Below are 288358 nucleotides of genomic sequence, written 5' to 3'. Positions count from 1 at the left end.
GCTGCCATCTTTGCTCTTAGTGGCTCCTAGCAGATGAAGGTGCACCAAGACCCATTACTGTCCCAAAAGGAGGGGTTGCAGTCAGCACCTAGATGCAGACTGATTAGGAACCAAACCCTCAGGCAGCAGCTGGGAAGCTGCACTGAGCCTGAGTGTATAGCTGTTGGGGGTTGGGGTGCATATTTAAAACTGCTTTGTTTACTATAAAACTGTGGACTCATCAACAAAAGCCTTGTTGGCTCTCAGAGTTAGAGGGTTTGGGGGCTGTTTCCTCAAGTGGCACCTGAAAAAGTTGGAGTGCTAGTTGTATGCACAAGTTTTTATTTAGGGACATACTTGTGACTTGGTTGTAGTTGTTGTTGTTTGAGTGAACAGGAGGAAGAAGGTAGGAAAAATGTCACCAGCCCTTCAAGACTCCAGTGAGGAATGCAGTCAGTACCTGGATGTGTGCTAATTAGAAGCTGGACCCTCAGGCTGCAGTTTGTGAGATATGCCATCAAACCCCTTCCTATGAAATACCTGGAGATGGGAACTTTAACCTGTTGCTTTTGCACTAAGCCCTATGGTGAGCACTCACATGCCAAATAAGAATTGTTTCTTGCTTTGCTCTAGTCCTTTGGGAATCATGAACGTTTTGCTGTCAGAAATAGGCAAGTTGGAGGTCTGCTCCTGTGGTGGGTGTTGCAAAAGCTGGGGCACCTGACATGTCTATGAGCGCCTTCCAGAGAGATGCTAGTGACCTGGTTTTAATGTTGGAATGAGCTGGAGGGAGAAGGCAGCACAAGTGGACATCAGGTACTCTGTGGAGGACCTGAGCCCACAGAAGCATGCTAATTAGAAGTCAAACCCTCAGGCAGCAGCTTGTAAATATGCAGCAAAACCCTTTCCAGGGAAAGTCTTGGAGTTGGGCATCTTTGCCTTACCTTTTGTGTTGAGCCTTGGGGGATGGGCATTATGAGTGCTTGTGCCCTTTTGGTATAGTCCTGTGGGTCTTGTGGACTCAAGTCTTATGTGATTCAAATCATTCATACGTCAGGGAAAAGCTGCAAGTTGGGGGCTCCCTCCCAATTGTAGGGCATGGTGCTGGGAAAGGGGTTAGGGCAAGTGTATATTTCAGCCTTTCCTACCTATTTCTAGGTTAGTGTTTTTTCATTCACTCCATTTATGAATGTTTCTGGATTTCTATTGGAAGGAATTATCTGATACATAGCTGTACATTTGGTGTGCTCATAGGAGGGAAGAAGTTTAGGAGCTTCCTATATCACCATCTGGGTTTCTCCCTCTGTCTGTCAGTTTGTTAGCTCCTTGAACTTATATTTCTATTCCATTCTTCCTTCCTAATTTTATCCTAAAATACTTCTTTATTTTTGAAAGTTTAATTACCTTATCACAATTTTTTATCACAAAAATATATACTAGAACATAATTATTTTTTTTAAAATGTCTTGTGTCTATAATTAAAAATTATTTTAATTTAAATTCAATTAATTAACATACAGTATATTATTAGTTTCAGAGATAGAGGTTGGTGATTCATCAGTCATATATAATACCCAGTGCTTATTACATTATATACCCTCTTTAATGTCCAGCATCAAAGTACCCCATCTCCTGACCCCTCTCCCCTTCAGCAACCCTCAGTTTGTTTCCTATGATTAAGAGTCTTATGGTTTTTCTCCATCATGTTTTCATCTTCTATTTTTCCTTCTCTTCCTCTATGATCCTCTGTTTCTTAAATTCTGCATATGAGTGAGAGCATATGGTAATTTTCTTTCTCTGATTGACTTATTTCGCTTAGCATAATACCCTCTAGTTCCATCCATGTTGTTGCGAATGGCAAGATTTCATTTTTTGATGGCTGAGTAGTATGCCATTGTATATATATATATATATATATATATATCACATCTTTATCCATTCATTTGTTGATGGACATCTGGGCTCTTTCCATAGTTTGGTTATTGCGGACATTTTTTTCTATAAACATTGGGGTGCCAGTGCCCCTTTGGATCACACCATTTGTATCTTTGGGGTAAATCCCTAGTAGTGCAATTAGTGGGTTTTAGAGTAGCTCTGTTTCCAACTTTTTGGGAACCTCCATACTGTTTTACAGAGTTACTGCACTGGCTTGCATTCCCACCAATAGTGTAAGAGCGTTCCCCTTTCTCTACATCCTTGCCAGCATCTGTTGTTTCCTGACTTACTAATTTTAGTCATTCCTGACTGGTGTGAGGTGATATTTCATTGTGGTTTTGATTTGTATTTCCCTGATGCTGAGTGATGTTGAGTATTTTTTCATGTGTGTGTTGGCCATCTGTATGCCTTCTTTGGAGAAATGTCTATTCGTGAGTTCTGCCCATTTCTTGATTGGATTATTTGTTCTTTGGGCATTGAGTTTGATAAATTCTTTATAGATTTTGGATACTAGTCCTTTATCTGATAAGACATATGCAAATATCTTCTCCCATTATTTCAGTTGTCTTTCAGTTTTGTCAGCTATTTCCTTTGCTATGCAAAAGCTTTTTATCTTGCTGAAATCCTAATAGTTCATTTTACCTTTGCTTACCTTGCCTTCGAAAATGTGTCTAGCAAGAAGTTGCTGTGGCCAAGGTCAGAGGTTTGCTGACTGTGTTCTCATCTAGGATTTTGATGGATTCTTACCTCACATTTAGGATTTTTATCCATTTTGAGTGTATTTTTGTGTATGGTGTAAGAAAATAGTCCATTTTCACTCTTCTGCATACGAATATCTGATTTTTCCGACACCCTTTGTTGAAGAGACTGTCTTTTTTCCATTGGACATTCTTTCCTGCTTTGTTGAAGATTAGTTGACCATAGAGTTGAGGGTCTATTTCTGGGTTTTCTATTCTGTTCCATTGATCTATGTGCTTGTTTTTGTGCCAATACCACACAGTCCTGATGATGACAGCTTTGTAATAGAGCTTGAAATCTGGAATTGTGATGTCACCAGCTTTGGTTTTCTTTTTCAACATTCCTCTGGCTATTCAGGGTCTTTTCTGGTTCCATACAAATTTTAGGATTATTTGTTCCAGGTCTGTGAAAAAACTTTATGGTACTTTGATAGGGATTGCATTGCATGTATAGATTGCTCTAGGTAACATAGAAATTTTAACAATATTTGATCTTCCAATCCATGAGCGTGGAACATTTTTCCATTTCTTTGTGTCTACCTCAATTCCTTTCATAAGCATTCTATAGTTTTCTGAGTACAGATCCTTTACCTCTTTGGTTAGATTTATTCCTAGGTATCTTACGGTTTTGGGTGCAATCATAAATGGGATTGACTCCTTAATTTCTCTTTCTTCTGTCTCATTGTTACTGTATAAGAATGCAATTGATTTCTGTGCATTGATTTTATTTCCTGCCATTTGTTGAATTCTGTATGAGTTCTAGTAATTTTGGGATAGAGTCTTTTGGGTTTTCCATGTGAAGTATCATATCATCTGCAAAGAGTGAGAGTTTGACTTCTTCTTTGCCAATTTGAATGCCTTTTATTTCTTTTTGTTGTTTAATTGCTGAGACCAGGACTTCTAGTACTATGTTGAATAGCAGTGGTAATAATGGACATCCCTGCCATGTTCCTAACCTTAGGGGAAAAGCTCTCAGTTTTTCCCCATTGAGAATGATATTCACTGTGGGCTTTTTATAGATGGTTTTTATGATATTGAGGTATGTTCCCTCTATCCCTACACTGTGAAGAGTTTTAACCAAGAAAAGAAGCTGTACTTTGTCAAATGTTTTTTCTGCATCTATTGAGGGGATCGTACGGTTCTTATCCTTTCTTTTATAATGTAGTGTATCATATTGACTGATTTGCAGATGTTGAACCACCCTTACAGCCCAGGAATAAATCCCACTTAGTCATTGTGAATAATATTTTTAATGTACTGTTGGATCCTATTGGCTAATTTTTTTTAAGATTATTTGTTTATTTATTTGAATGAGAAAGAGGAGGAAGAATGGAGGGACAATTAGACTCCATGTTGTATGTGGAGCCCAGTGTGGGGTCCAGTCCCAAGACCCTGAGATCATGACCTGAGCTGAAATCAAGAGGTGAACACTTATGAAATTGAGCCACCCATGTGCCTCATGTTTATAAGACTTAAATACAACAAGTATGTAGAATACAAGGGACCAAAACAGAAATAATTTGAAATATAATCATTTAATATAAAAATGAAATCTTGTTAGTAATGAACCTCTCATAGAGTTGGGTAGCTGCTATTATTTCTTTCCCCAGTTCATGTGTCAATGTATGGGTGATTATGACCATATTCTAGAATTCATCATTCATTTCTGTTTTTCATTTTCATAAATGTAAGTGTTGGAAAATTTTGTTTATATTAAAAGATGGCAATAGCAGGAGTGCCATAGTGGCTGTCTGGAACAGTGGGAAATGAACACAGTTGACAATCATGGTACTTCTGTTTCTGGCATATAAATGACATGGGGTTAGACAAATCATTTGTTAGTTCTGGTTTCCTTATCTATAAATTAAGAGGGTGGCCTAGTGAAGTTTTAAGGCTCTTTATAACTCTGTCATTCCTTAATAATATGAAAAAAGGCAGATTACGGGGCACCTGGGTGGCTCAGTGGGTTAAGCCACTGCCTTCGGCTCGGGTCATGATCCCAGGGTCCTGGGATCGAGCCTCGCATCGGGCTCTCTGCTCAGCGGGGAGCCTGCTTCCTCTCTCTCTCTGCCTGCCTCTCTGCCTGCTTGTCATCTCTCTCTGTCAAATAAATAAATAAAAAATCTTTTAAAAAAAAGGCAGATTTTTAAATTAAATTTATTTATTTTCAGAAAAACAGTATTCATTATTTTTTCACCACACTCAGTGCTCCATGCAATCTGTGCCCTCTATAATACCCACCACCTGGTACCCCAACCTCCCAAACCCCCGCCACTTCAAACCCCTCAGATTGTTTTTCAGAGTCCATAGTCTCTCATGATTCACCTCCCCTTCCAATTTACCCCAACTCCCTTCTCCTCTCTAACACCCCTTGTCCTCCATGATATTTGTTATGTTCCACAAATAAGTGAAACCATATGATAATTGACTCTCTCTGCTTGACTTATTTCACTCAGCATAATCTCTTCCAGTCCTGTCCATGTTGCTACAAAAGTTGGGTATTCATCCTTTCTGATGGAGGCATAATACTCCATAGAGTAAAAGGCAGATTAAAAGCACTTAGGCATTGTTAGGTGGGAGTATATGTATAAATATGTGTAAATAAATGGTAGTGATGTAAATATGAAGTGGATCTTGCTTCCAAAGTGATTACAATCAAACTAGGTACCAAATAACACTAATTAAATAGGGAATAAATCAAGATTATCTGTGGTTAATGTTAAGTGCTATGATAAGAGACAAGGGCAGTTATGTTAAAAATTTCAAGATGAGATTAAGAGTCGCTTATGGTTGCTGGGGGGAGGGGGTTTGGGAGAAGGGGGTGGGATTATGGACATTGGGGAGGGTATGTGCTTTGGTGAGTGCTGTGAAGTGTGTAAACCTGGTGATTCACAGACCTGTACCCCTGGGGATAAAAATATATGTTTATAAAAAATAAAAAATTAATTAATTAAAAAAAAAAAACCACTAAAGAGATGGGATATCCTTATGTTAAATGAAAAGAATGCAATACTCTTCCAGAATAATCTCAAAAGTGTAATATAGAAAGTAAAACATAGTGAATGCAAAAAAAAAAAAATTTCAAGATGAGTCTATTCATGGCACTGAGCTCTGTAGGGATTTCAAGGAGAAGATGGTCTTTGAAGAGGACTTTGATGGTCTATGTGGTGGAAAAACATGAAAGAAGGCATAGAGGGGGGTGGGGAAAGAAAGAAAGAAGGCATAGAGGAACCTCAGATCACAGAAGCATAGTCTGGTGATGGCAAGGTGACTGGGGTACATACTGTCTGCTGAAGGGAAGAGGGGATGAGGTAATAGGCCTAGTACGCAGAGATTACTGAGGTCTTTGAGAAGCAATTAGAGATAATTTACAATTAATTTTAGTTATTCATGGCAAATATGTTTTATAGAATCACCACAAACACTGACTTAGCAATACTGAAATGTTGCTCAAAGGGGAAATAAAATGTTAAGCTTCTGTGAGCCTCTGGTCACATTTTCTTCAGCTTATCAAAACACAAGTTTGTTTTTTTGTGAATTTGTGCTTAAAGACATTATATTTAATAAATATTGTTGATTTGTTAACACTGAATTCATGGCCAACAGCTCATCCTGAACAGGGATTATCTAACACATGTCTCTTCTTTATATGGCACATCACGGTGTTCTCAGGCTTAGGAACACTAGACAGCATTGGAGCTATGCCTGGGACCCATTTTAAACAACAAAGTCATCATTAAACAACATGAACAGGGGCGCCTGGGTGGCTCAGTGGGTTAAAGCCTCTGCCTTCGGCTCAGGTCATGATCCCAGAGTCCTGGGATCGTGGGATCGAGCCCCACATCGGGCTCTCTGCTGAGCAGGGAGCCTGCTTCCTTCTCTCTCTCTGCCTGCCTCTCTGCCTACTTGTGATCTCTGTCTGTCAAATGAATAAATAAAATCTTTAAAAAAAAAAACCAACATGAACATATGAAAAACACGACACCATATAGATTATAAAAAGGACACTTGTTCACAGTCTGAGAACTAAAATAAGACATTGTCACCTTGTTCAAACTCAGCTGGGAACATAATCAAGGATGACTCAAATTTTTGTTGTTCTCTTCATGCCCATGAATGATCTTTAAAGTGCCTGAATATTGACTTTTGGGTTATAAATAAACTTTAGTCAGTAGGAAAATTCATAAATATTAAATCTGTCAGTGATGGCAATCAAATACATTTTGATGGGTAAACTGTAGTCAGACATTAATGAGATCTGAGCAGAGGAATGCCACAATAAGTAATACTTAGGAAACTCAGTTACTTGCTCATTCAATCATCAGACATTAATGGAGCCTCACTGTGTGTTAAAGGTTGTGCAAGGTGCTTGAAATAAAAATGAATAAATATGGTGCCTACCATCAAGGAACTTCTATCTAGACAGTCGTAGTCTAAGGGAGAAGACTGAAGGGAAAAATGAGATAACTGGAAGTCTTCTTGCCAGAATCATTCTTGAGGTAATGAGGACTGGTTTTGTAAAGTAGCAGTGGCAGTGGGGAGGAAAGGCAAACATGAAAGGAAATTAACTGGCTTTTATTTTTGCTTGAATAGTAGGGTGAGGGAAAATTTCCATGTATATTAAATTTTAGGTTGAAGAAAGGTTTATTAAATATATATGCTTATGTTCCTGTGAAAGATGTATTCCTCAAAGTAGGAGGTTTGTGGAGAGAAATATATCCCCCTTTTTCCTCAGGACTGTTATATGCTTCAGCCATCACTGTTATTAAGGGTAGAGTAATGGAAACTACATTCTTTAAAATTAAGAATGAAATAAAATAAAAAGACTAGATTTACTCCTGAAGGCAGAACACACAATGCTTCTGATTCCAGGGACCTTGTTGATTTCTTTTGGACCAGTTCTGAAAAAATTTGGTAATGATATTCTCTTGACCTCAGGCATTCACATTGCCCGTGCACAGAAACCATGGTCAGCAGTAAGAAACTTAACTCTTAACCTTCTCTTGGTATATGCATGGCTAATTTAATTATTTGCTTTCTTTTTTCTGAAGTTTTTGAAAATAATTTCTCTTATCTTTAGAACAAGAAGTATGTCTTGCTAATTTGTTGATTAATAACTTCCCCCCTTTGATGCTAGGAAAAGACTTGAAAGTTCTTCTAGGTCTGCTACTATTGTGCTGACTGCCTATACCCCACCAAGCTTCTCCTCTTGCTGGGTGAGGTCATAGGCCAGATAGGTGTTAATTTTGCATCTAATAAATTCATCAAGTAATTATCCTCTCCCTGGGCATCAGGTGCTGTGGTAGGTCCTGAGAACGAGAAAGATGGACAAAGTTCTTATCTTAAAAAAGCTGACAATCGTCAAAGTCTAAGAGATTCCCCAGACATTAAAATACCACTTAATGTTTGACCCTACAGACAACTCCTCTAAATGTAGCATAAAGGATAGAGCAAGAAGATCCTGTATTCTTTTGAGAAATGTCTATTCAGGTTTTTTTCCACTCCTCCCCCGCCCCACTTCTGGGTTTTTGTTTGTTTTGTTCTTGAGTTGTATGAGTTCCTTATATACTTTGGATATTAACCCCTTATCAGATATATGGCTAGAAAAGATTTTCTCCCATCCCATAAGTCACCATAAGTCACTCTGTTGATGGCTTCTTTTGCTGTGCAGAAGCTTTTTAGTTTGATGTAGTCCCACTTATTTATTTTTGCTTCAGTTGTGTGTGTGTTTTGTTTCATATTCATGAAATCATTGCTAAGACCAATATCATGAAGTTTTCCTCTATTTCCTTCTAAGAGTTTTACACTTTTAAATCTATATTTAAGTTTTTTTAATTTAATTTAATTTTTTTAGTGTTCCAAGATTCATGTTTATGCACCACATTCAGTGCTCCATGTAATACGTGCCATACTTAATACCCACCACCAGGTTCACCCCCCACTCCCTCCCCTCCGAAACCCCGTTTGTTTCTCAGAGTCCACAGTCTCTCATGGTTCATCTCCTCCTTTGATTTCCCCCAATTCACTTTTCCTTTTCTTCTCCCCATGTCTTCCATGTTATTCCTTATGCTCCACAAGAAGGTGAAAGTAAGTGATAATTGACTCTCTCTGCTTGACTTATTTCACTCAGCATAGTCTCCTCCAGTCCCATCCATGTTGATACAAAAGTTGAGGATTCATCCTTTCTGATAGAAACATAATACTCCATTGTATATATGGACCATATCTTCTTTATACGTTTAAGTTTTTAATTTGTTTTGAGTTGATTTTTGTATATGATGTCATATTTGGGTCCAATTTCATTCTTTTACATATGGATATCCAGTTCTATCAACATCATTTAGTTGAAGATACTATTCTTTCCCTATTATGTATTCTTAGTGCTCTTGTTGATGTTGCTATATGCTTGAATTTATTTCTGGGCTCTCCTCTCTTCCATAGGTCTGTATATCTGTCTTTATGCCAGTACAATACTGTTTATAATATGGTTGCTGTAGTGTTGTAATATATTTTGAAATCAGGAAGTACGATGCCTCTAGATTTGTTCCCCTTTCTAAAGATTGTTATGGTTTGTTGTAGTCTTTTTTTGATTCCATATGAATTTTATAATTTTTCTTCTTTTATTATAAAAAATGCCATTGGAATTTAATATAAATCAATACCACAATGATCTATCACCTTACATCTGTCAGGATGGCTATTGTCCAAAAAACACAAAAAAACAAAGATGGGGTTGATTGTAAACATGTAAAGAAATGGGAACCCTTGCACACTGTTAGTGGGAATGCAAAACAGAGCAGCTGCTATGGAAAACCATATGTGGTTGCCCAAAATTAAATATAGAAGTATGATATGATCCGGCAATACCAATTTGGGGTATTTATCCAAAATAATGGAAATCATCATTTCAAAGAGATGTTAGCACTCGCATTTTATTATAGCACTATTCACATTAGCCTGAATGTCCACTGATGGATGAATAGTTGAAGAAAGCTGTGTATATATACACAATATAATATCACCCAGCCTTAAAATGTAAGGAATTTCTGTAATATATGATAACATGGATAAACCTTGGAAACATAATGCTAAATAAAATAATCCAGCAACAGAAGGACAAATATTGCATGAGTCTACTTAAATGAAGTATCTAAAGTAATGATATTCATGGAATCACAGTAAACTGGTGATTTCCATGGACTGGGGAGAGGGAAAAATGGAGAGCTACTCATCAACAGGCATGAAGTTTCAGTTAAGCAAGATAAATAACTTCTAGATGTCCAATTTACAACATTGTACCTAGAGTCAGCAATATTGTCTTTTACACTTCGAAATTTAAGAGGTTGGATTTCATGTTAAGTGTTCTTGCCACAAGAAAAGAAAACAAAAGAAAAGAAAAAAGAAAAGAGAAGAACTGCTCAGTCAAGTCTCTGCTTTCAGATGCCTCTAAAAATTCTTTACACTCATTGTGCAGCAGGAATGTTTAAAGTTAATCCTTTACAAGGAGACAGGAGATGGAAAGCAAGTTCTGGAGGAAATCAAATGTATTTCCTGAGAAGGTTTTCCCACTTTCTTCTTTTTACTTATTTATTTTTTTCTTCTCTCAGTCATCTATGAAATGAAAACCCTTCTTAATTCTCTACTTTATACCATGAACACTTTCTTGTTAGGCAGTAATTAACAAGCTCAATGAACTAAAAGATAACAAATTCTCATGCAGAAGTGTAAGCAATAATAAAATACTTTAGGTTGGCTTCTCTTGAGAGTTACCACCCAGGAGAGTTTGATATGGGTGTGTTCTGTAGTATTTCTCTAGTGGATACATTCTCAGGGTTATCTTGTCCATGGTCACTAGAGATTGACTTCTCATTCCTTGCCTTGGCTTTATTTTTTTTTTTAAATTTTAAATTTTAGGTAGTTAACATACAGTGCAATTTTGGTTTCTGGAGTAGCATTCAGTAATTCACACTTACCTACAACACCCAGTGCTCATCATAACAAGTGTCATCCTTAATACCTATTACTTATCTAGCCCACCCCAACCCACCTCCCTCCATCAACCCTCAGTTTGTTCTCTATTGTTAAGAATCTCTTAAGTCTTGTTTCCCTCTCTCCTTTTTTTTTCTTTTCCTCTTTCCCTTATGTTCATCTGTTTTCTTTCTTAAATTCCAAATATGAGTGAGAATATATGGTGTTTGTCTTCGACTGACTTACTTAACTTAGCATAATACACCCTAGCTCTATCCATGTCCTTGCAAATGGCAAGATTTCATTCTTTTTGATGGCCGAATAATATTCTATTATACACATACATGTTCGTGTGTGTATGAGTATCTATATCTATATATCTACCTTCTTTATCCATTCATCAGTCGATGGACATTTGGACTCTCTCTATAATTTGATCATTGTTGATAATGCTTCTGTAAACATTAGGGTGCATGAATCCCTTCAAATCACTATTTTTGTTCCTTTGGGTAAATACCTCATAGTTCAGTTGCTGGATCATAGGGTAATTGGTCTCTTCAATGAATGGTGATAGGAAAACTGGAGAGCAACATGCCAAAGAATGAAACTGGATCACTTTCTTACACCATACACAAAAATAAATTCAAAATGGATAAAAGGCCTTATTGTGAAACAGGAGACCATCAAAATCCTAGAAGGGGAACGCAGGCAGAGATGTCTTTGACTTCAGCTCTAGCAACTTCTTACTAGACACATCACCACAAGCAAGGAGAACAAAAGCAAAAATGAGCTATTGGGACTTAATCAATATAAAAACTTCTGCACAGTGAAGGAGACAATCAACAAAACTAAAAGGCAGCCTAGGAAATGGGAGAAGATATTTGCAAACAACATATCCAATAAAGGGTCAGTATCCATAATGTTCAAAGAACTTATCAAACTCAACAGCCAGGAAGACAAATAACCAGTTAAGAGCTGGCAGAAGACATGAATAGACACTTTTCCAAAGAAGACATCAAGATGCTTAACAGACACATAAAAAGATGTTCAACATCAGTCATCATCAGGGAAATGCAAATCAAAACCTTAATAAGATACCATCTTACACCTGTCACGATAGCTAAAATTAACAGCACAAGAAACAACAGGTTTTGGAGAAGATGCAGACAAAGGGGAATTCTCTTGCACTCTTGTTGGGAATGCAAACTGGCACAGCCACTCCAGAAAACAGTATGGAGGTTCCTCAAAAGTTAAAAATAGAACTACCCTATATCCGAGCAATTGCACTACTAGGTATTTATCCAAAGGATGCCTTCGCTTTTATTACCAGATATCATGATCTTTGTTTTAATAAATATATATGCTTATAAATGATTATTCTAGGAAGCCCACAATGTCGATGTGTTTGAGGCAGTATCTCTTGCTAGAAGTTTTAATCAAAGGATGCTTGTTTAATTGGAGAGTTCTGTAAGTGCAATATTGTGAAAGTTGTTCAGAAATGATGATAAAAGGCTGTTTTAACCACATGCCTCTTCAGGGAATTGCTGAAAGCAATGTGAAATCATTCAGTCCCATGTGATGGGGCCTGTCTGCTACAGGAATGGGAAGGTTGCTGCCTGTGGATGTGGTATGTGGAAGAAAGGGCCCAATCACTCTAATTATGAGTCTTTCTGGCCCCAGTTCCATTTTTCTAAGAGTAAAACACTAGAGTAATTTCCTTGACACTTGTAGGATTAGTTAAAATAGAAATTCCCTACTTTGTGAAATTGCAATAAGAGCAATTTCTCTTAGGATTGTTACATGTGTTAAATGAGATCATCTATGTAAAATAGATTGCAAATGTGTGTGTATATATATATATTATTAGTTATTATTATTATTATGTACATCAGAAGTCATGTACTTCCCATCAGGGTCTGAAGAATTTGGTGGCCAAACCTTACTTATTTTAAAGGAATCGTCTTTTTTTCCCCTCTTCTTTTTATTTTTTATTATGTTATATCAGTCACCATACAGTATATCATTCTTTTTTGATGTAGTGTTCCATGAATCATTGTCTGTGTATAACACCCAATTCTCCATGCAATATGTGCCCTCCTTAATACCCATCACTCGGCTAACTCATCCTCCCCCCACCCTCTGTCAAAGCCCTCAGTTTGTTTTTCAGAGTCCATAGTATTTCATGGTTTGTCTCCCCTTCTGATTCCCCGCCCCTCTTCATTTTCCCCTTCCTTCTTCTAATGTCCTCCATGCTATTCCTTATGTTCCACAAATAAGTGAAACCATATGATAAGTGACTTTCTCTGCTTAAGTTATTTCACTTAGCATAATATCCTCCAGTTTCATCCATGTTGATGCAAATTTGTGTATTCATCCTTTCTGCTGGCTGAATAATATTCTGTTGTATATATGGACCACATCTTCTTTACCCATTTGTCTACTGAAGTCATATTGGCTCTTTCCACAGTTTGGCTATTGTGAGTACATATGGCCCTTTTTTTTTTTTTTTTTCTTCACTACATCTGCATCTTTGGGGTAAATATCCAGCAGTGCAATTGCTGGGTCATAGGGTAGGTCTATTTTTAGCTTTTTGAAGAACCTCCATGCTGTTTTCCAAAGTGCCTGCACCAACTTTCATTCCCACCAACAGAGTAAGAAGGTTCTCTTTTCTCCACATCCTCTGCAACATTTGTTGTTTCCTGCCTGTTAATTTTTGCTATTCCAACTGGTGTAAGGTGGTATTTCAATGTGGCTTTGATTTGAGTTTCCTGGATGGCTAATGATGATGAACATTTTTTCATGTGTTGGCTAGCCATTTGTATGTCTTCTTTGGAGAAGTGTCTGTTCATGTCTTCTGCCCATTTTTTGACATGATTATTTGTTCTTTGGGTATTGAGTTTGAGATGTTCTTTATAGACCTTGGATATTGGCCCTTTATCTGTAGTGTCATTTGCAAATATCTTCTCCCATTTCATGGGTTGCCTTTTTGTTTTATTGACCATTTCCTTTGCTGTGCAAAAGCTCTTGATCTTGATGAAGTCCCAAAAGTTCATTTTTGCTTTTGTTTCCCTTACCTTTGGAGATGTGTCTTAAAAGAAGTTGCTGTGGTCAATGCCAAAGAGGTTACTGCCTATGTTTTTCTCCAGGATTTTGATGGGTTCCTGACTCACATCGAGGTCTTTCATCTATTTTGAGTTTATCTTTGTGTATGACGTAAGAGAATGGTCAAGTTTCATTCTTCTGTATATAGCTAATTTTACCAGCACCATTTATTAAAGAAACTGTCTTTTTCTTTTTCTTTTTCTTTTTTTTTAAGATTTTATTTATTAGGGTGCCTGCATGGCTAAGTGGGTTAAGCCTCTGCCTTCAGCTCAGGTAATGATCTCAGGGTACTGGGATCAAGCCTCACATTGGGCTCTCCACTTTGTGGGAAGCCTGCTTTCCCTCTCAACTCCGCCTGCCTCTCTGCCTACTTGTGATCTCTCTCTCTATCAAATAAATGAAAAAAAATTATTTATTTATTTATCTTTTTATTTATTTGACACAGAGAGACACAGTGAGAGAAGGAACACAAGCAGGGAGATTCCCCCAGCTTTGTTTATCTTTTTCAATATTTCCTTGATGATTTGTGGTCTTTTCTGTCTCTATACAAATTTTATAATTGTTTGTTCCAGCACTTTGAAAAATGCTGGTGGAATTTTGATCAGGATGGCATTCAAAGTATAGATTGCTCTGGGAAGCATAGACATTTTAACAATGTTTATTCTTCTGATCCATGAGCATGAAATGTTTTTCCATTTTTTGGGTCTTCTTCAATTTCTTTCATAAGTGTTATGTAGTTTTTAGAGTATAGATCCTTCACCTCTTCGGTTAGGTCTATTCCAAGTTATCTTATAGTTTCTGGTGCTATTGTAAATGGAATAGATACTCTAATTGCCCTTTCTACAGTTTCATGGTTAGTGTATAAGAAACGAACTGATTTCTATGCATTTATTTTGTATCCTGCCACATTACTGAATTTCTATATAAGTTCCAGTAATTTAGGGGTGGAGTCTTTTGGGTTTTCCACATAAAGTATCATGTCATCTACAAAGAGAGTTTGACTTCTTCTTTGCCAATTTGAATATTATTTATTATTATTTATTATTATTATTATTATTATTTTGTTTGATTGCTGTTGCTAGGACTTCTAGTACTATGTTGAATGATAGTGGCAAGAGTGAGTATCCTTCTCGAAATGGATAAAAGACCTCAATGTGAGACAGGAATCCATCAGAATCCTAGAGGAGAACATAGGCAGTAACCTCTTCGATATCAGCCACAGCAACTTCTTTCAAGATATGTCTCCAAAGGCAAAGGAAACAAAAGTGAAAATGAACTTTTGGGACCTCATCAAGATCAAAAACTTCTTCACAGCAAAGGAAACAGTCAACAAAATAAAGAGGCAACCCACGGAATGGGAGAAGATATTTGCAAATGACAGTACAGACAAAAGGTTGATATCCAGGATCTATAAAGAACTCCTGAAACTCAACACACACAAAACAGACAATCATATAAAAAAATGGGCAGAAGATATGAAGAGACACTTCTCCAATGAAGACATACAAAGAGCTATCAGACACATGAAAAAATGTTCATCATCACTAGCCATCAGGGAGATTCAAATCAAAACCACATTGAGATACCACCTTACACCAGTTAGAATGGCCAAAATTAGCAAGACAGGAAACAACTGTGTTGGAGGGGATGTGGAGAAAGGGGAACCCTCTTATACTGTTGGTGGGAATGCAAGTTGGTGCAGCCACTTTGGAAAAGAGTGTGGAGATTCCTTAAGAAATTAAAAATAGAGTTTCCCTATGACCCTGCCATTGCACTACTGAGTATTTACCTCAAAGATACAGATGTAGTGAAAAGAAGGGCCATCTGTACCCCAATGTTTATAGCAGCAATGGCCATAGTCGCCAAACTGTGGAAAGAACCAAGATGCCCTTCAAAGGACAAATGGATAAGGAAGATGTGGTCCATATACACTATGGAGTATTATGCCTCCATCAGAAAGGATGAATACCCAACTTTTGTAGCAACATGGACGGGACTGGAAGAGATGATGCTGAGTGAAATAAGTCAAGCAGAGAGAGTCAATTATCATATGGTTTCACTTATTTATGGAGCATAACAAATAACATGGAGGACAAGGGGAGATGGAAAGGAGAAGGGAGTTGAGGGAAATTGGAAGGCGAGGTGAACCATGAAAGACTATGGACACTGAAAAACAACCTGAGGTTTTGAAGGGGTGGGGGTTGGGACCTTGGGGGAACCAGGTGGTGGGTATTATGGAAGGCACATATTGCATTGAGCACTGGGAATGGTGCAAAAACAATGAATACTGTTGCGCTGAAAAGAAATTTAAAAAAAGAAAAAAGAGTGGGTATCCTTGTTATGTTTCTTATCTTAAGGGAAGAGTTCTCAGCTTTTTCTCATTAAAAATTATATTCACTGTGAAATTTTCATAGATGGTTTTTATGAAATTAAGGAATGTTCCCTCTATCTTATGCTCTGAAGAGTTTAATCAGGAAAAGAATCTGTATTTTGTAAAATGCTTTTTCTGCATCAATTGATGCAGATGTAATTCTTCCTTCTTCTCTTATTATGTGTTCTATCACATTGATTTGCAAATGTTGAACCACTCTTGCGTCCCAGGGATAAATCCCACTTGGTTGTGATAGATAATCCTTTTAATGATCTCTTGGTCTTATTAACTAGGATCTTGTTGAGAATTTTGGCATCTATATTCATCAGGGATTTGGCCTGAAATTCTCCTTTTTGCCTGGTTTTGCCTGATCTTTACCTGGTTAGGGGATGAAGGTAATGCTGGCCTTTTAGAATGAGTCCAGAAGTGTTCTTTCTGTTTCTATTTTTTGAAAGATCTTTAGGAGAATAGGTATTATTTCTTCTTTGAACGTTTTGGTAGAATTCCCCAGGGAATCCATCAGGTCCTGGACTCCTGTTTTTTGGGAAGTTTTTGATCACTGCATCAGTCTCATTACTGGTTATTGGTCTATTCAGGTTTTCAGTTTCTTCATTTTGCAGTCTTGGTAGTTTATAGGTTTCCAGGAATATATCCATCTCTTCCAGGTTGCTTAATTTATTGGCATATAGTTGTTCATAGTAATTTCTGATAATTGTTTCTATTTCTTTGGTATTAGTCATCTCTCTCCCTTTTTCATAATTTTATTAGTTTTGGTCCTTTCTCTTTTCTTTTGGAAAGTCTGGCCAGTGGTTTATCGATCTTATTAATTCTTTCAAAGAACCAGCTTCTAGTTTTGTTGTGTTCTACTGTATTTGTAGTTTCTAATTCATTGTCCTTTGCTCTAATCTAATTTCCCTTCTTGTGCATGGCTTAGGCTAAATATTTTTTTCCTCCAGTTCTTTAAGGTGTAAATTTAGCTGGTGAATTCAGGATTTTTCTATTTTTTTGAGTGAGGCTTGGATGGCTATGTATTTCCCCCTTAGGATAACCTTTGCAATATCTCATAGGTTTTGGAATGTTGTATTTTCACTCTCATTGGTTTCTATGAATTATTTAAGTTCTTCTTTGATTTTCTGGTTGGCCCAAACATTCTTAAGCAGGATAGTTTTTAACTTCCAAGTATTTGAATTTATTCCAATTTTTTTCTTGTCATTGAGTTCCAGTTTCAAAGCATTGTGATCTGAGAATATGCAGGGAATAATCTTAATCTTTTGGCATTGGTTAAGAGCTAATGTATGGGGGCGCCTGGGTGGCTCAGTGGGTTGAGCCGCTGCCTTCGGCTCGGGTCGTGATCCCAGGGTCCTGGGATCGAGTCCCGCATCGGGCTCTCTGCTGAGTGGAGAGCCTGCTTTCCTCTCTCTCTCTCTCTCTCTGCCTGCCTCTCTGCCTACTTGTGATCTCTCTCTGTCAAATAAATAAATAAAATCTTAAAAAAAAAAAGAGCTAGTGTATGATCCGGTATGTGGTCTTTTTTGGAGAAAGTTTCATGTGCGCTCAAGAAGAATGAGTAGTCTATTGTTCTTAGGGTGGAGTATTCTGTATTTATCAAGGAGTCCATCTGGTCCAGTGTGTCATTCAAAGTTCCTGTTTCTTTTTTGATTTTCTGCTTAGATGAACTGTCTATTGCTGAGAGTGGAGTGTTGAGGTCTCCTAATATTAATGTATTATTATCAATGGGTCTCTTAATTTTGGTTAAGAGTTGTCTTATGTAGTTGGCTGCTCCCATGTTGGGGGCATAGATATTTACAATTGCTAGGTCCTATTATTGGGTGGACCATTTAAGAATGATATACTGTCCTTCTCTATCTCTAACTACAGTCCTTAGCTCAAAATCTGATTTGTCTGATGTGAAAATTACTATCCCGGCTTTCTTTTGAGGTGCATTGGCATGAAAGATGGTTCTCCCTCCATTCCTTCACTTTAAGTCTGGATGTATCTTTGGGTTCAAAATGAGTCTTTTGTAGACAGCATATGAATGGGTCCTGTCTTTTTATCCAAAGTTCAACCCTGTATCTTTTTATGGGAGCATTTACACCATTTCACATTGAGAGTGATTATTGAAAGATACGATTTTATTGTCATCATGTTGCCTGTGAAGTCCTTGTTTCTATAGATTGTCTCTGTATATTTCTGTTGTATATGACTTTGGGATCTTTGTCCTTATATAGAATGCCCCTTTATATTTTTTGCTGGGCTGTCTTAGTGGTCATCCTTTCAGTTTCTGCTAGTTCTGGAATCTCTTTATCTCTCCATCCATTCTGAATGAAAGATAGAGTATTCTTGGCTGCATGTTCTTCTCATTTAGTACCCTGAATATGTCTTTTCAGCCCTTTCTGGCTTGCCAGGTCTCTGTGAACAGGTTTGATGTTATTGTGATGTTCTTCCCTCTGTATGTAAGGAATTGCTTCTCCCAACTGCCCTTAAGATGGTTTCCTTGGTTCTAAGATTTGTGAGTTTTACTATTACATGCTGGGGAATTGATCTGTTCTCCTTAATCTTGGAAGGGGTCCTCTTTGCCTCTAGGACAGGAATGCTTGTTTAATTCCCCAGATTAGGGAAGTTCTCAGCTACAATTTGCTCAAATATATCTTCTAATCCTCTCATTCTCTCTACTCCCCTCAGGGATCCCAATAATTCTGACATTGGAACATTTGATGGGGTTGTTTTTTTCTCTAATTCTGTTTTCATGGATTTTAAGATATTTGTTCCAGGTCACCTCCTATTCCTTCCTTTCTATCAGTTTGTCTTCTAGATTACTACTTGTTCTTCTGCCTCATTTACCCTAGCTGTTAGAGTATCTAGTTTTGACTGCATCTCACTTAAATCTTTTTTTAGAGCATGAATGGGAATTTATTTATACTTCATGTAAAACAAAGTAGCCATATAATGAGACAGTAACTTGTAATTTCCAACATAAACATTTTAGGAACAGTAGTGTCAAAAGTGAGGCTAATTAGAGAGCTATTAGAGAAAATATGAAAGTGGTAACAGATTGACAAGTTATACCAAACAGCAGGCTCTTTATAACTCCAAGCTGTTTTTAAATTCTATTTTGCTTTTTTTTCCTTTTTTTTTCAATTTATTTATTTTCAGAAAAACAGTATTCATTATTTTTTCACCTTATCCATTCGTCCATTGAAGGGCATCTTGGTTCTTTCCATAGTTTGGTGACCGTGGCCATTGCTGCTATAAACATTGGGGTACAGATGGCCCTTCTTTTCACAACTTCTATATCTTTGGGGTAAATACCCAGGAGTGCAATTGCAGGGTCATAGGGAAGTTCTATTTTTAATTTCTTGAGGAATCTCCACACTGTTCTCCAAAGAGGCTGCACCAACTTGCATTCCCACCAACAGTGGTTAATAGTTTTTGTACAACTCATAAGAGGGAAGAGCTTCGCAACTTGATTTGCAGTTTAATTTCTGTAAATACAACTAAACCTTGCAGACATGATTGCAATGCTGCTAGCTGTAATAACTAAAAAGGTATTGTTAACTAGATGACTTTCTGTGTCATTTGAGATTCTAATATCTTTTGTGTTCCATCTTCCCAAAAGAGAGGATAAACCCAGGTATTATTTAACTATTTTTTTAAAATAAAGGGCCCTTTAATCAGCAGCCTATCAGGAGCTCTTGCCTTGTAGTCATTTATTCAAATAATGAAAAAGTCAAGAAATATTTGTGTGAAAGGGGAGAAGTGGTGAGTCACACGTACTCACTTGGGCTGCTGTTGACATTGTGGACACTTGACCTCTTGTTTCATTAGCAAAGCTGAAAATGATTTGCTGCCAACTATACAGACTTCTGGATTTCTTAGCAAAAAATAAGAAAAAAAATAGTCCTTATTGGGAAAGGAGAGATGAATCACAATTTGTAATTGTTAATCTCTTCCCCAATGGCATTCTCCCATGAAAACAACTGCCAGGATCCATGAGGTAGTTGAGAGGTGAATGTGTGTAGAAGGGAGAAAGCCATATATGATCATTGTTTTTTTTTAAAAACTGAGATAAGTGTTCATATCTTCTGCTCATTTCTTGACTGGATTTTTTGTTTTCTAGGTCTTAAGTAAGGTAAGTTCTTTATAGATTTTGAATACTAGCCTTTTATCTGTTATGTTATCTGCAAATATCTTCTCCCATTCCATAAGTTTCCTTTTAGCTTTGTTGACTCTTTCCTTTTCTGTGCAAGTTTTTATTCTGATGACATACCAGTAATTCATTTTTGATTTAGTTTTCCTTGCTTTTGAAGACATGTTTAGCAAGAAGTTGCTGTGACCAATGACAAAGAGGTTGCTACCTGTGTTTTTCTCTAGGATTTTGATGGGTTGGTGTCTCTCACATTTGGGTCTTTCATCCATTTTTGAGTTGATTTTGTGTATGGTGTAAGAGAATGGTCTAGTTTCATTTTTCTGCTGGTGGCTGTTCAATTTTCCCAGCATCATTTATTGAAGAGACTGTCTTTTTTCCATTGGATATTCTTTCCTGCTTTGTGAAGATGAGTTGACCATAGAATTGAGAGTCCAATTCTGGGTTCTCTATTTGATGAACTTTTGAACACTACATCTGCATCTAATCATGTACTGTATGTTGACTAATTGAATTTAAATAAAAAAATAACTTAAGAAGGAATTAACTTCTGATGCATCTCAAAACATGGATCATCCTTGAAATCATGCTAAGTGAAAGGAGTCAGATATTAAAAGCCACATATTTATGATTCAATATATATTAAATGTCTAGAAAAGGCAAATCCATTGAGACGCAAAACAGATTAATGGTTGCCAGGGCTTGGGGAAGGATAAATGGGGACTGATGTTTAATGTGTATGTGGTTTCTCTGAGGAGTAATGAAAATATTCTGGAATTAGATAGGGGTGATGCTATCAGAACACTGTGAATATTCTAGAAGTCACTGAATTTTACACTTAAAAATTTTTTTAAATGATGAATGATGAAATGGTTGTATGATTTTTATCTCATTTAAAAAATTTTTTTAAATTTAAATTCAATTTAGGTAACATATAGTGTATTATTAGTTTCAGGAGTAGAGGTTAGTGATTCATGTATATGTGTGTGTATATCTATCTATAGATATACACATCTTCTTTATCCATCATCTATTAACATGTAAGCTACTAGCACATTTATATCATTTTAAAATTTGGTTTACTTAGCTCTCATTTCTGCTCTTAGAGAATCCATGTTGCCATTAATTGTTTTCTCCAGCCTAGCTATTGTCTTCATAACAGTTACCCTGGAGTCTTTTTTTTTTTTAAAGATTTTATTTATTTATTTGACAGAGAGAGAGATCACAGGTAGACAGAGAGGGAGGCAGAGAGAGAGAGGGAAGCAGGCTCCCTGCTGAGCAGAGAGCCCGATGCGGGGCTTGATCCCAGGACCCTGAGATCATGACCTGAGCCAAAGGCAGTGGCTTAACCCACTGAGCCACCCAGGCACCCTGGAGTCTTTTTCTGATGTCTTGTTTATATCCATATCCATTAGGTCTGTGGGAGAGGCCATTGTCTCTGGTTCTTTTCTTTGTTGGGAGTTCCTTCTCCTACTCATTCTATTGAGAGGTAGTTGAGGGAATGTATAAAGTTGAAAATATAACCACAGTCCAAGAAATGTGCACCCTGGGAAAGTTTGGAGTGATCAGAAGTCACCACCAAGAAAACCCAGCCAAAATGAAACCCAAGAATAAGATTTACAAAGTTAAAAAAAAGGGGGGGTGAGGAGAGGAGGGGATATAATCTCTTAATGTGGGCGAGATAGGGTGTTTCAGTTTTTTCTGGGTGTATTTTGTTCTTTTTGTTAGAGAACACTACTTCCCAGAGTTCCAGGGAGAGATAATAGAAAAAGAAAAAAGTACATGTATGAAACAGTAGAAGTTAAAAAGTTACTGTGGAATATGTTCTATTAAGCATCTAGTTGAAATGTTAAGTAGATTAAAAAAAAAAAAACCCAGAGAAGAAACATGAGAAAGAATAAAAAAGTTGTATGTAAGAAGTACACAAGCCATGCAACAGCACCAGGAGTTCAGTGTTTCATTTTCCTCTAGTTTTGGGGTTTTACAGTTTTATGGGGACCCTTGGATTGTTGTCCTCTTGTTCTTCTAGCTTGTCTTCTCAGGGCGGGGCCTGCTGTGTTGCTTTCCTGCTTGGGCAGAGTTGCCCTGCCCCCTGTCAAGGGGCTGGGTTCTGTGGAAACCAGTTATTTTGGCTTTTGTTCTCTGGCGACTTTTAGGGCCTTTTCAGAAGGTCGGGGCAAAGAAAATGTTTGCATCCAGACCTCCACCTCAGAAGAGAGAAGCCATAGTCTGCTCCTCTTTAAACTCTCCAGAACACACAGTCCCCCACTCTGTAAGCACTAATGAAAACTGCACACAGGTGATGCATGACCCCAGTGATCTCAACAGTCAACCCAGGCCCCCTCTTGTTTCTGTCCCCCTGTATCTCCAATATGATGAACAATCCTGTTCTGGGTGGTTTTGGGAGACAATGGCCACTGTAGAGGCTCTGGTGATAGCCAGCCCTCCCAGGTCCGTAGGTACTGGTCTGCACAAACAGCCACCTGGTCCTGGTGCTTGCTCCTAAGTCCCTGGATTCTGTTCAAGTACTCCTATCAGGGGCTTCCTGTCCCACCACTATCACTCTGAAAGCTATTGCTGGTCCCCAGATGCAGAATGCTTTTGCACTGGGGTATTATTTTACTTTCCAGTGGGTAGCTTCTGGTAGACACCTCCCCCTTCTGTTTATCCTCTGATATCTGTCTGTGAATCACAACTCTGTGCTTTGTATCTTTTGACTGAAGATCCTCTGCCCCTATAGAGATCCACATGTATAACGCCCCTATAGAGATCCACATGTATAATCTTACATCTCAGGCTGATTTCTTGGGTGATTTCTTGGGTGTTTGGACTGCTTTGGTGGATAGCCAGCTAAATTCAGGGGACTGGTTGAACAGAGTTCCCCACTCCTCTGCCATCTTTCTCCCTCCCCAGCTTTTTTTTTTCCTCTTAAAAACCATTTTGTTGAAGTATAATTGATAAACAAAAAAGTATGTAATTAGTGTATAAATTTGATCAGTTTGGATGTATGTATGGACCATGAAACCAAAGTCCCTGGATTCTTTGTTTTGATTGAGCCTCATGCCATTGATATAAGTCATTTGCTAAGCTAACATAGGGTGCACCTGTGTTCAGTAGAGTTATGTGGGTGTCCTATACTTTTCATTCTTAATCATTAATGGGACAAAATCAATGTGGAGTGCAGTAATGTGAAGCTTAATAGATCATATCCCATTTCCAAGAGATGTATTTTTCTTAACAAACTTTTTTCTAAGATATAAATAAACTGGGTCTCATTTTTTGACCCAGAGATGATAATCAAATTAGATAAAGCATGGGAATCTATTGATGCTGGAATTGGGCAGGAAGGGGAATCTTGTGCTTGGGACCATTGACCAACACTTTGTTGGAAGACATGACCTTGTGGATGCTTCCAGGACCAAGCTGAGCAAGATAGAGGTAGGAGGGTGTGGGTGTGTACTTTGCCAAGGGCAGGTGAATGGTTGATGTGTCACTGAAATTCCCCAGCAGACTGCCTATGGCTCTTTGGCTGTATAGAGGCTTGCCAGTGGCTGAGGAGAGATGTCAGAATGAGTTTGGAAGGCAGAAATTAAAAATGATTTATATTTGTGGCCAGATCAGTCTTTTCTAGCATACCTTCTTCAGCTTATTCCATTTCAGACCATATCTCTCCTCTAAGCTTGGCTTCCCATTCTTGAGGGTGAAGTGAAAAGGGAAAGGAAGTGGAAGATGTAGGAAAAAGGAAGAATATTCTTATCTTTTCCTGATGGAAAGTAAATCAGACTTCTAGATCCCTTATTGCTACCATCTTTTTCATCTTTACAATGTGCATAAGCCTGTGACTTAAAAACTCATTCCTAGGAATGCTTAAGGCTTCTTGTAATTTTCTTTTTCAAGTTGGTCTTCTGTGTAGAGATGTCCCCCTCTCCTAATTGTTAATGGAAATAGTAGCCTTTCAAAAATTGACATTCTTGTCTCTTAGGTGGAGATAGCAAGCTACCTTTGAGGAAATTTTACACTTACTTGGAAATTCACAAGTGATTTCCTTCAAACATATAAATATAGGAGTCTGATATTTTAAAGAAAGAGTCCTAAGGAGTCTATTGAACTTTATAAAGGCAGTCTTTCACAGAATTCCCTTTGGTATGCAGTTCTTATAAGAAAACTAGTTGGGGGAACGCCTGGGTGGCTCAGTTGGTTAAGCAGCTGCTTTCGGCTCAGGTCATGATCCCAGCATCCTGGGATCGAGTCCCACATCAGGCTCCTTGCTCGGCAGGAGCTTCTCCCTCTGCCTCTGCCTGCCATTGTGTCTGCCTGTGCTCGTTCTCCCCCCACCCTTAAAAAAAAAAAAAAAAGAAAACTAGTTGGGATTGAAGTAATAAATTAGAAAAAATAGATGTAACTATATTTGTATGTCAGACTCATGAAGTAGATCAGGCCAGTTAACTTTTAAGGGGGTTATGAAAGTTTATCTCAGGGCACCTTAGTGATTGCTTAGAGGAAAATCAAGGAAATGTAACAGACAGCTTAAGCCAGGTTTCATATTGACAATGAAGTACAACTGATTAAGGGAACATACCTAAAGCATTTTTGTCCACTTTGAGAGAAGGATCAGCCTCTTACAGAAAAGGCATGCTTACTCACTCTTAGAGATGCAAAAAGAAGCATTTTCTGTCCTATCACCTATGATACGCATTTCCTCAGCCCTTTCTTCCTTTATGCATCCTCTTATCATTCTTTAGTGTGAGTTCCATGTAAGTAGAGGTTTTTCTGTCTTGTTCATTGTCTAATCCCCAGTGCTTAGAACAGGCTCTGGCACCCAGTGAGCACTCAGCTTAGAGGCTCCATTCTCATACTTCACTGAGAATTTGGTTCACTTCCTTACATAACCTGCATGTTCATTGGTTCTCCAGACAGACTGACATTTCCCTAAGGGCTGGGATTGTTTCTAATTGTCCTTGAACTTTTACAGAATCTCAAAACACAGTGGTTGGCGTAATAGTGGATATTTAATAAATTCTTGTAGAAATAAAACAAAGTGCATAGATCACTGCTCTGCAAATGAGTTGAGAACCAAAAGAAATCCCAAGAAAGACCAGAGGAGGGACAGTGGCTTAAAATTGGAGGAACCATTAAGAAGTCTCCTTCTAGGTCTTGGAGCTGGGGATAGGAATGGGGTGGTGAGTTGGAGGAGCTGACAAAGCTCCTTCAGATTGGCTGAAGGATGATGGTGTCGGGCCACAAAGGACCCAGACAGGTCACGACCAAGAAGGTGGCTAAAAGTGTCTCACCAGCTTCTGGTATTGTTTAACCAAAGACAGAATTCAGTACCAAATAACACAAATTCCCAGGGCTTGAATCATCCAGAGAGAGGAGAAGGTAGTTTCAGAGCAGCTGAATCTCAGTGGTCAATGTAGAGAAGTGCTTTCCTTACTGTAGGGAATAAGGTTGTACTCAGAGGACCAAATCAGAATATAAGAGGAGCCCACAATCAAAGAGCACTAATTATTTTAATAAGCAGCATTTGGAACAAGTGGAGGAACCCACCGAATCTAGAAGCCACATCTTCCCTGGGCAAGGAGTCTGCTTGCCCAGGGAAGATGTGGTCTAGCACCCAAAAGAAAGGATTGTTGTGTCAAGAAGGAACCAGGACTGGGTACCAGGCTGAGTTGCCAGGTTGTTGCAGGTGGACACCTACATCTGAAAAAACAATACATGCTTCATCTTTTCATTTTTACATTTTGAGTTTTTTTTTTCCACATGGTTTCTCAGCAAAAATTCCTTTTACAAACACCCAGACTTACTGAATCTTTTTATAAGAGTGTGGTGCTAAGTGTCTGTAGGCTCAGGACTCTGGAGACAAACAGCTAAGTCTGTTTGTTAGCTTAGCCACTTGCTGGTCAGCATCCTTAAGCAAGTGCCTGACCTCCCTAGCTTCAGTGCCCTTGTGGTAAAGTCAGCTGTGAGGATTAAATGAGGCAAGGTCTATAAAGCTCTTCATGTAATATTTGAGGTCAATCAAAGTTAGCTATGTGTTTATTAATGTTACCAAGGTGAAAAGACAAGATGGCACTGTGATGTTACCCATCTCTAGTCTTCATATTTGAGAAGGAAGAAGAGGTCAATTCTGCTTTGGGGATATTGAGTTTAATGAGTCTGTGGAAATTTAGGTTAAGTTGTAGCTAAGGGTCTGGCATTCAGGAGAGGGACAAGGCTGAAGATTTGAATTTGTATGTGAAAATGCAGAGACAAAGAAGTGTCTGTTCGTCTTCTGCCCATTTTTTGACTTGATTATTTTTTTCGGGGGGGGGTGTTGATTTTGAGAAATTTGTTATAGATCTTGGATGCCAGCCCTTTATCTGTAATGTCATTTGCAAATATCTTCTCCTATTCTGTGGGTTGCCTCTTAGTTTTGTTGACCATTTCCTTGGCATATTGAGTTTAATGAGTCTGGAAATTTAGGTTAAGTTGTAGCTAAGGGTCTGGCATTCAGGAGAGGGACAAGGCTGAAGATTTGAATTTGTATGTGAAAATGCAGAGACGAAGTGTCTGTTCGTCTTCTGCCCATTTTTTGACTTGATTATTTTTTTCAGGGGGGGATGTTGATTTTGAGAAATTTGTTATAGATCTTGGATGCCAGCCCTTTATCTGTAATGTCATTTGCAAATATCTTCACCTATTCTGTGGGTTGCCTCTTAGTTTTGTTGACCATTTCCTTTGCTATGTAGAAGCTTTTTATCTTGATAAATTTGCAAAAGTTCATTTTTGCTTTTGTCTATCTTGCCTTTGGAGACGTGTCATGATCCGGGAAGTAATCTGGGGGTTTCGGAGAGGAGGGGAGCCCAGGGATGGGTATTAAGGAGAGAACGTATTGCATGGAGCACTGGGTGTTACTCGCAAATAATGAATCATGGAACACTGCATCAAAAACTAATGGTGTACTGGGCACCTGGATGGCTCAGTGGGTTAAGCCACTGCCTTTGGCTTGGGTCATGATCTCAGGGTCCTGGGATAGAGTCCCGCATTGGGCTGTCTGCTCAGCAGGGAGCCTGCTTCCCTCTCTCTCTCTCTGCCTGCCTCTCTGTCTACTTGTGATCTCTGTCTGTCAAATAAACAAATAAAATCTTAAAAAAAAATCCAAAAAACTAATGGTGTAATGTATGGTGACTAACATAACATAATAAAAAAATATGCAGAGATGGTCAGTAAAAGAGAATTTCAAAGAAGAATATTTAACAAGAAGAGGTGTTTAAAGTGAAGTGTCTCTAGGGTGTCTTCCTTCTATATTCAAGAATTAGCTAAAGGAAGTGATTGTGAATGGGATCAATAGGAGCCACTAGAGATGGATGAACACCAGGATAAGAGGAATGTTGAGGAAGTCAGAGGAGGGATGTTTGATTAGGAAGGCATGGTTAAGGAAGATAAGACAAGTGAGCCAGAACTGGAGGTGGGCATAGATTAAGCAATTATTATCTCACTGATTTCCTTGGTCTGGGCCAAGGCATGCAATGGAGCAGTGGCGGAAAAAGCCAGACTGCTGTTGATTGAGAAATTAAAGGGCGTATTTATGTATTTATGATACATGAAGGGAAAAAATCAGATTTCAAAATCACATCTCTTATTTGATCTATTTTATTAAAAAATACAAGGAAGTTAAAGAAAGAGTCACACTGGTGATGGTCTTTAAAGCATAATTTCTTTGGTAATACCAGTTGCTGACCATGGGGAATGAAGTCCAAGCTCCCCTGGCCATGCTATTATTTTCATCACTGTGTTACTTCCGACAGCTTCTGACTTTCAGATCTTCAGCCTGATTTCCAATCTGCTCCCAATTCCAAGGTTGAATTCTGCTTCCTGTGCCTGATTTTCAGCGCTCTCCAAAGACTGAGCAATCACATAGCCCTGGTTCTTCCTGATGTTTTGTAACATAATCCACCTCAGCCTGACCCTGGGGCACAAATCCTGGCAGAAGCGTGTGCTTATGGAAGGGGCTGGAGCAAGTGTACCGTGCTTAGGAGTTGTGATAAGAAATATAGATATTTCTAAGAGAGTTTTGCTAATTAGAAAACTGAAGCTGTATCAAAACTGGAGTCTTCTAGGGTTACCATAGGAAACATGTTCCCACAGAACCACTTCCCACTTTCTCATGCTGAGTCATGTCCTGGTTTCATTTTCTCAAGCCTGATTAACAACTATTGTCAATGACACAAAAACATTTTATCATTGATTGGAGAATTTTATACACTTGAAAACTAGTTTTATTTTTAAGCTCAGTTGTAAGAAGAGAAGCAATCCATGGGTTTTTGGGAATACGTGTGTCCACTCACCTCTGTCCTTTACATAACCACCACTAGTCTCTGTGATTTGGGAAAATTCTAAACGTTTCTTTGCCTTAGTTTCATCATCTCTGAAAGGGAATTATGACACCAACCCTATGCATTTTTGGGGAGAAATTCATGTGGGAATGGTGCATAGGACTAGCACAGTTTATTGTTTTTTTTGTAAGCTCTCCCCAACTCTATTATTTTATCCCTAGAAATACCTCATCTTTTTCCTGAATGAGAAGTACCATCCATGAGAAGGGAAACTGATAAGAAAATATAACCAATTAATTGAATTGTCATCTCTATCTCAAAACGTTCCTTCATTCCCAAACTTTCTCCTTTCCTCTATAATTCTGAGCTCAGCATGACTTCTTCTCTGGGTATATCATTTTTGAAATATGAACTAGTATTATTGTTTTCCCCTTCAGTACTTCTTTCCCCCTGTTTGTCTCTTCCTTGACTCCATAATAGCCCACATTCACTGTCTCAGAGAGAGAGAGAGAGAGAGAGAAAGCTTTGAGATTGTACCCTGGGAATTGGGACAAGACAGATACTTCAATAGAGGTAGTTTGAAGAGTGAGTAGAACTTCTCACTCTTTGCCTCCCCTCATTGCTAAGGATTCCTTGGGCTATCAGAATAAAAGTTGATGGGGAGAGATGCTGGGTGGTGCAGTTGATTAGGCCTCTGACTCTTGGTTTTGGCTTGGGTTTTGATTTCAGGGTTGAGGTAGAGCCTGGTGTTCAGTTCAGAGTCCCATGAGATTATCTCTTCCTCTCCCTCTGCTCCTACTCCCCATGCTCACACACAATTTCTCTCTAAAATAAATAAATCTTTAAGAAATTGAAAGAAGTCCATGGGGAAAGACAGGAAAGATTGGGGGTTCCTGTGAAAGATTCTGTGTCCAGCTATGGGCCAAGACTGGGGTTTTGGAAACAGCCAGAGTGTGTAGGATCTGAGAGCAGAAAGGTCTATACTTTACCTTTCTTTAGAGCTCTGGGTAGGTGGTGAGATTGCAGAGAAAATGGCTCCACAGTATTATTCTACTTATTCTACTTAGATGGGACGTGGGAAGGCTCACAGAGTTTCTCACATAATATGTGGCAAATAGAGTCATAGATGATGCCTTTTACAGGACAGAACTTCTCAAAAGCTCCCTTGTCAGCTGGATGCCAAAGTTTAGCCAATAAGACGCATTGGTGGGACATTAAAGTGTGGTAGGAAAGGAGAAGCCAGAGCAGTCTCATTTTCCTCTCCCTTCCAGCAGAACCTATAGCTTCTCTCTCTTTTTTTTTTTTTTTAAAGATTTTATTTATTTATTTGACAGAGAGAGATCACAAGTAGGCAGAGAGGCAGGCAGAGAGAGAGAGGAGGAAGCAGACTCCCTGCTGAGCAGAGAGCCCGATGCGGGACTCGATCCCAGGACCCTGAGATCACGACCTGAGCCGAAGGCAGCGGCTTAACCCACTGAGCCACCCAGGCACCCTATAGCTTCTCTTTTAAATGTGTCTGGTTCTAACTTCTTTTGGATGACCTCCCTCTGGGTACCACTGTCCATTTGTTCCAGTTTCTGACAGGTGGTCCAGTTCCTCAGCTCCAGTACTATCACCTGACTCTCCAGCCAAATGTGTGAGAGAGGCCTACTCCTGTTGATTTCTGAGTTTCTTCATTGTACCCTGGGCTTTTTACCTTTTCCAGTACTTCTGTAACCAGTTCTTCAAATAAAAGAAGATACCTGGTGTCGACTTTGTTCCTTGACTGGATGCTGAATAATACAGTCTTGTCCACCTTCTCACTGTTACCAAAACCAAGATCTCCTCTGAGATTTCTACCTCTCCTGTAGTTGTTTCCATTTAGGATTGTTGTTTTCCTCTCATTGGTCCCAGAAGATGTTAGATATCCCTCTTGCTTCCTTTAAAAAAATTTTTTTTAAATGTTCTTTCCTTCTTTGTTTTTTTTTAAATTATTTTTATTAACATATAATTTATTATTTGCCTCAGGGGTACAGGTCTGTGAATTATCAGGCTTACACACTTCACAGCACTCACCATAGCACATACCATCCCCATGCTACATAACCCAATCACAGTCTCCACACCCCTTTCCCCCAGCAACCCTCAGTCTCTTTTGTAAGGTTAAGAGTCTCTTATGGTTTGTCTCCCTCCTGATCCCATTTTGTTTCATTTTTTCCTTCAATCTTTTTATCTCTCTTTCTATTTTCAATGGTAGCCTAGCTGGATATAGTATTCTTGGCTGCATATTTTTCTCATTTAGTGCTCTGAATACATCATGCCAGTTCTTTATGGCCTGCCAGGTCTCTGAGGATAAGTCTGCTGCCAATCTAATATTACTACCATTGCATGTTATAGACTTCTTGTCCTGAGCTGCTTTCAGGATTTTTCTCTTTGTCACTAAGACTTGTAAGTTTAATTAGTAGATGATGGGGTGTGGACCTATTGTTATTGATTTTGAGGGGGGTTCTCTGTGCCTCCTGGATTTTGATTTTTGTTCCCTTGGCCATATTAGGAAAATTCTCTACTATAATTAACTCCAATATGCCTTCTTCTCCTCTCTCACTTTCTTCATTTTCTGGAATCCTAAGTATTCTATTATTGTTTCATCTTATGGTATCACTTATCTCTTGAATTCTCCCTTCATGGTCCAGTAGTTGTTTGGCTCTCTTTTGCTCCAGCTTTTTTATTCTCCATCATTTGGTATTTTATATCACCAATTCTCTCTTCTGCCTCATTTATTCTAGCAGTAAGAGCCTCCATTTTTTATTGCACCTCATTAATAACTTTTTTTTTTCAACTCAGTTAGAATTTAGAACTTTTATTTCTCCAGAAAGGAATTTTATTTCTCCAGAATGGGTTTCTCTAATATCTTCCATGCCCTCTTCAAGCCCAGCTAGCACCTTGAGAATTGTCATTCTGAACTCTAGTTCTGACATATCACTAATGTCTGTATTGATTAGGTCCCTAGCTGTCAGTACTGCCTCTTCTTTTTTTTTTTCATGATGAGTTTTTCCACCTTGTCATTTTATCCAGATAAGAATATATGAATGAGAGAATAAAATACTAAAAGGGTGGCAAATACCCCAGAAAAATGTATTTTAACCAAATCAAAAGAGGTCCAAAACTGGGGGGAAAAGAAAGGGGGAAAAATAAAAATAAAATAAAAAATTATATATATGTGTGTATATTTACATTTATATTTACATTTATATTTATATTTATATTATTTATATTATCTGATTGGTGAATAGAACAGAGCCACCCAGTTGATTATGGGTATATTTTGGTCTCTTAAGAGAAATGACCTTTTAAAATTTTAAAGAAAGAAAAACTTATATATATACAAAAAAAGGGTAAACAGATTAAGAGATGGAATATGACTATAAAGATAAAAACTAAAAAAAAATTCTATAAAAGGAATTGATAAGTTGGTTGGAAAAATAAAAAAGAAGAGGAGGGAATGTGTTCAGGCTATAGACTAGAACAAACCCATGTGCTAGATTAGAGTATATTTTGCTCTATTAGAAGAAATTTCATCCCAAAATTTTTTAGAAAAAAAACCCTACATGTATACAAAAAATAAGTTTAAATACAATGAAGGGATAAAGTATGCCTATAACACTGAAGTTTTAAAAAGATTTTTTTTAGAAAGGTGTTGTTAAGATAAACCAGTTAAAAAATAACTTTGCAAGACTAAAAAAATCATTGGGAAAAAGCCATGAATTCTTTGTGTTGTTTTCCCCTACCTCTGGAGTTTGGCTCTTCTTGATCGGAGAGCTTGGTCTTGGCTGGATGTTCTTGCTGATCTTCTGCAGGAGGGGCCTGTTGCAGTGATTCTCAAATGTCCTTGTCCAAGGTGGAATTGCACTGCCCTTGCCAGGGACCCCTCTAAGTAATCTGCTCAGATTCACTGTTGGAGCTTTTGTCTTTTGTTCCCTGAACATTTTCCGTAGAGCTTTGGAGGATGGGAAAGAAAGTGGCAGCCTCCCAGTCTCTGGCCTGGAGGGACCTGAGAGCTCAGGGCCCCTCTCCTCACTGTGCCCTCAGAGAAAAGCAGTCAATCCCTCCCATCTCCCTGGTCTCTGGCCATGCTCTATGCTCATCCAGCCTGTGACCAAGCATTTCTGTCTCTGGCACAAGGCCCTGTCTGGAGTCTCCAAACCCAGCAGATTCCTGCTGTACTGCTCCTCCCAGAGCAGGAAGGTAAGTCTCCCCAGATTTGCCACTTGTGGGGTCCCTGCTTGAAAAACAGTGGTTCGACTGTGCCTTGGATCATGGTTTAAGGTAACCCTGATCTGAAAGCTCACTCTTTGGCTCCATCTCTGCAGCCAGCTTCCCTGCTCCAATACCTGGCAGCTCTGCCACACTCAGACACCCCTGATCTTTCTGTGACCCTGTGGGATCTGAGACCACACTGTCCTTGGAGGGCTCCACCCCTGCTTAGCCTCTGGAGTGATATCCCTCAGTGGAGCAAACTTCTAAAAGTTCTGCTTTTGTGCTCCACCTCTTGCCGGGAGCCGGCCCCTCCCCCTGCTGTCTATCTTCCCATTGCTTTGGATTCACTTCTCCACACATCCTACCTTTCAGAAAGTGGTTAATTTTCTGTTCCAGAATTGCTGCTCTTCTTCTCTTCTATCTTCTATTGAGTTTGTAGGTTTTTGGAATGGTTTGATACCTATCTAGCTGAACCCCTGGGATCTGATGTTATTTCAGTCTGCTATTCCTCCACCATCTTGCCTCTCTCCCCTCCCCCTTGCTTCTTATTGCCATTGTCAGACCATTTGCTTTTCATTCTCTCTAAGCTTTTAAACCTTGATTCTCATGTATTATCCTACCATCCTTCATCTCCTGATCCTAAAGTCCTTCATTTCTGGATTATTTTAGCTACTGGCTTTTTCCTATTCTCTTCAATACTAGTCCTACCTTGGTGATTTCAACACATGTGTAAATAATCCCTCCAAGATTTTGCCTTTTCCACTTTTGGGACCCTTCTTCACTGATTGACATTGTCTTCTACTTTACCCTAACTATTCATTTCCTAGGTAATATCCTAGGCCTTATTATTTCTGATAACTACAACTACTTTATAATCTTAATTTTATATATCCCACCTTCTGATCTCCCCCTCTAGTGTCTTATATTTCTAGTTCACTACCTCTTTGGTACTCAAACTCCATCTATCCATTAATCCCAGCATGGATTTCAGTGTGATTCTTCTGCCTTTTCACTGTTTATTGCTCCCCATTCCTTTATTTTCCTTTTTATGTAAATTAAATTCTATGTTAATTAATTACTCACTCTTGTGCATACATCCCCAAATACCTGGAACCCCTCTCTTGTTTCATTATATTCATTTGTCAAAACTTCAACTCTGATTAAATCTGATTTTCTGTCTGCTCTGCACCTGAATCTAAGCAGGTGCATATACCTGAGCAAAATACAACCACTTGAGTCAGGACCATGACTATCAAGAGGCCCTTAATGCTGACTGAGAAACCAAATGTCTTTTCTTGGCCATTCATTGCCTTCTATTCCAGATGATCATTTTATACCTCTACTCTCCTCAAACCTTGTGGCAGCCATGATCCCTTTGATCTGTCAAGAGCACCTGTAGGGCACAGGTGATGGACCTTTTATTTGCTACACATTTGGGTTCATTGTGACATTTGTACCAATGTCAGGCTGTCCCCAGGATGGCTTCTAGCCAGTGGCTGAGTACAGTGGTATACTGGGATTAGACACTCCTGTCTGACATGGGACTTTTCTTTGGGGAATCTTTATTAGGGATATGCCATTGGCACAGTTAAGACTTTTTTCAGAATTGTACTGCAGTGTGAGGGTCTTCTTACTCAATCCTTTTTTTCTCTCTTCTTTCATTGATAGAATATCTGCATTGCAGTTTGAAGTCTTCTTCCATTATTATTTACAAGTGTTTCTCTAATAACTCCCTTGCACATTTACTTCCATCTCGTGTCTATTTCTTGGAGGATCAGAATTAGCCTTGAACATGTGATATCCAATCTATTAGTAAATCCCTGTGCATGTATACCCCTTCAAACACCACCTTTACTGCTGTCATCAATTCATTTTTCATTATCCCTCCCCTGAATTTTTGTGATATCCTTTAGTTGGTCTCTTTCTTTCAGCTCTTGATTGCCTACAGTCTTTTCTCAGTATAGCATACAAAGAGATTCTTTAAAAAGCAAGTGAGCAGTGGCATATAAGAAATAAGTTTCTAGTTTTAACCTAGCTCCTTAATGGGAGAACCCACTTGCATTATACAACTCATTATCTAAAATGTGGCCATTTAAACTGAAAGAACTATGGCCAGAAGTGGCCCTGTGTCTGTATTATTTAACATTTCAGTCAGTTACCTAAATGACATTACAAGGAACATATACATGAGCCTGCACAGGAAGCTTGTCTGGAAGGAAAGCAGTGACTAACATCTGAGAAAACAATCAGCTTGCTGTGACTGTGTCTGATTGGATCTTTTATTAAAGGCAACACAACAAACTTGGCAAGGATAGTACAACAACGATAGGATGGGAAAGTAGTGAACTAGTTGAGATCAAGACTTCACTCTGTCCTCTATTAAGTAAAGACATATTTATTAGATAAATTAATCTTCATAATAACTCTATGACATAGGTAGTAGTATCCTTCCTACATTATAGATGAGGAACTTCCTACATTATAGATGAGGAACTGGTCAAGACTTAACTCTACCATCTTCTAGGTAAATACATATTTGTAAGAAAAATTAATCTCCACAATAACTTTATGAAATAGGTAATAGCATCCTTCCCACTTCATAGATGAGGAGCTGAAGTTGGAGAGTTCAGCACTTTGACAAAGTTATAAGGTTATAAGTGACTGAGCCAGAACTGGAATCCAGGTCTGGTGTACAGCTGAGCCTTCACTGCTGCTATTTACTGTTTCCTTTGTATACACAAGCTGCCCATGCAGCTTGACACTGAGGTTGGTGTCAGGTTCCGGAGAGCCAAAGACTTAAATTGTTAATTCCAAAATAGGTGACATGAAGAAAATTTTATTTGGAGAACAAAGACTATTATGTCCATTGAGTGTCTATTTTGTGCTTCTGGGTGCTAGGAATGGAGAAGTTCATAAAACACAGTCCCTGCATCAAAACACATAAACATGTGACTACTACTTCTACCACTAGGGAAATGATAGTTTTCCCTCTTGAGTCAACATTTGCTATGAACACCTGGTCAACAGTCTTAAAATTATTAACCTACAATAGGCCCCTCTTTGCCCAAGCCAATAAAGTGAATTTTTTCCTACCATAAGTGAGGTTTTCATGCATCAAAAGACTGTATAAGAATGTGAATAGGGACGCCTGGGTGGCTCAGTGGGTTAGAGCCTCTGCCTTCGGCTCAGGTCATGATCCCAGGGTCCTGGGATCGAGTCCCGCATCGGGCTCTCTGCTCAGCAGGGAGCCTGCTTCTCCATCTCTCTCTGCCTGCCTCTGCCTACTTGTGATCTCTGTCAAATAAATAAATAAAAATCTTAAAAAAAAAAAAGAATGTGAATATTTATTTCCTTTAAAGGTTAATTTCCAAGTTTTCTGAGTGAACTCTATGGCTAATAAAAGTAAAAATAATAAAAAAAAGACAACTCTGCCTTTAGCTAAATAAACATATATATATATATATTTGTTAGATAAATAAATGTACATACATTTACTATATATATATATATATATATATATGTATATCTAAATCTTGAACATATCACTTACATTTCCAGTTTTTCAGTTATAAAGTAGGGATAAAAATGTCCTACCACTCCTATTTGCTAAAGTTTTGTCAAACTCAAACTGTGTTTTCTTTTTTTTTTACCTTAAGATTTATTTATTTATTTGAGAGAGAGAGAGCATAAGTGCGGGAAAGGGAAGAGGGAGAGAATCTTTCAAGCAGAGTCCTCACTGAGTACAGAGCCTGATGTGGGTCTCAATCCCATAGCCCATAAGATCATGACCTGAGCTAAAATCAAGATCTGGAAGCTCAACTGACTGAGCCACTCAGGTGTCCTTGCTTGTTTGGGTTTTAAAACAAAAACATGAAAAACATACTTTCCAGAGACTATAACTTCAACTCTTCATTGTAGATTTTGTTCAGTAGAAATAAAAATAATGTCTGTGTAGGGGAACCATAAGATTACGGTTTATTACCTCTGTTGGATATTAGCCAGTTTTGTATCTGATCCAGAAATCTAACAAATTGCAATAAATCTAATTTTTAAAAAAGTCAGTCATGTCACTTTACTCAGCTTTACAATATCTTAAAGATTCCCTACAACTTTGGCCTGCTTTGCTTTATTGCATAACGGATAGACTCTGCTTCAGCCACCCTGGACTCTTAACTGATTTCTACCCAAGCCAAGCACATTTCTACTTTAGGGCCCTTGTGCTGGCTATTGCCTCTGCCTGGAATCCCCTTCTAGATGAATCCCTTAATTTCTTAAAGTTTTTGTTTAAATCTATCTTTGTTACGAGGCCCATTGTCCAATCCTATTTAAAATTGCAGTGCCCTCAACATTTTGATCACTTCCTTACACTATTCTTTTTCTTTTTTTCCCTCCTGGAAATTTTCATCTCTTAACATTTTACAAAATTTATTTTTCTGTTTATTATATGTCTAAATTGTACAAAAATTTCATGAGAGTGGGCTCTTGTGTCTTCAGTAAAAAGACATGTTCCTGGAACATAGCAGTTTTTTTAAATGATGATGCCTAGAAGGAAAACATGAAGGTTGGCACACGGCACTGGAATCAAGTCTAATAACTGAGAAAAAAGGAAGATCCTAAGACATCTTGTGTTTAAAAGAATGTCCCCCGGGATGGGGAATTTTCACTTCTCAGATATGGGAGTGCTGTCAGTAGGAAAGTTATAAGCAACAGAACTTGGCATCTCTGGCCTTCATGTCTGTGGACCTCAGGTTAATGCATTCCAGCAGCGGACTTAACCTAAAACTTGGGCCTGCACCATGCCTGGTAAGACTAAAAGCTCCCATCTTCTAATGGTGGGGTGTGTGAACTCTTATTTTAACTTAATACCCTTGTGACTATTCTAAGCAAGAGCCACGATGAAAAAGAAAACTGGTTTAATTTATGTACAAAATCAAGGGTGCTAGTTCTCAGAGGAGATTCATGTCCTGTCAGGGCTTAAGAGTACGTTTCACAGTTACTCTCTTCCCAGAGGTTCTGGGATCGGCTTCCCTGGGCCATTGAAGGATGCCTGCAGGCCATCTACAGGGCGCCCAGTTTCTAGGCAGCCCTCTTCACAACATTTCCAGATTCTTGGATTTCAAAAAGCCAATAATTTTCAGGATGAAGTCAGTGCTGGGAAATTCATGGCTGATTTTCAGCACACAAATTTATTTCTATCTTGCTAAAAGCATTTTTTAGGAAAAATCTAGCATTTCAGAATTGATGACAGGAGTTATTCTGGCCACGTGGAGTATCCTCAGACCCTAATTCTGAGCCAGAAAGGCACACTGCTTTTCTGAGACTGCCCAGGATCTCTTTGTAGATTCTTGTTCGACTCCTTGCAATCTTCATCTCCAAATCCCCACCTTCTGCCAATTTCTCAGCTAATTGGCAAAGGTTATGTTTGACATTTTCTGCTCCACACTCATGCCATGTCTTTATTATCTGTTTGTTGTCTTTCTTCTCCACTTTGTTTTAAAGAAAAAAGAGTCATCGAGATATTTCTCAACTATAATCTGATTTGCAACGTTTTACTTTCTTTCATAAGATCCTAGAGGGCCTCATAATCCAATTTCGACATCTACAAACCTTTTCTCGTTGTTGGTATTTTTTTTAATTTGCTCCACTTCCCCTCATTCAATTTCTTCTTCCCTGTTCCTATCTCCCTGGCACTTCCTTTGTGAGACATCTTTTCCTCACTTTCTCATCTTCTTTCTTGATTTGGGCTTCCTTTTCTCCTTAGCACCTCAGACTCCTAGAGGGTTGGAAGAGGCAGGTCTTTAGAGAACATCTGCTTCAGAAATCTCATTTTTTTAAATAATTTTTTATTTTTTTAAATAAACATATTTTTTATCCCCAGGGATACAGGTCTGTGAATTGCCAGGTTTACACACTTCACAGCACTCACCATAGCACATACCCTCCCCAATGTCCATAACCCCATCCCCCTTCTCTCCACCCCCCTCCCCCCAGCAACCCTCAGTTTGTTTTGTGAGATTAAGAATCACTTATGGTTTGTCTCCCTCCCAATCCCATCTTGTTTCATTTATTCTTCTCCTACCCCCTTAACCCCCCATGTTGCATCTCCACTTCCTTATATCAGGGAGATCATATGATAGTTGTGTTTCTCCAGTTGACTTATTTCACTAAGCATGATACCCTCTAATTCTATCCACATCATCGCAAATGGCAAGATTTCATTTCTTTTGATGGCTGCATAGTATTCCATTGTATATATATACCACATCTTCTTTATTCATTCATCTGTTGATAGACATCCAGGTTCTTTCCATAGTTTGGCTATTGTAGACATTGCTGCTATAAACATTCAGGTGTATGTGCCCCTTCAGATCACTACGTTTGTATCTTTAGGGTAAATACCCAGTAGTGCTATTGCTGGGTCATAGGGTAGTTCTATTTTCAACATTTTGAGGAACCTCCATGTTGTATCACCTCACACCAGTCAGAATGGCTAAAATTAACAAGTCAGGAAATGACAGATGCTGGCGAGGATGTGGAGAAAGGGGAACCCTCCTACACTGTTGGTGGGAATGCAAGCTGGTGCAACCACTCTAGAAATCTCATTTTTAAGGTGAAGATGCTTAAGCCCAGAAAGGCAGCATAATTTACCCAAAAGCTCATAGTAAGACAGAGGCAGGAATGAGTCACATCCTTGGATTCCAGGGGCTGTGCTCCTCAGTGCTGGGCTATTCCTTCTTTTGTTTCCCTCACAGAGCCTACTGATTGCCAGCTCAGGGCCACACTTAACCTATGGACAAGTTTTGTTGAACTGCATATAGGTCAAAAATTTTTAATATTTAAAAAATGGAGGATTTCATATAAGATCTGGAGGTAGACAGCAGATAGATTAAGAAAGAGCCCGACTCACGGAAAGAGATTATGCTGAGTGAAATAAGTCAAGCAGAGAGAGTCAATTATCATATGGTTTCACTTATTTGTGGAGCATAACAAATAACATGGAGGACATAGGGAGATGGAGAGGAGAAGGGAGTTGAGGGAAATTGGAAGGGGAGATGAACCATGAGAGACTCTGAAAAACAATCTGAGGGTTTTTAAGGAGTGGGAATGGGAGGTTGGGGGAATCAGGTGGTGGGTATTAGAGAGGGCACGTATTGCATGGAGCACTGGGTGTGGTGTATAAACAATGAATTCTATTATGCTGAAAAGAAATTAAAAAAACAAAACAAAACAAAACAAGAAAGAAAGCGCCTGACTCTTAGAGGTGAGAATCCCAGTTCAAATTGCAGTTAGACTTCTTACTACCTACTGTGGCAAAGTTAAAGGTCAAATTACCCTTTATTTTCTTTATCTATAAAACAGGATTAACGTAGTCCTTACCTTATTGTTAGACGAATAAATGGTGATTTATGTAAAGGACTTAAAATAGTGCCTTGTACTTAGCAAGTGCTATATGTGTCTCTTATGTACCTTTTATCGTCATGGTCATGCTGTGGTGTTTTCTATTCTCAACCAGGAGGTTATGCACCTCTGTGGACCTTCCTGGCTATACCCTCTGGCGTCTGAGATCTCCAACAAATACCCTTCAGGAATAGTGAAATTTTGAAAACTTACTCTTACCAGGAGGGAAAACTGTCTGAATTTTAAAAAGTATGAAATAGTATTAAGAAAGCGGAAATGTACTTGTGTCACTTCAGATATGCAGAATAACGCCATGGTTGAGGAGGGATGCTGAGCTAGGCTGTAGGTATGAGAGCAGTGTGTTTCAAATTCCAGGTGTAGACTCTAATAGAAAGGGAAACCAATTCAGGGAGGTGTGTCTAGAATTTTAAAAAAGTGAAAAATAGGTATGTTCGGTTATGTTCTACGTAAGGGAAAAATTATTTTGTGAAATCCTTTTCATTTGCATATTCATGTGTGTATTGGGATAGGATGTAAAATGCATTTCTTACTGTGAGTCCTCATCAAAAGTTAGCTACTATGCTAAGGAATCTTGTATTTTAATAATTAGATGGGAATAATTTTTTTTTGATAGGAATAATTCTGAGTAGGCATATTAATTGATTTAATAGAATATGTCCTCTAAATTCTTTTTTTCCTCTAAGTTGTTTTTTAAAAGAAGGCTCTTCTTTTTGTTATTTATTTGCTTAACAAGTCATTTTATCAAAGGTTCAGGAAAATTCCAATACCAAAGACTTGCATAAAAGACTTGCTCTCTAGCAGATTTGCTGAGTTGATCTAATCATAACATATTCTCAACAGTAATCATATCTTTGTATAGTAAATGCTTTTTCTGGGTGTTGCCCACATACGTAAGGAAAGTTTTATGTCTTATATTGTTAGTATAGTGGAGAAGATTTACCTGCTACAGTTATTTATTCTACCATTAAGTGCAATTTCCTCATCCCATTTCAATCATCACTCGCGAAGGCCCTCCTTCTGCCTACCTGGCAACATATACTGTAAACATACTCTGTGCTGAACTTCCGTGATGTCCTGCATTCTTCTCAGGCCTTAAAGGCTGTCATTTAAATATACTATAGCTTGATTTCACTTTTTTTTTTTTTTAAGATTTTATTTATTTATTTGACAGAGAGAGATCACAAGTAGGCAGAAAGGCAGGCAGAGACAGGGGAGGGGGAAGCAGGCTCCCTGCTGAGCAGAGAGCCCGATGCGGGGCTCCATCCCAGGACCCTGAGATCATGACCTGAGCTGAAGGCAGAAGCTTTAATCCACTGAGCCACCCAGGCGCCCCTTGATTTCACTTTTATAAATGGAGGTAAGGACACTCTGACCAAGTCTTCCAAGTGGACCATGAGGCTACTTTAAACTTCTACCTCCAAACTGAGTCCTGGAGGCACTCCCTCAGATAAAACAAATTAGCTAACTCTTCCCAAAATGTATACTTATTTCAGATGTCTGTGCTGCTGTTTTGATATACATATTATAAAACACATAAAAATAAAAACAGAAAAGGATGAGATGAAATAAATCATACCTAAAATAACTTTTAAATGATAGAAGTAATTATCTTGCCAATAATAGTATTTTTGTCTTAAATATTTTTACTCTTTTTGAAACAATGTGAGATTGAGAATCTAAATCTTAGTTCCAAGAGTTCATTTCAAAGACTTTATTTTAGTGTCACAATGTTGTAGATGAAAACGATGCCTCACCTTGATGTATGATACAAATGAGGAAGTATGTCATTAGTTGTTACAGTTTTATGTGATGCTCATTTTAAAATCTCTTATATCATCAGTTATGCTAAAGTTTTGTTGAAATTCATTTTGTAATATCCATCTTCTCGTGACAATCAGTTAGTCTTTTAAAATTCATTATAATAGATTCAATACCTACTGAAAAACTTCATTTGGAGGATTTTTATCTGGGATAAATAATTCTGTTCCCATGTTTTAGAATGTGTAAATAGGAAAGCTGTTGTAGGTGATACACAGTATTTATAGCAACACAGACCATAATGATGAATATATTTCTTAATATTCAGTTTCTTTTGAAAATAAGTCATTTCTTCACTTAGAACTGAAGTAACACATTTTTAAATTTATCAACAATGCTTATTTTAAAAACAGATCTCTTTAATGCCCCTTCTGATGCTTTAGGTATGTTATTTTATTTTATTTTACTTTATATTTTCGGAGTTTCAAGATTCATTGTTTATGCACCACCTCCAGTGCTCCATGTAATATGTGCCCTGCTTAATACCCACCACCAGACTCACACAACGCCCCCTCCGCTCCCCTCCAAAACCCTCAGTTTGTTTCTCAGAGTCCACAGTCTCTCATGGTTTGTCTTCCCCTCTGATTTCTCCCAATTCACTTCTCCTCTCCATCACCCCATGTCCTCTGTGTTATTCCTTATGCTCCACAAGTAAGTGAAACCATATGATAACTGACTCTCTCTGCTTGACTTATTTCACTCAGCATAATCTCCTCCAGTCCTGTCCCTGTTGATCCAAAAGTTGGGTATTCATCCTTTCTGATGGAGGCATAAGATATGATTCATAGGTATGTTGATTAATAATGTTAAGTAGGTGAATGTCACAGATTTCATGAAGGGGAAGAATGATAATTCTCCCACCAGGGAAATCTTGACAACTATGTTGTTTCTAACAGCAGTAGGAAATCAACAATGGTAGTTAACTTTTTAAAATGCAAACACTGCCTTTATTCACTGTATTGCGGTGTGGAAACTCACCATTGACCGCTTTCCCACAGAACATTCTATAAGAAGCAGTCATGGTTTCTAGGTGAGGGCAAGTGGATAGTGTTTTCTGGGGTCATGAAACAGCACTTTTAATTTGAAGAGACAGATTTTGTTTACTTATTTATTAAAAAAAATTATCTACCAGGGTGATTTCTACTGATAGTCACATGCCATTAAAGAAAAGTTCGGCAAATTTGGATTGCTTTTCTTTTTGTAAAAGAAACATGGGTATCTCATCAGTAAATTTGGTATCTTTTCAGGGCTTTGCTATGGATAACCAGGAGAATTTTCTGAAGCATAAAAGTTTTTCATGGTTACTCCTCATCTCACTACAAAGTATTGTGGAGATCTTGTTTTTGTAAAGACAGTCACATCAATGATGTTTTGTAGCACTTTGTATACTTCTGTTTCATCTTCTTTGTTGTAATTGCTTGTTTTTGAATGATAGAGCACGTAAATTTCATGTAATTTTTTCTATCCATAACTTAATCTGGCATTATTATTTTTATTACATTCAAAGCTTCTACTCCATCAATTAAGTATTTTCATATATATGATAGAGAAGAGAAGTAATCTACTAAGTAAAATAAGGCTTTGAATACACTTTTCCTTTGTTGTTTGCAAGAAAATTAGTGCTTCATATATGTCATTATTGGAAAAAAATCTAGGAAGTAAGCATTGACCTCTGAAAACCAGATACACTTTTACCCAATTGTATAGCCAACTTCCCACACTGGTGGTACTTAATTATTCAAATCTGCAATGTTCTTCCATCTTCCAAAAGCATTTTCTCACAAGAGAATATATTTTCATTTATAACCGTATTACTTACCAGGTATTTTTTTCAGCTGTTTTTACTCTATGAAGGACAATGTTTCCCAATGTATATGGTTTTACTTTAGTCTTTAAGTAAGATTTTTTCCTTTTTTTTCTTTTCTTTTCCTTTCTCTCTCTCTCTCTTTCTTTCTTAGAGAAAGAGAGTTCACATGGGTGCATGAGAGGGTAAGAAGGGGGCAGAGGGAGAAGGAGAGAGAGAATCTTAAACAGGCTAAACACCCAGCTTGGAGCTGGACAAGGGGCTTGATCCCATGGCTCTGAGATCATGACCTGAGCCAAAATCAAGAGTTGGATACTTACCTATTGGGTCACCTGGGTGCCCCTTAAGTAGGAAATTTAATACACATTACATATTTAGTGGATTATTATAAAAGCCTGGGTTAACTCTCACATGGTATTTTGAACTATTACTAAAAAGAATGCTGACATCTGTCTTCATGTTCTGCATGATTAGTGTGTTTTCAAACCATCATTAACAAAGTACAGTCTCTACTTAGGGCAAGGTTAATATTTAAAGAAAGTAGATTTATGATGTATATTTCATAGTCTTGATAATTTTATATTTGGGGCAAATTCTTGTTAGGTTAATTGCCATGGCTTTTATCTCCTAATAAAGCTGACAACTCACTTGAAATAAAAGTATAATGTCTAACATTGTCTTATTTCCTTACATTATTTGAAGCAAAACATTTAAAACGTTTTCCTTAACTTTATAATGGAATTTTGCAAACATATAGAAAAATAGAGGGGAAAAATATAATCAAAATGACATACCTACTACCCAGTTTCAGTAATTATTACTGTATGGTGTATCTTGTTTCATCTATATACTCCTACTCACCCTCCCCTCAGACTGTTTTATTTCCTATTTATTTACTAATATTTTACCAGCTCTTTTATGATTTTCTTTTATTTTTTGCTCATTTGTGTTTCTTTTTATTGAATAAATTTAACATGTAACATTGTATAAATTTAAGGAGTCCAATATGTTACTTTGATATATTTATATGTTGTAATGTGATTACTGTTGCAGTGATATTTATCCCATTACTCAATTATAGTACATATTGTCTATATTTATTATACTGTACATTACATAGATTATTTACTACTCATGGCAAGTTTGTACGCTTAAAGTGTATTAATCTTACCTTTTCTCACATTTTTTGCTCCAGTAATCACTATTTTACTATCCTTTTTTTTTTAATGGATTTGGCTTTTTTTAGATTCCACATGTAAGTGATATCATGTACTGCTTCTCTCTTTCTGACTTTTCTTAGCATAATTTGCTCAAGATTCATCCATGTTGTCACAAAAAGTAGGAAATCTGCCTTTCTCATGGCTAAATAATATTCTACTGTGTGTGTGTGTGTGTGTTTGGGCACATACTACATCTTCTTTACCCATTCATCCTTTGATGGACATTAGTTGTTTGTATATCTTGGCTATTGTAATCTAATGCTGCAATTAACATGGGAGTGCACATAACTTTTCAAAATACTGTTTTCTTTTCCTTGGGGTATATACTCAGAAATGTAATTCCTGGATTGTGTGGTAGATCTATTTATAATATTTTGAGGAAACTTCATACTGTTTTCATAGTGATTAGACCAGTTTACATTCACAGCAACAGTGTATAGGGGTTTCCATATCATCAAAACCTCACCAGCACCTATTATCTCATTCTGATGATAGCTGTTCTGATAGGTGTGAGGTGATCTTACTGTGGTTTTGATTTGCATTTCCCTGATGGGTAGTGATGCTGACCATCTTTTAATGTGCCCGTTGGCCATTTTGATGTCCTTTTACCTCAGAATGTTTTAATGACCTATCTTTTTATTCATACTTCAGTAAGTACTTCTAAAAATGACTACAATACTAAAAGCATAAAAATTAACAATATATTTTAAATATTTAGTGTGCAAATTTCTTTGTTTCATAATTTTATTTTTAATTTTGAAGAGTAATGAATTAAAAAGATACATTTTGAGAGCATACTCTACAATACTTTGGTTGAATGTAGGGAAAAAGAGAAAAGAAGAGTTTAAAGACAAAACTCAATTTTCTGGGTGAGTGGAGGTGTTGTTACAATGAAATAAAGAATGTAGAGGTGGTTAGAGTGAAAAAGGATCACACATGTGGAAATGCTAAAATGCAAATGACAAGTTGACATTCGGACGAATGAATCTTGAACTCGAAAAGGGGACATGGCTTAGAGACAAGTTTGGGAATAGATGTAGCATATATAATACTTAAAGCTGTGAAAATAAGAGACAAATCAAGGTGGGACTATAAAATAAAAAAATAGGAATGCTCAGAATGAGACTGGCTAATGGTAACTTCCTTAAGGAGAATGAAGAGAAGGGATCAGATATACTAGAAGAATTGAGGGTGTAGTACAGAAGAAACCCAGAATGAGAGGCTTCAAGAAAGCAGGAAGGGGTCAACAGTTTTGGATACCACTGAGTGGTTTTAAGCAACAAGGATAAAAAACAAACAAACAAACAAAAAACCCAAAACAAAACAAAAAAAAACCCCAAAACAAAAAACAAAAAAAAAAACAAAACAACAACAACAACAAAAGAATAAATGGGATGTGGCCATACTGGGTTCTTTCTCTTTCCAAAGTGATAGAAATGAATGATGAACTCCCCGGGTCAAAAGTCCACACTTGCTGGAATATTTGTTCAGAAATGAGAAATGTTATATATATTTTCATACATGGATTGTGACTCTTTAAGAAAATTATTAAACATTATTTTAATAAAAAAACAAACCAAAAACCAAAAACCAAAAAACCTCAACCAGTTTGAGACCCTGCTCCTCCATTTCCATGCTTTCTGCTGCTGAGAGAGTCACCTAACATGAGTCTCAATTTCATCTCCTATGAAATGTCTGTGGTTACAAAAGGTGGCGTTGAATGGTGGGGAAGGAAGGGCTGTGGTTTAGGAAGTGCCATGCATTTCCTCCAGCACTGTAAGATGGTTCAGTGTGGAGGCGAGTGTGCAACAGATGATCGCCTACCAACTCCGATCTGTGAGGGGTGAAGGTATGTATAATAGTTAACCTCATATGACAGAGGAAAGGATTTTCTGAATCACTCTGTAGACTACCAAGCACTAGGTAAATAGAAGGTGTTAATTCTGTTTACTGTGACTATAAATGTGAAAGAGCATTTTTATTGTATGGTTGTGGTAGCAGTGCTGTAAGGAAAACATGACCATCATGAGAAATCCAGGTAGACGAAATGCAAGACAGCATTGTCAAGGCTGACCCTGAATGTTGGTGTATCTGCACTCTAGCAGTTTAGAGGTCCCTGAAGCTTTGAGATTTGCTTGCCTCCAGTGTAATTAAGTGATAGCCACTAAGAAATTTTGTCTCATCCTCAAACTGCAGAGCTATCTGGAAATTACATGTAATCTGAGATCCCTGTTTTGGTGGTCAAGTCAGGACCCTCTACACCTGTCTTCTTAGCATGATTCTCAAAACCCTTCCCTCCTTGCCCCCATCGCTTAATGCTGTCGAGGGGAGATAAAGGAAAGAGGAGAAGGATCCACATTCTCCAGGCTCTTGCCATGGAGATGGTGCCGAGGCCCCAGCCTCTTGTTAAAGTCTCCTGCCGAGAGAAAACACCGGGTCTCAAGAAGTAATCCCATGCATTAAGAAAGCAACTCCAAAGGACCTCTAGATCAAGAACTCAGTCAGATGTGCTTCTCAAGTGCAAGAACTTGACTCTGGGTCATCCCAGAGAACCTCACATGCAGTGCAAATGCACAATGGATGCTGTTAAAATGGAAAAAGGACAGACTTAGCCATTTAGGTCATGTGCATTCATGGGAGGCCAGGCCAGTTTTTGCCACTGGTTTACAGTGTCAGCTCAAACAGATGATTTTGTGGATGCTGTCAATCACCTTGTCCCCCAAATTACTGCCTTTTTTGAGATGATTACAATTCTGTCTTTGGAATTCTACTCTTTAATAAGCCATGTTCTCTGACAAAATCCACATGTGTCCAGGAGACCAAAATTGCTTCATCAGATTCTTCTATCTTATTGAATTTGAATTCTTTGGATCTTCCTGAGAGCTGAGTTTAAGTAGGGATATTGACAAGAGAAAAAGTGCGAGTGATGGACAGAGGGACAAATGGTAGCTACCAAAAATCTAATTTTACATAACTTACACTTGTGCCTACAGCTGGTCTTAATTGATACCTTGACAAAGCAAGTATCCAAATAGAATGTTTATTCCCTCTCATTCTTCTTCTTTTTTTTTTTCTTCATTCTTTTCCTTGTACTTCAACGTGAATACATAGAGTGAGTCAAATACCATATACACTGGCAGTCACATATGTTTAATATGGTTATACCTAAATGCATAAAGAGGATGCAAGAATATTTTTTGGTCTCACACTCCCAACTCCATGTGACCGAATGATAAGCACACTAACATGAGCAAACATGAAGCTCCAGAACTTCAGGTGGGTGACATACTCAATTAACAACATCCAGGCAAACAAAGAAACATAAGCACTCCGGTATCAGGCATTAATGAATGTAATTTCTGGTTTCAGAGATTTTCATATTTTATTTTATAACACTGGATCAACATCCATTCACTTAGTAGGGTCTAGGTGAAGGATAGACAAAGAAGGCATCAATATACTATCTTTTTCATTTGCTCAATGTGCCCGCCAAATTAGATAGTATTTCTGAGCTTGGTCTGCCCTCTAGTGGCAACATGTAATAATGAGCACATTTGAAATCCACTTAAAAGCTTTGCTGTGGGAATCCTGCTATCATTTTTTCTTAAAACTGGAAGAAACTTTAGAGATGATCAACTTGGCAAACTTTACACCTGCTATCCCATTCTTACAGATGAGACTAAGATCCAGAAATTTTGGGTGATGTGATCAAGTTTGAAGAGCTAATTGATGATAGAGTCACTAATAATAGAATCCAGGGTTTTGATTTCCAAGCTATTATGGCAATGTGATCAGAGAAAAACACATATGCAAATAGGTAAGAGTGTTGCTAAGGATAAGCTTAGATATGTAAATGTAATGGCTTTCACAATACTATGAGTCAAAAGCAACAAAACAATTTCTGCCCAATATCTAAGTATTTTAGTTCAACGTATATGGAGTAATCTGAGTCAAAATGACTGCTTCATTTTAGCTACTTAAATGGTGAATGTCTTTGATATTTTAAATTTTGAATCAGCTATTTAGAACCATCATGGCAATAATCAGCAAACAGAGGTAATTCTAATGATTTAATCAGAACAACATTCAGTCATCCAATTCAATATTCAGCCCCAGATCTTGGGATAAGATATAAGTCCTTGTACTTAATTCCCAAATCTTTGATTCAATTGCATGTGGTGTAAAGTGATGAAAAGCAGGCCTCAAGTTTTAGCAGACCTGGGTTAGAATTCTGGTTCATCAGTGTATTAATTTATATTGCTGCTCTAATGTACTTCTACAAACTGAGTAGGTTAAAGCAGACAAATTGAATCCGTGTACAGATCTGTGTTACATCTCTGGAGGTTACAATTCCAAAATGAGTCTTAGAGGGCAACAAGATGTCAGCAGAGCTCGTTCCTTCTACTGGCTCCAGGAGAGAATCCATTTCTTGCCTCGTCTATTTCTAGACGTTGCTAGCATTCTTTGGCTCCTGACTATATCACTCCAGTCTCTGCTTCCAGGGTCATATCAACTTTCCTTCTTCTGTAATCAGATTTCTTTTTTTAAGGTTACATGTAATTGCTTCTAGACAGCTCAATAATTTAGGATAATCTGGGGCGCCTGGGTGGCTCAGTGGGTTAAGCTGCTGCCTTCGGCTCAGGTCATGATCTCGGGGTCCCGGGATCGAGTCCCGCATCGGGCTCTCTGCTCGGCAGGGAGCCTGCTTCCTCCTCTCTCTCTCTCTCTGCCTTTCTGCCTACTTGTGATCTCTGTCTGTCAAATAAATAAATAAAACCTTTAAAAAAATAATTTAGGATAATCTTCCCATCTTGAGATTCTTAGTTTAATCATACTTACAATATCCCTTTTGCCCAATATTCACAGGTTCTTAGCGTTAGGAATAGACATCTTTTGGGGCCATGATTTGGACAGCCACAGTCTCTTACCAGCTGTGTGAGCCGGGTCTAATCACCTTAACCTCCCACATAGAATTAGTTGTGGGGATTAGAATACAAGATAGATAAAAGGTATCTAGCAAGCTACATGATATTCAATAGATGCTCAATTATGTTTCCTGCCTGTTCCTCAGTTTTGTGGATAGATAAAAGTTCTAGCTGAGCACTGTGCACATAAGAAAGGTGATTTACATTAAGTGTAGTGCCAGATGTGGTTTCTGGGAATGGAATTACCATGTGGTGAGTGAACCAGCTAGCAAAAATCCCTGAAATGTCGTGTATCTCAGTCTAGTGTTTCCCAAGCTATGGACTCCTCTCTCCAGCCTCCCAAATAACTCATCTTACATTCTGATTTTGGAGACTTGGTTACTTCCTTTATCCCATTTCCCATCTCTTAGTTTGCATGTATAAAAAATTCACTGGTGGTAATCAAATTAATTTTCTTTAAAATAATTATATCCTCTGGCAATCAGTTACATAAGTCTGCCAGATGGCACATAAAGTGTGTGCTAAATGGAATGAGCATTATATTAAAGTTTACCCTGTTGTACTGTTTCTTCTCTGCCAAGGGCTTGGTCTACCTGGGAGAGAGAATTTAAAATTGTACCATTGCAATTTGCCTATGTATGCTTTGCTTTCCTCTTTTTATCATTCTTCTTCAACACGGACTTAGAGAGGATGGAAAATGTAGAACGCAGTTTCTTTGACTCAAGATGATTCCTTGACTATCATTCTGGAGGCCTTACTCTTGAAATCTCTCTGGGTGATGCCAGGAATACAGGCTGTGACCTGGCTGTTAGAAAGATGAATGGGGTTTTCAGAAGTAGTCTTCTCAAGCACCACGAAGCTCACAATTTTTAAGTTTCATACCCTTCAAATGGGCTAACACTGTGGTTTTTTGATGGTAATATCTATCATTATGTAGGCTATTGCATGTATGGTTCCAGATATTTTGGTGACCTATCAGCTCCCTGAGGGCATTTCTCCATGGAAGAAACTAATATCTAGGGGGAAAAATGAGGGAAGAAAGGCTGACATGCATTGCTCCTTAAAAATTTTTCCCTCTGGGGGCACCTGGGTGGCTCAGTGGGTTAAGCCTCTGCTTCGGCTCAGGTCATGGTCCCAGGGTCTTGGGATCAAGCCCCGCATCAGGCTCTCTGCTCAGCAGGGAGCCTGCTTCCTTCTCTCTCTGCCTGCCTCTCTGCCTACTAGTGATCACTGTCTGTCAAATAAATAAATAAAATCTTAAAAAATTTTTTTTCCCCCTCTGAATCAAACCATTATTTCTTATCCTAAACTACTCTGGACATTGTTTCATGTGACTGCTTTTATTTACCCTGATGATGGGCCTCTCTTTTTTCAGAGGGTTGCAAGATTTGCATTAAAAATTTCTTCCAGTGGCTCTGTGCCCAGCTGGTTGCATGACTATAGCCAAGTTGTTGAAAGTACCTCAGTCCTACACGTAGAATGAGAGATCTGGAACTAGGGGATCTGAGAAAATATGTTTGCTCAAATATTCTGGGATTCTATGTTTTAATGATTTTGTCAGTGGCAAAGGTAACTTCATGCTGGAAAAAAGAAAATCCTAATAAATACGGGGAAGGAGTAAGGGTTGGACAGGCAGGTGAAATGACCTGGAGAGAAAGGAGAGAAGGGGACAGAACAGTTCCTAGAGTCTCTACTGGAGATTCTGGCCCGGAACTAAGTTCCTAGGGCCATATCACCTGTCTTTCCCTTGTTGTGCTTTGTATTTCAGATTTATAACATCACCCTTAAGATTTTTCTCAGCTCAAAATTCTTTTTGAATTCTTTGATTCCCTATTACTACATTTCTGTTTGACTTTTCGGCAAGTTAGATCCAAGAGTCTACTCAGAGCCACACTTATTTGTTAGCGACGGCTTCTGTCTCTTCTGTCATTTCCTGGTGCTTTATGTTTTGTGTGCTTCTGTGCAGCAGAAATTCCTGCCAAGATCAAAATATTCTCAAGATAGAGTTTTAAATAGTAAATACTGGAAACCTAAGACCAATTTTATCAGTCATTGCTAAATCAGCATGTTCAGAATATGTAATTCTAGCCCTGGGCAGAACGTGTTGGTTTTCCATAGCTATATGGAAAGCCTGCCCAATGAAAAATAGGAGTGTTTTTCAGCCACAAAAGCCTGAACAGACAGATCTGCAATTATAGATCGGGGAAAAGCCTGCACAGATTACGTATTACAGGGAAGCCAGACTTGTAGTTGACTGTTCATCCACTGGGTGGAGGTAGAGGAGCACAGAAAATAAACATCTTGGGCTTTTAATTAAGTTTACTGTGTAGAAGCTGAAGGGGAAGCTGATCAGTCATTAGGTAAGACCCACAGGAAAAATTTATGGAGATCATACCTTCAAACACTAGTGGAAAACACTGGCTTGAGGCATAAAGCTGTTTGTAAGACCTTTGATTTTATGTGAAAATGCCATTCCTCTATCATCATCAAATAGCAGTCCCTACCTTTGCCTGATTTTGGCATCTTTTTTAGCTTTTTTACAGCTGGATCTACTAATGGGCTTCACATTCAGCCCATTCCAGCCCCAGGTCCTGAGGAAGTCCTTCCGGGAGCAGGAAGGATAGCAGTCGCATCTGTGCAGGTGCTTTTGATCAGCAGAGTTGAGGTCATATATTTGAAAGGGTTGGTGGGGGGGGGGGGTCCAGCTTCTCAGGTGGAATAAATTGCTGCCTTTCCCCATGATTCCTATGGTGAAGAACTCATCAGGTAGGAAAAGGATTTAGTTGCTGGTTCAGGCAACAAATCCTGATACTGGAATATGGACCAAGACTAACTTTAGGTGGTCAACCATAACTGGTAAGACCCTTAAGCGCTAACTAGTCCGTCTCAAATTTTTCCTTTCTTCCTTTTTTCCCCTCCTTCCTTCTCCCCCCTCCCCTTATCTTTCTCTCTATCTCTAATCTTCCTTCTCTCCTCTCTCTTCTCCTCTCCCCCTTTCCCCTTTCTTCCATTCTCTTTTATTTCTCTTCTTCTTTTTTTTTTTCTTTAAAGATTTTATTTATTTATTTGACAGACAGAGATCACGAGTAGGCAGAGAGGCAGGCAGAGAGAGAGACAGGAAGCAGGCTCCCTGCAGAGCAGAAAGCCCAATGTGGGGCTTGATCCCAAGATCCTGGATCATGACCTGAACTGAAGGCAGTGGCTTTAACCCATTAAGCCACCCAGAACGCCTTTTTTTCTTTTCTTTACTGTTCTGAAGATCCTAAATCTGGAACTCAAAGGGTACTCTTCCAGCAATGGATTCTCTAACTCCGTTCTCTTTTTTATTTTACCTCACCTATGATTCTACTTGGTCCTTGTGTGGGGCTCGAGCTGGTGACGGAAGTCTTGGGAAGACCTCCCACCCCCACGCCACTTCAAACCCCTCAGATTGTTTTTCAGAGTCCATAGTCTCTCCATGTGTGTTTTAATATATTAAAATGTATTTAGTTACATTGCCATTGAGCATAATTGCTCCAAGAAGATTTATCATGTTTATCCTATGCCTCTGAGTCCTTTTGGCCAAATCAACAGTTACCCTCACATCTGCATTTCCCAGTTAAGCTTAGGGAGGAGCAGTGGTAAAGATGGTAGGCTTTGGGGTTGGACTGATCTGGGTTTACTGCAGCTACTCCAGCTTACTAGTGTGTATGTATAGGCACAACCAGACCTTCCCCCAACCTCATTTTCCTATACGTAAATTGGCATCATTGTGCCCACATAAGATTAGTGTGAGGATTAAATAATAGAATGTGCACAAAAGGGTAAAACACGTATCGAGCACTTGGTGTAGTACCAGGTACACGGTAAACACACTTAATATACATTCTCTATCATTATTATGAACAAGCCATTAGGTACCACACTGAACCATCCATTTGTCCTCATTGACCTCATGTGAAGTTGGTCTGGTCTTTTCGATAACACCAAGTTAAAATATGGCTGCTTCTAATGAGATAGCAACCTAGAACATATCATAATTGCTGTAATATTATCCTGTGTTTGTGTCTCCTTTGGTAAGGCAACCTACATGAAAAAAACTTTGTCAGTTTAGGGGAAAGGGTTGCGGGTGGGATGAGGACAGGGTATATTTTTTACTCCCATACCTTAACTATTTGGGTCAGAAATGACTGGGCGATTTGGTAGTTGGCCACTAAGCTTTTTTTTTTTTTTTTTTTAAAGATTTTATGTATTTATTTGACAGAGATCACAAGCAGGCAGAGAGGTGGGCAGAAAGAGAGAGAGGAGGAAGCAGTCTCCCCACGGAGCAGAGAGCCCGATGCGGGACTCGATCCCAGGACCCCAGGATCATGACCTGAGCAGAAGGCAGAGGACTAACCCACTGAGCCACCCAGGTGTCCCTAGCTTTTAAGGAACCTGGCCATTTTGAGGAAGGCAGAAGAGTCATAGTTGGCTCTGGCTGTAGGACTAATTTTTTATTTTTATTTATTTTATTTTTTTAATTTAAATTCAATTAATTAACATATAATGTATTATTAGTTACAGAGATAGGGGTCAGTGATTCATCAGTCTTATATAATATCCAGTGATTACATCACATGCCCTCCCCAATGTCCATCACTAATTCCCCATTCCCCCGAGACCCACCCCTCCAGCAACCCTTGGTTTGTTTCCTGTGGTTAAGAGTCTCTTGCAGTTTGTCTCCCTCTCTGATTTCATTGTTTTATTTTTCCCTCCCTTCTGCCATGAACCTCTGTTTTGTTTCTTAAATTCCACATATGAGTGAGATCATATGGTAATTGTCTTTCTCTGATTGACTTATTTTGCTTAGCATAATACCCTCTAGTTCCATCCACGACATTGCACATGGCAAGATTTCATTTTTGATGGCTGAGTAGTATTCCATTATATATAGATGAACCACGTCTATATCTGTTCATCTGTCAATGGACATCTGGGCTCTTTCCATAATTTGGTTATTGTAGACATTGTTGCTATAAACACTGGGGGGCAGATGCGCCTTTCTTCCTTTCACTCCATTTGTACCTTTGGGGTAAATCCATAGTAGTGCAATTGCTGGGTGGTAGGGTAGCTCTATTTTCAACTTTTTGGGGAACCTCCATGCTGTTTTCCAGAGTGGCTGCACCAGCTGGTAACTCGTTTTTTAAATTTGGTTTCTGATCTCCTGCAATGACTGCATTCCCTTTATTATTCTTTACTCTCAAACAAGGTAGAGGTGGAAGTCCTTTAGGATTCAGGGACTTGCTGATTCTTCATGCTGTTTGGCTTAAGAGATTTTGGAAGAGCTTCTGAGAAGTGGTCCTTTTCTTGTTTTATTTTAAAGATTTTATTTATTTATTTGACAGACAGAGATCACAAGTAGGCAGAGAGGCAGGGGGGAAGCAGGCTCCCTGGTGAGCAGAGAGCCTGATATGGGGCTTGATCCCAGGACCCTGAAATCATGACCTGAGCCAAAGGCAGAGGCCTTACCCACTGAGCCACCCAGGAGCCCCAGAAGTGGTCATTTTTAAATGGTCTCTTGAATGGAACTTAATAATATAGTGAAACTAGGGGAATGTGTTTTCGTTCTGACCTGATTCCAGTTTGTGCAGTGGTGGGTAGAGACACTACCTACACCAAACACAGGTAGCACCTAGGTACCTTCTAGGTTTAAGGCATTGCCTCAGATTCTCTGGGATATAAAGAAACTTAAAGTCCTGGCCTGGCTTGCAGGTGCTTTACACACGAGCAGGAGAAATAGCATGTACTCATGCAACGCTATACTTAATATAATCACTAATGTAAGCTTCCTTGGAACAAGGACTCTTAATCAAATAATTGATTCAACAAACACAAAGTACAAATGAGGTCCAAAGCAGTATGGTGTGGATTTTATTGAATAAGATAGGGCTCTTGCCATGGTCTCAAAGATCTCACAGTCTAGTTGGAAGGAGACACCTAAAGATGTTTGTGATGCAGTCTTGCAGAAAAGACAATAGCTCTGTCTGAGGGAGTCAGGGGAGGCTTATGTCTGATACTTGGACGGCATCATGTCTTTGGAAAGGATGTGGTTCTTGCAAGCCGAATAGATTGAACAATTCTGGTAACACTGAAGATTAGCCTGGAAATAGAAAGGAAAAGATGAACACTAAAGCCATTTTCAATTTTAGAATTTAAAGGAAGGCTTGCAGATCTCTGTGACTCTCTGTGACATACGGGGTAATGAATTCAAGGAGAATAGAATTCCAAGGCATGGAACTCCTTTCATGGATATGAAAGGAGAACAGAACGGTGCCCAACTAACGTTGACTCTAAGAGTAAGACAGCTTTAGAGTTGTCGTAGTTGTTAGTGAAAGTTGTTAGAGTTTTACTAATAGGTCTTTCTTCTCAGTGTCCACTGGCAATGCCTAACGTGTTTAAATTTGTAAAAAGTATCCTTGGAAGAGTGATAAGAATATGTTAGTAAAAAAGTTAGATTGAACTAAAGGCATTTTGTAACATATATTGCCAGAGACCTAACTTGGGTTGGAGAATGCTGACTGAATGAGTGAAGTGAGAAAGTGAAGCATAATTAAGTAAAGCTCTTCTAGAAGTCCTTTGTGACAGAAATCATGATTTTCCTCCAAATTTCTTGGCTTTGTTATTTGAGAGTCTCTCATATCTGCAGCTTATCTTCAATCCTGCTTCTGTGGTATTGTTTGAGTTTTCTTTCTTCACCTTCTGGGCTCATAAGAGGTTACTGACTTTTCTCTCAGCTTCCAGCATCTCATCCTCCTACTCTTCTCACAGTGACCGGCACGGTCATTCTAAAGAACATACTGAACCTTTGTTGAAACTCACATTAATTCTCTTTCTTCTCCACCATCTTCTCACTTTCTCAGAGGCTAATGTTCACACTTTTCACAGCTGATGTGGGCCCTCAATGGTTGCGCACATATTGATCTCCCCACATAAAGGGATACTTTTTAAGGACAGGGATAATGTCTTATTCATTTCTGTATTTCCTGAGTCTAGCACCATATCTTTCTCATGTCAGGATCTCAATTAATACAGGTTTGTTATGGACTTGTGTTCCCACAAAATTCATGTCAAAAGATCCAACTTCTAATGTGGCTGTATCTGGAAATAGGGCTTCTAAGGAGCTACCTAAGGTTAAATGATATCATATGGGTGGGGCCCCAATCTAATAGGACTAGTGTCCTTATAAGAACAGGAAAGTGGGGCACCTGGGTGGCTTAGTTGGTTAAGCACCTGACTTCAGCTCAGATCATGATCCCAGCCAGGGTCCTGGGATCGAGCCCAATGTTGGGCTCCCTGCTCAGTAGGGAGTCTGCTTTTCTTGTCCCCCTGCCCCCTCACCCCCTGATTATGCTCTTTCTTTCTCACTCTCTCTCTCAAATAAATAAAATCTTGAAAAAAAAAAAGAAAACCAAAAAACCAGGAAAGAGACACTGGAACTCTCTACATGCACAAACAGAGAAAAAGCACGTGAGGAAACAGCAGGACACTATTGTCTGCAAGCTAAGAAGAGTAGTCTCCTGAGAAACAAACCAATTGGCACCTTGATTATAGACTTCCAGCCTGGAGAGCTGTGTGAAACTAAATTTCTATTGTTTAAGCCACCAGGCTGTGGTATACCTATTCATATGGTAGCCTGAGACAGGGTTGGATTAGACATACATGGTGGGTTGTCCACTCGCTACTTTCCATGAAAGGTCAACATCAGTCCCTGTAGGATACTTGGTGTTGCTGATGACCTCCAAGTTTGTGTGACAAAAACAGAACAACAAGAAAGTACATCTTCAGCTATGGACTAGAAGGTGATTTCAGAGATTTATCCTCCAATAAGCCAAGAGAACATTCAGATATTTTAAAGAAATGTACTTCATAAGAGGAGCTTTATTTCTCTTGCCATCCTGCTTTTCCTACACAAACTGCTGGGAGGTGATGATGACCCAAGGGAAGTTGATGTTATTAGAGGAAAGAGCAAAAGAAGGATTGCTGGGAATCTGAGAATGTGTCTATATGTGTCAGGACTCATAGGGTTTTATTGAGTCATGAATCAAGCCTGTGGCATTCCGATTTTGATTTAAGATTATCCACCAGGGAGCAAATTTTGTTTGAACTTTGCTTAAACCTTCCTGAGCAAAGAGATCCTTCAGATATGTGCTGTGAACTTCCCCGTACAGCAGCACAGGACACTTGGGGGATGGATGTTTCACATAATTTACTGCGGGCTTCGGCTGGCCACACGCCACTGCTCCCCGCACGGCAGAGCAGTATTTAGAGAGGTGCTGTTGGCAATCTGGCCTTCTGTTTTCTGTTTAGTTGCTGCTCCATAGTTATTCTGGGAATTAAGATAGAAAATCAGAGTATTACAATTAAAAAAAAAAAGGCAAGGATAAGGGGTTTTATTCAGCTGCCTCGCAATGAACCCCCCCAAAATGGGTGAGGAGTATCCAAGCCAGGTCTTACTCTTGCAACCACCGTAAGTTTTTAACTCTTGCTATGCTTTCCCTCATTGAATTTATCTCACTGACTTGCTCCATTGTGCAAGCATGTTTGTGATGAGCTCTCCTCCACCCTTGTGTTTGGGATACAACTCTTCTTACTACGAGAACAAGCCTTCTTCAGGCTTGCATGATTTATAATTTTCACAAGCATTTCCCATCTTCTATCTTATTTGATTTACATTTTGTCTACATCGGGTTTTAAATGAATGAAAGATAGAAATTGTTTTATTCCGCTCACGTCCTAGTTCTACGCCTTCCAGCACTCTTCTTATTTATCCAGCAATGATTCGTTCAATGGTCATGGTGGGTCTTAGAGAAATAAGAATTCTGGGCATCTTTCAGATAAAAAAATAACAAACATATTCCATAGAGAATTTTTTTTTTTAAATGAACTGTAGGGAACTCAGATAATTAAGAAAGCACATGGTTTAACCAACTGAGCCACCCAGGCGCCCAAAAGCACATGGTTTAATACTGGTCCTTTGTTTCATGATTTTGTCATTTGTTGAATTTTTGCTTTGATTTCTGACTTGGATTGAGTTTCATCTCTCTTAAAAAACTGAATGTTTTATGACTATATAGTCCAGGTGACACAAGGGTGTTTGATCTCTTGTCAATTAGAAATTCTCAGAAAAATAGTACCTACGCAATTATCTTGTATAATATATAATTGGGAAATTTGAATATAAATAAGAAATAGAATCTTTTTTATAGTCACTGAATTACAATAAACAGTGGTGATGTATCAGTTTTTATAATTGCATCTCAGTTTACTGTTTTTTGATTGAAGTTCAGCCTAATTGAAACCTATTTCATTAGGGTATGATTATATATCATAGCATGATAAACAGAGGGCACAGGTGTCATGATTTAGTCCACCCCTGAAAGAGCAAAATAATTAATTTTTCCATAATTTTATATATTACCCTCAAGAAAAGTATGGGAAAGAAAAGTATAATATGAGTTAGTTTACTACTATCTGTTAAAATGGGAGCTATATCCTAAACCTTATGACTGACACTGAAACCATGAAGTAAAACAACTATGTTGGCGTATCAGCCATAAAATACATTTTGTTGCCTAGAATTAAGTTTAAAGGTGGGAACCGTGTGTGTGGGGAAGGGGTGAGGCACAGAGGGTGGGGTGGGGGTGGGGGATTAACCATGAATTAATTGAATTCTGTAAATCAATTAAAACTGTGATTAATATCATTAGTAAGAACAAGCCTATGATATTATCGCAATTTATGAGCACTTCTGCAATCCATATTTCTTGTTTCCATTAACAATGCTTACATGTTCTGATGGTTGCATAAAGAAATATTTGAAGAAAGGAAGTGAAAAAATGAGCCACTGCTTTTAGTACCGCTTGACCTTCCAGTTCAATTATACTTCAAGTTCAATAATACCAGAAAGAAGCTAAAAATAGCTGGTAAGAGGCAACCCACAGGGTGTGTGGATCTCAAACCAACACAGAGGACGAGAAGGGAAAGAGTGCGTCTGGCAGACGACGGCCACCAGATGGCAGTGCATCTCAAGGAATGGGGAGAAGCCGGCTTCTCCGGACCGCGGCTGCCAGAAATCCAGCCTGAATACTAAAGAGATCTGAAAGTATTCAAATGTCTCAAATCTTGCAGAAAACCTTGGGAAAACAGCCTCTTGCCAGTCGCAAATGCTTGGTCGCTGAGATTTAATCTTGGGTGGTTCGGAATGGAGCATTTATTTGATGGCAGATCTCTTGAAGGCAGGGCTGCCCGCCTCAGAAAGCTGCCGCAGCCCTGCACGCGGTACCTTGGGGCGCATCCTGAGGGCCTCTCTTCGCTTCTTTTTAATCTGTGCTCACGCCTGGGGTGATTGCACGACGCCAGTGGTTTCAGTCTCATCTACAACCTGGGGATGACCCACGGAATCTGCTGCTGCCTACTGAGCACCCCATTTTATTTTATTTTTAATTTTTATTATTTTTTTAATCTTTTAAAAAAAACTTTATTTATTTGACAGAGATCAGAAGTAGGCAGAGAGGCAGGCAGAGAGAAAGAGGAGGAAGCAGGCTACCCCCCGCCCCCCGCACCCCCAGCAGAGAGCCCGATGGGAGGCTTGATCCCAGGACCCTGAGATCACGACCCCAGCCAAAGGCAAAGGCTTTAACCCACTGAGCCACCCCGGCGCCCCGAGCACCCCATTTTAGAAGTTTCACGGATATCCTTAATACCACTAGTCTGCAGCTTGACTCTAGTGCGGGGCCTCCCAGGGTCCCCTCCTTATGCAGTGATCAACCAGTCCCTAAAGCCAGCAATCTAGGAGTCTTTTTTTAAACCCTCTCTTCCTCCATTCAGTCTTAGGGCCTGTTGCTTCTCTCTGCATCCACGTTTTTAGCGCCCTGCCTACTTTTTTTGTACCTTGATCCTAGCCTGTGATCATGTATAGAACTTTTGGAAATAATCTCCGTGAATCCATTTTTTTTTTTTAAGATTTTATTTATTTATTTGTCAGAAAGAGAGAGAGAGAAAGCAGGCAAGCAGGCAGAGAGGCAGGCAGAGGCGGAGAGAGAGGCAGGCTCCCTGCTGAGCAAGGAGACGGATGTGGGACTTGATGCCAGGACCCTGGGATCATGACCTGAGCCGAAGGCAGCCGCTTAACCCACTGAGCCACCCAGGGGTCCCTTCGTGAATCCATTTTTGCTGCCTTCTCATTCATTTTCTGCATCCAGAGCGACCTTTGGAAATGCCAATCAGATGGTGACACTCCTGGCCTGACCCTGACCGCCTCTACTCTGCTCAGTCTCTGTGAGTCAGGCACACTGACTGGCTTTCATTTCTCATTACCATGGTTTGGAATGTTGTTCCTCTCCTTTTCCCCTAACTAGATCTGATCTTTCAAGCCTCACCTTAAACATGAGTAGCTTAGGAGGCCTTCCCTATCCCCGAAGACTAGGTCGGCCCTTCCTGTTAGAGTATTTGTCACTTTCCCTATCATACTTATAGTCACTTATTCATTGCTCTCTTTTAGCCCAGTAGTGCCCTGAAGAAAGACACCATGACTGACTTGTCCATCACTGTATCTTCTGTGCCTGGCACAGTGCCTGGGATATAGTGTCATTTAATACCTATTTGTAGAATGGATGATTTCATAAATGGAAACATTTGTAAGAACTACATGAATGAGTTAATAGACATAATTTATTTTTTTTAAATGTTGGCCATTTTTTATAGAGTTTTTGGGTGGCATAGGGATGTGAGTGGCATGTTTCCAGACTGAGGACACGGAGCATGGTTAGACAATTCTAACTGTATTTCTTCTGGAGTGTGTTATGGGTCCATGATCTTTCTACAGTGTTGGGGAAGTCTCACTAGCACCTAATACGGGGGGGTTGAGGGGCAGTGAGAGAGAGAGGAGACTCTTGAGGGTACATGTCTGGTTGGCCTTTGGTTTTACTTTATCGGGCTTCAAACAGTGGTGTCATAAGAGCCTCTTAATCTCATGAAACAAACTGAGGGTTGCTGTGGGGTTGGGGGTGGGTAGGGAGAGGGTGGCTGAGTTATGGACATCGGGGAGGGTATGTGCTATGATGAATGCTGTGAAATGTGTAAGACTGATGATTCAAAGACCTGTACCCCTAGGGCAAATAATACATTATATGTTAATAAAAAAAATAGTAATGTGATAAAGAAAGTCCCTTTGCCTTTCTTTCCTATAGCAATTTAGAGCAGGAACATAGTTTATTTGCAAAGTCTAGAGTAGGGCTGTCCAATAAAACTTCCTGTGTTAATGGCCACATTTTTATCTCTGTATAGCCACTCTGGTGGCCCCTACTCTTATGTGGCTTTTGAACACTTGAAATGTTGTAAATGCACATTAGAAACTCAATTTTTCATTCCGCTTAATTTAGATGAATTTATATTTATATTCAAATTTAAATTTCAACTAATTTGTATTTAAATGTTAATAGCTATCTGTGGCTAATGGCTCCTGTATTGGACTGTAGTTTGTAGAACTAGACGACATGAGTTTTGCTGAGATGAGGGTGGCTGAGTGGGTCGGAGGGTTCATCCTGGAGGGCCTTGCATTATAAAGAATCTGAGTAATGAATTTGGTATGCTTTTCTTTACACTGATACTCCCTTTCCAACAGGCATGTAGAATCCAATCATCCTGGAGAAGAAATGATGTGGATCTTTTCTTGATAGGGAAAATACCAGGGGCTGTTTTATAAACCTGGCTTCCCCTCATTCCTAGCGTGTGGGCTCATCTACTTCAGTGTAGTGGCTTTCTTTGTCTATCACATAAAAAGATGCCTCAAACTTCCTCCAAAGTCACTTTCAGAAAGCCGTTGGTTGAAATATCGCCCTGCCTCCTGAGATACTAAACAGTAAGTCTTCAAAACAAAGGAGCAGCTATGATATTTCTGAAATTCCAGTGTGTCTTGTTAGTGTTGATATCGAACCATTTGATGCTTTTACGCATGTTTCATGACATCAAAGCACTTTACAAAATTGAATTCATGTTTCTACCACTTGTTCAAATTCAGGTATCGGTTAGAACAGTACTTACTACTTAATCTTTTTGTATGGAAAGTACATGAGAAGTACATCATCTTTTTTTGGTGCATGTTTGCATAGTATACAGAAGAAATTCAAGCTTGTATTTGTATGGCACACTAGGGTCAGTGGACAAGGCTGCACGTGGCTGGAGGGGGCTGCCCAGGAGCCTTGAATGATGGAGGCTTTTTTTTTTTTTTAAAAAGATTTTATTTATTTGACAGAGATCACAAACAGGCAGAGAGGCAGGCAGAGAGAGAGGGAAGCAGGCTCCCTGCTGAACAGAGAGCCGTTGTGGGGCTTGATCCCAGGACCCTGGGACCATGACCTGAGCTGAAAGCAGAGGCTTTAACCCACTGAGCCACCCAGGTGCCCCGAATGATGGAGGCTTTGACCATCTCTGATAAGAGCTGAGGAAGTTGTTAACGCTGCACAACTATAACCCATTTGTCATATTGCTGTTGGGAAGTTCTGTTGACTTGATGCTCATGAGGTCCAGGGCGATGCTTCCTAAAATGTAGTGTGCATGTGAGTCAGTTAGACACTTCATTCAAATGCCGATTCTGATTCGGTAGTTCTCAAGTGGGTCTGAGATCCTGCATTTCTAAAAAGCTCCCAAGCGATGCAAATGCTGCTCGTCCGCTGACTTCACTTCAAGTCATAAGGTGGAAGGACAGAAATCTCACTTACACTTTGGTCAGTTTTGCTTTGAACAGTCTTTTCCCATCGCTACAATAGTCTTAAATTCTGCTAATGGTGATATGGTGCTATCAGTCCTGGTAAGAGTGGATGGAAACATTGATTCAGACTCTTTCTTGGGGCTGGAAAAACAGCCCCAAGAAACTAATGGGTAGTGGGCGGCCATGTGTTTACATTTTCATTAGGAACAGTCCTCGAATAAGAGCAGCAGGCTCTTACCAGGCAAACACAGCATTCATTAGTTCATGTGAAAGGCCACCTCTGATGAAGAGGTTGGAGGAGCTGTTGAAATAACTGTGGAATTAGGAGATCTGCCTTCTGGATCTAGCTCTTCCCCCACTGGCCAACTTACAATAGGAAAGGTGTTAATTATGTTTCTTGGAGCCTCAAATTTTCATCTTTTGAGCATGAACCACACTGACTGTGGAAGGACAAACTCCCTTTCACTTTTCTTCTTCCCATAGATATTTGCAGTGTCATGGACATGTTGATGGGCTGCGAGCTATTCGGTAATAACCAGTAAGGGAAGTTGATCTATGGGTCACAGAAGTGACTACTGTATATAAAAAGGATAAATTTTAAAGTAATGGTAATACCAGGTGTGTGCTTCAGGGTTTTGTAGATCCACTTACTTAAATTTCAATCTGTTCATTCCTTGAGTGTAAGGACACTTGTCTTAGGGTCAAGCTCAGGGCAGGTACTTAACAAATTATTGATTATAGTGATAACGGTGGTGGTAGAAAGCATTCTGTGATGATAGCCCAGAGCCAGGCACAATATATGTGCACAATAAATAGTAAATAGAATGAATGAGATCAGTAATGGCAACTAAGCCACTGCAAAAGGCTTTCTTTTTCAGAGGTGAGCTCTGTCAGCAGAGAAGCAGCTTTATCCCCACTATGATCTCACAGAATCCTGACAGCAACATGTACATCTTCAGACTTTTTCTGCTGCTCTGCCTCTCAACACTTTTGAGTTTTCTAAAATGGCTCCTTCAGGTTTGTATACTGGTTATCAGTTTTTGTCCTCATAACCCCAGCGTGGGACAGAGGAGCTTGGGTTATTTGGGATTGTCAAACTTTTCTTCAGCTCTCAGCAGGATTTATAAGATTATGACTTTAAACCATAGCTTTCCAGTTAGTAACAATCTCTTTATTGCTTGTGCGGCAAAGCAAATGGAAAAAAAAAAAAAAATCAAGGGCCGTACATTTGCACAGATAAGTGTGAACATTTGAGTCAGCACACACTCAGGGACCTCTAAGCAAAGAGAAACGGGGAAGAAGGTGATCAGTGAGGCCTAAGTATGAACTGTCCAGAGTCTCTGTAATCTCAGATTTAAAAACAAGTCGTAGGTAATTTCCACAAAGAATTTCACTTTCTAGACTCTGTCTCTTCCCATCTCTCGCCCCATAAATAAACAAGATGATTATTTTAGTAATTTCTGTGTAATGAATTAAAATTTTCTTTGTTTTAGCAGCTAAAACGATGCTGCGGCTCTCCTTTTATGTCTGTGTCCGTGGTGGGAACACCTTCTGTCATTTGACATTAGCAGGCTCTGGATTTGGAATAGTCACGGGATTCTAGTCAATAATTTATCATTCTCTCACAAATTTCTCAGATAATACAAAACCAACAAATCCAAGCTGGATTAGCTTTTGGCAGAGAGTTTTCTTTTAGAGATGGTATTTATATAGCTCCTTCCCTTAAGGCATGCAGGCTGCTGGTTCTCTTCTCACTAAATAGTTTAATTGCAGTAGCATTTCTTAAAACCTGCTCCTCCCCCCTGTCTTCCCTACCTCAGTTTACAGCCTTGTCCCAGCCAGGGTGATGGCCCCAGACGTTCTGGGGTGGGGGGTTGCCGGTGTGTGTTTTTGTAAGAACCACGGCCGTTCTGATGCCTCCTCTGTCCTGACTTGAGAAGCCTGGTTCACACTGTCACTCCTCACAAGGTGGCCTGAGAAGAAACCTGGAAGAGTTCTTTCTTACTCCTTTTCCTTACCTGCTACATTAGACTCCTTTGCTCAGATTTCAAATGAAGTTCTCAAAGATTCTTGTTGCCTCTCCATTTCCACACCCACTGCCTTGAGTCAAGTCCTTCTGATTTTTTTTCCTGGTCTTCTGGTCCACGGCAGTTGCCTATCCTCTGCTTCCTTCCTCACCCTTCCAGTTCAGTCTCCAAACTGTGACCAGAGTAACCATGACACACACGTGGGATTACGTCCTTTATGGTACACTCCCTTCTGTGTCCTAAGTCTGTGGCTGTGGGCGTGACATATAGATGTTTCTCCATTGACTCTTCCTAGCCTTGCCAGTTTCACTTTGATGTCCCCTCATTTCTTCCTTTTGCTTGTATCCCAGGTTCTGATTACTCTAGACTTTAGATTTCTCAACTCTACCAGGTTTTCTTATTTATCATGCATTTACATGTTCTCTTTGCTTCACTTATCTTTGTCTATTTTGCATGCTCCTAGTTGCTCTTCAAGATCCCTTTCACAGCTCATGCTCTTTTGGAATTTTTTTTTTTTTATCACTCCCTCCTATCCATCTTTCTCAGCATAATTGATTACCTCTCATTATCAAACCTTGTCATTCCCAATCCCTCCCCTCCCCACCATTTAAAAAAATGCCTCCTGCTGGATACTTCTGGAGGATTCAGTGGGATTTGCAGGTCCACTCCTCTCTGAAGCCCAGTTCCTGTTTGCCCTGTAGTCAGTCAGTCTGTACTCAGACTCATGGGAAGTCTTTGGCCTTATCAGCCAAGGGGAGGCTGGAAAGTTAGCTGATCAGAGACATCTGGGGGACCCAACTGGGCCAGGCAGCCCTTATTCTCCCTGGGCACAGGGCCCAGGCATCTTAATTCTGCATTTCTTGGCATCTGCCTTTCTTGGCATCCTAGGTGCCATTCATTTAACCCCAGGGCAGAGAAAGGGGGACTGATGGGCCAGCTTTGCCCATGATTCACACCAGCCGAGAGGTACTAGAAACCTGAAGGCAGGAGGTGTGCTGAGGGGAAAGTTCCCATGAGCAACCTCCTCCCTGCCCACAGGCGGGCTCCCATGGATCGCTCCAGCCTAAGATGACTGTAGGGCTCACTGTGGCTACAGATGGTGACCTGTGGGAAACACCATAGGTGGTCTGTGTATTCTTGCCCTCAAATAAAGCAACCATCTCCCTGAGGCCAGATCTTGCGAGCTCTTGGGCTGGTTATTTTGGGAACTTGGGGAAGGGGCAGGAACTCCATAGCTTGGTCAGGGCTAGGCAGGGATATTTCCAGATGGGGAGATACATGGAATCCTGGAGCCTTGATGATGCCACCAGAACAGAGACATAAAGCATGTCACTTGTACTTCCTGTGTCTCAGCATCCTGGATGGAGTGGAGTTGACATCAGGCTACAGAAAGAGGAAATCATGGGCTGGGCTGGCTCGTTATTCACACTAGGGGGCAGGAGGTGTGATGAAAAGCAAAGTGCCCATGAACCAGCTCCTCTGAATCCATAGGCAGGCTCCCAGGGATCCTTCCTGGAGTCTGAACTCCTCAGGGCTGTGGCAGACACAAGTGGGGACTGTGGCCACAGATGGAGGCCTGCGGGAATCACCATGGCTGGTCTGTGTTTGTTTCATTTTCCCTTTCCATATGTAAGGCAGGAACTGCCACCTCTGTATTATAGAATGAGGGAAAGTTCTTGCCCCAGAGCCACAAACAGGCCAGGCAATGGCCTGGGGAGGAAGGGGGTTGTAGACACTGCTGAAAAACTGTCCCTGGTGCTGAGACACCAGATTGGAACTGTACCCTCTGCCCAGGGCTTATTTGTGTGCCTCCTGCCCCATGTGCCTATGAGCTTCTTGAGGGCAAGGACCATGTCTCTTTTAACTTTGTGTCCCCAGGTCCTAGTAATATTAATTTTCCATTACCATAAACTTAATGGCTTAAAACAACACAAATCTATTATCTTCTAGTTCTGGAGATCGAAAGCCTGAAATGGCGCTAACTAGACTAAAATCAAAGTGTTGGCAGGGCTGAGTTCCTTTTTGGAAGCCTTAGGGAAGAAACCACATTCAAATCTTTTCTAGCTTCTAGAGGCTGCCCACATTCTTTGGCTCATGGTATTTTTCCATCTTCAAAGTCAGTGATGGCCGGGGTGGTGTTTCTTACATTGCATCAGTCTGACACTCTCTTCTACTTCCCTCTTCCATTTATAAGGATGCTTATAATTTTCTTATCTGGTATTTCAAGATAACCTTTCTATCTCCGGGTCTGTGGATTTACAGCCTTAATTCCATCTGCTACCTAAATTCCCCTTTGCCACTTAATAAAACATAATTATAGGTTCTACAAATTAGAATCTGGATGTATGTGCGTGCGCGAGTGTGTGTGTGTGTGTGTGTGTGTGTGTGTGTGTGTGTGTGGCATTATTCTGCTGCTCATCATGCCAGTATAGAGTTGGGTTCATATTAGGAGATAAATAAAATTTGCAAGACGAATGGACAGGGTCTATGGTGAGTGTGGCTTGGCTTCTGTCAAAACAACTGGAAAAGCAATGGTAATTAGGGAGGTGCTGGTGGTTGGTGAGGGAGAAATGTCCTAGTAAGAGTGGAAGACTTTGGTTATGGGGACTGATAATTGATTTTTCTGTTAGGTCAATGTGGCAACCAACCCTAACATGACCCCCAGTGAATCTTACCTCCTGATGTTCACATATTTGTGTAATATTCTCCCCTTGATTGTCAGCAGGACCTGTGACTTGCTTCTAGACAACAGGATATGGCAAAAATGATGGAATGTCACTCTCAGGACTAGGTTATTTATATGGCAAAGGTGACAGCATGGATTTTCTATAGTTATGTTACCTTATATGACTTCAGTCTTAGTAGATTGGAGCTGGAGACTCTCCTTGTGGGTTTGATAAAGTTGGAGGCCATATCAAAGAAGCCTGTTCTGCAGGAAGCCTCCAGGACTTAAGGGAGACCTCCAGCCAATAGCTAGCAAAGAGCCAGGGCCCTCAGTAATACAGCACAAAGGAAACGAATCATGTCAACAGCTTGAATGAATTGGGAAGTGGATTCTTCCCCAGTTGAGCTTCCAGATGAGGATGTAGCCTAGCCAGCACCTCGACTGCAGCCTCGTAAACCCTGAGCACAGTTAAACTGGGCCCAGACTCCTGAGCTACAGAAACTATGAAATAGTATATGTATGTTGTTTCAAGCTGTTGAACTTGTTTTAATTTGTATGCAGCACTAGAAATCTCTTGCAGCCAATTTGGGAATGATGGAAGGGATGGAGATAGAGCTACTCTGCTCATGCCTATGAGGAAAGAGTTCCTACCTGCAAGTTTACCTCTATTTTACAGCTGGAAAAATGAGGAAGAGAACATTGAAGTGCATTACTCTTTATCCAATGTTCAGTGACAAAGATAAAAAGAGAATTTATTATTTGGACTTCTACTGGGCTTCCTGCAGCCCCTCCTGTGGCCACAGCTTAGAATTGAAGTTCATAGCAGGGGATTTTTCTTCATTAATCCTCACAGCAGTGCTTGGAAAGAAGACTTCTTGAGGGTTTTTTGGGCTGCTGTCTTCTTTCAGACAGAGATCATAGTTGTCTAAAATCATGGTAAAGATTCAGGTAAATAGCTGGGCATGGACGAAATGACACTCATACTTAGCAGTGAAGTTATAAAAATTGTATAGCAAGCTTATTGAATATACTGTTTAACACCTCTATCCTATGGCTATAAAGATGAATCAAAACTCAGCTTAGATTAAAAAAATTTTTGTTTGAAATGGCTATTTTAAATTCATTGCTAACAGTTAGGTGATAGATTTTTATAAATGTAAATGACTTTAAAATCCTCTTGCCTAGCCACTGTCCTCATTTCACAGATGGGATTATTGAGTGCAAAAAGATTAAGCGAACTGTCTCACATTAACTGTCACACAGTTAATTCTTACTCGAATCTAGTTTCCAAGCTCAGAGTTTTGTGTTGTCTTCGCATATAAACTCTGGAATCAGAATTTATGGAAGATAGTAACAGTCTGCTAAGTCCACACTCCTGCTTTAAACACCAAATATATCCAAAGCATTCCAGACACGAAATGATCTCCCTGTACATGAATTCTAAAGGAAGTAATGTGATTCTTTGGTGCCTCAGCTTCTATTTCAGTTGCTGTCTGTTGGCCTTGTGAATAATAATTACCCTTATCTTCCGTGGTTAGGTATTATGGTCTGAATTTTGGTGCTATTTTTCACAGGCCTATAGACTCTCTTGTTTTGGACTGAGAGACCAAGGACAAGGGGCTTGGAGTTATACTATCTTTATTCTAGGGTGGGGGAACCAGGCAGGGATTTGGAGCAGAGCTCAAAGGGACACTTGCATGTGAATTGAGCACCGAGACTTTGACATGGGTATCCTATAGGGCAGCTTGAAGAATGTGTGTGGGGCCTGGAAGAAGAGCTACTACTGGGTTGCTTGCTGCTGGCTCCGAGAGGGGCGGGGTGCGGTTCCTGCATAACCTCCTTCCAGAGCTGAACACAGAATCACAGAATGTGAGGGTTGGCAGATATTTTGAAAATTATCTTGTTCGAGCCCACATTTTAACAGATGAATAGACTCGGGGTTTGAAAGATGACTCGATTCAGAATATAGAGTTAGTTAGGGGCAGGCTTAAAAGTTGGAATCTCCTAAGTATTATAACTATTACTTGTTCATTTGTTTTATTTATTTTATATCTTTGCTACTATGATTTTTAGTCTACTGTACCCAGTAATTGACACAACACACACATACATCTTTGCTCCTCCACCCAGTTACTGGAACTGGTGATAGTGTTGAGAGCCAAGATCTAAATCCACAAAAATGTTTTGAATGCTTATCATGGAGGTAGTGTAGTAGAGTAGAAAGATCACTGGATTTGGAGTTAGAAGACCAGAGCTAGGCTTCAGGTTCTCACATATTCATAAGTACAGGGTAATCAACTTTTCCGAGTCTCAGTGTCCTCATCTATAACGTGCAGGTAAAGAATTAAAGGTGAGAACAAGGGAGCGATGGCTTGGAAGTTGTCAAGGTGAGGCTGGGACAATGGGGTTCAGTGATCATGATATTTAGGAGTCTGGCTCCCTTGAGAGCTGTGACTTTGTATACTTCTAAGTACTCTACAAATGTAATTTTATTATGTACTGGGCCCTATGGTGAATGCAGGACCAGTATTGCCTGAGGCCTAGTCCTTGTCTCCAATAAAGTTATATTAAAGTGATGATCTCAGTGCATAACAGGGTAGCATATTACTGATTGGCCAATGAATGGTGACTATGGTGAGGTGACTATGAAATGGGCCAATGAGGGAGACTTCACAAGGTTAAGACTTGAGCTGGGTCATGAAGAAAATGTAACAGACAGGAACAGACCATCTTGGGTCAGTGGAACACATTGATCCGACATGGAGAAACTCAAGGACAGGTGACTGAATGAGAAAGGACACACAGAAGTGACGTATTTACGAGAGTAGGATTAAGTCATGGTGGATATGTATATCCAAACCTTGCATTTCATTATGCAGACAATAGGGAGCCACAGGTAGCTTTTGAGCAGGATTAACTCTTCCAAAGTGATGGTTTAGGAATGTTCCTTTTGCAGGCCTGTTAATTGGTTTGTAGTAGGGATTACAGCAGAGAGAGCTGCTTATTCTTTCTCCTCCTCAGCACTTCAGGGGCATTTGTCCTATTGACCTTTTATAATGACACTTAGAAAAGGGTTGATATTATGCCAGGTTCCACTTGTAAATGATTTCTGAAATGCCTCTACCTCCTCTCCTGGGCTTATAAATCCCGTTCCTTACTAAACTGCACAAAACCACAAAGCTGATTGCCTTGTCTTAGTATTGAGCCAAATGACTTTTAATGACTAGCAATTACATTATAGAATGACTGACAACAAAAAGGTCATTTTTTTTTTTTTCCAGGTTATAAGGAAAGGAGAGAGAATCTTGAAGCCTCATAAAGGGAAAGGAGAACAATTAAGGTCATTGCGTCCATACCTGAAGAGCAGGATTTTTTTCCCTCCTCTGTGTGTTTACTGTGTTTCATATACTCTCATTTAACTGACTGAGCAGAGGTTATTTTACCTTTTCTAGTGGAAGATTTTTCAGTAGATTAGTTGTTTCACTTACCACTTACCACCATTGACATTCTACTTTTCAATCAGAATATTCACATAATAAAAAAAATCTTGATAATATTCTGGTGCCCGTTATGTAAAAAGCATTATTTGAATGAATATGAAAGGAATGTTTTCATATTAGATGTTACTGGCTTAAAAGCTATAATCAATGAGAATATATTATTTTTATTTTGAACTTTCTTTTTTCAAAAGCAGACTAGTCACCAATTCAGGATCAAACTGGGAGAAAAAGAATTAGAGTGCTTCTTGTCATTGAAGTGACACCAAACATAATGGGAAAAAAAGAATAATTCAGTGGGATTTAATTTTTATTCACATGAAAAAATAGAGAATGGTACAGTGTTTCACCTGTATAATTAAAGAGACTTTTGTGTTGGTGAAAACTGCTCTGTGATTTATACAGTACCTCTCCTACTCCTTAGAAATCATCAAGGCCTTGGCTTAGATTTAAATAATAACACCCTCACAAAGATGGAGAACTTTTAAAATCAGGAAAACTCTTGAAATACATTCAAATTCATGTATATCTCTTTTATTTTATATTAGTTTTACTTTTTCCTTCTTGCTAGTCCTTTTGTATTCATCAGTTTAGAAGCCTAAGTGTGGGACACCTGGGTGGCTCAGTTGGTTAAGTGACTGCCTTTGGCTCACGTCATGATCCTGGAGTCCTGGGATTGAGTCCCGCCTAGGGCTCCCTACTCAGCTGGGGGTCTGCTTCTCCCTCTGATCCTCCCCCATCTCACGCTCTCTCTCTTTATCAAATAAATAAATAAAATATTTAAAAAAAAAAAAAAAGAAGCCTAAGTGTGTTAGTTGTCTCATCTAAGGAATGAGGATGAGGTTACCTTTCAAAGATGTTCTTAGTAAAAAGTGGTTAAATAGAAATGAATACCTTATAATTTCAAAGGGTTGTGCATATTATTAGAGACAGAAATTATTTCATGTTACTGTGCTCCTGATGAAATGCTTTGTCATCTGGATGACACATTTAAATGTTAAGAAATGAAGCCTAGGAGAGGAGAGGTTTTTATTACTTATTATTATGTTATTGTTATTTATTATTGTTTTCTGATGTTGTGTGACCTTGGGCAGGTCAGGTCACTGAACTTCTCTCACTCTGATCTACACTGGGACCTCTCATGAATATATGTACAGGTATAAACTCCTAACTCTGGTGTGCTTACCTCTAAAAATCCCAAATACCTCCTTCACAGCATTCCTTTACCAATGAGAAATGAAAAAAACAAATTAAAAGATAATTTTATTGCAATATTTGTGCCATGATTTGGCATCTCAGATAGGCACCCCATACCCATACCCATCTCAGGCCTAGAGAGAGAGAAGCAGTAGTGTCACATCTCCATATGCTTGCACAGTTTTGCTTAACTTGGCCTTGAGATTGGGGCTCTGAGTCCAACTGGCCACTGATGGTACCATAGGCTGTCCATGTAATTAAAGACACTTGCACTCCTTGGGCAACTCCTCTCTGGCCATCTGTGGCCTTGGCTCTTGCTCCAGGTAGCAGGGTATGGTGGTGGCAGCAGGGGAATGAAGTTCCTGACCACTCCAGATCTGGCAAAAGGGAAACATGCAACTTGGGGGATTTTCTACCATGAGCCTAATTTTCACCACAAAGTTGTTGTGAAGACCTGTAGAGGAACAATGGGTTAAAATACTTTTAAACTATACACTGCCATGAGAGTTTATTGAGGGTCTAATTTCAATGACAATGTTTTGATATTACTGTTTAGCTTTTATTTGATTTATAATGAAGCAGAAGTAACCTTTGTTACTCAGTGAAGGTTGACACTACCCTCCCTTGTTCCCCTAGCACTCCAGAAGATGACTTTGATATCCTCAAATAGGTAATTCCAGGTTAGTCTAGGCAGAAGCTCAGGGCATTATTTGACAATGGAGAGAATTAGAAAATGTATGAGAACTATACCCCACTATAACAAAAATTAGAGAAGAATCTTGGATTTTAAAGAGAAATGGTAAAATACACATTTTAGCAAAATGAAAAAATTAAACCTTGAGGAACCCTCATTTGGAAAACTTTCTCTGAGCTTCATATTTCTTTTGCTTCACTTCTTAGCAAAAAAGAAAGAAGTGAATAGGCCATAAGCGGTTTCTGGGGAGCAAAGACAAACATGAGTAGAGCTATACATATGTAGTATATCATTATATACATACATATATATTCTCACATATATCTATATCATCTATCCCTTATCTCTATGTATCTATAAGTGGGAAGTTTTTAGAGGCATTCTAAGAGAATCAAAGTGACTTGATTCTTCTAAGTTTTGGTTTGGGGAGCAGAGACAGGAGCTTGGAAGGGAAGCCCCATAAATGCAGGGAACCAAATGGACTGAAAATAAACCAGAAGGACTGCTATTTTGCCAAGGCAGAAATAAAACTTATTTTCATGTAAAATATTGGATTAAGTCAGGGGAACAAAAATCACTAGGACAACATTTTAAATTTCAAAACAAAGAAAAACCCAAACCGTACTCAAATTATTTCCTGTGATGGTACAAGTGGCGATATATATTAACGTTTATAGTGGTCTATTTAGTTCAGAATTTTCAGCTACTCTGTAGACTGTCACTGCTGAGAACCTATTGAAATATCTTTGTAACCTATACTGGAACATCTCTGCTAGCTCGTGGTTTGGTGTCTTATAAAAATAAGGCCATGGTGCTGACTGGCACGCTAGGGTGAGCTGTTGCTTGCCTTAACAATGTTGATAGAGACCAGAGTATAGGTACTTATGAAGCTGTTTGTAAAGACTTAAACTTTAACAGGAAAGATACTGCATTTGTCCCCATCAACTGGTCGCAGGTAATTGTTCTTTAGCATTCCCCTTGACCAACTGCCTATCCGCCAAAACTTTCGTTTATTTAGTTAAAATCTTTTTCATAAGGATAGAAGCATTTTTATTTTTTAATTTAAATTCAAATGCCCAACATACAGTACATCATTAGTTCTTGATACACTGTTCAATAATTCATTAGTTTCATAAAAAACTTTTATTTTTGACCCAAGCCAATCTCTCAAACTCTAAAACACATAAGAGGAGAAATAAGGTTAAGACCATGGGTTCCTGAAGCACTTGGGTGTCTTAGTCTGTTAAGTGTCTGCCTTCAGCTCAGGCGATGATCTCAGGGTCCTGGGATCCAGCCCCGCATGGAGCACCCTCATCAGGCTCACTGATCAGCAGGGAGTCTGCTTCTCCCTCTCTCTCTCTACCCCTCCCCACCCACTCATGCTCACTCTGTCTCTCATAAGTAAATACAAGCTTAAAATAAAAAGAAAACTGGGTTCAACAAGGTTTTACTTTATTGGGGTTTCCTTTATCTAAAAAAGTTTACAATCAGACAAATAGAAAACAAGCAAAGCCAAAAGAGAGGTAAGAAGTGGATGTTACAAGGAACTAGCATCCAAACTTTCCACTCAGCCAAATTCAAGCTCTCTTCCAAGAATATTCTATTCAGCATTTTCTGGGTCGCCTTTCTGAGAACATTCGAGAATCTCCTGAATTTTTCCTTCTTTAAATTCTTATCGTTAAGAGTAATCTACCCCACACCCTAGAACTATTTGAGTCACATCTTTTCTAAACTGTCTTATAGGTGTGATTTAGTAGTCCTACATGTCAGTGTGGAGTTATAAGCTTTGTGAAGAAAGGACATCTTATACTTCTTTTCTCTATTTGCACATTGTAGGCATATAGTAAATGCACTCGGATGCTGATAAGCACTGCAGAACTAGAGGAAATCCTCAAAGGTAAGGATTCATATATTCTCAATGTATTTTACTAGGGTAAAATAGTAAATACATTTACTTGATGTTATTTTACTAGAACATTTTATATATATTAAATATCATAGCACTGTGAAAATGAAGAAAACAACTTTCAGGTTCTAACAGAATCCCTGTCTTTTCAATCTCATTGCTGAACTCTATTTCCTCCTGCTATAAGTAGCAAGCATATTGTTGGGCTAAACGTGATTCTCCCATTTAAAAGCAACTGTTCTGAATCAAGGAAAACAAAATTAAATAAATTCTGAAAAGGGAATGAACAATAGTAACAGGCTCAACACCCTTTTGTTAGGGGATTAAAGCATTAATCATCCTATTATCTACTATTTTGAGCTTTGCCAAAGTAGCTAGAGGTCGATAAGCATTAGTTCCAATTAAAGAACTTTAGAAATTTCCCACTTGTATCACCCACTGTTTTGGACTGAAAGAAGATGGATGATGATAACATGGTCTCGATAGTCTAATTGCAGCTTCTTTCCATTTTTGCTAAGAAATTGTAGAAAAGGCCACTTTGGATTTAAAAATTAAGAGCTTCGTTGTCAGAAAGTATCACTAATGCATATAATTACTATTTTAGATTATCAAGAAGGTCTAAAGACAGACATTTCATTTTAATACTTGCTACTCAATTGCATTAGTGACATTTGCTAATAACCTAAGGAAGTTACCTATTACAGTAGCGAGTTTCAAGCTGTAAAGTTTAGCGTTTTGACATGGGATGCCAACACTGTGTATAATGCACATAAAAAGAGCAAGAATCAATAAACATGTCAATTTAAAAATGTTAAAAACCTGAAATATTCCCCAATAACTCCATTAGGAGAGACATGACAGTAGCAGTTAATTCTTGACAGACTGCCCAATAGACTGGTTTGCAGAATTGCCACAATTCACATTTAAAAAGTTGGGAGCATACTGGCAGATTGAGTTGGCAGGTAAACTAATTTTGCAAAGTGGAAAACATGGATAGGTTAATTGCTAGAGCTTTAAGATACTTTTCTTTAGGGATATGCTTCTTCACCTGATGGATTGAGTAAAAAATAAAAATTTTTGTGTTCTTCCAGCCTTTAGAGAACTAACTCATAAGATTAAAAAATATTGGAGAGTTAATTTTTCAGACTTTGATATTTTTCAAATATCCCTCAAACATCCTTCCTGGATAGTGAGATGAAAGCTTAGTGTCTTATTACCAGATGTTAGGTTTATTTGTGCATACTATTAAAACACTTAGTGGCCTGTTGATTTTGTTATTTGGAGAAGGAAGAAAGATGACTGAGTTTAAAAGTTTTGGTCTGCTCCAGTATGGTGCTTTGGCTCACACAAAGTAGTCTCAAGCTTACCATAGAGATGAAACTATTTGTTGTACAGAGTGGAATTTTATGAGTACACATTTTAAACTATGTCTGATTTTTCTGATTATGAAAATCTGAATTGAAAAGGAAAAATAAATTACTGAAAATATCATCTGAAGAAAAGTATTAGCATTCTACTCTTATTTTTCACTTTTTGTGCATAGAACTTTTCTGTACTTTATTCAGTTGTGGACATTTTTTTTAACCTTAACTTTATAACCTAAAAATGTCCCTATGTTAACTCAAATTATTAATGCATATGTGGGTTCTATTGAGTGGGGGAGTCTATAATTTACCTAGCCATTATGATACTCTTGAATATTTGAATAATATTCACTTTTTCACTATTTAAATTAAACTGTAGTAGAAATCTTTTTAAGTTTGACTTTTTGGTATTTTGGGTTATTTTTTCTAGGGTTTATTCAATGGAGTAGAATTTTTAGTCAAAAGTATGATAATATAATGGGATGATAAAATGCAAATTTTAACTGAGGTAACAAGGCACAAGAAATAGTAAATTCCATAGGTGCTATCAGATAAGTTCCCAAATTTTAAGGAGATTATTAAGCCAGTTACATCTCTCTTAGTTATTTTATAACATCAAAAGTATAAAAGGGTCATGATTTGAATATTAGAGGGAATTGGGGGTACATAACAAGTTTTCTTTGCTGTGAGTCTCCCCACTTGCCCTCCAGAGAAATGAATGGGGTATATGCTTACACCTCACCTCGCCTCAGGTAATTCAGCAAAGCCCCTGTTGGTTTGAATGATGTCTGAGATCAGTTTTTGACTCACACTTGAGAGACCTACTAGCTGAGTGACTGGTTAAATGCTGTGATGAAGGCACAAAGGAGAAAGTGCCAAATGGGACAATTTGAGCTTCCAAAATTTGTCCAGGCAAGGATATGTGAAACTTTCTCATGGGTCACATGTTGTCAGTTACATGAGAGAAAGTCAACATGGCTTCATATTCGGTCCTGTCCAGCAAAGCTATTTGACATTGCAGCAGATTCCTGGAGGTTGAAAAGGTAAGTTCCAAGCCTTAAAAAAAAAAAAAAAATATATATATATATATATATATATATACACACACACACACACACACACACACACACACATACACACACATATATATATATACATATGCATATGGTTGCTATGGTTGAGGATACTGTTGGTCTCTGAAAGAGAAAGGAGAAAGAGAAAACAGACTTGGTAGCACAAGATAAAAAAATTAAAAGTTTGGATGTGTTGAGTTTAAGGTACTTTGAGAATCCAGATGTAAGTACCTAGCAAGCAGTGGAATGCAAGTTTTGACTCAGAGAGGCCTTGATGAGACATGCGGGTATTGGATCAATCACATGTACAAGAATGTTGGAGGCTTGAGACAGATTAAAGAGGGTTTAGAGTGAGTTGCAAAGGGGGTCAAAGTCAGAATCCTGGCTAGTATCTGCCTGGAAGAGGATGAGAAAGGAAAACAAGATCTAAGGAGATCCAGGACTGAGCAATGTCACTGAAGCCAATGTGGGAGAGAATTCCAAAGAGTACATGTTCAATACAGAGGTCAACAAGCAGGATTTTAAGATTCAATTGTTTTTAGCAAATAGTGAGACACAGGTGGATTTTATCTGTATTTTATCTGATTTTATCTGGCTAGCCTCACTGTAATCTCACTATAATGATAGGGGCAGGGGCCTGACTGTAATGGGTTGAATGGTGGATAGGTGGAGAAAGGGAGTCTTTGAGTGAAGACATTATTTCTAGGTTCTTCCTCTTCTACTTCTTCTTCTTCTTCTTTTTTTAAGACAGCAGGAGAGAGAGAGATTGAGAGAGATGGAGGGAAAGGGAGAGAAGAAATCTTAAACAGGCTCCATACCCAGTGTGAGACCCATCATGCAGGACTTGATCTCACAACTTTGAGATCAAGGCCTGAGACAAAATCAAGAATTGGACACTCAACCAACTGTGTCGCCCAGGCGCCCCTCTAGATTCTTGATTGTAAAAGGAAGGGGAGATATATTTTAGTGAGAGAAAGACGTGGAAGATCAAGGGAAAATCTTGAACATGTGTGTAAGTTATGGGGTAGGTGTCAGTAGAGTGCAGAAACAAAATATAGGAGAGAGAGAAAGATTAACTAACGGTCAAGAGCCCAGTGAAGACAATGGGAGATTAGATTAAGAGTTTCCTGGCCCTCTGAATTAGAAACTGTTAAGCAGTCTAAGCTACATAAAGCAAGGAATGTTACACAACCCTTGAAAAGAATGAAATTGTTCTTTAGCATTGATATAGGGCAGTCTCCAACATTTCTTGTAAGTATAGAAAGCAAGAGAAATAGAAAGCATGGTGTATTCACTATGCTACCAGGACTATAATGAAAGACCATGTGGATTGTACACTAATATGTGAATGATAATCCTTCTGGAATTGCACATTGCATGGTCCTTTAGGTGAACCATTACCTTTGCCAGAGGACACTTTTCAAGGTTCTTTATATTCTTTTGTTCTGGTCAATATTCACAAGAGCCATTTTTTGATCATTTAACTTTTATTTATTCGAGGATATTCATCAATCAGGCTGATGGATCAGATTCTCTGCTCTGCTTGATAACTATGTTTTTAAACTGAACATTAATAAAGTGGCCTTCTGATGATAATTTGGTTCTTCATGTCACTTGTTCACAGGAAGAGAATGTGTTGGCATAATGATGTGAGTGTTTCTGCCTAATGGTTGAGACTCTCCTAAGTGAGTAAATTGTCATTGTGGTTTATAATATCAGTCTGTGAGAACATGATTAATGAGAGCCCACCCCTCAGTGTCAGACCTACATTAGTATTCTAATAAAACCATGTATCTTGCCCTGTCCCTACAAGTTAAAGACCAGTTCCTAGACTGTGGTGAATTCATTACGCTCAATTTTACTTGTGCAGGCTCATTGTAGACAGACATCTGGCCTTTTCCCATTGATGTTGTTAAAGAAAAAACTTTTCATGATACTTATTGAGGAGGCTGAAGAAGACTTTATTCAAGGGGAGACTATGTCGATAGGTTTAGGGAGCACCACAGTGGAGTTTTGCAGCTGGGGAGAGAGATTGTGTTTAACTTAACTCTGAATATGGTGTAAGCAAGTGGGAATTTAGAGCCAAGGAACACAGTTGGGGGTCAACAGATGGAAAATTACTAAGAGGAAAGATCAAGAATAAGGGGAGCTTCTTGCTAAACTGACCTAACAGGATTCTTGCTGAAGGAAGGCCAGGGTGATCAGACATCACTTGGGGGTTGGTGTAGTATGAGGAATCTGATCAGATATTGAGGGTGATCACATACTGAGGATGGGCCATCTTGATTAAACTGACTTAGTGGTATTCTTGCAGAGATAAACATATAAGACCAAAAGTTAGGGTTGAGTTGAAAAAGAGCTCAGACTAGCCTCAGTAGAGTGTGGTCAAGGAGAAAATCTTTGTCAATGCCTCTTTGTTATATGGGCCATTTTTTATTCAAATGCAGTGGCCTGATGGTTTAGTCTTTTCTGCAATGGAAGGGGAAGATTCATGTGCATAGGGGCATGTGGGACAGTGGAAGGGTGTGAATATGTGGAATGGGTAAGAAAAGTGATTTGGAACCTGAAAAGTGTTGTTGAGCCTTCTTAAGGGTGCAGCCAGGTTGGCCCAGTTGGTTATGGTCTGTTCCAGTTTTTAAGATTCACATCCCAGGAATTCTTTCAGTTCTAGGCAAACCAGGACCTTTGGTTACTTTAGATTCAGCTCACACAGGAGATTTTAAAAAAAAAAAAAAAAAAATATATATATATATATATATATATATATATATTCTTATACATAAAAGAATCTGTAGGATTCAGTAATTTCTAATTTCTTCTGGAGGGTTTCAGCAGCCAGGGAATGGAGCCAAGAAGATGGGTATTTGGATTGATCTCATTATCACTGGGAGGTTGTTGAAAAAAAATGATGAGTTGGGAATGTTGAGAGTTGAAATGATTTAGGTAGACAGGGGTTAGAGGTGAGGCCAGGTTGGTCACATGTCTGAGTGACACTGTGGATCTGCGTCTTCTGAGTCTAGTTTCCTGTTCTGTGCTTATAAAGGGAGGCAACACTGACCGGAAGAGTAGCACACAGTCCTAATCAGGTCATCTTGTTTCTCAGTCAAAGTGTGGAATAATAAGGCCTGTGATCTGATAAGACAATTTAGGCAGGCAGGTGTTGGAAACCCTTAAGGAAGAAGAATACCAAATTAATGCTCTTCTCATATCCATCCTCCTTCAAGTTTCTGTAGAATTATGGAATGTTAGAACTTGAAGGGACCTCACTATTCTGGCCCATTTTTCCCTTGGACATCTGGAAAGGTTAAAGTATTATTTTTATTACAGCTGAGTATGTAAAGATTCATTGACATGTTCTCTACAGTTGTGAGAGTGATTGAGGCAATCACTAAAGGGGCAGTTCAATTTGGTTAAAAAGAAAATGGAAACCAAGGTAACGCAAACTGTTAGCCAGTTTATTGCAGGTCTCTGAACAATATTGCTTCAATGTTTAACATATTGATCCACTATTAGGATAATATCATATTGTAAAAGAGTTATATTGATCCTACATACCATATAGACAGAGATTCATATCAGCCGTATGGCTACTGCTAAGTGAGTGATCAGTATTTTAAAGAACAAAGTTATTTCTCAATATTAAATAATCTTGTGATGGAAGAGTCTAAAATAACAGTCTGAGTTGTTGCTAACTTTATTTCAGAGGCAGTTATTAAGTGTTTACACTTGTGGGCTAATACTTAGATGCCTTGGGATAGAAATGAATAATTCTTTTGTCCTGAATGGATTAGTCTAGTGCGGTAGGCAGAATATTCTCATTCCTCATCTCTCTCCCTTCCAAAGATGCCCACGTCCTAATCCTGGGAACTGGTGATTATGTTATGTTACATGGCAAGGGGGAAGTAAGGTTGAAGATGGAATTAAGGTCACTAAGCAGCTGACTTTAAAATAGGGAGATTATCCTGGGTAGGCCCATGTAATAACAAGTCTCCTTAAAAGGTGGAAGAAGGAGGCAGAAGTCAGTGTCAAAGTGATGCAGCATGAGAAAGCCATTGCTAGCTTTGGAGATGGAAGGGAGCCACTAACTGAAGAATGCAAGAAGGCTCTAGAAGCTTTCTAGAAAGGTCCAGGAAATTGATTTTCCCTAGAGCCTTCAAAAAGGAACACAGCCATACTGACACCTTGCTTTAACCCAGTGGGACTCATTTTGAATTTCTGACTTCCAGGACTGTGAGATAATAGATTTATGCTGTTTCAAGCCACAAAGTTTGTGGTAATTTGTTATAGCAGCAATAGGAAATACAGCAAATAACAGAAGTGAAGGGGTATTGTGGAGAAAACGTGGAATGGTTGGCAATCTGGAAGGTGCCTACCCCATCCATACATGGCTCATATCCAGTTCCAGCCAATATTTCTTAAGGGGTCAAAGGCTGAAAATTTTTTCTATTTTTCAAAATAAGATAAAAATACAGATTTATATGTGAACTTCACTCTTTTTATTTAATTATTTGCAACCAATTCAAATAAAGTAGACTTGCACATGGACACAAATAGATGCATAAGGATGTTTATCACAGTATTGTTTGTAATAGCAAAGAAAAACTAAACATCAAATATGGATATAAATAAATAAATGTAAATATATATAAAAATACATACTTTAGTCATAATCAGTGAACTATATATTCTAAACATGTTAAGTAAAGATGTAAAGCAGAGATCTATAACATGATTCCACATTTATTAATATAAAAATACAACCATAAAAATGTGTGTGTGTGTGTGTGTGTGTGTGTGAATAGTGTAGGACTACTTATATATATAAGTAAAGAGACAAATGTGATTAGGGATGGTAGCTGAATGGGTGCAAAAAGCCAGGACAAAAGAGTCAATAGTAAAAGGGGATGTGCATGGGATAACTAATGTTCATGGGCTATGAATGGAGTACTCAACTCAATTTTGACTGATAACTATGTAAGCCAGAGCAGAAAAGATTGTAGGTCTGCTTAGATCTGTGGGTTTCTGCTGGAGATAAAAATAGCCAGGATATAGTCCATCCCTTTCAAAAGTTTCATGGAGAATTGGGGCAGAAAGATGTATAAATGAGGTAGAATTAAAAAAGAAAAAGCTGTTACAAGAAAGTGAACATTCATTTGCTTACTCAACTTCCATTCAAATATTTATTAAGTACCTGCTATGTTCCCAGCAGTTTAATGGCAGTGTGTCTGTGTAGTACAAGATTTGGCTCTAAGAGTGGCAAGAGCTGTGTTTATATTCCACCCAACCTCTGCCCTAAGAGTAGGTTCAATAGTGCCATGACAGTTAGCCTTTCTGAGTCTTGGATTCTTCCTTGGCATAATTGGCAATAATTCACTTTATGCTTTAATTCCATGTAAGGTTGTTGTGAGGAAATAAGGGGGAAAGCTCTTGAGAAGTGTGAAGCATTCCATAGATGGGAAACACTGCTACCAGCCTTCATCTCTCTTTTTTGGTTTGGTTCACCCCCTACATCCACTTCTCTAACTTGCCACTGCCTCAACCTGATCCAGGTTCACATAGCTGGCACCCAAGTCACTGCCATGGGCAATCCGCCTCCCTGCCCCATTTCCCTTTAATTTGGTTTGTGATTTAAACAAGAGAGATATTCCTAAAATACCTCCTTCATCACTAAATCATAAGCTCACAAGGGAAGGGATTTAGATGCCTTTCTCAATCGTGTGCACATTATAGGAATCCCACAAGGCTCACCTTGGAAATTTCCTCTTGTATCTGTTTCCGATATTTCCATTAAAGTTTTCTGAATTGCCTGCTGTGGTGAGGATGTGGTCATATTTTCCCTTTGTTCTAGACAATTCCTTTATCCATGTTTCACCAATTGAAACGATCTTCTCCCCTGCAGGCAGTTACAAAGATTCATTTGTGGGAAAAACTTGCCTGGAATAGAAGTATTCATGCTGTGATGTTTCCTGGAAAAAAATTTATTCCTGATAATAGGCCTCAGAGTATCTGCCTAATTCCCACTGATACACATCTGCTCCATAAAGAGACATCTCTTTGGAATCAGTGGGAGTTTAGAACAACTCATCGAGGAAATATGAAAATCAGGTTGGGGGCAACTTTTCACTTTGGAACCAAATACCTCTATCAGAATGATAGAACAACACATATGTTGGGATTTATTAGCTCTTATCGACAATTTAAAACCATAAACTTCTGATGAAACATTTACCTAAAAGTTATGAAGAGACTGTTCTGTTTCATAGTTGGAGTTGTGAATATTTTTGGTGTTAAAGCAGTGCCTGGTAATAGGAGGATGTTAGCTATAAACTGAAGCTGTTTTCCTGGAGGGAACACATTTTGCAATAACTCCCATTCAACCAAAGTTCTCTGTAAACCAAGAAAGAGTTGAATTCCTCGTATTTACTTTTTATTGTTTGAAAATTGCGATTGCATTGCAAGTGTTATAGATGTTGGAGAAAGAAGAATGGGGCATTATTAGAATCCTCCCTGGGGCACAATTTAGTATTACTTGCAGGAGATGGAAGAAGTGGCTTCATACTGAAAAAAGCAATGTCTGAGAAATATTATCAGTAACATGCTACTAACTCTAAAGGCTGGACTGATTAGAATCAGTAGGAGTTTGGCTACATAAAAACAGCCTTATTAGAGCTTGTGGAATTAAGGGAAGCAGGAAGTAGCTGTATTGGGAAGGTAGGTTGTACTGGGGTAAGGAACGCATTCCAAGGACTCTCTTAAAGGGTGAAAAAAGCATTAATAGGTCCCTTGCAGAGTTGTTACACATCAGTTTATTCTCCCAAAGGACTCAGTGTATTTTATGAAGTATGACTATGACCCATGGACTGCTGGGGTACTCTGCAGGTGGGAAATATTATAAAGAGAATAAAATCACTAAAGTTTTAACTCACTTCCAGCTGGATAACATTGAAGGTAAAATTAAGACTTGAATCCAGATTCTTGTTGTTGTTTTTCCCATGGACACTCTTTTATTGCTAAATGTGATACTTGGAATATTTTTGTTTGTTTGTTTTTGGTACCAATTGAGCATTCACTTCACAGAACATATTATAGTCCTGATGGCCTTTCTGTGTTAGTTCTGACAATATAAATTATTTTTATCTCAAAATAGTTTGAAGGAAAAAGGAATAAACCTCAGTGAGTAGGACAATAAAACATTATTTCATTTTTGAGATCATACCTTTTAGAATTTGGGTTAATTAAAATTTTTAAATTTAAATTAGTTTTTTAATTATAAAAAAGTAAACCATGCATTTAATAAAAAATTCAAATAGTGCATGATTAGTTTAAAATGGAAAGGAAAGATACCTTTTTCTCTAACTCCTATTCCCATGCCCCTGAGCTTAACTGTGAACTTTTTTTATATGCTTCTTTTAATGTTCCTGTAAGATCATTTTACTGTGTGTAAGCAAGAATTACATAACATATATCTTATATACCTTTGATTATACAAATTACAAATTGACTGATTATATGCATATTGGTTTTATACTTTGCATTTTATACTTACCAAATATCTTGATCATCTTCTTTCCAAATCAGTGCATTTAGATATTTCCTTTCCAACAGGGGTATTTTATTCTATTTTGTGTTTTTATTGTAATTGTTTAAATAGTTCTCCATTGATAAACATTTAGGTTTTTACTCCTACCATGTGTGTGCATGCTAAAACAAGCAATGCTACAGTTGACCTCTTTATGTGTGTATTTGCACACTCAAGTGTGTATAACTGGAAGAAAAATTCCTACTTGTAGGATTTCTTGGCCAAATGGAAAATGTGTGTATTACATTTTACCAGATTCTTCTAAATTGTCTTTACAGAGGATATATTGGGATCCATTCTCTAACAAAAGTGCAGAAATGAACTGCTCGTTAATCTCAGTGAAATCGTGTCTTATCAAACTATTAGATAGTGAGAAATGGTATTTCATTGTTATATTTGTATATCTTTAGTAAAGAGTAAGTTTAGGGATCTTTCTCTATGTTTGTTTCCATTTCGATTCTTTTTCTCTGAAATACTAGTTCATGTCTTTGGACTAATATTCTAATAGACTGCTTAGTTATTTCTTATAGATTAAAGAAATTATTCATCATTATCTCATATGTCTTTAAAATACTTTTCCTAGTTCTTTGCATTTTGACTTTGTAATGATTGTTTTTTGCAAACTGAATTTAAAAAGTCTATCTGCCAATTTAAGGGGTGGAATGGGCAGTGACTACGAAAGGGTACAGGATTTCCTTTGAAAGTGATGAAAATGATCTGGAATTAGATAGTGATGAAGGTTATGAAATCTGGTGAATTATATATTTTAAAGGGGTAGATTTTATGTTATGTAAATTATATCTCAGTAACAACCACGGAAATCTGGGGGAAAATGGGTTATATATTGTGTGTTAACTTTTGTAGAAAAAAGAAGGGACAAAGGTCTCAGTTTACTTTTGCAAAAAGCAATGCAAGAAGAATAAAACAGAAAACAATAAAATCAGTTATCTACAAAAGGGAGAAAAGGTTTATATGCCAATTTGGATCAAATTCTTCTTTCAGGGCTTCCAGTTTATTTGATGTTTAGAAAGGTTTTTCTCTCTCTGAGTTTTAAAAATATTCAGTCACATTTTGAGTTCTTTTACATTTTAACTCTTTTTACATTTAAATCTTTGATCTATCTAAACTATATTGGTAGTAAGGAATGAAGTAGAGAATTATTTTAATTCTCTTTGCAAATGGTCACTTTTTTGTCTGACTCACTTATTGAATAAATTATCATTTCCCTAATAATTTATCATTTCCATATTTATTAAAAATAAAATTTCTATACATATTTAGCATTATTTTCATACTGTCTACTCTGTCCCTTTCATTTGCATGTATTTTTCTATGCTAGTGCCAAATAATTTCAATGACAGTTGCTTTAAAGCTTAACTATCTAGTGAGGCTAGTTACCCTTAATGACTCCTTTTTCATGGAGTATTCCTAACTAAACAGGTGTTTTTTTCACTTTTCATAATTAAGAGAAGAGATACTGAAAAGAAGTAGGATTACACTGATTCATAGATTAATTTGGGGAAGAATCAATACCTTTATAGTATCAGATTTTTATCTTAATCTTAGAAAGTTCTTGTGAAATACAATTTTAGTCTCTCCTTTTTCTGCTATTGTAAATGGTATATTTTCTTCAACTGCATTTTGAAATTTTCAGTGTATTTAAAAATTAGATTGGTCTGCAGTATTCTTTGTATATGATAGACTATTTATGCATATGAATACATATCAATCTATCAATCTGTCACCATTTTTTGGTACCTGTATTATTCTTTGTAATGAGCTTGAAAACTTGCCTCCTTCTTCATGCTTTGGAATCTTTAGCCTCAAAATTAGGTTTTTTGAAGTTTTCATAAAATTCACACCATCTGGACAATTCCATCCACACTTCAAATGTATTTGCATAGTATAGAACAATGTAGATGTATCACTTTGTAATTCAATTTCTTTTCTCATGTTTCTGCCTCATATTGTAAATTTTGTCTGTTCTTTATCTTGTTCAGGTTAATTACTTAAAAATTTTGTTTTTATTGGATTTTTGAAGGGATTAGCTCTTGAATATATTTCCTTGCCTAGTTTGTCCTTTTTCTATTTCACTTTTATTATTTTCTTCTTTTAATTTTCAAGGTTTTTTGTTTCTTTCCTAAATTTTGGATTAAATTATTAATTTAATTTATTTTTTTAGAGAATGAAATAGAGAGAGCCTGAGTAGGGGAGGAGCAAAAGGAGAGGGACAAGGGAACTCCACACTGAGCCCAGAACCCAATGTGGGGCTGGAGCTCATGAACTGAGGTCATAACTTGAGACAAAATCAAGAGTTGGTTGCTTAACTGACCACTCAGGTGCCCTTTAAGTAATACATTTTAGAATACGGTTATTCTGTTAAAGTCTCACTGTAGCTGTGTTTTATAGGTTCTGATGTATAGGGTGTATAAAACAGTTATTATTCCAGTGAGGCTACAATCTAAAATTTTGACTTAAATTTTTTTGTTCAAGTGGTTGGATTTCTTTCTTTATTTCCTCTTATTTTGTATTATGTTTTGTTTTGTTCTATTATGGCCAACAAATAATTTCTGTACTACTTATACTTTGTGTAAGTTGATGTGGTTTTCTCTGTGACTTAATATATAATTGGTTTTGGACATGTTCCATGCACCCTCAAAAAAAAAGATGCTTTCTCTTTTTGGAAAATATAGAATTCAGTGAATCATTCATTCATTCACTCAGTAATTTATAAATACATATTTATTCATATTCAATATAAGTATTTATATGTGCCCAATTTCATTATACCAGAAAGGATGGTAGAATGAATAAAACACAATAAATCTCTGTGTTTGTGGAGTTTTCATTCTAGTAAAGGAGACAGAGAGTAATCAAGCAAATAAATGCAGATATATTTTCATTACTGACAAATTCTATAGAAAAAAAAAGTAAATTAGGTAAGGAGGTGTGGAATGGCTGAGGAGGTGGGAGAACATCATGTGAGGGTCCTAAGCACACGCCTCCCTGGGTAGTGCCATTGGAGCAGGAGCTGACAGAAGTGAGTGAGGCAGAAATAAGACATGAGGGAACAGCAAGCTGGCAGAGGAGTAAAACTGGTGATGATAAAACATAAGTATTCGAGGAGAGCAGCACAAAGGTCTGTATGACCAGCATGGGGTGAGCGAAGGAGAAACATGGTAGCAGGTAGGTCAGAGAGACAGGTAGGAGCCATGATAATTAGTTTGGAAAGCTCTTAGAGATTTTTAAGCCAGAGGGATACACCATCTTATTTATGCTTTTAAAATGTCACTCTATTGCCTGCTTTATTATGATATTTAAATATTCTACATATCTTAACTTATTATACTTTTAAAAAAGATTTTATTTATTTGACAGAGAGAGACACACAGAGAGAGGAAACAAAAGCAAGGGGAGTGAGCAGGGAGCCCCAACAGAGGGCTAGATCCCAGGACCCTGGGACCATGACCTGAGCTGGAGGCAGAACCCCAACGGCTGAGCCACCCAGGCATCCCTACTAATTATACTTTTGTCTACTTAATTTGTCAAAGGCTCAGAGGGTTGGGGTAAAGACTCCTCCTGTTGTACTTCTTTCAGTTTATTTCTGCCTTATATGCCAGGCTTTTTTCCTGTGCTCTGATGCTGTTAGTTAGGGATAAAAGTCTCAAGCACACTGGATCTTCATTGTGGACTGTATTTTAATTGTTTTACAGATCTCTTCCTTTTCCTCTATAACAAGTCTTTTCCTTGAATTCACCCATATATGTGTTAGTACTGTAATGCTTGCTTCGTTTTCCCTGGCATTTGCTTGGTATGCCTTTGCTTCACCCTTTTTCTAAAAAATTCTAGGTCTTTTTTTTTTTTCTTCTCTACATTTACTTTTGTCATATAGTCAAATAGTTGGATTTTAAAATCTCATCTATTTTTATCTTTTTCTAAATGATCTTTTTTGTGTGTGTGTGTATTTTTTTTTTCATTTTATCATTAGACTCATACTCTATGTTTAAGTGTAGCCCTCTAAATTCACATTCTTTTTTAAAAATTTAATTTAATTTTTTCAGTGTTCCAAGATTCATTGTTTATGCACCACACCCCGTGCTCCATGCAATATGTGACCTCCTTAAAACCCAGGCTCACCCATCGCTCCACTCCCTTCCCCTCCAAAACCCTCAGTTTGTTTCTCAGAGTCCACAGTCTTTCATGGTTCTCTCCCCCTCTGATTTCCCCCAATTTGCTTTTCCTTTCCTTCTCCTAATATCCTACTGTTATTCCTTATGCTCTACAAGTATTTGAAACCATATGATAATTGACTTTCTCTGCTTGCTTAAGTCAACTTCTTGACTTCACATGGTTTGTATTGAATAGTCACTCAGAAATTTGTAGAAGTTGACACACGTATTTCTCAACCACATCCCCTCTTAACAATCTGCCTCCTTTAAGAATATTTACAATCTGAGTCATGTGCGTGGCTCAGTCGGTTAACCTTCTACCTTCCACTCAGGTTACGATCCTGGGTCCTGGGATCCAGTCCCTCATCCATATCGGGCTCCTTGCTCAGAGGGGATTCTGCTTCTCCCTCTGCCTGGCTTCCCCAGCATGGGCACTCTCTCTCTCTTTCAAAAATAAGTAAATAAAATCTTAAAAAAAGAATACTTACATTCTGTTTTATAATTCTATTCCCCTCAGTTAGTTAGACATTTCCAGTTTCTACATTCAGAAAAAATTTCCTGAGCTTTTAATTTTAATTTTTTTAAACTCAAATAGGAAAAAAAAAAAATCAAGAAAACCTCAAAAGTGTATTGTATTCTTGTGTTTCTTGTAAGGTCTATCTGTTGCTTTTATACTTATATAAAACTTGGCTACATATACCATTTTAGGATCAAGTTTATTTCCCATAGCAGTTTATAGACATTGTTGCACAGAATTGGGAGATGACTCTTCCTCTATTATATCTTCTTCGTCAATATTAATGTAAGTATCATGATCCTCCATGTGTCTCTTCCTGATCTATCATATTCTCTCTAATTATGTGCATCTTTTCATCTTCTTAATCCTGTTTTCTGGCTATATTTTTAAAACTGTCTAATTTTAGGTGCTTTTATTTTGTAAGCATTTTCTTTCTTTTTTTCTTTTTTTCTTTTTTTTTGGCTTCCATCTGTCAATTTTTATTATCTCCCCCTTTTTTCTTTTTTTTTTTTTTTTTTTTTTGTTTGTTTGTTTGTTTTTTTTTTTTGTTTTTCTTTAAGCTCTTTTTTCTCCCACAGTCCAGGTTAACTTTATTTGAAACTTACTTTCTTTGAAAATTTCTTTATTATTTGAGATGCTCTTCTGATGTTTAGTTTTTGTTTGTTTGTTTGTTTTTTTCCAAGATTTTATTTATTGGGACGTCTGGGTGGCTCAAGTCCAGCATTGGGCTACTTGCTCAGTGGGGAACCTGCTTCTCTTTCTGCCTCTGGCTGCCACTCTGCCTGATTGTGCTCTCTCTCTCTCTTTCTGACAAATAAGTAAATCAGTGGAATCTTTTAAAAAATTATTTATTTGAGAGAGAGAGAAACAGAGATAGTGAGAGAGAGCACAAGCCGGGGGAGAGGCAGAGGGAGAAGGAGAAGCAGGCTCCCCACTGAGCAGGGGGAGCTCTGGGGCTCAATCCCAGGACCCTGGCATCATGATCTGAGCCAAAGACAGATGCTTAATGGACTGAGCCACATGGACACCCCTGATGTTTAGTTTTCAACTAATGTTTGCTTTTTATATTCTTTTCTAAATCCTCTGTAATACCTTAGTACAGACCTTGTGTTGGTTCTGTGGTTCATCTTTGAGGGAGAGGTCCTGGATATTGGCTGTCTGTTTGCCCAGTGACGGTGTGGGTGGGGGTGAGAGGAACGTTCTGACCTTGGATTGCCGTCTCACATGCTTTCTTACAAAATCCTCTCTAACGTCTTCCCCTTGAGGCATGTCTCTCTCCTTAGTTTTTGTGTCTTTCTTCTTTAGGGGATCATCAGCAGATCCTTATGGGTTGCAGGGGAGGCTGAAATGTCAGAAGTCCTTCATGGGCAGTCTAGCATGTATATAAGTCTGCAGATCCTGCTGCCACCAGTGCATGAACCATAGTCACTACTTACCATCTCTGCTATTCCCTCACACTCCTCTCCTCTGCTTCCTCACTTATGAGGCACTCTCATTGTTTTTGGCAGTTGTTCTTCCAAGTTTAAGGTTTGGATTCGTGCGTTCCTAGTTTCATTAGGGACAATATTTTCTTCACATTTTGTTGCTTTCAGTGTGCTTTGGAGAGGCCTGGTAAACAAAAAACCACTTACTCCTCTACCTTTAATTGGAAATCTCCATGCCAGTGGTTTATTTAATTTTTTAATTTTTTGTTTATTTATTATTTTTTCAGTCAAAAGAAATCTCATTACAAATTACTTTAAAGAATTCGCAGTGTCTCAGTTGTGTGAAGTAGTCATCAAAAAGACCCAAATCACTGAGAAGATCAGGAGTTTCTAGCTAGCAGTGGTGTTCATTCAAGCTCAAATTCCCAGAATATTTATTATTGAATCATTAACTCATACGATGGTGGGTTGGAATGTGTAAAAGCAAAGTTTGGGATCACAATGGCAAGTTTTAATTTCAGTCCAATTAGTTTCAACATTACTTAGGAAGGAATGAAAGCGTCATTGACATCTTTCCCAGGGAAGTCATTTGATTAGAACTCTGTTTAAGAAAGATGGATTGGAGAGAACAGAGAGAAAAGATTAACAGGGAAGAGACTGGTGAAGAGGCTACTGTAGTCATACTTTTAGAATTTGCATCATGTTTTTCACTACTTCAGATTTACCAATCCTGAATTAAAGAATAAAAGAGGGATATATTACTTATATTTTGGTGAACTTTCTCATGTAAATGGTATTTCTCACAGTGCCTTTGCTTCCCATTACTAAAATACTGCAAGTTCTAATTTTTCATTGGCTATAAATATAACCAACTGAAATGTAGACTACAGACCAAGATGGCAACATAGGATCTCCTGATACTCCTTTCTCCCATTGACTCACCAAATATGTAGTTGCACATGGAGAAATTCCCTCAGACAGAAATCCAGAAACAAATTGAGTGTCTCCTACACATTGGGAGACCAAGAAAATAATCACTTTGAAATGGGTCGCAGAAGCTAAGACACACTCTTGCCTTAAACGCCACCCTCAACACAATAGCACCATAAAGTTGGGAGGAAGCCCTCATCTCCCACATTCTCCATAGGGAATGAGGGTTTGAGACACACAGAAAGGGCCCCAATTTTTAAGGCTGCCCCATGAGAGATAAGCCCCCCAAATCATTCAGCTCTGAACACCAGTGAGGCTTGTGTTGGAGTCCCACAGGACTATAGCAAACCAAGCCAGTTGTTAACAGGCATGCAAACAGTGTAGCCATCCTGTCAGGGCTCAGCGTAGAGGCAGCAGACAAAAATGCCCACTGTATATTGTTAATATACCAACATGCCAATGTATATTGTGGATACCCGGTATAAAAAGATATAAATGTGATGCCAAAAACATAAAATGTAGGAAAGAGGAGAGTAGAAAACCAGAGCTTTTGCAAGTATTTGAAGTTGTTATAGGCTTAAAATAAATTTTAAGCCTCATGGTAATCACAAAACAAAAACCTATAGTAGACAAAAGAATCAAAGCATACTACCACAGAAAATCATAAATCACTAAAGAAGAGAGAAGGAGAAAGAAAGCAAGAAAGGTACTATGAAGTATTAGGAAACAATAAAATAGCAATAGGCGATCCATCCCTGTCAATAGTTACTTTAAGTGTGAATGGGCTAAGTTCTTCAATCAAAGGATATACAGTGGATGAATGGATGAAAAGGCTCACTTCAGCTTTAAGGACACACAGACTGAGAGTGAAAGGTTAGAAAAAAAAAATTCCATGCAAATGGAAGCCAAAAGAAGGCAGGAATGGCTATACTTAGACAAAATAGACTTCAAAACAAAGACTGTAACAAGAGACAAAGAAGGTCATTATATAATAACAAGGGGGTCAATTCACAAGATGATGTAATATTTGTAAGTATTTATGTGCCCAACATTGGAGCACCTCAATATATAAGGCAAGTATTAACAGATCTGAGGGGAGAAATAGCAAAAGAACCACAGTAGGGGACTTTAGTACCCCACTCTCAACAATGGGTGGATTATCCAAACAGAAAATCAATAAGGAAACATTAAATTTAGGCTATACTTTAGACCAAATGGTCCTAACAAACACCTATAGACATTTATCTTCCATTCAACAAGCGCATAATATGCATTTTCCTCATGTGTACATGGAACATTCTCCAGGAGAGATCGTATGTTAGGCCACAGAACAAGTCTTAATAAATGTAAGAAGGCTGAAATGCTATCAAGTGTCTTCTCTGACCATAATGTTATTAAATCAGAAGTTTAACAAGAGGAAAACTGGAAAGTTTACAAATATGTGGTGATCAAACAGCATAGTTCTGAAAGCCAGTGGATCAAAGTGGAAATCAATAAATATCTTCACACAAATGAACATGGAAATACAACATACCAAAATTTATAGTCTGCAATAACACAGTTCTAAGAGGGACATGGGACACCTGGGTGGCTCAGTTGGTTAAGCAGCTGCCTTCGGCTTAGGTCATGATCCCAGTGTCCTGGATAGAATCCCACATCAGGCTCCTTGCTTGGTGGGAGCCTGCTTCTCTCTCTCTGCCTCTGCCTACCACTCTGTCTGCCTGTGCTCACGCTCTCTCTCTCTCTAAAAAATAAATAAATAAAATCTTAAAAAAAAAAAAAGAGGAACATTTATTGCAATAAAGAGCTACCTTAAGAGAAAAGAAAGATCTTACATAAACAACCAAATATTATACCTTAGGCAACTAGGAAAGGAAGGATGCCCAAAGGTTATAGAAGGGAGGAAATAACAAAGATGAGAGAGAAATAAATGATGGGAGTGAGATAAATACAGTGATAAATTTATAGTGATATATACCCACTTTGGAGTAGTCACTGTTAGATATTGTGAAGAAGAAATATGAAGTAGAATATTCTTTTACCCTTAAGAAGCTTACATTCTATGGTGTGGTAGGCAGCAAATGGGCCCCTAAAGATGGCCACATCCCAATCTGCTGAAGCCTGTGGATATGTAAACTTAAAAGGCAAAGGGATTTTCCAGATGTGATTAGGGTTAAGAATTTTGAGATGGAGAAATTAACCTGAATCAACAAGGTAGGTCCAATGTTATTATATAAGTTCTTAAAAGTGGTAAATCTTTCCTGGCTTTGGTCAGAGAAAGATATGATGATGGAAGAAGGGTCAGAGAGATTCTGACTTTGAAGATGGGGGTCAGGAATCATGAACCAAGGAATGTGAGTAGATTCTAGAAGATATAAAAAGCAAGAAAATGGATTTTCCCTTAGAGCTTCTAGAAGGAATGCCACCCTGCTCTCTTGATTTTAGCCCAATGAGACCCATGTTAGACTTCTGACCTGCAGAACTATTGGATAATAAATTTCTGTTGTTTAAGCCACTAAGTTTATGTTAATTTGTGATGGCAGGAATAAAACACCACACCTGTAGTGACAAAAAATCTAATGAGAATTGTGGCACAAAATACGGCACTTTCCATATTTTGTCAATTCCGTTTTCACAATTTGGAGCAAAATATGGGAAGTGCCATGGAGACATGACCAAAGCTCTTGAAGATTTGAGAACAAAATGGGGATTAAGAAGGACCTTAAGGAGGAGGTGACATCTGAACTGGGTTTTTGAGGTTACATAGAATTTCAAGAAATAGAGATAAGAAAGACAAATTCTAGGCAGAGGGAATGCAATTAATAAAGGCAAGTAAATGTGAAAATATGTACTGTGTTAGGGGGAAAGGTGAATACGCTAGTATTGTGGCACAGATGATTAGATTAATATTGCTAAGATAGTTCTTTTTATTCTTAGATATTTTTATTGAATCACAAATTTAAAAAAATTTAGAATGCAGTGATACAGAGAAGCTTAGATTAGAATTGGATAACAAAAGATTTTGAATTTTAGACAAAGTATTATTTTTATTTGACATATATTAAAATTAATATATGCATATATTAAAATTTGATGCATAAAAAATGTAGAGACTTGGTCAAAGTTTATTTCAAAAGGGAGAATTAATTGGAGAAGAAAGAGGAGAAAGATTAATTGGCAGGAAAATAGTTAAGTCACTGATGCTGTCTTGATGAGATAAAATAGCACAGATACCAGCAAATTTTTTCACTCATTTTCCATAGTATTTCTTTAAAATAATATCACTCTATGGTCAAGTTTCCCTATCTTGTGGACTTTTGGACACATGGGAAATGGAAGAAAAATATGCTTTACATAATATTATATTTAACATAAGCAATTTAACTAAATAGAAACACTTTGCTTTAATGACTGGCAAATGAAACTGGTATATCCCTTTTCCCATACTGACATAGTTCTGATCTTCAGAACATGCCTGCTTTTCTTATTGAACTGGGAAGAGAATTCCTAAATTTTCCACTGTCCTTGGCTTGGTCTTAATCCCCTCAATCAGTAGAAATGGTTCTACTTCCACCATTGTGGGATCCATTATGTGTATCCCTAGATGCCGCCTGCCTCAATGGGCAACTCGTACTTCAAGGATTTTGAAAACTTGCCAGTTTGTCTTGCAGGAGTAGCAGTAATTTCGTTGAGTTTACTTTTATTCCCTAAGACTTTCTTCTTACCAATTCTCTCTTGATCTTTCTCTTTTTATCTCCTGTTTTCCATGAAGTACATCTGTCCCCAACCATTCCCCAAACTCCATTCTTTAGGCCACTCTCAGAAGGAACAGCCTTTTGCTTTATTTTTATGGGGTGTCATTATAGATAGGAAACATTATAGAGTGAGAAGATATACTATTTAATTGGATCTGGATGAGAGGGAGTGAGAGGAATAAATGGAGGATAAAGATGGTTGAGATATGCCAGTCTGGGTGATTAATGTGATTAATTAATAGATATTAATGTGATTCATTAATAGATATGATTCATTAATAGATGTGATTCATTAATAGATAATGTCTATTCATTAATATATTATGAAAAGTAAGGTCGAACTTGACCATGTTGAACTTGAGGCTCCAAATGCCTCATTTAAGTATAGCTGTACAGCAGTCATTTAGAAATGGCAGGCTGGTCTGGCAGATATAAAGAGTCTGTGGTAGAATATGCTGGTGGATATACAGGAAGGATAATTCTAGAAGTAAAAATATATGAAGAGAGTGAGTTTGAGAGGATACATGGAGAAGGAAAGAGGACCAAAGAAAAAGATGATGGACAGTAGTTTTCTTTGTTTATTATCATTGATAATCTTCCTTCTCTTTTATTGGTAAGAAGTCTACTTGACTCACTGAATGTGCTGTCCTGGCCAACTTTTACTAACTGGAAATCATTGTTTTTACTCTTACATCCACTGTTTTTCTCATTGGCCTGAGGTATGGGGAATTTGACAAACCTAATCTCTAGTGGTTATCTCATTCAATGTCATTGTGCACTAGAATTAAAAGTCCCCAACCGAGCTGCATATCTCAAGCATGTATTCTGCTTCTATATCATGTCAAAGTTTCTCCAAATTAATCCAAAGAGGGAAAAATCCAAGTACTCTTTTTCCCTTCCGAGTCTATGGCAATGAGCAATAATAATAGTCTTTGAGAATTAAAAAAATGATCTGCACCCATATTGGTATGCTCTAGGAATACTTCAATGCTTCCAAATAGCTTTTGCTCAAATGTATTTCTTTATAGAAATGGCTATCTCAGCAGCACCCATGTGAAAAACTTTTAATTTAGTTAAATTTATGCTAGAAGTTGTTGGAAATTGGAGTTTTGCAGGGGTTCCTCCCCTCCTCTCGTTATAATTCTCATGTGAATTTGTCCCCTGCGAAGTTATGCAGCTCTCCATCTGGCCATATTCATAAGCCATCCTTCTAGTAGAACTTTGATAAAATGCATCAGCTTCCTTGGAATTAGATTAGCATCTCAATGGGAGAGTTTTCCAGGCTTTTCCTGCTGATGGGAGATGAAAGCCTCATAAATAAAAATGCTGAAGAAGACAATTAGGTCTAAACATCTTTTCATTTGTTGTTACAGATTTCTCTTCTTCCATGGCTTGATATTAATGCCCTCTATTCCATTGTTGCCTACTCTAAACATTGTATAATAGTGCTGGAAAGTTAACTAGTACCCTTTAATCTAGCATTTGCTTCTTCTAACTATTTGAGAAAACTTCTCAGTGATGGATGTGGGTTCTTTGTGCTTCATTATCAATTACCATCATTCTAGATAAGGTAATACATGATTTAGTCGATTTTCTCCTTGGAATTTCATGTTCTCAAATAATAATAATTGGCAATGTATTTGGAATAAAACATCATAATGAAGTCTGCTTATGTTAGACTGGAAGTAGATACTCAAGTCTATGTCTTTCTTTAACATAGGTTATTAATTTATAGATGACATTTAAGTGTGTAAGTCAATTCTGGGACACCAGATTTGAACTTAAGCTTCATTTGAGCTGAGCCGTAGCTGAATAAAGTTATGACATAAGACTTGACTTTATCACAATGATGTCGTTTGTGATTATTCTACTTTTGTATTAAAATGATTTTGAGGCAAACGACCTTCTTGTTATTATTGCTATAATTGTGATAAAGTTATTGGTCATAATAATTTATATTATTTAAGAATAAGGTGGTTAGGACCCATAAGATTTGAAGAAGTATTGTTGCCAGTGTTTCTGGAATCAAAGTTAAAGAGAGGGAGAAAAGGGAGTTATGTGCTATAAAAAACAGAATACTGATGGACATCATAAAGAAAGGTGGCTAGTTTGGGCTGGAATGTAGCTCCCTGGTACCTTGAAAAATATCTATGATTGAGGGATGAAGATGAAGACAGCTTAGTAATAATCAAAGTTAGGAAAGAGCTGTTGGAAAGCATGTGGAAATGGCACTAGAAATAATTTTGTGTCATTGAAGTGTATTCAAATTTCTCATCTTGGGATAATATGGAATTCTAAACTTTTTCTAAAAAGAATTTTAAATACGATATTTGTCTCATTGACATTCTTAAGACTGATATTGTCTCTTCCAAACTACTTTCTACTTTTCAATAACTCCCATTTATCTTCCACACACCTTGAAAACAATTTTAAACAAATTTTAACAGAAAATAGGTTATTATATTTTCTAAAGTACGGAGAAATTTATAATGCATTGCTTTTATATATGAGCACTTCCTAAAGTTGAACACTATTTCAGGGAAAAGCAATTACCTAAGAAGGTGGTTAAAATCTCAGGTCGTATTTGATCAACAATTTATTCCTGAATTATGCTGCCTAGTGGTAGAAAATCAAGAGTAAGTTTTCTTAAAATACTAGCTATGATTTTGGAAAACTGTCAGTCTCATCATGTTTTTATTATGGGAAAGGATCCTAACTGCAACAGAAATAAAATAATAGACAGAAGCCATATGGAACTTTATCTACTTGCTGCCAAGAAATTGTCATCTGTTTTAAAGACCAAAGACGTCCAAGACATATAAAGAAATGTAATCCTTTATATGCAAGGATGCATTTGATTGAGTGACATTGATCGGAAATATGGAACATAATGTTTGTTTTTAAGAAATTATTTAAATCTATTGATTGTGAATTAAATTATGCCAAATGGATTTTTTGATCATAGGATTTTTTATTTACTTTTGGTTAGCTTTAGATTTCTATCCATAAGCACACTTGAAGTTGGCCCTTTATTGTTACCTTTTATAGGATTGTATGTCTGAGTGTGCTGGTGTGTCTATGTGTGTGGTTGGAGCAGTTTTTTGTTTAAAACGGAAAAAGCAGTGATTTTATATTTTGTTAGATATTTGGAATGTATGAAATTAAGATTGAATAACTTGATCCTAGTAACTTATAGTAGATTGAAATCACAGAATGAAACTGAAATATCAGAATTAAATAAATTTTGAGAGTCTTATTAAATTTAATATGCTAACTCCTGATATAAAAATAATAGACTGGGGAACAGAGGAACAAATGGGTCTTAGTTCCACATGGGATAGTATTATTCATAGTGTAATAAGGCCAGGAAGAAAGCAAGTCTGAGCAGGAGGGCTCAGTTCTGCGTCTGGTGCATCTTTTTGTTGAAAAATGGAGGCTGACAAAGTCATCAAGCAAACTCCGTTTTCCTCAGAAATAGAAGATCAGACCTAGTTCCTACATTTGTTTGATAATTTGTGGTAGTTGTGTTTTTGTTTTTACAGAAAACTACACTTGTCATATTTGTACAGCTATGGTTCAGGTTGGAGATTGCTGTGTAAAGGGAGTCTATGGGTCTAAGGAGAAGTGAGAGGGGGTCTTAGCGGAGAGAATATGGTAGGTTTTCAAAGAAACAGAACCAAACAACTGACGAATGTATAGTGGAGGAAAAAGAAACATAACTGTAATTTTGTAGGGTGACCTATATGTTTTGTGTGGGAACTTAAATTCTGTTATCCTCTGGCTGTGGCCATTTCTGCTGCTGTGGCCTGTTTGCTGTCACTCTGACTCTCATAGATCTTGGGGAACAATCATTTTGGTGGTGTTTTCTTCTCTCTGGTGGCCCTTGCTTTTCCTCCTAACTTCAAACACTTTAAGGATGGGCACTCTCCTCATTGTCTTACTGGTCTTTCTTTAGAGTCTAATAAAGTGCCTCACTCTTTGTGTTTTATAAACCTCCTTGTGTTTAAACTTTTTTACTTCATACACTATTTCAGTTTCTCACAGTCTCTCAGGGGTGTGTAGTTTGTGTTAACCTGATCAATACTGTATAATTTAGCACCCCTAATTATCTTTGCAGTATGCAGTTGAAGATGACCCCAAATGTGTAGACTAACTGGATGCTCTTACACCTTAGGACAATTTCCCTCTCTGTCATGTTAGAACTTCCAGGAATGTATATGGGGTAGATTAGCTCTCCACAGTGCCCTTGGGTTGACCTTCTCCTATACCTCTGAAAAATGACATACTGAAAGTGACCAAGTGATAGGTTTGCTCTGCTGATTTTTTTCCTAAGTCAAATTGTCCTTGTCTCTTTCTTCCCTAGTTAATGAATGTATGAATGAATGTGTGTGTTTATGTGGGTGACTCACACATCCTAATATAGAACTTTATAGATATGAATTTCAGTGAGGTTTTTTTTTCTTTTAAACACAAGACCATATCAAAGAAAAAGAAACACTCTTTAGCTGTTAACTGGCTTTCACCACTTATTATGTGAGAAGTGAAACGTCACTAACTTAAAAGAAATTTTAAGATCAATGTGTTTGAGCTTTTCTGATTTTAAAATTCTTTACAGAAACTTGTCAAAAAGATTATGTAATGGAAACAAGAAGGCTGAAACTTCTCAGAGCACTGGGAAAATTACTTTGTTTTCCCTGAGTGCAAAAAAAAAGGTAAAGAAAAAGAAAAACAGAGTCTTGTTCTGGAGAGACTCCTAGCTGGTGTAGGTGTACATGTTAGTTACGTGCAGTTGTCGCTTTTTAGGGGCTACTGTTCTGATTTACATGGAAACAAAGACTGGGCTACAACCATGTATGCACAAGAGCTGTGGTGAGCTAACGAGTGAGACAAAAGTGGTAAATGAACCAACCATTGGGGTAGTTCAGGCATAAAGGGACTTTCTGCTGAGGTGACCTGAAGTTGCCCTAATTCTTCCTTTGTTCCAGTTGTATAGATCCGGTCTCAGAAATGTAGTGGAAGGTTAACATGTCAGACTGTGACTTTATTCTGTCTGTGGGATAACCAAGATGTTTTAGAAAATCAATTTGCTCTCTCCAGGAGGATTCCACTGAACTACAGGAATAGTCTATTGGGGAAAAGTTCCTCTGAAGATGGACATGGTTTCATTTCTGTTTCATTAGCTCTTGCTGCAGAGAAGATGATGGATAAACTTAGTTATTTGCTGCTTTTCTTATTAAGGGTTTTATCCATTTCTTTTCAACTAAGAAGGATATTGGAACCTAAATGTGATTGCTGAGATTTGTCATTTTCAGTAGCTCAGGGATCTCCCTGAAATAAACTAAAGGCATCTGCTTTCAACATTTGTGTCTATAAAACCACAAGTGAGAGGGAAATGTGTGAACTTCCAAACCCCAGAGACTGCTGCATTTAAGAAGAATTGTAACTATGAATGTAAAATATTTTCCTCCTGGTCACTGTTTATGCTTGTGTGTGTGTGTATGTGTGTGCACACGCATGTGTGTGTGTGTGTGTGTGTGACTGTGTGTTTGCTCAGATGTATTTCATCTTCTCAAGAATTCTGAATTGAAGAATTTTGCATCAGAACTTTTGCTTCCTCTTTTGGATTAAGAGGTAGAATTGTATAAGTGTTATAGAACAAGCTGCAAGTTGTATCAATGTGATCAAGTGAAATGAAACATTTAGCCAAATACCCTGTTAATACACACATTGTTTACAGAAATTAGGGTGTGTGTGTGTGTATATATATATATGTATATATATGTGTGTATATACATGCATATGTATATATATATAATATGAATATATAAATATTCTAACCTTAAAGCTATTTTAAGAAAAGTTGAACTTTTTCTCTTCATTGCCATTTTAAATCTGCCTTATAAAAATTATGACTGTTTTTAGATGTGACACATATTCAAAATGAAATAAAGTGAAATAAGATATAATTTAAAAGTACTCAGCCTTTCTTTTCCTTGTGCTAAACAGTGTCTGTGGTGGAATTTCTCCTGAAATGAGTCTGAGGAAGGTGTTCTGTGGGTTGGAGGTGATGTGAATTAACCTGTTTTGGCCTTCGTTTCCTCTCTCACAAAATTAGAGCACTAGAGAAATAATCTCTGTGGTCTTTCCCCTGACTTCCCCTCCAGCTCTAAACACTTCGTTTTGCTTCTTTGTGCGCTGCACATGCCACTACCTAACATTCCCTTGCGAACAATACTTTCAGCGTGTACCTCTGTTTTCAAACAGTATTCAAGAGAGAGAAAAGTCTGAGGCAGCAGATCCAGCATTTTCAAATTTTAAGGCTCAACTGAGAAGAGAAGAATTCATCCAGAGAAGGGTATAAATTCCACTTGACTGAATCTTAGCACCTTCCCCACACCTCCATTAGGGAAGGGGTTGACATTACAAAGATTTTCCCATCCCTAATGACTGTGGTTTAGAGTCTTGATTATACAATATTTTGACTTGCACTTCAAAGTTCCCTCAATGTCTCCATCTATGTCCATGGGTAGCTCTCTAAATACAGCAGCTGTGCCATCTGTTTCAAATATTATTTCAGCCCTCGCTGTTTTGGGATAAATTTCATAAAGTGTATTGCATACACACACATTTAATTGAACAAACGAGAAGCCTTTCCAGTTTAAAAAAGCTTCCTAAATGACAAGAAGTGTCCAATTTCCATTCAAATGGTTACTCCGGGGCTTTAAAATGTGTGAATTCATCTAACAGAGGCTGGTGGTGTATTTTGAGGCAGATGGCTTGATTCTGCGAAGAAAAAAAATTAAGTGGATTTTACTATCAATCTTATTTTTTTTTGGCAAAAGACTGACATAATAAAGATGTGTGTATTACTGAGAGTGCTTTTTAATAATGATTCTACCTTATGTTTTCCCTCAAGAATATGGTTAACTGACTAGGAAAATCTATTTAGAGATTTTATGTTTATCCATAATGATCAGTTTAGGAGATAAAAAAAAAAAAAAGAAGCCCAGTAACAAAATTGCTGAAATACAAAAGGAAAATAATGCTCTACAACTTTCTAAAGGAGTCCAAGAGGAAAGGAATTCTGAAGTTTATCTGGTATTTCCCCTGTTAAGTAGTTGAAAAGTCAATATATTGAAGTTCTGAGGGAAGGAAAAGGGATTTCACTTCAAATAAGAATGTCTTTAGGGGAATATTCAGAGTATAGATGTCATATCAAAGGCACCTTGTATAAATATACAAAATGACTAGCAGTTTTAAAGTTGAGTCATTGTAATGATCAGTCATTATTGCTGTGTACTTTCAGATTCAGACTCATGTTAGCATGTGTCAAAATTATGTCAAAAGTTCTATGCTCTAAAGATCCTTTAAAGTTTTGCCTGCTTTATGGAACATTCCCCCCAAAATTCACTCCATCCTTCTTCTATTTGTAGTTCGTGGAATTGACTGAGTTCTTGGTTAACTCCTAAGTAGTAAAAACCAAACATGTGTCTCAGTCCTCCTAGAAATGATTGTTCAGCAGCCTTGGTCTAAGCCAATCAACCCACTGCTTCTTCTGGCACCAATTATTGGCTTAGGGATGAATATATGACTTAAGTTTTTTCCAGTCATCCTAAAAGAAAAAGTATTTGTTTGATAGCTTGGGAAAGGTGCTTTCTCTCTTGTAGTTGACATGGACAGGGAAGCCTGTGGCCTTTATGGCTACTGATAACATTCTGAAACATAAGGAGATCCGACCTAAGGATGAAGTGAACGATGCAGATAGCAGGATGAAAAGTGGAAAGAAACTACATCCTTGATGATATAATTGAACCTTTGGGTCCTTACCCCTGAAGTTCACTATGCCTCTGGATTTGTCCTTATGTTAGCCAATGCTCATGGTTAGAACAATTCTTATTGTTGCTGCCAGTTGGAGTGAGGTTTTTTTTTTTTTTTTTTTTTTAACGTGTGTGTGTGTGTTTCTTTCTTTTTTTTTTAAATTTTTTATTTTTTATAAACATATATTTTTATCCCCAGGGGTACAGGTCTGTGAATCACCAGGTTTACACACTTCACAGCACTCACCAAAGCACATACCCTCCCCAATGTCCATAATCCCACCCCCTTCCCCCAAACCCCCTCCCCCCAGCAACCCCCAGTTTGTTTTGTGAGATTAAGAGTCACTTATGGTTTGTCTCCCTCCCAATCCCATCTTGTTTCATTTATTCTTCTCCTACCCACTTAAGCCCCCATGTTGCATCACCACTTCCTCATATCAGGGAGATCATATGATAGTTGTCTTTCTCTGCTTGACTTATTTCACTAAGCATGATACGCTCTAGTTCCATCCATGTTGTCGCAAATGGCAAGATTTCATTTCTTTTGATGGCTGCATAGTATTCCATTGTGTATATATACCGCATCTTGATCCATTCATCTGTTGATGGACATCTAGGTTCTTTCCATAGTTTGGCTATTGTGGACATTGCTGCTATAAACATTCGGGTGCATGTGCCCCTTTGGATCACTACGTTTGTATCTTTAGGGTAAATACCCAATAGTGCAATTGCTGGGTCATAGGGCAGTTCTATTTTCAACATTTTGAGGAACCTCCATGCTGTTTTCCAGAGTGGCTGCACCAGCTTGCATTCCCACCAACAGTGTAGGAGGGTTCCCCTTTCTCCACATCCTTGCCAGCATCTGTCATTTCCTGACTTGTTTATTTTAGCCATTCTGACTGGTGTGAGGTGATATCTCATTGAGAGAGCCCAGAAATAGACCCTCAACTCTACAGTCAACTAATCTTCGACAAAGCAGGAAAGAATGCCCAATGGAAAAAAGACAGCCTCTTCAATAAATGGTGCTGGGAAAATTGGACAGCCACATGCAGAAAAATGAAATTGGACCATTTCCTTACACCACACACAAAAATAGACTCAAAATGGATGAAGGACCTCAATGTGCGAAAGGAATCCATCTAAATCCTTGAGGAGAACACAGGCAGCAACCTCTTCGACCTCAGCCACAGCAACATCTTCCTAGGAACAACGCCAAAGGCAAGGGAAGCAAGGGCAAAAATGAACTATTGGGATTTCATCAAGATCAAAAGCTTTTGCACAGCAAAGGAAACAGTTAACAAAATCAAAAGACAACTGACAGAATGGGAGAAGATATTTGCAAACGACATATCAGATAAAGGACTAGTGTCCAGAATCTATAAAGAACTTAGCAAACTCAACACCCAAAGAACAAATAATCCAATCAAGAAATGGGCAGAGGACATGAACAGACATTTCTGCAAAGAAGACATCCAGATGGCCAACAGACACATGAAAAAGTGCTCCATATCACTCGGCATCTGTGTGTGTGTTTCTTTTGTTTACATGTAACAAGTGCAAAATTAAAATGAATGAATTTTTACTTAAGGAATTTCACATGTTGTGATTCCTTTCACTGCCAATCACTTTAGTTCCTCTGAACTCTGAGTCATAATTTTCAATTTTTTTTTAAGATTTTATTTATTTATTTATTTGTCAGAGAAAGTGAGCATAGGCAGACAGAGCGGCAGGCAGAGGCAGAGGGAGAAGCAGGCTCCCCACCGAGCAAGGAGCCCAATGCGGGATTTGATCCCAGGATGATGGGATCATGACCCGAGCTGAAGGCAGCCGCTTAGCCAACTGAGCCACCCAGGCATCCCAATTTTCAAGATTTTTAAAAAAGAACTCTTGCTGGAGGAGAAGATGAGACAGCTACTTAGAAAGATCATAGGCTTGTCTTATCCTATGAATACAATCAGATGACAAATCATCCTATATACCCAGAAATTGACCTGAAGACTGACAGAACAAACTCCACAACAAAAGGGGGAGAAGAGGCCACGTTGAAGAAGGTAGGAAATGTGGAAACTTCATTTAGGGGAGAAATGGATTACAGGTGCTGCAGAGGGGAGGGAGCCATGGTTATGGAGAAGGGTAAGAAAGAGAGAGGAGCACAGAAGGGAATACACAAGGAGAATAGGAGAATGTTTCCCCAAAACCATTGCTTGGAAAATGAGAGGGGCTGGATTTTGTGAGTTCTTACAACCAATGGGGCTTAAAGCCTGGAGTCTTAGAGGTCAGGGGGCTTGGCTGGAATAGAGCCCAGATGGCACTGCCTTTCTCCTGGAGAGAAAGTAGGCAAACAACCAGGGGAAGATGGTATGGAAACAGTGAACTGAAGAATGCCTGGAGCACACAGTGGAAGATTATTAGCTCTTCTTGGAGCATGTCTCTGAGAAGTAGTGTTCACAGAGATGTCTCACCAGGACCAAAGGATTTGGCTGGCACCTTTTCCTTCTCCTGTCCTGAGCATAAACATAGACCTGCCTATGAAAGTAGCACAGCACCAACACTTGGTGCCTTATTTTCTTATACCAAGCCCCCTTCAAGCCTCCCATACTCTGGCAAGACTGCCCTTCTCAGTCAAGGTTGCCTCAGTCCTTGTACAGTGGGACTCTCCCTCAGAAGACCAGCATAAATCCCTGCCCACACCATATCTCCTGATCAGAGAGTCCTTCAAGGCCTCAGTTCTGCTGGAGTTGGTATCAGGTATCATTTCACAAGCAGACCAGAGCACACCTAGTTAAAACTCACCATATTCAGTTCAGGGACCAAACATTGCCCACAGCATTAAAGGAGAACCTCTGCAGATGACGAGCCTGAAGGATAGAGCAGGCAAAGCACAGGAACAGAGTGCATACAGCACACACTGGAGACACTCCACGAAGGACAAGGCCCTGAAGACTACATGACCTCTTCTTCATAGGGTATTAATTTCAGAAGCAAGAGACATAATTGGCTTTCCTAACACACAGAAGAAAGTAGGTATTTAGAAAAAATGCCAAGATGGAGGAATTTATCCTAAATGAAAGAATAAGATAAAGCCACGGCCAAAGATCTAAGTGAAACAGATAGAAGTAACATGCCTGATGGAGATTTTAAAGCTACATACATAAGGTACTCCCTGGACTTGAGAAAAGAATGGAAGTCATCAGTGATACCCTTACCACAGAGTTAAAAAAGAATCAGAGATGAAGAATGGAATAAATAAGACTGGACACAGGCTTGATGCAATGAACAGCAGGCTGGACGAAGCAGAGGAATGAATTAGTGACCTAGGAGACAAAATAATGGAAAATAATGAAGCCAAGTAAAAGAGAAAAAAAAATTTGTAACATGAGAATAGACTTAGGGAGCTCAGTGACTCCATCAAACATAATAACATTCCTATTACTATGAGTCCCAGAAGAAAAAGAGAAAAGGGGACATAGAATTTATTTCAAGAAATAATAGCAGAAAACTTCTCTAATCTGGCAAAGGAAACAGACATCCAGATCCAGGAGGCGCAGAGTGCTTCCTTCAAAATCAACAAAGGCAGGCTAACACCATACATATTGTAATTAAATTTGCAAAATATATTAATAAAGAAAAAAATCTTAAAAGCAGCAATATAAAAAAGAAGTACTTAATAAAGGAAAATCCATAAGGCTAGCTGAAGACTTCTCAATAGAAATGTGGCAAACCAGAAAAGAGTGGCTTAATACATTCAAAATGCTGAATGGGAAAAAATCTGTAGCCAAGAAAACTCTATCCAGCAAGGCCATCATTCAGAATAGAAGGAGAGATAAAGACATTTCTAGACAAAAAAACTAAAACAAAAACAAAAACCTAGAGTTCGTGACCAATAAATCAGTCCTGCAAGAAATATTAAGGGGGACTCCTTTAGTGAAAGGAGAGACCAAAAGTAACAAAGACAAGAAAATATCAGAGAAAATCTACAGAAACAATGATAAAACAAGTATTAAAGTGGTGATAAATACATGTCAATAATTACTTGGAATGTAAGTGGACTAAATACTCCAATCAAAAGACACAGGGTGTCACAATGGATAAAAAATAAGGCCCATCTATATGCTGCCTACAAGAGACTCTTTTTATTTTTTATTTATTTTTTATTTTAATTTAATTTTTTTTTCAGTGTTCCAAAATTCATTGTTTATATACCTCACCTTCTGCTCCATGTAATGTGTGCCCTCCATAATATCCACCACCAGGCTCAACCTCCCCAACCCCCCTCCAAAATGCTCCATTTGTTTCTCAGAATCCACAGTCTCTCATGGTTCATTTCCCCCTCCAATTTTCCCCAACTCACTTCTCCTTTCCATCTCCCCATGTCCTCCATGTTATTCCTTATGTTCCACAAGTAAGTGAAACCACATGATAATTGACTCTCTGCTTGACTCATTTACTCAGCAAAATCTCTTGCAGTCCTGTCCATGTTGATACAAAAGTTGAGTATTCATCCTTTCTGATGGAGGCACAATACTCCATAGTATATATGGACCATATCTTTATCCATTCATCCGTTGAAGGGCATCTTGGTTCTTTCCACAGTTTGGCGACTGTGGCCATTGCTGCTATGAACATTGGGCCCTTCTTTTCACTACATCTGTATCTTTGGGGTAAATACCCAATAGTGCAATGACAGGGTTATAGGGAAGCTCTATTTTTAATTTCTTAAGGAATCTCCACACTGTTTTCCAAAGTGGTTGCACCACTTTGTAACCGTACATTAAAAGATTATCCACCATGACCAGGTGGGATTTATCCATGGGATGCAGGGGTGATTCAATATTTGCAAATCAATATGATAGAACAAATCAATAAGAGAGGAGAGAAAAACCCTGCATGTTAACTAACTAAATATTTAAATAAATATTTAAATAAAAAAATTAAAAGAACATTTGCTTAATCTACAATTGTTATGTCAGTCCACATTTCTTTTAGTTGGGCTTCTTTGATCTCTACTTGAGTATGGACATACTTCAAAAATTCTCCCTCTGTAAACTTTGGTCCCCAGTTTCTTCAAGAAATGTATGTTAAGGCCATGCTTAGTGTCAGAGTAGTTGGACCTGCCTGGTTGTCAATTTCAGACATCGTCAAGGCATGAATAAATTCAATCATATTTAGCCTAAACTATCACACCTAGAATATTGCAGATCACTGGAATATGCCAATAGGTAAGATTAAAAATGTTAACTATTAAGGCTTAAAATAGTTTTAATAGCCCTGTCTTAGAGTTCTTTCTCTAGATTTAAACATAATTCTGTCAGTAAAGCAAACTATGTATTTACTCCATGAGGCATTTCCAGTGATGTGGGTCTATAGAACAAAACCCATTAGGGCATACCTCAAGTGGAGTGAGTTTTGTTTTTCGATACTTGTAGCTAAAAGCATCCCAATAGATATACACCTGAAGATGTGGCTTAGGGGGACGTCACACTAGGCTCAGTTGTGTATATTATAAGACCATCTCCCTGTCGTGAGTGGTGGGTCCTATCTTCCAGCTCTGAATCAGAAATTCTGGGGGTGAGACCCAGTAGCGTGCTTTAGTAAGCCCTCAGGTGACTGTGTTTGAAGACCACTGAACTGAGCATATCAGGCAGATATATAATTTGCAAACTTTTGTGTTTCCTTAGGATTCTCAAATATAGAATAATGAAAGTTATCATAATAATAAAGTGATTCAAAATGTAAAAGAACCCACTGAAGACATTTTTCATGATTATAACTTTTCATTCTGCCAAACAAGATCATTACTAATGAATTGTTTGAAATGACTGCTTATGGTAGAGAGTTACGCTGCTTGTGTGTGTATTTGAAACTTACCTCCCAACCTGGAAAACTCATTGCCATTGGATGACATAGCAGAAGCATTTAAGTCAGGTTGGAGGATATTAGGGTATTTCTCAGGGCAGGGTTGTCAGGCCCTTGGCGCCAGAGGATTTTAGTTATGTTACTTTTTATGATGTGGGTTTAGAAAAAGGAGAGTGTGTTAACATAGGTTCTTTCAAAGGCAGACTATGTTTTTATCTCTCTCTTGGTTAATTCAGTGCTCAGCTGCCCTCTGGCCTGATTACAGTTCTATAGTCCCCTGAGACTCAGTTGTTAAAGCCTAATTATGATTGCTTTGAACTTCCGTGAGACTCTGATGTCACAGGTCTCCTATTAGGTGTTTGATCACAGTTTTCTGTCTTACCTTGCCGCTTATGTGATTGCATATTGCTGCATTTCTGCTCACACATTGGGAGCCTCTCTCTTTTTGGTGCCTTCTGTTAGGTGATGATAAATGTTTTCTATCTAGCCTAAGAAGAATCATAACTTGCTGTTACTTACAGAAGGTATCCTAATTTTACATTAGAGAAAGCTGAAGTATGGGTCTGGATTATAATTTACTTCATTCATATGTTCCAAAATACTTAATTAGCACCTACCATGAGCCTGGCCCTGTTTAATATTGGCAAAAGCATAAATCGAATAAAGGAATCATAACTCCTATACCAGTGCGGTTGTCACCATCCTATTTATTAAAAGCCATTTGAATAAAACAGATGAAATAAAAAGTAATAAAATACAAATCATGAAGAAAGAAGGAAAAAAGAAAAATAAGAGAAAAGGTCACTTGGGAGCTAAGTGCCTTCTAGATGACTGAATAAGCACACAGATTTATCCCCAAAGTTCCAGTGGAAAGAGTGAATAAATATAAAATTAAGAAAAACAATGAAACAGTACTAGGAAAGATGAAGGTTGACATTAGCAGAAGCAATAAATTTCTGGAAGATATAAAGCAGATGGGAATGGATTGATGGAGTAACCAGATAGAACTGATAACTGCAGCTAATACAAATGAAATAGAATGGTAATGGAGGAAGAAGGGAGTTTTATTTTTGTTTTATTTGAACAGAACTTTGGCAAAACCCCAAGGTCATAATCATTAGGAGCTAGAGGCAGGAATCATCTATTGGATACTTAGTAGGAAGACCAGTGAAACTAGAACATTCCAAGCATCTGGAAAATGCATACACTCCCACCTCTAGCAGACCTGGCACAAATATTTTGAGAACTAATAAAGGGGTGGATGGGTTTTGTCATTGGGAGTAAGCAGGGATATTTATAGTGAGTATTGGAGCTAAGAGAGAGTTGAGTGATTCTCACATGTAATATCAGCTGACAGTAGGGGAACTTTTCCATACCCTGACAATAAGCTCCTACATTCCCTAACAGAGAGGTATCTCTGATGACAGATCCCAGCTCACTCATCATAGCCACAGCTTCTGTCCTTTGCAGTCAAATTCACTATCAAAGGAACTGTGACTTTCACATTGGCCATTTGTATCAGTTGTCCTAAACTGTCACATATAAATAGTTGAGTTTCCAGATATTTAAGGAAAAATTACAGGATAAAAAATGAGTTACCAACTTTACAAATCAAAATGATTCTTGAAGAAATTGGATTACTGGAGAAATATAGAAAAGATTATTGAAACAATTTAATTAGTATCCTCAAAGAGATTTGAGGGGACACTATAATCATACAACTAGAATATATTGCTAAGAAAAAGTAAAGTATATGAGAGAATTTATAGAAATTGGAAAACCTCTACATGATTGTTGAAATAAATGTATTGAAGCAACTGATGATGTAGACTGTGAAGTTCTTAATTTCCCCAAAGCTTCTTCATATATATAGATAAGACCGGTCACTCTGGAACTAATTTTCATTCAGAAAAGTGTCACTTGAATGAAAACAGTTAACCTACTGCCCAGGTGAAAAGGGATAATATGAACTTCTTTGGCTGACAAAAGCTGCCTTTAATCTTAAGGCTTTGGAAAGCTGAGTTGGTTACTGAAAGGAGATGGAGAATGTTTGCATGGGGAAGAAGAAATTACCCAAGAAGAAAGGTCAACTCTTTTCCTTTTGAGGTTTAATGTCTTTAGTACTTCTTTGGCTGACTAGGCCTGTGAAAAGTCCAGAGGCATAGGAACATCAAGTTTCTCAGGGAGGAATTCACCATGGGGGTAGGTAGAGACTGGACAGGTGGGCAAGGGTCAACATTAAAGTGAAAGTTTAACTTGGGGAGGGTTGCGTATGGGATATCATGGAGCCACAACAAGAAATACCTGTGAAACCAACTACCTTGACAGATTGGTTATGGTACCAAATAATAATTAAGCTTGCATGTGAGCTGAAAGAGCTATATCCTTGCAGTTTAAACCTAGGACATCAAAGAAATCTGTGCAAGAGACTGTAAAACTATAGTGATGGATAAGGTGTTATAATAGTTTTCAAAAGCATCTCTCTGGTCAGTGACAAAAGTGGTCATAGTATCAGACTCATCACATTCAAGTTTTATCAGCTCATTGACAAAAGAACTGGGGCAAACTCTTTGGAGTCCTGTAAAATTTAGGGAGAAAGAAGGGCTATCTCAAGAAAGGGTTAGTTGTCAGCTAAAGGGCACTTGATAAAATGTAAAATATGTGACTACATTCATACTCCCCAACTTCTGAAGTAAATCACACTAATTACCTAAAAATTTCAGTTAAAAAATTGAATAGTAGAATAGGTGTGGTTGAAAACCTAATTAGTTTTATGGAAGATAAAGCCAAGAAGTTTCCTCAAAATATAGTGTGAAAAGACTATATATATACTGTGAAACTTGGAAGGAAGGATGTCTTCCAGTATATGAGGTACAAAAACTCATAAGGCATGCAAGGCATTCAGAAATCCCAGGAAAGCATCTATAAGGAGAGTCTAGAGGGATTAGAAGGAATGATATAATTAAAGTGATAATAGAAGAATACTTTTTTTCTGAGCTAAGAGAAGACATTATTGTTTCAATTTAAAAAAAACAAAAAACAAAAAGTAAGTGTAAGCAGGGATGTGGAGAAATTGGAACCCTTGTACATTTTTTATGGGAATGCACAATGGTAGAGCCACTGTCGAAAATGTCATGGCAATTCCTTAAAAACATAAACATAGAATTATCTTATGACTCAGTGATTTAACTTCTGGATGTATACTATAAATCAATGAAAGAAAGGACAGGTACAGATATTTGTACACCCATGTTCATAGCAGCATTGTTCACAGTAACTAAAAGGTAGATAGAGCTCATGTCCATTACTAGGTAAATGGATAAACAAAATGTGGCATATACATACATTAGAAAATTCTTCAGTCTCAAAAAGGAAGGAAGTTCCAACATATTCTACAACATAGATGTATCTTGAGGGCATTATGTTAAGTGAAACAAGCCAATCATAGAAGGACAAATATTGTATGATTCTGCTTATATGAGGTATCTATTTTAATCAAACAGAAAGTAGAATGGTGGTTCCCAAAGGTGGGAGAAGGAAGTATGTTGATTTGCTGTTTAATGGACATAGTGTTTCATTCAGGCAGGACGAAATGTTCGGAGAGGGATGGTGGTGATGGTTGCACAAGGAAATACAAGGGAGAGGCACAGTGAAAGGGTTAAGAAAGTAGGCCTGCATTTTAGTCCTGACACCACCACGTATCATCTCTATGTCCTTGGTCAAGTCAGGCACCTAATTTCTCTGTACCTCAGTTTTCTCATCTGTAAAATATGGATAGTAATAGTGAATACCTCATGGGGTTATTTGGAGGACTTTATTATTGAGAACAATATGAAGAAATAGTACAACTCTGTGGTCTAATTTGGAAAAAAATATCTATTAAAATTTAAAATGTCTTTACTCTCTGACATAAGAGAGCCAGCCCAAATAGGCAGGTGACTTTCCAGCCTTTGGTCCCATTACACCAGTTAATATTCCACTGAATGACTCACATGGCTATAGGAGAGACAGGAAAGTCATAGGTCAAGGGATGTGAATACAGGAAGAGTAAAAGATTAGAGCCATTAATGTTATATAATATCACCAACCTACTTTCTTCATAGTTGTGATTTGGGGGAAAAATCATATAAATAAGACATACATGAGGATTTTTAGGACAATGGGCTTATTGATAACCATGTAGATGTTAGGATTGCATGAGTACCACCAAGGTCACTCCAAAAGTGTCTGTAAAATACTATGTGCTTAAAAATGTTGGATGAAATAATGAACCATTATTCATTCACTCGATGAGAGCCTTTCTCGGCCAGAAGATCCTGTAAGAATGGGATGTTGGGATCCTCCTTCCAGTTTGTTTGCTTATTTATTTTAAAGATTTTATTTATTTATTTATTTGAGAGAGAGACAGTGAGAGAAAGCATGAGATGGGAAAAGGTCAGAGGGAGAAGCAGAATCCCTGTGGAGCTGGGAGCCTGATGCAGGGCTCAATCCTGGGACTCCGGGATCCCTGACCTGAGCCAAAGGCAGCCACCCAGGCACCCCTTCCTCCCAGTTTATTGAGACAGTGGTCTATACAGCAGCTAAGGGAGGATGGTATGAAGAGACAAATTGTTAAAATATCTAAGGCAAATATATCTATATTTATATTTATATTTATTTCATCTATAGTGATATGATTTGCCTTAGATATTCTCCTATCCTCAGTTAATGAAAAATAAGATGAATCCATAATGGTGAGCGGGATGTGCTTTTTCTGATTCTAGGTAGAGGTTTGGGAAGTTTACAAGTAGTGGAAAGTGTACTTGGTGGAATACTCTGGAAATTGGCTTTTTGCCCTAGGTCTGCCACTAATGAAGGATAGAATCTTGAACAAGTTCCTTAACTTGTCTGAGTGACAATTTTTTTATCATTAAAATTGGGCTGGAGGATCTCTAAAATTCTTTCCAACCCCAAGGATTTAAGAAGGAAATTAAAAAAAATGGAAATACGACAACAGTATAGATGGGAATTCATTGAAATGCATTTTGTAAGATTAGAAGCAGCAGCTGATTTATAAGAAGCAATAGCATGTTCTCTAAAATGATTAATTATAATTGAGCAGTTACTATTGATATAAGGATGGTTATATCTCATGAATAAAATTGTGAAGCTTATTCGAAACCAGTGTTTTTTTTTTTTTTACACAAAAAGTAACAGTAAGGTGTTTCAAATTAAAAAAAAATCAGAGCTGGATAAATTATGAATAGAAAAAACTAAAGATTATAAAGCCTACAAAGGTTATAAATTATTGACTCTGATCCAAAGTGACATACCAAATTAAGAAAATACAAAATATCATAGTGGCTTTCTCCTAAGATATATCCTTTCTAATTGACAAAACTTCCTGCATTGTATTACGGCAGAGCATAGTTACCATTTGTTCCACCAACTCAAAAGACTTTGGCTGTCTTCCAAACATCTCCACCTTCCTCTAAGAAGCAGTTATAAATCCATAATCCACTAATGTATATGAATATACATTATAGATTAGGTTTATATATACAAAATGATTCACTTCACCAGTTATATGTAGCAATATATCACATATTCTTTATTTACCAATTAATCATTCAAGCTATAATATGTCCTTATTAGCAGAAAGTCTAGCATCTTCTATTGGAGTGCTTCTCCTTCCCAACTATCCCAAGTTGTTCAGGTGGCTTTCTCATACCAAAGGCTATCAATTATATTTCCAAAGTAATTGTAAATTTCCACTGGTCCTCTACTTAGGAATTCTTATTACCATATGGAGTCCTCTATTGAAGATGGGTCTTAATCCAGTTTCATAGATTTTCATCACTTGATGATTTGTTTCCAGTCTAAGACCCTATATTGGCTTCCCTATGTACTTGGATTCAATGTATAGAGTGCCTGATCAGGATTCTGAGTTCTGGAGTCATGTGAACTGGATTTGAATTTGCCTTTGCTTCTTTTTACTTGTGTGACTTAAGCCATCATCTAACTTTCTGAGTTTCAGTTTCCTCATCTATAAAATAAAGATAATAATAGAATTTCTTATTGTCATGAACATTCAATGAGACAACATATAACAAGCAAAGTACCTGGTACCTACAAGATTTACAGAAAATTATGTTCCTGTTATCATCATGAATACTACTAGTGGTAATATAGTAATCATTTCCAAAAGTGTGACAATATTGCGAGATTGCTGTGAGCTTAGTGTTTCCATTTTTTACTTCTTGGGAGAAACCTGGGATTCCTGTGCAAATTATTCTACTTTTATCTAAGTAGATATTTGGTATACTTTGCACACCAAAGTAATTGACCTCCTGGGTGAATGTTTCTTTAAGAAAAATGGGCAGAAGTTATGAATAGGCAATTCATGGAAGAGTAACTTTGAATGGCCTGTATGTATAATCTCACTAGTCCCTAAGGAAATACAAATTAAGATAAAAATAAGATAACATTCTATAATCAAGAGATCTGAAAAAACAAATTTCTCATAACATCAACCTGTGGGGGTTTGGAACAATGGTGCCTTTCATGTGTTGTGGATGAGCATGTAAATCATTACAACCAACCACTTTGTTACACTGTCTTTAAGCAGCAGGGAATGGACAAATAAAATGTGATTTATTTATGAAATAGATCACTACACAGTATTAAAATGAATGAAACTTGGGGCACCTGGGTGGATCAGTGGGTTAAGCCTCTGCCTTTCGCTCAGGTCATGATCTCAGGGTCCTGGGATTGAGTCCTGCATTGGGCTCTCTGCTCAACAGGGAGCCTGCTTACTCCTCTCTCTCTCTCTGCCTGCCTCTGCCTACTTGTGATCTCTCTCTGTCAAATATATAAATAAAAAAATCTTTAAAAAAAAATAAAATGAATGAAGCTTGTGTGTGAACTGGATACATCTGAAAATATAGTGTTGAGTAAAAAAGAAGTTGGTAAAGGATATATAAAATATACCATTTACGTATACTTATTAAAACACAAATATGTACACAATCATATGTAACAGAAATATTAAAACATGTGGGCTAGAGATACCAACTTTAGGATGTTAGCTACTTCTGGGGAAGGAGAGAGATGGACAGGATAGACAAAGTGGTTATAGCTTTCTAGATAATGTTTTGTTTCCTTTAAAATTTTTTTTAATACAACATGGTAATGTAATAACATTTGTTACCTATGTATGATGGGTTCATAGATTTCTATGAAATAATATTTTTTCCTTTCTATAAACATAAGTATTTAATCATATGACATAAAGATAAAGAAAATTAAAGGGAAAATAATAGCTCATTAACCTTTGGGATAATTAGAAAACATTTGGGGAAGAATAAAATTAGATTTCTACCTTATGTCATATACAAAAGAAAATTCCCTATGGATTAAATTTTACATGAAGAGAAAATTGACCAGAAGATGATGTAGGTGATTATTTGTCTGATCTTAGGTAGGGAATATTATCTCTAAGCATGTAGACAAAATAAATCTAGATAAAAGGAAAAAGTTAATAGATTTTCTATAAAAAACTGAAATCTCTTCTATGTCCTCAAACAATAAACAATTTATATACATATGGTGAACTAAATTGATATTTTTAACATGTAAAGAATTTGTAGAAGCAAACAATATAAAATCATTAAGCTTTGTTAGTAGGACAAATTTTCACTGGAGGGACATTACTATAGTAAGGTACCTTCTCTTACTGGGTCTGGTTACTGTGTTATGTTTTTTCTTGCTAATGCCACATGATGGGTCAGCGGTGCAGGAGTATAGAGAGGCCATACAATGGCTACACTTCATGTGTGCTCATAGCACACTTATTCTCAGTGATCTTGCTGCCTTGCCACATTCTGTGGTCCCCTCAGTGCAGACACTACATATGTCAAGGTTGAGCCTGAAAAGGTGCTCTGAATTTCCCTGCATGCCCATCCCCCAGCAGTGGCTCACCTATACCTTAGAGGGTTTTTTTTAAAATTATTATTATTTTTAAGATTTTATTTATTTATTTGACACAGAGATAGAGACAATGAGAGAGGGAACACAAGCAGGGGGAGTGAGAGAGGAAGAAGCAGGCTTCTCGCCGAGCAGGGAGACCCATGTGGAACTCAATCCCAGGACCCTGAGATCATGACCTGAGTCAAAGGCAGCCGCTTAACCACTTGAGCCAACCAGGTGCCCCTAGAGGGTTGTTTTTCGTGGCTTTCCCAGAATAGATACCACACACTCCAAGTCTGTGTTCATAGTGGCACTTTGGTACTCTCTCTCATACCTGCCCACCCACCAGCCTTTGTTCATGTGTGTACCAGAGGACTGTTTCCTGCTTGCTAGGTGACTGAGGACCAGCTCTGGCCTGGATATTAATGAAATTTTCTGTGGATTTTTAATGGACCCAGAAATTTTATATTTCATGACAAAGAATTTAATATGAAATAATATTCTTTCTTTGACTTTTTATAATCATTCCCAGAGAGTATTTTCCATGCCTGTCATATAACATAAAGAAAGGACTTGACTCCATAAATCCTAAATAATTTTAACTTAGGACATTTTTAGAACTAAGATTTAAGATCTTATAATGAGAAAACATAAATGCTACTGGTAATCTTCACTTGAAGTTCTGCTTACTCATTTGTATTCTAATAATAAGCAGATATTGACTGCAGTTGATATCAACAATCAGGATTTATTGATCTGAGCTAAATACCATCTATAATAATGTCAAGGTCAGTATGTGCTCTAAAGACCATTGATCTTGTATGAAGGCTAAAATGTCATCAAATCTTCATTATTGCATTCCACATATTACTAAATTTTTAAAAATGTGTACTTTTTAGGAAGTATATAATTTATTCTAAAGAAGGATGTAAAGACTGTTTAGAACCTGTTGTAATTATGGACATGGAGACTAAACAGTAATATAGTTCAGTGGAACTTCACCAGTTCTTTCCCGAAAGCATTCATTAGCTCTTTTGTATTTTGGTGATTGGCTTTTTATGTTGGGTATGGCTAGACCTAGGGTGGTGCCATCATTAGTTCATCAAAAACTAATGATGTGGACATTGACACTGTGAACATTGTGGTGCACGTGCTCCTTCTTTTCACTATGGCTGTATCTTTGAGGTAAATACTTAGTAGTGCAATTGCTGGGTCCTAGGGTAGCTCTATTTTCAACTTTTTGAGAAACTTCCATATTGTTTTCGAGAGTGCCTGTACCAGCTTGCTTTCCCACCAACAGTGTAAGAGGGCTCCCTGTTCTCCACATTTTGCCAACACTTGTTGTTTCCTATCTTGTTAATTTTGACCATTCTATCTGGTGTGAGGTGGTATCTCATTGTGGTTTTGATTTGTATTTCCCTGGTGACTAGTGATGTTGAACATTTTTATCATGTGTCTTTTAGACATTTGTATGTCTTCTTTGGAGAAGTGTCCATATCTTTTGCCCATTTCTTGACTGGAGTATTTGTTTTTTGGGTGTTGAGTTTGATAAATTCTTTATAGATCTTAACTCTAAGAAACAAACTAGATTTGTTGGAAGGGAGACGGGTAGGGGGGTTGGGGTAATTGGGTGATGGGGATTAAGGAGGGCACTAGATGTAATGAACACTGAGTGTAGTATGCAACTGATGAATCACTAAATTCTATCCCTGAAACTAACAATACAATATATATTACCTAAATTGAATTTAAATACAAAATTTAAAAAATAAATTACATTCTCTGTTCTTCATGTTCTCATCTGGGAAGTAGGGGTGAAAATAATAGTTAACCTATAATATTAAGATATAAAAATCTTAGCACAATGCCCATGATATTGTAAGTGTTGTTATGTTTTAGCTTTCCCAGAATTCATAAGTATGTTAGTACCTAGAATTTTAGTATTGGCTCTGCCAAAGCTTTTTGTGTTACAGCTCTGTACCATTGTACTGAAAACAGATGAGATTTCAGAATCCGGCAAACTGCATACAGTCACCTACCAGCTTTAGTTTCCTCGTCTATAAAATGGTGGCAATAATTTCTCTCCTGTATTATTTTTGGAAGGATTAAATATGATTACATGTATAAAACACCTGTCAGGTAACTTAATTAATATTAATCCTCTAACTTCCCATACCACTTTTCTTACTCATTTAGTTCTCAACAATTAATGACTTCTTATTAAGTTATTACTGTTTTAGTCTTCAGGAATAAATCATTTCATTAAAAAGGCCCTACTCTCTTGAAGCTTATATTCTATTGGGGGAAAGTTTTTGATAGGGATAAACCTAGAACACAGAGTTTTGCATTGGGCATACACTATCAGGAGTGAGAAAGTCTGATTTCCTGCCAGTCTGCTACTAATTTAATGTTTAGTGTTGAGAAAATTACTTTTCTGTGCCTCATTAGTAAAGTGAGAAGGCTGGACAACATATTTCAGAGATCCTTTAAACTCTAAGGTTCTTTCAATCTAAACCTTCTGCAGTTTTGTAAATTAGGTATAGAAAACTGAAATGCCTTTGAGGGCCAGCTAGGTAGTACAACTGCCTTACTATAAAGAGTGGTGGAGACCTTGCAATTTGGGAAGTTCATGCCTGAGGGAAGTATTCACATTAAAGTTGTTTTTTAAAAGCATTCAGCTCATCATATAGGCTGGATTCGGCAAACTTGGCCTAAGTACTCATCTTGATTTAGACAGGGCATTATACTTCAGCATGCTTCAGTTTTCCTATTTATAGTAGGGCCAACAAATGTGACTTTTAAGAAGAGCTTGAAGACTTTTCAGATAATCATCTAAATCTTTTTATTTAGGAATGGAAGAATGACATTCTGCTCTTGAACATGAAAATGAGTTGATTCTATAAAGTACAATAAACTGGAAGTGCTACAAATATTCAATTGTCTGCACTTGTTATTTTAATGTAAACTGAAATAATAGTAAATGTTGAACAATGATAGATCAGCCCTAGGCAAAGAACCAAAAAAATTCTGAGTACAAAGAATCAGCTTGTACCTGATAATTTGAGGTGGGAGGTGGAGTGTTCTGCATCTGCACTGCAAGCCACTGATAGTTGAGGAGCTCATTAATCACATCATCTATAGGAAATAATAAAGAATGAAGTATGTTACTTGTGTATAGAAATTATCATACTGAATTTATTAGAGAAAGGATATTCTTTGAAAGAAAAATTACTGCAAATGGCATGGATCATGAAAAGGCATCATAAAATAAAAGATCTTGCTTTTTATTAAAAGAGAAACTTTGTCCTGACAATTTTCCTGTACTTAGGATTTTTACTTGTACTTAGAATATTTACTTGCACACTTGCTTTGATTTAATTGAGAATTTTTGGTTAGGTTTCAACAAACCAAAGTGAATTGGAGAATGAAAATTTTAAATAAATTTCGGGTTTGCCAAATATGGGTTACTTAGAAGAAAAAGAAAGTTCACCTTGAAGACATCTACAAGCATGAAGCCTTCAAATGTTCCAAACAATTCTATTTGACATATGTTTGGATTTTTTAAGAATAATATTTTTCCCACTATAATGTTAAAACTTTAAGAGAGTAATGAAAACATGTTTAAATAGTTATATTTGATTCAGGGGACAGGAAGTGAATTGATTATTGATAAAAGCCTCAAAGTTGAGATATAATAATAAATATATTTGATTAATTTTAAAATGTACCTAACACATTTTTAACTTTGGGAACTATGTATTTTGGTATAGTTTAGAGCATACTCATTATCACATCAGCAAGTAATTTTTTTGGTTTATTTCTTAACAGCTTTATTGTGGTATAATTGACATGCAATAAACTGTATGTATTTAATATATCAAGTTTGATTAATTATGATAAGTATCTATATATCTGTCTATATATACTCATTGTAATATCTCCATAATCAGTATAATGAGCATTATATTGCACCAAAAGCTTTTTTGTACCCCTTGGTTATCCCTCCTTCCCACTTTGCCTGAACCTCCCTCTCCTCCCCACTTTTCCTCAGGCACCACTTACTGCTTCACTGTCTAGAGTTTGAATTTTTTGGAATTTTATATAAGTGGAATCAATATATATGATGGGATCATATATACACATATGTATGATATATATGTATACTCTTTTTTGTCCAACTTTTCTTATCCAAAATAATTATTTTGAGATTCATTCATGATTTTGCTCAGCTCAAAAGTCTGTATCTTTATACTGCTGAGTACTAATTCATTGTATGGATATGCCAAATTTATCCATTTGGCTCTTAATTTCCTTAAAGTTTTTAGCTATTATAAATAAGGCTGTTATGAACATACCTATATACTCAAGAACTGAAATGCTTAGGTTTAGTAAAGTATGTCAAGATCTATATGAAGGAAACTATAAACTCTGATGAAAGATATCAAAGAAGAACTAAATAAATGAAGAGATATTCTATGTTTATCACTAAGAAGACTTAATATTGTCTAGATGTCAGTTCTTACCAACTTGATATATAGATTGAACATAATCCCAATCCCAATTCTGGCGAAATTTCTTTTTCTTGTGTGTGTATGTGTGTATCAACAAACTGATTGATTGATTGATTGATTGAAATTCAATTAGCCAACATAGAGTATATCATTAGTTTCTTTTTTTATTTCTTTTTTGTTCTTTTTTAATTTTGTATTTTTATTATTATGTTCACTTAGCATATAGCACATCATTAGTTTTTGATGTAGTGTTCAATGATTTATTCGTTGTGTATAATCCCCAGTGCTCATGACAAACTGATTCTTAAGTTTATAGGGAGGGGCAAAAGACACAAAATAGCCAAAACAATACTGAAGAAGAACAGGGCTGGAGGACTGACACTAGCTGACATTAAGAATTACTCTAAAGATACAGTAATCAAGACAGTGTGGTATTGTGAAAAGAATAAACAAATAGGTCAATGAAATAGAATAGAGAGCCCAGAAATAAACCCACATATAAATAAACCCAAATATAATCAACAAATTTTGACAAAGGAGCAAAGGCAATACAATGGGAGTACAGATAGTCCCTTAATGGTGCTAAAACTATTGGACATTCACATGCACAAAAGAAATCTAGACACGGACCTTACACCTTTCACAAAAAAATTGCTCAACATCAAGAACTAAATGTAAAACACAAAACTATAAAACTCCTAGAAGACAATAGGGGAAAACTTAGATGTCCTTTGTATGGTGGTGACTTTTTAGGTATAATACCAAAGCATAGTCCATGAAAAGAGAGAGAATAGATGGAAAGAAAAATACACACTTTTTATCACAGACGTTTTTTTCAAGATTTATTTATTTATTTTAGAGAGAGAAAAAGAGAACATACATGTGGGGAGAGGGACTATGGAGGGAATGTCCAAGCAGACTCCCCACTGATCGGGGAGCCCCTCGTAGGGCTCCATCTCACAACACTGAAATCATTACCTGAGCTGAAACTAAGTTGGTAGCTCAACTGCCTGAGCTGCTCAGGCACGCCCAGATTCTGTTTGATTTCTCACCCTTCTAATAATCCTGTAATCCCTAACAACTCCTAAACAATCCCCATTAAAATAAGAAAAGACTATAGTATATACAAGTAAAAGGCACAATCTCAGTAGGTAGAAAGTAGAGGAGAAGGGATTTTGATTCCTGTTGGTCTGATGCAGTCTTTTGCTTTTAGCACTACTTCAGTGTGCTTCCTTACCAAGTAGGAACAGGGACAGTGACTGGCTGAGGAGTTAGAAGTTTTGGCAGAACTAGGAGCGATAGATTAAGGGTAGTTGTTGTAGCTATATCTCAAGAGCCTAAAGACCACTGCACAAAAAAGAATGCCGATCTTCGAAATTGAAAATGCTCAGCTTTTGTCAAACAAGAACTTTCTGACTCTTGTTTTCCTTTCCTTTTCCTGTGCCAATGTTAGAGGTGTCGGTTTCAGTCCAGTGAGGTGAGATGAGGAAGTAGAAGAGCAGGGTGAAGTTTCCAACTCAGCCTGTCCCTGAAGTGACCCCTGGTTAGAAAGAGGGAGAAGTTGGGGCGCCTGGGTGGTTCAGTGGGTTAAACCTCTGCCTTCAGCTCAAGTCATGATCCCAGGGTCCTGGGATCGAGCCCCACATCGGGCTCTCTGCTCAGCGGGGAGCTTGCCTCCCCCTGCCTCTCTGCCTACTTGTGATCTCTGTCTGTCAAATAAATAAATAAATAAATAATCTTAAAAAAAAGAAAAGAAAAAGGGAGAAGCTTAAATCAGATGTTAGGCTTCAGTTATGTCAAAGAGGACTTTTTGGTGTCTAAAAGTTACTAGAAAAATGGTAGGTTTTAGCAAAGGTATCATCTAGGAGTGAAGAAGATCAAGTTGAGGGGTCAGTAGTGAAAACGTTAAATTTGTCCTATATTTTTTCTGAGTTTTGCTCTTTCAGTAAATTGCATTCATACCAACAGAATTGTTACAGAAATCTGAAAGATTAAAATACAACTTCAAAAGATTCAATTTAGTTTAGTTAAGCATACAAATTATCTCATAATGAAGAAAAAAAATGCAAGATTTGAACCTCCTCCAGTTATAGAAGTCCCTGCTAATTTCTAATCCATACTCTTTTTTAAAATCATTTTTATTAACATATAATGTATTATTTGCCCCCGGGTTACAGGTTTGTGAATTATCAGGCTTACACATTTCACAGCACTCACCTTAGCCCATACCCTCCCCAATGTCCATAACCCAGCCATCTTATCCCTCCCCCCACACCCCAGCAACCCTCAGTTTGTTTTGTGAAGTTAAGAGTATCTTATGGTTTGTCTCCCTCTCGTTCCCATCTTGTTCCATTTTTTCCTTCCCTATCCCCCACAATCCCCTGCTCTGCCTCTCAAATTCCTCATATCAGAGAGTTCATATGATAACTGTCTTTCTCTGATTGACTTTTTTCACTCAGCATAATACCCTCTAGTTCCAGCCACATCATTGCAAATTAGAAGATTTCATTTCTTTTGATGGTATTCTATAGTATTCCATTTTATATATATATATATATATACACACCCCCCACATCTTCTTTATCCATTCATCTGTCTAACCCATACTTTTATGGCACATGTAACTTATTCCAAATATTTCTCTTTTTGTGGGAGATTCTTTGGCTGACTTCTATCTGTGAAATGGCCTTTATATTGGTTCCCTCTTGTCTGATTCTTGATTCTATGGAGAATTATGTAAGTCTAACAACTGTTAAGAGTAAATTTAGAGAGTTGAGGTCAAATATGTCCCCCTTCTTTATAAAAGTGTGTTTGATAAAGAAGATGTGGCTTGTATACATATATATATATACACCACATCTTTTTATCAAACATATAAATTTATATAAAAATTTAATATATAATTTATATTTAATTATTGAATTTTAACATATAAATTTATATTTATATATTTATTAAATATATATACACACACGTGTATATATAGATAATGGAATATCATGCAGCCATCAAAACCCCCCAAATCTTGCCATTTGCAATGACATAGTTGGAACCAGAGGGTGTTAAACTAAGCAAAATAAGTCAATCAGAAAAAGACAAGTATTATATGATCTCACCGATATGAGGAATTTGAGAAACAAGACAGAGGATCACAGGGGAAAGGAGGGAAAAATGAAACAAAATGAAACCAGAGAGGGAGACAAACCATAAGAGACTCAATCTCAGGAAACAAACTGAGGGTTGCTGGAGGGAGGGGGTACATGGAAGGGATGGGGTGGCTTGATGATGGACATTGTGGAGTGCATGTGCTATGGTGAGTGCTTTGAATTGTGTAAGACTGACGAATTACAGATCTGCACCCCTGAAATGAATACATTATATGTTAATTTTTAAAAAAGGAAAAAAATATATATCATAATGTCTTGACTTTCCTCCATGAATTGTTTCATAGCTAAAGGCTGGGTAACACATTGCTTGCTTTTCTCTAAAACACCATTGTCCAACAGAATTTATGCCGTTACTGAAATGTTCCATATTTGTGCTTTCTGATATGGTCACCCCCTCTCATACATGGTTATGAAGCAGCAAAATATGGTTTGCGTGACAGAGGAACTAAGTATTTAATTTTCATTTAATTTTAAATTAAACTAAATTAAAGTTAAATGGCCATACGTAACTAGTGGCTACCAAGTTGGATAGTAGAACTCTAGAAAATAAATTTTAAAATTCAATAAACTTCTGGCTCCCACAAAACCCCTTGTAGATGTTTCATTTTATTGCACTTCTTCATTTCATTTTAAAGGATATTGCAGATAGGAGAGTTCTTTCTTTTTCTCAAAGGTAAACAGATAAGCAAGCTTCAGCTTAGGGAAGAAATGCTTTTGTAAAGCCTTCATATTTCAGGCTAAAGTGTCCATTTGTCTTCAGTAATATCTGGCTTTGAAATGTTGCTGCTGTTAGCACTAAATGAAGCCTCAATTTACATGCTTCAGAGATGGTATTGATGAACATTAGCAGTGTGTGTGGTGCACACAGTCCTCAGCAGTCACATGCATTGAGGTCTGTGCTGAATAATTCTGCCTCAGGATCCCTGCAGATTCCTTGAGTATCCTTTTAAGACTATTATCTGTTTTAAGAGAGGAACAGATGCATCTTCCCATATAGAGTAATCAGCAAAGTTCAAGGGATGTAGGGTCAGATTATATTCATCTTTTTTTTCACAGAGTTGAGTATACTGGTGGTACTTAAACCAGTCTCCCAGAAACTAGCTTCTCTCTCTGTTGTAAAATTGGTTTCTATTTTGGTTGTTTGGGTTCAGGAACTTTTGAGTTGTCATGTGAGTGTATTTCTTTCATTATTTATAGTCCTTTTTAATGCAGTACTTAAAGGTATGCTAGTATGTCTATCTTAAAACTTTGTTTTCAGAAGTCTCTACCTTTATGAAAAGAGCTATTTTTCCTTCTCCTTTGAAAGCACGACAATGATTTTACATTAACATAAGTTCTTTGGCTCACATATTCCTTTCATAAGTAATATACACCTTATACCAAGGATAGATGTATGAGAAAAATGTCCATATATACACCCATAACCTATTACACATATTGCACCCTCTTCCAAAATACATAAATCAATTCTACCCAATAAGTAGAAGCAATAGCTTCCTTAGGGTGCACTGTATATTTATGTGCATGTGTAAATATGTAATATGGGCTTACAGTCATAAATGACATAAAATTGACCAAAATATATTAGATAACAGAGAACTGAACTTCACTAAAATACATTCAGTCTTAGTATATATTTTCTTAGAGGCCATATATTAAAATTCTCTATAAAATGCCAAAGTCACCCTGACAAGAGCTTGCTTTACTTTATCACTTGGACATGTCCACTGATAGGAACCTCAGTACTTCACCAGGTAGCCTGGTGACCAAAATGTCATTGGACAATATAAATGAAGGATACACTTTGCACTAAATAAAATTCCATTTAAGAAAATCTTTGCGACATGGATAAGATGGAGGATAGTATTCAATTTTTATAATAATTTTTATGTTTACACATGGATTCAGTATAGAATTTTTTTAAAATAATGAGTTGTTTTAGAGCATGCACATATAAATCAACTTACAAAAATTCAGTTCACACTCAATCTTCCTTATCTATTCAGTGATTACATCAAAAGTTCTCTAATGGATGTTAGTGAGAAAAAATGACTTCTTATTCTGTATTGCAACTTGAAACATAGAGTTTTCTGAAAGACACTCTTAATTAAAGCCTTGCAGATTTTGTCTGTATCAAAATCAATATTTTTAAAACTGTGCCAAAACTATTTATATGCATTGGTTTATGACTTTTTAATATCTTCTTTAAAATTCATAGAGATACTATTTATCTTAAAGATCTAGAAAATATGTGAATGAGAAAAATACATTTGATACAATCCTCTTAAATTATATATATATATTTTTAAATAGTTCTTCCTGCCAGGAGGAAATTGTTGCACATGTTTATTTAAAAACGGTACTAAAAATTTATTTCACCAAGGTTAAAGAGTATAGGATCAATATACAGAATCAATTGTCTTTCTGTATAGTGACAGTGAACAAACCAAAAATGAAATTAAGAAAACAATTCCATTTACAATAGCATCTGAAAGAAAAAAGTACTTAGAAAAAAAAAGGAATTGCATTTTGTTTGAAACAATAAGGAAGGAGACGCAGTCCTCTTTGAGAAGGATCTTAGTAGAGAAAATTACTGAAAACAGGCAATACAATATTAGTAAATATCATAATAAAATTCCATAATATTGCAAAAATGTTTCCTACGTATAGAGGAATTAGGAGGAGTAAATAGAGTGGATAAAAAGTCTTTTTCCTGATTGGAGGACATATGGTCATGTATACTGAGTATGACCCAGTTGATTTTCCTGGCATCCTATTCTGACCTGGGAAGGGAAAACCACAAAAAGGAACAAGTATGAGAACTGAAGAAGCTTCTACTATGTGCAGAAGTTTTTAGCTTTTCTGTAAATTCACAGTGTTAGACTAAAAAGTGAGAAACTGATAGTAAAAGGGGTACAACATTTTTCTTGAGGTTCAGTAAAGTAAATCAATTATTAAATTAAGTGATGATATAAACAAATGTACATTGAGAAAAATCTAATATTCTTATATCTTGCCACATATTGTTTCTTTTATTTTTCTATAGTATTTAATTTTTTTGTTATCATTTTAGAGACTATGGATTTAGAGAAAAAGTAATGTAGACTGGATCATAATTCTTGTCTCCCACACTTTTCTTTGCCTTGAAGCACCAAATCTTTATATAACCACTCATTTGTTCTCTGTATTTGTAGGTCTGGCTTGCTTTATTTTTTTCCTTTTAGATTCCAAATGTAAGTGATACCATGCAGTATTTGTCTTTTCTTGACTTATTTCACTTAGCACAATACCCTCTAGGTCAAGCCCTGATTATTTCCTTGTTTATGGCTGAGTAATATTCCATTATGTGTACACATGTAAAAATGTATGATATATCACATCTTCTTTATCCATTCATGTACTGATGGATATTTAGGTTGCTTCCATATCTTGTCTGTTTTAAATAATGTTCCAATAAACATAGAGGTGCATATATTTTTTTGAATTAGTGTTTTAATTTTCTTTAGGTAAATACCCAGTAGTGGAACTATTAAATCATATGGTATTTCTCTTTTTTATTTTTTGAAGAACCTTCAAAATATTTGAATATACACTTAACAAAATAGGTATACAAATGGCCAATAAGCATATAAAAGGATGCTGACCATAATTAGTTACCAGGACAATGTACATTAAAACCACAATGAGTTATAACTATATAGTTTCTGCAATGACAAAAGGATTATTCGTATGTGTTGGCAAAGATATAGAGCATTTGAAAATCATACTCATTGCTTGTGGGAGTATAAACATGTATTTATTTTTGAAAACATTTTGTCAGAATCTTGTAAAATGAAGCATACACTTAACAAATGACCTAGAAATTCCATTCCTAGATATTTAACCAACAGAAAAGAAAATATGTCACAAGATCATGGCACATTGCATCATAATAACCCCAAACTGAAAATACCCAATGTCAATAGGTCAAAGGCTAAACAAACAATGGTATGTTCACACAACTGAATGGTATACTCAGTAGGAAGAACAAACTAATGACACAACAGTTCATTTTCACAACAAAATAAATGAATCTCAAAAGGTCATGCCAGGTAAAAGAATTCAGGCATAAAGAGTATATACTGGATAATTCCATTTATATTGACTTTTAGAGTAACAGCAGATCAGTGTTTTCTTGTGCCAGAGTCTTGACCACCAAAGGTTAATAACAAATGGTTAGGGATGATGGAGGTATTCTATATCTTCATTGTGGCCATGGTGGTTACCTAAATGTATGCATTTGTCATAGTTCATTATCAAACAATTAAAATGGGTAAATTTTATCATAAATTGTACTTTAGTAAAGTTTATTAAAATAAGTTCAAATGTTTCATCTTGGACAACAAGAACCTAGAAAAACTTCACTTTGATTCCATAATTTGGATGAAATTATTAAACCATTGTTGGAATTGATTTTCTGCTTATTGCATATGAAAACATTAATATATAACTGGCATCATTTATATACAAAGTTGTACAGTTAGTGGAGCCAGCCCTGTATCGGCCATCATTTCACATGTCATAGATTTACAAAAATAAGTAATATTCATTTATAAGCATTATCTTTTGATCTTAACAAAAAGTTATGCCTGATAGAGTTGTATAGTTGTACATGTTAAACTACTGTCTTTGAACAATTTTTTCTCAAAATAACTATTAACTTTTGAAGTAAGTGCTGGTGATACTTTAGTAGATTCTGACAACTGGTTTTCAAGCAGTCAATGGAATCACTGTGGCTCCAAATGTAGACGGTAAACACTGAAAGCATATTACAAGTTACATGTGTATCATCAATTTTCTTGAGAAAGAGAACTTCGGTACCTACACTTAAAAATAAACATGGACTTATGCTTTTTTTTTTTTAGCTCATTATTGATGAAATAGTTTATTGAAAAGCAAACAACAAGATTAATATGCAATAAAATTCCAACCCTCTGTTGTCACAGTGTTCAGACCTCTCTTTATAGAGCAGAACAGTTCAGCTTCTGTTTCCTGCACACATTTCATGTCCAGCCAGCCTGTAAATTCCCACTTTTCCCATGGACCCTGCTATATGGCAGTGTGGCAACTTCTTGCATTTCTCTAGGTCAAATCCAAGGCCTGCTTGAATGGTGTGTCATGAACACATTCACATAAGGTGCTGCTCTCAGAAGACCCCACACTACTTAAAAATCCTGCTTTTGCCCCCTTGAAATTCTTAATAATTTTATCTTTGAAGTTGTTTTTGTAAGTGAGATCTGAGGGGATAAAGAAACATGTGCATGAGCAGAGGAGTGACAAATAACAAAATGAGATTAAAGGAAAAAAAAAGCAACACATTTCTAAGCGGGGCAGAAAATTCTGATGTAGTTTTCTTGGCCCCTGCTTCCCCCTTCCCTGAATGAATACCTTGGAACAAAAGATCAGAAACCCCCCTGAGAGTTGCCTTAACAGTGCTCAATGAGCAGTAGGAAAAGCTTACTTTTCTGCACCTAAGGCATTACCACTTTTACTGAGAAGTAAGACCATAAAGATTGAAGTCTAAAAGGTGTTCTTTCTTATGACTCCTATCCCACTTCAGAGTCCACACATATTGAAATTCTCATGAAGGTTGCTGTTGTGATGGCTGCTTGGAAGTTATTTTGAGCAACAAGAGTTGACAGTTTGAATTTTGGCTTTTATGATGGAGTTACTTTAACATTCTGCACAGTCTTCCAGATGTCACCTACACTCACTCATCTGTAGTCCCCAGGTCTATCAGGTAGACCCTGGCCTTGCACTTCCTTTGACCTCTGTCCTGCCTTCCCTCTTCCCATCTGGGGTTCGGCCATTATCTCTAGCCCCACTTTATGTCCAGGGGTTCAAGACCAAGGGGTCCAAGTCTCAGTACGCTTTTTCTAACATCAGTTTGAAATCTCAAATAACTTTCCAAGTTTCTGCCTTCTTCTGTACCTCAGTTTGGGTGCTGCTTCTAATTCCACTGAAGAATTGTATCTTCTTTCTGTCACTTCATTCTGACTTTTTTCCTTAGTGTCTCTCTCCAGGGTTTATTTTTACTTCTCAGATTTTAATCAGGATCAAATAAAACAAAGCCAAATTTAGGTAAGGAGAGAATGTACTGTAATAGGAAGTAAAGGGACTAGTGTAGTAGGGAAAGTTATACTGAGAGAGAGAGAAAGCTTGGGCTAGAAGCCCTGTAAGTATCTCACTGGTTACTGAGAAAAAAAGCTTTGCTTTTACAGGGAGGAATAAACAAGGCTGAAAGAACCAGGTTAGGGAGATCGGTTGCACGAGAGTGGCTGTGAGTAGACAGTTGATCAGAGATGGTTCGGCCCTGAGATCTGTCTATTTTCAGAAGTGGCCATTGGAAGGGGTTCTATCCATACTGGCTCAGGGTAAGGGTGGACCAAAAGTCAGCGGCTTGGAAGAAGGGACACCCCACATTGACTTAACAAGCATTTTGTTCTGACTTATCAGTGGAGACCAGTCAACTAACCATTTATGAGGCAAAGCATGGGAATTTGCAGGGTATCTGGCTTTGTGATAGGTAGATAAGGGGGCATCTGCGTGCCTCATTTAAGTCATAGGGAAGGGTGTCTTTTTGCAGTAAGACATTTTCTGGAACACTAAATGTGGAGGAGATGTTGAACTTTTGCTGTTTTCCAGGATCATAGTGTTCAAACAAAATTCAGCATTGTTATCAGTTATCCTCATTTCTCTTGTCCCTAGTCTCACTTCTTTTCAGAAATATGCTTTCTGACTCCCTCATGTCTGTACTTTAGATTTACTGGGTTTGTCTTATTCTCTCTCAGCTCTTGTCTTGCATACTTTTTTTACTTTAAAAACTGTATTGCTATTAATTTTAAGAAATATTTTTAACTTATAAAAGCAAAAATCTAAAAAAAATGGAAGTCTATAGTAAAAATGAAAATACCACTTTACTTCATATTTTTAAATGTGTTTCCTTCTCCAAACCAAGTTCCATTTATATAACAATACAGAAGAGTAATTCTAAACTATTAACAATTACCTTATATTGTGGTATTGTTCTGTGATGTTAAACACTTTCATTAAGCAAAACAGACATTTGACTGGCTCTCTGAATTCATGGGTAACTCTAAATAAAGGCATATCTGTATACAAGAGCTCCTGTGAGGTTTAAGACTTTGCCTCCTTCCATCGTTAGGCTCTGATTTCCTTTCCATCAGCTTCATTTTATCAAAAAATGAAAAAGATGGTCACTAGCAGTCCAAAATTTCATTGGGCTTGAAGAAAAACTTTAGATATTTTTCTCCAATTCAATTCTGGACTTTGATCTCATTGTCCTCAACTGAGCTTTGTTTAGCTCCCTGAACCAGATATGCTAGTGTTCTGCTAGTTGTTTCTGCTTGAACTTTCTCTTCTTAAAAATCATCACTTTCTGAAAATCTTGTTGATTGGCTATTAGGTTTTCCAGAATAATCCTTTATATTTCTTATCAGAAAAGATGATATCTTATATCTCCTTTTCTTATTGTTTGATTTCAGGGAGATTTCCTCACTTTTATTGTCATCTTATTTAGGAATTCATAATTTGGATAGTGGCATTTTTTCTTTCAAAGAAATAGTACAACTTTCCATAACCTTCTTATTTAAGATTGTCTTATCTGCCTGAAGATATTAATGTTTATTAAGAAGAACATATTTACTTCGTTCTTCTTTGTTCCCTGAATTAACTCTGTTTCTGTTTTCTTCAAGTCATTCTTTTCCTGTTGACTTATTTCTCTTTTTCTCCCTCTTTTTAATTTTTTTTATAAAGTAGGTTTTCCCTGAAAGCTTGGTAACTTTTGATTGTCTGTTCATATTTGCAAATGAAACAATAAAAAAATGATACCATTCCACCATAGGAGGATTTGATTTTCCACTGGTGGTATCATTTCAGACAACTGAATGGTGATCTGGCTCATAGGCTGAGAAACTACACATGCCAGTGTGTCTGTGGGGCTTTCCAGTTTCTTTAGAGGAGAACCTTTTTCCTGGGAACAAATGCCTGGGAGAGGTTTAGCTGGTCAATTTCATCCATTAGGTGTCAAGTCAACTTTTTCATATAGACACTTTCCATTTTTCTCCCAGTTTCTAGCCTCAATTCTTACCATTGTCTTCCTAAGTACTTGACATTTCTGAGTGGGGAGCCTCGGGATTCTGCAGGGAAAAGTGTGTTTTCTTTACCTGTGTGCTCTCTGTGAGCTCTCCAGGCTATGCTTCTTCTGTTCCCCTTCCTTAGTCTTGTACTCCTCGTGTTCTAGAGGTTTCTTGAGATCTGTTCTCTATCAGTATTCCTCTCCTTACCCCATTCTCTCAATTGGTATTTACAACCTTTTGATTCCTACACATTTGTTTATTGGGGTCTTGGGAAAAGGGAGATAATGGTGACCAGTCTTGAATCAAATGTGTCCTATTAATTCTAAGCATAAAATTTTGGATTCTTCCAAGTTTTGTCTTTTAGCATGAAGAATCTACCTGGTGTAGCTGAAAACCTGATTATCATGAGGCTCTTTCAATATATCCATTCAGGAATTCACAGCAAAAATTTGCAAATGAAAGTTATTGTTTATTCATATTACTTAAATATATACATAAAAAGGTACAGTTTTATATATAACATTGAAATAATTTGACATCTTGTATGGACATCCCCTAAATTTACAACGTTCTAGAGCCTGAGATGTTTGCTGCTCATGTTCTCCCTACAGTATTCTTGTTATGTAAGGGACAGTGTTCTGGGAGTGAGTTGTTTTCAGCTGGGATCTCTGCAGTGCACCCTTTAAGTTAAGTAATTTGGACATTATTCAACATCTTTTAGCTTCACTTTCCTGGAGAGGTTGGACAAAATAAGGCATTTTTAAAGTCCTTTGATCACTAGAATTTCATATTTCTCTAATTCTAAATAAGATTGGATATTTAGCCGATATTCTGAAGACCAGTCAAATGTTGAGAACTGTACCGATGTTGGGCACATGGTAGGTGTTCAATAATTTTTTCTGAATGAAAAAATTGGAATTAGAACTTGTACTCACTCATTCAATCATTGAACGAGTATTTACAGAGTACTTTCTAGAGCCAGGCACAACTCTTGTTTGGAGGTGAAGCAATGACTAGACAGAGCATGAGAGTGGGCCCTCATGCAGCATACATTCTACTGGAAAAAGACAGATTATAAGAAAGTAAGAAAATATGTATTCAAAATAATGGTCATATGTGCTATAAGGAAACTAAGTAAGGTAAGAAATTCTTGGCAGATGGTTGTGTTATTTGAGGTAGAGCGCTGGATAAAGGCATCTCTTATGAGGTGATATCTGAACTAAGACCTGAAGGAAGACAAAGAGCTGCTAAAAGTAGAGCTGAGAGGGAATGCTCTAGGGAGAGGAAACAGCGCAGAAATTTTTTAATGCTGAGACACTGAATGGAGCTGTCTGGAGTCTAGTGGTGAAGGAGTAGTTGGAATGGAATCAGAGTATGGAAATCTTCTAAACCACAATAAGGATTTTTAGATTTTACTCAAGGCTTAATGTGACTCATTAGAAGGTTTTTAAGGTGTACTAGGATATCAACCAATTTATACTAAAAGAAATTTTAACCTGTTTGCCGTATCAAGAATGGACTTGACTATTCTATTTATGTTACGACTTACTGTCTCCTGGTATTTCCCATTACCTTTGTTTGCTTACTTTTCCTCCTTAGTACTTATCATCATCTGACATACTGTATATATTTACCTTTTGTTTATTGTGTACTGTTCCCGCTGGAATGGAAGTTCTATAGGGATTTGGATTTTTGTCATTTTTTGTATCCCCAACTGATGGAAAACTCCCTATCACATGGTAAACTTTCAATAAATATTACCAAATATTTTTTGGGGGGGGTGTTAGGGATAGAGCTTACATATATATGTATGTATATACATATATATATATATGGTGTTTTATGTATATATGGTATTTTATTTTTTATTTTATTTACTTATTATTTTTTAGGATTTTATCTATGTATTTTCTGGGGGAGGGACGGGGGTGGGGAGAGAGAGAGAGAGATAATCCCAAGCAGACTTCCTGCTGACTACAGAGCCCAACCTCGGGCTCATTCTCATGACCCTGAAGTCATGACCTGAGCCAAAACCAAAAGTAGGGTGCTTGACTGACTGAGCCACCCAGGCACCCCATGGGAGATATATATCTATATATATATATATATACTGTTTTAGGCAAGAGTGGTAAGAATGGAGATGGAAAACAGTCGAAAAACTCAAACTTCACTTTGGAGATGTAATTGATGTTATTTGCTGCTGGGTTGAATGCAGGAAAAATGGGACATATGAATGGGCTTCCCGGATTTTTATTTAGCTACTACATGAAATTATGGTATCATTATGTAAAATGGGAAAGGTAAGGCAGAAAGCATGTTTTGTGGAAGAAGTTAGTGAGAATTCCAGATGCTCCTTCAGTAGCCAAAGTGGAAATATCAAGTACACATTTAGCTATATATATCTAGTATCCAGATGAGAGGACTTTGAGAGATATAAATTTGGTGGTCATCAAAATAAAGATGGAATTTTAGAGATACAAATTTTGATGACATTATATAGAATAAGGGTATAAACTAAGAAAGGTAGAAAACTCAGGACCAATAAGCCATTAATATTTTATGGAGAGGTCATCAAGGGAGATGGAAAAATTATGTGGATATAATGAGACTGGGCAGAGCTATGTCCTGGAAGGAGAGAAAGGAGAACATGCCTTGAGAAAAGCATGAACAACTCTGTTGAAGGTACCTGAGTGGCAATTGGATGAGAACAGAGTTGTCCACTGGTTCTTGACAAGAGCAAATGGATTGTAGTACTCTGAATGAAAACCAAATTAGAAATGGTCGTGAGGGAAATCAGAAATGTTGAAAGAAAAACTTTCACTGTGAATAGGAACAAGAAATGTAGAAATAGGTAAAGGGGATATTTTAGTTCAGGAAAGAGGGGGATAACCATGGGGGTAAATTCTTCAGCTGATGGTGGAACACAGAGAAGGTATTAAGTGGGAATAAAATAATTATTGTAAACAAGGGCTGTTTTTTTTAATTTTATTTATTTATTTGACAGAGAGAGATCACAAGTAGGCAGAGAGGCAGGCAGAGAGAGAGAGAGGGAAGCAGGCTCCCTGCTGAGCAGAGAGCCCGATGCGGGACTCGATCCCAGGACCCTGAGATCATGACCTGAGCCGAAGGCAGCGGCTCAACCCACTGAGCCACCCAGGTGTCCCAACAAGTGCTGTTTTTATGTGTCTCAGGAATCAAAGGTATTTGATTACATTATTTCTCAAGATATTTTCAATTTAAGTAGTTCCAATTGCAAAAGGGTGATTTATTTCCACATGCAAAATGAACTGGGGTAATTATCTGAATCTCAAGTATTATGGCTTACTGTCAAAATGGAGCTTTGCCTAGAATCTTGGCTCTTTTTGGTACTTGCCTCATGACTCTATGCAAGCTTGTGTTAACTTATCTATTGAATGGGAACAATAATATTTATTACCTGGGATTGTTGTGGACATGAAGTGAGATAATGTCTGTATGGATTGATTTATTTATGTCTGTACCAAAAGATAAAATGGACATTTTCTGAAATATGTATGGTAATACCCAGTTGGTTTTACTGCAACTGTTGTTTTATGCTCTTAATCAGTGTTAGCTAATAAATGCCTTGAAGGAAGAAATTACATTTTACCCATTTTGTACCCTTAGTACCTAGCAGTTTACTTAGCTCAGGTCAGAGCTGGTGCTCGGTATATGTCTAAAAGAGAGGGGTGGGGGAGAAAAAAACACAAAGTAACTTCTTATAAATTATAAAGCAAAACAATTAGGAATAACTGAATTCATTCTGACTTTGTAGTTCTGCCTTTGATACAATGGAATGTGGGATGAGTTCCTTACAGAAAATCCCCTGGATACTGGAATTAAAAGAGATGGTGAGGAACACACATGTATAGCTATCTTTCATATCTGCCTGAAGTCACACAATTGGGTTTTAGCTTCTAATGTCTTTAACTGTTTCATTATTATTCATCCATGACCAAACACACAATTTATTATAATTTTACCTATAATCATATTTTGATATCAGCATTTTATTTAAATCCTTAAGGTTTATTTAAAAAGGCTTTTGGATTTGATTCCTACATGTTTTAGTCTTTTATCAAATGTTCTAAATGAGCTCATTATATTCGCAAGCAATCTTCAAACCCAGGCTTTAAGACTATCATGAAGTCCTAGGAAACATAACCATAAAAAGTACTTTCCATTGTCTCAACTTGTTGGAATCAGATCTGAAAAATGTCTTAAGATTTTGGTCTAGATATTTGTGTGGTCATGTATCTTATTTTGTCATTAACTCTTCTTTCTTGTACCCGTTCTTCTCTCTTCATGATTCTCCTGTTTGAAAAGTTGGGGTAGTTTAAGAATATAAAATGATAGCTTCCCCAGATATGCTTTCTTCAGTCTGTAGGAACAGGTCTTTAGATTCACTGTGTCCTGAACAGGGAGATACATGGACCTTTATTAACAAATTAGACTTTAATTAAATTAGTTTAGATTTAAGAGAAAGTTACCTTTTCATTTGATTGGAAACAATTGAAATTAATGAGATGAAATATTTAAGTTCAGTGTTTATTCTTTTGCCCATTGAAATGTTTCTACATCTAATAAATTCAGGTTTTTAAAAAAAGCCATGTTCTCTAAGAAGCAGAAAAAGAACATTTACTGCCTTTTAGAGAGTATTGACATATCTATAAAAATTATTACTGAACTTAGTGGGGTTAAATTATGTATTAAAAGATGAAAATATAAATCCTGGATCTATATCAAATCCTGGTGTCAGATCACTGAGGTTCATTAGGTTGGAATTGGTTTTCAGAGAATATTATATACATGGGAGTGGCTATCTCTTTATGTATCAGATTTATGAGGCTGTGTAGTAATTGGCAAAATATATTGCTTAATTTCACTCCTGAGGATAAACCCTAAGTGAAAAACCTAAATCGCTTACTCAGTCTCCAAAAACCAATACAAGCAACAAATCCCTCAAATTCCAGAAATATTTCATATAACATTAATTTAAAATAGTGAAAAATGAAAATAACATCAATAGTCAAAATAGGGAAAGAGTTAGACAAAGTATTATGTAGTCACTAAGAGAATGTATAATGATATATTTGTAATAAACTAGGCGGAAGGCTTGTGTTGCAGTTTTCAATGTGAAAAGCAGTCACTTTTTTTATTTATGGAGGAGCTGAACTAACTGAAGCATATGCAGAGAAAATAGACGAGAAGGAAATTCACCAACATTTATCAGCTATTACTCCTGGTGATTTAAATATTTTTCTTTATAACTTTTTATGTGGTTGATTTTTTCTACAATGGACAAGTGTTAACTTTTATCATCAAAAAAAGTTGAAATAAAGTTGTGTATAAACAGCTTAGTTTAGGGTTGATGATTCATCCTCTCACAGCAGTCACTTGTGATAGCCTCTTGATGTGGTGTCTTCCTGTCTGAAAGTATTTCTTGTGTTCTTTAAACCCTTTGATCCCATTCACTTTGAAAGCAGCATGACCTTGCAAGCCTGGGGTTTGCAGCTTTCTTAGATGAATGATCTTCAGACGTGATTTTTTTTTTAATCAGGTGAATTTTGTAAGATGCTATTTTCCCTTTGTATCTAGAAATATATTTGTGTTGAAAGTTTAACCACAAGCCAAGTATGGAGTAATTTGGTTTGGTGGTTATTAAGCTATTGATAAATTCTTACATTATTTTAGTTTCATTCTGAAAATTGCCTAATTCTCTTGGAAAAGTGAACTTAATTTTTAAAAAATATTTTAGTTATTATTTATTTGACAGAGAGATCACAAGTGGACAGAGAGGCAGGCAGAGAGAGAGGAGGAAGCAGGCTCCCTGCTAAGCAGAGAGCTGATGTGGGGCTTGATTCCAGGACCCTGAGAACATGACCTGAGCCAAAGGCAGAGGCTTAATCCACTGAGCCAACCCAGTGCCCCCTTTACTCTTATTTTTAAAATTAAGGTTTAATTTATATAAAATAAATTTTAAGTGTTTATTAAAATAAATGTTGGCATATATATATATATATATATATATATATATCCATGTCACCCCAAACAAGACATAGAACCCTTTCATCACCCCTGAAAATTTCCATGTGCCCACTTCTAGTCATTTCTTTCCTCTGTTTCCATGCCCATATGATTTAACTTCCTAATTTTTGTCACCATACATTAGTTTTACCTGTTCTTGAACTTCTACAAATGAACTAATTTCGTGCCAAACACTATATTCACTGGATTTTTTTGCTTAACATTTATTTTTGAGACATACGTTGTTATTCCACTTACTGGTAGTTCATTCTTGTTAATTGCTGTATAATATTCTAATGCACGAATATGTCTCAATTTGGTTATCCATTCTCCTCTTTTGGATAACCAAAACATTTGGATTGTTTTCAAGTTTGCCTATTATGAATAAAGCTGCTGTGAGTATCCTTTCATAATTTCTTTTGATAGAAACATGATTCTATTTCTCTTGGGTAAATACCAGGCAGTGGAATTGCTGGATGCCATTGTTTTCAATTAATCAAAAGGCTTCTTTGTCTTCTAGTCTGTTTAGGAATTTAAAACCTAATTTACACAAAGAATGGTAAGCAAACAGAAATGGAAATACAAGTTTTCACACTAAGTTTCTTGAGGGAACAAGAGCAGTAGACAGAATTCTTATGTATGAAGTTTGTTTATAAAGTTATGGAATGAATTTTCCACATTACCTCTTCAGCATACAAAGCCTGGAAGATACAAGAGAGCAGTACTTTGAGAGAAAGCAAAGAAACAACAAACTATGACAGCGTAAACAGAAGTGGGCCTGTGCTACCCTAAATCTTCCAAAGTAATCTTTTTTTTTTTTTTTTCCCAAAGTAATCTTGCCTATCTCCCATTTCCAGGCCTTTTGACAAAACGTCCTCCTTCTCATCATCCATATGCCTCTCAGAGCACCACCATATCAGTCTACTTACTTATTCATGTATTTAACGAATACTTGCTGAACATTTGCTGTTTACCAGCAACTGTTCTGGGAGCTAGGGGAAAGAAAGCAGACAAAAATCCCTGCCCTCATATGGCTAAATACATCTGCATATATATGATCAAAATACATGTTTCATTTGCATTTTGTTTTTTCACCTAATGCATTAGAATCTTAATATATTTAAATACACTGGAATATTGGATCTAGTGCCTGCCACAGCATCTCTTGCATAACAGGTGTTCATTCCATTTCTGTTGAATGTATAAATGAATAAATGTCCCAAAATTTTAAGGCTGAAATACTGATTATTAGGTAATAAAGATTCATTAGGTAAGTGTATAAAGAATATATATAAAGGACTTTCCAGGAGGCAGCTCAATAATATATTAATTCTGTATCAAATCCTCTTTGGAAGTAGTTGGGGTATACTATAATTTTGTCCAGAATATGTGATCTCAATCTCAGCTAAAGATTAAGTTCCATGGCACCTGGGTGGTTCAGTGGATTAAGCGTCTGCCTTGGGCTCAGGTCAGGGTTTTAGGGTCCTGGGATCAAGCCCCACATTGGACTCTCTGGTCAGCAGAGTGCCTGCTTCCCCCTCTCTCTGCCTGCTGCTCTGCCTATTGTGTTCTCTCTCTCTCTGTGTCAAATAAATAAAAAAAATCTTTAAAAAATAAGAAAAAAGTAAACTTTGAGAATTAAAATATTAGACAATTCAGCACAAGTAGTAGTATTTACTAAGTACCTCTAACTCAGCCACTGTTCAAGGAGCTAGAAATTTAAATATGTGTGAGAGAAAGTATCTATCCTGATGAATTCACAGTCTAGGAAGGAGAACAGATGTGAAAAAATAGACATTGACAAATATTTTATACATACAAAATTCTTTAGAAATGTATTTCTAGGTGTGAACTGGGTTACATCTTAGAATTGTGTATATAATAAAATAATCATCTTAGATACAGACTATTGTGTGAAAAATATTGTCTGTCGAATCCGTAGTTAGGCTATGATAGACAGCCTTCATCATGGCCCCCAGGTGTATTCCTACCCTTGTGGTGATCCCTTCTCAATGAACTAGGTTTATTCTCTGTGACCAATATCATATGACAGAGGTGAAGATAAGTCATTTCTAAGATTAGATTATAAAAGGCTGTCGTTTCTGTGTAGGGTGCTTGCTCCTACCTCCTCTCTCTCTTCAATCACTTTGGGAGAAGCCAGACAACATGTGAAAATGTATATGCAGGCAGCCATGGAGAGGGCTGTGGAGAGAAATGGAGTTCTGTGACTAATAGCGAGGAAGTAGTGCCTTGTAGAACCGGATGAGTTACCTTGAAGGTGCATCCTCCCCTCATCAGATCTTCAGAAGACAGTGTCTGTCTTCTTTACTATACCTTCTTGGAGATCTTGAGCCAGACCATCTAGCTAAGCCACTTCTGAATTCCTAACCCACAGAAATTACAAAATAATTTCTTTGTTATTTTAAGCTTCTAAATATTGGGGTAATTTGTTATAAAGCAAAGATAACCAATATAGACCATCTTTCTAAAATGTAGAAGACATGAGTCCATGGGTTAGAGAATCATTCCCGTAAATTGATCCTGTCAACTTCTCAGTTTTACTAAAATACTAACTAGTTATTGTCTATTTAAGAACCAAAAGATTTCTGAAAACTTTGTACAGTTTGGGGCACTTGGGTGGCTCATTAAGTTAAGCATCCAACTCTTGGCTTTGACTTAGGTTGTGATCTCATGGGTCCTAGGATGGAGTCCCATGGTGGGCTCTATGTGCTCAGTGGGGAGTCTGCTTAAAGATTCCCTCCCTCTGCCCCTGTTCCCACTTGTGTGTGCATGCACACACACTCTCTCTCTCTCTCAAATAAATAAATCTTAAAAAACTTAGTACAGTTTAATTTCCAATTTATATCCAGAGAACAGTTTATTTACTCAAAAAATCTGGTCCTTTGAATAAAAACTTATGGTATATATTAATCTAACTACCAAACTAAAACATGCAAAATCATAATTTAATAAAATTTAATTGCTTCTCAAGTATGAAAGGTCAATTTTGTATTATTGAATTTGTTAATGAAAAAGCTAATGAAAATTAAAATGAATTCAAATTAATATTCACAAGTAATCTTCACTTTGAACTTCAAGATATATAATATAGTTCGAAGTCATTATAGCTTAGAGACCACAACTTAATTAAAAAAATTTGCAGGGGTGATTTAAGCTGATTTTTAAATTAAGGCAACAGAATATGAAATTTTTGAGTAATTGAGATTATTGCCCTGCCACTTTGCAATGACCAGCCTTTATTCCTTCTTAAATCTTTAGGTTTTAAAATTATACCACCAATGACAGATATTATTAAACTTAGTCTGAACACATTTCTGTGTTAAGGAAACAGATCTTGGTGGCTGTCACTGGAAGAATGTTATATATCTTGAAGCATAAAAAGAGCCCCCTTTCCCTCTAGCTAAGCAGAAACTAAAGAGGATCCTGACCCTTGCTGAAGAATCCCTACCATGTCTTCCTCCTAGGGTTAGGATAGCTAAAGAAGAAGTTGTAAAGAGTTGAGTCGGCAATGAAATTATTTTTTATTTTTGACAGTCTGGAAGATTGGGGGATGGAAAGCTCTGAGATAATGTGAAGTTTGGTGCTATTACTTGTTTAGTTCCAGACTGGTAATTCTTTAATTTTGGCATGTATCTGAATCTCATGGAGGGCTTGTAAGAAGATGAATTGCTGAGTCTCATTCCCAGAGATGTGGATTTAGTAATTGCAGTGTGTGGCATAGGAATTAGTTCCCTAGTGATTCTGTTGCTGCAGATCCAGGTATCACATTTCAAACCACTGATAGATTGCATTGTTTTTGTCTTTGAGAAGGCTGTTTGTGTTTGTAGGGTGGAGAGGTGGGACTTAAGCTGCATTTATTGGGCACTCTGGTAGTTCGGTAGAACCTTGCAAGTGAATTTTGGCCAATATGGGTACAATTTTAAATGTCACCTCCAGGTCCCACTGCTAACATGGGCCACCTGATCTTCCATATTCCTGTAACTCTTTTTTTCTTTTTTTTTTTTTAAGATTTTATTTATTTATTTGACAGACAGAGATCACAAGTAGGCAGAGAAGCAAGCAGAGAGAGAGGAAGGAAAGCAGGCTCCCTGCTGAGCAGAGAGCTGGATGTGGGGCTCAATCCCAGGACCCTGGAATCATGACCTGAGCTGAAGGCAGAGGCTTTGACCCACTGAGCCACCCAGCGCCCCATTCCTGTAACTCTTTTAGGCAGCTGAATGCAAAGGATTAAGTAGAGGCTTTTGAGAAAATCTTCCATGACATCTTCTGCTAATTATTCTCCTTTAAGAAGACTATGGGGTCTCAACTGCCCACTGTGAACTGTGTCATGTGACTACCAAAGTCATGAATTTGGATTGGGCAATAAAAGTGTCTCATCCTGTAGAAGTAGGTATATGAGGTCATCAGGTTAAGCATGTCCTGAAAGAATATGTAAGTGACATGAGCCGGTGGTTGAGATGTTCTAGCTTCTACTCTTGCTGCACTGATGCCTGTCCCTCCATCTGTACCTATGGCCTCATGGGATCTTCCCTATGATTAAGTGAGAGAGAGAGAAAAAAAATATTAGTTTACAGATATGTCTGCATAATATGTTGACACAACTAAAGCACTAATGTCCTCTCAGCCCTGGGGGCAGAATTTTGAACACTTTGTTATACTTGCCTGTAAAGATGGATAGGCAGAAGAGATTACAGGGCAGATATTGAACAGTTTGGTTAGATGGTCAGAAACTTAGAAGCCACAAGGTTGGTGGTTTGGTGAGAAAAAGGTCTGGGGAAAGAGTATATGAATAGAACTGTTGAAATGAGACTGTTAATTTGTTTATTTGTTAATGGAACTGCTATAGGGGACTGTTATGGTTAATTTTATGTGTCAAACTGATTGGATCAATCTGGATGTTTATGAGAGTGTTTCTGGAAGAGATTAACGTTTGAATTGGTAGACTGAGTCAAGTATTTGCTCTCCCCATGTGGGTGGGCCTCATCTAATCCACTGGAGGCCTGAATAGAATAAAAGGTAGAGTAAGGGAAAAATCACTCTGTAGGCTTGAATGTTTTTCTGAAGGGGATTGAGCATTTTCTGCACTTGGACCATGACTCACAACCTGGTTATCTCTAAGCCCTCAGACTTAGACAGGAGCTGTATACCATCAACTTTCCTTGGTCTCCAGCTTGCAGAAAGCAGATGGTGGGACTTAGCTCCCATAATTGTGTGAGCCAATTCCTTATAATTCTCTTTTTCTTCCAATGAGAGGAACACACACACACACACACACACACACACACAGTTAGTTCTGTTTCTCTGGAGAATCCTGAGTACTACAGTGACATAGAGAATATTTATGTCATATGTGAATGAAACAAGAGGGAAACCTTGCAGGTAACTCTTACCAGGTAACAAGATGATCTATCCATGGATGTCAGTCAGCCTCTTTCATAGCTATCCTGTGCTTGTTTGTGGGCTAATGAACAAAATGGCTATGGCTGCAAAAATTTCCTTTAGGTACTTCTTAGTACTTCTATGACAAGTGGTAAGAGTTATTGGATGGCTATGATAACTTAATAGTCAAGGCCAAAAGATACTAATGAAAGCTTATCTCTGAATGCATGGTGCTGGATACTTAGGTATGTATATAAAACAAAAAGGATAGATTAGATGCTCCCTGAATTTACTTTCACCCTGAAGACTATACATCTGTCTAAGCTCCAAGCAGAGGCTCTTTTATACTTGATTGCATTTCATTGTCACTGTTTTGTAGTAACTCAGATGTTTGCCTTCTCTTCAAACTCTGTCTTCTTGTTTTCTTCAGTCTGACAATCAATCACCAAGTTCAAATGGGAATATCACATGGAAAAGTATAAGATAAACTACATGGGAAAGGTATTATGATGAATAAGGATCTTGAGTGTTAAAATTTGAAGTAGATTACATGGTAGGTAAGTAGTAGTTGTACTATCTGATCATTTGGGTTAACTTGAATTGATTCTGTTTGGTAACTGGTATCTTAACAGGCTGCTACTCAAATAGATTATTAATGGTTAATTGGCTCACTCACTTAAGTCATGTTTAGCTCTTTCTTGATGGTTCTGAGACCAACTCAAGTGTTCAAAGTCAAATCTTCTTTTTTATTACCTGGTTTTTAAGAGATTTCCCCAATATCTACCAAATAAAATCTCTTTACAAGGCTAATATGACCTACAGGTACAAAAAGAAAAAAAAAAACCCTCATATATGTAAGATGACTTGCCTCTGGACAATAACATATTCTTTTTTGGTGGATCCCACCTGACCTGTCCCAATTATATTGCCTTTTTCCTTTGAGCTCCTTTTTCTTTCAGAGCTTTTCTGTTTTCCTTCATCATCGATCCCAGTGTTTATGGAGCTGAGCTTCCTCATCACTTACTTTGTGTGTGGTGACAAAATCCAGGGAGTCCAAACATAGCCCAAAATATTCATGAAAATAATTGTGTTCCTAAAGTTAAATTTGTACTATGGTAGTTTGACCTGGACCAAAGGAAAATTACATTGTAAAAAGAGCCATAGAATGTTATAGTTGTAAGAGTTAAGGGGAGTCCAATTTAGTCTGATACTCTCATTTTGTAGAGAAGAAGATATGAGGCCCTAAGGATTGCTCAGTGCCTTATTAGGAAACAATTTCCAAACATTCTGATTTTGGTTCAGTGCAAATTCCCTAACATCATGCTGCTGTTCTGATATTTTTAGGCTATAAATATAGAGCTTGTAATTTTCAGATCCCAAATTTTATTCCGTATCCTTTCATATGTGCACCATATTTTATAGCATATGTGCACGATATTTTATAGCTTTTAAACAACTTAACTTGATAAGTAATACGCACACTTAAAAGGCAACGTATATTCTTTTCAAACCTTGCATCCTTGAGGCACCTGCATGGCTTAATCAGTTAAGCATCTGCCTTTGGCTCAGGTCATAACCATAGGGTCCTGGGATTGAGCTCCATGTAAGGGTCCCTTGCTTAGCAGGGAGCCTGATTCTTCCTCTCCCTCTGTCCCTACCACCTGCTTATGCTCTCTCTCTCTCATTCTCTCTTTTTATTCTCTTTCTCGTCTCTCTCTGTCAAATAAATAAATAACATCTTAAAAACAAAACAAAAACAAAACACAAAAACCTTCCATTCTTTTTTAAGGAGAAGGTTTACTACATTTCCCTTTCCCTGGACAACTCTTGTTAAGATTGTTCTAAGAGACCGAAACACTATATATATATATATATATATATATATATATATATATACACTTAATTTTAGGTAGAAAAAGTCATTTTTATCTTTAGCTTCTTCACAGATTTTATTTTCTCCTATAAAATTTTTTTAGGATACCTTAGCACTTTATATTATAGGTACTCAAACAAAGATGTTTTCTGGAAATGGTCCATTGTCAAATTTACTGCTTTAAATCATATAAAGGATGGTTGTTGGAACCATACATTGGATTGGTTTTCTTGTTTTTTGATATCTGAGGAAGCAACCCTACGAATAAATGGAGTTTGTCCTGCAGTCTATGGGCAGCTACATATCACATTGGTTAACTAATGCTGAGGGTTTTCAGTAATGGATGAAGTTTCAAAAGTGTCTGGATTACTCTAGGGCTTTGTACAAAAGCCATATCTGGACATGCAAAGTGGAAAATTGAAATGATTTATGTATCTTGATAATTCAAATAAATGTTCTCACATTTACCTCAATTATCTTGAATCTGCAAGAACTGTGTTATGTTTGAATTAGGATGAAAACTGCCTCAGTGTTTTATCCCAATTTACACGTCCAGATATAGCTTTTGGGTAGTAATAGTGGTGACGGCTTACATTATGTTGCAGGCACTATTAGGTGATTTTCATATATTATTTCTAACCCTCATACCAACTCCACAAACTAAGCACATCGTTATTCCCATTTTACCCGTGAGGAAACTAAGCATATAGAGGTTATGGGATTTATGAAGAGCTTGAAGTAGTAATTTTCTTTGAAGTAAATTGGCAGAGTGATGAAAGAAAGCAATACATGTTGTTAAATTTTGGGAAATGAATAAATGCTTACAACATTATTTATCAGTTTGAAAAGACAAGAAGCCCAAAATCTTTGTGCTATAGGACTCAGGTCTTTGCTCCTTTTGCATGACCATAGTATGGTGGTGATGTTGGTCTCTGCCTTCCTTTCTTTGTGACTTTAGATCATTATTTCCATTCTTTGGTTTTTTTTTTTCTTTTCTTTTTTAAAGTTTAATTTCATTTTCCAAATCTTTAAGTGCCTAAGTTGAAACTAAAAGGTTTTTTTTAAAAAAAAGGAAAAAAAAGGTATTGTGTTCTGTATAAAACAACATATGTCAAAATACCAAGTTACATCCTCCTTCTAAGGCAATAATTTGCACAACCAAGCTATATTTGAATGCATTAACTTGCTACAATTTTGACAGAGGCAGTCTGTGTGCGCAAATCCCTCGAATACTGATGGGATTGTGATTATACCCTGAAAAGAGAAGAGTCTGAATACAGATTTTAGAGGACCAGAAAGTGTTTAATGTCTCATTGTTTGCATCGAGATTCTAAATCACATTCAAGTCGATGACTCTGATCTTCATATCAATGCACAAATGGAACAGAAGAGAAAAGCCAGGAAAGCTGTTTTCTGAGTGAAACACTGATTTTGTTCTCATGTTACCAGCAAGAGACCATTTGGGATATTTAAGCCTGAGGTTGAGTGCTCCGCATTTGTTAGAGCTCCTCAATGTTTGAAATGGGTTTTCCCTTTAGGGAGCCCATCCATTTGGACAAGTGCTACATCAGATCAAAAGACATGGGAAGAGGTATTTTGCACACAGATTGAATTTTTTTCTGGCAAAATAACATAGCTTTTTAGCACAACATTGTCTATTCTCTACTGAGTGTTCCTTTTTTTCTTTTCTTTCTTTTTTTTTTTTTTTTTAAATAGTTGGGAGTCTGTTTTCCAATAAGTGTCAGGCTTTTTTCATGTGGCAAATTGGCCAGCAGCCACCTGGAGATCATTTGAAAAGAAAGCTGGTGTTATGGGATTTAGTTTCTCAGCTCCAGTTGGTATTGTTTTCTAGTTTCTTAAATTCTGATCAGACTGTTCATTGTATTAAAAGTATTAGTCATCTGATTTTTGTATCACTTAATTTGAGAAATACAAAGACGAATATAAACTTTTAAACTTTAGGTTATAATGATATTCTGTTAAAATTGTCTTGGAACTGCTAATAAGAAATCGTGTCTTTAGTTTCTTTTTCTTTCTTTCTTTCTTTTTTTTTTTAATCTCTTTCAATTGACAAAAAGGCAGTGTCCTTAGCATCTTAAGTCAATCAACACCCTAAAATGGCTTAAAGCAAGATACAGTAAACCCAAACTGCTGTTTTAGCTATAACAAAATGTTAATCTAGCCATGGAAAGAAGTGGCAACATTTTATTTCTGAATGGTGATGCTGGTCCATTTTAGGGGAACATTGTTCAGCCTGGAACACAAATCCTGAGCCATGTTCCATAGTAAATCAATACCAGCTAGTTGGACAAAGTTCCAGAAAGGGTGCCACTGTAGGGGAAGAGTAGGAAATGGAGAAAGCGAGAGAAGGGTTTTAGCTGCTTTCCTCCACTGTGCATTTAAGAAAATTCCTGGCATGACTGATCCAGTTTTCCCGTTTTCATTAGCAATAGCCGCCAATCATGGCTAATCATCTCCTTCTAAAATGAAAAGAGTGTTGGCCAAGGTGCAGTTGGAACCACTACTGCGGTGTCCTCTGGGGATGTTACTGGAAACTTCACAAATTCTTGTTTCCAAACCACTGTCTTGATACAACATAATGGAAAATTGGAGCAATTATTCAGATAATATGTGCAAACAGTACATTTTCACCTTTGGTTTATTGAAGATAAATCTTCATCCTCCTAGCCACAGTCTTGCCTGACTTGTAGTACTTCTTGCTAAACCCATTACCTTCTCTGAAATTCTATTTAATTTATGTTTGAATCCCTCTAAATCATGCCTTGAAAAGTACCTGGAATCCATTAGTTGCTGGATAGCTGTTCATTGTTTTTAAAGCTAACTATTTTCTTTGTAAATATGTTGCAGTATTGCACAGCAATTAGAATACTGTCTAGAGCCAGACTACCTAAATTCAAGCATTACTGCCTCCACCTGTTGGCTGTGTGCAAGTCATTCAACTCTCTGGGGTCTCATTTCTTCATCTGTGAGACGGGGATAATAGTATGACCAATCTCACAGGCTATTATACCACTGATATATACCTATGTACCATTTATCCAAACACCTTGATTGTTAAATGGCTGCAGCCTTGGGCCCCTGGGAGACAGCCCCTTCTCCCCATGGCTTCGGTGCTGCTTTGCTCTTCCCTGACTCTGTAAGGGAGTGTTTGCTCAGTTGAGGGCTCCAGGATGCTGCCCCATATTGCAGGTCAGTGCCCATATTGTGCCTACTAATAAATGGTTTTAATATCATCCTCCTTATAGAGTCATTGTGAATTTTAAATTTGATATGTGGTGATATATTTAGAATAGTACCTGGTACCCATTTAAGCACTGTTCAAGTTGCTATTATAAATAGGTAAGTTTTACAAAGCAATGGCAGTATCTTCTATGTATTTTGCACATTTCCCTAAGCAGAGTACAATCTATTCATTCAATCTTTTAAAAAATTAAATTAAGTTCAGTTTAATTTAATTTTTAATTTAATATTTAATTTTATTGTGGTCAGAACACAACATGAGATCTGGTTTCTTGGTAAACATTTAAATGTATAATATATTATTAACTATAGGCATGATGTTGTACACCAGATCTCTAGAGTTTATTTAGCTTGCCTAACTGAAACTTTATACCCATTGAACAGCAACTCCCTATTTTTCTCCTCCAGCTCCTGAGTAACCATCTTTATACTCTTTGCGTTATAACTATTTTAGGTATCTCATATGAATGGAGTCATTCAGTATTTGTCCTTCTGGAAATGGCTAATTTAACTTAGCATAATATGCTCAAATTCATCCAATTTGTCACATATTGCAAAACTTTCTTTTTCTTTCTTTCTTTCTTTTTTTTTTTTTTTTAAGATTTTATTTATTTATTTGACAGATCACAAGCAGGCAGAGAGGCAGGGAGAGAGGAAGGAAGCAGGCTCCCCGTCAAAAAGAGAGCCCAATGTGGGACTGGATCCCAGGAGATAATGACCTGAGCCCAAGGCAGAGGCTTTAAGCCACTGAGCCACCCAGGCACCCCCAGAACTTTCTTTATTGATCCTGAATAGTTTTTCATTGCATGTGAATACCACATTTTCTTTATCCATTCATTTGTTGATGGGCATTTAGGTTGTTGCCTCATCTTGACTATTGTGAATAGTGCTGCAATGAACATAGGCGTACTAGTATCTCTTTGACATCCTGATTTTGATACTTTTGGATGAATACCAGAAGTGATATTGATGGACCATATGGTAGTTCTATTTTTAATTTGTAAAGAAATGTTCTTACTATATCAGTAATGGTCGCACCATTTTACATCATGACTTACAGCAGGGGAGGGGTCATATATCTTCACAACCTTGCCAACACTTGCTTTTTGATCATCCTGACAGGTGTGAGGCCGTATCCTATTGTGGTTTTGATTTATATTCCCCTGAAGATTAGTGTAGTTAACTGTCTTTTCATATACTTATTTGTCTTCTTTGGAAGAATGTCTATTCAAGGCCTTTGCTCATTAGAAAAATCAAGTTTTTAGGTTTTATTGTTGTTGTTTTGTTATTGAATTGTAAAAATTCCTTCTATATTTTTGGAAGTTAATCCTTTATCAGATATATGATCTGCAAATATTTTTTCCTATTTGATAGATTGCCTTCTCACCCTCGTAGGTTTTTGTTTGTTTGTTTGTCCTACTTGTCTATTTTTTTCTTTTGTTACCTGAACTTTTGTTGTCATATCCATGAAACCACTGTCAAGACCAAAGTCCTGAAGCTTTTTCCATTTTCTTCTAGGGGGTTTTATGATTTCAGATCTTACTGAAATGTAATCCATTTGGAGTTAATTTTTATATGCGGTGTAAGATAAAAGTCTAATTTTATTCTTTCACATGTGAATATCCAGTTTTCCTAACACCATTTGTTGATGAGACTATCCTTTCTCCATTATCTATTTTTGGCACCCTTGTTGGAAAATCATTTAACTGTATATGCATGGATTTATTTTTGGGCTCTCTATTCTGTTCCATTGGTTTATATGTCTATGTTTTGCCTGTACTGTGCTGTTTTAATTACTGTCGCTTTGTAATATATTTTGAAATCACAAAGTTTGATGACTCCAATTTTGTTCTTTCTCAAGTTTTTTAGTTTTTCAGGGTCCTTTATGAATTCATATGAATTTTAGAATTGTCTTTTCCATTTTTGTAAAACTATGTCATTTGGAATTTGATAGGAATTTCATCTCTAGATTGCTTTGGACAGTGTAGACATGTTAAAATGTCAACACTTAAAATGTTAACACTTAAAATGTTTAACATTATTAAGTCTTCTAATCCATGAACACATTTAATGTTTCCATTTATCCGTATCTTTAATTTTTCATCAATATTTTATAGTTTTCTTTCATCTCATCTTTCATGAATTAAATTTATTACTAAATATTTTCTTCTTTTTAATGCTATTGTAAATAGGATTGTTTCCTTAATTTTCTTTTCAGGTAGTTCCTGTTTTTCATCTGTAGTTTGTGTCCTCTAAATGTATTAAATCCATTTATTCCAAAGATTTTTTATGAAGTTTTTAGGCTTTTCTACATATAAGACCATGTCATCTATAAACAGACAGTTTTACTTCTTCCTTTCCTGTTTTGATGGCTTCTGTTTCTGTTTCTTGACTAATTGCTGTGGCTAAGACTTCGACTTCAAGTACCATATTTAATAGAAATGGCAAGAGTGGACATCCTTGATTAGTTCCCGATCTTGGAGGAAAAGCTTTAAGTTTTCACTATTGAGTATAGAACTAACCATAACATTTCCATATATAGTGTTTGTTAGGTCAAGGGTAATTTTCTTCTTTCCTCATTTTGTTGAGAGGTTTTATTACGAAAGGGCATTGAATTCTGTCAAACACTTTCTATATCTATTGAGAAAGGGCCATCTGATTTTTTTCCCTTCATTCTCTTAATATGGGATATCATATTAATTGATTTTCTTATGTAGAGCCATCCTTTGCAGGGATAAATCTCACCTGCTTATGGTGTATTATCTTTTAAACATGCTGTTGAATTCAGTTTGCTAGTATTTTATTGAGGATTTTTGCATCTATGTTCATCAGGGATATTGGTCTGTAGTTTTCTTGTGGTATCTGTCCTGTCTTTGTCTGGTTTTAGTAACAGGGTAAGGCTGGCTTCATAAAATGAATTTGAAAGTGTTTCCTTCTCTTTAGCTTTTTTTTTTTTTTTTTTTTAAGAGTTTGAGAAAGATGGTTATCAATTCTTCTTTAAATGTGTGATAGAATTCACCATTGAAACCATCTAGTCCTGGGCTTTTTCTTTGTTGGGAGTTTCTAAATTATTGATTCAGTCTCCATTTTAGTTATAGATCTGTTCAGACTTTCAGTTTCTCCATGATTCAGTGTTGTTAAATTGTAATGTCTGGGAATTTATCCATTTCTTTTATGTTATCCTATTTATCAGAGTAGTTTTTCATAGTCTCTTATGATCCTTTCCATTTCTATGACATCTTTTATTTCTGATTTTACTTATTTAAATCCTCTCTTTTTTTCTTAGTAAGTCCAACTTGTCAATATTTTTTATGTTTTCAAAAGGCCACCTCTTCATTTTGTCAAATTTTTCTTATTTTCTATTCTCTATTTCATCTATTTCTGCTCAAGTCTTTATTATTATTTTCCTTCTGATAACTTTGGGCTTAGTTTGTTCTTCTCTTTATGGTTCCTTGAGGTAAAAAGTTAAGTTGTTTTTTTTTTTTTTGAGATCTTTCTTCTTATTTAATGTAGACACATCACCAAAGCTTCCCTCTTAGTATCACTTTTAATGCATTGCGTAAGTTTTGGTAAGTTATTTGTTTGTTTCCATTTGTCTCAATATGTTTTCTAATTTCCCTTTTACTTCCTCTTTTACCCATTGGTTGTTTAAGATGTTGTTTAAGTTCCACACTTGTGTGAATTTTCCAGTTTTTCTTCAGCTATTGATTTAGTTTCATTCCATTGTGGTTGGAAAAGATACTTGGTTTGATTTCTGTCTTAAATATGTTAAGATTAGTTTTGTGACCTAACATGTGATCTATCCTGGAGCATGTTCTGTGTGTGATTGAGAAGAATGATAATTCTGCTACTTGGTGAAATGTTCTGTACGTCGTTCATTCATTTATTCATTCTTTTATTCATTTGGTCAACAAACGTGTCAAGTGAGTTGCAGACACTGTTCTAGATATTTGGAAGATGTCAGTGAAGAAAATAAATATACCTGTCTCATGGAACTCACTTTCTAGTTGGAGGAGATCTAAAATATGCAATAAACATGGAAAGTAAGTAATGCATAGTATTCTGGAAGTGATAAATGTGTTGACTCCTGACTCAACTACCAGAAAATCTGTTGATTAAGCAAAATAAAGTTTATTTGATCTACTGTAGTAAGGGAGAACACTACCGTGACAAAGTTTTATTAGTGTCACAAAGATAGCAGATCCTTAAAGGGTGTTTATCATGTTTGGGGCCTGGAATCAAGTGGTTTACAATGTATCTTTCAAAGTGGAAAATCCACTGGGATTGGAAAGAGTTTGTAACAGAATCAGTGGAAGGATTCTTGAAAAGTAAACTGTGGTTTGGTAAGTATGAACAGTCTATTGCCTGACAGGAAAGGTAATTGTCCAGATGAGTACTATCTGGTTTAGCTTGTTTGTATTTTCTGAAGCAAAGAGTGAAGCTACTATTAGATTAAAGTCTTATCTTCTGGGACAAAAATGTCCTGTGGCATGTTCATATTGGGGCTTCAGGTCTCAGTTCTCATAGGTAAAGCTCTGTGAATGCAGATGGTCTTAATTCTCAAATGCTATGAAGGAAAGAAAACAGAACATCAGATAAAATAATTGGGATGCCAGAAAGGGGGCAAATTATAGCATTAAATTTGGTGGTCACCATTGGCCTTGCAGTGAAGGTGAGTTAGGAATAAAGGCTTGTAAATGGTGAGGGAGTTAGCTAAGTTGGATATCTGGTTTACTTGTCTTCTTCATTATATTTCTCTAGATTTAGGATGGGTTGAAGTTTAATCTAAGCTGAGTTCTATATTTTATAGTGGTCAAAAAATCTTTGTCCTCACTTTTTGCCAACTATTTCTAATGGAAAATGTTTTGGGTTTAAATTTTCTGTAAATTCTCTCAGTATGCAGCTTTAGTCCACTTAGAGAAAGCTGGTTTAAATGTAGGTAAATAATAAGTTCAAGGAAGGGTGAGTATTTAATTTAAATATTTGTCATAAGATTACTTTTGAGGGGCGCCTGGGTGGCTCAGTGGGTTAAGCCGCTGCCTTCTGCTCAGGTCATGATCTCAGGGTCCTGGGATTGAGTCCCGTGTCGGGCTCTCTGCTCAGCGGGGAGCCTGCTTCCTCCTCTCTCTCTCTGCCTGCCTCTCTGCCTACTTGTGATCTCTCTCTGTCAAATAAATAAATAAAATCTTTAAAAAAAAAAAAGATTACTTTTGAAATTCTTTTCTCCTTTCATCTGACTTAGTTAACTGAGGTGTGCTTTGAATCTACAAAGGAGATTTTTTAAAAAAATTTTTCTAACCTGTCTTAATTTCTGTCCATTAGCAATGTCCATTAACATAACTGACCAATAACTTTTGGCTTTTTAAATAAAACACTATATTGTCCATTGTTTTCTTCGCTTCCATAACTTTTTTAGACATTAGTTTCAACTTCTGCATTTTAAGAAATATTATTTCATGTTGTGGATAATTTTATTCTTTTTTTTTTTTTTTAAAGATTTTATTTCTTTATTTGACACAGAGAGAGAGAAAGCCAGTGAGAGAGGGAATACAAGCAGGGGAAGCTGGAGAGGGAGAAGCAGGCTTGCTGTGGAGCAGGGAACCCTATGTGGGGCTTGAGTCCAGGACTTTGGGATCATGACCTGAGCCAAAGGCAGATGCTTAATGACTGAGCCATCCAGGTGCCCCAATGATTTTTATTCTTTTTCAATCTTACAGTCTTGGTGACTACTTAGCAGGAAGATTTGCATTGTCCCTCAACCGGTATCATGGGAAAATCTACCTTGAAATGGATCTATTTAATTTTATCCATAGCGAATATAAGCCAGGTGGATACTTTTTGTTATTCCCATAAGTCACTATATTCAGAAAGGAAATAATTGGGAATGAATTATTCTCATTTATAATTCAGCAAGAGATTTTTTTTTTTGAGATTTTCTTTCCTTTTCACAATGAAGAGTAGTTGTCATAACAAAGCTAAAAACCAACACACTGCAGTCCAGTGTTAGATTATCTTTGAGCCATAAATGGACTTTTCTTTATTGAATAGAATACTGAAACATAGATGCACTCTTTCTACTAGCCATATGTTATTAAGGCACACTATGTAACACCGGGATTCTGAATGAAAGAGACAACACAAATGTTAAATCACATCAGATGTGGGCTGAAGAAAAGAGCCTATAGTTTCATTCTTCCTGTAGTTATAACTATATAAATTTATCCACATTCAGCAGAAAGAGAATCTTATTTGTCTCCCAATAGAATAGGAGTTAAAATTAGAGTAGGTAGTGATCTACTGCTGAACACGCAGTGGGTAGTCATTAAATATTTGTCGAGTGATTAATTGACCTCTGTTCTTACAGTCAGAGAAACAGATGAGTGATACATCCTTCTGATTTTGTCCTTGGCTCTGTTACACGAGTTAATGCCACTTAGTTTTCCATTACCACATACTTTCCACCCTCATGTATTCTTGTGAGCCTGGGCTTGAGATCAGAGGTGAAAAAAAATTCACTTTAAACATGGAAACGTGCATTTCAGACTTTTTCAATTCTCCTTAACTACTATTTTTCTATATTATCTCTATTTTATTGATATTACTAACTTTTTAGATTTATACTTTTTATTGCCTAGTAAAATTTTTCCTAAATCTTTTCTTCCTTTTGCCACTTATATTTGTCTTAATTCTCATATACATAACTACCACTGATTGGAACCTTTCTAAGCCCTACAGTAGTTCTACCATCACTTGGATTTTCCAGATAAGGAAGCTGGTGTAAAACATGGAAAGGAGGTTGTCTAGGTTTGTAAACATAGCTATTATTTCTACAAATACTCTTTATGTTGGAAGACTTGACCTGAGTTGACACTGCTGATATAATTGTCCATATTCATTCATTTACTAACCACATTGTCTTCAAGCTCCTCACGGACAGTGATTCATTTCACCTGCATGGGGGACTTAGATATCACTGGAGAACTATTCTTTATTTCATTCCTCTTTGGTGGCTTAATCCAATTTCTCCTTTTTGATCAAGAGGCATATCTTCCGTTAGAAAACAAGAATCAATAAGCTTCAATATATTGAAAACAAATATCAATAATTTATCAATGATACTTGATAGACAAGTATCAATAATATCCTCAAGATTCGTACAACCCACAGCTAGTAGAAAACTCGGAATCCTTACTTAGTGACTACTAAGAAATTGTCTGAATTGAGTATTTTAGCAGCTAAGCTAGATGACTATGCTTGTAGCCAAAAATAAGAATAATCTAAATCTTACACATGCTTGTCATGGTATAATCTTTCTTTAAAGGATATGGCAACACAGACATCATCCCAGTCAATATCCATTGGTAAAATGATTGGGTAGAATCTGTGTCATGTTACTAGCTAATTCTATATAAGCCTTCTGCAGCAAAGAGGCTCAAATAAGAGAATTCATCAGGGTTATCTAAAAAATAAAGACTGTGATTTGGTTGCTTGTGTATGCCACCAAAAAGGGAACAACTACAAAATTCAATATAATTCAAACTATTTGTTAGTTTTAAATAAAATTTATCATTTTACAAATTCCTTGACCAATTATTTCAGCAAGTAAATTGTTGCCATGCATCATGGAAAATAAGATTAATACTTTTACAAGTCAAATTTCCCATATTTACTTGTACTTTATTTTTCCACTAATTTCCTTGTTCAACCTAATTTACCCTTGTGCCTGTGGGGCAAGTCTAATGTACATTTCATTGAGAAGCCATTGTAAACTTCTCTTGACATTAAATTGCTTACAAAAATACAAATGCCGTGTATTCAAGTTTGGTATGGCTATAAGTTGAACCCTATAATTCTGCTAAACTTATTAGGAATTTTACAGTAAGAAGTATTTACTAAAAAATAAACAAAATATATTTTCATGTCAGAGATAGATTTTATACTTACCATGGTTAAGAGACAATGAATAATAAATATGTGGGCAGAAATAACATTACTAATTTGCAGTTAAGATATCTAACCATTGTGAATTGTGTCTACCCTTATTGCAGATTGCTCCTCAAGATCCCTGAGTTTCAGGTCATCTGGGCCACATGGGGCAAAATGATAAAGTAGGTGAATTTGCCTTGACAAAAAATTCTTCCTTCTCTTGCTTTTGGTAGAGCTTCTGTTTCATTACTCCTTTAAGCTCCTTCATTCAGTTCTTGTTTTTACACGTTAATGTGAATTAAGTTCTTATATGCCTTTCCTGGTGTAGTTTCATTTTGATTCTCTTCTCTGAAATGTGTTATTAGAGACTTTACAGTTCCAGGAAGCATAAGATTCTGATCTAGTTTCTGTTATGTAGACTGACATATTTAAGTATGCATTTCCAACTTTTTCTAATTTCTTTAGAAGGAATATAGCATTAGCTGCAGTCTCTCTCCTAAGATCCTCTTCTCATTCCAGATTACACTATGACTAGATGCATATTTATTTGTTTTAAATTAGAAGAATATAGCACTTTCCTGTAGATCATCGCTGCAATAATTGTTTTTCTTATCCCTCTTCACATTTCTCCTTAAAATAAATAGGCTTTTCCATTTCTAAAGTTGGTCTCCTTTTTGTTACATTTTCACAAATCTATTATTTTAAACATTTTTTCAGTGACACACCATAGTTTCTAAAGAAAAAATAGCCTGTGTAAACAGGTGAACTTAATTTCTTGATGGTCAGCAGCACATTAGCAAATATTGATAAAACCCATAATAGTTTTATTTTAAAGGAAGGACATAATATATCAAAAATAAATATCAGTATAGACAAAAATAAAGACACCTTTGGACAATGACAAATTTAAGTTAGAAAAAAAAGCACTGAGTCTTAAATGTTTTTCTGTCTTCTCAAATGATGATTAACATGGCATTATTAGTTATGAGGGCTCAGAAATTTGAAAAAAAATGCTATTTCTTCTCAGTGCTTTAATTAGAAGAGGCAAATAAGATAAGCACTTCACTGAAATACAGTGAAGTTCTCTTCCTAACGAAATGCTTCTGTGGTGGTGCCCACTTTGGTTTCTTCACAGCCTTTCAGGCTCCACCCTCAAGCATGGTTTTGTTTCTCTGATCAGTAATATTGACATAAAACTGTCAATACACAAGATAACTTCTATAAATAGGATTAATGTATTGTCAAAAATTACAGAAGATAAAATCCTACATACAACGGCAGTCTTCAATTTACCTAGCCTTTCTCTGCTGCTTCTCTCTCCAGTTTTACACACACACACACACACACACACACACACACACAGTGTCACACCAAGGAGACCCTGAGAATATGGTAAAGCTCTAATTTCATTGTAAACTGGGGAGGTGATAACCAGAGTTTAACCAAGAAGCAGGCTTTGGATAATTTGTAAAGGTTCCTGGAAGGGAAAGGGCACTACTTTCATGCCATAGCTCTTAAGCAAATTTTTGAGAATGTGTTCATGCCATATCCATCCTCATCGCAGAGGTCTGCCTTGACTTATCTTGAGAACCACTGACGTTCTGAAGCTCTGCTTATTTTCGGGGACTCAGTTTCCTTTGGGTTTTCTCCTCCCAACTTGCACGAACCCACCGTTCTATCCAATATTCCCAGTTTATATAGTGTATTCCTCACTGTATCTGCACACACTTTCTCTATGTAGTTGTCACACCCTTTATATTTACTCACTTTTCAATCTTCCGGTCTCTGCTCACCTAACTTCTCTACTGGTGAACTCACTGGATCTTGCCACTCGTAGAATTCAGATGATTCACCCCATTTCCTCAGGTTGTTCAAACCCTAGATACCATGCCTCTCTTCCCAGATAAACCATATCCTAATTCCTTGCTTGGTAAGCATGTGGTAATAAGGAAAGAATTTATGAAGCTCCATTCTATCTATTCCACTTTGGCTGAGACTTTGCTATGACTCACCTTCCTTATCTTTTGACTGAGGGTGCAGTCACTGAACCATTCTTGCTGGGAGACTCATCTGGAACATGTGTCCTTTTTCTGATTACTGGGACTTTCACATAATTCTTACATCACAGTTCCCTCCGACAGAGAATAGGTCTGTTATGCCTGATTTACTGAAGGCAGGATCGCTTTTTGTGCATCCATTTATAATCCTGGGCTTCTGGAAGATTGCCATTTCATGTTTTACACTAAAATCCTGCATCTTCCCCAAAGATCCTTTTAAGCCTGGGAGCCTCACTTCTGTCCTGGGGTAGAAGGCCAGCTCTTAACATCCAGCAACCTGTCCTGATGTCTATTGTCAATGAGGATTTTAGGGTATCACTACCACTTGGGTTCTCTCCTTGCTCTTTTTCACCTGCCTCTTGGCACATTTTATACCCCTTAGAAATTGAAGGCTTGTTAATTACCCAGTTGTGCATGATTCCTTGGCCACTGTGTTTTGCCTTCCCAGACTCTGAAAGCTTATTTCCATGCCAGTCCAGTTCTGTAGGTTTTATGTCAGGTTCCACTACCATCATTTCTCACTTGACTGTCGTATTGTAAGTAAACAACTATACCATGCCAGTTAGGCCTTAGAGATGAGAATATATGTCTTACTTCATATGCTGAGACACCGTTCATATTTCATAGCAACTCAAATGTAGTGCTGATATAGAGACAATCTTTTTTTTGAAATTTACCACAGAACAGAATCATTGAGAAAGCTCCCTTTCTTCTTCCCTACTGCTGTCGTTTTGTCCTCTTCCTAGTCCATATATCTATTCTTTCACTGAGTCACCCCTTTCTGATAATGCCCATTGTCTGCATATCAATAGCTACCATTCTTCACCAAAGTCAGAGATGTGTAGCTCCTTGGTAGGCAAGGGCTCGTACTATCTTTGGAATGAAATTTGATTCAGGAGGATCTTTAGCCTTCATTCCAAATGGGAGAACTAGACACTGGGTTTGCTCCCATAGCTTGACAGTTGTAGCTGAATGGATAAAGATGAATGCATAAAGATGTGGTGTCCGTGTGTGTATGTGTATGCATGTATATGATGGACTATTATTTAGCCATAAAAAGATTTTGACATTTGTGACAATGTGGATGGACCTAGAGAGTATTATGTTAGATGAAATAAGTCAGATAGAAAAAGACAAATACCATGCGATTTCACTTACATGTGGAATCTAAAAAACAAAACAAATGAATAAACAAACACAAAACAGAGTCAAGCCTATAAATACGGAGAAAAAAACCGATGGTTGTCAAAGGCAAAGGAGATAGGAGATGAGCAAAAAGGGTGAAGGGGAATGAGAAAATATAGGCTTCCCGTTATAGAATGAGGAAGTCATGAGAATAAAAGGTCCAGCATTGGGAATATAGTCAGTGGCATTGTCATAGCGTTGTATGATGACAGGAGGCAGCTACGTTTGTGGTGAGCACAGTACAACATGGAGACTCATCAGATCACTGTACTGTATGCCTGAAACCAATGTAACATTGTACATCAACTATACTCAAAAAACAAACAAACAAAAGAAAACGAAACATAAATAAAACAGGAGAATTGTTCATCTCTTCCTGAGCATTGTCTCCAACTATCTTGTTACTAAGCTGTTGTTCCTTAAACTCAAATCCATAGTCTTATATTTTTAGCTAAGTTGCTGCATAAGTTGGAGGAAAGATATCCCAAAAAAGAAAAGCTTTCTGGAGGAATACAGCAGTCTCCTATTCAAAATGCCCTGAGAATATGCTGGTAGAAGGGATTGGAATGTCAACCTACTGACTGCTTCCTTCTTTTGTACAAAAAATATTATTTTTCACAATGTCAAAAAATTAATAAAAATTACCTCATGTGCATGTATTAGATTGACAGTCTGCAATGTGTTTTAATTAGCACAAATTATTATGTATTAGATTATATATACATATATGATAATTATGTTTATTTACACTATTTATAATATCATAAGTAAATCTCAATATTACAGAAGGATAAAGATAGGAAACTTTGTAAAACCTAATATTATTGAAATCTGGTACCTGAAAATATAAAAATATATCTTATATTGATATAGAAGCAAACATGTTAGAATTAATATGAAATTAGAAGCTTGATCCTCTGCTTACAATGACTATGCATATATTGCCACCATAATGGGTTCTAAGTCATGGTTGGATTTTATAAAACTGAGCATTTGTGGGACTCGTGTGTTGATGACACCTAGGCATATCTGCGAATTATGTTTAATTATGAGTTGTTTCTATTCTCTGCTCCATTATACCTACTATCCATTATCTTCTAAAAGCACATTCAGGAAAATTCAATCTTAATTAATTTTTGTGTAAATTAAGTGACTGTTGAGGAAATACAAAATGAATTTACATACCATATATTTAGCATGATGAATTAAAGTTATAGAGTTTACTAATTTATCAATATATTAGAAGCTATAAATTAATTTTCTAGAATTTTTCAATGTATTAATATATTAGGAGTTGTGAGATTAAAAGTGTTTAATGGTGGCTGCAATTTGTCACGTGTTTACCATGTATTAGGTATTTTATCTGAATGATCTTGGTTCATACCAGAACCACACTATAAGGCAGACAATTATTTTATAGATGAAGAAACCAAGATTTAGAGAGAGTGAAGATCGTAACTAGATCACTGAGATACGGAGGAAAGGACCTGGGACTTTGCCAGACTTGTATTTTAACATCATTTTTTCACATTACTTACATCATTACCTCAAACACTCCAGACAGAGAACCAAGGAATAAGGCTCATGACCATTATTAACATTGAGGACATCTACACATCACCATTTTGGTATGGAAATATGCAAACAAAATCCAGTCCTGATTGAGTATTTGGTGAAGGTGAGTTATGATTCAATGCCAGTATCAAGTAGGTGAAATGGGAGTGTTTGAAGCTATGTAAAGGTGTGAGGCAGAAAGCTCTTGACATTCTACACTAGATATTTATACAAGTTCAGCTCCAGATCGACATGACAGCTGAGAATAGCACAGCTCACGTGGAGCTGCTCTGTTAGAAGCAGTAGGAACTATACCTCATCAGCCATTGGAAGCAAACAGAGTGGGAAGCACAAGAATGGGTCTGTCAGATGACCACACACCCCACCCCAGGGGAGTCTAAGATAAAGACCAGTAAATGGAGGAAACACAATGACTACTAATGTCTTCACCATTATCAAGGCCATTAAAGAGATGCAAAAAGCACAACAACTAACCACATTCATAAATAGTAAACTAGCCTTGGAGAAAGCAGTAAGAACTTGGTCTCATAAGTAACTAGATGTATGTTAATTTAATTTTATTGGAAGGAGAAGTAGACAAATATAAAACATTAATCACCATCTCAGGAGTGATTTATTTTGTGTTCATGCCTGCAGAGCGAGGGAAAGCTGTTTGTTTTTGGTAGTCTTCCAGCTCCTGCTTCCTTCTTGATCATCAAGGGGCTGCATTCATGCATCTTCCATATGTCAATAGTAGATTAGCCCTGATGTGGCCATCCTCTGCTTTTGTGTGTGCAGCCAGAATCCACTGACTTTCATGGGCAGATGGTGGTGAGCTTGGTATTTGTGATAAAACTTTATCACAAACAGTATGATGCAAGGACTGTGCCAGATGCTTAAGTTATTATTTCTCCTCATTGCGCATGAAGGTTCCCCTTTCTTATTTACTTTCCTCCTCCAGCTTTGATGAGATATAATCGACATGTAACATTACATAAGTTTAAGGTGTACAACATGGTGATTTGATATACATATAAATTGTGAGATGTTTACCACATAAGGTTAGTTAATATATCCATCAGTCCACATAGTTACTATTTTTTTTGTTTGTTTGTTAAGAACTTTTAAAGTTCTATTTAAGATCTATTTTAAGATCCATTAGCAACTTTCAAGTATATAATATGGTATTGTTAACTATATTTACCATGTTGTACATTAGATCCCCCAAACCTATTCATCTTATAACTGGAAGTTTGAACCCTTTGACCATCTTCACCCATCTCCCCACCCTGCACCCCCTCCTCCTGGCAACCACCAAATCCAACTTCTGTTTCTATGAACTTGATTTTGTATGTGTATGAGTGTGTGTGTTTTAGGTTCCACATACAAGTGAGAGCATATAGTAGCTGTCTTTGTCTTACTTTACATAATGCTCTCTAAGTTCACGCAGGCTGTTATAAATGGCAAGGTTTTCTACTTTTTTATTATTCAATAATATTTCATTATATATATGATTATATATAATTCATTTAAAAAATTTTTTAAAATTTATTTGACAGAGATCACAAGCAGGCAGAGAGGCAGGCATAGAGAGAGGGAAGCAGGCTCCCTGCCGAGAAGAGAGCCCCAGGTGGGCTCAATCCCAGGACCCTGGGACCATGGCCTGAGCCGAAAGCAGAGGCTTTAACCCACTGAGCCACCCAGGTGCCCCTATATAATTCATTTTTATTGTTGAACAATATTTCATTATACATGATTATATCTGTATCTATCTATCTCTAAAGTTCATCCACTGATGTACACTTAGATTGTTTTCATATCATGGCTATTATGAATAATGTTGCAATGAACATGGAGATGCAGATTTATTTTTGAGATAATAATTTCATTTTCTTTGGATGTAGACCTAGAAGGGGGATTGCTGGATCATATGGTAGTTCTATTTTTAATTTTTTGAGGAACCTCCATACTCTTTCCCATAGTGTCTACACCAATTTACATTTCCACCAAGAGAGCACAGGGGCTCCCCTTTCTTCACAACTTTGCCAGCACTTGTTCTGTCTTTTGATAATTGTCATTCTAACAGATAGGAAGTGATCTCTCATTTTGATTTTGATTTGCATTTCTTTCTATAATTATTAGGGATGTTGAGCAAATTTTTCAGTACCTGTTGGCCATTTGTGTATCTTTTTGGAGTAACGTCTTCTCAAGTCCTTCGTGAATGGGTCTCTTTCTAAGAAAATGTGGCTTTCATAAGAAATATGACTTTATAAATTTACTGACTAAAATAAATCAGTACATATGTTGTATTCCAGTTGAGGGAATCATGTTCCCATTAAGACTGATTGAGAAATTCATTTAATATATTGATAAAATATAACTTTCATAGCTTGATTTTTAGTCTACTTGAGTCTCTCTGTGTCAAGATTTTTAGGAATAAAAGAAAACTATAAAACTTAAAACTAACTCAAGCTACCCAGGAAATGACAAGTTTACCTTAGAAAGATCAGAATGTACAGAGAACTCACTAGCAAAATCCAATATACCAAACCTGAAACCAAGAAGAGGGCTGTGGAGAGAAGCCTAGAGCTGGTAGAATGCTATTAGTTTGACTTTTTCTTTTACCAGAAAATATCTGACTGCAAAACTTAATCACAGGAAAAAAAAAAGTTTTTACAAAAGGCTAAAATAAGGTAATTGACTATTTTTAGAATTGTTTGGTCATAATTTTCAAAATGACTAACTCCAAAACACAATTTCTTCTTGTAGCCTTGCTGATGCTCATGTTTCTGATAGAAAGTCATAAATTACATGAATTCTATAATGCATATATTTAAGTTTGTACAAATGAGAAAGTGGTCTCTTTAAAATTTATCAGGAGAGGGGCGCTTGGGTGTCTCAGTGGGTTAAAGCCTCTCTTCAGCTCAGGTCATGACCCCAGGGTTCTGGGATCGAGCCCCGCATCGGGCTCTCTCTGCTCAGCATGGAGCCTGCTTCCTCCTCTCTCTCTCTGCCTGCTTCTCTGCCTACTTGTGATCTCTGCCTGTCAAATAAATAAATAAAATCTTTAAAAAAATTTATCAGGAGGTTTTAACATACGTAACTATTTTATTACTGCTCAAGATCTTATTGCAACTTTTTTTTTTTTAAGATTTTATTTATTTTTGACAGACAGAGATCACAAGTAGGCAGAGAGGCAGGCAGAGAGAGAGAGAAGAGAATGCAGGCTCCCCAAGGAGCAGAGACCCGGATGTGAGGCTCAATCCCAGGACTCTGGGATCATGACCTGAGCTGAAGGCAGAGGCTTTAACCCACAGAGCCACCCAGGCGCCCCTTGTTGCAACTTTTGTTAGGCATGTCCTTGAGGGAATTTCCTCCTAAAAACTTCAGCGAAGATTATTCTTATTTTGGTGGGTTCTGTGCTTAGGAAGAGGTCAAAAGTGATTCTGGACTAAACAGAATTGTTAGATTAAGGATCAGAATGGAACCATATAATTTATATTGATGAATGTGGTATTTTGTATAGTTTGTATAATAGCTCTGAAAAAATTTCAAAATTAATTCTAATCAAGGCTTAAGTAACAACCTTCATCAGAATAAGTAGTTAGTTCTCAAATATATGAACTTTTTTGAAGGACATTGCTTGCTGGGAACTATGTTTCAGCATGTTTGTTAAAAATTCACTGACTTAAAAAATCATTCAGTTTGGCAGGAGTCCAAAAGCTAGGCACTGAACTGAGAGTATCTAATTTTAACTTTCAAACTTCCCTAGCCTAGAATTAGCCATCTCTTGCTCAAGGATGGAGTCTATATCCTGGATTAATTTATATTACCCTGGAGACAAGTATTACAAAGCAATATCTTTTGTGCTTATAGTTGCTAAACCACAGCCCAAATTAAAAGTAGTATTATCAGTGTGCAAAAAATGATGCAGGATAGGGAATTACTACATGATGGTAAGCCTTATCTTCTATAAAAATAACATGAAACACTTTTTATTTCCCAGGTAAGGTTTATTCTTATTGAAAATAAGTGAGAAAAATATTGCTATTTCCAAAATAATGCTGGAAATTGAAACACTTTAATAATAATTTTTAAAATGTCTACCCATTAAAAAATTCTAAAGTGCTTTTTAAAGGACGATAGAGTTAGACTACCCAAAACCACACAATAGCATCAAGTAACACACACAAATGAGTATTTTTATGGATAAGCTAATGCCTGCTTTGCAGAAAAATCTAGAAATGCTTAGATTCTTCACTCAAATGTGTTGGGTTTCTTAAGAAGTGTGTTTCATATGACCTCTGGGAACCAGTGCTCTTGGTCACACTGTGGTCTTTGCTGGGATGCCCTGTTCAGTTCTGGTTTATCGTGGAGGAACTCCTGTGGGCTCTCAGGCCAAAACCATCATCAGGACTTTAATATTGTTTATGGTACCCATCATGTCTTAGAGGGATTTGCTGATGCTGATGATGCTGACACCTTGCACTTTCTCATGGTGATCCAACTTGGGGAGATAAGATTTATTTTTACTCCTCCTTTTAGGATACTTCATTCTAAGATTGGATTGAGAGCCTGAAGATGGGACTGAAGAACAATTTGAGAAGATAATTACATTGTGCAGCATCACCTCCCTGTCCTTTTCTTAGCCCAGTAGCCTTGCTAGGCTAAACCACCAAGGTCTGCTAAACCAAATTTGTGGGCTCCACTCTCTCTTTTCCAATGATCAGTTACTTTCTACCCCTAAAAGTGCTTCTGGGTGCCCTATGCAAATAATTCTTGACTGCTAAGGGCCACCGGTTATCCAGAGCAGACCTGCCCAATTCTATCGTGGGTATAACTTACCCTGTACCCTGTAAAGCCCTGACTTAGGGTTTCTGTTACTTGCCAGGGCTTTATGACATTAATGTTATTTACTGTCTTTTCTGAGTTTTTCTCTAACCACCTAAGGATACAAGTTAGAAAAATTATAATAAAAATCATAACTCCCAAAATAGTATATTGCTAATGTTTATTAAATCCTACTATTTGCCACACATTGTTTGTTCTACATTGTGTTTTACATTGTTTATTCATTTAATCTCACAATAACCCTTTAAGATAGGCGCAATTATTTCTCTCATTTTACTGTGAGGACCCTGAGGATATAGAAGTTAAGTAACTTACCAGAGATCATACTGACTGGATTCAGAGATTCAGTACCTGATGACTCACAAATGAAATTTTGCCTTTGTTACATATTGTCATCTATCCCCAATTTCAAAAACAATTAAAAGCAATAAAGGAGTATTTCTCTGACAATCAATGGTAAGCCCCAGCAAGGCAAGACCAGACTGTTGTCTCTCTCCATACTATCTCTGACACCTAGTCTGTGCCTACAACAAAATAGACAAATGAATGAATGATCTAAAAAACTCTATCATTGCTTTTTCTTATGTGACCTCTTTTTTTTTTTTTTCCTTGTCTTTCCAGTTTCTACGCTTGTTTTAACTTGAGCTATAGAATTGCTGAACAGTGTCTGGATTAGAGTCATTGAAAACTCCCTGTCAATAATTTACAAAACTCTCTGTTGCCTTTACTTGCTTACAGAAGAATTGGGGCTGGTTGGTTTGAGAGTGTCTTACAGGATATCCACAACAAGACTTCTCTGAGATGTGTAATGAAGATCATACTGAAATATGAAGTCCATATTTAGATGGGTGAGTCACTGCTTCTGTGAGGTCCTTTATTGTATACCATTTTATTAATTATTCCTCACAATAAAAAAAATTCAATAATAATCCCTGGTTCTATGTGCCAAAGCTGATAATATTGATAGACCAATGTAAGTTATATATAATGTATTCTGTGCATTGACTTGCAAAACTATCAAATGAGTAAATACATAAATGGCAGCCATGTGGGTATGTGGCTCCTAAATCAAACCATGGCTGTGTGGTAGGGACTACATTTAATTCTGTTCTTTGAAGTTGCTGGAAGTTGATTTGATTGTTAATCCTATATTTTTCACATTGTCATATATCTGTCTTTGGCTTCTTGGTTCTGAGACATTATGCCAACCATATTCATTAAAGGAAGAATCAAATAGCTTCATTTCACACATTGCTTTCTTTTAAACTCTTTTTATAGCATCCAGAAATTTAAAAACATCCATTCATAAATTATTCCTATAACTGGACCTTGATCAATTCTCTTAAACTTCATGTGCCCTCTTCTCCACTTGCAAATGAAAGGATACTGTTGACCCACTTTTCAGAGGAACAGGAAAAAATGATTGAGCCTTCCTTATAGAGTACTTTAAAAATATATGATTGCTCTGGATATAGAGAAAACAAATTACAAATTTAAGAAAAATGTTTAAAAGCAGCAAGATGAAAAATCTGGAAGGCAAACAGGGACTTACTAATGCTGAATAAGGCAGAAGAACGTATTTTTGCCCATCAGTTTGACTAGCGTAAGTGGAGTCTATTTAGTTATAAAATTCTATTTAATCAGTGACAGAATCATTTCATTTTAGTGAGTGTCTAATTGTAGGGGAGCTCTGCAGAGCTATGTTGACCTCCTTCTGTTGTGCTCGGCTCAAGACCACCTTTAATGAAATGTGACAATGGAGCAGCTCCCTTGACTAAAACACTTTAATAAATAAATAAGTAGTTGGATGAGTTTGCCAGCTGGGGGGGAAAGGACAAATGGAGCTGTAAGTCCTATAAGAATAGTTTTATCATTTTAAAAACTTCTATGGATTACTTAAAATGTGCTTCTCTAATTACAATAGTTTATAATGTTTCATTTTGTTTAATAGAATTTGCTTTCATTGTGCCATTATCATAGCTAGCAAGTTGTTCTAGTATCTACCTTAGAGTATCTTTCTAGTAATGTGAAGGATAATTGAACCTATGTGAATGTGTTTTCCTCTCCAGTCCCTAGAAAGAGACTATACTAGTCAGAACCTGGAGAAGTTTCATTTGTAGCACATTTATATTTCATAGTCCCTTAACTTACATTTCAGGCTTATTTACCAACAGTTTAATTTTGTACATTCACCCATTCTAATTGCTCTCTCGCAAAGTTTAATAATCACTTTCAGTTTTGGCAGGATAGCAATAGAGTGGTAAATTTTCCAATTTTTGCTCTTTTTGGGTAGATTCACAACATTGGTAGAGAAAATTCAAAAAGGTTTCAGTATTCTCCTATGCCAAAATTTTAGGGAAACCTCTGTTATTACCTCACATCCTAGTCCTCCCTCTGATTTCAGAAGGCATAAACTGGGGGACCCTCACCCTCTTTTTTGCTTTGCATGGTCCCCTGGGCCTAATGACCACTTATCCTTTCCTAGGTTGATTTGAGAGTGAACAAAAATGTCATTATAGCACGCGTCAAGCAGGGGCTCAGAACCAGTTATGTGAATGTTTTTTTTTTTCCCCGTACTTTGTCTTTGCTCATCTATTTTTTGGTGTCTGCATATGACAGTGTGGGAGTGTGTGGGAAGGAGAGCACATTTGTTGACTCTAGTAATACCATAATCACAAACAGGTAAATATCCTTCATTAATTCTCTGATAGGAAAATGGTGCTGTGGTACTGTGGAAAGAGTATGGGCTTTGCAATAAGAAATTTCTAGGTTTAAATCCCAGCTCTGAATTTATAGATAATTAGCTTTTATTTGCTTTCCAAAGGCATTAAACCCATCTGAATCTGTTTTATCATCCACAAAATGGGAATAATCATACAAAGCTCTTAGGGTTATTGTGAGTATTAAGTAAAGTATGGAATATTTCATTTTCAACAAATGTGTGTTCTCATCTACTCCTTAGAACCCCACTGAGGTGGCTTAGCATAAACCACAGAACTGTGATAAACACTGGAAGCAGAACTATCAGAATATGTAAGAAAAGGAGGGTAAATCAGTTACACTAAACAAATGCCTAACTACATTTACTGTGACTAATTGTAGTATTCAGTGTTCAGATTCTTGATGTACAAGGTGACAAGATAAACACAGTAGGTTACCTTGATTGTCAGGATTTGAAAAAAGAAAATAAGACTCACCAACTTTTTTTCTGTACTAATGTTTTTAATATGAAATATTAATTACCTCTACTCTTATTCTCTATCTCAAATTTCATTAAAATTTTAATTAAAAGTTAATTACAAACTCAATAGAGAAGAGGGAACATAGAACATAGAATAGATGGATATTTCTCTGTTACAGGTATGGCCACCTCTTTCTTAACACATAAAGGGACTCTTGTTAGGACACTCTTGTGAGGTTTGAACTGAAGATTACTTTATTATAGAAATGGTGAGAAAAGAAAAGCCAACTAAATGGAGCACCAGGAGATAAAGCTGATACATATTTTCTTTCAGTTCTGTGAATTCAGAAGGACGGGTTGGTGTTTTCCTGCCTCAGTTTCTTCATTTGGGTCTGCACCCATGCAGACCTTTTCCTACAGTTGTGCAGCTGTTTCCTACTTGGTCTAATACCAATGCTCTGTCAACACAGCTCCTGCCCTCACAACACACAGGCATCCCTCTTCCCAAAACCCACTGCCTTCATTCATCAAGTCCTTCTCACTTGAAAGGAGTGTGAAGAATTTTGATTTTTTTTAAAGCACTCACCCACAATTGGTACTACAAGAACTTTCAGTATAAAGGAAAGGTGTGATGTTTCTAAATTCCTGACAGATCACAAATCTTTGGGATTTGCCAATGAGAAATTGGAATACTCGGGAATTCTATAAATCATAAATGATCCTTAAAATATTTCCAACATTCTTCATTGTCTTTATGGGTATATAAACAAATTATTACAAATACAAATGAAATAAGTTTAAATTTAGTAGCATTTGTAAAGCCCTGTAGCCTATAGTACATATTCAAATGGTAAACATTAGTGAAGAATACTGGATTGTATTCAAATATGGTAACATTCTGAATCCTAGCAAATTGACCATCCCTCACTACATAGCATCATATGCCAAAATTGCCAACGTAAGGATTTATTTTACTTCCTAAACTTGCTATTCCTTAGGAGATCACTCATAAGATTTGTTTAAACTATACTATGAACATAATCATATTAATATTTACTTTATTTGCAAGCATGACTCACTGTTAGTAGCTAACAAGGCTATGAAAACACACGTACAACATGGTTATAGCCATGAACAATACTGCTGGACTAGGTCAGGAACTCCACTCCTGTTCCTGTTTGGTTCTGAAAAATGTCAACCTCAACTTTTAAGTCTCCTGTCACTGTTTCCTGCTCCTGCTTTCCACTTGATTAGTGGATTCTTTTAAACCAGTTGTGTTTCTACACTGCTTGTTACGTTTTGACTCTTTCAAGACAATTACCCTAATTTTTCCTGTTTTTTCTTCTGATTCCAAAGAAACTTCTGTTATCCCAGAAATGCTGGGAAGCAATTCCTTATGAAAACACTAAACAATAGCCCCTCCTTTTAGGACAGAGGTTCTCAATCTCAGTGATACTTTAAATTGCTTGGATGCTATTTTTAAAAACCTGCACATGGGACCCCAGGAAGTTAATAGGGTGTGTGTGTGTATAATATAATATATATATTATATTATATTATATTAATTATATATAATATATAATTTTATATACATATATATGTGTGTGTATATATATATATATATATATATATATATATATATATGAAATAGAGGCTATTCTGTTGTGTAGCCAAGTTTGAGAACTTCTCCTTCAGGAACTACCCAAGGGTTATTCCCCATTCTATAATTCTATAAATCCACTCTTATAAGTATTTCTCATTATTTCATCGTAGGTGAATTTATCTTTGTATTTTCTGAAATCGTTTGTAAAATTCTTGAGGGAGGGTATATTTGCTTTTGGAAACTTATTTTTAATCAGCAATTTCAGAACCTAAGAGGTTGTGTCTTCCTAGATATTTTTAAAATGTGTTAGATAAAATTATGTCTAAAAAATAGTGTGTTGGTTTCAAAGACACACACTAGCCTTCAGAAGTAAATGGATACAAGACAGATAAATTGAAACCATAGTATATAGGAGGTTAATATATTAAATGTTTGTATCTTTATTATTAGAGTTCTGCAGTTACAGGTATTGAATTAGTCTTTTACTTTTTAGTTGTTATGCACACAACTATTTAAAAATAAAGTTATATAACAAACAGGGGGTTGGGGGATTAGGGTATCTGGGTGATGGATGTTAAGGAGGGCATGTGAGGGAATGAGCACTGGGTGTTCTATGCAACCTATGAATCAGTGAACTCTACCTCTGAAACTAATAATTTACTATATGTTAATTAATTGAATTTAAATGAAAGAAAATACAATTTTTAAAAAGAATCATTTATCATGAAAATAAGAACTACCTACTCCAGTATTCCTCTCCAGAAGTATCCATTTCCAATTCTTTCAGCTGCTTGTCCCAGTTGTCATCTTAGCATTTCTAAATAATATGATTATTCTGTTATTTCTTGATGAATTATTTCCTGACATCTTCTATTTATTTTCTGCCGTGATAGCAAGGATTTAGCCATCCACTCTACCCCATCATTTCCTCCATCCTTTCATTAAATTACATTATTATTTTTTAATCCTCTACTGGCTACTTTTCTAATTTTAATTTAGGTATTTTCATCATTTCTCTTGTGTGTCAAATGCAAGCTGTATCTCTGACTTCACACTTTATAAGATGAGGATTTTAGCACCCAGGCCCTTCTTTTCTGCTCTCCCTCATGTTCCATCCTCGGTCATTTTTGCTTTTACAAAATTAAGGTTGATGAAAACATATTCCATTTTATAACATACATATTTTCTATTTTGCCTGTGGATTAAATTTTGAAAGCTAATACACATTTGCACATTATTTGGACTGTATGAGAACGGTAAATTGAAAAGCCCATCAGGCTCTTGTACATTGAAATGCCCTGCTCCCCTTTTTTCACTCTTTTCTTTTGTATCCTGTCATTTTAAAAATATTGTTTACATTATATATTCTTTCTTGACCCCCTTTCTTGGAGACCATGATCCTTAAGCACAAACTGCTTTTCCTGCTCTAACAATCTAGACTGGCTCTTGATTCAAAGCTAAAATCTAGGACATTTTCTCTTATATTTTGAAAGCATTGGTGTATCCCTTTCTGGCATTTAGTATTGATGGGAAGTCTCCTGCTTGTCACTTTCCTTCATGTAGAGGTAAAGTTTAATCCCCTCCCCCAGAAGCATTTTGAATTTTCTATCTTTGGCACTGCAGAATGCCACTTTCCCAATGAAGTGTCTAGATATGGGTGTTTTTCCATTCGTTATGTTGAGCCCTTAGTCTAGTGCTTCAATCCTGAGATCATGTCCTTCAATTCTGAGCTATTTTCACTCATTTCCCCTTGGATGATCTTCTTATCTCTGTCCACTTTGGTTGTATCATCTGATCTCTAGTTGGTTAGCTATTGGACCTGATATAATCTTTATATCTTTCATATCTTCTCTCATTTTCTGTCTTTTTTAGTTTTTTTTTTTTTTGGTAATATAAGATTTTTATTTCTCAGTGATTTTTATCAACTTTTAGAAAGATGTTATCTTTTTTAATTTCAACAGATATTAGTGGATTTCCCCCTCCTGCCACAATATGTCCATCTGCCATGTATCACCTTTATTTTCATATTTACTCATTCATTTCTGAGAATATTATTTCTGTTATTTTAATGTTTTCTTCTACTCTCTAAATTATATACAGTTTCTCTGGAATAACATTTTTCTGTTTGACATTAGTTTTGCATGGCAGACTTGCCTCAAAGATCTCATTATACTTTGCTGTCAATTCGTATTTTAAAATAAAACAATATAAGCCACATCAGAGTTCAGTTGGGGCTTTTGATAAGTTTACTTTAGAACAGCTGGGCAGACATGTGACTGTTATAACTGTTAAAAAAAAAAAAGTCAGATTTGACACTTTTGGTGCTTGATAAATCCTTTAGAGAAGGGACTTTTAATTCTTTTGGTCCAAGCAATAGATATCTTGGTGCCAGCTGATGATAAAAAGAAGTGGGACCTTGCCTCTTAATTAGCATTCCTAGTTTTACTCCCAAGTCCTATCTTTGTCTTGACATTTAGAAACCCAACCTCTACCTCAGTTGTATCTCTTTCCACACTTACTTTTCTGAACAGCTTCTTCTTTCCCCTGCACCATCATTTTGTTGTAATACCTCCCCTTTGTGATTCCTTCCTTGTCGTGGACAGTCTGTACACTCAAATGTCTGTATGACTCTGGCAGGTAATTAAGTAAATGAAGAAGGCTGGCCCTTATGAAATAATAATGGAGCTTGTATGCCCTGGGATTGTCACTACTCAGTTTCAGTTATTATGTTTTATTCCCTTTAGTTTAGTAAATTTTTCAGAGGCAAAAAGGATCAGCACATATGGTTGGCCTGTCATCTTGACTCAAATTTTAAAAGCAATTTACTATTTTTTTAAGCTACCTTAAATGAACACAGTTCTAGATTAAACCGTGTCCTTGCCATGTCCAAGCAACCCCAAGCCATATCTAAAAGGAAATATTGTATTTCCTATTCTAAAAATATCAACGTGAGAGGCCCTGAATAATCTAAATGGCAATAATTCTTCTTTGATTTTATAGTACCGTGGCAGCATGCTTGATTTTTTTTTTTTTTTTCCTCATTTGGACCCTAGGTATAAATTTAGGGCTGAATATTGAGGCATAACTCAGAGAAAATGATTGTGCATGGGTGTAGGTAAATGTGGTCCATTTCTATAGCTTTCTGATTCTGTATCTTGATCCAAAGATAGGTTTGAGTTTAATATATAACCTATGAATCAGATGGATGGCATATTCTCAGATGGTCACTTTTAATATAATTTCTCTTGCCAGGCCTTTAGGTAGTGCAACAAAATTTAATGATTATATTCTTAGATGAGATTTTTGAGTGTCATGGTTTTCTGATGCTGATTGAAGGAAGAATTATTGAGAATTATTTGAATTATGTGATGATGGTAGGGTAGATAACATACTGGATGATGAAAAAAACATAAATGTAGTTTAGACTTGAAGGCTTCTAAAGGGATATTTGTAAAAGATGCAAAAGATTTATTTAATTTGTCACACCCACCTTGTTATATTGGCAAGTTTATCAGTTTTCAGAGTTAATGCCGAAGGATAGAAGAACATGTCAACCCAAAATATGATTCTAGGAGTGTGGGACACACTACTTCAAAATATTTTGCTTTCATATATTGATTATTTTTATTTGCAGAATCTTGAAAAACAGCACATGCAGAAAAAGGCTGTCTCTCAATCCCACTTATCTGTCTAAAGACAGATCCTCTAAAGGGAACTCAGTTAGTATCAATCTCCTCCCATGGAGTTATATCATTCAGGGGGATTGACTCATTATAGGACAGGAGACAAGAAGTCACATCACATCCAGAGAAAATTTGTCACAAACTGTCACGCCTGTGCTTCTAAGGGATCATTTGTATTTATTAAAAAATATTTATTGTTCCCTCAGAGGGCTACATTCCCCACCCCCACCTTTCCCTATTAAGATGGTATGTACGTCTGAATTCTAAGCCACCTCAAAGAGTTATTCATTCCCCCCCACTCCGGATATCTTCTATGTATACATAAAGTATACATGATAATAAACTTCTATTTGTTTCTCTTTTGTTAATCTGTCTTTGAGAACTTAGAAGGGTAGTAGGAAAATTATTTTTCCTCCCCTACAATGCCAAAGCATGATTTGATGGAAGGGACAGTCAAGTCCCAATAGTCTCTAAAGACTTTATCATACCTCCCCAAATAAAAATGCAATCTATATTAAAACCATGTGCTTTTCTCACAAAGATAACTTTAAACATGTCATATAAAAACAGTGTGATTTCTTTTCTAAGTAGCTTCCAAGCAGGCCTGCAACTTTTGTCCCAAATCTGATTTCTACTCTTGAGTTCCTCCTATTTAGAAAATATCATAGTAATTAAAAATTAAAATTCTTAAGTCAGTTAAGTCTGGCTTGCTCAGATATTTAGAGCAAACAAGTTTTTAGGTGTTTGTATTACCCTAATAATTCAAAATGATATAGCCTGTCAGCTTCCCCATTGAGCAGGAGAATATCAAATTGAAGCTCAACAAACATGAAGTGCATGGTTTGCTCAACAAGAGATATAGATCTCTAAACAATTGAAAAGGTTGTAGTGTTCTAAACTGATTGCTGAGATGGGCAGTGGTGCACATCACAACCTGTCTTTTCCTTACCACTCACTGCTTAACTGGTTACTCATAACCCTGTCTCCAGATCAATATTCCAACATGTAAGAAAGTATTGGAATGTTGCAAAGTGAAGCAATTTAGAGGTAAGTTTAAACTGGTGAAATTGAAAAACACCTCAAATAATAAATCTCTAAGCCCAGTAATGTCTTAGGCTCCTAAGTAAAATGTTATAAAGAGACCCCATGTCCCTCTTAAGTTACAGACTAAGTAAATTTTTAGTTTCCTTGAAAAACAATCCAAGAGGGGAAGAATCCATCTAACATACTTCTCCTTTGGTTTGCTGATGTGTCTTAACTTGTTTAACTCATTTTACACAAGTCAAGACCTGAACTTCTACCAGTTTTTTTGGTGAAAGAAGCTTAGGGAGTCTACTTTACAAACTTAAATCCTGCGACTAAATACATTAGACTTATAGAAAGTTTTATGGAGTACTTTAAAGGCTTCTTTAGGACTAGACTGTAAAGGTGTATTTTATTGACTTAACTCTGCCCCAAATTGTCCTACATTAGAGAAGCAAGGAGAGAAAAGTTAATATGCAGGTGCCAAGGGACAAGTGTATCTTTTTTCTTTTTTTTAAAGATCTTCTTTATTTGTTTGAGAGAGAGAGCGAGAGAGAGAGAGAGAATAAGCAGGGAGAAGAGAGAGGGAGAAGCAAACTTTACTGCTGAGTGGATAGCCCTATGCAGGGCTCAATCCCAGTACCCCAGGATCATGACCAGAACCAAAGACAGAAGCTTAGCTGACTGAGACACCCAGGTACCCTGACAAGTGCACCTTTTAAAATCTGCTTGGATACTATGGGATGGCACATTCCGCAGTGTTCCTGAAAGACTCGCGGATCCCCTTACCCAAGAATTCAACACTGCCACAGGATGCAAACAGCAAGAGGTTCTTTATTGTAGCGCGGGCACCTGCGGGTGGTCAGCAGCTCCTGCTAGCTGAGCACCCCAGGCTGGGGTGGTGCAGGATTTTTATAGACAGGTCCATACAAGTCCCGGATGGGACGGGGCCGATTGGCTGACAATTTGAACATTTGAAAAAGGCATACTCGGTGTTAGCGGATTGGCTTTGGAAGACCTACATTCTGGCCAGTCACCGTTCAGATAGTGTACTGTAGAGGGTACGTGCTGAACCGCCTGTCCTCGGCCTTGGTACGGGAGACAACCCTTATCAGCGTACGTGCTGAACCGCATGTCTCTGGCCTTAGTGTGGGGGACTTAGGAGTAGGGGGAATTCTTAACAAAGGAAAACTATAACTTTATTTGATTACACAGCGAGCGAGGGTTTAAGCAATTTTTCATTTCTTAGCAAAGCATTAGAAGCATTATTATACAGAAGCCAGAAAGAGCTGGGTTAAACACAGATTTTTTTGCTATTCGTTATCCTGTTATGCTGCTTGCTGACTCCTTTATCTATGGTCAGCTGGCCACAGTTTCTTAGTTAGCATAAGCTGGTTATAAAAAGAATGTTAAAACTTATAGGCTATAGTATAGTTCTGACCTGGGGTCCTTCATTCCCCCCTTTTTCTTTAACATGGATATAATCTTATATCCATCTGTTTTGTTCTTCAACTGAGTCCTTTCGGGACTCTACTTGTTTAAGTAGTTGGTACTGCTGAGTCAAGACCATAGTCTGAACAACAGACAGGCGATCTTTAATGAATTGTACTAACCTGTTTAAGACACAGGGCCAAAAGTTAGAATTAATAACAGAATGATGAGAGGGCCCGTTATAGATGACAACAAAGTAGTAAGCCAAGGCGATCTGTTGAACCAGTTTTCGAACCATCCCTGCTGGGACTGAAAATCCCTTTTTCTTTGAGCAAGTCTTTCTCTGAGTTTATCCATAGTTTCTCTGACTACTCCAGTTTGATCTGCATAAAAGCAAATTCTTCTTTTAAGGCAGTCAGGGATGCCTGTGGAATGTCACACATATTACCAAGGGGAGTGGGTAGAGAGGGGGTGCAAGGCATCAGCCCCTGCTCCATCTTCAGCCAGCCTCCTGCTCCCTCATTCCCCCCTGAACAATTTTGACCCTGAAATCTTTAAGGGGGTTGAAGGTGGAAGGTCTCATCTTCTATAACTTCTTCGTGCTGAATAGGGGCGTAGAGCTGTCCCTACCTACTGGGGTCAATATCGATCAGGGTAGAAATGTATAAGGGAGATACGAAAGGTAGAGACAGCTGAATCCAGTGCTGACAGTGAAGAGGCGTCCTCTTGTGCGATAAGGATCATCTGTCGTGGTGTAGTCATTGTAGCAATGGGAGTCTCGACACCAAGTAGAGAAACATGGAACAAAGCAACATATTAAGGTTAATAAGGCGATAAGAATGAGAAGCCCGAAAAGGAGATTCGGCCATAGTCCTCCTTCAAACCAGGAACTTAACCATTCGCTAAAAGAGAGAGAGGGACCTTGTAGAGCCTTAATCTGGGCATTCATATCCTTTATTAGTCCTGTGATATTTTTGTGATAGTCTGGGATGTACACACAACATTCTGTCTTGATAATTGCACATGTCCCATCCTGGGCTGCTGTCAGGACATCTAAGGCCATCCTATTTTGTAGGACTGCCTTGTGTATCTGTGACACTTCGGTATTAAGTAGGGAGATGCTATTTAGTGAATCATTGAGTGCCTTTGTAGTGTATTTATTAAGGGCTTCTACATGCCACATGACATCCTCTAGTTCCGCAGATGGAACAAAAATGGATGCTGAGTGATCATACCATTTAAAACAGATCGTGTCCATCTTTGTTTCAAGTTGGGGAGATTAGCTGGAGTTGTAATGGTTTTAGTAATGCGCCCATGAATCCAGGCAAATCCTAAAGTACAGCGTCCTATCCACCCTGGAGGAAGCCAGGGTCACAGGTTGGTTCCACATATCCAGTGGGTTTCATTTGGAGCTGGTCATCTGATGCCAGGTCGCCTTGCCCAGTCAGTAGCAAACTAGTCAGTAGCCTGGAGTACTATTACTTGGGAACACATTTCTAATGACAGCCATCCTAGATGTCGTGTGTTATTTGCCCAAGTATCATACATATGATTTCTTTGTTCCCAGCATAAAATTGCCTTCTGACTGAGCCGTCCAATCGTGGGTGTAAGCCACAGATATGTATCCCAGATTTGATATATATTATCCTTAGTATAGCGATAAGGAAGGTTTTGTAACTTAGGCCCATGGATTGGGGAGTTATGGCTTGATAGTAATCCCCTTTCCTTCCAAATAGCTCCATGGGCATGTAGTACCAGGAAAGCATATTTGGAGTCAGTGTTAATGTTTATTCTTAGGCTTTGGCAATTGCAAAGTGCTAGTGAGCACTATGGCACACCTAGCTTTTCTTATTTTTTTTTTTTTATGAAAACTACTGTCATCAGTAAACTGTCATTCACATTTTTAACAGATGCATCTTAAATCTGGACAAGTAGAGTAAGCAAGATCAATAACCTTTGAACATTTTTGCTCTATAGAGAAGTACAGTGGTCAGGTTCAGGCATACAGGTAACTAGGTCTAAAGTTTGACAAATTTTAAGTATTATTTCTGGCATATCTATAAGTATGGCCCAATATTTAATTAGTTGGCCTCCATCATCCATTGGTGGCCTTTGGCTTCTAAGACAAATCTCGACCTGATGTGAAGTCATTACAGTCAGGGACTGTTCCCTAGTGAGCTTTGAGGCTCCTTTATGAGGGCTGCTCTAGGTTTTACTAAAGCATCTATTTGCAATTGCACCTCAACTGAGGTGGCCTCTAGGATAAATATGACTAAGGGATGAAACCAATAAGAAGACCTTTGAGTGGTCCAGCCTTAACAATATCCTGATTACAGAGGATCACTGGCAAGTGAGAAAACTTGTCAAGAGATAAGGGGAGTTCCCCCATGCATCATCCGATCCAATCATAAAGAAAGTGGGGTCATCCATTGTCTCCACAAGTCCATAGTTAATCCTATGGAGTGCAATAGGCTGGCTTTTAGGCAATTTAATTATCCCAGCCACACATAAGGTGTTAGTTAAGTTATACAATTGTAGGGGAATCAATCCCATTTTCCAGTTGTTTAATCATGTGTGAGGGGGTTCTACTAATATCCCCACAAAATAAAAAAGCACAAAGATCATCTAAATGAGCTATTGTGTAACTTCTCTGAAGTTTACCTCAAATTGTTTAGCTTAGGTAAACAAACACTTAAAGACAATCAAATCTAGAATTTAACATCCATAAAGGTGTGTTACTAAAACATAATTTTTCTCTCTAAAATAACCCTCATTTACAGAGATAGCCAAATCAGGACTAATTCACTTGTGAAACAAGTCCAGTTTTTACAAACTTGGCCTAATTATTTAGATAAGCTCAGCAAGAACCGTTGAGTGTGATCAATAGATCTTTTAGCATCTGCTTTGCTGGAACTTTTTATAAGGAATCTCTAGGTTGAACTTTTAGTAGCCTCTTCGGGCCAGAAGCCAAGCCCTGTACTTGCCATCAGGCATGCCTGCAATACCTGTCGATTTGGGCGAATTTCTCAGTGGGCGAATTCCTCTTCTGAGACCGCACCTACCAAAGAGTGACATTCTTTACTCACCTGGTGAGGCTGCTGGGAACTCTGTAAGCAAGGTATCAGGCCAACAGTCCCAAGGGGCTTTATGGCTCCAGGTTTCATAAAGTCAACCTTAGTTCCTTTAAACTGTCTGGTCATATCTGAGTCTTTTCAAATATGACATTCCAGTCAAAGCCTTGGTAAAATAACCCGTGTTTCCAATTCTTTCCTGTTACAAGGAGAACAGATTCTTATTGCACTTATGCAAATGACTGATTGCCATGGAAGAAAGAATACTTACTGAGACCTTTTGGTTTCAGAGGGTTCAGATAGAGAGAAAAGCTTGAATGCTTTGAGCACTTTTACAAATGAGCACTTATACATCTCTATAAGTTACAGATAACTTAAGAAAAAGTATCCCTAGTCTGGAAGAGCAACCATTAGAGAGAACCGGCAATGTTTAAAATAAGACAAAACATTAAGAGACACAACACTATAATCTTTTAGTTCATTCAGTCCCATGTTACTAATTCTGGTGAATGCGGCTTTAGTCAGTGTTGGAAATTCTTACCCATTTCAGTTTTATGATTTTCAAGCATATCAAATATCTGTATTTGTCCTGAAAGTCCTTTATAGGAATCTCCTTTAAGATAAAACTCATTTTACAAGAGAATTAAAACAATTACAAATGACCAAACTCGGAATGGATATGGTTAGAGCTGATGAGACAAGAATTTACAATTTAGCTGGCAAGGAAATCAGGTTATTTCTGTGACACATAACATTTCCATAATTACAGTATCAAGCGATGATCTCTCAAAACGTTAAAACTTTAAGAAATGCGTAGAATCTCTAGAATAGTTATAGCATTTTCCCAAATGTAACCCAAGGTTTATCACTAGTTCAGTAGTACTTCATGAGCAACTTCACATACCAAGGAAAAGCCTGAGTTAAAGAGATTTACAATTTAAATCTTGTCAACATTTGCTAAGATCTCAGAAAGTTTTGAAGCACATGCCTAAATATAATTAGGGATGTTAAACACCTGATAAAACAAAACATAGGAACTGAATTTTCCAGGCAGGCAAAGAGAAAACCATTTACACTTTTTAACAGATCAATTAGCTAAGAAAACTTTGCCCCTTTTAAACAGAAAGAAAACCAGCTTTTTATACCAGTGTCTTTCCCTTTTTTATTTTATTTCTAAGTGTGCAGTCTTAAGATAGGAGTTTTCTGGGTTTCCCTCCCATCATGAATGATGTCGCAGATAAGGGAGGGGGATCTTTCCCCTGCTGTCCTGTTCCCATCCCTCATGGGAATTTAGGAGCGTCTTAGCTAAGGCCTGTCCGCATAAACCCCGGACCAGGCTACTCCATGGAGTAGATGACCGTTATGCTGTATGATGCCCCGCGAGACTCAGGGTGCAGCCCACTCAGACTCCGTAGCCGAAGTGATGGAGCCATACAGACGCATTCACACAGTCAGGCACTCTTCAGATTCAAAAAGGTTGGATACCCTCCCCTTCTGGGCATCTCTGGCTAATGGGAAGTGATCAGTCTCCCCTTTCACTCTTTACAGATTAGAGTGAGTTTCTATGGTTACAGGCAATGGAGGATGGTAACAGGGTGTTTTTGCAGTCCCTCAAGGTTGGGCTGCTTCCTTAATCTCTCAAGGCCAAATGGCCCTTATACTTGGAAGTATAATCTGTGTGGAGGCAGGTCAGGAGAGTGCTAAATTACCTTGGAGGCTGTTTTTCTTTCTTTTTTTAGTCTGTCCTGACCATATCTAAAATTTCTTTTGTGAAGATTTCCGTTCACAAATCTTCTACAACTTTCCTTTGCATTTAGGTTTTGTCCTGAGTCATTTCCTTCCAAACAACCATCTCATTTAGGACAAAATTATCTTCCCTTACCTTCAACAAAATGTATTCCCATTCCTTAAATCTTTCTTACATATCTCCTACTTTCCTACATACAGTTTCCCTTTATTTCTATCAGTCTTAGTTACACTAAGCAGAACTTTGTATTCTTAGAAACACCTTTAGTTATTAACCAATTGTGAACTGTTAACAATTCTTTAGATGACAAATTTATGAAACAGTGCAAAACACGTTTACCAACAGATTTAAATACTCTTACTTTCTTTGCAGTAAGAAGTCAAAAGCACAAACCTACATCCAATAATTAACGACTTAGCATTTTATCCTGTTTGGTTAAGACCTAGATGTCCAATTTTCAATGATAGCCTAGCTGGATATAGTATTCTTGGCTGCATGTTTTTCTCGTTTAGTGCTCTGAAAATATCATGCCAGCTCTTTCTGGCCTGCCAGGTCTCTGTGGATAAGTCAGCTGCCAATCTAATATTTTTACCATTGTATGTTGGGGGGAGGGGGTTTGGGAGAAGGGGGTGGGATTATGGACATTGGGGAGGGTATGTGCTTTGGTGAATGCTGTGAAGTGTGTAAACCTGGTGATTCACAGACCTGTACCCCTGGGGATAAAAATATATGTTTATAAAAAAAATAAAAAAATTAATTAAAAAAAAAAAAAAAAAGACCTAGATGTCCACAATTTAATTCCATTTGTCATCCAAGCAAAACTTTAAAACTTTCAGGTTACCAAAGACTTTGAAAGTTACTTCAGCAATTACCCATTAGAACTTTGAGACAGACAATTAACCATCAGTTTAGTCATTTCTTTGCTAACAAATTTTAATAAATAACATGAGCTTATTTGACCTTCAGTAAACTTCGAAGTTTCACATTTACTGCTGATAACTTAAAAGACAGGTCTTATCTTAATTAAACCAACAAACTTAACTTAGTTCCAACACTGATTTATGTTCCACCTGGACCTACTCCACTTTGAATGTTTACCTGAGACATGGTTGGGAAGATCTGGAGTGGGGGGGGTGTTAGGTCCAGGGGGTGTTCTTCTTGCTCCTTGACAGTGAAGAGAGAAGGAGCTGTGGTGCATGATCTAGAGGCCAGTCATGCAGACTGCACACACGTTGGTACAGAAACACGTAAGGGTGAAACAGAAGAAACAAAGCACCGCCAGGAGGCAGAGAAAAGATTCCCGGTTTTAGAGCTCATAAGGCCCAACAGAGGAGCAGACACCATGCTTTCCCCTCAGCAAGGGGGGAGGGGTTAGGCAGTCCAAGTCAAGCCAGAGAACACAGGGAAACTTCCCCGAAACAAAGAGAGTTTCGGCAGCTGCTTGGGAATATTCCTTATAGTCTCTGTCTCGAGTTAGACTAACCCCAGTTGGCTCCAGTTATAGCCATTAACATGGGAAGTGAGTGAGGGAGAAGCCCTCATATCTATTAGGAGTAACAGAGAGAAATAAAGCCAGAGTCCCCTTTGCTAGGGATGGCCCAGCAACCTGGGTTTACTAGAAGAAGGCTAATTTACGTAATTATCATTGAATATGTCAGGAGAAAGTTTACTAGCTGACTCATTTGGGCAAACACATTCTGCAAAAGCCCCTTAGCCTGGGGTCCCTGATCGAAGACTCGCTCTTTGACCTGCAAAATAACATTAATGTTAAAGGTCCCATCTTTGGGCCACCCAACATTAAGGGTGGGCCATTCTGAAGTACAGAGAGTCTGCCATTTTCTTCTTTTAATTTCCATTGACAGGTTGTTGGCTCGAACTTGGACATCTCTCCAGTGACCTAGAGTGAGACTTAAGGGGGTAGTAATTGTTTGCCCCATTTTAGAGTCAAAGAGAACACCAAGGACAATAAGCAAGACACACAAAACAATTAACAAGAAGGACGCTGCGTGATTTCTGTACAGAACCAAAAGTACAAATTCAACCGGCCCAAGGGAGCCTCGAGGTCTCCCTGTGGTGGACAAAACCCGCCCAGGGGAACCCGGAGGCTCCCCTGTGGCGGACAAACAAACGTATCCCTCGGATACTTGTGGGGCCCCGAAAAAGCGGGCCCCTCTAATCCCTGGGGCGTCCCCCAGGGTAGCAGGGGAGAAGTCCGAGTTCGTCAACTCCTTCTCAAGCTGCCCAAAATACGAAGCAACAATGCACGCTGTTGTACAATCCTATACAGGCGTATAGGCAAGACAGACAAGAACACGAGATAGGAGACAAAAACACAGTTATTAAAGCTTAAATGCTGGCCAGCTTACCTCCCGGTGGGAGTCGGTTGGATCCTTGGGCAGGAGTCCGATGATCTCGGTGGAACCTCCAAATGAAAGACTCGCGGATCCCCTTACCCAAGAATTCAACACTGCCACAGGATGCAAACAGCAAGAGGTTCTTTATTGTAGCGCGGGCACCTGCGGGTGGTCAGCAGCTCCTGCTAGCTGAGCACCCCAGGCTGGGGTGGTGCAGGATTTTTATAGACAGGTCCATACAAGTCCCGGATGGGACGGGGCCGATTGGCTGACAATTTGAACATTTGAAAAAGGCATACTCGGTGTTAGCGGATTGGCTTTGGAAGACCTACATTCTGGCCAGTCACCGTTCAGATAGTGTACTGTAGAGGGTACGTGCTGAACCGCCTGTCCTCGGCCTTGGTACGGGAGACAACCCTTATCAGCGTACGTGCTGAACCGCATGTCTCTGGCCTTAGTGTGGGGGACTTAGGAGTAGGGGGAATTCTTAACAAAGGAAAACTATAACTTTATTTGATTACACAGCGAGCGAGGGTTTAAGCAATTTTTCATTTCTTAGCAAAGCATTAGAAGCATTATTATACAGAAGCCAGAAAGAGCTGGGTTAAACACAGATTTTTTTGCTATTTGTTATCCTGTTATGCTGCTTGCTGACTCCTTTATCTATGGTCAGCTGGCCACAGTTTCTTAGTTAGCATAAGCTGGTTATAAAAAGAATGTTAAAACTTATAGGCTATAGTATAGTTCTGACCTGGGGTCCTTCATTCCACAATGTTTCCCATCTGGCACTCCTTTCTTTGGTGCTCCTCCTGTGGAGAGGTGAATGTGTATGTTTGCTTCCTTGACTCTGTAAGAACTGTGACTACAGAAGAGAAGTAGTGAAGCTAATTGAAAGAAATGGTATCTTCTGCTTAGTTCTCTTTTGGAAGGTAGCCCCTTAGAACACAGTCATCAAATTAGAGAAAACTTAAGTAACTCTGTTGAGAAGCCCACTGGAAAGGAACTGATAGCCTGAATCTTCTAACCAGGCATACATGGAAGCTGCTGCTCTAGTCTCAGCTGAGCCCCATAGCACACCGTCACGTGGGGCAGCAGATGTGAGCCCAGTATACACTGCAGATGTGTGAGCAAAATAAATGATTGCCACTGTACTTTTGAATTTTGGAGTGTTTAGTTAGGCAGTAAGAAATTACTGTATTGAAAGAGGACCCAGCTGTCACCTTAATTCCCTCCATTGTGACCTCAGTCCTTACTGCCTAACTGATTAAGTTCTTTTTTCCACTTATCTCTCAAACTCAAGCAAAAGACCCAGCAGGCAAAGTGTCCATGTTGGGGACTGAAACTAATCACCCCTCAAGCAACAATGATTGCCCCATTACCAGCAAGACCTCCTGAGACTGACCTTGTGACAGTGATTAACCTGACATTCACTGCCCAGCCTGGTCCCACCAACATTTCTCCCACATTTTCCTTATATACACCAGTTTTTGGGTCATTTAGTTCACTGTCTTCCCAATATTATCTTCACTGAAATAAATTCCTTCTTAATTTCAGCACCACTCACCTCTTTTTATCTGGATTTACTAGCATCGAGTGCCCCACCCGCACCAGGCCCTGGTCTCTTTGAGACCTCTGGGGCCTGGGTGCTCTTAGGTCTAGTGCCCCAGTTACAGTATCATGGAATCATACTTACCCTTATGATGATTTAAATTCAGGAGTGCGTTCCTTTCCTCCATAACAGGAGTTGGTGTACTGTAGTCTCCAGGCTAAATTATGGCCCATAACTAAGAATGGTTTCTCTATTTTAAAGTATTATTGAAAAGAAAAACTCCAAACAAACAAAATCAAAAAGAGTATGTGACAAAGACTATATATGGCCTGCAAAGACTGAAATATTTATTATCTGACCCTTTATAGAAAAAGTTTGCTGTTCTCTGCTCTAAGATAGCCCATCTTCTCTCAAGTACTCAGGATAAATTATCATGCAAACATGTTGATTTTGCTAGTAAGATACAGTAGAGTACAATTCAACAAAATATATTTGGGGTGTTATATACATCAAAATCATCAATTATTGAGCAGGAAGTTTTTGGAAAACATTTGGTTGAGATCTGTAAATAGACTTATTACCCCTTTTCCCTCTCCCTTCAAACACATACCTTCAGTACGTCTGTAATTTCTTATCTGAGGCTGAAATCATGAATTTTAGGGGAAGGATATTTATGTACATTTGTATTATTATTAAATTATATATTAGAATGGAACTAAAGGTTCTCATAGTTGCTCTTATACTGAGTGGATATTTTCATCATATCTCTAATTTCATATTCATCGACTGCTAATATCTAAATTTTTATCAGTGCACTATGAGGAATGAGAATAATTTAGTATAACAGTATTTGGATTTAGGCAGGAAAATAATGGAAGTTGGAATTTTTGAATACTGCTTATTCTTCTCCATTGATATGGGTGTTGAGAGATGAGGAGCTGTCTGAGGATAGTAGATGTGGCAGGAATCTCTCTTACCTGACATGTGAGGAAATGGATTAATACACATTGCATGTTTTGTGGATTTTTTTTTTTTACGTTTGATAAACCGACTCATTATGTTTGAAAGCTAGAGTCTTGAGTTGGTGAAATTTTTAATTAAAAATATCTTTGGCATTTTAACTATTATCACTTTGCCATTTGCAAAGGAAAAGTTTCAATGAAAAATCATGAATATCAAAGGAATGATTCTCCTAATTAGCATATCATTAAGTACTGACTCATTGTCCTTTACCAGGGGTCTTGGTGATTTTTAGAGCAAAGAGCATAATGCAGGTCTTACAAGGCTGCATTTAAGCCCTTGATAGGTTGGAAATTGCTGTGGAGCTTTAATTTTTGAAATATGTTTTCAGCACTAGGTAAAATTGATGGGATGGCATAAAGAAGCAAAACAAGTAACAACCTTTCAAAGAGATTCAACATAATTGTTACAAAGTAAAAAACCTTTTAGAACCCCCATACATTTCAGCAAGAATTGTGTTGTTTTCCATTATGGTTTTTATAGAGCTTCTGTAATATTGGTTCATAAAATGTGTGTCTGTAAAATTATCTACGGAAGTTGGAGGGAGAAAAGACCTGCTAGGGCATCTATTTCATTTACAAGCCATCAATAACTAATGCAAGACACGATAATAATGCAACATTAAGGTTATTCATTTAAACACAGGAGTCAGGAAATGCAGAAAACAAGGATCTCATAATAACATCAAACACCCACAGTGCACAGATAAAATATTTTTGATTGCTAATTATACTGTTAAGTGTTATACCTTAAAATGAAGCACATGAAATATGAACAAGTTAATGTTCCCTTGAGATACTTAACTTGCATTTCCTGGTTTTTATGTTTAAATTGGAAACTTTAAAAGTTTCATTGACATAAATTTTTGTTTTTCATTTCCTTTCATTTCCTTCTTATTTTTGAAGAACATGAAAAAAAAAAGTTGTTCATTGATTACTGATGTTGTTAACAGTGTTGAGTTACCCTCAGTCTCCATAGAGCTTTCTGAAGTGATTTTAAAATTGGACTGGTAAAATTAACCAGAGTGATGTTTACAGTCCTCAGGATGCGGTCTCCATGTCTTCGAGCTGGACCCGGTATTGTGGTTTCACCCTTTCACTTTAAACATGGACCTGCCTTCTCTAAACAAATTGACTTTGTGCCACATTTGTAGAACTCGGGGTAGTGAAAATTTTGATTTGAGGAAGGCTTTTTCAGAGGATAGAGTCTCCTTTTCAAAAGATGACTCTTAACAAGAACAATTGAAAGGGAGAGGAGAGGTAAAGACTTACAGATAGAGCACAGCAGTAGGAAAAATATCTGGGTTGTGAGATTACACACCAAATATAAATTTAAATTGATGATAGCAAAAACATCAGTAGGGTAGAAAAGGAAGAACTCAGGAAGTGGATGACAACTTTTATTGATACTCTGCTGTTTAGGTTCAATAGTCCAAATGCCTGACATGGTAAACAACATTTTCCCCAATTCACTTCTAGCTTACCTCTGGTGGTAGGCAGAATCATGGACCCCCAAACATGTCCATGTCCGCCGCTCAGAACTTGTGACTATTTTATTTTACATAGCAAAAAAGTATTTGTAGTGTGGTTAAGTTAAGGATCTCAAGATGGGGAGATTATTTTTGGATAATCTGGGAGATATCCTGGGTCCTTACAAGGGACAGAAGGAGGCAGGATGGTGTCAGAGAAGGAGACTACAGTGAAAGCAGAGGTCTGAGTTATGTGATTGTTGTCTTTGATAAGGGAAGGTGACCCTAGGCCAAGGAATGAGAGTGGCCTCTAGAGGTCAGGAAAGCAAGGAAAGGATTCTCCCCAGAGGCTCTAGAAGGGAGGCAGCCCTACCAACATCTTGATTTTAGCCCCATGAGACCCATTTTGGACTTCTGGTCTCTAGGACTAGAGGATAATATGCTTATGTTGTTTTAAGCCACTAATTCTGTGGTAATTTGTTACAACAGCGATAAGGAAACTAATGTACCTCTACATACTCATAATGATAGTATCATATTACTTTGTCTCCAAGATACCATCTATTGTAAGACATAAAGCCAATTGCATGAGACTTGGAGGTGGGTAAAAAATACAAATATTTGTTTTATCCATTAACAATAGATTATGGTAATGCAATTACACATTTTTATCTTTTTTAATATGACAGCCGAACTTGGAGCTTGAGTTTTCCTTACAGTCAGAATCAAATGATACTTTTGATTTTCTGCAGGCTGTTGGAAGTTGTGTAGTTTAATACTGGCATGTTGCTCTTCATAACTCATGTTCACAAGTTCTTTAGAAATAGACATTGCCAGCTCAAGGTGTTTTGTTTGCATTTGCTTCTTGTTAATTCATAGTTCCATTTTTTTTTCTTAATTGAATTACATGTTGTTAGAAGTTTAATAGCTTCTCTTAAAAACCTAGTAGAAGCATTTGTCAGGCAGATGTTGGCGCTCCAGTGATAGTCCTTCACTATGCATGAATCAGCCCTGCTCTGCTTCACTACCTTTAAAAGTCCTATGATTTATTCTGAAACACTGGCAATGTCTTCTGTCTCTAATTGCATTACCTGGATGCGACAGTGTTCTGTGTAGTCAAGCTGCCTTATAGCCCTTTTTGGAAGACATTTAAGTGACAATTAGAGATCCATATTTCAGTGAAAATTAAATTGCATATGATGCTACCAGTGAAAAGAACTCAAACGAGTTAATGAACAAACACCTTTTAGGCAGATAGTTTCCTCTATTCAGGATGAAAACAACTGGTTACAACTTACTCCTCTACCTTGTACCTGAAAAGACTGTTGTATATTGATTTTATGACCCATCTTGATTTTTAGAGACATCAAACTAGAAAAACCTGACCTTTGGGGATCCAGGAAATAGGATAATAATATGAAAAATAGCTAATACAGTACAGCCCAGATGGGGAAACAGGCTGAGAGATGATAAACAACTTCCCCAAGATCAGCAGGTGAGCAGAAGTAGCGTTTGCAATGGACCAGTGCTGGCTATCCCTCTAAAGCCTGAGCGTTGAACCACTGAACCTCGTTCCCCCCTCTTCTAGTCCTACAACCTGTACTGAACTTTTTGGTGATGTGTGAACATGCCGTTCTCATTCCAGCTTCTGTGTGGTTGGGCATATGCTCTTCACTTCTCTGTCTGGCAACCTCTCTAAGCAGAATGGTAAAGGAAAGTGCTCTAGAATCCAGTGACCAGAATCCTGGCCCCATCACTTACAAATAGACCTCTGTGGCCTCATTTCTAAAATTTCTAAATTTCTAAAATGCAGATCACTTACTTCATATGTTGTAGATTTGTAGCAAAGATTAAGTACAATGATACAGGCAAAGTGTTTAGCAATAGTGACAACCACATAAAAAATTATACCTAATGAGAAAAAGAAGAGAAAGGAAGTAGGAATGATACATATGTTACCTTCTCTCCAGCAACTTCTGTCACTTCTCACAAAGTATTTTTTCATACCCTTCAATTACAGAAAACAGATTTTGACCATCAAATCTATGCATGCCCAGTCCTAGATTTACTATCATCAGAAGAATTAATGATGTTGCAAGAAATGTAAGGATGTTATTTAGTGCAGGGGTAAGGGGAAGGGCTCCTACATGGTGTCAAAGAGAAAAAGAGCTAGACACTAGGTAAAAGTGGTAAAAACAGTTTATTCAGTACTTTTACAATAGGGAAAAGAAGCTTCAGTATGGAATGATGTTCAATTTCTAATATATAACAAGGACAAGCAAGGATTTTATAGCCAAGGAGCAGAGTGAGTGGGTCAGTGTATTGAAAATTTCTAAGAGGAAACATTATGGGTAGATAGATTCTTGCTAAGCCAATTTGCTGAAGGCAACATGATGAGACATCAAGTAGGGAGTGAGGAACTTGTCCAGGTATTAAGTATGAGCAGATATTGAGGGTATAGGGCTGACTTAGCAGAATTATTGCTGAAAATGGGTTTGGCAGGGATGGATGTGGAAGGTTAAGATCAAGACCTAGTTGAGAAGAAGTCTCAGAAGAACCTAATTACAGGTTAGTCAGGGAGAGAGTCTGTCAGTGGGAATCAATGGCAAGCTGTGAGGGAGAGCCCTCTTTTCCTCTCTATTATCTCTTTCCTGTTACTGCTTTAGATACTATAATTTATTTTAAGAGATTGGTCTACCTACTTGTGGAACATAAGGAATAAATGGAGGACATTAGGAGAAGGAAAGGAGAAGTGAATTGGGGGAAATCGGAGAGGGAGTCAAACTATGAGAGACTATGAATGCTGAGAAACAAACTAAGGGTTTTAGAGGGAAGTGGAGTGGGAGATGAGTGAGTCTGATGGTGGGTATTAAGGAGGGTGCATATTGCATGGAGCACTGGGTGTTATATACATAAACAATGAATCTTGGAACACTACATCAAAAATTAATGTTGTATTTTATGGTGACTAAAATAACACAATAAAAAAAGATTTATTGATTTATTTTAGAGAAACATAGAAAAAGAGAAAGAGATAGAAGTGGGGAGGGGCAAAGGAAGGGAAAGAGGAAGAGAATCTCAAGACTCAATGCTGAACGTGGAGCTGGAACATGGGTCTCGATCTCACAACCCTGAGATTGAGATCATGACCTGAGCCAAAATCAAGAGTCAGATGCTGAACTGACTGAGCCATCCAGGTGCCCCTAGATACTGTAATATTTAATGGCAGACCTTCATTGGGTAGACTTATATAGACTTTTTTTTTTTTTTTTTTTTTTTTGCAACTGAATGTTGCTTGGAGAAGGAGGGTTGACAGGAGAGAGACTCTCTAATCAATGTGTCACTTAGTCTTCTGCTGATACTCAAAAATAACCTGGGTATTTCCACCAATTATCACTTGGAAGTGAGTAGGAGAACTCGATAAGGTATTTGAAAGAATAGAGTCCCAACTTTTTAAAGCAGAGGTATTTGGCCTATGTTATGTAGGTCCCTTCTACCCTGTCCCAATTGGTATGTCTCTAGGTCTGGGGAAGCACAAATGCAGTAAGCCCATGTGAGTTCCTACTTCTTATAGTTGAATATATCTAGAGGATGACATTATCCATTACCTGTTCTGAATACTACCTCACTCACATCTCCTTGATCTGAATGTGCATTGTATCTCAATGAAATTATAGCAGTTTCTTATTAAAGTATCTTTGTGCTCTGTTTTCATAGTGTAAGCTGTTCCCTTCATTAATCACCATGGCTTTTAAATTCTCACATTTACTGAGTCCAATACTTTCTCTGAGGCAATTGTAAAAACTTTTACTTATTCTAAAGATATGGTAAGCTAAATGATAATTTCCCTTTAGAAGCATTTTCTGCACATTAAGTTAATGGTGACAGATTACTTTCACCCTTGAGATAAATGCATGTGTGAATGCATACACACAAACTCCATAGACATGTATACATATAGATTCAGATTCGGTGGGAACAGAGAAGAATGGTTTAATCCCGCTTAACTAAAAGCTTTAATTTTGGAAGAAAATTGGAAATTAGAGACAAACTCAAAGAAGGGAAAAAATTAGAACTTGGGAGAAACTACAGTTTTCTCTATTCTTTGACCTTTGGCATATTATTTATCTAGTGGGTTTCAGTGAGTTTTAATATTTAGAAAAGGTCACTGTATTTGAATAATGTAGGCAGCAGGGGTCTAGAGAATTAGTATACTTAGACTAGGAAGCGTGATTTTTCCAGCCTAGTCTCATTTCTGCCCCGATTTGTTGTTTGACCTGAGGTGAGTCATTCTCTATTTTGTCTGTCAATGGTGATAATGAGATCTCTTCTTTCCTTTTATAAAATAGATGTTGTGAAGAATGCAATAATCTCCTAACTGGCCTTTCCCCCTTATATACTAGTTCCTGAAACTAACTTGATACTACCTTCCTAAAATGCTGCTTTGTACCCCAGCCCCATGTTCAGATTTTCCTAGATCTTCCCCATGATATGATATCCAAGGTCTTCCCCATTTTAATCCCAAACAATTGCTGATATCCTTCAAAGTGCTAGACATTATACCATGTACATTTATTTATTTATTTTTCATTTTATTTTATTTCTTTTCAATGTTCCAGCATTCATTGTTTATGTACCACACCCCATGCTCCATGCAATATGTGCCCTCCTTAATACCCACCACCAGGCTCACCCAACTCCCCATCTCAAAAAACCCCCCTCAGTTTGTTTCTCAGAGTCCACAGTCTCTGATTAAAAGTCAACTTTTAATCTTTACAACACCATGAGCATAGCTATTTATGCTCTTACTTACCCTCTTAAACATAAAGAACATAAAATCTTTTAAAGTACAAGTATGAAAGCAGGTCTTTTGGATACTTGACTTTTGCTCCTTCCACATGCATATTCAAGCTGTTGCTACTTAGCACATACCTTTATGTGCATACAGATACACACACACTCTTTTATTTAGAACTTTGTACGTATATGCCCCACCTGATTTCAAAAAAGATACAAGGTGGGACAATAAGTTTGGAGTTGACAACACCTCCACTACAATAAAAATGAAGAAAAGCATGAATATGAAAAGAAAGAGGAAACAGGCATCTTATCTCTGGAATGTTTCCCTAAACTATTTACTGCTTGCACTGCCCACACTCAAAGTCTCTTGCATGGGCCATCGTAATGGCCACCTGCATCACACTCTGCTGTTACCCTACAGAATTCATCTTCCATATAGAGGGTAGAGTGACCACTTTAAAATACAAACCTGGGCATCTGTTTAAAATATTGTACTGGTTCCCTTTAGACTTAGGGCACAAGGTCACTCTCTACCATGACCTTCAGGGTGTAAGTGACCTACTGCATTCTCAGATCTCAATCCTTTACCTTCTCCCCTTCCTCATCTGCCTCGCTGTAGTCATTTGGGGCCTTCTTAGAACGGTACATTTGGTCTAAGGTGTTTTGCTTTAGTTGTCACTCAGACCTGGCACATTCTAACAGTAGCTCTTTGGGTGAGTAGCTGCTCCTCATTCAGGTCTCAGCATCTAGTTTGCTAGTTCCAGGTCCATATACGTAGACATAGTCATATTGCGCTTTTTTAAAAGGCTGCATGGTATTTATCACATGGATGCACTTTAATTTAGTTAAACCGTTCCTGCTAATGTGCATTATGTTACTTCCCAGTCTTTCACAATTACAATAAAGAAAAAAATACCTGCAGAATGAATGATCACATGTACGTATCAACACACCAAAAGGAGATTATTTATAGAAATAATTGCCTGCATTAGAATTACTAGATAAAAAGGTATAGGAATTTTTTTTTGATAGATTTTTGCCAAACCAGCATGTTTAGTTTTATTTATTTTTTTCAGCTTTATTGAGGTAAAATTATCAAAAATTGTATATATTTAAGGTGTACAATGTGACATTTTGATGTTTGCACACATTGTGAAATAATCACCTCAATCAAATTAGTTAACACACCTATAACCTCACATAGTTACCTTGTCTCTGTGTTGTGTGTGTGTGTGTGTGTGTGTTAAAACACTCAAGATCCACTCTCATAGCAAATTGCAAGTATATAATACAAGATTATTAACTATAATCACTATGGTGTACATTAGATCCCCAGAATTTATTCATCTTAAAACTGGAAGTCCCTTTGACCAACATCTCCCCATTTTTCTCACCCTTCAGCCCGTTGGTAACCACTGTTTTACTCAGAGAGTTTAATTTGAAAGCACAACTCAGTGAAGGTGGTCATGACATGTAGCTTTATAAAGCTCTAACTTAATCCAAGGCTAGATCTTAGAAAGCCTTCGGGAATGGAGGTCTTAAATGATTTTCTTTGATGTACACTTTTCTCAGCAGGTCTTTAGATATGAATTTTTTTTCTGGACACAGCCTATTGTATTCTCTGTTGCTAACTATAGGATGAGCCACAGGCTTGTAGTACTGGAATAAAAATAGGAGTTGACCTCCTGCTGTGCACACTGAAAGCCTAAGCTATATTTTTTCCCAGATGGAGAGTACCAAGTTTCTCTGTGAGGATGAATCAGGGGGCCACTTTTGCTGAATACCCATCTCCTGCTTTTTCTCCATGCTCAGAAAGGCTAGCACCAAGGTCACTGCCTCCAGAAATTTCCCCTGACCATACGACAAAATGCAATCTTTCCCTTTTCTTCACGCCATCTACACTTACTGACTGCACTCCTTACTCGGTCCTTAAAAATGCTACACTTTATCATTTATTATTTATCTCTTTTATTTGTCCTTCTTCCCTCACTTGGGGTGTGTGGAGCTCAAGGGCAGAGATGTTGCAACAACTGTCTTCTTATTTCTAAATCTAATTTAGCAACTCATAGCTACTAATAGAAACATAAGAATGATCGTGAGACTGGCTATCCTCTACAGCTGGTAGGATGTGGACTCTCCCCACTCTTTGAACTGGTCCCCCTTTGGCCAAAGATATTCCAGCTGGAGACTACTGATCCTGTGAACAAGAGCTGGTGTGGAATATTTTCCTTTCACATGAATTTCATACCAGTAAGAACCTGTGACCTTGGCTTCATTAGTGTTCTCTTACCAACTGAACCCATGACTAAACATTTTTAGGGCAAAATTTCCATGACAACTCATTGTTAAGCTGACTCTAAGAAGAAAACCAACTATAACCCCGGAGGGGGAAACAAAGCATCAAAAAGTTACCAGTGAGAGAAAATTGGGGTTATGTGGTCAGTCTGCATGCCATGGCAGCTACGATAGGCTTCCTCTGTAATGAGTTATGCAGTGACCCATATATATATGGCCCATATATATAGATCTCAGAAGACTGCTGATATCAAATTTTCTAGATGCAGTTATTATTGATGTTTTCATGTCCCAGCATACTAACATTTGACAGGCTTGCACAATTTTGCAATTTTGCTGGGGCAAAGCTAAGTGTCTCAGTGGTGTGAGGAAGCTTTTGTTCTCATTTTTTCTGAATACTTTGCATATTAGAGGCACTCAGTGTACTTGATTGACAGGTTATCTTCACAAGATAACTTAAAAGGCTTCAGGTACTCCTTTTGTCCTGTTCCCAGGAAGAGAGCATTGACTGTGTCTAGTGTGCTTTGAAAATGAGGGATTGGGCACCTAGGTGTCATGTGTCACGATAGGACCAAAACCAGCTGTTTTTGCCTAAATGTTTACTTATTAAGTTTGCCTTTGAAGTTGATACCTGCGGACCAGCTACTCTTTGTTATGAAAAGAAAACCATCGTGTACAGGCTTAGTACAGATTTGACGTAGCCTCTTGTTTATGAACATAAGGATTATTTGAGTTCTCTGTTGTTACTCAATATTTGACACGCAAGCTTTAGTAAAAGAGAGATAAAAAGTGAATGGTGCATAAATAATGAATCTTGGAACATTGAAAATAAAATAAAATTAAATTAAATTAAAAAATTAAAAGAAGAGGAGAAAAAAAGTGAATGGGGGATAAAAAGTGAATGTAAAAATAAGAAGTAATTATTCATGTAATTTAGGCTCCACATATCTTTTTGTTTATTTTAGCTTTTGAAGTTTAGATCTTCTGAAATCAATTTTAACCAGAGTAAAACTTACAAACTAAAGTTAACCCCGTAATAAATGTGTTGTACGTAAAGGCATTTTATTCCCCCTAGAGATTTGACTGCTTCTCTTAGCAGCTCTTAAACCAATAGTCCTTTTTAGGTGTAAAAGTATTATATATAATTTTTTTTAAGCCTAAATATATTGTGGCATTTCATGGTCCATAATAACTCCAAAAACTCTTTCTAGTGACCTTAATTTTAAGATCTTTACAAATGCTCTTTTTTTGTTGTTTAAGTATTTGGCACTTTTCTAAATTCTGTCTTTGAAGCCCATTATAAAATTTTTTTAACATTTAAATCTCTCTCTTCCACCACTCAACATTCATCCAATACACATATACTGAATGCTAGTCCTTCCTTGTGTAATATGAAAACATGCCTGCATTAAAGCAGTTTTTCCTTTGGTTGCAATAGCACCAGTGTTTAAGCATCAAATAAACACTTTTAGAAGGACTTCAGTATCTGTATGTTGGTACTTTTAATGGGATGCTGTGTGATGGTACAAAACCCACGTATTCTTTTATTTTTATTTTTATTTCTTTTTTAATTAACATATAATGTATTATTTGTTTCGGGGCTACAGGTCTGTGATTCATCAGTCTCACACAACTCACAGCACTCACCACAACACCTACCCTCCCCCGTGTCCATCACCCAGCCACTCTATGCTTCCCCCCATTCCCCAGCAGCCCTCAGTTTGTTTCCTGAGATTAAGAGTCTCTTATGGTTTGTCTCCCTCCCTGTTTCCATCTTGCTTATTTTTCCTCCCTTTCCCCCACAAACCTCTGCCTTGCCTCTCAAATCCTCATATCAGAGAGATCATATAATTGTCTTTCTCTGATTGACTTATTTAACTTAGCATAATACCTTCCAGTTCTATTCACATTGTTGCAAATGGCAAGATTTTGTGGGTTTTTTTTTTTTTTTTTTGATGGCTGCATAGTATCCAGTGTGTGTGTGTGTGTGTGTTTCATATCTTATTTATCCATTCATTTGTAGATGGACATCTAGGTTCCTTCCATAGTTGACTGTTGTGGACATTGCTGCTATAAACACTCAGGTACACGTACCCCTTAGGTTCACTACATTTATATCTTTAGGGTAAATACCCAGTAGTGCAATTGCTGGGTTATAGGGTAGCTCCATTTTCAACTTTTTGAGGAACCTCTGTACTAAAACTCGAGTATTCTTAATCTAGAAATGTTGGCAACATTAGAGTTAATAAAGGCTAAGTCTGTAGCGAGGGGACTTTGATAAATCTCAACATGCTCAGTCCATCGAAGGTGTCTTAAGGAAGTACATACAACATGGCAGATCAGTAAAACCCTAACAGTGTAGAGGTGTTCAGTTGGTATCCCTGGCTTCCTGGGACAGTATAATAATATTTAATGATTGGGGTGCCTGGGTGGCTCAGTGGGTTAAAGCCTCTGCCTTCAGCTCGGGTCATGATCCCATTGTCCTGGGATTGAGCCCCGCAGCATGGGGTTCTCTGCTCAGCAGGGAACCTGCTTCCTGCCTCTCTCTCTCTGCCTGCCTTTCCGCCTACTTGTGGTCTCTGTCAAATAAATGAATAAAATCTTTAAAAAAAATTAATGATTATGGGCAAGCTTTTTAAATTCCTCATCTTTACCTAAGCAAAGACCCAGAAGTTAAAAAATGTTGAGCTCATTCCTTCAGTTAGGATTGTGTGAAGGGGATGTGATGTCTTCCACCTATCTTGTTAAATGTCACACTTGAGTAGATTTTGATCAAGGTCCTCATAGTGATAAAAGTGGCTGTGGGTCAGTGATAAAGCAGAAACAATTAGCATTTTTATGCTTTTATTATAAGAAACACTAAGACACATACAAAATAAATAAAATAGTCTAATGAGCCCCTATGAGCCCATCTCCCAGCTTTAAAAAAAAAATCAGTATTCAGCCTTTCTTGTTTTATCTTTGCTTCCACTCATTTCCTGACCTTAGTCAATTATTATTATTATTTACAGAGGTTGTGTGTGTATGTGGTGGGGGAGGTATAACTTAAGGACATTGAAATGCACAAATCTTAACTGTGCAAATTTTACACATAAGTACACACTGTTCCTCCATCTGGATCATGATCAGCGGTAGGATTTATACTTATTACTGTGGATGTTATAAAGTCTGTACGTTCTCACATGGAAGAGAGGGAATGCTTCTCCTATTTACTCCCTGATGCTCAGGCCTGGTAGTTGGGTGTTATACATGGGCTTAAAAGACTTTAGACGGATGAGCTTTTGCTTCCAGGCTAATAGCTCTTGAACATTATTTTCAATTATAGACTCTGAAATACTCCCCGCTCCTGCCTCTTCAGGGTACAAGGAAGGTGAGATAGCTATCATGAATTAGAGGAGAGAGAAGGTGGAAGAATCTCCAAGTCCCATGTTAATCCTCAGTGTCTTTGCTTGGTTAAAAAAATGGAAAGAATTAAAGTCCATTTAGCACACTACTTCATTTAGGCTTCTACCTAAATGAAGTAGTACTTATTTATTTTTTCTTTCTTTCTTTCCTTTTTTTTTTAATCCCCAATTATTCATTTTTGAGTTATAATAGTAGTTTTATTATACCTTTAGATTTCTATTACCTCTTAAAGAATCAGGATGTTGACAAAATGTTAGTGTATCCAGGTATGTCTTAGCCATGGCTGTTGCACAGTGTGGTTGAGTGGAGGCTAGGACATAGTAGACTATTGTGGTGATCTGGGGACTGTAAGCAGCAGACAGCAGGACTTGAAAAGGTTCTCTTCTGCTTACATTTCCTCTTGCTAGCTTTGCTCAGTCCAACCAGTTCAAAATACAGATCACCACTGATAAATAAACCTTTAATTCTATGTATCAGAGATACTCACAATATTTTTTCCCCTGTTGGCATTGAAGATCACAAACCAACAGGGAGATATTTTTCAAATGAAGTCAGATTTTTTTCATTTCTTGCCCAGATATTGTTACTGACTCACAGTCTGTGGCTATTTGCAGGGCTGATCATAATTCTGCATAGAACTGCCTATATTCCTGTGTCACTCTTGAATAATCAAAATCCAGAGCTTCAGTAAGGGTGCTCCTCATTTACAAGGTTAATTCCTCCAATCATGATGTCTACACTCTTGCACACATTTCAGAATTGAGAATTTATTGCATAGGGCACAAACTCATTGGATATGCAGTGTAAATAACCTTATTAAGAATGCAAGGAAAGGATATACATTACTGTTCTGTTGGGTCAGAAGGGTAAAGACAACAAGAAAATGAGGCATTTACCACTAAGTGTCCAACTGATTTATTTTACCATGCCTTTTACATTTTGAGCCTTTTGATGCACAGGCTGGCTGGGTACTCTGCCCTCACCTAGACATTCAGAGAAATTCTATATTCTGGAGGCTATGGGAACTGTCCCAGAGAAGAGCACACCAGGGACTATGTGCTAACTGGAGTTAGAATTGATATAATGTTTCAGGTCAGTGTGAGGTGCTTTTGTGCTCCCAGGTGTTTCTGGGAGGTGTTTCCAGGTGTTTCCAGGTGTTTCTTAGGATTCAATAAACATATGATGGAGAATTTTCCCTGCCAGTGTAAACAAAACTCCATTGATACAGATCTAAGCTGTAACATAGCTCTAAATAGAAACCAGAGCCAAGACAGAGCAGGATATACTAACCCTTCAGCCATCTCTTATTCCTGTATTTCCTTTCTCCTATATATGGTCTGTATTTCCAGTTTGACTCAGTGCTTTGAAAGAAGGAAGTTGTCTGCTTCTTTTCTGCCTCGAGATTTCCCCATGCCAATGGGAAGAACTCTGTCAGCCAAGTGGTTTTCTGTGACATGAGGTCACATTTTATAGAACAGAAAACACTATATCAAAGCTATACTATCCTCAGGGCCCTTCTTCCAAGGGCCACTTAGCTTAGTAGTATACACTTTTTTTAGTCTTGAAGTAACAGAATATTTTTAGGAAGACATCAGTGTGTTTCAAACTAGTATCAGTTGTTACAGTATTTCTTTACCTAACAGTGATAATGATTATAGATCAGTATTTATTACTATAGATTTTACTGTGTTGTAAATATTGTAGACTTGATTGGACTAATGAGAAAAGCATTTGGCTTTATGATGATCCCCAAATAACAATTATACTGATTTTGTTTTATTTTATATTTTATTTTATGTTATGTTAGTCACCATATAGTACACCATTAGTTTTTGATGTAGTGTTCCAAGATTATATTTTATAATCTATACATTTCTCCAAACAAATAGCGTATTGAGACTTACTCAACATTCTATTCGCCGGTTTGCAGGGAGAGGATGGAGTACCTCCCTTTCTTTTATCCAGCTCTCTGAGGTTCATTTTTTGGCTTACTTTGTATTCATGCTTATTGAAGGAGAAAGATGGTTTCTCAGTTTTCATTGTTCCAAATCCCTGCCTCATGCAAGCAGAAATTTTACTTACTTAAGAGCTTAAATTAAGTCAGATAGCCATGTGGACTCTCAATTGCAGAAAGCAAAGAAAGATAGCTAACAGAAGACCTAGGGTTGTGTGGTGAAAGGAATAGCAATCTAAAATTTTGGAGGGTCAGGTGCACATCTTCCAGGGGTTTATAGAATAAAATCAATAAAAGTAAAATGTGTTAAATAAAATTTGGAATCTTCATCAGCATGTCACCTCTTTTTTCCATTGGAAACCAAGTTATGTGACCAACCCCATCTGGCTCTGTGGTGCTGAATAATGTTCTAAGCTTTTACTAATATGACCTGTCAGGGGCAGCTTCATCTAGATTCAATTCTGGATATATTTCTTAAATGTCTACATTGCTGGTGAAATAAAATTCCTCGTTCTTTGTCTCATTCAGCTCTTCTAAAGGAGGTCTGGGTTGGGAGTGAGAAAGGGTGGGCTCCATTCCTTGTCTGAATGTTAACCAGCTGGTGGTGACCTTGAGTATGTAGCTCCTTGGGGCCTTGGTTTTCTTGTTGTCAGATGAAAGAGTTGGGATACATAACTTAAGATTTTTTCTATCTTTAAAATTCTCTCCACATCTTTAAAAAAGTATTTTAATCCTTATTGATTATCTGATACTCATTAGTGATGATTGACTGTACTCTCACCTTGCAAATACTTGAACTGGGTCCAAGAACTGTAAGTCTGTGTCTTAACTATAGAGAAGAAAACATGGTTATAAGAAGGGAGGTGGGTGAGGGGATGAGTTATGTAGGTAATGGGGAGTAAGGAGTGCACTTGTGATGAGCGTGGGTGCTGTATGGAAATGATGAATCACTAAATTGTATACCTGAAACTAATATTGCACTGTATGTTAACTAACTGGAATTTATATAAAAACTAAAAAAAAGGAAAAAAAAAGAAATAGATGAGACAAATTAAGTCAGAGCCAGATCTAGAACAGGGAGACTGTTCATTGCCTTAAGAAAGGTCAGGTTCATGGGTATGAGAACAGGGCAATCATATAGGGTCCCCTGTTTAGGACTTGATGCAATGCGGTCATCTTGAAATTCTTAATAATGTTATCTTTAAATTTGTATTCTGTAGTCAAAAGGAAGGAACATACACAGAGATCTTGGATCCTCTACTTACGTATGATTCTGCCTCCTATCATCTCCTTATTTCCCCTGGCTGGGGGCCAAGTCATCCACTCCCTTGACTCCACCCAGTGACTTCTGTTGCCTTCTGTCCCCAGCATGGCTCAGGCATGGGTGTGGAGCAGACGCCTTGGGTATTTTCATTCCCAAGGGAGCAGAACATTAGATGCAAATAAAAATCACCATGATAGTTTGGGAGACTATAGAAGAACAGATAAAGTTTTCTCCTGCTTTTGAACAAGGGGCTCATATTTTCATTTTGCCCTGAGCCCTGCAAATTGTATGGCTGACCCTCACTCAGGCCTTCCTAAACATTTTCTTTGCCAAAATTAGAAATTAGCAAGAACATCACTTTTTCAATATTCCTTTGTATATTGCATAAAAACAAAAGTATATAATGTGTAGGTATAATATATAATATAATGATGTTTATGGTGTTACTGTTATTCCAGATCTTATTTCTTATTTTTGTAGGTTCAGGAACTTGATTTTTTCTTTCTCTCTAAGTACTAGCTTCTGGAGGATTATTTTACATCTACCAAATTATGAGAGGCTCATGAATTAATTTATTTTGCATTGATAAATTGTTGGAAATACTGATATTGGGGTATGAACACATTTTCTTCTCAGGAGAGATGTCTATTTGGGAAATCAGATGATTTTAAGAAAACCCAGACAAAAAGTGTATAGATAACCTTTAGAAATAGTACAAAATAATAGATTATTGTGCACCCTTTTTTTTTTTTTTAACTGTAAGACTATACCTGTTGAGAAGGCTAGAGGCTCAAACCTGCCAATCAGGGCATCCTGTTCTATGAATTATGCTGGAGGCGCAACTATACAGTATTAAATTCTCAACTCTTGTTTACCCAGACTTTATCTTTCGGAAAGCATTGGGTATTATGGAATCCAGTCCCATTGGAGGATCTTTAAGAATTGTATTTACCCAATATTTATAATGTCAGTATGTTTGTTTTATTTCTACAATGAGATGCTCAGCTTAAGCAAATAGTACAAATATTATCAGAAGTAAGAGCTCAATACCAACTCTACCAAAATGAAAATTATTTGAAGATGTTTTTCAATATCCATGTGGTTATGATGCTTAAGAGGTCTAATCTGCAAGTTCTGCAGAGTAAATTTTGAGAGTGACTCATCTTGAAATAGCATTAAGGTGTAGTCCTCCTCAAATTCTCATAGGTATTCACATGATAGAGGTTGAGAATTACTAAAATACACTCTTAAAGTTTCTAGTTAATGTATTTGCAGAACTGTGAGGATTTAACTGTGTTCTTGTTCAGACCTCTGGCAAGAACTGAAACTGCTTTTTTGAGAAAAGTCTCGGTCCTGCCTGATTCAATTGCTCTGCAGCTGGGCAGGAATACAGATAAATTATTCAATGTTTATAGAAAAAATAAAAATCTCATCAACTACACAGCTAGTAGCTGTCATAAAGAAATGAGCCCATTAAAAAAAATGTGTCCATTCCAGGCATTTATAAAAACCTCAGTTTTCAAATATATGTTACATATGCTATTCTTTAAGAGGCCACCCAAAATAAACAGCCATTGTTTTCTAAAATTTATAATCTCCCCTCTGTTTTTTCACTGGAAAACTCTGTAATCCAGCTCTTCAAAACATTGTCATTTTAGTAATTGATTCCTTTACTCATCCAACTAGTATTTGGTGATCTCCTACTGGGAGTTCTTTCAGACACTAGCTATAAACACAACAAAGACTGAACCTGTGGATCATCATAGAGTGGTGTGGATACAGAATGTCAGATAATGACAAGAAGTATAACAAATATAGGAGATGTTAGGCTTATAATAATGTATTTATTAATATTATCCTGAAAACCAACATGAGGTTTCTGGAGCAGACAGATTTATTATTATTTATTTGTAGCAAATAATAATGTCCAGGTTCCCTTGTGCCATAGTTTCTTCCTTCTGGGCAATGCAGTGAAAGCCAGCTGTCACTCAACATATATGGGGTCTGTATTGTAGATGAGTACCCCCTGCTCACCTCCCATGAATCTGGACATTTATACAAGAGAGCGGGGCAGCTGTCTTTCCTCACTTTTTGAGAGACTTTCCTTGGAAATGGGAAGAAACTTAGGTCCTTCTTTTGGAATATGTCCATGGCCCTGGGTCTCATCTCTCCTTAAAATGTAAACACATACTTCAAGAGAGATAAAGCTCTCTGAAGTTCTCGTTATTTAGTCAGTCCTAAATTACCTTCTAAGGATTGTGTTTTAGCTTTCGTTCCAAGTTTCCGTAAAATGCTCTCGAAAGGCCCTAACTTTGCAGAAACCGGAGTATTTTCTCCACAGCTGCAAGAAGGTTATGGGATAGAGTACTTGATGAGTTCCTCTAGATTCACTTGTCAGCTATGACCTCTCTGAGGAGGGGATCTAAGCTTCGATTTGAAGGGCATGAAGGAGCCAACGTTGAAAATCTGTGGAAAGGGAACATCTGGCACAATGATCTTAAGGTTAGAATGAACTTGGGATGTTTCAATAATGGAAGGAAACCAGTGTGGGTAGAATGTAATGAGGAAAAGGAAAAAGATAAAATCAGAGTAGTTCCTGGTTTCCCAGAACATGGAGGGGATTTGGATTTTATGCTAAGGGTAATGGGAAGCTAAGGAAGGATTTTTAACCAGCGAGGAAGCTACCTCAATAGTCTGGGTTTAAAAAAACCCTAGCTGTAGTAATAGATGTAGCAGTTAGCAGTAGATGCAGAGATGAGTGGGTATTATATGATAATTTCTTTATTATTCCCCCATTCAGTAAATGTTCTGAGTGCCTACTGTGTGCTATGCAGATATGAGCAAGGTTCTGAGGACCTGGGCTTGAAAGCTTGACATGATCTCCGTCTTCCTGAAATTTCGGCTGCAGTGAGGGAGAGAAAAGATTGTGTTTGGGTTTGTAGGAGACGCTGTGGAATCAGAGGGGAGCAGCTAACGCAGGGTGGCACTGAAGCATGTAAAGGGAGTCTGAGTTAAGGTTGTATTCAGTTGTAGGTCACAAAAATTCAGTTAAAGTGTCTTATTTTATTTATGTTCTTTTTCATGTAAATGGAGTCTGGAGGCAAACAGTACTCCATGGCTGTTACGGTAACTGGAGGCCATTGAGGTCCCGACTTCCCCTGGTTTTCAGCATCCTCATCCTTAATGCATGGCCATTCTCCTCATATTTACAAAAACAGAGATTCCCCTATAGACATCACTTCTCAATTCTAGGAAAAAAATAAAGGGAAAGGGTAAAGAGAAAAATATATATTGCAAAGGTTTGCCCATGTTTTCAGGAAAACAGTAGCACTATGAAAAGCCCAATACTTAACTGCAGTTTATACAATACATTCATTGCCTAGAACTACATCTCAAGCCCATATTCTGATTCGTGGGACTGTGGAAAGCCAAAGTATTTTAAAACAGAAACATTACCCACTAAATTAATTTGTGTTCTATTAGAAAGGGAGATGGAGTGAATAGATATTAAGAAGGCAATTAAAAACAACTGGCACAGTGATGATTTCTGTAGAAAGTGAGAGCTGAGACTTGGAAGAAAGGGATATTCTCAGGTCATTGAGAGACTTACAGGAAAGAAAAAAAAAAATACCTGTCACTTAATGTTTTTTCTCAACTCTTTTTTTTTTTTTAAGAGCAGTGATAAGAAATAGTAGATAAAAGAATGTGTTCTTCATTTTCTACAAAGTTGCTATAGAAGACACTGTTCATATTTTAGTCAGTGTTCCTTTACAGATTCTTAAACTTCATTCCTCTTTCACTGTTTGATTCTTGTCCTTTGAGTTTTTCATAATAGCTTTATTATGTCTATTCCTCTTACTTATAATATCCCTTAAATCAGTTTAGAAGTAGGTGGAAACTATCTATTGTATCTATGGCTAAAAATAAACAAATGTAATAATATAGTGAGTTTCAAGAAAAAATGTGTTTGACCTTTGGAAGTTTTCTAAACTAAATGTCTAGTATACTGGACCTTGTGGTCAGTCCTCATTAAACAACAACAACAACAAAACAGACCCATGTGTATCACTGGCTAGAATATTGCCCTTGTAATAAAGGAATTATACAAAATAAAATCAATTTAAAGCCATGCTAAACTATTAAATATATTAATTTTATTCCTTAATCTCGGATTACATGGAGTATTTGTTTCCTGACACTTCTTAATCTGTCTAGCTTATATTTCTTAAAACTTGAGGAAGGCACACCTCCTTTGAAAAGAAGGAAAATTGTTTAGGATGACTATCAGTAAACAACTCTTTAGAATTTTGATGTCTTATGTAGCAATTATTGAACTGACTCTACTGAAGTTTTTTAGTCCAGCAAAATACTTTCCTGATTTTAAGGTGAGAGTTCAAGTGTGGGTCCAAGTCAATACATTTTCACAAATAACCTTGCCTGATCTTGTGGTTTAAATATGGACATTCAGTAGTCCCATGCCTCAGAGAGGACAGGGGATACTGGATTAGGACCAGAAATCACTACCAAGATGGTATCAGGCATGGTTTGCATAAACCTGAAAACATTGATTAGACTTTGCATAAATTATTCTTGGGAACTTATTATATCTGTTTAAACTCATTTTCTAGATGACTGATTATATTTATAAAAACAATAGTTGTAATGTTTTCTCTCCTGTTTAATTTCAAATTTGATAATTTGGAGAGTCCTCCATTCAGTGTGAGCTCTGGTTCCTTTTTCCTCTTGATTATATATTGATCTGATGGAATGTGAGTATATGGAACCTTTGTTGCAATGTGGCTTTTGGCATTTATAGACCAGACATTGATGGGTGTGTTACCACCCTAAGGACATTTTACTTTTTATATTCAGATAATGAGTAACTATTTGCTTAGGGTCGAGTTGAGTATTAGTATTGGGCAAATACATGCATTCATTTAATTTTGTCTCTCTTTTACTATATATACTATTATTGTAATTACAGTGCGTTTTGTCTCACATTTTGCATTTTAATTTGAAATTTAAAGCATCACGGAAAAGTTGTTTTCAAAAACTGAAGAGATGCTCAAAAATGTGTATATGTTTCTGAGGGGCCTGGGTAGCTTCAGTTGGTTAAGTGTCTGCCTTCAGCTCAGGTCATGATCCTAGGGTCCTGGACTAGAGCCCCACATTGGGCTTCTTGCTCAGTGGGAAACCTGCTTCTCCCTCTCCTAGCCCCCATGCTTGTGCTCTTTCTGTCTCTCTCTCTCTCAAATAAATAAATAAAATCTTTTAAAAAATTTATCTGTGCTATTAATGTAACAGATTGCTAGCTACTCTAGTATTTCATACACACATACACACACACACACACAAAACCCAAACAAAAATCATTACATCATTCACTCAGTTTCTAAAGCCTGCTAGGCTCCTAATGGTATAAATGAAGTAACCTTTCAGCAACCTAACACTGGACTGCAGAAATGATGAAATCAGGAAGCCACTTAGAGTTTAATCCCCTCTCTATTAAGAATTCTTTTTGGAGAAACACAGGAGTTGCTGTTTGGCACCTACAAGTGCATAGGAAACCTGTTGAGTGGAAACTGGCCCAAGTACCAAGTCCTGAATGGATTCCTTGTTTGTGAAAGGCTTACTACACATACCTGTGTTCAGAAAGAGGGTAAAGGAGATGGGAAGAGAGATCAGATAAGAATACCGATATATTTCTCTTATATTTAAAAATGTAATACTATTCACCTTCCAAAGTATGTATTGGGCAAAATGGAAAAAAAATTGGCCTAATAATTGGTTATATAAAGGTTAACAAATGTTTCAAAAATAATTTTTAAAGGATACCAGATCCTTAGAAAGAATTGTGTCTGTTTGCAAAATACTTTTTTGGTGTCCTTAATATACCCATCTATGTTCATTGTGGGGAAGAAATACACAGACTTTCAAATAACACAAAGTAGTTGGGACAGTTTATTTTACATAAGCAGAGTATTTAACTGTGGGATGAAAGGATGGGAACTGGAGGCAAATCAAATTCTACTTCACCAAACCTGAGCATATGTAAAAGAAATCCTTTGCCCAGCAGAATTAGCCAATTGTCTATATTCCCTTGGAGTACACGGGCTCAGTTCCATGCTAATTTAGGATTATTCATTCAAGTGTTTTGGTTTCTTCTGAAACTTTAATAAGGTAGATAAGAATAAACCATGTCATTCATTTTGTTTAATATGATTCAGAGAGTTATTAAGGTAGCTTTTATACTTGGAAGAATAGTTAACCCTCCAACATACACAGTTACTATGACTGGTGTAGACCGTTTCCTTAGAAAGTCAGCTAACTTATACACTGATCTGACTTCACAATCTAAACTTGCTGAAAAAAATATTATTCTATCCTCTGTGTTTGAGATAAAGGTGGACAGGCAGTGAATGCGTGGGACAGAATCAGAACTCCAAAAGACTCATTCAGTCAGGAATGATGAGTTGATTCTGAGAAGATAAACTTTATTGTGAATAAATAATTTTTTTTCACTTTGGGTGCAAATAAAAACCGAAAAAAAAAATCTGTAAAGTTGTTAGGTTGGGGAGATGGGATTTAGCAGAAAAGATAGAACATTAGCTTGCTGTATTAGTCAGGGTTCTACAAAGAAACAGGACCAACAGCAAACCACTCTCTCCCTCTGCCTCTCCCTCTCCTCTGTATTTATCATCTCTACCATCTCATCTCTTTCTTTGTCATCTCTATCTCTATATGTACTCTCATGATTATATTTAATGTTGACTATGTGGAGAGGAATCAAATGCTTTTTTAAAAAAATGGTGATGGAGAAAAATTGATTAATATTACACCATTCATGAAGAAATTTCAGAGAGTGAATATTTTACATATGCATTGCATTTTCACCTATAACATATATTTCTGTAGGTCAAAGCTATAGATTTGAAAAACTAGATAACATTTTGTTCTTCATCTCTCTTCTCTGTTTTGTTAGGATAATGCTACTGAATACCTTCCTGAATGTGTCAAAGAGTAATGTGTCAAAGAGTGATGTTATGACCTGTCTCCTTTAATGTGACTATAGTAAAACTAGTATCAAGATGGTAATTTGGACTTACTGTTTTCCTCTTCAAGATGTGGTACTTTAATATATGATAAAAATACATAAACTGTGAGTTTGGGCTTCATGGTTAGTTAGCATAATGAATATATAAATGGGTGCATGGAATTCACTCTGTGACTCAAGAAAATGTCACTAACTTGGCAGTATTGCCTAAAAAGGAAAAGATCTCAGCAGGAAACTATCTCATTTTTTTTTCTAATAAGAAAATACCATTGACTTTTTACTTTAGTCATGGTGGCAAATTGGTAGCTCAAAGTTGTAATCCAGTCCAAATATGGAAAAATTATTTACAAATGGGAGGCAGCATATAAAAGTCAAGTAGTTACAAATAAAATCCTTGATCTGTCCTTTTCTTGAAAATTTTGTATTTCCCACATTATTGAGTATTTATTCCTGGATGGCAACCACCTGAAAAAGTGTTAACTATTGTCCTTAGGCAAGACTTGTGCCTTCCAGTTGGTTCTTTCCTGCCACAAACTCAATGTACCCTATGCCCATTCACCAGGGGGCTTATATTGCTTATTTAAGTTACTTTTGAGCCTTTGTAGTCTTTGAAGTTTGTTTCCTCTTTTATAAAAGAGGTGGTACCCAACTTGACCAAAATGTCCAAGATGAATTACCATCCTGAAATGTGTACTGAAACTACTGTGGTATTCTATGTTTCTGGCTTAGAAATTTCTTAGAAGTTTTGGTTTTAAAAGGATTGGGCCTGCCTTATTATGACAATAGAGATATGATTAGAACAGTTTTTCCTACCATTATCCAGTTTGTGGCTTTCAGTGAAGATTTGCTGGAAATACAAACCACAATTTCAGTGCTTTTATTGGCAAATAGGGCTGTATCGGTGAACTGATACAGTAATTGCACTTTTATAGCCTCGGCACTCCAAGTTACAATTATTTTAAATTTAATGCTTTTGACTAGGTGTGTCCAGAAATGAGAGTGCTTAAGTAATCCAAGAAACAAGGAAATGCCTTCTAAATGTAGGGATGATTTAAAAGCTTTCTTAAAGGTATTCAATATCAGATACCTAGTAAAGCTAGTTCCTGGAATTGATCATCTGTAAATAAATAACTAGCAAGAAATTATAGTACTATAAATACTGTAATCACTGTGAAATCCTCATTGAAATTATCTAGAATATATCAGTAAATCTTTCTGTAAGGGGAGTCTCTAGAAATACCTGAAAACAAAAACAAAAACAAAACAAAACAGAGGTTTTAAGTATCGTATGATATAAGAGCAATGATCTATCAGTGTTTCCACTGATGGTCTTAAAGTAATAAATTTAACATTCCTTTAATAACCTTTCCCCTTTTATGGTGCAACAATGCCTACAATACAATAAAACTTTAGCCTTATTGCTGCTTGCTAACTTATCAACTAACAATTTATCCTGATCAAGAAGTAAGGGTAATTTATTCCGGTTTTAGACTCTTGAGATTAGAAATATTTGGTTAAATTACTTGTTGAGCTGGGAAATCGATTGCACTTATGTATAAATCTTGTGTGGGCCCTCTTTCAAGTGGGGCTAAATCTGCTTTTATAAATTGTCTACAATACTATGTGGACTGAAATCTCATTAGGACATAGAGCCAATTTATTTGTGTGTAGAGTACATGGGCTACAACTGATTTTGTAAGGACCTGAAGAACATAGCTCTCTTACACTCAGCTCTGCAGTAAGAAGCCTGTTGTGGTGCATCTATGAGATGCCCACGTGACGGCAGAAAAAGAAAATTGACTGGGGAGAATCTAGGACACCAAAAACTATTTTCTGGCTGCTGGATTAATTGGTTATATCAAACTAAAAAAAAATGACCTATATATATTTTATGAGTTCCTTTATCTAACTGAGTTTGGGTCCATTTTATTTTATTTCTTATTTATTTTATTTTTTTTTATTATGTTCAGTTAGCCAACATATAGTACATCATTAGTTTTTGTTGTAGTGTTCAACATTTCATGAGTTGAGTAAAATACCCAGTGCTCACCGCAACACGTGCCCTCCTTAATACCCATTTTAGAACAAACAGGAATTTGGGGCACCTGGATAGCTCAGTCAGTTAAGCGTCTGCCTTCACCTTGGTCTCACATCATGATCCCAGGGTCCTGGGATGGAGCGCCATGTAGGGCTGTCTGCTCGGGTTGGGGGAGCGTGATGCTCCCCCTGCTTGTGTGCTCTTGCTTGCGTGCTCTCTCCACTCTCTCTTTGTCAAATAAAATAAAATAAAACAAAATAAAATAAAATAAAAATAGTAATTCTGAAAGTGAGGCTAAACATTCACATGGTACAAACTTGATCAAGCATAGAGGTTAAGAGGTACAAAGTTCTTATGTTCATTTTATAATATAGTTCTTTAGTGTGAAGCTTAAACTTTGCTTTAATAGAAAATTAGAGTAAAACTGGTCTTCTTTATTTAATTTTTCCTTTAATTTTGAAAGAAACATATTTCCCCACTTACAAGCTATAAGAAAGAGTAATACACATTTTCTGTAATCCTGTACTGCTCTTTTTTATTCATTCATTTATTCAAAACATGTCATTGAACACTATATGCATACTAGGCATTCTCCTGGTGCTAGGCAAGCATCAGGGAACAGGAGAACTCACAGGAGGGATTACATTCAGGTGAGTGTCTGGAGGGAGAAGACCCAGAAGTAAGTAAATTATTTAGTACACTAGAAAGTGGTAAGTGCTTTACAACTGGATGAGACTGAATCATCCGGGGAAGCAAATGTACACATAAGGGCGAAGAGGGCAAAGACTGAGCCCTGGGGGCAGTTCCATCCCTGAGAGATAACTTTGTGAGAAGCCTGGAAATTAACCTTTGCCCTTGTTCCTTACACAGGGGGCTGGTGATTGTCAGTTTCACCTTTCTAGGTCTGACTCTAATAACAAAAAGACAAAGACTTGTCTTTGTGTTTCACAGTGGAAAGATCCTTAGGTTGAATGACAGAAATTATGTAACTCTCCTGTTAGCAAGATCCTAATGTACTGACTTATTATCACTATGTTTTAGTATAGCTCCATGCACAATGAGGGCTTTTCACTTTCATTTTCTAGCTGGAGCTATTCAGACACAGAGTTCAGTTATATGATTTTTTTTTAAAGATTTTATTTATTTATTTGACAGACAGAGATCACAAGTAGGCAGAGAGGCAGGCAGAGAGAGAGGAAGGGAAGCAGGCTCCCCACTGAACAGAGAGCCCAATGCAGACTCTATCCAGGACCCTGGGATCATGAGCTGATCCAGGACTCTGGGATCATGACCTAAGCCGAAGGCAGAGGCTTTAACCCACTGAGCCACCCAGGCACCCCGAGTTATATGATTTTTAAAGGAAGTTGGGAGTGAGCCATGTAGTGTGAGGAAAACTGTTACTGGCCAGGTGTCTTTGAGGTCTAAATTCAGCCTGCTTTAGGAACTGAAGGGCATTCATAGGTGGCCTTTCCTCTGATTACAAAACATTTAGTAAACCCCCCCTTTTTTTTTTTTTTTAACAGAATAACACTCAGATTTCCACTTCTGGTGCTATCAAATACCAATGAATATTTTATATAGCTAAAATTATTCCTTGATACAAGCATATGCTTCAGGTACGACTAATCAAATATTCAGCCAAGTGATATAGCTTGTAAGACAAGAAATCCCGTAATAAAGGGCTCGGAGTTTTCAGAAAACTGATAAAATTTTCTCTTAGAAGTTAGTGGAATGGATGACATTACTGTTCACTACATTTTTAATGGCAAAATAATAACAAATAATGTCAGTTACTTTATCTCAACTATTTCATCTTTTCCTTGCTGAAAGCCTATAATGGAATTACAGTCTTTTTAGCTAACCAACTTTTAGAGAATGTGGGTAGTGGTTTCAATATTTATGAAATGCTCATTTTTCTCATAGGATAGAGGCTACTGATTTTTTTCTGTAAGTGACAGAATTTATTAATTGATGCTTGAACCTGTTGAATTTTCATTTTAACTTTCAAAATGGTAAAGAACATGACAGACATGTATTCAAAGTAAAACCTGAAACATTGCTTGAAAACACCTAGCTCAAAAGCTTCATTATAGAATGAAACAGCCTCTGGAGGATGAAGAAAAGCTGCAGTTCCTGTCAACATAATTAGGAAGACCTACAAGGGATTTCCTGGAATCATTTTCTTATGTTTTTAATAAGAGTTCTTAACCAAAAAATAATATAGGAAATTTCTATTAGTGGTATTCAAAAAATTGGTAGATTCGTGTATCTCATATTTACTCATAGTAGAATGGTGTTTTAAGTTTATGGAGCTGACACTTCTTTGAAAAACCTGGATCTGTTCGGTCTATAAAGTACCAGCTCTCTCTCAACACTAAACAAGACATAGAAGGCTATGTGAATCGCCTCCAGTTATTATTTTTTTAGTAGTTACATTAGCTTTAAGTTCACTTGCCATTTAGAGAGAGAATTTGGTTCAGGGAATGGACTAGAAATCTTCAAAGGCTGAACTCTTAGATTTTAATCTCAGTTCATAGTAGCCATAGGCAACTTGCCTCTGTAAGAAGCAATTGAGAATGTAAATGTTGTTAAAGTATCTTGAACCAATTGAATACAATAAAATTTTATCAAGCTATATGCTAGGGTATTACTGATAATGTGCTTTTTCCGGACAGGCATTATTATTAAACAGCTGGTGGAGTACTATAAATCTACACAATGGGCTTCGATCTGCCATCTGGTCATTCCTAAGCACAGGTGTGCATAAGGTAAAGCTTTACTTTGGTCAAAATATCCTGAAACGTTTTCCGTGGCACCTGAATCCCAGCTTCCCACTTTCCTTCCCAATGAGAAATCATAATGGTTGCTGGAGTGGAAGGCTTAGATGACATCCCGCTGGGTCCAAGGTCTCCAAGGGCTGATGGGGCATGTTGTTTGGAGATCCCCAAATAAAAGCAGAGATTATGAAGTGGATTCAGTGTCTAACTCCTTTACAATTGGGTCCTGTTGGGTTTTTTGCATTGACAGCCTCTTAGTCATTATGATTCCAATCAAACCATTTTTCACAATGATATTCCATATCCCATTTTCATCACTACCTGAAATGTAGTATTGAAAGGGCCAGGCATCTTTCACAAAGCATAACAGGACATTGATAACTGTGCAGACGGACTCCCAATCCAATCTCAGGCCTTGTTTCTTACTTTATAATCTTTTTTTTTTCTGGACCCGCAGGCTTTCCCTCATCAGGCTGACGATGGCTCGCTTCACACATACCACTCAAGACTTCTGTGCAGTATAAAATAGAAGATCAAAAGCAGGTAGGAGAAAAAGAACAAGGGAATGAAATGAAAACTGAAAGAGATGTAGCTGGAAGGAAACAAAGATCTATAAAAGACGAGCTCAAGTTTCATGTTGGTGATGATTAGTCTTGCAAAATCTTCTGAGACCGAGGAAGCATTTGCTTGTCGAAAATCCAGGGTTTCCCCACCCCCCTCTATTTTTTTTTTTAAAAGGCTTTTCATAATGAGCAACTCTTCTCTCATTTGAAGGGTTGACTCTTTTCTGAAAAAGTTTGGTAAGGCCAGGCATTTGAACACTGAGTCACATGCACCAGAACCAGGCACATGGAGGACAGCTGACTCCACAGAACCAGGGACTTGGGTAAGTGCCCAGCACCAAAGCCACCTAAAGTGACAGCAAATGCTAACTTTTTAGTAAGCATGGAAAACTCATTTAAATTTAATACTTTTTTTTTATGTCATAAGGCAACCTCCAGTAAAATTCTGGTGGTGTGATTCCAGCGATGGGTAAGGGTTGGGCTGGGGAATCTCTTAATATCGCAAAAAGAAATGAAAAACATCTTTCCATATTTGAGTGCAGAAAGGTAGAGAGAAAATTTTATTTTGTGAACTAGAGTCTCATCCCAAAGATTTGGGTTGGATTTGGAAAAAGGACTTACTCTTTTGGTAGCTTCTTCAATTTTGAAGTTAGAGCCTGAGGTCAAAATTTATACATGATTTCTTACACCTTTGTATTTGAGCCTGGAGTTCCAAACACAATGCACTTCCAATCGGCTATGGCCCACGGGTTTTCTATTAATGAAATACCTTACCTCATTTCTTACCAGAAAATCTGCTTGAATATGGGGGCCACCATCTCTACTTACAAAGATGATATGATGATATGATAATTGAAAATAATTATGGTTTTATTTTCTTTTAAATGGAAATAATTTTAATAATGAGTCTAGTGTTGTTAGAATTGTCATGGACTCTCACGTAACCTGGGAGGAAACATGGTGGTTCCCATTTCTTGGGTGACCTCTAATGCTCCTTCCACTCTAAGATTGCCTTCAGTAAAACTAGTTTTTTGAGGTTGAAGAGAAGACCTTACTTCTTAGGTTCATGTGTTTGAAATAACAATCTTTCTGGTTCTCAGGAATATGGCATTATTTGTTTTGCTGCAGTAAACTGGCTCCTTATGATTCATCTTAGGGGCCAAAGAAAAACAATTCTAAACTTTCAGTTTAAATAACTTTAATAGCAATGGCAAAGGGGTTGAATTTAGTTAAAAACATAATATTTCTTTTAATACATAATAGAATATTTCTTTATTATATCATTTTTCTGTCACTAGCTTTATCTTATGAGACACATATCAGAGCTATTATTTGAACATTGCTCCTAGTTATACATTTTTTAATGTACCTAAGTGATTTTTAAATTTTTCTTTACAGACTATTATTATACTTGGCTAAGTATAAAAATCTATAAATATGTTATATGTACTTTCATTTTAGAGGTTTTCAGCAATGTCTTCAAAATAAAATATAGTAATTGTTATTGTTAATAGCCACATAATATAATAACAAGATCATGCTAGATATTGCCAACAAATTCTGCATTCCCTTCAAGACATTTAAAGCCTTTTTCCCCTTTTTAAGAAGGCTTATAACAATGATCCAGAGGATAAACAAAAAAAATAATCAGACTTTTTGGCTAGAAAATCTTATTTCAAAGGTAACTTTTGAACCATAAGCAGATGCTCAGACTATAATCTATTTAGTTATGACATCAAACAGTGAATTACTGAAGATTTATGTTTTTGTAGCTTTTTCAATAGCTTGGATAGCATTAAGATCCTTAATAGAGGATGATAATCTTTTGTATCATTTAAATACCTATTAGCAATGTTTGCTTGCAAGGAATTCAATTTTTTGGTCAATTTACCAAATTTGTGCTTTTTTTTTCCTTTTGTGTTTAAGCTGGAATGTAAACTGGGTCAAGACTATAAATTAAGCTTGATCTGGTTTGCTGTGTTTCGTTTTCATTACAAAACAGTGTAACTAGAAACCAGGCATAACAGCTTTACCAAGACATGGTAAACATTAGTCTGAGTTTCATAGATTCAGAGTCATTGTCTAAGTTGATTTTGAGTGGGGAATTACAGGAATTCCAAACTCTCAAGATTTCAATGATTTGGTAAAGAAAGGTACATCTCAAAAAAGTAAATGGTTGATTTGACCAGTTCAATAATTTTTTCCAAATATTGAATGAACATCATGGTAAGTGTTTTATTACTAATGATCAACGTCTCAGATTGGCTGAAAGAAATCTCCTATGAACATACTGTGTCCTGTCCCCCAGATTTACGTATTATTTTATGTAGAGTCCTATACTAATTGTTTTGTTGCTCAAAAACAGCCATAGAGGGGCACCTGGGTGGCTCAGTGGGTTAAGCCTCTGCCTTCAGCTCAGGTCATGATATCAGGGTCCTAGGATCGAGCCCCGCATCGGGCTCTTTGCTCGGCGAAAAGCCTGCTTCCCCCCCTCTCTCTGCTTGCCTCTCTGCCTACTTGTGATCTCACTCTCTCTCTCTCTCTCTGTGAAATAAATAAATAAAAAAATCTTAAAAAACAAAAAAACAAAAAAACAGCCATAGAAATAGGTACATAAATGAGTGTAACTGTGTTCCAATAACATTTCATTTATAGACACTGAAATGTGAATTTCATATAATTTTCCCTTTTCATGACATGTTATTATTATTATTTTTTTTACTTTTTTCAACCATTAAAAAATGTGAAAACTGCCTTTGCTAATGTTCCATACAAAAACAAGTGATGGGTAGCATTAAGCCTACAAGCCATAGTTCACTGACCTCTAGTTTAAAGTGTTAGTTTTCTAGAACTCACAATAAGATATACTAGTACATGAAGAAATATAAAAAACAAAATTACCTGTCTAGATTTTTATTGATTTTTTAAGACAAAACTAGAGCATTAGAAAATATTATAGTGCCAAACTTTGAAGAAAAATTAAAAAGCTGCTAAGCCTTAAGAATAGCAAAGTTAAAATTAGATTAAGATGACAGTTATATTATTTCTATTGTTATATATGTGAAAGAACAGGATATTAAATACAAAAGGTATTTTTTAGTTTGTTAAAAGGTAGTTGAGGTTGAATGAAAATGTCAATGGCTTTGTTTGTAAAGTTCAGATTCTCTGTAAAATGAAGTTAACTTGAAATTGTCACTAAGACTATAGTTATTTAATATCTAACTTCATCATTAGAAAGAGTAAAAAAAAAAATGAAGACCGTTTAGTGTCCTACATTAGAATTTAAAGTATATTTGCTCAAATATGTTTACCTAATAGATAACCAGAGCTCATATGACTACACTGTCTCTCAGTTGAACATACCATCATTAAACCACTGAATATAAACCTTCTGTAAATTACATGAATTGTACTTTCAAATTAAACCATTTTTTAGATAAGATATAATTTAAAATTGGAAAGTACTTACTGCTAACTTTCTATTTCAAATGTCATTTATCATAATTTGGATATAAGAAGTTAATTGAATAATGGAAAAATACTAATCTTTTAAGATTTAAAATCATTTCCATAGAATATATACATTTAAAAACTTATGTGTATTTGTGTATAATGTGCATTTGTGCTCATATATTTGAATTCTCGCACTGCAATTCTATTTAAAAACTTATTTTGAATAAGCATTTAAATTTAAAGTAATATGTTTCTGATTTCTAAAAACTTCTTGCTTTGTCATTTCTATCATAGAAATGTGTGCCACCAATATTAATAGAATGAGGAGACTTAGCAAGGGATTGTATTAAGTTTGGTGTTTTTTAATTTATAAAAATTGAAAAAATTATTTGCAAGGCATAACAAGTGCTAACAACTTTTTCTTTAAGAAGTCAAGCAATTACTTAAAGCTAATATTCAGGGAACATAAAAAGTATAAACATTTTTTAAAAACCTGAATCAATTAACTAATTCAAGCAATTTTTAATCCAAAAGTTTTATATACATATAGATGTAATCTTAGATCCCAATCTCATTTTCTTTTGTATTAAAATCATATAAAAATCAACATAAATTACTTCTAGTGATGGGTGGGTTGATTTAAGGATTTTAATTTCATGTTTTGTTGAAATTAAAAATTTGAATTTCATTAATGATAGAATCATTAAAGAATAAAGAATTATCATGATCAGGACTATAAGTTAATATACTTGATTTTCTACATTTTGGTAGTGTGGTATTGTCCCTTGTATAACAAGGTAATAATACATTTAACAAGCATTTCTTGAGAATCTGTAGTGGATTTGGCACTTTGCTAAATCCTAAATATTATAGTAAACATAATACTCTTGCTTTTATGAGGCTTACAGGTTTATTAGGGGATAACAAAGATGCACATATAGTCAGCTGGGGTGATTTTGAACTCAGATTCCCACCAGACATGTAGCAGTGCCTGGAGATATCTTTGGCTGTCATGACTTGAGTGGGAGTCCTCCAGGTGTTTAGTGAAGCCAAGGATACTGTTACATCTGCTACATTGATGTTAGAACATTGTGTAACAGTTATCTAGACTAAGATGCCAATTGTGCTGACTTGGATAAACCCTGATCTCAGTGTAGCACATTTTTAGAATTGCTATTATAGAATGGTGCAGAGACCCTGGTGGAAAAAGAATAGGAAGTGATCAATTCTATGAGCAGGAAGTGTTGTCTGGACAAAGGAACATAAAGAATGAATCTTGGAACACTGGAAAAATAAAATCAAATTTAAAAAATAAAATAAAATGATAATATCTACTATCATTTTATTCAAATAAAGACTTATCCCCCCCCCCAAAAAAAAGGAATATCTGAAAGAAGAGCTATGTGTGAATTGACTCTTGAAGGGCTGAATGGAGAGCTGTTCCTCATAAGAGCGCTAGAGTTGGGAAGAGGAACTTTCAGACTGAGGCAGCAAAATGAGCAAAGGAATGAATGTCTGAAACAACTTCTCATCTTTGGGAACATAAGTGGAGAGTGGGTAGAATGGGCATGGGAGTAGGGAGATTTGGGGTTGGGCAGGTAAATAGGAATCTTACCTCAGGAAATTTTTATTTCTTTTGTTTTGTTCTTTTACATCATAGAATTGGGTGTCCCTCTGAAAGGTGTTGGGGATAATGAGGGGTTTCAATCAAGGACATGACATACTCAGGCAGTCTGTTTGTAGGATTCATCAGGTGTGGTGTCAAATGTCATGGTTATTTAAGGAAACACAAAATCCTACATCACTTGATCAGAGAAAAGCCACAGGAAGAAAAAGCCTTCCAGTAGGCAGAAAAGGATCCCTACTTCTTTTCCCGTAAATGTGTTTCTCGTTCTATACCTTTTACTTATTTGGTCCGAACTCTACCAAAGCAGTAAAAACTCAACCTTACCTTGATTTCTGTGTTTTCATGAATGTGTTGTTTTTGATTGGTTGACTCTCACAGGCCTAAGCTGTCATGTTGAAGAATTAGGAAGCATTGTCCTTTCCTAGAGGTTCTGTTTTCAGATTTTTGTTATGGAACCATGACAAATTAAAAAAATATATATATCTGCTTACCAATAAAAGAAGACAACTAGAAAGGAAATCTCAGCTATAGCAAAACCTTGTTCTTTTGTATCAGTGGTTCTCAACCCTGGATGCCCAGTAGAATCACTGACGGGAGAGGGGTACCTGTATGGCTCAGTCAGTTAAGCATCTGACTCTTGGTTTCCATTCAGGCTGTGATCTCAGGATCCGGGGATAGAGGACCATATTGGACTGTTTGTTAGGCTCTTTTTTGGGCTCCCTGCTCAGTGGGGAGTCTGCTTGAGGATTCTTTCCCTCTCTTTCTGCCCCTTCCCCTGTTCATGTCTGTTCTCTCACCCTCTCCCTCTCTCTCTCAAATTAGTAAATAAATCTTTAAAAAACAAACAAACAAACAAAAAAGAGTCACTGAGGAGAGATATTTGGGTATCTGTATTTCTTTCAACTCCTTGGGTTAACTCAGGGAACTCAGCCTGAATACAAAATATTAACCTCACATTTTTACTATGGTTTTCAATGATTTCTTTTTAGTTTTTCTCCAGTAAGTGTATCTTCTTATTTCTATTAAAGATTAAAATGAATTTTAATTTTTGGGGGTTACTAACTTTTAGAAGGTGGCTTTCTGATAGTGTTATAGGGCAAGGGGAAACTAGTCTATGATTTTGTATGTAAAACAGGTTGGGTGAGTTTCACTATCTAGAGAGATAACTAGAGATTTGAACATGGAGTTTCCAAAAGTGATATTTATTATTTTCCAACAGTCTTATTTTGTGCTGCCTAGCTCTCTGATTGGTTGGTTGATGTGGCCAATAAGCATGGTGCAGTGAAAGCAAGGTTAGGAGTTCGATCTTCCTGTAACACATTCTCTGTTCTTTAGCTATGGGTCATCCTACACCTCATCCTAGGAAGCTGCCTTAAAATTGTGGGATTTCTTAGCTAACGTGCTACAGGAAATTGTATTGTGTTCCTGAGATTGTACCGACAGAACTCATCACTGTGAAAAGTAACTTAAAATGCCAGTCCTAATCCTTTGTTAAATCAACAAAATAGTCATTAATTACCTGCTCTGTGCAAGGGGATGACACTTTTTTTTTTTCATCTGTCAGGAAACAGAAAGGAAAAGAAGGTGCAGTTTTCATTCCCTATAGATTATTTATAACATCACACCAGTGAGCAAAGGAGAAAACACTATCATTACAATTTGTCTTCTCTCCAGCTTCTTGAATATTTTCTTTTGCATTTCCTTTCTCTGTCATTAAAGTATTCCCTTTGTGGAAAATATTTCTCTTAATTTCCTTCCAAACTTTTTTCCTTCAATTCACAAACTTCCTTAAGTAAATAGCTATTGCCTCTACTTCCTTAATATAGACTTAAAACAAACATCCTCTTAAAATGCAAACAAATAAATAATCACAATCTGTAACCCTACTTGGAGTCCTTACTTATAGCATGGAAAATATAGTTTTTCTCAGCATTTTTCTATGGGTAACTCAGTCTGGGAATGTTATTTTCCTTTTGCTTGCTTCTTCTGTGAGGCTAATCAAAACATGTTTGTGGGTAGGGACATTCGCCCATGGGCTCTGTGGCACCATGTTGCTGCCTTGTTCTAAATCAGTGGGTTTCAAACTTTCCAGTATGACTCATAGTCAGATATTTTACATTGTAATTTAATATACACTCACCTAAACACATATACATAGTATATATATATTTTACAAAAATATGCCATTTTACTCTATTTCATTCTATTCCATCCTATACTATCCCATCTTTTCCATTTCATGAAAAATGCTCTTCTTGACCCAGTAAACTAACATCCTAGCATAATACTAATTTTTAAAAGGTTCTTCTAATCTAAACTCGTGATTTCCAACAGGGTCTGTGGGTTGTAGAATTCTCCTAAAAGTATCATAGTTGTATAGATACTTGGAAAACAAAGCTGTTTTTGTTGTTCAGTGAAGATTTGTATTTAATGAAGAGGGTTATTTTATTTAGATTTTCAAATAGCACAAATAATGAGATTTCTTTGTGTTTCAAAGACTTAACTTCTATTCTCATTTACACTTTATTCTCTCTCTCTTTTTTTTTTTTTTGAGTCATCCAATGAATGGACTAACTCATTGAAATTCATTTGAAAATTAATTCTGTATTGCTGGGTGACATCTTTTGTGTCAGTCTTTGGGTCAGAGACATTTTTGTCATAATGAGCCCCAGTTTTCAAACTGGTCTTGATGGAATATTTGCTACTATAGTGTGAAATAAACTCTCCTGAAGAAGTGGGATCTCCGTGTCTGAAGAATTTATGTTTAATTTTGCCAAAGACCCCAATTTACGAGTTATGATACAACATTATCTGTAATCTCATCCACAATAATATGTCCTTCTTACCTCCTCCTTTCTGTTCACCCGCTTCTCTCTCACTTATTGACTAAGACTCACTGTAAGGACCTTACCTACTCTGGCCCACAGTCATCTCTACAATTCACCTGGTGCTTCAGATCCCAGAGATTATTTTGATTTATGAGACAGAAGCTGAAATGTTGTAACTAGAGTTATGTCTTATATTCCTAGCACTGGCTATTGCGGGGCTATGATTTTGTTAGAATTATGCTCATCTCAAAGCCACAAAGGCTCATGAGCTCTTTTCTTAAGAAGTGGTAATACCCTTCCCTTCAAAACTCCTCATTATCCAATGTCTTGACATCATTGACTTTGATCCTATAAATAAGTTAGGCTGATTTCTGCTTTTCTGTAATGCTAATGGAAAAGGGATGAAAAATTTTTCAAATGTTCTGTAAAGTAGTTATAATTATTTAGTCACTTAGACTGTGCAAATCTTTATTTTATAGCTAGTAAGAGAGTTCAAGACAAGTAAAGTGGGTTACTTAAGGTATCACAGACTAAGTTAGCTGTAGGTCACTGTATTTTGAGTTTTTATTATGATAAATGTAAAATATACAAAAGATCAAAATAATAGCTAAGCTTTAATGTTTTGGTACAGTGCCTACACACACACACACACACACACACACACACACACACTTTTTTGATAAGTCATTTTAAAACAGAAATATAGCTGCTACTTGAAAATCAGGATTAATGCTTAATTCTTTCCTTTTAATTACTGATTTTCAGATAAAGGATTTAATATACTGATCACCTCCATGAGTGGTCTTTTTAATTCATAAAATAGAAGCATTTAATATGAAGCTAACTGAAATGTTTATATACAGGATTTAAATTTTAGATTCTCCCTGATTTCAACATTGATTCTTAACTAAAGCTTTTGTATATATGTACTACTTGATCTGACTGGCTAAAACTTTTGTGGATCCGACTTTATCATGGCCAAAAGTATTGTATTTTGTCCATGTAATTTTGTTGTTATCAAACATCTAATTTTGAGATATTAGAAATTATTACTTCAAGGAGGTGCTTTTAGTTATATTCTTTTGTACTATCTATAACAAGTGTGCATTACCTGGGAAAACCATTTAGCCACTTGGCATCAATTCCCACATCTAAAAATCAAAGGCAGCTCTGTTGCTTCAATGTATTCCTCAGAGTGATGTCATGAAGGTTAATATTACATTCCCCCAAACAGCTCAACAAATAATAAAAAAGAAATGAACATTAATGAGAACAGGGTTGAAAATGTATTTGAGGCAGAACAAAGTGCTATTACAAATTACCAGTAGCTTATTTTATTTTATTTTGTGACTATTGCTTCCTGAAAGCCTTGAGACCTTTGAGAAACAAACAAAAATGTAGATTCAAGGAGAAATAAATAAGAGTGTAAAACCAATAGCAGCTTATTTATTTTTAATATAATTTTAATTTACCAGAAGAAGAATAGAACTGTCCAAAAGTGGAATAATGCTTTCCCTTGATATGATTGGGATTAATCTGTGAGCCCCTTGCTGATTTTTATTTCTTATAAAATGATAAGAGAGACATGAGGGTGTTCTGGGTGCAACATTTGACACCCCCTCTGTTGTTGTGGAGAGGACAGGAAGGCAGTAGATCTCTAACATCTCCTGATATGGTAAGCCTAAATTCTGATAAGGGAGGTGATTTTAGAAAGAAGGCCTTGAGGAACTTAATACAATTCTCTCCTCCAGTTCTTGAAACATCATGGTTTCTCTGGCTCTTGATAGCTGGAAGTCATCTTAGTCATCTTGTCATCAAACAGTTCACTGCCCGCAAGAGGCCCAACACCACACAGACAATTAGTGATGGAGTGAGAACCGAACCCAAGACATTATTGTATTTAATCAGAAGTATGCTAGTGTTTGCTACCTAAGTGTTACATTATACGAATTGATAGGCAATGTGGAAACAAAAATATTTCAGTGAGTCTCTACAAGGAGGTTGTGGGTAAACACAGACTATAATAAATGACGGTAAAACAACTTTTTCATAAGAAATCTTTCATTATCCCAAGGTCATAAAGATATTCTTCTAAATTAATTTCTAGAAGTTCTATTGATGTAATTACTCTGAAGCTAAAGTGTTTCCCCTCTGATTAAAAACTTTTTGACGATAGAAACACATATTCAGAAATGTGTATTCTGTGTACTTTGTGAAGTCATATCAAATTGGAATTCGTCATCAGCAGATTCCACCATATAATCTTGGGGAGGAAAAGAAAGAAATGTTAATTAATTTAAATAGTATTTTCAGTCTTCCTATTATGCCAGTCAATAAATTGATTTATGACTGTGTAAATGTGAGGTAGACTACATCAAACTAGTACCCTTCAGTCAATCTTAGTTCCCTTGTAATTGTCTGAGTGTGAACATCTCAATATGGAGTATATGAACTTAATGTTTGATGATGTGAATTCTATGTTTAACGTGGCTTCTGAAGCAAAACAACCACTTATTCTGTGTTTAGTGTGAGGTTTTTTTTCTGATGCTCTATATTGAGTAATTGAAAAATATATTCTGAGGTGTCTTAAGATTAACATTCAATTAGAGTTACAAATGACCAAATCTAGCTATTATTAAAGATTTTAAGTTCAGATTATAGCTTTTTATCTATAAGTTCTAGTAGACTGTACAATTTTTAACAAGCCTTTGAGTAATATTTGATTTTATATGCAAAAGCTGTTAATTAACATACTAAAAAGGAAATAAGATATTAATATTTTATCAGATAAAGTTTAGTATGTTTGTAAGAGTTATCTGCTATAAAAAATCTAAAGTATTCAACTAATGCTCAAAGATTAAAAATAGGTTTTTAAATATGTTCTATTTTCTATTTTCTTAAGTATTTCAATAATATATATAATCTTCAAAGTATGTCAATTTTACATAAAAAGTCTAAATTATTTTTTTAGCAGCAATATCTATAATAGCCAAACTATGGAAAAATCTAAATTATTTACTCAGTTACACATCTTAAATCAGAATAAAAGAACTAACTTTAAATAGGTCACACAATTACAAAGAATATCAACATGCATTAGTTCTTTTGACACAAAGAAATGATACTCTAATTTTTGATTATCTTAAATACTTCTATGCCTACATATTCCTGGATTTAGGAGATACTAACCCACTTAGAAAGCAATTATCTTCTAAGCTTACAGCAATTGCTTATTAGTCAGAGGCTTTGACTGGGACAATGGATAGATTCTTATTTGTAAGCATCATGCAACATAGTCTTATTTATTTTCTATACAAGGACTTAATAAATTAGAGAAAAGATTGGTCTCATTGTTGTTATAGTGCACATAACTCATCCAGACCATATAACCCACATTTCTAACATTCTCTAGATTCATGTTACCCATTACCCAGTTTTTCTCTCTGAAACGCCAATGGTACAGTTTTAATCTTTGATTACATTTTGCCTTTATTGACTCTTTAAGATATTTGAAAGAATTTGTCCTGCTTTAGATATTTCTGAATTTTACAGAATCTTGTATTTTCTCATATTATTTTGGGCTGATAGGACAACAGAATTCTTATGGCTATAAAATGATACCAGAGCAGTGAGAATTCTATATTTCAAGAGTCTAAAGGAATGTAACAATTCAAATACAATACATAAACCTTTGCATTTAGTTATATTATCTCTTTGGTCTCTTTTTTTGTATCCTGAATTGGGGAAAGATCAGTTGTAAAATACATTTTACAATTTTCAATTGGAGAAATCTGAATATAGTATTGATATTAGATGCTATTATGAATTAATTGTAATTTTATTGAGTTTAGTAATGGTATTGTGGTTATATGGAAAAGGTCCTTTTATTCTTAGGAAATACATGTTGAAATACTAAAAACCAAATTGTCTAAAACTTAATACCAAATGATGCAAAAATCACCATCACCACAAGAATAGATGGATGGACTGATAAAGAAAATAAACAAAAAATATAAAAAAAATAGTATCTACTAAGTAATACATATTACCTTATATTTATTATCTCCCTTTCTAATGCATAAACTCAGAGAGTAAGGACCATGTTTATTTTGTTCACCACTGGATCCACAATGCCCCAGGTCTGAAACTTAGAAATTGCTCTATTAAAAAAAAAAATGAATAAATAAAATGAGTGAATTAATTAACAGAGGAATTTCAAATAGTGGGGGTACTAAAAAGGGTGCTCCTTTATTCTTAGGGAAGAACTGACCAGGGTATGAAGTTATCTTTCCATTATCATTATTGGTACCCATGCAAATACTTTCGATTTTTTGGAAGTTATGTTGGTATTCAGCCAGCATATGTCAGCATGGTTTCTCTTCTAATTGGCTGGTTCTTCTGTTGTGCCTTTTCATAAATATTTTGTATATTATCTCTATTAAGAAAGGAACATTTTCATTTAGCAATAATCATACTAACTGCTAATTATTTAGCTAATTACAGGGAAATGGGCATTTAAAATAAATAGATAAATTATCATTTTATTACTAATCTGTTATCTTGGTACTTCATGAAAAATGAGAGGAAGTTAATATACTAACATATCTTCAAAGCTGCTTCAGTAGGATAAAATGTACACATACCTTGAAAATGAAACTGGTGAATTATTTAAAAAAAAGGCTTTTAGAGTGACCTAGTTCAATCCGTCAGTACCCCCCCCCAAACTAAGGTGTTAGAATAAATGTTTAAGCTGAACACTGTAGATCATTTAAATTCCATAGATTACTCAAGAAAACCCTCAGCAGAAAGACAAATGAGAGAAGTGGGCAAAGAGAAATAAATGAACAGTGTGTCAGAGAAGATTGGAGAGGGTTTTTCTCTTAGGAACAGCCTTGAGCATTCACGTTTTCTCATGGTATACATCAGCATCTTTAGTCATAAAATTTCTGACTATCTTCTTGATGGCTAAGCATATCTCCTTCTTTGAGGCATTTTTCTGAAAGTACATGGTACATTTTATTCTTTGTTTAGCAAGACAAGGACACTCTATGTTAGAGAGTGTGTATGTACGTAGTAATGGATATTTCTGATGAAAGTTTTTCCACTTTCCTTTTAGTATATCTATTGTCTTTAATGTCCAAGTGGAACATGGAAATAAAGAGCATAGTGTTTCATTCTAGACACCCCATCAGAAAATATGTCTCTTCATTAAATAGTTGTGGTTTCCAGCACTTTAAAACTGATGATTGTGGAGGGTGAACTAATAATTTCTTTTTCTAGAGGCAAGACCATGTAACACTTTGAGACTTCACTGAGCAGGACAGTTGCCTACCTGCACAAATTCCATGCCTTTTTGCCCCAGTTCTTACCTGGGTCTTATTGGTTGCTTTAAAGGGCTTTATTCCTTTAACTTAGACTTTGATCTCTGCTAAAATATACATATTTCTTCTCCTCTTTCCCGGGAGCCCTCTACACTATTTCCAGTCATTTAAATATAATGAACTGTTTTTGATCTTTTCTGAGGGGCAGGCTTGGGTGGGTGATACAGAAGCACCAGGACTGAGGTTATGCTCCCTGTAGAAACCAGCAAGCTTGTGCAGAGCAGGTGGCTAATAAATTCGGAGGAGGGCTGACAATGAGAGAATTAGGGCAATCACTGATGCGAAAGGCCCCTTTCATATTTTTAAAATCTGTATGATAAAATGATCAGCTTTAGTTTAGTGAAAAAAAATCCATCTTAGCATGATGATTAAACATATGCAGAGCTGATGTTTGAATTTCCTATCTTTCTTCCCACCTACAACAGTATCATACAGATGGTCTATATATAGGGAATAAAATTAAGGAAGTAAGAAACTGATAAATGATTGAACCCATTTTTTCTGTAAAAGTTACTTCTTGGGAATAGATAAAAGAACTTTGAACTTGTTCACTTTTTCTCAGGTCACAGAGGTACTATTTAATAAATTGCTTTTCTCAGACACTAAGGGCCACCTTTATTCATCTGAAAAGGTTAATGCAGTTGTTCAAAATGTCCAAGTTTTTCCCAGAGAATAATTTATGTACTAAAAGTCTGTTTTATTTTGGAAATGCCTTTATAATGTAAAAAAAAAAAAAAGTGAAGTACAAATTAAAAAGAGGTAGATCTGGCAGTTCATAACTAAAGTAATTTTTTTCATTTATATGTATTATTTATATATCCTTGACTACCCCATTTAAAATTTTAATACTCCCATTGTTCTACCCCAGAATTTCCTATCCTTCTTTTTGCTCTATTTTTTTTCATAGTGCTTATCACAAATATACTCTATATTTTACTTACAGATTTTCTTTTCTTCTGACTTCCTTACTAGAATGTAGATTCTAGGCAGACAAAAAGTTTTCAGCAGCCCCTCTCACTGGATAGTACCAGGCATATGTAAACATTCAATAGTATTTAATAAATGAATGCAAGAATAATCTTTATTGATCAAATTTACTAAGTGATTGCCATTTTTCCCTTTGAGGAGAGTAGGTTTGTTTTCTAGAAGGAAATGCCATGTGATAGTTGAGGGTGGTTTCTAGAGTCATTGTGCATCGAATCTTGACTTTAATTCTGGTTATCTGTTTAACCTTGGGCAAGTTAGTTAACACATCTGTGCCTTAGTTTTCTATCCCCAGAGTAAGACAAATAAATTACCTATCTCATGGTTAGATGACAGCTATAAAGTGCTTAAAATAAAACGTGTAGAGAAAGGGGAGCCTTCCTACACTCTTGGTGGGAATGCAAGCTGGTGCAGCCACTCTGGAAAACAGCATGGAAGTTCCTTAAAAAGTTGAAAATAGAGCTACCCTATGACCCAGAAATTGTACTACTGGGTATTTACCCTAAAGATACAAATGTAATGATCCGAAGGGGCACGTGCACCCGAATGTTTATAGCGGCAATGTCCACAATAGCTAAACTATGGAAAGAACCTAGATGCCCATCAACAGATGAATGGATAAAGAAGAGGTAAGATATATACACACACACACACACACACACACACACACACACAGGAATACTATGCAGCCATCAAAAGAAATGAAATCTTGTCATTTGCAATGACATGGATGGAAATAGAGGGTATTATGGAAATAGAGGGTATTATGCTGAGTGAAATAAGTCAATCAGAGAAAGACAATTATCATATGATCTCCCTGATATAAGGAATTTGAAAAGCAGAGTTGGGGGGGTTGGGAGATAATGCAGGAAAAAAAATGAAGGAAGATGGGATCGGAGGGAGACAAACCATGAGAGACTCTTAATCTCACAAAACAAACTGGGAGTTGCTGGGGGTGGGGGTTATGGAGAGGGTGGTTGGGATATGGACATTGGGGAAAGTGTGTGATATGGTGAGTGCTGTGAAGTGTGTAAGCCTGAAGATTCACAGACCTGTATCCCTGGACCAAATAATACATTATTTGTTAATAAAATAATAAATTGAAAAAAAACACATTGTGGTACATGATCAGTTCTTAAAACTCACTAGTATTACCATTAAGCCAATCTGTGAAAAGAATAATATCTTTATGGCCCTCATTGCCTAAGTGATATAGTCATGACAATTATGTAGATCTTACAAATATTTTGCCTTAATCATCAGAATTGTTTAGGTAAAGGCATATGTGATGTATATGTTATTAATATAATTTACTCTCTGAAGATTACAGAACATTTATTTTATTTATTTGACATACTCCAGTTAAACCAAACAGAGTAGTGTAATCATTACAAAGGTCAAGCTTGGTTTTGAGTTTTACTCTATCATTTTCTAGATCTGTGACCCTGAACAAGTCAAGGAAAAACTTAAGGATTCAGTTTCCACATCTGTAACATGGGTAAAAAAATAAATCTATGATGGTGGTTGAATACTAAATATAGCACAATGCCTGGCAAATAACAGATCTTGGTAAAAGGAAGGTCAAAATAAGACAATCAAATATGCAAAACTAGAGAACGGTGCTTATGACAGAACCATATCAACTTACATAAAATTGAGAATTGAAAATGAAATTACATTCTTCTGACTCGTTCAATCTTAAGCAAATAAAACAGAATTCATATTTTAGAAGAAATTACCATTTTTAAAAAGAAAATTTAATATGAGAAACTTGGACATATTTGACAGCAAATCACTTGGCCCATGATTTTCTTTGAATTGCCACATATAAAACACAGAACCTTTTAGTGCCAGTTTAAGAGATGGGAGTGTCTCTTTTTATACCTTAGGATTAATACTCCTAAATTCCTTAAAATTCAGTGTTGTGGACCTAACTCTCCTCTCCCTCCTTTATCCCCATCCATTTAAATTTATGAAGATACAAAGCTAAGAAACTCATGCAAAAACCTTGTGCACAATTTCTCCAATTTTTTTTTTTTATCTAAGAACTTGTTATGAATGTTTTAGATTATTGGTTGTGTTAGGCAGTCCTGCATACCATTGTCAGCACTGAAGTTGGGGCACTGGTTGTTGCACTTAGCTATGGTGGAGAAGATGGGAGATACCTTTGCTCAAACAGAGTCTGCTGGAGCCATGATGGGACAGCAAACACAACACGTCCCACCAGAATTGACAATGAAAATTGGGTTCTACTTTGTGATGCGAAGCTCAACTAAGCTTTTATAACCAGACCAGGACTGGAGTATGCATGTCTAGAATTATAGCTGCCTAGGAACTAGGGTGCTTGAGCAAACAGGACTTTATGCTTTAGTGAATGTAAAGAGTCTCAAAATTGTCCCAAATCCCAGGCAATTCCATTTCAGAAAGAACTTTAGGACCTGTGGCAAGATAACATTTCGAAGCTTGCCTCTGTGAGATGATGTTCCGGGTCTCTGTGTGCAGGGGAAATGATGAGATGAGGTGGAGGGTGGGAAGTTTGCATGCTAATAGTTCATCATTTTGTTCTAACTGGCAGGTGGCCTATAAAGAGCCTCTCCAAGTCTTGATATGTGTTATAGGGATCAAAATGTGGATACCTACACAAGAGATGGGGATGTCCTTTAAGAATCTCCTGCTTGATGTACCTTAATATTAACACACAGATCAGTACAAACATCATGATAAATATAATGTCACCCAACTGCACAGAGCTGTTACTAGAACATGGACACCTTGGTGTTGAGCAGTCTAGCTCCAGAACATGTGGCTTTGCCAAAGAAGCACAGGCCCTGTCACTGTCTCTTTTTATTGGATGTACTTGAGAAAGTATCACTTGCATTTCAATATGTGGTGACTCTGAAACTAGTATTTCAGTGTCTTCTGTATGTCCACACTATGCTATGTTCTTTTTTATCCTCCCTGTTTTTTGAAAATTTTTTCTCTTATGTTCAATTAGCCAACATATAGTACATCATTAGTTTTTGATGTAGTGTTCAATGATTCATTGGTTGCATATAATGCTCAGTGCTCTTCACCACACATGTCCTCCTAATGCCCATCACCAGGTTACCCCATCCCCCCACTCTCCTCTCTTTTGTAATGCTCAATTTGTTTCCCAGTGTCCAGAGTCTCTCATGGTTTGTCTCCCTCTTCATTTTCTTTCCATTCGGTTGTCCTTCCCTTTCTCTGTGGTCCTCTGTGCTATTCCTTGCGTTCCACATATGAGTAAAACCATACGATAATTGTCTTTCTCTGCCTGGCTTATTTCATTTAGCATAATCTCCTCTAGTTCCATCCCTGTCAGTGCAAATGGTGGGTATTCATTCTTTCTCATGGTTCCAGTGTATATATGAACCATGTCTTCTTTATCTGTTCATGTGTTAAAGGGCATCTTGGCTCTTTCCACAGTTTGGCTATTGTGAACATTGCTGCTATGAATGTTGGGGTGCAGGTGCTGTATTGTTTATGCACTTACAGTTTCTAGTCTTGCAATCATCATCCTGATTTTTAAATGACAAATACAGAGAATGACTAGGGGGTGCTTGAATCCATATCTGGTGAAATAAAAATCAATGTATATTCTGTTGACTCAAACTTCTATCTCTATCTTTTTTTCATCAAAAAATATTTATGAAGGGTTTTAATCTTCACAACAGTGCTGCCACCACTATTGGTAGGCTGTTTCAAATAGCATAAGTTTCTCAACCATTTTTGGTAAACATAGATGTATCCAGTTTAGTCTGTAGCAATAATTCCCACAGTTTTCATAATGAGGGACTTTTCTCTATTAAAAAATAATTTTCTTCCTCATAATGCCTGTATTATAAAAATCTAAGCAGATTGCATTTACCACATAAGAATTTGTTTATCCATTTCGGATGAAAATGTCTATTAAAAATCTGTTAATTAATAGAATGCCTGGATGGCTCAGTTAGTTAAGGGTCAGACTCTTGATTTTGGCTCAGGTCATGATCTCTGGGTCATGAGATCAAGTCCTGTGCTGGGCTCTGTGCTGGGCATGAAGCCTGCTTAAGATTCTCTTCTAGTCTCTCTCTTCCCCTCCTCCTGCTTCCTGCTTGTACTCTTTCTCTCTCTCTAATTAAAAAAAAAAAAAAGAAAAGCAAAAAGATTTATTAATTCATAAACTTAAAGAAAAATAACTGATAACTAATGATAAATAACAACATAAATAATGCTGAATTTATTTAATAAGAGATGATATTTAGGTAGTGTGAACAGCAAATGTTACTAGAAAGACCTGGAGTTGAAATCTGGTTTCTCCATGTATTTTCCATGCCACTTAAACTTCCTGAGACTTATTTGTCTCTCTCTCTATATATGGAATAATAAATGCAATCTCATCCAGTTATTATAAGGAATATGAATTAGAGACAATAGGCAAATGATCTGGCTCACAGTGTCTTCTTCATGCATAGTGTCCAAATGGTAAATGTTATTTTTCTCCTATGAAAGAATATAAAAGCTAGAAAGTGTTTCAGAATAAAAATCACTCATCAATGAAAATTCTTGACTCTGTGAATCCTAAGGGATGGATCCACACTGCTCTATCTAATCTAGAAATGTCTATTTTTCTAGATCAGGAGACAACAGTATGAGTCTAGAGTCTCCAAAGCCTTGAGGGAATCCATGGGAGCGATCATGAGAAGGCATATGTGTACTATCTGAGAAGGGTAGGGTGTATACTAAGTTTGTGTGGGATGGATCTACTGCTCAAAACAAGCTGGTACCTTCCCTACTAGTATTCCAAAGGCTCCAAAAGAGCAAGGATTTCTTGTCTATTTGAAGTGCCTTGAGGAACTAGACAATGATGTTATAGATATGGCCAAGAGAGCCCAGGATCTGGGTCAGCCATTTCTGTGAAATTTTAGTTTACTGAATGTCCTAGGGAATCAGAAGTAACCAGACATATGGTTGTTCTCCCGAAAGTTATGAGGCTGGTACCTGAATAGCATGTTATAATGCTGAAGGAAGGAAGCCCCTGTTGAATATTTTTTCTGTCTATTTTTGAGAGTAAACTCATGCCTTCCTTTCCCACATCCTTACCAAAGTGACTTTGTTCACCATAAACTTGTTATACTAAAATGATGGTTCAAAAGCAAAATATATTTCCTTCCTTTTGTTAAAGACTTGATTAATCATCTAAGGGCAGATCTTTAAGGGAAGCTAAAATACCATCCCCCCCAACCCCAAGCTTTTAAAATGCACTAAATTATTTGAGTAAACCATTTACAATTTTCTTTTCTTTTTGCTTTCTATACACAGACCAAAACCACCAACCCAAATGATTTTTTTTTTTTTCAGTGCACAAATTGCACTGAGACTAAATTGGGTGCTTTTGGAAGATGTTTTAACTTTATCTAGCCAAAAAAAGGGCATGTGGGGGAAAAAAAAAAAAACACCAGACTGACTGGTGTTTAATTATCAAAGCCAGTTTATATTTGTTTGTTCAACACAAAATGACAATTTAAAAAATCACTTTCCATTACTTTCTCCTAAGAATTCAAGGTGCTCAGTTATCTGTATAATCAGTCTCATATACCCACAATGATGAGTCATCGATGGAAGGAGGATGTCGGTTCACACATAGTATTCTTCTATTCTTCCTTTTGCTTTAGCCCGGTGTTTCTGGAAAAAAAAAAAAAAAAAAAAAAAAGCAAATGATACACACAACACTGATTTTGAGAAGCAGCACTAGTCTAGAATTCCTTTGTTGAGGGGAAATTTTTCCTGACATTGTTTAACTATTAATAGTATAGAGAATTCTTTGAGAATCAAGTATTGAGTGTTAAATCCCTCTTAATTATATTGGTATTTTAAAGTTTAAAATTGTCTCTACATTGGTCAGTTTGTCTAGATATGTTGTTCTAATCTGTTAAATATTTGGTTTGAGTTCTTATTTATAATACATTTTCTTTTGCAAGCTTTATGACTTATATCTTAGTTCTTCCACTAGAACAGTCTGGATTTGTCACCCTTAGCAAACTGACACCAAAGAATGGGAGCAATTTACAAATATTGTCACCAAAATGTCTGCCCTGTTTCTGATAATTATTTCTCATAATCCTCAGACTTTAAATGAGCTTTGCCTGCATGGAGATAGCCTGCCAGTCTCCTATCCAACCGTGAGTTCAGATCAGCCTCAGTCTTTCCAGCAAGAAGGAGTGAAAGCTGGTGATGTACACATGATAAGAACTCTTTTCTAGGTTTTGCAATGGAACGAATATGGTTGCTGTTGCTTCTAGCAATTGGAGTGCTTCTGGGGTCTGCTCAGTTTAATGGCTACAACTGTGATGCCAACCTCCACAGCAGATTTCCTGGTAAGTCTGAACCTAATCCTTTCTCTAATTGCAGCTGCAAAGAGTGATTATGTTTGAATAGTAAGGCCCTTAAATACATATGGAAAATGGAGGGAAGTGATATCCATCTACATTAAGTGGATATTAACAAGTGGCAAATGACAAAAGACATTTTTCTGGAGTTGTAATTTATATCCAGATTAACATACAAAGTGTTCATCATAGTTAATATTATTATAATGGCTGCTCACAAATGTGAGAAATATCGGTTATTGGGTGATAGAATTGGGAGAAGCTAATTTCATCAAAACTTGCTTAATTAATGCCCTTTTTTTCCCCCTCATAAGTTAATCCAGAAATTCAAAACAACCCTTATATGCTAACAGTTTTACTTAGGAATAATACTTAAGAAAATGATTGTGGGCGCCTGGGTGGCTCAGTGGGTTAAGCCGCTGCCTTCGGCTGAGGTCATGATCTCAGGGTCCTGGGATCAAGGCCCGCATGGGGCTCTCTGCTCAGCAGGGAGCCTGCTTCCCTCTCTCTCTCTCTGCCTGCCTCTCTACTTGTGATCTCTCTCTGTCAAATAAATAAATAAAATCTTTAAAAAAAAAAAAAGAAAATGATTGTGAGATATTGTGCATTACTCAAAAATATTATTTCAATGGTGTGTTGGTCATTTCCAAAGCACACAGACCAACTTGACGATAATGGCCCAGCAACCATCAATGTTGTGGACAGACAGGAGATTTTGACCAGATTGATGGACATGTCCTACAGGTTCCTACAATCTGCACTCAGTGAGAAGTAATTCAGTGTTTCATTTAACTATTCATCATTTTATGTCAGCTAAAGTTATAGATTCACAGATAAACATTTACAAAATAAAGATTAGATATTCTGGAATCATTTTTCCAAGTTTGCCATGCAAACTGAAATACTTCCGGTCATGTTTTACATTTTCTAAACCTGCCAGTACTCCTGTGTTTGGAACATGCCAGAGCAACAACAGACTTGCATAGAGTAATCACTAGGTAGTTATGTTGTTGATGTGGGATTTCTAATTCACCTGAAGTGAGGTAATCTGTATCTCCAGAATAAAGATCCAAGTATGTAGGAATGCATTCAAGAACCCAAGTGCTTGGCAGGTTAAGTACAACCTGGAGGTCAGGATGGGAAATGTCTAAAGGTAAGTCTAGCAAGGTGTTCTAAGGCAGGGATGTTAACGATTTTGAATACCACAAAGGAGGGCTTTTAAAAAATAATTTTTGCTATGGAAAATTCAAATATATACAGAAGTAGAGAGGAGTAAAACAAGCATTTGTACTGATCACCCAACTTCATCAATTATTAACACATACATTTTGCTTCATCTCTCTCTTCTTACCAGCTCTCTCTCTGGAATAATTTAAAGTAAATTCATTATTCATGTTTCAGAAGTGTATATGATGGAAAAGAACTTAAAATAGTTATACTTTATGTATATGTCTAATAAAGTTAATGATAATTCCTTAATATATCATCTAATACTCAGCTAAGTTGCCTCTAATACATCCGCATGGTCCATTTATTGACATGTGTCTTTAGTCTATTTTAATTTATAGTAGTTTTATGTCCCTTGCTTTTCTAAAATGTTAAGAAATGTGGTCATTTGTTTTGTGGAATTGTGGCTTAAATCTGGTTGATGTAGCTCTGGCATGTCATTTTACATGTTCCTCTTTTCCCATACACCCTATAAACTAATTAGGGCTAGAAGTTTGAGTAAATTCAAGTTTGGTTATTTTGCCAAGAAGACTTTGTGAGTTATTCATGTGAAGTATTTTGTCTTTGATCTATAGGCAATGAAGACCCATTGTGTCCTTCTAAATATATTATTTGAAGGATCTGACCTGGTCACATTTTGTTTTAGAAAGCCAACTTTGGGAAAAGTGAAAGAATCAAGTTAGAAGAATCTAGAGGCAGAGAGAAATGTCATGCAGGCAGGTCTGTGGGAGCAGCAGAATGAAACAGCTCTTAGAGATATGTTGGTGGTAGAATCGACAGAGCTTGAGAGCTGGTTCAGATGGGGAGGTAAAAGAGAAGATGATGTTCATGTCTTAGACAATGTTTTGAATTCAGATAACTGGGTGGTGATATTGCCAACTAACACCAAAAGTATAGGACATTTGAATGTTTTAGAAAAAAGTTTGGGTTTGAAAATAATGAGTTTGAGGAGTTTCTAGAACTTCTAATGGCAGCCTCTATCGAGTAGTAGAAAAAAATGGACCTGGGTCTAAGGAGAGAGGTTGGAACCAAAGATAGCTATGTAGGAGCTGAATCCCTGTTGAGTAAGTAATGAGTGGGGAATAGGAAAATAAAAGGTAAGAAAATAGACTATTATTTTAGATAACATTGGTGATGAAGGAAAGAGGAGTAACCTGAGCCAGCAACTAAAATATGAAGAGAGGATTTGGGGATTAGAGAACTTGAGGCCATTTAGTATACACGAGTAAAGGGAAAGTATTCAGAGATTGGGAATAGCAATAGAGAAAGAATTGATGTGATGAGGAAAGAAAATATGGAAGAGAGCATAGATGCAGGTGGAGGAGTTAACCTGGGGAAATTGGTAACACTTTCTCTAGGAGAGAGGGAGAAATAAAAGACACAGAGAAGTTAAGGGGTGCTCATTGTGACATGGGAGGCAGAGGCAGAGACCCACTGGAGAGTGAGGGCCCAGGGGCCTGGTTGGAGCCAGAGAAAGTAGTCAAGCTGTCCCCTATTATGTGCAGAAAAGAAAGTCAAATGTAAAAAGATTGTTCAGCAAAGAGGATCTACCTGATCTTGTACTTAATACTTGTAAAGGTAAATAAAACATGTAAATGAGCCAGGAAGAGGCTAAGACAGGATAAGGAAGTATTTTTCATATAGAAAATTTAAAAATTATGTTAAAACACTCATTTATAATGGTGCCCACCAACCACCTGCATTAAAATCACCTGGGATAGTTGTTAAAAGTGTTTTACCCCAAATCTATTTACTTCACTGTTTTACACCAAAAATGTAGTGTCCAAATCTCTGATAGTGGTGTATTTTAAATCCTGAGGATGAGTCTAATGCATATTTATGGTTGGGAAAAACTGACACATTGTATACTATTATTTTCTTTAGCCCATTATTCCAACTAAAAACATAGTCATGTGTTAGGGGAATAAAATTAAAGACAAAATCTTCCCGCCATCCAAAAATGCTCTCTGCGAGGAGAGTAGAGACAAAATCACTTATCATCCAATAAGCATTAAACCAGAATGTGAGGCTTATCATAAACAATCCATCAGGAGAGTGCAAAGACAGAAAGAAAACTTACCCTTTTATGTAGCCAAGCAGATGCAACACATCACATATGTTTTCAAGATAAACAATAACTAGTCCTCCAATAAGAGGACTTGACAGCACCATTTGTTACATATAGTTCATTCTAAATATACCTGGTAATTGCGATGACCATCTGTGTTAGCATATTGGCTTTATCTAGAGGAAAAATAAACTCCTATCTTTACAAAAGGAAGTCCTTTTGTAATTTGGAGCCATGCTGCCTCGAAGGGAGGCTCACACCCACCCACCTACAGATATAGGGGGCGCTATTTTTCTTGATGTTTACATTTTCAAGAGATGGTTCCCTGATCCTTGAGAAACATTCCTGGGTCATAAAGCTGATAGCAGGCCTATCTAATCTTCAGAGGATTTATATACTTAGGATTACAAGTTTTCTAAGTACAAGTATTCAGAATTACAAGTTTTCTGATGTAAATGATTTAAGAAAAGGGAGGGAGAAGTTTCTTCCTTTATTTTAAACAGAGAGAAGTAAACCTCATTTTTTTTTTTTTTTAGATTTTTTAAAATTTATTTGACACATCACAAGTAGGCAGGGAGGCAGGCAGAGAGAGAGGGGGGAAGCAGGCTCCGTGCTGAGCAGAGAACCTGATGTGGGGCTCTGTCCCAGGACCCTGAGATCATGACCTGAGCCGAAGGCAGAGGCTTAACCCACTGAGCCACCCAGGTGCCCCTAAACCTCTCAATTTGTCCTTATACATGTTTTGTCCTTATACATGTTAAAACTTCTAGTACTGTTTGTCCTTATACATGTTAAAACTTCTAGTACTGTTCAGCTTAGAGAACAAATATCCAGACTTTCTAAATGTGCATGCACTCACATGTGTACACATATTATGCACACACATATTATTGCAATGAAAAATCTGTATTAAAGAAGTCTAAGATCTGGAGAATTCAGAAGTCCCAGGAGAGGCTTTAAGTTTATATGGGTATTATTTTCAAGTAAGCCTATTTTTGCAGGTCATTTGCAGAAGACTAGAATGAGCAAATAAAGCATAAAGGTTAATTGCTCACTCCCCTCTTGACTTGTGGCTTCTCTTTCACATCAGGATCACCCTTGATGTCATCAGGAATTCCACAAGCTGCTTAGATACTAAGCAATGGGGTAGAATGAGAATGAGTCTGGCAAAGGAGAGGGACTATCTAAATGCAAAGTAATGTTAATAATGATGAAAGTAATCATCTCACCCTATCTGACCTTTGCTGTTTCATGACATTAGAACTATTTTCTTTAATTTCCATGGCATTTATCCTTGGGCTAAGGGAACTGCCATGGTTTAATTCATTTTAAATTTAAAGGGACTCCATTTAATTTTAAAGGTAGTTAACTCTTGGCTATCCAAGCTGATAGTAGGGGACAGACTTATACCCCACTGACATTATGGTAACACTCTTCCCAGAATAAAACTCAAATCACAGTTGACTTTTAGAGTACCACAGAATTATTTAGCTTAAATTAGATATATGGATAAATGCATTTGGCCTCTGTGACTGACAAATACATTTCTGGAACTACCCCACCTTTTGGAAGGTGGTAGCATATAAGGGTTAGCCTCTAAGAAGTCTTTAATAATAAAGGCACCATCGAGGAAAGATGGGGCTTATAGCACCAGAAACTGTGGCTCGGCGCTCTCTTATAGTGAACTAACCACTCATGGGAAACTGAATATATCAGTGTTACACAATTTGTCATTTTGATTTCTACTTAAAACAACACTAATAAGGAAGAAAACAATGGGTACCATATATATTTTTTTTAATTTTTAATTTTTAATTTTTTTTTAATAAACATGTATTTTTATCCCCAGGGGTACAGGTCTGTGAATCACCAGGTTTACACACTTCACAGCACTCACCAAAGCACATACCCTCCCCAATGTCCATAACCCCACCCCCCATCCCCCTCCCCCCAGCAACCCTCAGTTTGTTTTGTAAGATTAAGAGTCACTTATGGTTTGTCTCCCTCCCAATCCCATCTTGTTTATATTGAGTGAAATGCACATTACTAATTCTTTCTTGTAGTCCTTATGACAAACCTATAAAATCTTTTAACATCATTTTACAATGGGGAAATTGAGGATTAGCATCGTTTAATGTTGCAAAGCTAGAAATTGACAGAGATATAAAACTAAGACCCTTTCCATCAAACCATGATGCCTTAAAGTGAATACTAAGTTTAAAAGAATCAAAGTGGGAATTATCACATCAAACAATCTGAAAAATCACATAATAGGGAAAATTGTTTAGCCTTTTAAGTACTTGCTTGACTAAGGAAATCTTTTTTTCCAGTGATATTTATTAATATTTCAGTAAACATAAGTGTTTTACAGGAGATAAAATTAAGAATCAGCAATTTAATTGAATTTATGAGTGGGTCAAGCAAAATGAACTCTCTAATCTTATGTTAGGTTCTGCTTGACCATTGCATTATCCTGTGCCCGAAGTAAAAGTGGTTAATGGAATAATTATTCAAGGGAATATGTTTTGGACTTTCTGTGATAAGAAAGGCCTACTCTCCTGCCTTCCCATGTAGTAGTAGTGTTTTGGTCTCCAAGTTGTCCAGAGGATGCCTGCCTTCTGCATTGCACCTGTGACTGCCATTACAAGACCAGATGAAGCAGAAGAACTGATCCAGGCAGCGATTGCTGATCACTTCCTGATTAATCTAAGTGATAAAATGCAGTGGCAGGAAGAATAATTAGTCACAGGTTCAGTGGCTTAGTAATTCAGAGTCCATACCCTTCTTTATTTCAATAAAGAATTTCTTTATTGCATGAATTTTTCACTTCTTCTGCTTGTGCAAGTAAAATCCATATGCTTTTTCCTGCCGGAAAGAGATGACCAATCTCTTCTGGTTCCAAATAATGTAGAGCAGATAGTAATGAATGTAAGTCTGCAAAACTTGCCTCAGACTGCATATGAATTTCCTGCAGCACTAGAAACAACAGCTTGTATTTGCTAATGAGAAACAGATGTGAAAAACCAAGGTGGCAAGAAACCTGGTCCATGTAGAAAGGGAACTCGAATTCCTAATCTACCTTCAATTTTCCAGGCTGCTGGTGTTTTGTGTGGATGAAATTTCACCACCTCTTTGGGACTTCTTGCTCATTTAGCACCCAAATCTCAATATTGTATAAAATCTTGTTGAGAAGAAAATCAACTTAAAAAATGAGTTAAAACAATGAACATAGCATCTGTTCTCTAAGCAATTTTTAGTTTATGTTGTGCCAAATATTTCTTCCCTCATTTTACAGAGTCAGAAATGGAAGTGATATACAAATTACTCATAATCTGCTAAAATGGCACAAATTAGTATTGGAATGTCTATTGCAGTTCAGGAAGTAAATTCTTTCCAGGTGAGATTTCTATGGCACTACAAAGCAGTGTACTCTTCAGTATAGTAAAGGCTCCTCCTGCTATATGTAATAGGCTTTGGTTCACACAATCAGTTTTAACCCAATGCTACTTCGAAGGGCTTGTAATCCAACCCATGAACAGAGGTGGAGTCATATTCACAGCGTCACCTGCATCTGCATCTGTGTCTGACCTGCACAGAGCCTCCATCTGCTCACAACAGATATCCACCCCCACCTCAGGTCTCCTTCGGTTTGGGGAGAGTGCCCAGAACATACTTGTCATTTGAGGTGCTCCACTGATTATTGAACTGATGTGGTTTTTGCAATGGGGGAGAGGTGGGGAAAGAAGACTGATCCTATTCCCAGCTTTGTTTCATACACCGCCACCTGAGCACTAAGATAGATTCTTTTTGGACTCAGGCTCTCAAAGTTTTTTATGAGCCCTCTTTCACTGAGATTCAAAACCAGTTGGTTTCTCAGGCACAGAAAGGAGTCAGGATTCATCGCCTTCATGCTTCCTCCTCCCCTTCTCTCTCCCTGTCCCCCCCTTCCTACCTCTCATCCTTCTTCATCCAAACTTTTTCTTGTCAGCATGGAAATCGTACAAATGGGCATTTGGTGGGTGTGCTTAATCCTACCAGATAGAATCCACCCTAAGGGTTAGATTCTGCCCCAAGTATATAGGTGTTACTAAGCAGTTCAAGTGACTAAAAGACTTGCAATATTGGCATCACCTAGGGGCTTGTGAGAAACACACAAATCAGCCCCCGCCCGCCGAGATCTCCTGAATCAGAATCTGCACTTTAATAGGATTCTCTGATAGTACATATGCTCAGTAAATCATAAGAAGTGTTGGTTTGAGGGCACCTGGGTGGCTCAGTGGGTTAAGCCTCTGCCTTTGGCTCAGGTCATGATCTCAGGGTCCTGGGATTGAGTCCTGCATCGGGCTCTCTGCTTAGCAGGGATCTTGCTTCCCTCCCTCTCTCTCTCTGCCTGCCTCTCTGTCTACTTGTGATCTCTCTCTCTGTGTCAAATAAATAGATACAATCTTAAAAAAAAAAAAAAAAAAAAGAACTGTTGGTTTGAGAATGGTGCTCATGATGTCTTCCTAAATTTGTGTTGCTACATAGCCACACTGTGTATGTCAAGTCCAGGTGGCTGTCAAGCACTTGCTCACTATTGGTGACAAGAGGAATCAGCAAATCTATCACTGTTAAGGGAAAATAATTAAAAAAAAATCATTATTAGTAATGAGGCAAGATAATTAGTTACCAAGACTAATGCATTTTAAAAGGTTAAATACCTAAACAAAAATAGAAAAAATCTATTAATTTCATATTCTTTAATGGGTTGAATTTTCTCAATTGGAAGTCAGAAAATATGTGACATTAAAGATATTGATGTTTGACTAAAACTCTGAAAACAGTAATAATCTCAGGCACTTGGCAGAGTACAGATAGGAAATATGAGTTCTGGATGAACAGTCAGGATGACACTGTATTAATTGCACACATATTTTCTTTGTGAATCTTGGAACTTATTATTAACCATTAGAAACCAGGTATGCTGTTTGTGAAGGAATTGAACTAAGCATGGTTTTTTTTTTAAGATTTTATTTATTTATTTGATAGAGATCACAAGTAGGCAGAAGCGGGCGGGGGCGGGGGGGAAGCAGGTTCCCTGCCCAGCAGAATGCCCCATTCAGGGCTTGATTCCAGGATCCGGGGATCATGACCTGAGGCAAAGGCAGAGGCTTTAACCCACAGAGCCACCCTGGTGCCCTGACCTAACCATGTTTTAATAGACATTTGATGCATATTTGTTAGGTACCTGGGGAGATCCAGAGCTTTCAATGAGATCATAATCTACTGGGAAAGCAAATATCCACTCCCAGACATAATGTAAGCAGGTCAGTAGCCTCACAGTTAAAGGAATGCATGATAGAGTCCTTCCCCTGAGAGATGAGGGAAAGTCTCATTAAGTGGACAACTTAGATATTATTTTTCTCTTCTCAGCTCATCTCCCTTCTTCAATGCCGTCATGAGTATTTCATCTATTATTATTGTTTATTAGTGATACATTGAGTATTTGGTGATTCTCAAATTTATGTTTTCTGTTCTTTGCTATACTCCAAATATTAGAATTATATTTCTGACTACCTGTTGAACATGTCTCCTCTTTTTCTTTTCTGTGTTCCTATCTCAGGGAATGACCTAGTCACCCACTAAAGCTAGAAATCTGAATATCAGTTTGACATCTATCTCTCTCTTCATGCCATCATCTGATCAATTTCTCTTAAGTTAGTCCATTAGAATGACTTCATTTCTATGGATGGATGGTTGGATGCAATCTCCACACCAACATGGGACTCAAAGTCCTGATCCCAAGATCAAGAGTCACATGCTCCTCTGACTGAGCAGCCAGGTGCCCAGGAACGGTTTCATTTCTTCTCAATGGTCCCTTCCAAACAGCTCTCTCTTACAGAGGCATGGTTGTATACAGCATGTAAGTGAACCTCTGTCATGTCTTTATCAGGCTGCTCTATAATTACCTAATTTTTCTGCCTCCTCTAATCAAACATGAACATCGTGAAGTAGTGTTCTTAATGCCTTTATCTTCAGAGTCTAGCAAAGAGACTTAATATGGATACAATAAGTAGTTTTAAAAAGTTCGTTTTTGACATGAAGTAGCATATAGTTTAGATCTTGAAAATAAATAGGAACAATAGGTTCTAGCTTGTATAAAACTGATGGAACTGATTTTATCTTAAAGATTTTTATTTATTTACTTATTTCAGACAGAGGAAGAGAGAGAGAGAGAGAGCATGAACAGGGAGAGGGGCAGAGGGAAAAGCAGATGCCCAGCTGAGCAGCAAATCCAACATGGGGCTTGATTCCAGGACCCTGGGATAATGACCTAAGCCAAAGGCAGATGCTTAACAGACTGTGCCACACTGGTTCACCACTGATTTTGTCTTAAACTCCTGTGCACCCTATCTTTTTTTCTTTTTTCTTTTTTTTTAATGCATTGACCCCAGAGTTACTGATTTTCATGTGAATATTTTTCTATTTTCAGACAGTGGAAGAATATTTTTGAGCCACTGCTCTGTGGGGCTGAGTACTAGCCTACAGTTCAAATTTTTTGGGGGTGTCACCATGTTTGTATCAGAATATGTGTATGCAGATTATTTGAGTAATGTATTGCTCGGTGCTCTTATTATGCTTGGTAATAATTAGAGAATGTTAGAATAAATATGCTTATGTTAATGAAAGTAAATGTAGATTTCAAAGTTAACAGTATTGAGATGAGATGAAGATCAGTCAGTCTATCAAAAGCTGGGGATCTTTAGTCTCATCTGGATGCCATTGGATTTAAGCTAGTTGAGTGTGGAATTGTTGAGGAAAAAGAAGAAAGTTAGATATACTTGTTAGATATACGAATGATATGTTGCAAATATATTGTCAGTAATTGTGTCTAAAGGGAAATTATAGTTAGGTGTTCTAGGAATTGAACTTTATTGGGAATGAAGAAACAGAATGAGGTTTTTATTCATATATATAGAATTAGATTCATCCCTTCTTTATACCCATTTATATGGTAATAGTACTCTAAGAGCTCTAAGTTTGGACACTTTTTTTTCTCTATGTGGTGAGATAGATGGTTGATAGTGTGACAGGATATTTAAAATTTGCATAATTTAAGAAAGTTGAGACAAACTCATGGCCCGATTGATTGGAGAGGGAAGTACAGAGCATTTCTTTATTTTTACCTGAATTTGATTTAATACTGTATTTTTTTTTTTATTCTTATGAAAAACTTTAGCCTGGTTAAAATATCAGAGGTGGGGACTGGAGTAGTGCATTTGGTTGGGCATCTGACTCATGGTTTTGGCTGAAGTTATGACCTTGGGATTGTGGAATGGAGTCCCACCTTAGACTCAGTCCTCAGTCTGCTTAACGACTCTATTCCCCTTTTCCTGTGCCTCTCCCCACTGTTCTCTCTCTCTCTCTCTCAAATAAGTAAACAACTCTTTAAAAATATCAGGGGGCAAAATAGCTATTCTGTCAGTATAACCCCACATAAACTCTGTAAGCTGACCTATCGTAAACATGCTTAGTATCTTTAAATACAAAACACTAGAAGTAAAAAAAATCTAAAGGTATTTATTCCTTGATATTGTTTTTAACTTGTACTCATTGAGTTGTTTAGTACTCAAGTGTTGTTTAAAAGAATATAGCAATTCTGGCCGGGGATTGGACGATAAAAACGTTGAAGAAATTTAGTTGTCGAGAGCAACTGTTACTCACGAACTCTGAAAGAAAACTTCTCTTATTTTGGCAGAAATTGCCCTTTGGCAACTTAAAGTATCTTTTCTCCCACCTCAAAGCCTCACAAATGGAAAAGTTGTGCTGAATGGATGTCTTTAGTATCTACAACTAGGGGAAAATGTGTTTCTCAGAAGTGGTGGTGTAAAGTCTTTAGAAAACTAGGTTAGGATGGATTTGAACAGAGCTCTTTTCTTCTACTGCAAAAAGCCTTTAGCTTGTTATCGTATCTCCTAGTGGGATCAGCTTGTAGCAAATTCAGTTCCATTTCAGGCATTACAAGTCTTCAGTTAAATGCAGAAAACTGAAGAGAGCTCTACATCTGGACAGAGCAATCTTTGCCATTTTATTAAGCTATTCTAAGTATCCACTAATTCCTCTCAAACAAAGGTGATGACGCTGAAGTCTAAGTTGGTTTAAATTAAGGGGAATAATATTTCTCCTTTGTAACATATTTAATGATATGTATTCACTTCGATGAATTTGTGATACTCTAAATAATGCAGTGATACAATTCTCTATTCCACTGGACAGAAAGAGAATTCGTAGTAAACTCACTGGTAGTTAAGAATTTGATCTGACATTGAGGAAGACATTTTGTTACCTTACAGAGACCATTTTTTAAGAAACAGCTTCCTGTGATTTTGCCAGTGTGTTTGTCACTTGCCTCCTTTTCTGCCATTTCCTTCTTTGTATTTTAAATTCTACTGAAAACAGAACCATCCAGTTCTCTATATGTCAATATGTCAAGCCTGGACATATTTCACACTTATGTCATTATTCACACTCCCCTTTGTGTTATAAAATTTCTACTCCTTTAAATCTCCAATTTACTGATGCTTCAAAACTTAGGTCAGTGACATCTTCTCCAAGAGACTGTTCCTAACTCGATCATCTGGGTAAGGTTCATTCTTGGTACCACCCCAAAGCTCTCTGCCTAATCTTTCTGTCAAACTGGGCACCTTTTACAGACTATGATGTGCTGGAGAACAAGTACCACTACTTTGTAAATCCTCTTTGCAGTCTAGTGTTCCAATATTTCGTGCAGTTAATTACTTAATCAAATATTCACATCAATGAATATTATAGCTTCCTCCTTTCTGGGACTTTCAGTTTATATAGAAGACAACTAGACAAATACATATATGATTCTAGGGCAATATGACAGCATAATGCAGTGGCATAATTTAGATTTGGGATCAGGGAAGTCTTTGGGGAAAGGACAAGAAATTTGAGACCTGAAGATTGAATAGGAGTTAAGCAGACAAAGACTTCGGGGGAGGAAGAACATCCTAAACAGAGAAAAGAGCACTGATCAAAGGACTTGTACGAATCTGTATTAGGCTTTCCAAAGTACTCACAGCAATTGAGGAATAATTTATATAAAATAATGTTACATATTTGTAGTGATTTTAAGGGTACAGCTTGCGATTTTGACAGGTATATGCAGTCGTGTAACTACTACTCAGATCAAGGCAAAGAACATTTTTATCATCCCACAAATTTTCCTTGATTCCTCTATTCCAGACAGTTCCACCCCTGGAGGTAACAGCTATTCAGCTTTTCATCACTCAATGTGATGCTTTCAAAGAGCTAAAGAAAGTTCAGTGAAACAAACGTAGGGAGCAGGGGGAATGGTAGAGCGATGTGAATGCAGAGGTAAGATGATGGCAGATCATGGAGCGTCTTGAGGACCTGCTTCAAGATTTGGAATTCTGGCACAAGTGAAATGGATAGGTTAAAGACCTGAGCAGAGCTGAAATGATTGCATTAATCTATTAATAGCTATACTAATTAGAGAAGGTTAAGTGTGGAATAAAGGAATCAAGTAGGAAGCTAACATAATACTCTAGGGTAAGAGATAATGGTGGCATGAGTCAATGAATAGCATGTAGATAGAGAATAATCAATAGATATAAGATCTTATTTGGAGTTTGTAGACCCTCAAACATTTATTAAAATGAACTCTATTATTTTAGTAAAGAGCATTATTAAAAGTTATGGTTGCATTTAAACAGCTAATGTCGCTGAAAGTTAATAGAGATATTTTCCCAATTTTAAGTAGTATGTATTATTTCCTATATACTTCATAATGAATTATACCTACAAAGGGAATATTGCTTGGAGTTTTCTTGGATAATTAGCCTAATATTTGCCTTTGGCCAAGAAATAGATTTTCCATCTTTCTCTTCATCTTTAACCATGAAAAATATTTTCTTTCTTTTTGTAATGAGTTTAAAATCACAACCAGACAGAAATTTTCATTTTTACTTATTCACATTCTCAAAATATGACTCAGTTTTCCAGCAAAAACCAGTCTGGGGAATGAGTACTCCAAAGAAATATGCTGTTGAACACTTAACCCTTAGATTACATTTGAGGTATTTAAGCCAAAAACCCTTGAGTGACATTTATGTATTACTTAGGTGAACATCATCTCATTTACTAAAAATACCTTTTAGTTTGCTTGTTTTTCCTTTTTTGAGCAAAGTAAGTTTACTTCCCCAAATAGCTTAGTCAGTTTTTGTTTTGTTTGTGTCCACATTTTGAAAACCTGATGCTTTTTTTGGATACCTTAAGTGGTAAAATGGAGTGTTAGAAAGTGGTAAGGTTATTGTATTAATTTCCTAAGGCTTCCAAAACAGAATGCCACAAAAGGGTGACTTGAAACAGGAGTAATTTATTGTCTTGGGGTTCTAGAGGCTAGAAGTTGAAAATCCAGGTGTCTGCAGGGCCACGTTCCCTCTGACACTCTGGATAGAATCCTTCCTTGGCCCCTCCTAGCTTTTGGTGGTTTGCCAGCAATCTTTGGCATTCTTTGGCTTATAGATGCATCCCTCCAATTCTGTGTCTTCACATGGCATCCTTCCTGTGTCCATCTCTTCACATGGCATTCCTTTTTTAAGGACACAAGTCATTTTGGATTAGAGACCCACCCTATTTCAGTGTGACTTCATCTAACCTAATTTTATCTGCAATGACTCAATTTGCAAGTAAGATCATGTTATGACAGACTGAGGGTTAGGACTATAGTGTATCTTTTTTATGATGGGGGGAGGGACATGATTCAACTTACAACAGTTACCAAAAACAATAAATGTAAAAGCTTCTGGCACTGGGGAATTGCCTCCCAACCCACCTCTCCATTTGCTACATATGTTTTCTTCATCATATGTAGAAATATAACTAGATAGAGATATGAAAAGCTTGTGTGTGTGCCTATGCTCACCTCTGTAGACCTAGAGTGGATCCCATCACTGATAACTCATGGTATAGTCATGGAAACTTTGATAATTGTGTTTTAAATTTCCACGTCTAGTTCATTCCTTTTATTTTGGCCTAGTCATTGGCAAAATTTCTTAGAGCAAGTTATGCATTTTTTTTTCTTTGTAGTATCAGCACATTTGTTCTCATTCCTTTCTCTCTAGAGTAATTTAATACAGGCAAAATAAAATGGGATTCTGACGGACAGCTTTTGTTTCTCCATCCTGGGTAAGGTGGGTTACAAAACACCCAAACACTCAGCAATATGGCTCACAATGGATTTTAACTTCTCCTTCCTTACACTTGGAAAGATGCATCATTTGTAGTGAATCTCACTACTCTGGACAGGCTATCTGAATAATTCAGTTACTCTAGCTCTGAATTTTCTCTGTAACTTGATTTTTTTCCACTCGATTCTCTAATCATTCTGTAATACTCAACTGACATTTAATGCACATCCACTCTATACCAGACACAAAGCAACAGAGGTATTTTCTAACTCCTAAATTACTATATCTAAGACTATTCTTCCTGGCTGCTTTTCTTAACTTTCACATTAGATTATGGTATATTCAACTATAGGAATCAGTTAAACAGACTGAAGGGATGAGTAAATACATTAGAGGAGGTTAAAGTTATTCTTGTACCCCTACTGTGCTTTTGTGACTAATGTTTACTTTTTATATATTTTTATTTCAGCTGAAAGAGACATCAATGTCTACTGTGGGGTGCAAACCATTACAATGAAGATTAATTTTTGCACTGTACTTTTCTCGGGTTATTCTGAAACTGATCTGGCCCTGAATGGAAGGCATGGGGACTCCCACTGCAGGGGCTTCATCAACAACAACACCTTTCCTGCAGTCGTCATTTTCATCATCAATCTTAGCACCTTGGAGGGCTGTGGAAACAGCTTAGTGGTAAGACGAGTGTGAAATTATGTGCTAGGTTTGGGGTCACGACAAAAGGTCTCCCCATTTCATGAAATTATCAGAAGCCCAATCTATCTTTCAAGAAAAAATTTCCAATAAAACTAAACAAATCATGTCCTTTGCCTGTTGAGGCTTTAGACATACAATTGTATTTCCCAGTAATGGTTCTGTTTGTTGTTGGTGAGAGTTGAGGGGTGTGAGATCAGCTGTGCTGTTCTAAACAACGTTTTTGGTGTGAGTGACATTGATGAAGATTTCCCTACATTTTATCATTAGCTATGTTTTCCATGCTTTTTTATGGAACTATTTTATACAAAAACCGTTTTTTTCTGGTGAGTTTGGCAATGAGTCTCTTAGCCCCTTGCTTCTAGGGACCTTATCAGAAAGAAAGATGAAATACAGAATGGGAAACTCAGAATCGTCTAGGTCCATGTTTACCATGGGACGATCTACAGCAGTATTTAGTGGAAGAGGACTGTCAGCATTTTCAGTGGGATATTCTTCATCATGTGGGGCTGTTCTTTGAATTTCCAAATGTTTTTAATATCCAATCTTACTCATGAAATCCCAATATATTGTTCAAAAAAAGAAATCTCTCTAGTCATTATAAAAATCAAAATACTGCTTCAAATATTCCCACCCTGAATGAGAACCACTAGTCTATGCTATTCATTTATTTGTACTTGCACTGAACACCAATAAATACATAAATAGATAGATAAATAGATAGATAGATAGATAGATAGATAGATAGATAGATAGAAAGAAAGAGAAGGAAAGGAAAAAGAAAAGAAACTGAGTGAGGAATTGATTTTCCCAGGAATTAAAATTAATCGAAGTATAAATATTGTGATTTGAGGGGTGTTACACTGAAATTCATTGAATATTATTTTTCATTTTGCTTGTTTAAATATAATCTTATTGGTAAATCCTAGCACAGACAAAAAGGAGATACAGTGAGCATGACCACTTAGCCCAGTGTATGAGGAGAAACTGGCTTTTCCTCTTCATAAATTATTGTTTGGGATTAAAGGGGAAGGCTTAATTTCTCTAAGGCAGGTTTTCTAAGACCTGATGGGAGAAGGGAGACAGGAAAGGGATTTCTTTGATCTCCTTCCTCATCTTCTCTCGGAGGCCAGTTAGAATATTGTGCCCATAACCATTTTCAAGCCCTCACCGTGAGTATTGTTGACTCTTTTTATTAAAAACATTTATTCATCTCTCTGAGTTGTGCACAGAGAGGTTATGAGATGGGCCCGAGAGAGAGTGATGCAGGCTGATTATTACATGTCTGTGTTTCCTTGTGGAGGGAAGAGCCCACATGGAGAGCCAAGGTCTCCCTCCTCCCACCATATCCTGGGGTCTCTCCTTCGGGCTGCTTTCTTCTCTGGATTTAAGTCTTGCCAAACTGCTAAGAAAATAGTTCAGGAGAAATTCCAGGCAAATCATCTGTGTGTGTGTGTGTGTGTGTGTGTGTGTGTGTGAACGTGTGTATGTGCACGTTGGTACACGCATGTGCTATTTACCTTTTTTTAAAGCTGAATAACTTGGGTATAAAAATTACTATGTATGTGTGTGTGTTTTGTTTGTTTTGCTTTCACAGAATTGGTATGTTTAGTTAGCCAGTCAGGAAGGTGTGAGAGGAGGGGAAGATTTGCTTATTTTTTCATTTTTGTCCTGGATGTCACCAGATTTGGAATCTGTTCCAACGACAATCCTACATGGGAAAAATTAAGTAGACTATAACATCACTGAATTAGAATTTAAAAAAAAGTTTTCATTTATAACGATTCTGGCTCTGTTCATGAATCAGCTTGATGATTGCCTTGGCTTTGTCCATGAACTTCTAAGTTCATGCATAAGGTTTATTCTATTGTTGAAAAGTAAGTATTAACAAGTTTCCATAATATCTGCTACAAGTATTCATGAGTGTCATACTGTCTTTGACATAATGGGAGAAGCTGTATTGCTCTACGGTGTTACAAAAGTCAAGAACATTATTGATTATTCCTAATGGTGGTTCTTACATTTTAGTGGGATTGAAGAATCCAATGAAAGCTAATCAGTACCAGGAAAATATGCATATGGACAATATTTTAATATAACTTCTGGGAGTTCATGATCCCCCTGAAACCCACCTATGAATGGTTGCCCTGGAAAGAGATGAGAGTCTCCATGTATGTACTACAGATGAAGGCCCACATATTGACCCTCAGAAAATTTGTGACCTTAATTCATTTGTTAAGAATTCATCTTCGGCGCCCCAAGATGCTGGTGTCACTGTGTGGTGCTGACCATGCAAAGGCAAACAAGACCAAGAGGACTCCCTACCCACAAAGGGTTCTGATTTGGTGAAGGGGACTGCCAGTTCATGCACCGTAGCTGCTCCTGTGATGGAGATAGGGAGCTTTCCTAGGGAAGATGAGATCTAGGGGAGAAGCAGGATACATCATGGTAAAGTGGGGGAGAAGAAGGCAGAGGGAGCATGTGCGGCTAGGGTGTTATTTTTATTACTATTATTTTAAAAGATTTTATTTATTTGTCAGAGAGAGAGCATAAACAGGGGTTGTTGGAGGCAGAGGGAGAAGCAGACTTCCCACTGACAAAGAAGCCCACTGGGGAACTTGATCCTGGGACCATGGGATCATGACCTGAGCCCAAGGCAGATGCTCAACTGACTGAGCCACTCAAGTGTTCCAGTGGCTGGGGTATTATTAGCCAAGAGTTTAAGTCTGGAGACGTGAAACCAAAATGGTAAACAACATCAGATTAACAGGGATTTTTTAAGGCAGGCCACAGAATTTGGACCTTACTCATGAACATTTTCAAATTACTTGCTGTAGCCCTCTGAACATGTAATCTCTCTCCTTTCTTATTTGTGAAATACGAATTAAGTGTCTTTGGTGAATATGGTTTCCTTTAGTTAAAAGATATATATAATCACTTATAAATAGCATTTTGTGTATATAATCTCAAAATCATGACATGTTGTAGTTGAAATAGACCCTAGGGATGATCTGATCTAATGTTTTATTTTGCAAATGAAATGCCTAGATTTACATATAGCTATTTAATCATTAAACTTGATCTACTGTTTTAATAGGTATCCACAATTCCAGGAGTCAGTGCTTATGGAAATGCAACTTCTGTCCAAATAGGAAATATTTCGGGATACATTGATACTCCAGACCCACCAACAATCATCAGCTATCTACCTGGGCTTCTTTACAAATTTAGTTGTAGTTACCCACTGGAGTACCTGGTTAATAATACCCAGCTTGCCTCGTAAGTTCACATTCTATCCTTGTTTTCACATTCTATCTACCTATAGGACCTTGCTATGACCCATATCAACAGATCAAATATATCTATTTCTCCCCAAATTAAAACTGGTTCAAACTGGCCAGATGTCTGCCTGGGGGTTCTCCTCATGCCCTTCAGAATCATCCAAGCAGCTAAGAACTCTGGATGCTGATGCAGTTCCAGAGGACTGTCCTGTTTCCGGGGCGTAGAACAGTTACTGCATGTTGGGTCCTGCTTGGCTTCAGTCTCTGCCATAAGCTCTCACTGTTGGACTCTCCTGCCTCAGAATGTGGGACTGCACGCCCTTGCTGGGGTGTCAGCTGCACAGGTGCCGATGGCTCCCAAAGAGAGGTGATATCACTCAGAGCCAAAGGGCTTCAGAGGTGGATGGAGCTCACAGCCTTTTACTTATAGTCATGCATTCATTCATTTTTCCCAAAGCACATACTCCAAGACAAGGTTATGTTCACAATACTGCATAGCCCCCTGGATTTGTCAGATTTGTCACAACTTTGACAAAATGGGGTAATTGAGTGAAAACTTTCTCTCCTCAGATCTAGCGTTTGCTTTCACAAAGGTGTAGTGATTGTTTAATCTTAGTCATGAGGGAGTGTGGAGGCCACATTCTCTTTCATTTAAAAAAAAATGATCACAGCTGGTTTTAGTGGCACAACGATGACAAATAACTTGGTGAAAAGCAAGACTTGGAAAAGCAAGAAAAGAAAGGCTTTGAGTCAAAAAGATACAGGTGTAGAGGGAAGTGAGTCATTAGGGTGTCAAAGACTTAATTTGCTCCCTTGTTCTTCCCCAGTAAACACATTCCCAAGCTGCAGTGCGCCTGGAAAGTCATTCATTCATTCAATAAATATTTATTACACTTCTACCATCTGCCATGCAGTGTTCTAGCAGTGAACAAAGTAAAACAAAATCCCTGATCTCCTGAAACTTCTCTGGGGATTGATGAAAATGTGATTGTATCAGATTCAAGTTATATGGGAATGACATTTTTCTTTAAAAAGTACCATATATGCAATGCACAATGCAAAGATGCCTTTGTAAATGAAAAGATCATAAAGAACAGTCTGTCTTTATTTGGTCTCTCTGGCTTTTTGATTATTTATCTGTTCAGTGATTTAAATAGTGTACCTAGTCCAGGCCTAGTTAAAAGTATGTCACGCTTACTCAAGAGTTTGAGTGCCTTAAATCCAACATTAATGTATAACTGAAACTTCTAATTTAAAAACTCATCAGTGCTTTCCTTTCTCTAAATCCGTTTTAGGTCCTCAGCTGCTATTTCTGTGAGAGAGAACAATGGTACGTTTGTCAGCACTTTGAACCTGCTCCTTTATAATGTAAGTTGATGGGTGAAGGATGTTATGTTCCCTCTCACTGTTCTGAGGAGCCATTTATGCGGAAGGGTTTTATATCAAAATCTACAAAAGCCACATTAACCCTGGTTTACTTTGGTAACATTTATTCATCTTTACTAGAGTTTTTGTATAGCTTAGTGATAAAGGTATACTAAAAATTGCTTTACTTTCTAAAAGTTGATAAATGACTTCGATTTTATTTTGTAAATGTGATTTTACATAGTTACTCCAAGTGTCTATCTATATTTATATGTACGTATTTAATTTGTGTGGCTGTGTGTGTAGCCGTGGTCAGGGTCAAGATTTTGAAAGTAGTATTATTATGATAAAAAGATAGGAAAAATCCAAATGATATTTTTCCTGGTGATGAATGTGTTAATATTTTCAGTGTGGGATTTGGCTGATGACAATTCTGTCACATTTGAAATAACTTGGGTTGACTACATAGTATTGTCTAAACTCTTGTCATGTAAATATAGACAGTGGCAGCAAAACGTGAAAAATACATGGATTTCTATTTATAACTCTAACATTAATCCCCCAAATGATATTTTCATGTTGATTAAAAATTTTTATTCATACATTTTAAATGCCTGATTTAAATATCAATTTTTCAATCTATCAACCAACATTTTTGTAAATTATGAATCTGATTTTTACATTATTATTCATGTCATCATGGCACTGAGTTATAATTCATGCAACTGATTTAAAAGTCAGTGCTTTATACTTTGAATATAATGAGCTATAAATATTGTAGCAGGACATTTTCCAAAGGCATTTAAAAAAATCATGTTTATAAGTTTGTAGTCTGACACCACTGAGTTCTAAACAACAAATTAAAATGTGTTGGAATGAAGATTGCCTTTCTGTCATTTCCCAACTTCCCTCTGCAAGGAGAAACTGCCAAGTTACTTGGTTCCACAATACTCAGCAAATATGTGCCAATATTCATTCCCAATATGGCCAGATATTTATTTTTGTTTTGAGCAATATTTTTTAAACTGGAAAATTCCTCTCTGTTGATTTATATGTGTAAGCTCCTTGGGGTAGAATTGAGGTGACTGGTTTGGATTCAGTATTACTTGTTTTATTTAAGTGAAACAAAGATGAAACTTCCTGATCCTAAAAAAAGTAAAAAAATTTACCCAGATGGTGTTTAATGACACCATTATTTTTTGTGAAATTAAACTATTCTCTTACTGGTAAAGCAGAAAATAAAAATTTAGAAGTGTGGAATTTGGGGAGAGCTTTGCTGTGAGGGTCTTTTCTTTATCATTAGAAATAGTAATCTCCTGTTGCTAACTAGATATAATCCTTCAAAACTTTCTAGAATCTTAATGCTAAATTAAGATGCTAAATGAAAGCCTATAATTTGGTGATAACCTTAAGGTTTAAATTCTGTGGTAAAAAGGTAACCAATTGTTTGATATCAGACTATAAATAAAACAGAGAGTGTCAAAACACATCCCACTTTTTTTTTTTTTTTGATGTGTCATGCTTTTTATTTCATAAGACTCAACATCCTGAAAGCTCTGATGGGAACAGATTCTAAAAATGTAATTCAGGGAATGCCTGAGTGGCTCAGTTGGTTAAGCATCTGCTTTTGGCTCAGTGCATGATGCTACCTTGCTTCTCCCTCTTCACATTCCCTACCTCCCCTCCCCACCCTGTTCTCACTTGCTCTTGCTCTCTCTCAAATAAATAAAATCTTTTAAAAAATAGAATTCAGAAAACAGAATAAATGCATCTCATTTTTAACCAGTTTGCAATAAGGTTGCCATTAATGGTTGAATTAAAAAATTAAATTGAATTTTTAAAGTTATTTACTAAATAATTATATAATGAAATTTGGCCATTTCTCCACAAAGTATTTTTTTAATTAACAGACAATTTTTAGAGCAGTTTTAGGTGTACAGAAAAACTGATCTGAAAATACAGAGATCCCACAGACATCCTGTGCTTATGCACAATTTCCTCTATTACTTACACCTTGAATTTTGGGGTCTATTCATTACAATTGATGAGCTCATATTGATATATTAACTGAAGTCCATAGCTTATATTTGGTTTCACACTTCATGAATATTTTGTAGATTTTGACAAATGCTGATGACTTGGATCCATCATTACTGTATCACACAGAAGAGTTTCATGGCTCTCAACTACTTTTTTAACATGGCATGGATGAAATATTTTGTCATGATACAGGATATTACCAAACTAGTAATTTATGCAAGCTTCCAGCTTTAAAATAAATAAGTCACGAAGGTGAAAAGCAAAGTCTAGGGAATATAGTCAGTTGTATTGTAATAACAAGGACAAAAACCTAGTAATTTATACCAGAAAAAAATTGATTTCCTTTCACTAATTGACCCAAATCATACTTATTATTTGGAACACTAACATTTAGCTATCCATATGTAATTTCATTATAGCATTTCAAAATGAGTATTATTTTATAACAATCAGTGGCCATATCATCCTATTTTACATGCAGAGTTTTTGATTTTTAACCCATAGCAATGGGTTATAAAACGTTATAAAGCATGAAGAGTTATATACCTACTATTCTCATTCTTTGGAAATGAGAAGTTGTGCCTAGTCTGGTTTCATGCAATTGTTTAAGTATTCTGGAAGTCAGTAAATATACTTAGGAAAATTTTATTTATAAAAAAAGATAACTTTTATTGACTATGCAATTTCCATATATGTGGATTATTTCAAGTTGAACTGTGGCCTTATTTATGTGTAATATTAATATATAGGTTTTCTCCACTGTGGAAATGGAAAGTGAAGATGACTTTATGCATTTGAATTGTACCTAAATATTAGTGTCTTCAGAGAAAATACAGAAAGAGTAAATCTGAAATAGTACTACATTAACTATGAATGTTTCTTAATAGTTGAAGAAAAAATATGAAATAAATATAATTGATTTTAGGGACAATATTATGCTAACAAGAATAAAAAAGCAACTATAAAAACAAAGGAGGAAAAAAATACCATTAGAAGCAACTTTAGGAGGAAAAAATGTGATAATTCATTGGTTAAACCACAGCTGAGTCCCACCATTTGCAAATGACTTAGCAGTATGATATTTGTAAATAAGCAAACATTCTTCTGGCCCCTGCTAATGTCCTGTTGATGCAAGAATCAGATCTGTATACTTAATGAAGTGTGGAATACTTGGAGAAGTTTGCAAAGGGAGCCCGAAAATAAATAAAAATACTACCTATTAGAAATGGTTTGAGGAGCTATTATCATTTATCACAGAAATAGAGAAAATAAGTACAGCATATAATCCCTCATTTATATGATTTTATTTGGGAATGAAATGTTCCATAAAAGTGCAACTTTTTCAAAAGTAAAGTGTCCAAACCATAATTTTAAAAATTTATATTTTCAAAAATTCAAAATCTGTTGCTTTCTTCCTGTCCTTCTTGGACAGAATATGCTCTGTATTTTGCCTTTGCTTGATGTCTTTGAAATTTCATAATGAACATTAACATTTTTCCTTTGCCGCAAAATATCATTCTCTTCAGGGTTACTAAATTTGGAGGAAACAATTTGCTTGCATGCTAAATGATTTGACAGCTTACATTTTTAGAAGTTCTTTTCTTTTCTTCTTGTTTTTTTTGCATCCTACAATTTTTGTCATTAAAACTGTCACTTCTTAATTTCTAACCTATTACTTTAATACTGTAAATTGGGGAGTAATATAAATAAGCTCTTGAAATTTTTTATAAAATAATGGTAGAAAGGTAGAAGTGAAATCCTGAGACACCCTTCTCTAAGTAACTGCCAAGGAATTAGGTGAAGGAACTCCGTGGCATGCATTTTGGCAACTTACAGGACATGTTGGTCTCTTTTTAGGTTTTCAAAAACATTTTGGTATTTTCAAATTGCCAGATAAGTGATTTTGGGCAAATGACACATTATCAAGAGCATAAAGACCAAAACCCTAATGGGAAAGGGCTTAAACTAAAGTAGATGTAATTTAAAGAAACTGAGTATTAGCCAGTAATGTAATTTAAATAAATTAAGTACTAAATTAAATAAACTCTATGTTGACAATTGATTATTAAACAAATTAAGTATTAACCACTGATTATCAACCATTGAATGCAATTTAAATACACAGAACATTAACTATTAGATATGATAAACTATGCAAACAAAAAGATTTATGCATGGAAATGAATTTGTTACTTGGATATGGTTTAAGAACAGTTCTGCTGAGAAACTAAAGGATTAACTGGATCTTTTTGGGGTTGATTCTGTATATTTATGTTGATTCTCCCCCTTTTTATATGATATCATTGTTTTAAGTGGCAAATGTGCTGTTTGAAAGACAATGACAGATTAATTGCTCACTTTTTTTCATCATTAGGATTCAACCTACAGCCAGCAGTTAATTATCCCAAGTATAGGATTACCTTTGAAAACCAAAGTATTTGCAGCTGTACAAGCCACTAATCTGGATGGCAGGTATTTTCAAACTCTTTTCTTTTTTTCTGTTGGTTAAAACATTTTGACCACATAAAGCTTAATGAATCATAAAGTTAGCTCATTCATTTTTAATTTAAAAAATACTGTCATTGCCACACCATTTAGGAATGCTAATAAATAGAAATAATAAATTACAAAGATTAAGGGGTGACACTTATTTTGTGTCATCAATTGGAACATAAGAAATCTTCCCATAAAGAAGGAGGGAGAATTACTGGAAGAGGGAATGAGCAGATCTTCTGGGATACCACAATGTTCTAGTCTTTCATCTGAAAGACGATGAATCAGATGCAGTCATTTTGTGACTGCATGATTTGTGCACTTTTCTATGTGTATGTTACTATTCAATACAAATGTATTTAAAAAGAAAACAACACAAAGAACTCTCTCCATAATGATCTGGGCCAAAATTATATAATATGACCCTCAGAAACATCTCCATAAGAAACCCCAAGTCAATCGAGTTTCATATGATTGAGTTTCTTATGACCATGTTTTAGACAATCCAGAATGATCAAAATTGAAAGGGAATTCAAAAGCTGAAGATCCAATCCAATATTATTATAAAGATCCAATCACGTATTATTATATAAACTTGGCATCCTGAAGAGTATTCTCCAGTGTACTCTGGAAATTTAATTCTTCTTTACCTTCTCCCTTTCTTTCTTAGTATTGTTTTTCTTGGATATATATGATTCTTTAAAATTATCTTATCAAATGCAGGAATTAAAAAGAATTATTGGCATTTACTTCCCATAGAGTAGTCATTTTTATAACACCAGAGTTGGAATGAAATAATGTATAAATCTAGGCACAGTATGACCTGTGGAGGAAGGCTGTGTATTTGCCTCATGGTTTTCTTTTACCTAAAACAGTGTCTGTTATGGACTTCCACTGTCACCACCACTGATTCTGGCATAATTTTCAGTGTATAATTTATGTACCAAACTTCTTGTTGTATGTGGTATTATAATATCTTCTGTCATTTGTTAAAGATAGTAACTTCTGGAAACAAAAGGCTATTGTTCAGAGTGAACATAAAAGCATCTCTGTAGCTCACTTTTGGCTTCTGTTTCTCCAGACTTTGAACAGCTGTCTTGTACACAATTTTTGTGTGTGCATGTGTGGTATTAGCCTTAAACCCACTTGATGTAGGATGGCAATTTGCTGGATATTTTTAAACACCTCAAGCTTAGGAGAATATTCTAAAACAAGAAACCTCTGAAATAACTAATGAGACTATTTTTTATCCAGTGGGGGAAAGATATTTGTCAATATTTACTTCCCTTGTATTAGTAACTAATACCCAAAAGGAGATTCTGAATCATGATTATGTTTACCTCATTCTGTAGATGGAATGTCTTAATGGATTATTGCTACACAACACCATCAGGGAACCCAAATGATGATATTCGATATGATCTCTTCCTTAGGTAAGTCTTGTATTGATAACAAAGATCCATTGAAATGAAAACTCCAAGTTAGATAAACAAATTGTAGGGTACTTCTATAGCTTTTAAATTTAAAGTTTTACATTGTGAGCTTTTAGTCCTTACAAAGCCAGAAGTATAAAAGTTGAGAAGAGTTTTCAAGACAAAATGCTGATAAAGCTACTGCTGAATGAGAATTCCAAGTAAGTTAGGCCCATCACAGATATTTTATTCATGTTTAGGACATATGGGAATATTTCACTGTCTTAGAAAAAGCATGGTTAGGATATTATTGGCAATCAAAGAAAGGCAGTAGGAAGTACTATTTATTTGCAGCTAGATAGTCTCGTCGTCCGTCAGAGAGAGTAAAATTAAAGTAATGATCTAGATAATTTAGACCCTAAAATGCTTTTCTTCATTTATCAGTATTTAATATGAAAGTATGATATAGCTTGCTACTCCTTTTTTATCAGAGCCAATAACTTCAACTTCATTCCCCAATAGACAATGATAGAGTGAATGTAATCTACATTTGGGGAGAGGGGACATTGATCATAAAAGCATTCAATCATCCAAGTTTCCTTTCAGCATTTTTATCTGACAGGAGAGCAGACTTGAGAGTCAAGCAATGGCTTCTAATCATGCTTATAAAATGCGGTTGGCTCAGATCACAGCTACTTATTGACACATGATGGGAATAATATGATGGGAAACCAAAAAAATATGCTTTGTTGGCTAATCAAGGTTAAGATGATGGTCAGAGGCTAGGTCAAACTGACACTCTTATATCCTATTGCTGGAAGTGTTAATTTGGGAAACATTTTTGGGAAAAAAAAATGTTGGTATGTATCAAAAACCTTAAAACATTCCATATTCTTTGATGTTACATCCACAAATTTGGAAGCATATTCAAAAATATTTATGATTTTCTGGTCTATACTTAAAATACTAAAACTTGGGGGGCAAACTGGATGTTCACCAATGAGGAAATGGCTAGATGAATTAGGGAACTCTAGTAATTTGGGAGCTTGCACAGCACTAAATTTTATAAAGTTATTTATAAAACAGAAAAAAAATTGATTCTATTTTATCTTCTACCTTTCTGTCTTCTTGGTATTTTTAATCCTTGGAAATATATGATTCTTTAAAATTTAAATGATCTGAAATGTGAAGTGAAAGAATCAGTGTATATAATTGTATGTACAATGAACCTCATTTACATAATATATGATAGAAAAGACTGTAAGGAAATACATCAACAGGTTGACCTTGATTACTTATGCATGGTAGGATTATGAATCATTTTGTTTTGATATTTTTTTCTTACTTTCCAAAATTTCTATAGTGTTCACATGATGGTAATCTGGAATATGATCATCAGAATTCTAGTATGATTATGGTTTAGGACTAACTCTCTTTAGTGTTCTTATTAGAACTACAGAGAGTGAAATGAGTAACTAAATGAGTTTCTCAAATGTCCATGTCAATGAAAGTAGGTGAAAAAGGAAACTGAGAAATACCCAAATAATGTGTTCATGTTGATAACAATAATTAAGATCAAGAGCAAATAGTGCGGGGGGGGGGGCGGTTTGCTGCAGGAAGTAGTGTAGGGAGAGGTGGTAGGAGAAGTGGGGAAGAAAAATTAATGTTGAGCGAACCCAGAGGTGGCAAATTTCAGAAAGAGCCAGGAGAGATGCATACCCAGAAGGAGAGGGTACCAATCTGAGTGAGAGTTGCTAGGAACAGGGCTGAAAACCAATAAGCCAACAGCCCTGGAGAAAGTGAAGAATGAAGGGATAGAGAGTGACCAGAGCCTCAGAAGTGGGAGGTCTCAAAGTGCTGGGAATACACATTCTAAAAAGTGAAGGATTCACCTGGGAAGACAAAGGCCTTGGTGGAAGATGCGTATGAATGAAGCTGAGGAACATGGAACTGGTAGTAGAACTCTTGAACATCTTTAGGTCCAGAGAGGCAGGGAAAATTCAACTACACAATTATGGCACATTCAATGGAAACTTTTCTGTCCTTGTAAAACAAAGGCGGGAGAACCTTGAGTTGAGGAAATCTTTGAGGAAGGTCATTACTGTTCCACATTGCCCAAAGAGTCCTCAGAAAATGACAGGTCTAGGGAAATCCAACTCTTTCAAACGTCAAAAGCAATGAAGATACTGCTTCTAGTTTTCCAATGTATTGCCTGAAAAATGTAAAAAAATAGCTGAGAAAAAAAATTTAAAGATAAATTAAACTCATTGGAAAAGTTTGCTATGAAACAGATAAGATTTGCAATTAAACATAGCAACATTAATTTTTTTATTAAAAAGTAACCATAGAACAATAGAAGCAAAATTAAACAAATGGGATTATATCAAGCTGAAATCTTCTGCACAGCAAAGGAAATTATCAAACAAATGAAAAGACAATCTTCTGAATAGGAGAAAATATTTACAAAACATATATCTGATAAGGGGCTAACATCTAAAATATTTAAAGAGGGTGGCTGGATTATAGACATTGAGGACGGTATGTGTTATGGTGAGTGCTGTGAATTGTGTAAGACTGATGATTCACAGACCTGTACCCCTGAAGCAAATAATACATTGTATGTTAATAAAAGTAAACTAAACTAAACTAAACTAAACTAAACTAAACTAAACTAAAATATATAAAGGAACACCTGGCTGGCTCAGCTGGTTAAGTGTCTAGTTCTCTATTTCAGCTCAGGTCATGATCAGGTTATGAGATTGAACCCCACAAGGTTATGAGATTGAACTGTGCTCAGTGCAGAGTCTGCCTGAGATTCTCTCTCTTTATCTTCCCCTACCTTCTCCCTTTCAAGTAAATCTCTCTCTCTCTCTCTCTCTCTCTCTCTCTATATATATATATATATATATATATATAAAATCACTCCTATAACTCAACAGTAAAAAAAATCTCATCAAAAAATGGGCAGAAGATATGAATAGATATAGAGATGGCCAACTGGTACCTGAAAAACTGTTCAATAATCAAGGAAATGCAAATCAGTCCTATAATAGAGATATCACCTCACACCTATTAGAATGGCTACATCAAAAAGATAAGAAATAACAAGTGTTGGTGAGGATGTGGAACAAAAAGAATACTTGTGCACTGCTGGTGGGAATGTAAATTGGTATGACCCTATGGAAAACACTGTGGAGATTCCTCAATAAACTAAAAATAGAATCACCATTTGATCCAGAAATTCCACTATTGGGTACTTATGCAAGAAAATGAAAACACTAACTCAAAAAGATATAGGGGCCTTCATGCTCATGGCAGCATTATTTACAATAGTCAAAACATGGAAACAGTCTAAGTGTCCATAGATGGATGAATGCATAAAGAAATTGTGAATGGATATCATATTGGGGGGGGGGAAGCAAGCTCTCATAGGTATCATAGATACAGAAAACAGATTAGTGGTTGCCAGACATGGAGACTTGGGGGTGAGAGAAATGGGTGAAGGAGGTCAAAAGGTTAAAAAAAAAAGGAATTGAAACAGAGGAAAATGAGAAGGACAAGAAGAAAAGGAAAGAAAGAACAAGGAGTCAAGGCAAAAATTGTCAAGGGTGAAGAGAAGAGACAAGGGCAAGGAAAGGAATGGAAGGAGAAAGAAGGAAAAAGAAGGGAAGTAAACAAGTATGGAAAAAGAAAAAAAATTGATATTCTTTTTTGTAGTAAAAATAAGTGACCTGAAATCATTCCTGGGAAGACTGAGTAGATAGAGTTTTGCCTATTCTTTTTGCTAAGTACAACAACAACAACAACAAAACCCCGGAATGTTATATATAAAATAAATATAAAAAGATGGAGATAGGGCTCAACAAGTTAGGAAATTTGAGACCTCATGAATGATATTGTGGTGAGTTCCCTGGGTTTTCTTTTTGTCTTATATACCCCAGACTTAGAGCTGCAGAAGTTAACTCAAATATCAGTGGGCACAGATATTAATGAATGAATGGATGAATGATGATAAAGCTTGCCCTCTCAAGCCAAAAGACTAGAAAAGGAGAGCTTAGTAAAACAGAAAACTTATATAATAATTGTACTACTCTAGTTTAACAACACAAAATAAAGTGTGACTTCATCCCCACCCAGGCCAACAAAGACTGAGTAGATGGCCAAATTTCCTTCCTTGGTCTGGCTGTAAGAAGGTATCCCAATCTCCCCTTATGGGATGATTTCAGAGAAGGCTGAGTGGGGATTCTGTACTTCTACTCTCACCTGGCAATAATGAAATACCCTTACATGCCCAATTGGGTTAATGTCAAAGGAGTCCCAGTGGAGAGTCAGATATTTACTATTACCCCACTGTAACAAGACCATAGTCCTTGGGGTGTTGGTGGAAGGCCACTAGCTAGTGGCCTTCTGACTTACCCCAGCTAGTCAGAGAAATATTATTGGGTGCCTAATGGGGAGTGGAAACTCCCACCCTACCCAGCATTAACAAGATCCCCACTCCTTGGTGGTCAAGAAAGGCCAAGAAGGAGTCTGGATTTCTACTCCTATTTGGCAGTAATGACACAGTGCCTCTCCTTCCCTGATGAAGTGTTGGCAAAGAAAGCCAGCTAAAATATAAGGTTTATATAAGATTCTGAGTCTCATAAAATACTGGTCCAAATGTCCTAGGTTTAGTAAAAATCACTTTCACAACAACAATCAGGAAGATCTCAAAATGAATGGAAAACAGACAAAAATAAATGTGACAAGGAGTTTAGAATGATCTAAAAAAAGATTTTAAAAACAGTCATCATAAAAAGTTTGACAGACAATAGCAAACATGCTTATAACAAATGGAAAAATAGAAAGCCTTAGCAATGAAAGGGAAGTCTCTGAACAGAAATGGAAGACATAAAGAAGAAACAAATGGAAAATTTAGTACTTAAAAATATAATAAAAGTAAGAAAACTAAATATGCAATTATTCTAAAATCTAGCAATTTCATTCCTGGACATTTTTCTCAGTGATTATGAGCTTTATATGATATAAGGTTTATATAAGAGACTTACTCAAAAAAACATGTATGCAAATATTAATGACAGCTTTATTTGCAATAGCCAAAAGCTGGAAAATAATGGATATTCTTCAATAGGTAAATAATTTAATGTGATATATTCATGGCATGAAATACTACTCCTAAATAAAAAAGAATGGATTATTGATACACATAACATAAATGTATCTCTAGATAATTACAGAGTAAAAAAATCAAGTCCCAAAAGATTACATATCGCATGATTCCATTTATATAACACTTCAAAAAGATGAAATTTTATGAACAAGTTTATTCTAAAGTCTAAATGAATTTCTCTTAAAAAATCATAGTGATGGTGGGGTGCCTGGGTAGCTCAGCCAACTGGTTAAGTGTTCAATTCTTGATTTTGGCTCAGGTCATGATCTCAGGGTAATGGGATCAAGCCCTGCTTTGGTCCCCACACTTAGCAGGAAGTCTACTTGAAATTCTCTCTCTTTCTCTTTCGCTCTGTCCCTTCCCCTACTTCTGTGCTCTTTCTCTCTAAAATAAATAAATCAATCTTTAAAAAAATCATAGTGATGGTGATAGAATAATAGAACTCACTTAGGAAAGGATAGGACAGTAAAAGGGAAAGCTATAAGAATGAGAAAAGGGAACTGGAAGAATTTAAGATAGAATAGGAAAAAAAGTGTGTTATAGAAACATTTCTGTGAAACAGGAGGAATACACAATTAGGTGTTCTAGGGAGAATAGACATAGCAGAAAGCACAGTACGGGACAGAGAAAATAAAACTAGGATGCAAATAAAAAGAAACAAATATAAAAGAAAAGATAAAGAGGATTACAGTAAAGATAGTAGAAATAAAAGGTAGGCTGAAGGAATCCAACACATGTCTAAAATACATAATTGGAATGTCCCCCTCCCCACTAAGGATCCAACATAATACAATAGAACAAGTAATTAAAAATATAGTCCAGGAATACTTGGTGGGTATTAAGGAGGGCATATATTGCATGGAGCACTGGGTGTGATGCATAAACAATGAATCTTGGAACACTGAAAAAAATAAAATTAAGATGTTAAAATTAAAAAATTAAAAAAAAATTAAAAAAAAATATATAGTCCAGAAATACTTTCCTAAATTGAAAGAAGACTTACACCAACATAAAGAAAGGATGCCCTGGATAAAATCAAAAGTTTCATCAAGTGGAAATGAGGAGAACTGTAAAAAGACATAATCAGAAATATAATAAAAATGGGAGACTTTAATTCCCCTCTCTCAGGAAACTCAGATCTGGTAGCCAACAATTAAGTAAGGGTATAGAAGAGCTGAATGAAATAGTAAGTGAGCTATATATTAATAGCTGACAATGCTTAACAATATGAAAACAAAAATTCACCATTACTTAGAAGTTTAAAACAGATAATACTTGGAACAGAATTGGAAATATGAACCAAAATTTTGAAATAAATAAAATTCTTTGAAAAAAACAAATAATCACAAGTTAATCAAATCAAGAAAAGGGATGAACAAATCCACAAAATACCCCAAAACATGGAAATAGCCTAACCACATATTATAGTTTAAAGCAGTTCTAAAATTATTAAAGGAATGTGATATTATACAAAATTAGCCACATAGACAAAAATTAGAATAGTGAGTTGAGAAATAGATCCAAAACATTTGGAAATTTACGATATGATAGACTGATACCACAAATCAGTAGAATAAAAAGAAACTTTAAAAAATGGTGTTGAAAGTCCATAACCATGAGGAAAATATCATCCTGGATCTATAGTTCATTTAATGTACAATAATAAACTTTAAGTAGATTATTAATTTAAATATAAAAATACAGTTTTAAAAGTGGCAGAAGAAACCATATTAACGTAAATATTTTTAAAACTTTGGAGTAAGAATGATCCATCTTTGGTCCAAATACAGGTGTACCTTGGAGATATTGTGGGTTTGGTTCCAGACCACTCTGATAAAGCACATATTTCAATACAGCGAGTCAATTGAATTTTTTGATTTCCCAGTGCATATAAAGTTATGTTTAAATTATACTGTAATCTATTAAGTGTGCAATAACATCGTGCCTAAAAAACAATGTACAGACCTTCATTAAAATGTACTTTATTGCTAAAAAAAAAAAAAAGCTAACCATCCTCTGAGCTTTCGGTGATTTGTCATCTGTTTGCTGGTGGAATGTTTGCCTCAATATTGATGGCTGCTGATTATCCAGGGTGGTGGTTATTGAAGGCTGGAGTGCCTGTGGCAATTTTTTAAAATAAGACAACAGTGAAGTTTGCCATATGGGTTGACTGTTCCTTTCACAAACAATTTCTCTGTAGTATGCAGTGCTCTTTGATTTTACCCACATTTTACCCACAGTAGAACTTCTTTAAAAACTGGAGTCAATCATCTCAAACCCTGCTGCTTTAACAACTGAGTTTATATAAAATCCTTTGTTGTCATTTCAATAATCTTCACAGCATCTTCACCAGGAGTAGATTCCATATTAAGAAACCAGGTTCTTTGCTCATTCGTAAGAAACATGTCATTTGTTGAGATCCCATTATCATGGGATTGCAGGGATTCAGTCACATTTTTCAGGCTCCACTTGTAATTCCTAGTTCTCTTGCTGTTTTTGCCACATCTGCAGTTACTTCCTCCATAGAAGTCTTGAACCTCTCCATGTCACCCATGAAGGTTCGAATCAACTTCTTCCAAAGTCCTGTCATTTGATATTTTGACTTTCTTCATGGCATCTAGAATTGTGAATCCTTTCCTGGTTTTCAATTAACTTTGCCCAGACCCGTCAAAGGAATCACTACCAATGGCCCCCGTAGCCTTACCAAATGTATTTCTTAAATAATAAGACTTGAAGTCAAAATTACTCCTTGATCTTTGAGCTGTAGAGTGGACATCGTGTGAACTTGCTGGGTAACTTGCTGCAGCTTCTATGTCAGCACTTGCTGCTTCACCTTCTACTTTGATGTTACAGAGATGGCTTCTTTATTTAAACCTCATGAACCAACCGCTGCAAGTTTCAAACTGTTCTTCTGTAGCTTCCTCATCGCTCTCAGCCTTCCTAGAATTGAAGAAATTTAGGACTTTGTTATGGAGTAGCTTTTTACTTTATCATTCGTGTGTTCACTGGAATATCTCTTTTAATTTCCTTCAAGAACTTTTCCCTTGCTTTTACAATTTGGCTTTTTGGTGCAGAAGGCCTAGCTTTCAGCCTGTTTCAGCTTTCTACATGCCTTCCTCACTAAGCTTAATTGTTTCTAGCTTTTGATCTAAAATGAGAGATGTGTGACTCTTCTTTTCACTTGAACAATTAGAGGCCACTGTAGGGCTATTAAATGGCCTAATTTCAATATTATTGCATCTCAGGGAATGGGGAGGCCTGAGGAGAGGGAAAGAGATGGGGGAACATGTGATCAGTGGAACAGTCAGAACACACGTTTATCACTTAACTTCACTGTCTTAGAGGGGCATAGTTTTTTGGGGGGATGGACAAATTACAATAGTAACATTAAAGATCACTGATCACAGATCACTGTAACAAATATAATAATAATGAAAAAGTTTGACATATTGTGAGAATTACCAAAATGTGACATAGAGACAGAAAATGAGGAACTGCTGTTGGAAAAATGGCGCCACTAGACTTGCCTGAGGCAGTGTTGCCACCAACCTTCAATTTGTAAAAACCACAATCTCTGAAAGCACAATAAAGTAAAGCATAATGAAACAGGACATGACTTACTAAAAGTTATACAATACATTATTGAAATTTTAACATAAAACTAAACTTCCTATGTATGTATGAACAGATACACGCAGGCACACTTGAGAAATGTCCAAAACTGGGCAACAAGCAATTCGCAACTTATATAACAAACAATGAACTAGTATTCCTAGCACATAAAGAACTTGTAGGAAACAGAAAGAAAAGCCAACAACAAAAGAGAAATTTGGGCAAAGGACATAAACAGTTTTCAGATAAATACAGATGGCTCTAATGTATATGGAAAGATGTACTTAGTCATTCCCACTGACAAAAATGTAAATTAAAATTATTAGTGACAGTTTACTTTTCCTCCCCAACAGTGAACAACCAATTTTTTCCCATACACTTTGTTGTTCTCTGGGGGAAAGAAAGATTTTTTGCATATATTACTGGGAGAGTGCAAAATGCAGTAATATTTACAGAAGGCAATGTGGCAAAATCTACTAAATGGTATTGTACAGATAATTCTGCTTATGTTCAAAATAAGGCATTATAAGGCTATTCATTATTACTTTGTAAAAAGCATAAGATTCAAGATGATGCAAAGTTCCATAAATAGGGACCTGATTAAGTAACGGTTGTCGCATGTGCGTGATGGAATACTGTATGGTATGCAAAAAGAATGAGGGGGCTTGCTAAATACTCATATGGAAAGATCCCTAAAATGTCCTGTTAAATTTTTTAAAAGACAAGGAATAAAACAATGTAGTTTTTTTTTTTTTTTTTTAAAGAAGGAGGAAACAATAAGAATTCATTGCTTCAGCTTCTATATGTGTATACACTGGGAAGATGCAGTAGCAAGTGAGGTCACCTCTGGCAGATTTGAATGTGGATATGGAATGGTGTGGACAAGGGCAATGATGAGAGGGAGACTTTTCACTACGTATGTTTTATACTGTTTGGATTTTTGAACCTTATGAAAGTATAATCCCTCTAAAATTTGATGGTACTATTATAGTCAGAAATTGATCTGTTTAAACTTTGCGATCTAGGTCACTCTTGTCATATTTGTTGAGTTAGCTTATGCTCTTATTAAATATCTGTAACATGGCATGATTTTGTTAGCTCTTAATACTGCAGAAATTAGTTTACCATTTCCAGCGGGCTGGTAATCTTTAGTAACATCCTGTTTTCACATTCCCTAAAATGTAGCTGTGACAAAGATCCTCAGACCACCGTCATTGAAAATGGCAGAAGCCAGCAGGGCCGATTTTCCTTTGAAGTGTTCCGATTTGTGAAACACAAGAATCAGAAAATGTCTACCGTCTTCCTGCACTGTGTTACCAAGCTCTGCAGAGCTGATGACTGCCCCTTCCTTATGCCTGTATGTTTTTAGCAACTTTCTTCTAAATTATCAAATTGATCTAAGCTGAAGGGTTATCCAGTGTTAGGGACTAATTTCTGTATAGAAAGTGAATATGGGTCAAGCCAAATAGTTTGAAGTAGAGTTTATTTATTTATTTATGCAGTAAAGATCTATTGGATGCCTACTATTGTGCCAAGCATAATACTAGGAAAACAGACATGTGTGCATAAATTCTGAACTCATTTAGCTGATCTTTGAGGACCATGAGACTGTCATGGAAGAAGATAAGATAAAAATGTTATGGTCCAAAGACAGACACATGTATGGGTGGTTGTAAGAGGCAGTAATCACCACTGTGAGTAGAACAGGAGAGACTGGGAGGTTTGATGGAAGACATGAAACCCGGGGTATGACTCTGAAGATGGATGAACCCCAAAGAAACAAAATCAAGAGTGTGAGAGACACCCCGTCCCACAGGTTGACTGAATTCACAGACACATAAGACAGAGTAACCAGGGAACTACCAGAACTTCATGAAGTGATGGGACAGAGTAGATGACTGGAAAACATAGGGAGGGGGCAGGGCTGACACTAGAAAGGTAGATTTGGGATGGGTGGCCCAGGAATCCCTTGGATTGCAAGTTAGAACTTGTAAAATAGGCGTGGATCTGAATTGCATACAGCCATCATTAAAATATTGATCCATTTACTAGTGAATAAGAAAAGATAGCTATTGCTGACAGGTCCCTAAGGTCATATCAATATTAACCTGAGAAAAATGAAGCCACATTTTAAAATTGGAAATAGCTTTAATACATTTTTATTTATGCTCTAATTCATGCATTTCCTTCACAATGATTGATTACTTTAGTCCTAACTAGCTGTATCAGATGGGGTTAAATGGTGAATCCACATTACCTTGACTCTATGCTGACCAACATTTCAGGAAAAGATTTATTAAAGGCTTGAGAGAAATAAAAGAAAAAAGTTTGATAAACACAGCTCTTTTTCAGGAGAACCATTGAGCTATGTGAATTAATGAGGCAAAGCACAATTATAACAGGAGGAAATAAGAAATGTGGCCCAAGCCAGAATGAGAAACACTGTAGCAATCATATGCAAAGTAATTAAATAAATGCACAGAAGTAAATGAATAAAATTAAACATGTGGTATCTCTTCCAAAAGAATCTGCTTTCCAAATGGCCATAAAGAACCAATTTTGTGCTGGTGTGGAATTTCATTTGTTTTCATTAACACCTCAGACTTGCGGCCACAGAGAAAGAAGAGATGCGGGGAGGAGGACCACTTGGAGCCCCCAGAGCACGTCTGGAAGCGCCGTCCTCTCTGCTGGTCCCATCATTACTCGGAGTGGTAGGAACGTTTCTCCTTTTGTGTGTAGTAATAGATTGTTCCAAAATGGCTTATTACTTGGCTTCGAAGGAGAACTCAAAGTGGTTTCTCAATAACACTAATTAACTGTGAAACAAGATAAATTGCTAAGCAACTTTAATTTCACAGTAGTTTCCTGTTTACTCAACTTTCACACAAAGGGCAATATTGTCTTTTACAATATTTCCCTTTTTACACACGCACACACTACACACACACACACACACACACACACACACACAAGTATACAAATATACCGTGCTGTACATGTTTCACTCGCCCTTTTCTCTGTCCTGCTCTCTCCCCTGAAGATGGGGCCTGTGTGAACTGCACCCATCCAGTGCTTTGCCATCCAGTGCTTGGCTGGGTTTGGCCAGTAGGTGGTGCTATCCGAGGATGAAAATGAAGTCCACAGAGATCCTCCCCAACAACTCTCTCCACAGAACAGGACCTTCCTATAGCCCTGGGAACTTGCCTTTCTTTTGTGAATTTCCTGTATCTTTAAAATAGTCCTATTAAACTTTTCTTAAAATGCCCAGTTTGAGTACCATTTGTTTCTTGCCAGGATCCTGAATATTACATAGCCCTTCCAGCACACCCAACCACGGTCACGAATCTAACAGATACAACAGCTTATCTGCACATCTTCTCATATATGCAAATATTTGTGCATGCATGTACATCCACACACACTCTCCAAAGGGATATTGTTTTCTATCAGTGTGAGCCCAGAGACATTCAGAATCAACTGGAGAAAACAGACATGCAGGGTAAACAACCCAAACTTAAGTCAGAAAAACTGATTCTAGCTCTGGCTCGTGTCCAAACAAGCTATATGACATGGGATTTTATGTCATCTCATCGGGAAAATATCTTAAAACAAGAGGTTTGAAGAAGTTGCTTTAAGATTCTTACCCTATAGATCTAAATTTGTCTTTAAAAAAGTAGAGTTCTGGTTTGGATTGTATTCTAATAATTTTTTCTCACTTTTATCTTAGCCATAAGGTTATTATTGTGTTTCAATGAGATTATCTTTACTTTTTCTCCCATGCCCTCTGTTCCACAGTGAAAAGAAAGTTTTGCCTAAAATAGGTAATTAAGCAAAAAATGATTTGGCCTAGAAAGTTTAGACAGTTGCTTAAATTATTCACTCCTCTGTGTTTGTTTAGACATACCATTATTTAAAAACAAGCTAATGGGTTTTTTAAAATAATGCAGAAATTTATTAAATATGAAATTTCAAACTTACTCTGCACTCCCTGAGGTTTGTTAGGCGTTTTGAATGGTTTGAAAATGACTGGCTTGTGGTTTGTGAAAGGCCCAATTCTTATCTCTTGTCCGGCTGTCAGAAATAACTCATAGAATTACACTGCATGGAAACTCAGCCCTCATTGCCAATAACTAGGAATCGTTTTGGGTAGACACAATAAAAATATTTTTATTTCTATGGACCATATCTAGCATCAGTTTTGTGTAAGAGAAAAAAACCCTTGAAAGGGGCATCTCTCTTCCCATGTTGAGTAGATGGCTTTTCCTCCTTATTAACCTGTTTGCTTCCTTCTTACATGCACCAAATCAAATTTAAATGGTACACATTTTAATTAATTTGTTAGCATAAGATACATTTTTACAGGACCAACATTTTTAAGATCCCGAACTCTCAGTAAATATTAACCAAGTAGAAGTTTCTTTTCTTTTCTTTTCTTTTTTTTTAAAGATTTTATTTATTTATTTGTCAGAGAGAGAGAAAGAAAGAGTGGCAGGCAGAGCAAGAAGTTGACTTCCCACTCTGAGCAGGGAACCTGATACAGGACCCCGGGATCATGACCTGAGCTGAATGCTGACACTTAACTGATTGAGCCACACAGACATCCCCCAAGTAGAAGTTTCTTATTCTACCATAGCCACCCAGCCATGCAAGTTTACAGGTTTTACCTATACCATAGTCACTCGCCCAAGTATCTTGGCTCAAACCTCAGGCAGCTCATGCCTCGATCACAATGTCACTGAAGTCATGCCTGAATATCTTCCTTTCCAATTTCAACCTATTTTCACCTCAAAGATAACATTCATTTTCCAACACAGTAGTGTTGTTTTAGTAACCTCAGTCTCCTCACCGGCAAAGCCCCCAAAGAATCATGTTTAAAAGTTCTGGATGCCCTTCATTCCTCTCTTACTCTCTGTGGTTTTATTTGTTATAATTTTGGTAAATAGCTCTAGGATGGTGCTCATTTCTGGACAATCATGGTGACCTCACGGTGTAGAGGGCCATATATAACAATTTGTACTTTATGTTACTACAGTATCATAATTTAAAAATTATTATTTTGAATTCTACATACATATAGAACTCAGAAATCAAGCCATATCCTTCAATAGGAAAATCCTATGTAAACATAATGTTTAGCTTAATGACCAGGGCTACCTTCTTTTCTCAGTTTCACTTCATTTTTACCTTAGGTCAGCTAGAATTTATCTCTCCAGGTCCTGTGGCCAATTTTCTTATAGACAAGTCCAATTTCAGGCTTGATTTGCTCTCTTCAAAGCTCTCTGGTACTTGGAATTTTTGCTCTGTTTACTCATTGAAACACTCCTTTCCCTTAGACATCTGACTTAGGTCAAGTTTAATAAGTTGTTAAAGCTCAGTACTTTTCTTTTCTTTTTTTTTTTTAAAGATTTTATTTATTTATTTGACAGGCAGAGATCACAAGTAGGCAGAGAGGCAGGCAGAGAGAGAGGAGGAAGCAGGCTCCCTGCTGAGCAGAGAGCCCGATGTGGGGCTCGATCCCAGGACCCTGGAATCATGACCTGAGCCGAAGGCAGAGGCTTTAACCCACTGAGCCACCCAGGCGCCCCTTCTTTTGTTTTAATACAATCGAAGACATTCTGATCATTTTGCCCAACACTGTAAATCCTTTTGTTGATTGATTTAGGAAAATATTCCTATCTTCAATATTTCAAATCCTCAAAATTCCTGAAATGTTCTTATTTCACACCTCCACATGCTAAAACTATTCAGTAGGGAAATGCTTATCATGGGGTATAATTCTAGAAATTCACAATTGCAAGTACTGGAAATCAATAGTACCTAATTGTTTTATTTACATAAATTCTGATGGGAGGAAGTCCTAGTCAAACTATTCAATGCATATCATTGAATTTTATGGGGAGTTAATAATTCATACAAACCTCCACATGGAACAAGCATTCTGTTCAGTACTGGGAATAGACTAGAGAACAGGCCACAGTCTTTGCTCTCAGGAATCTTAGTCTTCAAAGGTAGACGTGGATTATTAACAAAAAATAACATAATGGAGGATAAAGAGTTAGGAAATCCTCAAGGTCCCTCAGTCAGTTGGGCTTCCAACTCTTGATTTCAGCTCTGGTCATGATCTCAGGGTTATGAGATCAAGCCCTGGCTCAGCTCTGTGCTTGCTGTGGAGAGAGGGCCAAGATACTCTCTCTTGGGCACCTGGGTGGATCAGTTTGTTGAGTTTTCAAACCTTGCTTTTGGCTCAGGTCATGATCTTAGGGTCCTGGGAATTGAGCCCCAAGTCAAACTCTGTACTCAGTGGGGAGTCTGCTTGATGATTCTCTCCCTCTCCCTCTGACCCCCCACCCCCCACTCTCTCTCAAGTAAAATAAATTAATCTTTAAGAAAACATTCTTTCTTTCCCTGTCTCTTGGCCTCTTTTGCCCTCATCTCAAATAAATAAATAAATAAATAAATAAATAAATAATAATTTTGGAAGCTCTGAATTTGAAATATGTTGTCCATTTTACCATATAGGTAGATAATCGAAGATTAAAGAAAGTAGTTTGCTTGTGCTAAGAAAAGAAAAATATTTATTCTGTATATATCCTTGCACCAATGTTTACTTGGTCCATTTATTTCTGCTACTTATATGAAAGAAAAGCAGAGAAAAAATGCTTATCAGGTGCTTCTGGGTTTCCAACAGCCATGATATTGCTGCTGTCACTTTCCTCCTCTGGGTCCTCAACTAGCTGCATGCATTTTGAAGAGCCCACCAAGTTTAGTATTCCCATATGTTCTAACTCCAGAAGGTATCTTTTAGCATATATATATATGGTAAGACCAAGTGTGTGTAAGAGAAAAATAAACAAGAGTGTGTGGTGAAAAAAAAATTCTCCCAGAAAATGTCTACCTTCCCTTTGGGGCTAAACCAAATTGCAGGATACTAGAAATGGAATGAAGCCAGAAACAGCAACTAGATAAAGTGATTCTATGTTTATCCACTATCAAATGCAGTTCCAAATGGTACTCAAATAGTACATGCTTTGATTTTAGCCATCTGCTGCCATCAGAGGTAGGACGCTTGTACTTTTCCAGTCCTGGAACCTGTGGCTGGTGTGGCTCATCCGACAGTTTGTCTCATGTAAAGATTTTGTCCATAGCCCCATCCTTGTGAGTGACACCTGGGGTAGTGTTCTGAAAGAAGTGTTGCTGCTAATGTGGGAGAGAAGGGGACTTTCTGACTTCTTTAATTAACTTCAGGATACCGAAAATAGCATGCGCAGCCAGTCTTAGCACTTTCACCTAATTTGGGACACATAGGAGAAGGAGCTTTCTAGTCTTAAAAATAAATAAATAAATGTAAATAAATGTTATTTATAAACAAAGAATAACTTTGAAAAAGGAGTTTTAGAGCCTTACATATGCTCCTCCATGTTCCAGTGAGGCATTTTGTCTTGGAAATCTTTTGGGAGAATTGATCACAGTTCATTCATTCCACCCAGTTCCATGAGAAACAAGTGTCTTTATAAAATATAAATAAATAAATGTAAATAAATGTTATTTATAAACAAAGAATAACTTTGAAAAAGGAGTTTTAGAGCCTTACATATGCTCCTCCATGTTCCAGTGAGGCATTTTGTCTTGGAAATCTTTTGGGAGAATTGATCACAGTTCATTCATTCCATCCAGTTCCATGAAAAACAAGTGTCTTTATAAAATAGTGTTGGTCAGAGGTTAGGATTTTCCTAAGGGTGTCCTGTAATAAAAATTTGTGCTTTTTTCCCCTCCTTTTTGTCCTATAGTGGTGCACTGCACCATTCTAAAGAATACTATAAATGAGCACTCCATTAATTTGGAGCATTGTACTTCTGGCTCAAACTGCAGAATCATCATTTCCGCCAAGACTCATATATATGTCTTAAAAGAAATGGCATCAGATGGCTTCTAAATATCACGTCAGGTTCTCCCAATCAATCATTTCAAATACTAACCCTGGGGTTTCATAACTTGAGATAGTCATCTTTATAACTAAAATTTTGTTCCATACTTGGCTAGTCTATATTATTTTAGAAAAAGGATTCTGAAGCCGAGCTGTTATTTAAACATATGTTTACTTCATCATGGAGGCTGTGACAGATGGAAATTTCTTCATCTGTAAAATGGGGGTAGCAATAATGTTAAAACCATATGGCTGTTACGAGGACAAAATGTGATGACACATGAAGCAGCACTTTGTAAACTGTATGGCATGACACACATGTTAATTGTAATAATATTTACACTCCCAAACAGTCAACGGCACACATTTTATGGTTCAGATAACGGACACCCACAGGCACATACACACCCACATATTTAAGACCAAAAATGATATCCACTCATTGTTCAAGATCAGGGGTTAATGGCTATATGATTACCAAATGCATAACACAAGCTGGGATACCAGGTGAATGCGTTCACTGCATCCATTATGAGGTTTTCCAGGGACAAGTAAAAAATCACCAGCTTTAATCTTTTACTTAATAGATGTAAAAAATCGGGGCTGGCTCAGTGGGTTAAGCCACTGCCTTCGGCTCAGGTCATGATCTCAGGGTCCTGGGATCCAGCCCCCGCATCAGGCTCTCTGCTCAGCGGGGAGCCTGCTTCCTCCTCTCTCTCTCTGCCTGCCTCTCTGCCTACTTGTGATCTCTCTCTGTCAAATAAATAAATAAATTCCTTAAAAACAAACAAACAAAAACAGATGCAAAAAATCCTGCAACGCAAGATTAGGAGTCATGTTTTCCTTTCATTTAGTTACTAAGTGTGAATTTATCTTTTAGGAACTTAAAATGATGTTTTTGCAAATTATGATGGGCAAATTTGCAACACTTAAAATAGAGTGGCACTAAATAATGAATACTTCTCTAGAACACAATAACAAATGGCAGGTTATTGGGCTATAAAAAATGTAATAGCTGTTAACAATTACTGCCCCCACTAACCTGACTAGAGAGAGAATGACAAAGAAAGGTTGGCAGGAAAGAATATCATAGAGTATATTTTGCGATTATATCTGTATGCCTAGGGAAACTGGCAGGGTGTGGGCTTATGGGAGAGACAGAAAAAATCTCAAACACATGAAACAGAAAATGGGAAAGCAGAATGGTTTAGGAAGATTTTCATGATTCCCTCACCCATGGAGATTGTGGATGAAACACATATAGGTAAAAAGTAATCACAGAATTATAATAAACATAAGTAAATATTTAGAGATACAATATTGCTTTTCTTTTTCTTTTCTCTCTCAGATGAGACTCCAACCAACAATTCGCAGCTTGGTAAGCTAATGAACATATATTGAAAATAAAAATATGATTTTTAAAAATTTTAAGTGTTTTTTGACTATCAGTTGCAACTAAATATGATGAGTTCTGATTTTACAAGTTTGTTATATTTTACATAACATCTGAACTCATATGAGACCTGATGGTCAATTTTTATAGCATTTTACAGATGATTTTTTTTTTTTTTTGGCAGCCCAGGGAATATCAGTCTTCTAAACTGCATAATCCTTTGGTTATTGGATTGAATTATAGTCAAATAGATTATAGCATTTATCATGTCATGCTGTTATTTCATAAGATACTAATGACAGATGTTTTGCAGGTATAAACTGGGATAAGGTGAGAGAAATCCAATATTGGACCTTTCCACTATGTGTATTTTATTGCTTGCAGGTTCTCCAAGTGACCCTCCTTTCCAGCTGAACACCGTTACCAGTGCACTGATATCAGGAATGGTCATTCTGGGAGTCATGAGCTTTTCCCTTCTCTTGTGCTCACTGGCCCTTCTACACAGAAAGGCACCCACCAATTTAGTGTTGAATGGCATAAGAAACCCAGTCTTTGACTGACTGTAACAGGTCCCTCCTTTTGGGAAAAGGATTCACTGACCATACCATGGGTGACTTGTCAGTGTTTCATCCATTGAATGCCAGCCAGCATTTGGTATTTATAGGTTTGATAGATTTCACAGTGTAGCTCATTAGCATGATGATAGTGAGAGAATTTTGATGGTATTGTTCTTGTCATTTATGTATGTGGTCAGCCCTATTTGTTTGGCACCAATGGGTATAATGACAATAAGCAAACAATATTCAGGACTTAGATCTTACAGGATCAGTCACATTTCATTTTATTTCAATTTTCTTTTGATTTTTGGTTGTTACAGAGATAAAAGGTGGGCGTAGAAAAAAATACATTTGTTGCATTCCCCCCCTCCCCGTAAGTGTTAAAACCTGATGTAATAGCATTTAGAGTTGTATATGTGGTCCTAAAATGAAAGTCACTCTTTTGTTTTATTCCAGATAATTCCAGCTTGGGGATATGTTTTAATTGGACTGGCCAATTTGGACACTTGAGATTTAATTACTTATTCTATGACCTGTGTTTTTGGCTGATTTCCATGTCTGATGACATTCATTAAAAAACAAAACAAAACAAAACAACAAACTCTTGGGAAATGTATCTTAACCTGGACCATCTACTTGTGTAGCAAATAGTAAAAATAGTCATTAACCTCTGAAAGATACTAAGTGACCCTAGATCATTATTCATTTGTATAGGAGTGACTATGATCAGTTTTCTCCTGGTTCAAGTGAGAACATTAGCACATGTTGACTCTCCTCCCAGGTAAACCGCTCAGCTGCTTTTGCGAAAGCAAAAGCACTACTATTTCTAGTAGTGAGGCAACTGCAAAGGTCTTTCTTCTTTCAAGAGCCATTACATAGGAGAACAAACCATAGTTGTGGGAGAGGACACTGTCCCCACACATACGTGTAGTGTTCCCATAGGGGTTTTTAACAACCTAGTTTCCCTTTTTTTCCTATGACAAAGAGGAAACAGGCTAAGTGTGTTTTGCAGAACGTTGTTGCTGTCTCTATGAAAAAATGTCCTTTTCTTACAAATTTTTGATGCTGGCTAAACAAAGAATCTGGAGGAGTCTAACTTGTTAGGGTGTCTTCTTGAAAGTATCATGTTCACCATGGAATAAACAGTATTTTCCTATATAGTAAGCTGCAAGAAGTATCTGGTCTTTTATTAGTTTTGCAAAAAGTTTTTAAAAGCCAAGTTTAAGCAGACTGTTCTTACAAAAAAAAATTATCCTTCCTTTTCTTCAGCCTATCTACACAACTGAATAGAACAATTCAGCGACAACCATCAAAATCTAGCACATGGCTACTACATGTGTTATGTTACCTGTAACAACTGCTGTAGAGACTAATTTATATTCAACATTTGTGATCCATTATTCAGAACTTAATTTAGTATCCTATATGCAAATCGCTATGCAATTTTAAATTTGTTTCAAATGAAGTAGCTATGCTCTGAAGTTAATAATTAAATCAATCATCAAATGAAAAACACCTTTTCTCCAATTTGCCTGAACAGATTAGAAGAAAGTGTTTATATTATAATAATTAGCTATATGATTGCCTCAACTTTCTCTTTCAATGTTTAGATACAGTCAAAGTGAAATAGGTCCAGAAAGTCTTTGGATAATTTATTCAATATTAAAAAGTCTAACACTTAGAAAGCCAACTTCCTCTTCCCTGTGTTACTTCAAAATCCCTTTGAAGTGACCATTCTGAACTTTATCTGTATTAAGAATTTATTTTCTACTTTAAATGGAAAAATCCTACAGAAAAGAAAAAGTACGGACCATGTGTGCTACTTATGTGATCTTATATGCACATGGGTAATTAAAATAGTTGAGTAGATCTATTTCAGATACTTTAAGTGAATTGCCATTAATCTGAGGATTAAGTCCTGTGAATAGGACGTTATCATTGAAACCAGCTGGTCAGTTTGATTTTGTGTTTTTGGGAACTGTTTCAGGTCAGTGACCTTTTACATTCTATATACCACTTTTTAAAATTGAATAATGGACACATCATTTTGTAAGCAACTTACATCTCAGATTATTTTTTTTTTGCCTTCCTGTCACTATAAATGGGAGAATCAGAGCTATAATGAGACAAACCATGTTTGTTTTATATAGTTTTGTTCTTATCAACCTGCAATTATGTGTAGTATTTAGTTGTGCTGAATATTTTGGGTTACTATAGTGTGAAAGCCTTACAAAATATGTGCAAATGTTCCTTCAGTTTTAATACCTCAAACTGTTTTTGTTTTGTTTTGTTTTGTTTTGGCACTTCAGGGTTAGTTAGGTCTGATGACATGTAAAAGATGATTGTTTAATAAAATAATTGTAAATGAGTATCTTTAAAATAGTCATCTGTTTTTGTTTTTGTTTTTTTAAAGATATTTCTCCTTCCTAATCTCAACATTCTCTTCCTAGTTTCACAAATGTTAAGAATGACTGAACTTAAAATAAGCTCCTTCATGCAACAGGGAAGGGCAGTGATCTCTGAAACTAGATGAAGCTTGTTCTCTCCATATTGAGTTTCCTGGTTACAGCTCTGTGTCAGGAGACCTATTCAGGAGATCAGCTGACGGTAAAGAAGTGTGCTTTACCTTGAGTTTGAGCACTAACACTGAACCTATAATTTTTAAAACTTTGAGGGGGAAAATCAGAACTGGAAAGACAAGAAGCTCAGCCTCTGCCTAGAGTTTCACAGGCTCTCATGACAGTCCCCAGGGTCAGCCTATCATCTCTTGTTTTGAGAAGTGACAGAGTTGAGGAAAAAAACTTTTCCTGACTCAGGGAGAATCTAATCTTAAAGAAATGAGTAAACCTCTGGGTCTCCATGCGATGGCACGTAGGTTTGGGAGAATCACAGAAATGATGGTTCAGGAAGGGACATGGTCAGCTGTGGAAAATGTAAGGTAGTAAACGTCTAGAAGTGAGAAAAGAGCAGGAGAAGAAGTTCATGGGAGACACTTATTTGTGAACACATATGAGGCATAATTTGAAGGATTTCCAGAGCACTTGGCAGGAAAGAATTATAACAGGATGGAGAGCCTTCTATTATGACTGTGGAGGCTATTAGGCTAGCACGCATTGGCTTTCATTCCATATTTATAAGGGAAAAAGCAAGTCGATCACAGATCAATTGCTTTTGAGAATGAGGTTCCTCAATTATTTACAAGTGGGGAGACATTTAATATAAAACAATTCAAATTTGCAATTTAGAAAAAAAAAATGTAGTTGGGTAGTAAAGAGAACAGATGCCAGGACTACCTGTTGTATTAATCAGGGTTCTCCAGGAAAAGAGAACTAATGGAATATATGTACTGGATATAAAGAAGTTTATTTTAAGGAATTAGTTTACATAATTATGGAGATTGGCAAGTCACAAGATCTGCAGTCAGCAAGGCCCAGGAGGGCTGGTGGTGGAGTTCTAGCCTGGGTCCAAAGGTCTGAGAACCAGGAGAGCTGATGGTGTATTTCCAGTCTGAAAGCTAGCAGGCTTAAGACCAAAAAAGAGCTATTATTTCCATTCAATTCCAAAGACAGGAATAAACCAGTGTCCCAGGTTGAAAAGCAGTCAGATGGAAATGATTGTCTCCTAGTCACAGGATGTTTAGCCCTTTTGTACTAGCCAGACTTTCAAATGACTAAATGGGGCCCACCCACATTAAGTAGGGCAATCTGATTTGCTAATTTATTCAAATATTAGTGTCATCCAAAAACATGTCACAGACACACCCAGAATAAGGTTTGACCAAATGTCTGGTGACCTATGCTCTAGTCAAGTTGATATAAAATGGACATCACAGCTGGTTAACTGGCAAATCCACCATCTATTTGTCTGGCACTTCTGAAAACCAGAAGTCCTAATCAGTCCAGTAACAGTAAGAAAATGAATAAATAAAAATGTTACAAAATTTGGCAGTGTATGATTGCAATGATTGTGAAACACTTAATATCTAAATGTAGGGACTTATGAGCAGAGGGTCCTCTTTTATGTTAGCTAATAATATGGATCAAATAGAGAAAAGAGAGGGCCACGAGTAGGTGGGCAGCGATGAGCTGCAAAGTCATGCCAAAATACCCTGCAGCATCAGGAGAAACAGGACAGAAAGAGGCTTGGCATCAAAGTACCAATGGGTCCCCATTCCACAGGGCTGGCCCTGGAGCATAGTGAGTGATGACATCAGCAGTGACAGTAGGCCAGAGCAATAAAGAACATAAGACAACAAAGCAGAGATATTGGGGCCAAATGCAGCAAAGGAAGTGCTGGAGGCTGAGAGAAGAGGCACCTTCTTAGTGGGAATGAGTTCACTAGTGGGAGACAAAAGAAGAATATCTGGTAGCTGTTACCCATATTTATCCTGATGGTGGCCGATCTCCTCCAGAGGCTCTAAGGAAGTGGAAACTGGATAAATATATCACATTTTCATGTTTGTGAGAATATCTTGCCTGATTGCTTGTTGGCAAACAGCATCAGCCTCTGCAAATTTGAACACAGGAGAACTGAAAAATAACCTTAGTTAATGCCACTTTTTTGCTAAGATAGCAGGAAGAGAATTGGTTTGGGACCTTCTACTCACAGGTACTAGATACAAGATTTGGGAATCTCTGCTCAGTAAACTTCATTTGTAAAATGCTTTGTATTCTTGAAAAAGTGAAATCGAGAGCTCAGATTGTTTTCTCTGTATAGTTTAAAGCTCCAGTTCCTTTTGCCTCAAGTATCTGGGTATTTTCTGTTTTCCTTAAATTGCCAACATAATTACCTCAATTTTCCCCTACATTTTCCATGTTGAAAAGTGAAGTGCTATCATTATAAGGAGGTTTAGTGAAAGTCAATGTGGCCCCAATTTTGAGGTTACTTTTCATCAAGAGTAGAACTCTGTTAGCATTGCCCAAAGTGGAATCCATTACTGAGTAGTCCTGCTGGTTTGGCTAATCAACCAGCACCAGAAGATCCTGGGAGAGTTGTGGTTTGACAATTTCATGCAACTTTGCCTCAAAGTTATACAGGTCCTTAAGCTATTTCTCCTCTTGTATGTAGTTTGTAACTTTTTCTTTTTTTTATAACAGTGAACAATTGACTAAAATGAAAAATTACTTGAGAGGAAATGTAGTACTTTTAAGAAATTATTTACCACTTGGGAATTGGAAATGATTTGCTTTTTAAAAGTTGTTGCTAGAATGAGGGGGGCAGAGAATAATGCAGAGACCCAGGGTTACCAGAGGATCTGACTTAAGCCTATGTCACCATTTACTCACGACCTTAGAATGTTAAATATATTGATTTCTGTACAAGGATCTTTATCACTGTATTACTTTGAATCAAAAAGTATTAGATGCCACTTATATGTTCCCAGATGCAGAATTCTTAGACATACTATTTTTGGGATATAAGAATATGTAGACACTGAAAATCAGTTATCAAAAACCTTTACCAAATAAGAATATGCTGGACTATGAAAAGAAAAAAGAACCCTGAACCATATACATAATATAAGCTCCCACAGAAAAAAGACAGGAAGGAAACTGATAGAAATGTTAACAATGGTCAGTAAGGGAAAAATAATTGTATGGCTTTCTAGGATGTTTCCTTTTTTTGAGAAACTATCCAAGTCATTTAAACAGAAAATAATTTTAGTTTTCTAATAATTTAGAAGTTGAAGAAAATGTTTTGTATATATTATTGAGATAATTGCCTCAATTTTAAACTTTATTTCATTTCAGCTACTGAGAAAATTATTTGTACCTATTTTAAAAAGCATACACCTGAAAGAAAAATCCCAAACCTTTCTGGGAGATAGAATGTAACTGCTTTGCTTATTCTCAACATTTTTCTCAATTGTTAATTTTAATACTTTAGTCAATATGCAAATGGCCTGCAATGCTTCAGATTATACAATGGCCGATACCAGATACTAAGCGGATTTGGGGGAACTCTGGCTTCTATTGACAGCAATGAATGAGCTATCAGATTCATTGTTTTTCATTTGTGCATTTGTTTTTCCCACATCACTGACATTCGTTATGGTTAGCCGGGCTCGCACTGAAAATGGGTTTATGCTCTGGGAAATGGTTGAAAAGCATCATCATCTTCATTATATCAACAATGAAAATAATGTCTGTCCATGCTCTCTAGAGTTGATGGCTGGAATGTTTGAAAACGACACCCAGACATTTTCCCTCTCACCCTGAGGGGGAAAAAAATCCATGCCACCATTATGTTTTTATTTTACAAATAATCTGTTTTCCCCTTGCCCTTTAGATCTGAGAAAAAGCTGCGTGTAATGAATGCTATTTGAACATAGAGGCAATTTCCAGAATGAGTATAATGCCACTGCCTGTCGATTCTTGAGAGAGCTGGCATATGAAAAAGATACAGAAATTCTCCAGATTACCTCCTCAGTTGAACACTACCCATATTCTAAAGTAAACAAATAACTATGTTTACTGCATTTTCACCTCACCCTATCTCCCCCTTCAGAACAATGATAATTGCTTTGTTGGCGTTTTACATTTCTTCCATTACCTATTAAGTATTCCTGAGAATAAGTGGACAGAAATTCATTACAAATACAAGATCCGAATTCCTGCAGGTCTGAGAAAAAAGGCTGCGGCAGCTTTCTTCTGTTAACTTATTCATTCTTGGGGTTAATTTTTTTTCTCAACAATGGATCTTTCCTCAAATGGCAACCAGCGAAAGTAACTTTATGCATACCCAGAGGGGTTGAAATAATGCCTTAAAAACTGTGTGGTTTTTCCTAAATTGTCAACTGTACCGTTCAAAAGATATCACGTTTTGCCTCAGCTTAAAATCAACATTTTTTCTCTCTTCAGATG

General features: G+C 36.9%; 1 protein-coding gene and 1 non-coding gene across 3 annotated transcripts; one reads left to right on the top strand and one right to left on the bottom strand.

Annotated features, from left to right (window-relative positions):
• Positions 1 to 46659: 46659 nt before the first annotated feature.
• ZPLD1 (zona pellucida like domain containing 1) lies at positions 46660 to 283831 on the top strand. 2 transcript variants are annotated; one of them, XM_032350228.1, is made up of 19 exons: positions 46660 to 46897; positions 75619 to 75679; positions 158563 to 158622; positions 167782 to 167916; positions 168826 to 168935; positions 215703 to 215795; positions 216262 to 216347; positions 216579 to 216690; positions 236769 to 236822; positions 236904 to 237017; positions 252010 to 252230; positions 255346 to 255527; positions 256825 to 256897; positions 261309 to 261406; positions 262780 to 262860; positions 272807 to 272978; positions 274224 to 274332; positions 280894 to 280923; positions 281323 to 283831. In XM_032350228.1, exons 10-19 carry the CDS (start codon positions 236912 to 236914, stop codon positions 281496 to 281498), a joined length of 1248 nt encoding a protein of 415 aa, XP_032206119.1. In that variant the 5' UTR covers positions 46660 to 46897; positions 75619 to 75679; positions 158563 to 158622; positions 167782 to 167916; positions 168826 to 168935; positions 215703 to 215795; positions 216262 to 216347; positions 216579 to 216690; positions 236769 to 236822; positions 236904 to 236911; the 3' UTR covers positions 281499 to 283831. The 2 variants fall into 2 exon arrangements, with proteins under 2 accessions (XP_032206119.1, XP_032206111.1); XM_032350220.1 differs by lacking the exons at positions 46660 to 46897; positions 75619 to 75679; positions 158563 to 158622; ... (1 more) ...; positions 168826 to 168935; positions 236769 to 236822 and having other exon boundaries at positions 215290 to 215795.
• LOC116581795 lies at positions 109583 to 109711 on the bottom strand. Its single transcript, XR_004282232.1, has one exon. It is a non-coding gene; the product is annotated as a small nucleolar RNA SNORA18 (small nucleolar RNA).
• Positions 283832 to 288358: the final 4527 nt, after the last annotated feature.

Source organism: Mustela erminea, chromosome 1 (assembly GCF_009829155.1).
Source record: "Mustela erminea isolate mMusErm1 chromosome 1, mMusErm1.Pri, whole genome shotgun sequence".
NCBI lineage: Eukaryota > Metazoa > Chordata > Mammalia > Carnivora > Mustelidae > Mustela > Mustela erminea.
This window is presented reverse-complemented; position numbering and strand designations above follow the sequence as displayed.

Coding starts and splice junctions, on each gene's coding strand:
- ZPLD1 (XM_032350228.1), top strand. CDS start 236,912: ATGGAACGAATATGGTTGCTGTTGCTTCTAGCAATTGGAGTGCTTCTG. Junction 237,018..252,009: donor CCTCCACAGCAGATTTCCTG/GTAAGTCTGAAC, acceptor TTTTTATTTCAG/CTGAAAGAGACATCAATGTC. Junction 252,231..255,345: donor GCTGTGGAAACAGCTTAGTG/GTAAGACGAGTG, acceptor CTGTTTTAATAG/GTATCCACAATTCCAGGAGT.